Source organism: Scyliorhinus canicula, chromosome 16 (assembly GCF_902713615.1).
Source record: "Scyliorhinus canicula chromosome 16, sScyCan1.1, whole genome shotgun sequence".
NCBI classification, from domain to species: Eukaryota; Metazoa; Chordata; class Chondrichthyes; order Carcharhiniformes; family Scyliorhinidae; genus Scyliorhinus; species Scyliorhinus canicula.
In genome coordinates, this window is record NC_052161.1 from 81,425,382 (window position 1) to 81,658,708 (window position 233,327).

Genomic DNA, 233,327 nt, shown 5'->3' on the forward strand with positions numbered 1-233,327 from the left:
GGAATTGATTACAAAAGTACGAATGTTCTCCTTCAGTTATATAGGGCACTAGTGAGACCATTGTATTATGTACAATGTTACTGAAAGGGATGACAGTGAATAGGAAATGGAAAACATGCAAAGTACACATTGAAGAACTGCAACAATTATTTATTTATGTCTGGCACAAAAGTAAAACGGGAAAGGTGGCCAATCAATGACTTACAAGGGAAATTAGGGATAGTATTTGATCCAAGGAAGTAACATACAAATTGGCCAAGAAAAACAACAGGTCTGAGGATTGGGAATTGTTCACAATTCAGCAAAGAAGGACCAAGGGATTGATTAAGGAGAAAAGGGAACGTAAAAGGTGACTGTAAAAGTTTGTTTGGTATGTGAAGAGAAAAAGATTGGAGAAGACAAATGAATGTCCCTTACAATCAGAAACAGGGGAATCAATAACAGGGGAATCAATAACAGTGCTTGGTAAAATAGGACTGAGTCAGTACGGCTGTGTCAAAGGGAGGTCGTGTCTGACAAATCTGTTAGAGTCTTTGAGGAGGTAACAACGAAGTTAGACAAAGGAGAACCAGTGGACGTGATTTATTTGGATTTCCAGAAGGCCTTTGACAAGGTGCCGCATAGGAGACTGTTAAATATGTTAATAGCCCTTGGTGTTAAGGGTAAGATCCTGGCATGGATAGAGGATTGGCTGACTGGCAGATGGCAGAGAGGGGGGATAAAGGGGTATTTTTCAGAATGGCAGCTGGTGACTAGTGGTGTGCCTCAGGACCACAACTTTTTACAATATACATAATGATCTGGAAGAAGGTACTGAAGGCACTGTTGCTAAGTTTACAAATGATACAAAGATCTGTAGAGGGACAGGTAGTATTGAGGAAGCAAGGGGCTGCAGAAGGACTTGGACAAGCTCGGAGAACATAGAACATACAGTGCAGAAGGAGGCCATTCAGCCCATCGAGTCTGCACCGACCCACTTAAGTCCTCACTTCCACCCTATCCCCGTAACCCAATAACCACTCCCTAACCTTTTTTGGTCACTAAGGGCAATTTATTATGGTCAATCCACCTAATCTGCACGTCTTTGGACTGTGGGAGGAAACCGGAGCACCCGGAGGAAACCCACGCACACACGGGGAGAACGTGCAGACTCCGCACAGACAGTGACCCAGCGGAGAATCAAACCTGGGACCCTGGTACTGTGAAGCCACAGAACTATGCACTTGTGGTACCGTGCTATCGAGTGGGCAATGAAGTGGCAAATGAAATACAATGTGGAAAAGGGAGGAGGAATTTAGGCATAGATTATTTTCTAAATGGCGAAATGCTTAGGAAATCAGAAGCACAAAGGGATTTGGGAGACCTTGTTCACGATTCTCTTCAGGTTAATGTGCAGGTTCAGTCGGCAGTTAAGAAGGCAAATGTAATGTTAGCATTCATGTCAAGAGGGCTAGTATACAAGACCAGGGATGTACTTCTGAGGCTGTATAAGGCTCTGGTCAGACCCCATTTGGAGTATTGTGAGCAGTTTTGGGCCCCGTATTTAAGGAAGGATGTGCTGGCCTTGGAAAGGGTCCAGAGGAGGTTCACAAGACTGATCCCTGGAATGAAGAACCTGTCATATGAGGAACGTTTGAGAACTCTGGGTCTGTACTCGTTGAAGTTTAGAAGGATGAGAGGGGATCTTATTGAAACTTACAAGATACTGCGAGGCCTGGATAAAGTGGATGTGGAGAGGATGTTTCCACTTATAGGAAAAACTAGAACCAAAGGACATAATCTCAGACAAAAGGGACAATCCTTTAAAACAGAGGAATTTCTTCAGCCAGGGAGTGGTGAATCTGTGGAACTCTTTGCCGCAGAAGGCTGTGGAGGCCAATTTACTGGGTGTCTTTAAGACAGAGATAGATAGGTTCATGATTAATAAGGGGATCAGGGGTTATGGGGAGATGGCAGGAGAATGGGGATGAGAAAATATCAGGCATGATTGAATGGTGGAGCAGACTCGATGGGCCGAGTGGCCTAATTCTGATCCTATGTTTTATGGGACAAAGAAATGGCTGAGCAACTAAATACATACTTTGGGTCTGTCTTCACAAATGAGGACACAAATAAGATACTAGAAATGTTGGGGAATGCAGGTTTAATGAGAGGGAGGAATTGAGGGTGATCAATATCAGTAGAGAAATGGTGTTAGGGAAATTGATGGGATTAAAGGCTGATAAATCTACATCTCAGGGTACTGAAGGAGGTGGACCTAGAAATGAATGCATTGGTGGTCATCTTCCAGGATTCTATAGACTGCAGAACATTTGCTGCAGATTGGAGGGTGGCTAATGTAACTCCCCTGTTTAAAAAAGGAGGTCGAGAGAAAGCAGGGAATTACAGACCAGTAAGCCTGACGCAGGGGAAAATTCTAGAATCCATTATCAAAGATTTTAAAGCCGAGCACTTAGAAAACAGTGACAGGATTATAGCAGAGCACTTAGGCAGTGGCAGGATTGGACAGAATCAGCATGGATTTATGAAGGGGAAATCATACTTGACAAATCTACTGGAATTCTTCGAAGATTTAACTAGTCAAGCTGACGGGGGGAGGAGCCAGTCGATGTGGTGTAGGTGGACTTTCAGAAGGCTTTTGACCAAGTTCCACATAAAAGATTCGTGCATGGGATTGGGGTAGTGTGTGGACATGGATAGAAAACTGGTTGGCAGACAGGAAACAGAGAGTAGGAATTAACGGGTATTTTTCAAATGGCAGGCAGTGATATAGATATAGAACAGTACAGCACAGAACAGGCCCTTCGGCCCTCAATGTTGTGCCGAGCCATGATCACCCTACTCAAACCCACGTATCCACCCTATACCTGTAACCCAACACCCCCCCCCCCCCCTTAACCTTACTTTTATTAGGACACTACGGGCAATTTAGCATGGCCAATCCACCTAACCCGCACATCTTTGGACTGTGGGAGGAAACCGGAGCACCCGGAGGAAACCCACGCACACACGGGGAGGACGTGCAGACTCCACACAGACAGTGACCCAGCCGGGAATCGAACCTGGGACCCTGGAGCTGTGAAGCATTTATGCTAACCACCATGCTACCCTGCTGCCCCCAGTGACTAGTGGGGTACCAAAGGGATCAGTGCTTGGACCCCAGCTATTCACAATATAAATAGATATATATATTTTTTTAATACATTTCGAGTACCCAATTAATTTTTTCCAATTAAGGAACAATTTAGCGTGGCTATTCCACCTAACCTACACATAGAATAGAATAGAATTTACAGGGACTTCCCGGTGGCAACCATGGTCGCACATTTAGCAGTTCCCACTCTTAGTGGTCTTTTAACGGCTTTTAAGCTGGATTTCTGTGGGAATTTTTCAACATAAGTGGATAAAAGCGAGAAGAGAAGAAGACGACCCTTAGTTTATGGAGCTGCACCCAAGAAACAAGCATAAAAGAAGAAATCAAATGTTGGTTGGGTGTCAAGTTCAGAGTTTGGTGGATGTGCAAAGAAGCAAACTTCGACCACGCCAGCTCAATGGACGATGAATCAGTGGGTTAAATACTTGGATGAGAAGTTCGCCCGGCATCGTAAGGAGTGTGCAGAGGACCTGACCTGGGCGGTGGCCTTGATTAAGGAGGTGGTCGACCAGGTGGAGGAGAAAGTTACAACCCAAGGACAGGCGATCCAAAAGTTGCAGAAGCTGGCGGCGGAACAAGAGGAGCAGTCCACTGCGATGGCAATTGAAATTAATATCCTACAGTTCGGTAGAAAAGACTGTTGGAGAAGGTGGAGGACCTGGAGAATCGTTCTCACAGGCAGAATATTTGGATCGTCAGTCTGCCAGAGAGAAAGGAGGAATCGGATGCCGGTCCATATCTGAGGAAGATGCTGGAGAAGATGCGCAGGGGAGATGCATTCAACAGGCCGTTAGAGGTGGACTTGGCTCACAGGGTGCTCATGCGTAAACCACAGGGTCGTGAGCCCTCGAGGGCAATGGTGGTGAGTTCCTGGACAAGGGACGCATTATGAGGTGGGCCAGGCAGACAAAACGGTTCATGTGGGAAGATTCTGAGATCTGGGTGCATCAAGACTTGCGAGTGGAACTCGCAAAGAGGAGGGCGAGTTTTAATAAGGTTAAGGCAAAGGGAATAAAATTTGGATTACTCTACCCGGCCCGCCTTTGGGTGACCTAAGAGAACCGGGAACTATTTTTTGGCTCGCTGGAAGAAGTGGCGGTCTTCATGAAGGTCAACAATCTGGTAGAGCCATAATGACATTAAAATCTCGACGGACTTCCGGTGGCGGCCATGGAGGCGTAGGTCGCACATTTGATAGCTCCCGCCTGTAACTTTTGGACCTTTTCCCCCGTTTTTTTCAGGGTTTATGGGATAAATCGGTGAAAAGTGGGACTGTAAGGAGAATCCCCCTCCAGTGTATGGAGAATTGGACCAGAAGTGGCCATGTGAGAAGACAAAGTCCCATAAGGAAGACGCGAGCAGAGCTGGTAACGCGGGAAAGCATGGCGGAGAAGCAGGGCCACGGGGAGATGGCACAGTGGTCGACGGACCAGCTGGTGAGTTTTTTTGAAGATTGCTTTGCCAAGCTGAAGAAGGACATGCTGGACCCGATTAAGGCATCGATTGATCAAGTTGTGCAGAATCAAGAGACCCACAGGAGAGCGATCCAGGAGGTGGAGAAAAAGGTGTCTGAGCATGAGGAATGCCTAACCGTGCTGGAGACCAAGGTGGAGATAGAACATAGAACATCGAACGATACAGCGCAGTACAGGCCCTTCGGCCCACGATGTTGCACCGACATGGGAAGTCAAAAACTAAAGGCCATCTAACCTACACTATGCCATTATCATCCATATGCTTATCCAATAAACTTTTAAATGCCCTCAATGTTGGCGAGTTCACTACTGTTGCAGGTAGGGCATTCCACGGCCTCACCACTCTTTGCGTAAAAAACCTACTTCTGACCTCTGTCCTATATCTATTACCCCTCAATTTAAGGATATGTCCCCTCGTGCTAGCCACCTCCATCCACGGGAGAAGGCTCTCACTGTCCACCTTATCTAACCGGCCTATAGTTACCGGGGTTATCTCTACTCCCCTTCTTGAACAAAGGGACCACATTTGCTATCCTCCAGTCCTCTGGCACTATTCCTGTAGCCAATGATGACATAAAAATCAAGCCAAAGGCTCAGCAATCTCTTCCCTGGCTTCCCAGAGAATCCTAGGATAAATCCCATCAGGCCCCGGGGACTTATCTATTTTCACCTTGTCCAGAATTGCCAACACTTCTTCCCTACGCACCTCAATGCCATCTATTCTAATAGCCTGGGTCTCAGCATTCTCCTCCACAATATTATCTTTTTCCTGAGTGAATACTGACGAAAAGTATTCATTTAGTATCTCGCTTATCTCCTCAGCCTCCACACACAACTTCCCACCACTGTCCTTGACTGGCCCTACTCTTACCAGAATTAGATAGGGTGGACAGCAAGAGCCTTTTTCCTCGGATGGTAATGGCTAGCATGAGGGGACATAACTTTAAATTGAGGGGAGATCGATATAGGACAGATGTCAGAGGTAGGTTCTTTACTCAGAGTAGTAAGGGCATGGAATGCCCTGCCTGCAACAGTCATGGACTCGCCAACATTAAGGGCATTTAAATGGTCATTAGATAAAAATATGGATGATAATGGAATAGTGTAGATGGGCTTTAGATTGGTTTCACAGGTCGGCGCAACATCGAGGGCCGAAGGGCCTGTACGGCGCTGTAATGTTCTATGTTCTATGTTCTAAAAGAGTCTGGAGGCAAATTAAAAGACACTTAAGCTTGGAGAAGTACTGTGGCGGCGATTTGTTGTGCTGGGATGTATAAATATAAGTAGTGTCATGTGTAATAAGGGGCTGTTTGGATGGCGAAAGATAACTTTGTCTTGCAGGCAGCTGGTTAGAGGCGGGGATGGGCTTTGGGGTTGGTTCTGCTTTTGGGTGATTATTTTTCTGAAGTAACTTTCTTAATTGTTTTTTCTGATGTTTGTTTACTGGGGAATGTGATCCTTTAAAAATGTTTATCCATGTGGGAGGAGAGGGGAGAGAACAATGAGGAGACAGACTGCTTGGTGCCAGGAACGGGCACTATCAAGTCAGCATGGGTCAACTGACTCTTGGAAGCGCAGTGGGGGGTGAGCAGGTGTTAAGCTGGAGCTTGACTTGGGGGTTTGGGTTTCTAGTGTTGCTGGGTGGGGAGGGAGAGGGGATGGGGAAGCTGCTTTGCTGACAGGGGAGGAACTGTTCCTAAGGGACAAATGGGAGGTCGGGGACAGCGACTGCCCGGGGAGCTTGAGAAGGCGGAGGGCGTGAGCTAGAGGCTGGCCTAAAAAGGGTGATGGCTAGTCGGTGGGGGGGGGGGGGGGGGGGGGGGGCTGGAAGCCCTCCGACCAGGCTGATCACATGGAAAGTCAGAGGGCTGAGTGGGACGGTCAAAAAGAAAAGTGCTCGCGTGTTTGTGCATTTGAGGAAGGCGGATGTGGCAATGCTACAAGGGACACACCTAAAGGTGAGATTGAGAAAGGGGTGGGTCAGCCAAGTGTTCCACTCAGGACTGGACTCGAAGACCGGGGGGATAGTGACCTTGATCAGCAAACAAGTGGCATTCGAGGCAGGGAGAATCATGTCAGACAAGGGGGGTAGGTACATAATGGTGAGTGGGAAGCTGGAGGGGGTGCGGGTGGTACTTGTGAATGTATATGCTCCGAATTGGGACAATGTGAAATTTATGAGGTGGGTTTTAGGTACGATCCCAGACTTAGAGTCACATAACCTGATCATGGGAGGAGGCTTTAACACAGTCATTGATCCAGAATTGGACCGGTCAAAATCCAGGACAGGGAGGAGCCCGGCTGTGGCAAAGGAATTGAAGGGTTTTATGGAACAGGTTGGAGGGGGGGGGGGGGGGGGGGAAAGAGTAGACCCATGGAGGTTTGCACGGCCAAGGGCGAAGGAGTTTTCCTTTTTCTCACATGTCCACAAGGTATACTCTCGCATCAACTTTTTTGTTCTGACCAGGGAGCTAATACTGGTGGATACCGAGTACTCGTCAATCGCAGTGTCGGATCATGCCCCGCATTGGGTAGATCTACGGGTTAGTGTGGAGAGAGGGCAAGTGTGGAGACTGGATGTGGGGTTGCTTGCGGATGAAGCGATCTGTGAGCGGGTTAACAAGTCCATCCAGAACTACCTTGAAACAAATGATACAGGGGAGGTCTCCGCAGCGACAGTAAGGGAAGCTCTGAAGGAAGTGGTCAGAGGGGAATTAATCTCGATACGGGCCAACAGAGAAAAGGCGGAACGTGCTGAGAGGGATTGATTAGGAGATACTGCAGGTGGACAGGAGATACTCGGAGGCCCCGGACTCTACTGAGGGAGCGGCGGAGGTTACAGGCAGAGTTTGGGCTGTTGACCACAGGGAAAGCAATAGAACAGTTGAGGAAGGCAAGGGAGGCGATCTATGAGTACGGGGAAAAGGCAATCAGAATGTTGGCGCACCAGCTCAGAAAAAGGGAGGCGGCCAGGGAGATAGGTAAAGTGAACAGTAGAGGCGGGAATACTGTCCTGGACCCAGCGGGGGTGAACGAGGTGTTTCAGGACTTCTATAGTAAATTATATGAGTCGGAACCCAGGGCTGGGGTGGAGGGGATGAGGCAGTTTATGGATCAGTTGAGGATCCCGAGGGTAGATGAGGATCTGGTGGAAGGGCTGGGAGCCCCAATTGAGATTGAGGAAATAATCAAGGGGCTGGACTCAGATAAAGGCCTTCTCTACCTGCACAGAACCGGTCATCCAGAAGTTAAGGTCATCTTAGTTGATAGGTGTAGTTTAATACGTAGCCACATGTATCACTGCACAGAGAGACAAGTCTTGTGTTTAATAATAAACTGTCTTTGAACGAACATAACTGGTTGCGTGGTAATTTGGTCAATACAAGATACATATTCGCTGCTTGTGGTTTGATAATAAAGTGGCAATATTTATTGGCGACCCAGATGGGACTCAATCAGAAGTGACTTTGTTACTCCAAGAGAGCCCACAGCTTTGAACTAAATTGGAAAAAGGAAAAATATACCACAAGCGCAAGTTTTGTATCTACCAAATAACCAGATTTCGGAAGTGTGCACTAACCGCCTTTGTAACTAACTCGTCAGACTTGCATGCAAATCTAGAGGGATTGTGAACCGGAATATAACGATAAGCCGAACCCATTGTTCGATGGACTCCTTATTCCCCCGTTCCAAATTAAAGGTAGAGAAGAGATGGCAGCGCAATTAGTAGAGAAGATGGTGAATCCGCAAACCAAGGTTACAGTAGTTGATAAGTCAGAACAGTGCCCCGTATGGGAGGATGTGTTGAGGAAGTATTTAAAGGGGAAAGGATGGCCCCTTTGGTCGAATTTTTGTGCAAACACCGAGACAGGCTCAGGACAGACTTGGTGGGAGATTTTATGTGAGATATATAAGAAGAAAGCAGCAAAATTTAGAAAGCCAATGGCAATAGTGTGTTGCTTGGCACAGTTACAAGGAACCGAGGAGGTCATAGAGACACTCTATGACATAGAGTCAGTTAAAAGAGGAGGAGGAGAATCAGATAAACAATGAGGAACTCCGGGAGATGTTCGCCGCTATGGAAAGGGAAATCGCCGATGTTAAACGCGCCCACCAGTCCTGGTGAGTACACCTTAGCAGCTTCCAAACTCAGTACGACAAGGCCCATCAAGACACATAACGTGCGTTTTGGTAAGAGAGGAAAGTGAACAACAGGTCACTCAACTAACCGATGTGCCGATTTGCAGACAGCTTTAAGAGTGCTCCACCAGACCACTAAGGAGAAAAGGCAAAGCATCGCTGATCACACTAAGTGCCAGCGAGAGAAAGACAGACTCCAATCATTACTCTCAGTTCAGAATGGCTTTATGTGCACCTTCGGGACAGTAGGGAAACAGGAGGAAGAGATGGCCGATTGGGCAGAGCTAAAAGAAAGTGCGCACATATACGTAGACAGAACTGAAGGTAGAAAGCAACTGCCACCCATCCCAAAAAGAAAAGCACCAGCAGCCCCGACTGAACAGGTCGCACCAACCCCCACGAGTAGTGAAACTGCCCCGGCACCCATGAATCCAGTCACTACAGAAAGAAGGATAGGGAATAGGTCCAGCTATCACCTACACCACCCCACTCACGATAACCCAGTTAAGGGACGCCTGCAATAAGATCATATCATTTGAACCCACTGCCGACCCGCATAGCTTCTTTGAGGGGGTGCGCCAACAAAAGGTTATGGATGGATTAGATGAGAGGGAGGAAATAAAATTAATTGTAATGAGCCTCAGCCAGTCAGTAAGATCAGCATTACCTAAACCCCAAATGTAGGAGGGGGAATCCTAGACGAAATGAAGGACTCCATATTAGCTGCAATCGGGTATAATAAAGGGGATCCAGTAGAGGGTTTGAACAAATACAGACAAAAGAAAGGAGAACATCCAACTGCCTTTGCCGGTCGCCTATGGGTACATTTCAAGGCAGTTTTTGGGGAATTAAACAGCGCCAACCTCAATGATGAAGAAACCACTAAATGGTCCCGAACCTTAGCTTTGCAGGTTTCCCCTCTCCGTGGTGATCGGGGGTACTGCATAGCCACTCTCACCGTTCAGGGCGTGGAGTTCAGCGGCTTCTGCCACTACATCCTTCCCAACCTCTGCATTGCCCTGCTACTCAGCCTGGACAGTGCAACCTCCAGAGCCTAACACTGAAATTTGGCATGCCCCTACCACCCCTTACCGTTTGCAGCCTCGCGGCCCTTAAGGTCGACCCACCTTCCCTATTTGCAAACTTAACTCCGGATTGCAAACCCGTCGCCACCAGGAGCAGACAGTACAGTGCCCAGGACAGGACCTTCATCAGTTCCGAAGTCCAGTGACTGCTTCAGGAAGGCATTATCAAAGCCAGCAACAGCCCCTGGAGAGCCCAAGTGGTGGTGGTTAAAACTGGGGAGAAACACAGGATGGTCATGGACTACAGCCAGACCATCAATTGGTACACGCAGCTCAATGCGTACTCCCTCCCACGCATATCTGATATGGTCAATCAGATTGCACAGTACCAGGTCTTCTCAACTGTGGACCTGAAATCTGCCTACCACCAGCTCCCCATCCGTAAGGCGGACCGCCCATACACTGCCTTCGAAGCAGATGGCCGCCTTTACCACTTTCTCAGGGTTCCCTTTGGCGTCACCAACGGGGTCTCGGTTTTCCAATGGGAAATGGACCGAATGGTTGACCGGTAGGGACTGCGGGCCACCTTCCCGTACCTGGACAATGTCATCATCTGCGGCCATGATCAGCAGGACCATGACGCCAACCTTGCCAAATCTCTCCACACCGCCACTCTCCTCAACCCGACTTATAATAAGAAGTGCGTATTCAGCACGAAGCGCTTATCCATCTTCGGCTATGTGGTCTAGAACAGAGTTCTGGGGCCCGATCCTGACCGCATGCACCCCCTCATGAAACTCCCCCTGCCCCACTGCCCCAAGGCCCTCAAACAATGCCTGGGGTTCTTCTCTTATTACGCCCAGTGGGTCCCAAACTATGCGGACAAGGCCCGCCCACTCATTCAATCCACTCTGTTTCCCCTGATGGCCAAAGCTCACCAGGCCTTCAACCGTATTAAGGCCGACATCGCCAAGGCCGCGATGCACGCAGTCAATGAGACGTTACCATTTCAAGTCGAGAGCGACGTATCAGACATCGTTCTAGCCGCCACCCTCAACCAGGCAGGCAGGCCCATGGCATTTTTCTCACTAACCCTACACGCCTCCGAAATTCGGCATTCCTCGGTCGAAAAAGAGGCCCAAGCCATCGTTGAAGCTGTGCGGCATTGGATGCATTACCTGGCCAGCAGGAGATTCACTCTCCTCACTGACCAACGGTCTGTTGCCTTCATGTTCAACAACACACAGCAGGGCAAGATCAAAAACGATAAAATCTTGAGGTGGAGGATCGAGCTCTCCACCTTCAACTATGAGATTTTGTATCACCCCGGTAAGCTCAACGAGCCCCCTGGTGCCCTATCCCGAGGTACATGTGCCAGCGCACAAGTGGACCGGCTCCGGACTCTGCACGACAACCTCTGTCACCCACTTTTACCATTTCATCAAGGCTCGCAACCTGCCCTACTCCATCGAGGAAGTCAGGGCTATCACCAGAGACTGCCAGGTCTGCGCGGAGTGCAAACCGCACTTCTACCGGCCAAATCGTGAAGGCCTCCCGCCCCTTTGAACGCCTTAGCATGGACTTCAAACAGCCACTCCCCTCCATCGACCGTAACACGTACTGCCTCAGTAGTACGTGTTACTCCACGAGTACTCCAGGTTCCCCTTTGCCACCCCATGCCCCGACATGACGTCTGCCACAGTCATCAAGGCCCTCAACACCATCTTCGCTCTGTTAGGCTTCCCCGCCTACGTCCACAGCGACAGGGGATCCTCATTCATGAACGATGAGCTGCGTCAGTTCCTGCTCAACAGGGGCATAGCCTTGAGCAGGACGACCAGCTATAACCCCCGGGGAAACGGTCAGGTGGAGAGGGAGAACGGGACGGTATGGAGGGCCATCTAGCTGGCCCTGTGGTCCAGAAATCTCCCAGCCTCCCGCTGGCAGGAGGTCCTTCCCTACGCCCTGCAATCCATTCGGTCGCTCCTGTGCACCGCGACTAATTAAACACCCCATGAACGTCTCTTTGCCTTCCCGAGGAAGTCCACTTCCAGGGTGTCGCTCCCGACTTGGCTCGCAGCTCCAGGACCCGTACTCCTCCATAAGCACGTATGACTCCACAAGGCGGACCCGTTGGTTGAGAGGGTACAGCTACTTCACGCCAACCCACAGTATGCCTACGTAGCGTACCCCGACGGCCGCCAAGCTACTGTCTCCCTCAGGGACCTGGCACCAGCTCGTTCCCCACACACACCCCCCTCCAACCTGGCGCCATCCTCCCCTCCCCCGGCTCACCCCACCGCAGCCCCCACCTCGGGAAAATCCGTCCTCCCCTTGCCCGAGGATGAAGAGGATTTTGACACGCTCCCGGAGTCACCGAAGACCAAACCAACACCGGGATCACCGCCAGCGCTCCCGACGGCAGATCAAGGCTCCGGACCAACTGAATCTGTGACGTGACCTGGACTTTTAAAACACCTCTGTACGTAATTTTCTCCTCCACCCTGCTGGACTCAATTTTTTTTGCTCTCTGTACTTGTAAAAGTCTACCTGTATACAGTTCTCCACCACCCTCGTCGGACTCAATCTTAACAGAGGATGAATGTCGTAATCACCACTGATGTATACATTGTATATAGAGGATGTCGGTGTAGGTGTTTTGTGGTAAGGCTCCTGTACTACAGGTTCCCTGCCTGCTAGCTCTGCCCAGTAGGCGGAGTATAAATATGTGTGCTTCCAGTACAGCAGCCTCTTCGCCAGCTGCTGTAGGAGGCACACATCTTGGTGTAATAAAGCCTCGATTGCATCCAGCTCGATTGATCGTGCATCAAGTGGTTTCAAATATGTTCTTGTTGTTATCGACACATTCACTAAATAGGTCGACGCACTTCCCACTCGTTCCTATACATCAAAGGCCACCACTAAAATCTTACCCACCAGATATTTACGCGCTGGGGTCTTTCACGCAGCATTGAGTCAGTCCAAGGTTCCCACTTCACCGGCAGGGTGATGCAGAACATAATGATGATATTTGGCATTAAACAGAAATTCCACATAGCATACCACCCCCAGTCCAGCGGCATTGTAGAGTGCATGAATCACCCCACACCTCAGGAAGGACATACTGGCACTGGAGCGGGTCCAGCGGAGATTCACATGGATGATCCCAGGAATGGTAGGCCTAACATACGATGAACGTCTGAGGATCGTGGGATTATATTCATTGGAGTTTAGGAGGTTGAGGGGAGATCTAATAGAAACTTACAAGATAATGAAAGGCTTGGATAGGATGGACGTAGGGAAGTTGTTTCCATTAGCAGGGGAGACTAGGACGCGGGGGGCACAGCCTTAGAATAAAAGGGAGTCACTTTAGAACAGAGATGAGGAGAAATTCTTCAGCCAGAGAGTGGTAGGTCTGTGGAATTCATTGCCACAGAGGGCGGTGGAGGCCGGGACGTTGAGTGTCTTTAAGACAGAAATTGATAAATTCTTGATTTCTCGAGGAATTAAGGGCTATGGGGAGAGAGCGGGTAAATGGAGTTGAAATCAACCATGATTGAATGGTGGAGTGGACTCGATGGGCCGAATGGCCTTACTTCCGCTCCAATGTCTTATGGCCTTATGGTCTTATGGACTATTAGGAAGACGGTGTAGCAGAACACACCACTTGGGACACAGTACTTCCCTTCACCTTCATGTTCATTAGAAACACGGTTTCAAGTTCTACAGGTTTCACCCCCTACACGCTCATGACAGCGAGACCCATAAAAGGCATTGAATATTTACTAGGTTTGGCAGTAACCACTCTCCCCCATGAGAAAGCAGTGCAACAGGTTGATTTCCGGTGGCGACCATGGAGTAAACGGTCGCACATTCAGCAGCTCTCGCCCTTAGTGTTTATTTTAATGGTGTTTAAGCCGGATTTTCCAGAAAATTTCTCAACATAAGTTGATCGAAGGGAGAGGAAAAGGAGGTGACCCTTAAATTATGGAATCGTGTCCAAATAAGAGTCGAAAAAGGAGAAACCAAAAGATGAGTGAAAGCAAGAATCAGAGGTCATCGATCTCAATGGTAACAAGACAAAGCGTGCCCACGCTAGCTCACTGGTCAATGGAGCAATGGGTCGAGTACCTGGATGAGAAGTTCACCAGGCATCGTAAGGAGTATGCAGATGACATAACCCAGATGATAGCCTCGATTAAGGAGGTGGTTGACCAGATGGACGAGAAAATGACGACCCAGGGACAGGAGATTCAAAAGTTGCAGGAGCAGGCGTGTGAACAAGAGGAGGAGTCCATTGCAATGGCTTTGGAAATTAGCATACTACAGGACAGCCAGAAATGACTGCTGGATAAGGGAGACTTGGAGAACCGGTCTCGCAACAAAATATCCAAATCGTCGGGCTGCCAGAGGGAAAGGAGGGATCAGATGCAGGTACGTATGTGGGGAAGATGTTGCAGGAGATGGTCGGGACCGATGTGTTTGGATTGGATTGGATTGGATTGGATTGGATTTGTTTATTGTCACGTGTACCGAGGTACAGTGAAAAGTATTTTTCTGCAAGCAGCTCAACAGATCATTCAGTACATTGGAAGAAAGGGAATTGAACAGAATTCAAGAAAGTACATGAGAATACATAATAGGGCTACACAATATATACAATGTAACTACATAAGCATTGGCATCGGATGAAGCAGACAGGGTGTAGTATTAATGAGGACAGTCCATAAAAGGGTCGTTTAGGAGTCTGGTGACAGTGGGGAAGAAGCTGTTTTTGAGTCTGTTCGTCCGTGTTCTCAGACTTCTGAATCTCCTGCCCGATGGAAGAAGTTGGAAAAGTGAGTAAGCCGGGTGGGAGGGATCCTTGATTATGCTGCCTGCTTTCCCCCGGCAGCGGGAGGTGTAGATGGAATCGATGGATGGGAGGCAGGTTCGTGTGATGGACTGGGCGGTATTCACGACTCTCTGAAGTTCCTTGCGGTCCTGGGCCGAGCAGTTGCCATACCAGGCTGTGATGCAGCCCGAGAGATGCTCTCTATAGTGCATCTGTAAAAGTTGGTAAGGGTTAATGTGGACATGCCAAATTTCCTTAGTTTCCTGAGGAAGTAAAGGCGCTGTTGTGCTTTCTTGGTGATAGCGTCGACATGAGTGGACCAGGATAGATTTTTGGTGATGTGCACCCCTAGGAATTTGAAGCTGCTCACCATCTCTACCTCAGCTCCGTTGATGCTGACAGGGGTGTGTACAGTACTATGTTTCCTGAAGTCGATGAAGTGTTTGACAAGCCGTTGGAGGTGGACCGTGTACATAGGGTGCTCATACGTAAACCCTAGGATCGTGAGCCCCTGGGGGCCATGGTGGTGAGGCTACATAGATTCCTCGACAAGGAGTGTATCATGAAGTGGGCCAGGCAGACAAAACAGTACATGTGGGAAGAATCAGAGATCCAGGTGTACCAAGATTGGGGACCAGAACTCGCAAAGAGGAGAGCAAATTTCAACAAAGTTAAGATGACCCAGTTTGAGAAAGACATTAAATTCGGACTGTTATACCCGGCGCATCTTTGGGTGACCTACAAGAACCGGGAGCTGTACTTTAATTCTCCGGAAGAGGTGGCTACTTTTATGAAAGACAATAATCTGGTTTAAGGATTTTTAAGTTCTAACTGTGGTAGCCTGAGTTAAGAGAAAGGGACAAGATGGCAGGGAGGTGAGAAAAATGGTTCTATGTTTTGCTTTGTCTTGTTTAACATTTCATTCTTTTAATTCTGTGAGTTATGTTGCGATGATTGAGAAAAGGGTTTTGATGCTTTTTTAAAAAAAAATTCTTTTCTCTCGTCTTGTGTAATTTGATTTTGAGGGAAGAACTTTTAAGATGTGATCGGGTGTTTTAGTTTCTGCAAGAAAGGTGATTGATTCTTGCATGCATTATTTTGCTGAAGCTTCTACAGTATTGTGTTTGATTCTGTTTGAAGGTGATGGCACTGATAAGAATCGGTCAAAGGGGAAGGGATAAAATCTGGCAATCTAGTTTAACAACTTTTAAACTCAAACTGTGGTGGTCTAAGTTTGGGGGAAGGGACGGGGTGGCGGGGAGGTGAGAAAAATGGTTCTATGTTCTGTTTTGTCTTGTTTAAAATTTCAGTCTTTTTAATTCTGTGAGTTCAGTCACAATATTCGGGAAGAAGGTTTTTTTTGTCTTCCTCTTCTTCTTGTATAATTTGATTTTGATTTATTGTTTTATGTACAAGACTTTCAAGTTGTGATGGGGTGTTTTCCTTTCTGTTAGAAAGATGGTTGATTCGTGCAGGCATAATTTTGCTTAAGCTGCTTGAAGCTTCTTCTATTGTGTTTAATTCTGTTTGAAGGTGATGGGACTGATAAGAATCAGTTAAAGGGGGAGGGGTTTGCCTAGTTGCCTACGCTTTGGGGGATGGTGTGTTTGCTTTTTGAGATTGTTGTTACTGTGTTGAGTGCTTGTGTTATTGCTCGATGTAATAGAATCTGGCAGCCAGCAGGCTTTTTGACGCCAGAGGGTGGGAGATGCTGAGCTAGCTGGAGAGCTGGTTCACGGGAGCAAAGTGGGGGGAGAGCTGAGGAAAGACAAAGTGGGGGAGAGGGGGGCGGGAGGGGGTACTGCTGATGGGTAAGGGACAGTTAGGAGACTGGAGACGGAGATCAGATGGCGGTCGTCACTGGAGGGCGGATCAAGTGAGGTGCGGAACACGGGCTAGGAGCTGGCCTAGGAAAGGTCATGGTTGACCATTAGGGGAGGGGGCAAAAGCCCCCCCCAACCAGGCTGGTTACATGGAATATTCATGGACAGAACAGGCTGGTTAAGAGAGCTCGTGTGTTCACACACCTGAGACAGTTAAAAGTGGACGGGGCTATGTTACAGGAGACACACTTGAAGCTGGGAGACCAAATTAGATTAAAGAAAGGATGGGTCGGGTAAGTGTTTCATTCAGGACTGGACTTTAAAACAAGGGGGGTGACAATCTTGATTAATAAAAGGGTGACATTCGAGATGGGGAGGATAGAGGTAGACCCGGGAGGCAGGTTTATTATGGTTAGCGGGAAGCTAGAGGGAATGGCGGTGGTGCTGGTGAATATATAGGCCCCAAACTGGGATGATGTTGCATTTACCAGGAAGGTGCTGGGGAAGATCCCAGACCTTGACTCGCACCGGCTGATCTTGGGGGGGTGACTTTAATACGGTCTTGGACCCGAGGTTAGACCAGTCGAGCATTAGGTCGGGGAAGCTACCAGCAATGGCAAAGGAACTGCGGGAATGGAGCGCATGGGAGGGGTAGATCAGCGGAGATTTGAGAGACCATGGAGCAGGGAATATTCATTCTGCTCCAATGTACATAAGGCGTACTCCAGGATAGATTTTTTTGTGCTGGATAAAACACTGTTAGCAGGGGGTTGAGGACAGAGTACTCAGCAATTGTGCTCTCAGATCATGCACCACACTGGATAGGCCTATGGGCAGACACGGGAATGTCCCAGCGCCCACAGTGGAGACAGGATTAGGATATCTGTGAGCAAGTGAGAGGGGCCATTCGGGTGTAGATAAAGATCAATGACATGGGAGAGACTGCAGCTGGGGTGGTCTGGGAGGCACTGAAAGCGGTTATTAGAGGGGAATGTATTTTGATTCAAGCCCACAGGGATAAAACTGAGCGGTTGGAGCTGGACAGGTTGGTAGGAGAAATCTTACAGGTGGAGAGGAGATATTCGGAGTCTCCAAATGCGGAGTTCCTGAAGGAGCGTCAGAGACTTCAAATGGAGTTTGGGCTCCTTTCCGCGGAGGGTCAGCTGAGGAGGGTAAAAGGGGCAGTGTATGAAGATGGGGAGAAAGCTAGCAGGATGCTGGCACATCAGCTGAGGAAACAGGAGGCGGTGAGAGAAATATGGAAGATAAAGGATTTGAGGAGGAAGACGGTGACAGACCCGAGGGTGGTGACTGAAGTGTTCCTGGAATTTTATAGCCAGCTATACGAGTTGGAACCCCCAGATGGGGAGGAGGGCATGAATCAATTCCTGGGGAGGCAAGAGTTCCCGAAAGTAAATGAGGAGCTGGTGGAAGCCCTGGGGGGGCTGATTGGGCTTGGGAAGGTGATAGATGGACTGGGGGCGATCCAATCGGGTAAAGCCCCGGGACATGATGGATTCCCAGTGGAATTTGATAAGAAGTTTTCTGGGTTACTAGGGTCGCTTCTGGTTAAAGCTTTCAACGAGTTCAAGGAGCTGGGAGTACTACCCCCAACATTATCACAGGCATCAATATTTCTGATCCTGAAGCGTAACAAGGATCCGGAGAGCTGTGGATCGTACAGGCCAATTTCCCTCTTGAACGTAGATGCCAAATTATTGGCAAAGATCCTTGCCACTCGAATGGAGGATTGTGACCCAGAGATAATTGGGGAGGATCAGACGGGATTTGTAAAGGGCAGGCACCTGTGTAGCCATCTAAGATGGCCACTGGTAACACAAAATGGAAGACTGCAAAGAATGCAGGGAAAAACGGACATAGTAAAGAGCAAACAGCTTGCAGAAGCTTTCAGCATTGAGACACTTGCAAAAACCGGTTTCCCGACAGCTGCAGAGTTCAGGCAGCGCTGTAAATGGGAAAACAGTTTACATAGTAATGAGGTGATACCGTGACAGTCCCGGGCACAATAGATACACTCAAGTATCAATCGATACTTTCAATAGCGAAGCAGACACAATGGAGCCAGCGAAGCCAGGACAATGAGTCCTAAGAACCGCCCCAGCCATCAAGGAACGGCCCTAGGATAGGGGGGTTCAAATATTATCGATTGGGAAAAGGCCCAATCGACCCCCAGCAGGTGAGGAAGCCCGCCCCAAGGGGCACGGACCTCCTGGGACCTATAAAAGAGAGGTTCCGCACATGGTTCAGTCTCTTGTCTCCGGCCTCCGACTCCAGCCTCCAGACCCCTGTCTTTTACACCAGCCGTCAAGCAGCAGCCATCAATAAGTAAGTGCCAAACGATGATCGCTACTTGACCCAGGCATTACTTATACCCTTGCCGACCAATAGTGACTCGAAGTTGCAGACCAGAACGGAAGGAAGGCCTTGTTCCCTGACCTTGCCTGTTCCTTCTTAGATAAGTATTAGTCGTTTAATGGTAGAAGTAAGTTAGTCTTTAGCATGTGCATGAGTGTTATTATAATTGTTTTATAATAAACTCTAATTGTTTTGGACTTACTAATCGGTGTATAGCTTTATTGCTTTGAACTTGACCTTGATACTTGTGACGGTGTCTTTTACGGCACCTGGCGACTCCAGAGCATAGAAAGAGAAACAGAGCCAAGTGACTGTTAAGCACACTTACGCAGAACGAGCAACATTTAGTGGCGACTCTGGTGGGACTCGATTAGAAGTGGCACCCCCCCCCCCCCCCCCCCCCTCCGAGAGAACCCAGAAATTTGAATTGGAAATCTAATTGGGAAAAAGGAAATACCACAAGTGTTCAAGGAGTTCAAATCAATAACGATAATTCGGAAGTGTGTTTTGTGCATGCGTAACTAACAGGGTTGTAAGGTTAACCTGAGAAATTTTTGTTGCGACAAAGTGTCGGGCGTTTTTAAGCGGAACATAGCAAAAGCCTTACCCGTCTTTTAAAACATTACCAGAACATCTCCTGTTCCAAATTAAGACAGAAGGAGGAAATTGCCATGCAGGCAATGGAACGCCTCATGAATCCAGAGCAGTTCGTGGTCGCAGCGACCAGCAGTAGTAGAGTAGGCCAGTGTCCCGTGTGGGAGCTGGAACTCCGCAAGTATCTAAAAGGGAAAGGATGGCCCCTTTGGAAGGAGTTTAGTATGAATGAGGAGACAGGTCCTGGGAGTATAGGACATACGTGGTGGGAGAACCTCTCTCAAATTCATAAGAAAAATCTTAGTAAAGCACGCAAGCCGATGGCAATCGTGTCCTGTTTGGCACAATCGCGAGGCACTGAGGAGGTCGTTCGGACGCTCCGAGCAGAGTTAGAGGAACAAAACAGAATGAGTAAAGTGGATGTCAGGGACATCGAAAAGGAAAACCTCGAGCTAAGAGGGAAGCTGGCAGAGAAGGGTAGAGAGATAGATGATGCCAAGAGAGCACATCAGTCGTGTCTAGCCCATCTGAGCAGTTCCCAGACCCAATATGAAAAAGCCTATCAGGATGTGCTCTGACCTAAAGGCAGCTTTAAGAGCACTCCACGCTGCCACCACTGAGCAAAGACAGAGCACAGTGGACCACGCAAAGTGTAGGAAGCAGATTGCGGAGCTGCAATCTCTGCTTTCTGTGCAGAATGGGTTCCAAAGCACCTTTGGAACACAGTTAGATGAGGAGAATGCCCCAGATTGGCAGGAATTAAGCGAGACAGCGCAGCGCTATGTTCAGGGAACATGTGCGCCAGCAGCGCAGCAGAAAAGGAAAGCACCCCAACCCCCCACAGATCAGATAGCACCCGCACCTATGAACCCAGTCACCACCCAAAGAAAGGCAACCACAGACGGCGACATCACCTACACCACCCCCTTAACTGTAACGCTACTCAGGGACGCGTGTGAGAAAATCACCAATTTTTCGTGAAAATGAAACAGCAGGCTACCATGTACGGCCTGAATGAAAGAGAGCAGGTTAAGCTCACTGTTTTGAGCTTAGACCCATCAGTAGTTGCAGCCCTCGCTGACCCACAGAACGTTGGAGGAGGCACACGAGAAGAGATGCATACATCCATTTTGGATGCGATAGGATATAATAGAGGAGACCCAGTCGAAGGCCTGAACAAATGTAGGCAAAAGAGGACAGAGCACCACACAGCATTCGCAGGAAGGCTGTGGATCCATTTCACTGCAGTTTTTGGCGTACTAGACCACGCACATTTAAACTGAGACAACATGGTTAAATGGACCCGCACCATAATCTCCCACGCCACAGATGCAGGACAGAATGCTTGCAATAGTTACGACCCCTCAGAAGAGGCCCATAATGAGAAATGGGTTCTGAAAAGATTGTCCCGCGCTTGGGAACAATCTGTCCAGGGCAAAGTTAAAGTAAAGACCCCAGAGGAAGCTCAGGCTGCAGCGGATATTCAGGCAGTGAGAGCACACCAAAACCCCGCATGGGTAAACGAAGGGAAGAACAGCCCTCCACAGAAGTCGCAGGAATGCTACAACTGTGGTCAATTAGGCCATTTTGCAAAAGGATGCAATGCCCCACAGAGATCACAGAGAGGCCAGCAGACAGGCACTCTGAACAGGAATAGAGCAAAGCCCATCCATAGTATAGGGTTACAGTCAGGACAGACCAATGTGGACGGAACGGACTGACGGTGTTCGGGCTCCCCCACTTGGGTCCGTGACACCCTCTGGGACCAATCCGGAAGGCCGGTAGTCACAGCGAAGGTTAGAGGGAAGCCCATAGAATTACTTTGGGACGCAGGAGGGTCCCGCACCACAATTAATTCCACCACCACAGCACAGGCAGACACGTGGCCGACCACATCCACAATTACACTCAGCGGATTTACAGGTCACTCGCAGCAGGGACACATTACAGCCCCTGTATCAATTCAGCTAGGGAACATCTCCACCAGACACCCCGTTGTTTTAGTTAATCTACCCCGTACAGCAGAACACATACTGGGTATAGATTTTATGAATGCCCATAGCCTGTCGTTCGATCCAGTAAACCAGTGTGTCTGGTGTCTGGAGAATGGCAAAATCTGACAGAGCACCCGCAACTCTCACAGTAGGAGAGTATGCAAATAGGATTAGCGCAGTAGGCGACTATTGTTTCGACTTGACCACGCTTAGTACAGACAGACAAGTTAGGGCAGTTCTAAACCGACACAGGACAGCATTTGCCAGTCACCGGCACGACTGCGGCAGAATGACTGGACAAGTTCAAGTTACCGGACCTGACCCCAGACCACAGAAACAGTACCGATTTCCACTGGAAGCAGAGGGAGAAATTGGAAAAGTAATAGACAGCTTATTGGAGCAAGGGGTACTTAGGACAGTAGCCTCGACCAATAATACACCTATTTGGCCAGTGAGAAAGCCCGACGGATCATGGCGCCTGACCATCGATTATCGGGAACTCAACAAAGTAACCCCAGCAGTAGCCCCCACGGTAGCAACAAGTCCTGAGACCATGCTCAAACAGGGACTCCACTCAAAATTCTTCATGGTTTTGGACATTAGCAATGGCTTCTGGTCAATCCCATTGGCAAAGGCGTGCCAGTACAAATTTGCCTTCACATTTAAAGGACAGCAGTATATGTGGACATGCCTCCCACAAGGATTCCACAATTCCTCCTCCATTTTCCACCCACAGCTGGCAAATGGTTTAGCAAAATTTTCCCGCCCCGAATGTCTGGTACAGTATGTGGACTACTACTGCAGACAGACACCAAGGCAGAGCACATTACACTTCTGGCCGAGCTCCTGGAACTTCTGAACTCAATCGGATGTAAAGTTAACCCCAGAAAGGCCCAAATATTAGAGAACCAAGTGATGTATTTGGGTACAGTCATCACGCACGGCAAACGCGAGATCGAGTTCAAAAGAATTGAATCGATTGTCAAATTGCCTCTTCCCCAGAATGTTTCAGCCCTCCGGTCGTTTTTAGGACTGGTTGGGTACTGTCGGAACCATATCAATAGTTTCGCGACAAAGGGAGCCCCACTCTCAGACATCCTTAAGAAAGGAGCCCCATGGGAATGGCTTCCGCAGCATACAGAGGCTGTGGAAGAATTAAAGAAAGACCTTAGCGCAGCACCCGCGCTACAAGTCCCAGACCAACTCTCCCCCTATGCAATAGAGGTAGCTAGCACAGATCTGACCATCTCGGCCGTGCTCCTTCAGGAACGGCACGAGCAGCTACAACCCGTGGCTTGTGCCTCACGACTTTTAGACCCCGTAGAGCAAGGTTTCTCAGCCTGCGAGAGGCACCTCCTAGCAGTTTTTTGGGCAGTTCAGTACTTAACGTACATTACCGGACTCAATCCCATCACCATTTTGACCGAGCACACCCCCACACAGTTACTTTTAGACGGTCGACTGAAGGACGGTTCAGAGCAGCTAGATGGACGTTACTGTTACAAGGACGGGACATAACAGTTAAACGGACCAGAACACACACATTTTTAGCAGACAACCTCCAGTATCCAGGACAGCCCCGTGAATGCGAAATTGTAGTACCCCTACACAACACAGGACCCTTCATAGCAAAGACACCCCCCAGAAAGATAGGAAATTCAAGCCAGAGCCCCCAGCACACAGACACGTGTGCCCCACTGAAAATATACGTGGACGGTTCATCCACAGTTTTAGATGGAGAACGCATCACTGGATGCGGGATCTATGTGGAGGATGCGCAGGGTCGCGCACTAGAAGAGATTGCATTAAAATTACCATGTCACTTAGGCGCGCAGGCAGCAGAGCTCGCGGCCATTGCTTATATAGTGGACCACCCAGATTTGTTTCCCAGCCCAGCAGACATATATTTGGACAGTTTATATGTTTGCAACAGCTTGACCGATTTTCTACCCCTGTGGAGGACACGAGGTTTTGTCTCCGCAGACGGGAAGCCCCTTCCATCAGCCCCATTACTCCGCCATATCCTAGACAAGGCAAAGGATAGGACATATGGCATAATTAAAGTTAGGAGTCACCATAGGTCACCTGACATCCAACATTAGACGGCTGCTTATTAGAAGGCTAATTATGATGCCAGCGGAGGGGTGCGAGGCTGAGGTGGTAGTTGCTATGGACGCGGAGAAGGCTTCGAGTGGAGTGGAAGTATCTATGGGATATTTCAGGCAGGGATTTGTGGAGTGGGTCCGGCTATTGTACCAGGCCCCGGTGGCAAATGTAAGAACTAACCGAGTTCAGTCAGAATACTTTAGTCTTTGTCGGGGATAGGCAGGGATACCCGCTCTCCCCATTACTGTTTGCCATGGCCATAGAACCCTCAGCAATGGCTCTGAGAGCAGCAAATACCTGGAGGGGTATAGTGAAGGGGGGTGGGGGAAACACAGGGTCTCTCTCTATGTGGATGATTTGCTGCTTCATATCACCGAACTGGTTGGGGGAGGGGGGGGGGGGGGGGGGGGGATGACCAAAATCATGGAGGTATTAGGAGAATTTGGGCAATTTTCAGGCTGCAAGTTAAATATGGGAAAGAGCGAGATGTTCCTGATTCAGGGACGGGGGCAGGAAAGGAGGGCGAAGGAGCTACATTTTAAAGTGGTTGGGAAAAGTTTTAGGTATCAGGGGATTGCGGCCAAGGATTGGGGGCAGCTTCACAAGTTAAATTTGGGCAAAGCAGTGGAACAAATGAGAAGGGATTTCCATAGATGGGATGATGCTGGCGGGGAGGATTCAGACGGTGAAGATGACGATCCTTCCGAGACTGCTTTTCTTTTTTCAGTGTCTCCCGATTTTTGTACCGGGGTAGATCCCTGCCTGCTGGCTCTGCCCAGTAGGCGGAATATAAATGTGTGGGCTCTCCGAGCTGCAGCCATTTCGGCAGCAGCTGCGGGAGGCTACACATTTCTGCGTAATAAAGCCTCGATTACTCTCTACTCTCGTCTCATTGTAATTGATAGTGCATCAATTTATCACGCAGAGATTTTACAACGATGGATCTCCGCATCAAGCCTGATCGCCTGCAGCTGCACCCTCAAGCAGACAACGCCAAGTCGGCTTCCGCACACTGGCCTGTATGGTTTGAGGCATACACCGGCCCTGCAAGGCCTGCGGGAAGAAAGGACATTTTGCTGCTGTGTGCCAGGCCCGCTCGATCGTCGCGGTAATCAGACCCATTGTCCCTGAACTCCCCCACGCACCACCCCTCCTCGCCTCAGAACACGTGCGGCCCATGGGCGCCGCCACCTTGCTTGCCTCAGGACACGTGCGACCCATGGGCGCAGCCATCTTCCCCGCCTCAGGACCCCTGCTCGTCGGGCACCTCATCGGGCCGCTCATCACCTGCAACCGTCGCCGACCAGCAAGGGGCCTTCCAACACCAGTCGCGCCTCGCCTCCATCACGATCGACCAATCCCGACCGCACAACCTCGCGACCGCGTCGACGATAGTGAAGGTCGATGGGCACATCATGCCTTCTGGACTCCGGGAGCACTGAGAGCTTCATCCACCCCAATACGGTAAGGCGCTGACGCCTCACGGTACACCCCATTAACCAGAAAATCTCCCTGGCCTCCGGATCCCACTCCATGACGATCCAGGGGTACCGCCACCCTCACCATCCAGACCATAGAGTTCAGTGGCTTCCGGCTCTACATCCTCCCCAACCTCTGCGCTGCCTTGCTACTCGGCCTGGACTTCCAGTGCAACCTCCAGAGTCTAACCCTGAATTTTGGCGGGCCCTTACCACCCCTTACTGTCTGCGCTCTCACGACCCTCAAGGTCGACCCTCCTACTCTGTTTGTAAACCTCACCCCACACTGCAAATCCATCGCCACCAAGAGTAGACGGTACAGTGCCCAGGACAGGACCTTCATCAGGTCTGAAGTTCAGCGGCTGCTGCGGGAAGACATCATCGAGGCCAGCAACAGCCCCTGGAGAGCCCAAGTGGTAGTTGTGAAAACTGGGGAGAAAAACAGGATGGTTGTTGACTGCAGTCAGACCATCAATCGGTACACGCAGCTCGACGTGTACCCCCTCCCTCGCATATCTGATATGGTCAATCAGATTGCACAGTACCGGGTCTTCTCCACAGTGGAACTGAAATTTGCCTACCACCAGCTCCCCATTCGCAAGGCCGTACACCGCGTTTGAAGCGGATGGCTGCCTTTACCACTTCCTTAGGGATCCCTTCGGCGTGACTAATGGGGTCTTGGTCTTCCAACGGGAGATGGACCGAATGGTTGACCAGTACGGACTGCGGGCCACCTTCCCGTACCTGGATAACGTCACCATCTGCGGCCATGACCAGCAGGACGACGACGCTAACCTTTCCAAACTTCTCAACCTAACGTACAACAAGGAGAAGTGCGTGTTCGGCATTAACCGATTAGCCATCCTCGGCTATGTGGTTCAAAATGGAGTTCTAGGGCCCGACTCCAATCACATGCGCCCCTTCATGGAACTCCCCCTTCCCCACTGCCCTCAAACGATGCCTGGGGTTCTTCTCGTACTGTGCCCAGTGGGTCCCTAACGATACGGACAAGGCCCGCCCACTCATTCACTCCAACGTTTTCTCACTGACGGCCAAGGCTCACCAGGCCTTCAACCGTATCAAGGCCGACATTGCCAAAGACACGATCGACAAGACACTCGCCTTCCAAGTCGAGAGCGATGCATCAGACGTCGCTCTGGCCGCCACCCTCAACCAGGCAAGCAGGCCCATGGCATTCTTTTCACGCACCCTCCATGCATCCGAAATCTGGCACTCCTCCGTCAAAAAGGAGGCCCAAGCCATTGTAGAAGCTGTGCGACATTGGAGGCATTACCTGGCTGGCTGGCAATTTACTCTTCTGACTGACCAACAGTCGGTTGCTTTCATGTTCAACACACAGCGGGGCAAGATCAAAAATGATACGATCTTGAGGTGCAGGATTGAGCTCTCCACATAGAACATTACAGCGCAGTACAGGCCCTTCAGCCCTCGATGTTGCGGCGTCCTGTGAAACCCCTGTAAAGTCCCTCTACGCTATTCCCTTATCGTCCATATGCCTATCCAATGACCATTTGAATGCGTTTAGTGTTGGCGAGTCCGCTACTGTTGCAGGCAGGGCATTCCACGCCCTTACTACTCTCTGAGTAAAGAACCTACCTCTGACATCTGTCCTATATCTATCTACCCTCAATTCAAAGCTATGTCCCCTCGTGCTGGACATCACCACCCGAGGAAAAAGGCTCTCAATGTCCACCCTATCTAATCCTCTGATCATCTTGTATGCCTCAATTAAGTCACCTCTTAACCTTCTTCTCTCTAACGGAAACAGCCTTAAGTCCTTCAGCCTTTCCTTATATGATCTTCCCTCCATACCAAGCAACATCCTTGTAAATCTCCTCTGTACCCTTTCCAATGTTTCCACATCCTTCCTATAATGTGGCGACCAGAACTGCACACAATACTCCAAATGCGGCCGCACCAGAGTTTTGTACAACTGTAACATGAAATGAAAATCGCTTATTGTCACGAGTAGGCTTCAATGAAGTTACTGTGAAAAGCCCCTAGTCCCCACATTCCGGCGCCTGTCCGGGGAGGCTGGTACGGGAATCGAACCGTGCTGCTGGCCTGCTTGGTCTGCTTTATAAGCCAGCGAGTTAGCCTTGTGAGCTAAACCAGCCCCTTGACATGACATCATGGCTCCGAAACTCAATTCCTCTACCAATAAAAGCTAACACACCGTACGCCTTCTTAACAACCCTCTCAACCTGGGTGGCAACTTTCAGTGATCTATGGACATGGACACCGAGATCTCTCTGCTCGACAACACTACCAAGAATCTTATCATTAGCCCAGTACTCTGTCTTCCTGTTATTCCTTCCAAAATGAATGACCTCACACTTTTCTGCATTAAACTCCATTTGCCACCTGTCAGCCCAGCTCTGCAGCTTATCTATGTCCCTCTGTAACTTGTAACGTCCTTCTGCACTGTCCACAACTCCACCGACTTTAGTGTCATCTGCAAATTTACTCACCCATCCTTCTATGCCCTCCTCCAGGTCATTTATAAAAATGACAAACAGCAGTGGCCCCAAAACAGATCCATGTACACCACATCAACTGCTTTACCCTCGTCCAGCTGTTTGGTCACCTTCTCAAAGAACTCAATGAGGTTTGTGAGGCACGACCTACCCTTCACAAAACCATGTTGACTATCTCTAATCTAATTATTCCTTTCCAGATGATTATACATCCTATCTCTTATAAACCTTTCCAAGACTTTTCCCACAACATAAGTAAGGCTCACTGGTCTATAGTTACCGGGGTTATCTCTACTCCCCTTCTTGAACAAGGGGACAACATTTGTTATCCTCCAGTCTTCTGGCACTATTCCTGTAGACAAAGATGACTTAAAGATCAAAGCCAAAGGGCGCGATTCTCCGCTGACCACGATGGGTCGGAAAATAGCGAGAGGACGTCCCCGACATTTTTCACGCCCTCCTGCTATTCTCCCCCCCCCCCCCCCCCCCACGGCCGCCCCACGACACGAATCGCTGCTCGCCGTTTTTTACGGCGAACAGCGATTCTCCCCAGGCCGATGGGCCGAGTTCCCAGGCCTTTACGGCCGTTTTTACGGCAGCAAACACACCTGCTTGCTGCCGCCGTAAAAACGGCCGCAACATGCCCGTTCTGGGCATCCAGGGCCCCGATTGACACGGCCGTGCCAAGGAGGGCATGGGCCCGCGATCGGCGCGCACCGATCGCGGGCACTGCGTCCGTAACGGACGCATTCTTTCTCCCTCCGCCGCACTGCAGGATCAGTCCGCGGGGCGGCCGAGGGAGATGACGGCCCCGCGCATGTGCGGGTTGGAGCCGTCCAACCCGCACATGCGCGGCTGACGTCATCGTGCGCTTCAGCCGGCGTAACGCTTGGCGCACGGACGTAGCGCCGGTCGCTAAGGCTGCGATGCCGTGCTTTACGGGGCCCCGCTGCTAGTCCTGCCCGGGGCACAGAATCAGGTCCCGGGAGGGGGCGCGGAGGCTGCCGTGAAACACGGCCAGTTTCACGGCTGCCTTTACGATTCGCCGCATTTGCGGAGAATCGCGCCCAAAGGCTCAGCAATCTCCTCCCTAGATTCCCAGAGAATCCTAGGATAAATCCCATACGGCCCAGGGGACTTATCTATTTTCACACTTTCCAGAATCGCTAACACCTCCTCCTCATGAACCTCAAGCCCTTCTAGTCTAGTAGCCTGTATCTCAGTATTCTCCTCTACAACATCATCTTTTTCCTGTGTGAATACAGACGAAAAATACTCATTTAGCACCTCCTATCTCCTCGGACTCCACACACAACTTCCCACGACTGTCCTTGACTGGCCCTACTCTTACCTTAGTCATTCTTTTATTCCTGATATATCTATAGAAAGCTTTAGGGTTATCCTTGATCCTACCTGCCAAAGACTTCTCATGTCCTCGCTTGGCTCTTCTTAGCTCTCTCTTAAGAGCCTTCCTAGCTAACTTGTAACTCTCAAGCGCCCTAACTGAACCATCACGTCTCATCATTACATAAGCCTCCTTCTTCCTCTTGACAAGTGTTTCAACTGCTTTAGTAACCCATGGTTCCCTCGCTCGACCACTTCCTCCCTGCCTAACAGGTACATACTTACCAAGGACACGCAGTCGCTGTTCCTTGAACATGCTCCACATTTCCATTGTGTCCATCCCCTGCAGTTTTCCTCTCCAGCCGATGCATCCTAAGTCTTGCCTCATCGCATCATAATTGCCTTTCCCCCAGATATGACTCTTGCCTTGCGGTGTATACCTACCCCGTTCTATCGCTAAAGTAAACGTAATCGAATTGTGGTCACAATCACCAAAGTGCTCACCTACCTCCAAATCTAATACCTGTCCTGGTTCATTACCTAGTACCAAATCCAATACGGCCTCGCCTCTCGTTGGCCTATCTACATACTGCATCAGGAAACCCTCTTGCACACATTGGACAAAAACAGACCCATCTAAAGAACTTGAACTATAGTGTTTCCAGTCAATATTTGGAAAGTTAAAGTCCCCCATAACAACTACCCTGTTACTTTCGCTCCTCTCCAGAATCATCTCTGGAACTTTTCAGAGGCCAATAGAAAAGCCCTAACAGGGTGACCTCTCCTTTCCCGTTTAACTCAGCCCATACTACCTCAGGATTTGAGTCCTCATCAAATGTCCTCTCAGCCACCGTAATGACTAGCAATGCCACCCCTCCCCCTCTCTTACCACCTTCCCTGAGCTTACTGAAATATCTAAACCCCGGCACCTGCAACAACCATTCCTGTCCCTGCTCTATCCATGTCTCCGAAATGGCCACAACATCGAAGTCCCAGGTACTAACCCATGCCGCAGGCTCACCCACCTTATTCCGGATGCTCCTGGCATTGAAGTAGACACACTTTAAACCACCTTCCTTCCTGCTGGTACACTCCTGCAACTTTGAAACCTTACTCATGACCTCACTAGTCTCAGCTTCTTGTGTACTGGAGCTACAATTCAGGTTCCCAGGTATTTGCTAATGCTCTTCGGGAGGGTTTAAACCCTCCCGAAGAGCATTAGCAAACCCCCCCCCCCCCCCCCCCCCAGGATATTAGTACCCCTCTGGTCCACCCTAGCTCCCTGAATTCCTGCTTTACATCCCTATCCCTACCTATGTCATTGGTACCTATGTGGACCACGACTTGGGGCTGCTCCCCCTCCCCCTTAAGGATCCCGAAAACACGATCCAAGACATTGCGGACCCTGGCACCTGGGAGACAACACACCAACACGCGAGTTTCTCTCGTTCCCACAGAATCTCCTATCTATCCCCCTAACTATGGAGTCTCCAATGACTAATGTTCTTCTCCTCTCCCCCCTTCCCTTCTGAGCAACAGGGACAGGCTCTGTGTCAGAGACCTGTACCCCATGGCTGACCCCTGGTAAGTCCCCCCCCCCCCCAACAGTATCCAAAGCGGTATACCTGTTACTAAGGGGAATGACCACAGGGGATCCCTGTACTGACTGCTTCCCCCCAGCCCCTCTCACCATCACCCATCTATCTTTATTCTTTGGCGTAACTACCTCCCTGAAGCTTCTATCTATGACCACCTCTGCCTCCTGAATGATCTGAAGTTCATCCAGCTCCAGTTCCCTAACACGGTTTTTGAGGAGTTGGGTGCACTTCCCACAGATGAAATCAGCAGGGACACTGACGGCATCCCTCTAGATAAAAAACAAGAAAAAGAAAGGAAGAGCTTACCTGATATTCCCTCAACCCCATAGGTTAGAGGAGGTGAAAGGGTGGGGGACACTCCAAGTGTAGTGTCTCGGGTTTAGCAACCGCCCGACTTGTATACAGGTACTCACCTTCCCGACAGGCCCGTGCTCCCGCCGAAAATCCGGAGGCCGCTCCCGCTGAAATGTAAGCAAATTTAAAGGCACTCACTCACCTTCCTGACGGGCCTCTGCTCCCGCCAAAAATATGGAGGCCGCTTCCATTGAAAGGTAAGCAAATTTAAAGGCACTCACTCACCTTCACATCAGGCCCCTGCTCCCACCGAAAATCGAGAGGTTGCTCCCGCTGAAAGGTAAGCAAATTTAAAGGCACTCACTCACCTTCACGACAGGCCCCTGCTCCCGCCGAAAATCCGGAGGCCGCTCCCGCTTCCCAACGACCGCGGTTGTTTTTTTTGGTTAGAGGAGGGGGCAGGGGGGGAAACACTGAGGAAGTGTTTCGGGTTTAACTGTCACTTGACAACTGCCCCTCCACAAATCACCTTTAAATTACGCTGACCGCACTGCACGTATGCAAACTTCCCCAGAACAGCCAATCAGTAGCTCCGCTGTACTGCCCTCTGCTGGATGCTTGCCTTCACTTGAACACCTCGGTCTCTTGCACAGGTACACCTTAAAATTACGCTGACGGCACTGCACATATGCAAATTTCCCCGGAACAGCCAATCAGTAGCTCCGCTGTACTGCCCTCTGCTTGCCTTCACTTGAACACCTTGGGTCTCTTGCACAGGTACACCTTAAAATTACGTTGACCGCACCGCACGTATGCAAATTTCCCCGGAACAGCCAATCAGTAGTTCCACTCTACTGCCCTCTGCTGGATTACCACCTACAATTACGAGATTTTGTGTCACCCTGGTAAGCTCAACAAGCCCCCCCGATGCCCTATTCCGAGGTACATGTGCCAGTGCACAAGTGGACCGACTCCGGACCCTGCACGACGATCTGTCACCCAGGGGAGCACCCGTTGTGGTGAGCCATTCACACATGGCTACGTAAGGCTGTTGTACATATGTTCACTATTGTTCTACTGTTCTATTACTATCATTATCTCCACTGTTGTATATACTTACTGTTATTGCTGTTCTGTTATTGGTTGTTGCTTTTCTATGTTCTATAACTGTAACATTATATTCTGCAGTATCTCCTTCCTTCCATATGTACGGTATGTATTGTTTGTACAGCATGCAAGAAACAATACTTTTCACTGTATATTAATACATGTGACAATAATAAATCAAATAATTTAATGCTTGAACCATTATAATCTCTCAGATATTTTGTGATTCCTTCTAACTGGCTGAATTTTAAAAATCAGTCATACTGATTAAATTGGATTTGGCACCCGTGTCTAACGTCATCGTACCATATCAAGTGGTAGCAGCCATTTATCCTCATCAACCGCAATTATTTTTTAAGTGCTGGAGAATTTTTTGATGTCTCCAATAAATTATTCTTCTCTGTTATTATTCCAAGAACCAATGTTTTGTCACTGGAGACTGTCTTCCACTGTGCTGACTGATCTGGGGTTGAGCTTAGAGTAACAATTCTGAGCAAAGTGATTTTTTTTCCCTTTGCAACTGGAACAAAATGTATCAATTCAGGGCGCTCCGTTGATTTGTGTCTTTGACCACATCTTTTACACAGAAATGCTTCATCCTGATCTTTAACCCGTTTGTTGCTGCTCGAGGAGTTACAGGAACTTTCCTGCCTTTTTTTGGAAGTATTGCCTTTTTGGAAAAAGGGCGGCAACCGGAGTGCTTTCTTCCAAGAAGACCCCGCCATTACAGAGAAACATTTTAGAATGCTGTGTTTTTAGCTCGTGAACCTGTTGTTCCAAGGACAGCTCCAATTCCCTCAGCTTATTTTCATTTACATCAAACACAATCTGGTCCCAAATCATGGAAGATTCCAACCCAGAAAAACTACAGGTTTTAGCTTTTAACTCTAAATCAGTGATGGAATGATCTGTAAATGTGATCTAAAAATGATCTCTTCTGTAAATGTGATCTAAACACATAGTGTTCATGAATTTCCTTCTTTCTGGGAGTACAATGTGCAACAAACCTTTGTTAAAATCTTTACTATCTTCATCTTAGCAAATTTAAACATATGAAACACAGCAATTCCTTCGGGCTCTGCCGTTGTTATGAGCATCACTACCTTATGTGATTAATCTCCTGAATTTACTGCAGTAATAAATGGGTTAAGTTGTTTAAACACATGCCAGTTGCTGTCCAGATTATCATGAAATCTAACTCATTGGTGGCTTCAACGACTTGTTACTTCGGCCAGTCTGTAAAATTTTCAAATCTCTGTGGACCTTGTGGCAGGCTTTTTCCCCCCTCAGTGCTTAATACCATCTAGCTCTGGCACCATCTAGGTTTTGTTGGATGGCCTGATTTATATTACAATAACATTTGTAGCTAAAGCTATAAACGATTTAACATTAACCATGGAACAACTATATACAAAACAGATGAATAACTACAAACATGCACAAGCAACTTCTCTCCCCAGCTTCCCAATCAGTCATAGGTCACATGATACATTCACATATACTGAAACTCTTTTGGTCAGTCGGTGAATTATAACATAACATTTAAAATGGAGATGAGGTGGCATCCTCCCCCCCCCCCCCCCCCCCCCGGCGAGTGTCACAATTCTTTAGAACACTTTCTGAAAAGGTAGTGGAAGCAGTCTTTGAACATTTTTAAGGTAGAGGGGGATGGATTCTTGGTCGGCAAGGGGGTAATAGGTTATTGGGGGTAGACGGATTGGCAGATTCAAGGTTACTGTCACATCAGCCATGATCTTATTAAATGGCGGAGCAGCTTGAGGGCTGAATGGTCTACTCCTGCTCCTTGAAGTCAGAGACAGACCCCAAACTCCAGCATTCTCGCTAACTCTTTGGCATTCCATAAAACCTACTTCTTTAACTAAGCTTTAATCATATCTGAATATCACCATTAGCTGAATGCTAATTACGGTTTGGTTCCCACTCATGCTCCTTGCCACATTTCGCTCCATTAAAGTTGCTATATTGTTGCAAGTTGCGCATTTTAACTCTCCCGTGACTCAATCATTTTGCAACTGAATGAAGGTGCAGAATCCCAGAAACAGTAGCTCCTTGTCCTTGGTCAGACTCATTTACATCCACCACCTGCAACTACTGTTCCAAGTCCCAGAATTGTTTCATTTTGGTTTACAATGTGTGCATACCTACCTTCAAGATGGTTAGATCAGACATTCGGCAGCATGTGATGTCTGGAACACTTGTGTACTGGGGTCTCTCATTACACTGCTCCTCCAGGCACTTGGCAGTATCGTTCAAATAAAACCAAGGTCCTGGTCAGATTCGTCATGGTAAGGTGAAATGGATGGGGTGAAAACGGAGGAGGGAGGATGTACTGGAAATGCTGGCTATTCTCAGATTGGATAAGTCATGGTTTACATCCCTAATTTCTGAAAGAACTGGTGATAGAGACAGCGAATGGCCTTGCCATAATCTTCCAACATTCAAATGCAACACCCAAGAAAAGGTGCAAGCCGGTTACTTTATCAGTAGTAGGTAAAGGTTTAAGAAACAAGAAAAAAAAAACAGGCATTTGTTTAGATTTGTGTTATTTAAGGAGGCAGCATGGATTTGTAAAAGGTCAATTGTGCTGGAATAATCAAAAGAGGGAGAGGACCTTAAGAGTTTATTGCGAATAAGAGATTGGCCAATTTTTCTGTGAATTCGAGAACATGGCAGCATAAAGGTAATTTCCTTCAACAGTTCAGCAAACAATATTATCCAAACTCAACACCAAAGTTTTACAAGACAGGAAAGTGATTGAATTAAGATACTTGATCAAGGGTTGACTGCCAATGCTTAAGATTGCAGTCAGCAGAGTACACTGGGCAGTAAAATAGACAAGACACCCCCCACAATCACACCCTCCCCAGGAAAACTAAGAAATACACCATACAACAGAGGGCAGCCAGACCCACCACAATTTCCTCAAGTCCAATTCCCAAGGCTCTACTCAATTAGCTGATTTCTAAGCTAGAGAGTGGCCTTAGCAGAAGTGAGGAGAGAATAATCTTGTTCCTAATCACTCACACACCACTGCTGCTAAGAGGGTGTAGCAATTTGAGCACTGAGTTCAGTTGTGGTGTCCCTTGATAGCATGGCGTACTCTTTTACTTCTGGCCCATGCATCAAGCACTGGAGTAAGACGTAGCAACTCCCTCCTATTGTCTGCACTTAAGAAGATAAATGGTTAGTGTTTCTACAAATTAACAAATATTCAGTCTCCAAAGTTAAAGGAATACTTTTTAATTTTTCTGTAACCATCCATCCAAATACATGATCCCTTGATTACAAGTCAGCTGTTACCCACTAATTCCAGCAAGTGTTCTGTGCATTTAAAATAATGTGATAAATGCACAGGTCCTTCAAACACAGCCCAGTGCAGCTGTTAAATCAGTAACTGGGACATAGTCAGATGTGTTGTATAAAAGTGCGAGGTTTGGCACGTGTCTGTTCACACCATTACCAGGCGAAAGATCTATTGAAATTTCTCTTCATGCCTCTGCCGTTCTGACTCCTGTTGAATCCTCCTCCTCTGTTGAAGGAATGCTTCCTGAATCTGGACCCTCCATCCCATCTTTGATCCTCCAGTTCTGGTAACTTAGTCGCTACAGTGAGCTGCCAGCGACGAGTGTCATGCCAGCTTCCCTGTAAACAACACAACAAGGTTAATATATGGATATTCACTAGTGTTATGGGCCAGGGGTAGAAACTCCAGTGTATTATGAAGTTCATCTGACCTACAACCTTTAAGTTGAATTTGGCTAGGATGAGCACAAAAGCCTCGACTGCAGGTTCGATTCATCAGACTTCCCAGACACTTTAATCAAAATAAGGTTCATTCTAAGAATGTAGTTAACGTGTATAAACACAGCAAGAATTTCCATCAATTACAAAAAAAGACACCACACAGCTACAGTAATCTATCTACAACACACTTAATGAATTCTCCCTTAGTTGTCAATTCAATAACAAAATCCAATTAAACCAAAACCCCTTTTCGAGGGCGTGGCCCAACACGCTGTATTCTCACTTGAATGGGACTGGTCCTGTCCCTGAGATTCTGATCCAGTTTCAACCAGCAGTTTCAAATTCCTTCCAGAAAGCAACTATTAAAAAAATTACCAAGGCAGTTTGCCACACCCACTGTGCTTTTCATTGGCTTTTAAAATGAAAACAGAGAAAACACTTCTTTCTCCTTCTGCAGTCCAAAGCAGTCAAACTGAAACGGGAACTCACAGCATCAACCCAATCTGCTACAAGTCACATGATAAGAGACTAAACCTTTCTTAAAGGGACACTCACATGACACTAGGGACAGTACCCTGCTTGGGCCAGAGATACCAGGAAAATCTAATTTTTAATGGGACAGTTACAGTATTGAAAGGATTTACTTCAATGGAGCGTTAAGGTATGAGAGAAATGAGGTTTGACCAGCCTTTTCCTGTTTTGTGGAGAAGAATCTGCCAGGAGAGAAATGCTGAGGCACATTGCTTAATGATAATTGTGTCAATAGAAAACTACAAATCAACAATTAACATACAGAAAGATGAATGTACCTTCAAGACTTCCAGAGAATCTTCAGGAATATCGAAACACACACCCTAAACAAGGAGATTCATAGTTAGCCCATTCCATCACACTGAGCAGGTGGGACATTTATGCAAGATGACAGTTTAAATTTGGCTGCTTCTGCATTCTGAAAGAATGCCAGAGCTGAGTAAATTTTCCAATTAAACTTACGCCTAAAATTAATATTACAATTTTTGAAAGCCTAAGGCGAGCTCAGGGAGGACAGAAACCTCCCGTGGAGCAAAAGGGCAAAAGCTCGCTTGATCTTAATTTTTGAAAGCAGTAGAGGTTTATTCAAAAGGTTGAACATACGACACAAATTTTAATGGTAACGGAAAACCACCCAAATCTCAGAACTGGTAATACAAGGACAAATAGGGCAAATATCAGCCAGGGTCGGATTGATAAATCTTGGGAGATAAACATATGGGGAATGCAGCAGAAAGCCCAGTCTATGCAGTTGCCTTCCAGCACCTGGAAAAGTCCCATTTTAGCCCTGATTTGGGAAGCATGTTAAAATTGTCATCCACATGCAGTCACTAAGCACTGTACTGGGCTCATGTCTGAGATTTACCTTAAAGTGCCAAGACACAGACATCCGGTTGCGGCATGTAGGTGGAGGTTGCATGTTTGGTGGCTCCTGCCAGAGTAGTCTTTTTTCCACTCTTTGCAACCGGTTTTGTGAATTTTTTTTGTGAGAAGCTTTGGGTTGGTCTGACGCATTTATATGACAAAAATCGGAAAAAAGAATCCAGGGAATAAGGCAGTGAATGAAAGTCCACCACCAAGCGTGGCAAGAAGTGCTGCAGGTATAAAGATAGCGGGTGGAAGGAGGCCACCTGGTGGAAAAGATGGCTGAAGTGATGGCTGGGGAATTTGTGGGGTTGATCTCAAAATATTTTGAAAGGCATCAGACGGAGTGGGTGGGTGAGACCCTTGCCCCAATGAGAGGAGTTGATGAAGACTGGACAACGGTGAGGGAGCAAGGAAAGAAAATGAAGTGGGTGGAGGAGGCATTGTCACGGCCTAGTGACCAGATCACCTCAATGAGTAAGGAGCTGCAGAAGGTGGCAGAGACGAACAGAGAGCTCAGAGCCCAAGTAGAAGACGTGGAGAACAGGTTATGAATGGGCAGCACAGGGGCACAGTGGTTAGCATTGCTGCCTACGGCGCTGAGGATCCGGGTTCGAATCCCGGCCCTGGGTCACTGTCCGTGAGGAGTTTGCACATTCTCCCCGTGTCTGGGTGGGTCTCACCCCCACAACCCAAAGATGTGTAGGATAGGTGGGTTGGCCACGCTAAATTGCCCCTTAATTGGAAAAACTAATTGGGTACTCTAAATTTAAAAAAAAAAATGCATGGGCAGCACGATAGCATAGTGGTTAGCATTGTCGCTTCACAGCGCCAGTGTCCAAGGTTCGATTCCCAGCTTGGGTCACTGTCTGTGCGGAGTCTGCACGTTCTCCTCATGTCTGCGTGGGTTTCCTCCGGGTGCTTCGGTTTCCTCCCACAGTCCAAAGACGTGCAGGTTAGGTGGATTGGCCATGCAAAATTGCCATTAGTATCTAAAGGGGTTTCATAGAATTTACAGTGCAGAAGGAGGCCATTCGGCCCATCGAGTCTGCACTCTTGGAAAGAGCACCCTACCCAAGCCCATACCTCCACCCTATCCCCATAACCCAGTAACCCCACCTAACACCAAGGGCAATTTGGACCCTAAGGGCAATTTAGCATGGCCAATCCACCTAACCTGCACATCTTTGGACTGTGGAAGGAAAGTCCACCACCAGGAAAGTCTCCACCACCAGAGGAAACCCACGCACACACGGGGAGAACGTGCAGACTCCACGTCCAGGGGCTGTTTAGCACACTGGGCTAAATCGCTGGCTTTGAAAGCAGACCCAGGCAGGCCAGCAGCATGGTTCGATTCCCGTAACAGCCTCCCCGAACAGGCGCCGGAATGTGGCGACTAGGGGCTTTTCACAGTAACTTCATTGAAGCCTACTTGTGACAATAAGCGATTTTCATTTCATTTCATTTCACAGAGACAGTAACCCAAGCCGGGAATCGAACCTGGAGCTGTGAAGCATTTGTGCTAACCACTATGCTACCGTGCTGCCCTTGCAACCGGGTTGCATGGGGTTACTGGGTTACGGGTATGGGACGGAGTTGTGGGCTTAAGTGGGGTGCTCTTTCCAAGGGCCGGTGCAGGCTTGATGGGCCAAATGGCCTTTTCTGCACTGTAAATTCTATGTTTTATGAATGTGAAATTTAAGGATCACGGATGTGCCTGAGGGGGTGGAGGCCGGAGTAATTCACCGAGATACTGGCGAAGTTGTATGGGATGGGGAGGATCCCTCCCAGTACGAATTGGACAGGGCCTACCCGTCGCTCTGGCCGAAACGGAGGACAAACGAACTGCTGAGAGCTGTGATTGTCTGCTTTCACAGTTTCCAAATGAAGGAGAAGGTGCAGAGGTGGGCAGAGCAGATGGGGTGGGATGGAAATAGTATATACCGAGACTTTTTATAAAATGAGTTTGGAGTACCCAATTAATTTTCTCCAATTAAGGGGCAATTTAGCGTGGCCAATCCACCTACCCTGCACATTTGTGGGGATGAAACCCACGCAAACACAGGGAGAAGAACTGGGAGAGAATCTGGGACCTCGGCGCTGTGAGGCAACAATATACCGGGACTTGACAACGGAGCTGGCAAGGAGACAGGTGGCTTTCGGTCGGCTAAGGTGGTGTTGTATAAACGTAATGTGCGGTTTGGTGTAGTCTACCCGGCGAAGCTAAGAGTCTCACACAATGGCAGTGACTACGACTGCGTGATGGTGGCAGAGACGTTTGTGAAGGCAGAAGGGCTGGGAATGGACAGAACTTGGATTTTGATGTTTTTTTCCTTTGTGTATTTTCCCGTTACGGCGGGTATAGTCAACTGTTTTGTGTAACACGTTTGGGTGGGGATTTATGGTTATTTTGGTTTGGGGGTTTAATTGGAGGTGGGTATCCCCGATGGTGGATAGGTCGCAGCCACGCTCGCTGGTCCCTTCGGGTCGCAAAAGTGTTGGCTGGGTTCATGAAGAAGATGGGAGGGGCAGATCCATGAAGGTTTTTACATCCGCGGGATAGGGAGTATCCGTTTTTTCACCGGTGCATGAAGTGTATTCAAGGATTTACTTTTTTGTGGTGCGGAAGGCGCTGCTAGCTGGATTTAAAAAGGCAGAGTATTCGGCGATCGCTTGTTTCTGATGGCACTTTCCTCCTTGTTGGACCATACCCTGCACTGGGTGGATGTGGTCTTGGGAGAAGGGTTCAGCTCAGAGGTCGGCGTGGAGGTTGGATGTGGATTTGTTGACAGACCCAAATTTTTGCATTAAGATGGGGAAAGTCATTGAGGACATCAACCAAAATGGGGGAAGTTTCGTCATTGGTGGTTTGGGAGGAATGGCAGTGGTTGATAGATTTTGCAGGTACCGGAGCCAGGACTGTTGGTGAGGAGGAAGGAGTTGCAGGCTAAGTTTGATCTTCTAGCCATCGGGAGGGCGATTCGACAGTTAAAGTGAGCGAGGAGGGTCGTTTAGGAGTATGGTGAGGACAGTTGATTGTTAGTGGGCAGCAGCATGTGAGATTGTGCGGATTAGGGATGGAACAGGTGGGTTGGTGAATAAGGTGCGTGAGGACTTTTATAGTGGTTTGTATAAATTGGAGCCTCTGGAACATGCGTCGGAGATGGAATTTCTGGAGTGTCCAGAGGCGGGAGAGGAAGAGAGGGCCACATTGGAGGAACCAATGGGGGCAGAGGAAGTGCAGGCAGCAATATGAAATGCAGCCAGGGCAAGTCACCGGGGCAGGATGTGGAATTTTATGAAACATTTAATGATAAGTTGGCACCACTGATGGTGGAAATGTTTGAAGACGCGATGGTAAGAGGAGTATTTCTGAAGACAATGAGACAGGCACCCATCTCATTACTACTCCAAAAGGTGAAGATCCAGTAGGGAGCAGCCCATTTCTTGCCTGAATGTGGATGCTAAGATATTGGGCGAGGTGTTGGGGGTGAGGCTGGAGCATTGTCAAGGGCAGGTAGCTGCCGTCGAATGTGCGATGGCTGAAAGTGATGCTTAAGGGAGCAGGCGGTGGCATTAGATGCGGAAGAGTTTGACAGAGTGGAGTTATTGGTTTACGATGCTGGAGAAGTTTGGGATTGGGCCTAAGTTTGTGGCATGGATGAAATTGTTATACAAAGGATCGGACAGCATGTGTGTGGACGAACGTTATGAATTCGGGGTGCTTTCCACTATTTCCGGAAACAAAGCAGGGATGCCCCATGTCCCCCCTTCTGTTTGCGTTGGCGATTAGGCCCTTGGCCTATGGAAGGGGAGGGGTTGCTGGAACACAGGGTGCCTCTGCACACGGACAATCTGCTGCTATACATCACGGACCCAGACTCAGTGAGGGACATAATGGGGACGCTAAGGAAATTTGGGGCATTTTCGGGATACAAGTTAAATTTAGGGAAGAGCGAATATTTTGTGGTGTCTTCTCCAGGTGCACGGGTGGGAGTAAGAGGGTTGCCATTCTGGGTAGCGACAACTCATTGTATATATTTTAGGGGTGCAGATGGCGCGGGACTGGCCCTTCCGAACTTGCTACACTATTACTGGGCAGCGATGCAGAGAAGGTGCAGGGCTAGAGTAGAGAAAGGAGGCTTTGTGGGTTTGGACGTAGATGGGTTCTTGTAAAGGGTCAGGGTTGCGGGTGCTGGCAACGGCACCGCCACCATTCGTCCCAGGGAAGTACTTGGGCAGTTCTGTGATGGCAGCTACACTGAAGGCTTGGGAGAAATTCCGACAGCACTTCCAAGTTTGGGGAAGGTTCGAGGGTGATGCCGAAGTGGGAATCATGGGGTTGAGCCAGGGAGGATGGATGCAGAGTTCTGGGGATGGGAGGAAAAAGGGGTGAAAGAGATGAAGGTTTTGAGGATGGTTCGTAAGCTTGGAAGAGTTGGGGGTGAAGAACGGGCTCCAGCGGGAGTAGGACTTCATGTGCATACAGGAGTGGAATTTTCCTGAAGTTTCTGATGGCACTTTCCTCCTTGTTGTTGGAGGAGGTGCTGTCAGTGGGCAGGCGGTGGGGTGGGGTGTGGGATGGGATTGTTGCAATGATCTACGGTAGGATTATGGAGAAGGACATGGAGTCCATGGGAGGGATTGAGGCAAATTGGGAGGAAGAGTTGGGAATGGGGCTGGAGGAAGGACTATGGTGTGAAAGATTAACGCCTCGGCCTCGTGTGCATTCAATTAAAAGTGGTGCACAGAGTGCACTTAACAAAGGGGAGGATGAGCCGGCTGTTTGAGGGGGTAGAAGATAGCGAGTGGTGTGGGAGGGGCTCAGCCAATCGTGTTCATATGTTGGAGTAATTTCAGGGGTCACTTTTCAGCACCATGTCTGAGGTCTTGCAAGTGGATTTGGAGCCGGGTCACCTGGAGACCATATTCGGGTGTCAGACCTGCTGGAGCTGCAGAGGCAGATGTTTTAACCTTCGCCTCATTGATTGCTCAGAAGCGGGTTCTGTTGGGGTGAAGGTCATCTTCTCCAGCCTGTGCCTCGGCGTGGCTGGGAGATCTATTGGAGTTCCTGTATTTGGAGAAGGTGAAATTTACTCTGAAAGGGGCAGGTGAGAGGTTCCATCACAGTTGGGGTTTGTTTATCTTACATTTTGGAGAATCTGTTTGCTGTCAAGGGCTGAAAGGACAGCTGGGAGAGGCAGTGGAAAACAAAGTGAAGAGGATGAGATTCCTAAAGGGTAAATGGCATGTTGGGGGTGAAGATGGCAGTGGCGTTGGGTTTGTAGTTCCAAAAATGTTAAACATTTGAATTAAAATACTTTGAACAGAAACAGTCCTTTCCAAAGGTCCAGGCCCCTGAAATTAAATCAGGACAGATTCTATACGTAATAGAAGAACTGAACTGCTTGGCCATTTTTCCATTTTCTGGATACAGGGAATTGTGCGCGGAAGTGGACATAGGTAGGTGCACTCTCGAAGGGTCAGTGCAGACTCGATCGGCTGATTGGCCTCAATCTGTACTGTAGGGAGTCAACGACGCTTGGTCCAGCTTGTAGCTATAGATTTCAAGAGTACAACAGTGTCACATTACCTGTACATTGCCAACATACCATTTTACCCTTCAGGAACCGCATCCTCTTCACTTTGTTTTCCACTGCCTCTCCCAGCTGTTCTTTTAGCCCTTGCCAAGCATAACTGATACTGTGCAGCTCTGTTGAACAAGCCAACACCATTGTTGTATATCCCTGAGACAGAATGTGTGTGTTAATCTTCAAGTTAATGAAGGTAAACAAACATAGCGACACACATCAAATACGAGCAAACAATCATTTTTGGTTTGAATATGTCAGAAATAGGTTGGAATTTTATTCAAGATAGTTTCTCATTTTGGATTTTCAAAAGACTTTTGATAAGGCACCATATGATAGACCATATGAGGTCAGAGTGCACACAGTCACAGCACAGGAAACAGAATGGATTGCAAATTGTCGAAAACAAATACAGAAATTGAGGTTGTTAAAGGTTTTCAAATGTTAAAGTTTGTCAAACTAGTGATAGGTGGTTACAAGGGTTGGTACTGGGACCAGCAGTGTTCACCATTTGCATAAATGATTTGGGAATTGGCAGCATGGTGGCGCAGTGGGTTAGCCCTGCTGTCTCACAGCGCCGAGGTCCCAGGTTCGATCCCGGCTCTGGGTCATTGTCCGTGTGGAGTTTGCACATTCTCTCTGTGCTTGCGTGGGTTTCGCCCCCACAACCCAAAGATGTGCGGTTAGGTGGATTGGCCACACTAAATTGCTCCTTAATTGGAAAAATTAATTGGGTACTCTAAATTTATAAATAAATAAATAAATAAATAATTTGGGAATCCGAAGTGCAAACAAGATCAACATTTGGTTAGAAGTATAATTAATATTGAAGAAAACCCTGACAAAATACATGAGATTAACAAAAATGCAGAATGGATAATAGATTTTAGTATAGGGTGAGCATGAGGTGGTACATTTTTATAGGTGGAATAAGGGGGTAATTTGCATCACAAAATATTGATGGAAATTGGCAACACTAGAAAAAATAAAAACAGTGGTACTGGGGTTCATTTGTATGAGAGACAGAAGTCAAAAGAAAAAACAAAGTGTTAGAAAATCTCTGCCTATTTGACTTCTTCAGAACTGGACTCGAAATGTTGACTCTTTCTCTTTCACAGCATTTTCTGTTTATTCAAAGAAAACAAGTGTGTCACACTTGTATAGAACTTTGCTTACTCCATTCTTTGGTGTAGTGAGCACACAGTTTAGGTCTCCATGCAATGTAATGCTGTAAAAAGGACATGGAAGCATTGGAGCAGGTACAAAAATGATTTCCAGGAATGGTATTACATAGATAGAACAGTACAGCACAGAACAGGCCCTTCGGCCCTCAATGTTGTGCCGAGCCATGATCACCCTACTCAAACCCACGTATCCACCCTATACCCGTAACCCAACAACCCCCCCCCATAACCTTACTTTTATTAGGACACTACGGGCAATTTAGCATGGCCAATCCACCTAACCCGCACATCTTTGGACTGTGGGAGGAAACCGGAGCACCCGGAGGAAACCCACGCACACAGGGGGAGGACGTGCAGACTCCACACAGACAGTGACCCAGCCGGGAATCGAACCTGGGACCCTGGAGCTGTGAAGCATTTATGCTAACCACCATGCTACCCTGCTGCCCCCTAATCATTAATCATTAATCTAGTATTAGATTAGTATTAGTCTAGTATTAGAACTAAAACATTCTGCCCATCAGGAAAAATTGAACAAGGATAGATATGCTTATAAGTAGAAATGAACGAAAATGGCAGAAGGGTTCACAGTGAGAACAAAGAGCAGCATGGATCAGTTGTAAAACCTTATCTCCTCTCGGAAGGAGCGATCACAATATGGTGGAATTTAAAATACAGATGGAGGGTGAGAAAGTAAAATCAAATACTAGTGTTTTGTGTTTAAACAAAGGAGATTACAAGGGGATGAGAGAAGAACTAGCTAAGGTAGACTGGGAGCTAAGACTTTATGGTGGAACAGTTGAGGAACAGTGGAGAACCTTCCAAGCGATTTTTCACAGTGCTCAGCAAAGGTTTATACCAACAAAAAGGAAGGACGGAAGAAAGAGGGAAAATCGACCGTGGATATCTAAGGAAATAAGGGAGAGTATCAAATTGAAGGAAAAAGCATATAAAGTGGCAAAGATTGCTGGGAGATTAGAGGACTGGGAAATTTTTAGGAGGCAACAGAAAGCTACTAAAAAAGCTATAAAGAAGAGTAAGATAGAGTATGAAGGTAAACTTGCTCAGAATATAAAAACAGACAGTAAAAGTTTTTACAAATATATAAGACAAAAAAGAGTGGCTAAGGTAAATATTGGTCCTTTAGAGGATGAGAAGGGAGTTTTAATAATGGGAAATGAGGAAATGGCTGAGGAACTGAACAGGTTTTTTGGGTCGGTCTTCACAGTGGAAGACACAAATAACATGCCAGCGACTGATAGAAATGAGGCTATGACAGGTGAGGACCTTGAGAGGATTGTTATCACTAAGGAGGGAGTGATGGGCAAGCTAATGGGGCTAAAGGTAGACAAGTCTCCTGGCCCTGATGGAATGCATCCCAGAGTGCTAAAAGAGATGGCTAGGGAAATTGCAGATGCACTAGTGATAATTTACCGAAATTCACTAGACTCTGGGGTGGTCCCGGTGGATTGGAAATTAGCAAACGTGGCGCACTGTTTAAAAAAGGAGGTAGGCAGAAAGCAGGAAATTATAGGCCAGTGAGCTTAACTTCGGTAATAGGGAAGATGCTGGAATCTATCATCAAGGAAGAAATAGCGAGGCATCTGGATAGAAATTGTCCCATTGGGCAGACGCAGCATGGGTTCGTTAAAGGCAGGTCATGCCTAACTAATTTAGTGGAATTTTTTGAGGACATTACCAGTGCAGTAGATAACGGGGAGCCGATGGATGTGGTATATCTGGATTTCCAGAAAGCCTTTGACAAGGTGCCACACAAAAGGTTGCTGCATAAGATAAAGATGCATGGCATTAAGGGTAAAGTAGTAGCATGGATAGAGGATTGGTTAATTAATAGAAAGCAAAGAGTTGGGATAAATGGGTGTTTCTCTGGTTGGCAATCAGTAGCTAGTGGTGTCCCTCAGGGATCCGTGTTGGGCCCACAATTGTTCACAATTTACATAGATGATTTGGAGTTGGGGACCAAGGGCAATGTGTCCAAGTTTGCAGATGACACTAAGATGAGTGGTAAAGCGAAAAGTGCAGAGGATACTGGAAGTCTGCAGAGGGATTTGGATAGGTTAAGTGAATGGGCTCGGGTCTGGCAGATGGAATACAATGTTGACAAATGTGAGGTTATCCATTTTGGTAGGAATAACAGCAAATGGGATTATTATTTAAACGATAAAATATTAAAGCATGCCGCTGTTCAGAGAGACTTGGGTGTGCTAGTGCATGAGTCACAGAAGGTTGGTTTACAAGTGCAACAGGTGATTAAGAAGGCAAATGGAATTTTGTTCTTCATTGCTAGAGGGATGGAGTTCAAGACTAGGGAGGTTATGTTGCAATTGTATAAGGTGTTAGTGCGGCCACACCTGGAGTATTGTGTTCAGTTTTGGTCTCCTTACTTGAGAAAGGACGTACTGGCGCTGGAGGGTGTGCAGAGGAGATTCACTAGGTTAATCCCAGAGCTGAAGGGATTGGATTATGAGGAGAGGTTGAGTAGACTGGGACTGTACTCGTTGGAATTTAGAAGGATGAGGGGGGGGATCTTATAGAAACATTTAAAATTATGAAGGGAATAGATAGGATAGATGCGGGCAGGTTGTTTCCACTGGCGGGTGACAGCAGAACTAGGGGACATAGCCTCAAAATAAGGGGAAGTAGATTTAGGACTGAGTTTAGGAGGAACTTCTTCACCCAAAGGGTTGTGAATCTATGGAATTCCTTGCCCAGTGAAGCAGTTGAGGCTCCTTCATTACATGTTTTTAAAGGTAAAGATAGATAGTTTTTTGAAGAATAAAGGGATTAAAGGTTATGGTGTTCGGGCCGGAAAGTGGAGCTGAGTCCACAAAAGATCAGCCATGATCTAATTGAATGGCGGAGCAGGCTCGAGGGGCCAGATGGCCTACTCCTGCTCCTAGTTCTTATGTTCTTATTTAATTTCATTGATGTAACATCACATGTAATTTTCAGTTTCAACATTAATGAGTTTATCTCACAGTGAGTAGACATAATGACCGAAGCTAAGCAAGGATCAGCAAGAGGTGGCCTTCCACTGCAGGGTCATGGTGCAGTGCAGGAACCAGTGGGATTAGTTTGCGATTACAGAGTTGTGGAGAGCTTGTGGATAGATCAAAGCCCAGCAACATATTTAGGCGAAGGACTGGAGTTGAAATCGGCTTTATATTCTTCTTTCCTAGTCTTGTGGTGTGATAGGGGCAGTGACACACCCTGATGACAGCCCCTAAGTGAGACAACCATCTCCAATATAGCTGTGTGATTAATGAACCTGTTACCATGCCCTGAAGGAGCTGTTTGCCACAGTGAGGAATGAGCTTCATGCAGCTGCAGTAATGCTTACCGCATCGGAGTTAAGAAGGGAACGCTGTTCAATGCTCCGTGCCCCAGAGATGTGTGCCAATGCAGCAGCCAACGCCTCCGATGCTCCTCGCTGCTCAATCAAGTTTTCTGCAGCGGAACGGAAACGTTCAATTGCTGCTGCCGGAATGGAATCCATACACCTTTCAAACACAAAGACAAAACACTTGGCTAGTGGATCTCACTGATTCTGACTCTAGTTTTCTTACTCATTCACTAATCAATACTTTACCCCAGTGGAGTCCCACTTCTCCACCACCCACGAAAAACCCATTTCCCCAAAACTAGTCATTTACTTTTTTTGTATTAAAGCTTTTTGTCTTGCAGTCACATTGTATGTAAATGAATACACACTGTGCCGGTTTCAGCTAAACCAAGCAATGATAGCCATTCACTGGTTTATTCCTCAGCGCAAGATCTTACCCAGAGTCAAGGTCCTGGTTTAAATTTTCAAACAATGCTATGCTCGGCAGTTAACTATCAGTTGCAATTAACTGGTGCAATCTCCATGGCAATGCCGCTACCAAACAGAGTTCACTTAGCAATCAATACTCTCTTCTCAAACTGCTGTCAGGGCCCTTCCTATTAATTCCCTTATTTCTCCTTTCTTTACTTTTGTTGTTACTATTTTTATCCATGGATGCTTAATGGACATATAGAGCAGGGGAAATGTGGAACTCAAAAGTTATAACATTGTACACTGTGCTAGCATTGGACAGCAGAACTCAGAATTTTCAGCACCTAGGAGATCGTTGGGACTCAGTTCGATTGGTTGGCTGGTAGGCTAAAGGTCACATTCTGTTGGTAAAAGGCAGTGATTGGGTCCTGCCTGAGTGGGCTGATTTTCAAAGAGCCAGTTTGAATCCTGCAGTTTGAATAGGGAAGCATCTGCTCTCTCTCCCTTGTTCGCTCCAGAAAAACTGCTGTATTTCTGAAACTGCAGAGACAGAATTAATGTACAGTGAAACCCCCAAATTGAAAGCTTAAATTTAAGTAAGGTCATAGAATTTACAGTGCAGAAGGAGGCCATTCGGCCCATCGAGTCTGCACCGGCCCTTGGAAAGAGCACCCTACTTAACCCACATCTCTACCCTGTCCCCGTAACCCCACCTAGCTTTTTGGACACTTAGGGCAATTTATCATGGCCAATGCAACTAACCTGCACGTCTTTGGACTGTGGGAGGAATCCGGAGGAAACCCACGCAGACAAGGGGGGAACGTGCAGACTCCGCACCGACAGTGACCCAAGCCAGGAATCGCACCTGGGACCCTGGTGCTGTGAAGCAACTGTGCTAACCACTATGCTACCGTGCTGCCCGTTGTCATTTGGCATGCTTGGTTTCATTGATAAGAATATTCAATACAGGGGTTGGGACGTCTTGTACAAGACATTAGTAAGGCCACACCTGGAATGCCATGTACAGTTCTGGTCACCCTATTATAGAAAGGACATTATTAAACGAGAAAGAGTGCAGAAAAGATTTACTAGGATGCTACCGGACTTGATGGTTTGAGTTGAGAGGTTGGAAAGACTGGGACGTTTTCCCCTGGAGCATAGAAGGTTTATGGGTGATTTGATAGAGGTCTATCAAATAATTAGGGGCATAGATAAGGTAGATAGTCAACATCTTTTCCCCAAGCCTAGAGGGCACAGTTTAAGGTGGGGATACAGTGATTTTTTCAGAGGATAGTAAGTGTCTGGAATGAGCTGATCTACTAGAGGTGGGTACAATTTTGACTTTTAAAAAGCATTTAGACAGTTATATGGGAAAACTGGGTATAGAGGGAGATGGGCCAAATGCGGGCATTTGGGGCTAGCTTAGTGGTAAAAACTGGCCGACATGGACAGGTTGGGCCGAACAGCCTGCTTTCATGCGGTGTACGTCCATGACTCTAAGGTATGCTATAAGACAATGTGAAACAAAGACTTGTGTCCCTTTCATTATTGGGGTGGGGAGAGTTTAAGTCGGTGAGGGGGATTGCAATTAAATAACAGTTAACCTATTATATTTGCTGCATATTAAAGTATAGTTGTCATTCATAAACTTAATTGTGTTTAAATATACAAACTTGCTGACATTGTTATTGGACAGCTAAGGGCCAAAGACTTTGCATGATTTTCTAGGACTTATTTAAACTACGGGTCAAGTGAGGCTGGAATTGACTGTGCACTAGCCTAGGGGGTCGTAACGGGGCAGCACAGTTACTTCATAGCTCCAGGGTCCACGGTTCAATTCCTGGCTTGGGTCACTGTCTGTGCAGAGGCTGCACGTTCTCCCTGTGTCAGCGTGGGTTTCCTCCCACAGTCCAAAGACGTGTGGGTTAGGTGGATTGGCCATGCTAAAATTGCCCTTAGTGTCTAAAAAGGTTAAGTGGGGTTACTGGGATAGGGTGGAGGGGTGGGCTTAGTTAGGGTGCTCTTTCCAAGGGTTGGTGTACTCGATGGACCAAATGGCACTGTAAATTCTATGATTCTATTTAACATTGTATAAAATTGTTTCCCGCCATTGGTATTCCTGTGAATTGTCCTGATGAGTGCATACTAAAAGCGTTGACAAAATGTATTTTTTCAGCAATAAGGAAGTTCTGTGCGACCAAAAAAACCTCTTATTTAATTAGTCCATGGGATGCGGGCGCCAATGGCATGGCCAGAATTTATTGCACACCCCCAACTGGGTGGTGAGTTGCCTTCTTGAAACGCTGCAGTCCATGTCATGTAGGTACACCGAGAGTGCTGTTAGGGAGAGAGTTCCCAGTTTTTGACCCAGCAACAGCAACAAAAAACAGCGAGTCAGGATGGTGTGTAGTTTGGAGGGAAACTTCCAGGTGGTGGCGTTCTATGTATCTGCTGACCGTGTCTATCTAGATGTAACTAAAGGTCTTTTGTCAACTGGCTGGTTGAGATAGCCATAACAAGATTTGGGGAGTCAGGAGGCGAGTTAACTTTCCGCAGGATTCGCAACCTATGTATTTTTATGTATTCTATGTACTCTTGTATTTATATGGCTTATGCGCCCCCCCACCCACCCGCAGAGTGCGACAGGAGCTGGGAGTTCACATCGAGCACGTGAGGAGCCGGGCGTTCAAAGAGCATGAGAGAAGCTGGGAATTCACAAAGAGTACAAGAGAAGGTGGGTTGATAAAAGGAGCATGGGACTGAGCACAGAGATTGAAAACAGCACAAAAATTCAGTGAGAAATCAGTGCTGGCTTAGAATTTGGAGCTCTCGTGGTGATGCCGTATTTCAAATGACGCGGCACAAGTGGGAGCAGCTGATTAGGTGGTTACGGTCAGCTAAGTATTTACTACTTTAATTGCTTAGAGTTTGTACGGTCTTTGTTTTACGGTTTACAAGGGCTATATTCTGTACTAACGAGTAGCAGGAAAGGGCCATAGAGTAATTGATAGTATTTGATTTTAAGCACTTTCCAAATGAACAAACCAGCACAGGAACAGGCCCTTCGGCTCTCCAAGGCTTTAAAAAAATATATTTTTATTCTCCTTTCACACAACTTTTCTCCCGAATTTACACCCAACAACAATCAATAACCAACAACAAAAATCTCAAACCCCATAACAGTAACAACAATCCCATCCTCCCACCATGCCCAGACATCAGCCCGCATGTTAACATAAACAAATTACAAAGAGAAAAAAAAGGAATCAGGGATTACCCATAGCCATCTTCAACATACACAGCCCCCCTCCCCCCACCCACCCTTCCCCCCCCCCCCCCCCCCCCCCAACTAATGTTCGATGTTATCCAGTTCTTGAAAGTGCATAATACATAGTGCCCATGACTTGTAGAACCCCTCAGTTCGAACTTAACCTTCTCAAGGATCAAGTATTCCAACAGGTCCCCTCGCTAGGCCAGGGCACAGGGAGGAGAGGCCGCTCTGCATCCCAGCAGGATCCGCCTTCAGGCTATGCTATCTGCCTCCGCACCCGTTTCCAACCCTGGCTGATCCGACACCCCGAATATGGCCTCCCGGGGACCCGGGTCCAACTTCACATGCACCACCTTGGGAATTACCCTAAACACCTCCTTCCAGTACTCCCCAAGCTTTGGACAGGACCAAAACATATGACCGTGATTAGCCCCCCCCCCCCCACCTCGCAACGTTCACACAAATCTTCTACCCCTTCAAAGAATCGGCTCATCCTTGCCCTCATGAGGTGTGCCCTGTACACCACCTTCAGCTGTATCAGCACCAACTTCGCACACGAGGTGGAGGCATTCACTCTCCGGAGCACCTCACACCAGACCCCCTCCTCTATAACCTCTCCCAATTCTTCCTCCCACTTTGCTTTGATCCACTCCAGTGGTGCCTTACCTTTTCCAACATTGCTCCGTATACCGCTGACACTGTCCCCTTCTCCAGTCCACTTGCTGCCAGCACCTCCTCCAACAACGTGGAGGCCGGTTCCTCCGGGAAGCTCTGTATCTCCTTCCTGGCAAAGTCCCGAACCTGCATATACCTAAACACTTCTCCCTGCTCCAGCCCATACTTCGCTTCCAGCTCCCTCAATCCTGCAAATCGACCCCGAAGAAACAAATCTTTTAGGGTCTTAATCCCCTTCTCTTCCCATTTCCGAAAGCTTCTGTCCCACCTCCCTGGCACAAATCTGTGGTTCTCCCGAATCGGCATTTCCCTTGACCCTGCCCCCAACCCGAAGTGTTGGCGAAACTGCCTCCAGATTTTCAATGAGGCTATTATTACCGGACTCCCTGAGTATTTCCCCGGAGCTATCGGGAGCGGGGCCGTTGCTAGTGCTTTCAGCCCCGACCCCCTGCACAAACTCTTCTCCATTCTGACCCACTGGGAATCAACCCCTCTGACCCAGCTCCGCATCTTCTCGACATTCGCCGCCCAGTAGTAGTACATCAGGTTCGGGAGACCCAAACCCCCTGCCTGCCTTCCCCTCTGTAGCAGCACCTTCCTCACTCTGGCCACCTTCCCATCCCATATAAACGAGGTAATCCAATCTCCCTGAAAAAATACTTTAGGCATTGAAAAATAAACAGAAATCGCGGCAACACATTCATTTTAACCGCCTGCACCCAACCCGCCAGTGACAGAGGGAGACCATCCCACCTCGCCAGGACGGCTTTACGGCCCTCCAAGCTTGTACCAGTCATGATACCAACCGTGGCCAAAATCCTCAGCACTTCCTAGTGCTGTATCCCCTACACCCATTCTATCCATGTATTTATCACAATGCTTTCTGATCGCTGTTAATGTATCTGCTTCCACAACCTCCCCTGGCAACGCGTTCCAAGCACTCTCCACCCTCTGCGTAAAAAACCTGCCTCGCACATCTCCTCTAAACTTTGCCCCATGGACCTTAAACCTATGCCCCCTGGTGACTGACCCCTCCACCCTGGGAAAGAGTACCTGCCCATCCACACCTCTCAATCTTGTGGACCTACATCACGTCACCCTTCAACCTCCGTCTTTCTAATGAAAACAGTCAGAGTCTATTCAGCCTCTCTACATGGCTCGCACCCTCCAAACCATGCAACATCCTGGTAAACCTCCTCTCCAAAGCCTCCACATTTTCTGGTAGTGAGGTAACCAGAATTACACGCAATATTCAGAGCCCCTCCTGCTCCTTGTGGGAAGCCGGGATTTTTTTTAGTGCAATCGGCCATCATGACGTAGGAACAGTAGACCGTTCAGCCCATCGGGCCTGCTCCGTTATTCAAAGAGATAACGGGTGATAAGATTGCTGAACCCTCAACTTCACTCTCCTACCTTATGGGCCACAAGACATGGGAGCACAGGTAGACCATTCAGCCCATTGGGTTTGCTCCGTTATTTAATTAGATTGTTGCCTGGAATGGAACATTGAAATTATGGAGAGAGGTTGGATAGCTTTGGGTTCTTTTGTTTGCGAGCAGAGAAGATTGAGGGGCATCCTGATTGATATGTACAAGATTATGAGGGGCATGAACAGGGTGGATAGGGAGCAGCTGTTCCCCTTAGTTGAAGGTTAGCTCCGAGGGGCACAAGTTCAAGGGAGGAGTTTTAAGGAAATCCTTTTTACCCAGAGGGCGGTTACGGTCTGGAATGCACTGCCTGGGAGGGTGGTAGAGGTGGGTTGCCTCACATCCTTTAAAAAGTACATAATAATAATCGCTTATTGTCAGAAGTAGGCTTCATTTAAGTTACTGTGAAAAGCCCCTAGTCGCCATATTCCGGCGCCTGTTTGGGGATGCCAGTACAGGAATTGAACCCGCGCTGCGGGCCGTAGTTCTGCATTACAAGCCAGCTGTTTAGCCCACTGTGCTAAACCAGCCCCAGGTGTGAATGAGCACTTGACACGTTATAAGATTTAAGGCTATGGTCCAAGTGCTGGCAATGGGATTAGGTAGGTAGGTAGGTCAGGGGCTGGTTTAGCTCACTCAGCTAAATCGCTGGCTTTTAAAGCAGACCAAGCAGGCCAGCAGCACGGTTCGATTCCCGTACCAGCCTCCCCGGACAGGCGCCGGAATGTGGCGACTAGGGGCTTTTCACAGTAACTTCATTGAAGCCTACTCGTGACAATAAGCGATTTTCATTTCATTTTCATTTCGGGTCACGTGTTTTTCATGCATCAGTGCAGACTTGATGGGCCAAAGGGCCTCTTTTGCGCTGTATTATTCTGTGATCCTGAGATCTGGCTATGATATGATAATCCTCAACTTCACTTTCCCACCTTATCCCCATAACTCTAGATTTCTTTACTGATTAAACATTTGTCCATCTCAGCCTTGAACATACTTAGCAACACAGCCTCTATGCCCTCTGCAGTAAAGATAGTCGCCATCTTCTCCCCAAGGTAGAGGAGTCTAGAAATAGAGGGCACAGTTTTAAGGTGAGGTTGGGGGGTGGAAGAGAGAAAATACATAAGGGTCCAGAGGGGTAATTTTTTCACAGAGGGTGGCGAGTGTCTGGAATGAGTTGCCAGAGGCAATAGTAGAGGTGGGTACGATTTTGACTTTTAAAAAGTATTTAGATGTTATATGGGAAAACTGGGTATAGAGGCCAAATCCAGGCTTTGGGACTAGCTTAGTGGTTAAAAACTGGCCGACATGGACAAGTTGGGCCGAAGAGCCTGTTTTCATACTGTAAACCTCCATGACTCTACAATACAACCATCTGAAACAAAGACTTTTAAGCCTTTCATTATTTTTACACCCCTCTTCTCACCTCTGTGTTTGTGTCTTATTGTATGCCTGCATAGAGGGTGGGGCGAGTTTAAGTGGGGGAGGGGGACTGCAATTAAATAACAGTTAACCTATTATATTTGCTGCATATTTAAGTATAGATGTCATTCATAAACTTAATTGAAAAATCAAGAACAACACAGCCTCTATGCCCTCTGTGGTAAAGATTTCCACAGATTCACTAATCTCAAAAGAAATACCCCCTCATTCCGGTCTTAATTGGGCAACCCCTTATTCTGAGATTATGCCCTCTGCTCCTCTAATCTTCCAAAAGTGGAAACAACCTTTCAGAATCTACCCCCTTGAGAATGTCTCATTAAGCACATGTCATTGGGGACTCCATAGTTAGAGGAACAGACAGGAGGTTCTGTGGGAACGAAAGAGACTCACGGTTGGTATGTTGCCTCCCAGGTGCCAGGGTTCGTGATGTCTCTGATCGTGTTTTTGGGATCCTTAAGGGGGAGGGGGAGCAGCCCCAAGTCGTGGTCCACATAGGTACCAACGACATAGGTAGGAAGAGAGATGGGGATTTGAGACAGAAATTCAGGGAGCTAGGGTGGAAGCTGAGAGCTAGAACAAACAGAGTTGTTATCTCTGGGTTGTTACCCGTGCCACGTGCTAGCGAAGTGAGAAATAAGGAGAGAGAGGAGTTGAACACGTGGCTACAGGGATGGTGCAGGAGGGAGGGTTTTGGTTTCCTGGATAATTGGGGCTCATTCTGGGGTAGGTGGGACCTCTACAAACAGGATGGTCTTCACCTGAACCAGAGGGGTACCAATATCCTGGGGGGGAGATTTGCTAGTGCTCTTCGGGGGGGTTTAAACTAATTCAGCAGGGGGATGGGAACCTAAATTGTAGTCCCAGTGTACAGGATGTTGAGAGTAGTGAGGTCAGGGATAGGGTTAAAAGTTCGAAAGAGGGCACCGGCAAGCAGGACGCTGGTTTGAAGTGTGTCTACTTCAACGCCAGGAGCATCCGGAATAAGGTGGGTGAGCTTGCAGCATGGGTTGGTACCTGGGATCTCGATGTTGTGGCGATTTCGGAGACATGGGTAGAGCAGGGACAGGAATGGTTGTTGCAGGTTCCAGGATTTAGATGTTTCTGTAAGAACAGAGAAGATGGTAAAAGAGGGGGGGGTGTGGCATTGTTAATCAAGGAAAGTATTACGGCGGTAGAAAGGACGCTTGAGGACTCGTCTACTGAGGCAGTATGGGCCGAGGTTAGGAACAGTAGAGGAGAGGTCACCCTGTTGGGAGTTGTCTATAGACCTCCGAATAGTCCCAGAGATGTCGAGGAAAGGATTGCAAAGATGATTCTTGACAGGAGCGAGAGTAACAGGGTAGTTGTTATGGGGGACTTTAACTTTCCAAATATTGACTGGAAATACTATAGTTCGAGTACTATAGATGGGTCAGTTTTTGTGCAGTGTGTGCAGGAGGGTTTTCTGACACAGTATGTAGACAGACCAACAAGGGGCGAGGCCACATTGGATTTGGTACTGGGTAATGAACCCGGCCAGGTGTTAGATTTAGATGTAGGTGAGCACTTTGGTGATAGTGATCACAACTCGGTTATGTTTACTTTAGCAATGGGCAGGGATAGGTATATACCGCAAGGCAAGAATTATAGCTGGGGGAAAGGCAATTATGATGCTATTCGGCAAGATTTAGGAGGTATAGGATGGGGAAGGAAACTGCAGGGGATGGGTACAATCGAAATGTGGAGCTTTTTCAAGGAACAGCTACTGCGTGTCCTTGATAAGTATGTACCTGTCAGGCAGGGAGGAAGTTGTCGAGCAAGGGAGCCGTGGTTTACTAAGGAAGTTGAAGCACTTGTCAAGAGGAAGAAGAAGGCTTATGTTAGGATGAGACATGAAGGCTCAGTTAGGGCACTTGAGAGTTACAAGTTAGCCAGGAAGGACCTAAAGGGAGAGTTAAGAAGAGCGAGGAGAGGACACGAAAAGTCGTTGGCGGATAGGATCAAGGAAAACCCTAAGGCTTTCTATAGGTATATCAGGAACAAAAGAATGACTCGAGTAAGATTAGGGCCAATCAAGGATAGTAGTGGAAAGTTGTGTGTGGAATCAGAGGAGATAGGGGAAGCATTAAATGGATATTTTTCGTCAGTGTTTACACTGGAGAAAGACAATGTTGTCGAGGAGAACACTCAGGTTCAGTCGACCAGGCTAGATAGAATTGAGGTTCAAAAGGAGGAGGTGTTAGCAATTTTAGAAAATGTCAAAATAGATAAGTCCCCTGGGCCAGATGGGATTTATCCTAGGATTCTCTGGGAAGCCAGGGAGGAGATTGCAGAGCCTTTGTCCTTGATATTTATGTCGTCTTTGTCGACAGGAATAGTGCCGGAAGACTGGAGGATAGCAAATGTTGTCCCCTTGTTCAAGAAGGGGAGTAGAGACAACCCTGGTAATTATAGACCTGTGAGCCTTACTTCGGTTGTGGGTAAAATGTTGGAAAAGGTTATAAGAGATAGGGTTTATAATCATCTTGAAAAGAACAAGTTGATTAGCGATACTCAACACGGTTTTGTGAAGGGTAGGTCATGTCTCACAAACCTTATTGAGTTTTTTGAGAAGGTGACCAAACAGGTGGATCAGGGTAAAGCTGTTGATGTGGTGTATATGGATTTCAGTAAGGCGTTTGATAAGGTTCCCCACGGTAGGCTATTGCAGAAAATAAGGAAGTATGGAATTGAAGGTGATTTAGCGGTTTGGATCAGTAATTGGCTAGCTGAAAGAAGACAGAGGGTGGTGGTTGATGGCAAATGTTCATCCTGGAGTTCAGTTACTAGTGGTGTACCGCAAGGATCTGTTTTGGGGCCACTGCTGTTTGTCATTTTTATAAATGACCTGGAAGAGGGTGTAGAAGGATGGGTTAGTAAATTTGCAGATGACACGAAGGTCGGTGGAGTTGTGGATAGTGCTGAAGGATGTTATAGGATACAGAGGGACATAGATAAGCTGCAGAGCTGGGCTGAGAGGTGGCAGATGGAGTTTAATGCGGAAAAGTGTGAGGTGGTTCACTTTGGAAGGAGTAACAGGAATGCAGAGTACTGGGCTAATGGCAAGATTCTTGGTAGTGTAGACGAACAGAGAGATCTCGGCATCCAGGTACATAAATCCTTGAAAGTTGCCACCCAGGTTAATAGGGCTGTTAAGAAGGCATATGGTGTGCTAGCCTTTATAAGCAGGGGGATTGAGTTTCGGAACCACAGGGTCATGCTGCAGCTGTACATAACTCTGGTGCGGCCACACCTGGAGTACTGCGTGCAGTTCTGGTCACCACATTATAGGAAGGATGTGGAAGCTTTGGAAAGGGTTCAGAGGAGATTTACTAGGATGTTGCCTGGTATGGAGGGAAGGTCTTACGAGGAAAGGCTCAGGGAATTGAGGTTGTTTTCGTTAGAGAGGAGAAGGCTGAGAGGTGACTTAATAGAGACATATAAGATAGTCAGAGGGTTAGATAGGGTGGACAGTGAGAGTCTTTTTCCTCGGATGGTGATGACCAACACGAGGGGACATAGCTTTAAATTGAGGGGTGATAGATATAGGACAGATGTCAGAGGCAGTTTCTTTACTCAGAGAGTAGTAGGGGTGTGGAACGCCCTGCCTGCAACAGTAGTAGACTCGCCAACTTTAAGGGCATTTAAGTGGTCACTGGATAGACATATGGATGAAAATGGAATAGTGTAGGTCAGATAGGCTTCAGATGGTTTCACAGGTCGGCGCAACATCGAGGGCCGAAGGGCCCGTACTGCGCTGTAGTGTTCTATGTTCTAAGGTCACCTCTCATTCTACTAAACTCCAATGAGTACAAACCCAACCTACTTAATCTCTCTTCGTAAGGTCGATAAATCTCCAGGGCCCGATAATCTACATCCTAGAATACTTAAGGAAGACTTCCGGTGGCGGCGATGACGTAGGAAGTCGCACATTTGGGAGCTCCCGTTTTAAACGGACCTTTCGGCTCTTTTTAGAGCCCAAAACGGAAATTTTTCAACGTTTCCCGGTGGGAGAAGGTGTGCTGATCGACTTTCCCCGCAGTCCATGACTCGAACTCGGAGTGGAAAGGGGGAAAAAGCAGCAACTCCCCAGAAAAAACGGGGGAAGGAATCCAAGATGGCGGCCGGCGGAGCTCCAGAGGAGTGGAAGCAGTGGGCCCTGGAGCAACAAGCTGCTCTCCTGCGCTGTTTTGCAGACTTCAAGGCTGAGCTCTCTGCAGGAAATGAACAGAAGGCTCTCGGAGATTCAGACGACCCAGGGTGCTGCCATCAAGGAGTTGCAGACGCAGGCCATTGAACGAGAGGAGGAGGCCGGGATCCTCGTGAGTAAGGTGGAGGGACACGAGGCACTCCACAAGAAGTGGCAGGAACGCTTCGAGGAGCTTGATCACCGCATGAGGCAGAAAAATCTGCGGATCTTGGGCCTTGCGGAGGGGCTGGAGGGGTCGGACCTGACAACCTACGTGGCTATGATGCTGAACTCGCTAGTGGGGTCTTTCCATCTGCCCTTGGAGCTGGAGGGAGCACACAGAGTACTGGTCAGGAGGCCTAAGGAGAATGAACCCCCGCGTGCGGTGCTGGTGAGGTTCCACCAGTTCAGTGATCGGGAGTGTGTGCTGCGCTGGGCCAAGAAGGTGAAGAGCAGCAATTGGGAGAATGGGGTAGTACGGATCTACCAGGATTGGAGTGCGGAGGTGGCTAATCGGACGAAAGAGGTGCTTTACAGGAAAAAGATAAAGTTCGGAATGTTGCAGCCCGCGCGCCTGTGGGTAACTTATTCGGACCGGCATTATTATTCCGATTCCCCGGAGGAGGCGTGGGCCTTCGTGCGGACGGAGAAACTGGACTTGAACTAGGGGTTGGGGGTTGCGGGGTCCGTTGTAATACTTTATTGCTGGATTCTGCTGCTGAGTTCTCTCTTTTTTTTGTACTTTTGCAATTTTGATATGGTTATTTATGGGGGTGTTGTTCTGTTATGTTTTTTTTGCTGTGGGGCATTGTTTGAGTTTTGTATCTTGCGTGGAGGGTTGGGGGGTCTGTTGTATTCTATGTCGGGTTGGGGGTATGGAGTGGGGCTGGTATTTGGGAGCTGTGTCAGAAGGGTGTGGTGGGGCAGTGCAAAAGCGCGGGCTTTCCTCTGGTTTCAAGCGCTGCGGGGCTGGGGGGGCGGAGAAGATGACAGGGGAAGGCGGGGCCTTAACTGGTTCTTCCCCACGCTGGAGCGGTGCCTGGAGGAGGCATAAATTGGGGGATAGAACATAGAACGATACAGCGCAGTACAGGCCCTTCGGCCCTCGATGTTGCACCGACATGGAAAAAAACTAAAGGCCATCTAACCTACACTATGCACTTATCATCCATATGCTTATCCAATAAACTTTTAAATGCCCTCAATGTTGGCGAGTTCACTACTGTTGCAGGTAGGGCATTCCACGGCCTCACCACTCATTGCGTAAAAAACCCACCTCTGACCTCCGTCCTATATCTATTACCCCTCAATTTAAGGCTATGTCCCCTCGTGCGAGCCACCTCCATCCGCGGGAGAAGGCTCTCGCTGTCCACCCTATCTAACCCTCTGATCATTTTGTATGCCTCTATTAAGTCACCTCTTAACCTTCTTCTCTCTAACGAAAACAACCTCAAGTCCATCACCCTTTCCTCATAAGATTTTCCCTCCATACCAGGCAACATCCTGGTAAATCTCCTCTGCACCCGTTCCAAAGCTTCCACGTCCTTCCTATAATGAGGCGACCAGAACTGTACGCAATACTCCAAATGCAGCCGTACTAGAGTTTTGTACAACTGCAACATGACCTCATGGCTCCGGAACTCAATCCCTCTACCAATAAAGGCCAACACACCATAGGCCTTCTTCACAACCCTATCAACCTGGTTGGAACTTTCAGGGATCTATGTACATGGACACCGAGATCCCTCTGCTCATCCACACTACCAAGAATTTTACCATTAGCCAAATATTACGCATTCCTGTTATTCTTTCCAAAGTGAATCACCTCACACTTCTCCACATTAAACTCCATTTGCCACCTCTCAGACCAGCTCTGCAGCTTATCTATGTCCCTCTGTAACCTGCAACATCCTTCCGCACTGTCTACAACTCCACCGACTTTAGTGTTGTCTGTAAATTTACTCACCCATCCTTCTGCGCCCTCCTCTAGGTCATTTATAAAAATGACAAACAGCAACGGCCCCAGAACAGATCCTTGTGGTACGCCACTCGTAACTGAACTCCATTCTGAACATTTCCCATCAACTACCACTCTCTGTCTTCTTTCAACTAGCCAATTTCTGATCCACATCTCTAAATCACCCTCAATCCCCAGCCTCCGTATTTTCTGCAACAGCCAACCGTGGGGAACCTTATCAAACGCTTTACTGAAATCCATATACACCACATCAACTGCTCTACCCTCGTCTACCTGTTCAGTCACCTTCTCAAAGAACTCGATAAGGTTTGTGAGGCATGACCTACCCTTCACAAAACCATGCTGACTATCCCTAATCATATTATTCCTATCTAGATGATTACAAATCGTATCTTTTATAATCCTCTCCAAGACTTTACCCACCACAGACGTTAGGCTCACCGGCCTATAGTTACCGGGGTTATCTCTACTCCCCTTCTTGAACAAAGGGACCACATTTGCTATCCTCCAGTCCTCTGGCACTATTCCTGTAGCCAATGATGACATAAAAATCAAAGCCAAAGGCTCAGCAATCTCTTCCCTGGCTTCCCAGAGAATCCTAGGATAAATCCCATCTGGCCCCGGGGACTTATCTATTTTCACCTTGTCCAGAATTGCCAACACTTCTTCCCTACGCACCTCAATGCCATCTATTCTAATAGCCTGGGTCTCAGCATTCTGCTCCACAATATTATCTTTTTCTTGAGTGAATACTGACGAAAAGTATTCATTTAGTATCTCGCTTATCTCCTCAGCCTCCACACACAACTTCCCACCACTGTCCTTGACTGGCCCTACTCTTACCCTAGTCATTCTTTTATTCCTGACATACCTATAGAAAGCTTTTGGGTTTTCCTTGATCCTACCTGCCAAAGACTTCTCATGTCCCCTCCTTGCTCGTCTTAGCTCTCTCTTTAGATCCTTCCTCGCTTCCTTGTAACTATCAAGCGCCCCAACTGAAACTTCACGCCTCATCTTCACATAGGCCTCCTTCTTCCTCTTAACAAGAGATTCCACTTAGAACATAGAACAATACAGCACAGAACAGGCCCATCGGCCCTCAATGTTGTGCCGAGCCATGATCACCCTACTCAAACCCACGTATCCACCCTATACCCGTAACCCAACAACCCCCCCCTTAACCTTACTTTTATTAGGACACTACGGGCAATTTAGCATGGCCAATCCACCTAACCCGCACATCTTTGGACTGTGGGAGGAAACCGGAGCACCCGGAGGAAACCCACGCACACAGGGGGAGGACGCGCAGACTCCACACAGACAGTGACCCAGCCGGGAATCGAACCTGGGACCCTGGAGCTGTGAAGCATTTATGCTAACCACCATGCGACCCTGCTGCCCCTGACTTCTTTGGTAAACCACGGTTCCCTCGCTCTACCCCTTCCTCCCTGCCTGACTGGTACGTACTTATCAAGAACATGCAATAGCTGTTCCTTGAACAAGCTCCACATATCCAGTGTGCCCAACCCTTGCAGCCTACTTCTCCAACCTACACATCCTAAGTCATGTCTAATGGCATCATAATTGCCCTTCCCCCAGCTATAACTCTTGCCCTGCGGGGTATACTTATCCCTTTCCATCACTAACGTAAAGGTCACCGAATTGTGGTCACTGTTTCCAAAGTGCTCACCTACCTCCAGATCTAACACCTGGCCTGGTTCATTACCCAAAACCAAATCCAATGTGGCCTCGCCTTTTGTTGGCCTGTCAACATATTGTGTCAGGAAATCCTCCTGCACACATTGTACAAAGAACGACCCATCTAATGTACTCGAACTATATATTTTCCAGTCAATATTTGGAAAGTTAAAGTCTCCCATAACAACTACCCTGTTACTTTCGCTCTTTTCCAGAATCATCTTCGCCATCCTTTCCTCTACATCCCTTGAACTATTAGGTGGCCTATAGAAAACTCCCAACAGGGTGACCTCTCCTTTCCTGTTTCTAACCTCAGCCCATACTACCTCAGAAGAAGAGTCCCCATCTAGCATCCTTTCCGCCACCGTAATACTGTCCTTGACTAGCAGCGCCACACCTCCCCCTCTTTTGCCCCCTTCTCTGAGCTTACTAAAACACCTAAACCCCGGAACCTGCAACAACCATTCCTGTCCCTGCTCTATCCATGTCTCTGAAATGGCCACAACATCGAAGTCCCAGGTACCAACCCATGCTGCCAGTTCCCCTACCTTATTTCGTATACTCCTGGCATTGAAGTAGACACACTTCAAACCACCTACCTGAACACTGGCACCCTCTTGCGAAGTCAAATCTGTGCTCCTAACCTCTATACTCTCAACCTCCCGTACCCCAAAACTACAATCCAGGTTCCCATGCCCCTGCTGAATTAGTTTAAACCCCCCCAAAGAGCACTAACAAATCTCCCCCCCAGGATATTGGTGCCCCTCAGGTTCAGATGTAGACCATCCTGTCTATAGAGGTCCCACCTTCCCCAGAAAGAGCCCGTTATCCAGAAATCTGAATCCCTCCCGCCTGCACCATCCCTGTAGCCACGTGTTTAATTGCTCTCTCTCCCTCTTCCTCATCTCACTATCACGTGGCACGGGCAACAACCCAGAGATAACAACTCTGTTTGTTCTCGCTCTGAGCTTCCATCCTAGCTCCCTAAAGGCCTGCCTGACATCCTTGTCCCCTTTCCTACTTATGTCGTTAGTGCCAATGTGGACTACGACTTGGGGCTGCTCCCCCTCCCCCTTAAGGACCCGGAAAACACGATCCGAGACATCACGTACCCTTGCACCTGGGAGGCAACATACCAAACGTGAGTCTCTCTCGCTCCCACAAAATCTCCTATCTGTGCCCCTGACTATTGAGTCCCCAATTACTAATGTTCTACTCCTTTCCCCCCTTCCCTTCTGAGCAACAGGGACAGAATCCGTGCCAGAGGCCCGTACCCCATGGCTTACCCCTGGTAAGTCCCCCCCCCCCCCACAAGTATCCAAAACGGTATACTTGTTACTCAGGGGAACGACCGCAGGGGGTCCCTGCACTGACTGCTTCTTCCCAGTCCCTCTTACAGTTACCCATCTATCTCCAGTCTTTGGTGTAACTACTTCCCTGAAGCTCCTATCTATGACCCCCTCTGCCTCCCGAATGATCCAAAGTTCATCCAGCTCAAGCTCCAGGTCCCTAACACGGTTTTTGAGGAGCTGGAGTTGGGTGCACTTCCCAAGCTGGAGTTGGGTGCACTTCCCACTTGGATGATCCCACTTTGGGAGGGGTCGGGTTATTGGCGGGAGTTTCCGGGGTCAGCAGAAGTTAGCTGACCCACGGAAGTACAATGGAGGACGATTCACGGCTTCGAGGGTTCCTAGCCTGGGGGGTGAAGGGGGGGGGGGGAATACCGGGTTGCTGCTGGTAGGGTCAGGAAGGAGCTGGTGGGGGCTGGGGGGACAGAGGTGAGGTGTTGTTGCTGTGGGGACTGGGTCGGGCAGGGGGTGCTAGCCTGGGGCGGGCAGTCGACGGGCTATGGCTAGTCGACGGGGGAGGGGGGCAGGACGCCCTCTGATTCGGTTGGTCACCTGGAATGCGAGAGGATTGAATGGGCCGGTGAAGCGGTCGAGGGTACTTGCTCATCTGAAGGGGCTAAAGGCAGATGTGGCAATACTTCAGGAGACCCACCTGGTGGCGGACCAGGTCCGTCTGAGGAAGGGATGGGTGGGGCAGGTTTTCCATTCTGGGTTGGATATGAAGAACCGGGGAGTGGCGATTCTGTTGGGGAAAAATGTGCCGTTTAAGGCATCGGAGGTGGTGGCGGATAAGGGGGATAGGTATGTTATGGTTAGGGGCAGGCTACAAGGAGAGAAGGTGGTACTTGCTAGTGTGTATGCCCCAAATTGGGACGATGCGGGCTTTAAGAGGCGTATGTTGGGACGGGTCCTGGATCTGGAGGCGGGAGGTCTGATTATGGGGGGGGGGGGGGGGACTTCAATACGGTGTTGGATCCTTCACTGGATCGGCCCAACTCTAGGACGGGTAGGAGGCCGACGGCAGCCAAGGTACTGAGAGGGTTTATGGACCAGATGGCTGGGGTGGATCCATGGAGGTTTGTGAGGCCGAGGGCACGCGAGTACTCTTTCTTCTCCCATACGTAGGGTCTACTCTCGGATAGACTTCTTCGTGGTGAGTAGGGGACTGATTCCGAGAGTGGAGGAGGCAGAGTATTCGGCCATTGCAATCTCCGACCACGCTCCGCATTGGATAGAGTTGGAGATGGGGGAGGTGCGGGACCAGCCCCCGTTGTGGCGGTTGGATGTGGGGTTGTTGGCGGAGGAGGAGGTGGGTAGGAGGGTCCGGGCAAGTATTGAGGGGTACCTCGAGGTGAATGATACGGGGGAGGTTCAGGTGGGGGTGGTCTGGGAAGCCCTGAAGGCAGTGATTCGTGGGGAGCTGATATCCATCCGGGCACAAAGGAAGAGGAGTGAGAGGGAAAGATTGGTGGGAAAGATGCTGGAGGTAGACAGGAGGTACGCAGAGGCACCAGAGGAGGGACTGTTGGGGGAGAGGCGCAGCCGGCAGGGTAAATTTGATTTGCTGACCACTAGAAAGGCGGAGGCATAGTGGAGGATGGCACAATGGGCAGTGTACGAACATGGTGAAAAGGCGAGTAGGATGCTGGCTCATCAGCTCCGCAAGCGGGATGCGGCTAAGGAAATTGCTGGAGTGAGAGACAAGAGTGGGAATGTGGTGCGGAAGGAGGTAGAGATGAATGAGGTCTTCAAGGACTTTTACGGGGAACTGTACTGCTCGGAGCCAACAGGGGAGAGGAGGGGAATGGAGAGGTTCCTCGACGGGCTTTCTTTCCCGAAGGTGCAGGAGGAGCAGGTGGAGGGGATCGGGCAGATGCAGTCAGGGAAGGCACCGGGGCTGGATGGGTTCCCGGTGGAATTTTATAAAAAGTTTGTGGACCTAGTGGGCCCCTTGCTGGTGCGGACACTTAATGAAGCGTGGGAAGGGGGGACTTTGCCCCCGACGATGTCACGAGCGCTGATTTTAAAGAGGGATAAGGACCCCCAGCAGTGTGGTTCATACAGGCCCATATCTCTCCTCAACGTAGATGCCACGGTGCTGGCAAAAATCCTGGCCACCAGGATAGAGGACTGTGTGCCAGGGGTTGTGCACGAGGACCAGACAGGTTTTGTGAAGGGAAGGCAGCTGAACACGAATGTGCGGAGATTGTTGTATGTCATCATGATGCCGGCGATTGAGGGGGAGGCAGAGATAGTGGTGGCGCTGGATGTGGAGAAGGCCTTTGATAGAGTGCAGTGGGGGTACTTATGGGAGGTGTTGTGGAGGTTTGGATTTGGTGAAGGGTTCATTAGATGGGTAAGGCTGCTATATGAGGCCCCGATGGCATGCGTGGCCACGAATGGGAGGACGTCGGAGTACTTCCGGCTTTACCGAGGGACCAGGCAGGGTTGCCCCGTCCCCCTTGTTGTTTGCACTGGCAATCGAGCCGCTGGCGATGGCGTTGAGGGATTCAGAGAGGGGGAGAGGTTTGGTGCGAGGTGGGGAGGAACATAGGGTGTCGTTGTATGCTGATGACCTGTTGCTGTATGTGGCGGACCCGGTGGGAGGGATGCCGGGGGTGATGGAGCTGCTAGCTGAGTTTGGGACCTTTTCAGGTTATAAACTAAATTTAGGCAAGAGTGAGGTGTTTGTGGTGCACCCTGGAGACCAGGAGGAAGGAATTGGTAGGCTCCCGCTTAGGCGGGCAGAGGAGAGCTTTAGGTACCTGGGGGTGCAGGTGGCTAGGGACTGGGGCCTCTTCACAAACATAATTTCACCAGACTTGTAGATCAGATGGAGGAGGAGTTCAAGAGGTGGGACATGCTGCCATTGTCGTTGGCGGGGAGGGTGCAGTCCGTCAAAATGACGGTGCTTCCGAGGTTCTTGTTCCTCTTTCAGTGCCTGCCCATCTTTATCCCCAGGGCCTTCTTTAGGAGAGTGACTAGCAGTATTTTGAGCTTTGTGTGGGCACATGGGGCTCCGAGAGTGAAGAGGGTGTTCCTGGAGCGAGGGAGGGATAGAGGCGGGCTGGCGCTGCCCAACCTTCTGGGGTACTATTGGGCGGCCAATGTGTCAATGGTGCGTAAATGGGTGATGGAGGGGGGAGGGGCGGCGTGGAAAAGAATGGAGATGGCGTCATGTAGAGGTACGAGCCTGGGTGCCATGGTAACGGCGCCGTTGCCGCTCTCCCCTAAGAGGTTTACCACGAGCCCGGTGGTGGCAGCAACCCTAAGAATCTGGGGACAGTGGAGACGGCATAGGGGGGAAACAGGGGGCTCGATGGAGGCTCCATTGGGTGGCAATCATCGGTTCATCCCAGGGAACAGGGATGGGGGATTTAGGGGGTGGCAAAGGGTGGGCATCAGTAAATTGAGGGATCTGTTTATTGGCGGGAGATTTGCGGGCCTGGGGGAACTGGAAGATAAATTTGGGCTTCCCCAAGGGAACATGTTCAGATACTTGCAGGTAAAGGCGTTTGCTAGGCGACAGGTAGAGGGATTCCCTTTGCTGCCCTCGCGGGGGACGATGGACAGAGTGCTTTCGGGGGTGTGGGTCGGAGAGGGGAAGGTGTCTGACATCTATAAGGTAATGCAGGAGGTGGAGGAGTCGTCAGTGGAGGAGCTGAAGGCTAAATGGGAGGAGGAACTCGGGGAGCAGATAGAGGATGGAACTTGGGCGGATGCCTTGGAGAGAGTCAATTCTTCCTCCTCATGTGCGAGGCTTAGTCTCATCCAATTTAAGGTGCTGGACCGGGCCCATATGTCCAGGACTAGGATGAGTAGGTTCTTTTGTGGAAGTGGATTACATTTACTGTCTTGTTTTAACCTTGCTGCCTGTACGTAATATTAAGGTTCTGAAATATATCTGTGATCATCAAGTAAAAAGATGTTAAAGGGTTGAGGGAATGGAATGAGAAAAGATCTCTGTATTTGTTAGTGCAGAGACAGCAAAGATGAGTGTGTAAAACCTTGTCAACTGAGACAATGGGCATTGGAAAGTGAAAGAGCTGACTCAGGAGCATGAGAGGGAAGGAGATAAGGAAGTTGGACCTGATGGACAGATAGGATAAGAAAACCGTTAGCAGCAGCAGTATTAGTGAACCGTGCTAATGATTATGTCATAGTCACCATCCTACCTCGAGGATAATAATTCCATATAAGTACATGTTCTGGATCCTTGCCAAATCATTGGTGTATCTAGGAATTTAAGGGGACCACCTCTAAGCTGTGATTGTATAAAGGGACAATCCGTACTCTGGAGGTGGTTCCCCGACTACTTAGAGATTTGTCCCGGCCGTGAATAAACGAATATTCGTTACCAACGTGTTCGAGTGTTTTATTTCTGGACTGACGGACGGCTATGTGAAAGCGCAATTCACACTTTGGGGTGAGGACAGGTGCACCAGATGTTCGGGGAGTCCAGCGAACCACGCCCATATGTTCTGGGCATGCCCAGCACTGGAAGAATTCTGGAAGGGGGTGGCGGAGACGGTGTCGAGGGTGGTTGGATCCAGGGTCAAACCAGGGTGGGGACTCGCGATCTTTGGAGTTGCGGTAGAGCCGGGAGTGCAGGAGGCGAAAGAGGCCGGTGTCCTGGCCTTTGCGTCCCTAGTAGCCCGACGAAGGATCTTGCTACAGTGGAAGGATGCGAGGCTCCCAAGTGTGGAGACCTGGATCAGTGACATGGTGGGATTTATAAAATTGGAAAGGATCAAATTTGCCCTGAGAGGATCAATACAAGGGTTCTATAAACTATGGCAGCCTTTTCTGGACTTCCTGGCTCAAAGATAGGTATCTTGGTCAATAGCAGCAGCAACCCGGGGGGGTAGTTTCTTTTATGTAACTTAATATTGTGTTAATTTGTGTTGTTGTTAAAATGCTGTGTTGTTCATGGAGGTGGGGAAAATGTTTATGATTGCTAATATTACTGTTATTTTTGGTATTTTATTATGGTTCGTTGGTTGTTGTATAAATTCAAAATTTTTCAATAAATATTATTTCCAAAAAAAAACAATACTTAAGGAAGTGGCCCTAGAAATAGTGGATGCATTGGCGGTCATCTTCCAAAATTCTATAGCCTCTAGAACATTTCCTACTAATTGGAGGGTAGCTAATGTAATCCCATTCCTTGAAAAGAGAGCTAGGGAGAAAGCAGGGAATTATAGACCAGTCAGCCGTACGTCAATAGTGCCATTAAAAACGATTTAATAGCAGAGCACTTGGGAAACAGTGGCAGGATCGTAGAGCCAACATTGATTTACGAAAGGCAAAGCTTGGAAAATCGTTTTGTTACATCATACAACCCTGACAGTACAGAAGGAGGCCATTCAAGTCTGCACCGACCCTTCGAAAGACCACCCGACCGTTGCCCAATCCCCCACCCTAAGGACAATTTAGCATGGCCAAACAAGGAAACCAGGGCACCTGGAGAAAACCCACGCAGACACAGGGAGAAGATGCAAACTCTACATAGAAAGACACCCATGGTCAGAATCAAATACAGGTCTCTGGCGCTGCGAGACAACGGTGCTAACCACTGTGGCACTGTGCCATCTCAAAGAATTTCAGTAAAGTTGCAGAAGGAACCAGTGAATGGGGTGTATTTGGACTTTCAGAAGAGTTTCGACAAGGTCCCACATAATAGAATCAAAGCACATGGTATTGGGCGTGGTGTACTGAGACAGATAGCAAACTGGTTGACACACAGGAAATAAAGATTATGAATAAATGGATCTTTTTCCAAGTGCAGGCAGTGACTACTGGGGTACCACAGGAATCAGTGCTAGGACCCAGCTATTCACAATGTAATGATTTAGATGAGGTAATATCTCTCAATCAGCAGACGACACAAAACTGGGTGGGAAAGTGAGCAGTGAGGAACATGCAAGATGCTTCAGTATTATTTGAACAAGTTGAATGAGTGGGCAAATGCATGGCAGATGCCATATAATTATAAGCGTGGTAGCGAGCGGTAATTATAAGACCATAAAACATAGGAGCAGAATTAGGCCACTCGGTCTAATATCTGTCTGATATTTTTCTCATCCCCATTCTCCTGCCTTCTCCCCATAATCCCGGATCCTCTTATTAATCAAGAACCTATCTATCTCTGTCTTAAAGACACTCGGCCTCCACAGCCTTCTGTGGCAAAGTGTTCCACAGATTCACCACCCTCTGGCTGAAGAAATGCCTCCTCGTCTCTGTTCTGAAGGATCGTCCATTATTCTGAGATTGTGTCCTCTGCTTCCAGTTGTTCCTACAAATGGAAACATTCTCTCCACGTTAACTCTAATCAGGCCTCGCAGTATCCTGAAAGTTTTAATAAGATCCCCCCCCATCCTTCGAAACTCCAACGAGTATAGATCCAGAGTCCCCAACCGTTCCTCATACGGCAAGTTTTTCATTCCAGGGATCATTCTTGCGAACCTCTTCTGGACCCTTTCCAAGGCCAGCACACCTTTCCTTAAATATGGGGCCCAAAACGGCTCACAATACTCCACATAGGGTCTGACCACAGCCTTATAAAGCTTCAGAAGTACATCCCTGGTCTTGTATTCTCGCCTTCTTGACATGAATGCTAACATTGCATTTGCCTTCTTAACTGCCGACTGAACCTGCACGTTAACCGTAAGAGAATCGTGAACAAAGATTCCTAAGTCCCTTTGTGCTTCTGATTTCCTAAGCATTTCCCCATTTAGAAAATAGTTTATGCCTAAATTCCTTCTTCCAAAGTGCACAATCTCACACTTTTCCACATTGTATTCCATCTGCCACTTCTTTACCCACTCTCCTAGCCTGTCCAAGTCCTTCTGCAGCCCACCTGCTTCCTCAATACTACCTGTCCGTCTGCAGATCTTTGCATCATCTGCAAATGTAGCCTTCAGTTCCTTCTTCCAGATCATTAATGTATATTGTGAAAAGTTGTGGTCCCAGCACCGACCCCTGAGGCACAACATTAGTCAACGGCTGCCATCCTGAAAAAGACCCCTTAATCCTCACTCTCTGCCTTCAGCCAGTCAGCCAATTCTCTATCCATGCCAGGATCTTACCCTTAATACCATGGGCCCTTAATACCATGGGCTATTAACTTATTTAACAGTCTCCTCTGGGGCACGTTGTCAAAGGCCTTCTGGAAATCTAAATAAATCACGTCCACTGGTTCTCCTTTGTCTAACTTCCTTGTTACCTCCTCAAAGAACTGTAACAGATTTGTCAAGCATGACCTCCCTTTGACAAAGCCGTGCTGACTCAATCCTATTTTACCATGCATTTCCAAGTACTCCGTGATCTCATTTTTAATTAGACTCTAAAATATTACCAATAACCGAAGTCAGGCTAACCGGCCTATAACTTCCCATCTTCTGCCTCCCTCCCTTCTTAAACAGCAGTGTTACATTAGCCACTTCCCAGTCCTCTGGGACTCTTCCTGCCTCCAGTAATTCCTGAAAGATCACCACCAATACCTCCACAATCTCCTCAGCTACCCACTAATCCTTGCCACTTTGTATGTTTTTCCTTTTTCTTTTATGCTATCCTTGACTTTCCGCGTCAGCCATGGGTGCCTTGTCCTCCCCTTAGCATGTTTCCTCCTCCTTGGGATGAATTTCTGCTGTGCCTCCCGAATAACCCCCAAAACCTCCTGCCATTGCTGTGCCACTGTCTTCCCTGCTAGGCTCCTTTTCCAATCAACTCTGGCCAGCTCCTCCCTCATGCCTTTGCAGTTACCCTTATTTTATCGTAATACCATGACATCTGACTCCAGCTTCTCCCTCTCAAATGGCAGGGTAAATTCTATCACCTTGTGGTCACTGCTCCTTAAGGGTTCCTTCACCTTAAGTTCCCTAATCAAGTCTGCCTCATTACACAGCACCAAATCCAGAACTGCCTGTTCCATAGTGTGCTCTGTCACAAGTTGCTCCAAATACCATCTCTTAAGACATTTCACAAATTGCTTTTCTTGGGATCCACTACCAACCTGATTTTCCCAGTCCACGTGCATATTGAAGCCCCCCATGAATATTGTGCTATTGCTTTTTTGTACATGCTTCCTCGATCTCCTGATTTATTTTCTGCCCCACATCCTGACTACTGCTAGGGGCCCAATACTTAACTCCCATCATGGTCTTTTTACCTTTGTGATTCCTCAACTCTACCCACAGAGATTCTATGCCTTCTGATTCTATATCGCTCCTTCATTCCTTACTAACAATTCAACCACCGCCCCCCACTTTGCCCATCTGCCTGTCCTTTCGATAGGACATATATTCTTGAATATTTAGATCCAGCCCTGATCCCCTTGCAGGCACGTCTCTGATGCCCACAACATCGTACCGGCCAATTTCAATGTGCGCAACAAGCTCATTTATCTTGTTCCATGTACTGCACGCATTAAAGTACCATATCCTCAGTCCTGCATTGACCACCTCCCTGTTCTGATGTTGTTCTCTTATTTTTGTTCTGTATTTCCCCATCAGTTATAACACCTTCTAAGCTAACGCTCTGGTTCCCACCCCGTTTAAATCTTCCCGAGTGACTCCAGCAAACCTCCCAGCCAGGATATTGGTGCCCCTCGAGTTTAGATGCAACCCATCCTTCTTGTACAGGTCACACCTGCCCCGGAAGAGATCCCAATGGTCCAAAAATCTGAAAATCTCTCTCCTGGTTTAGCCAAGTGTTTAGCTGCACTATTCTCCTATTTCTAGCCTCACTGGCATGTGGCACAGGGACTAACCCTGAGATTACAACCCTAGTGGTCCTGCTTTTTAGCTTACTGCCTAACTCCCTGAACTCCTTCTGCAGGACCTCATCACTCTTCCTGCCTATGTCGTTAGTACCTATGTGTACTGAGACCTCTGGCTGTTCACCCTCCGCCTTCAGGATGTCCTGTGTTCGTTCAGAGACATCCTTGACCCTGGCACCAGGGAGGCAACACACCATCCTGGAATCTCTTTCACTTCCACAGAAACGTCTATCTGTGTGCCTTACTATAGAGTCCCCTCTTCCTATCGCTCTCCTGCACTTTGCCCTCCCATGCTGAGCAAGAGCCAGTTTTGGTACCACTGTTCTGGCTGCTGTAGTTCTCCTCTGATCGGCTATCTCCCCCCCCAAACAGTATCCAAAATGGTATACCTATTAGAGAGGGGGACAGCCCACAGGGGATTCCTGCACTGACTGCCTCCCTTTCTAGCGGTCACCCTTCTCTATAACTCCTATCTATGATGCCTTCTGCCTCCTGCATGCCTGTTAGAGAGGGGGACAGCCACAGGGGTTCCTGCACTGACGGCCTCCCTTTCTAGCGGTCACCCTTCTCTATAACTCCTATCTATGATGCCTTCCGCCCCCTGCATGCCTGTTAGAGAGGGGGACAGCCACAGGGGTTCCTGCACTGACTGCCTCCCTTTCTAGCGGTCACCCTTCTCTATAACTCCTATCTATGATGCCTTCCGCCCCCTGCGTGCCTGTTAGAAAGAGGGACAGCCACAGGGGATTCCTGCACTGACTGCCTCCCTTTCTTGCGGTCACCCATCTCTCTAACTCCTATCTGTGATGCTTTCCGCCACCTGCATGTTCCTAAGTGCATCTACCTGTCGCTCCAGCCGAACCACAGTCTGTGAGGAGCGGCCATTGGTTACACTTCCTGCAGACATAGTCGACCAGAACGCTGGAAGCGTCACAGATGTGCCACATCTCAGTTAGAGCACTGCACCTCACTGAGTGACATTTATGCACTGGTTAATTAATTCAAAATAAACACTTATTGTTATTAATTACTCCACGCTTCCGGCACTTGGCCCAGCAAGACAGGCAACGCAATTCAATGTTAATTGGTCCACTTAACGAGGCCTCACGGGTTTCTTCCCGTAAATGAAGGCTCGCCAGATGATTCGCTGGGACCACGCTTGCTAGCCCCCTGCTGACAAGGTCGAGCAGCATTTAAACTGCACTTGCTCAGCCAACACCAGCCAGCTTTCAACAATGGTGCGAGTCATTGAGACCGGCCCCAAGATTCAGGGACACTGACCTGGGGAGGCTCCGAGACACAGTGGAGGCCAGAAGGAATGTCCTGTTCCCCAAGGGTCCTGAGCCTTGGGCAGCCAGTATTGCCTGGGACGAGATGGCGGCAGCTGTGAGCTTGAAAGTGTGACCAGGAGGACTAGCCTCCGGTGCCGAAAAAGGTCAACAACCTACACCGGGCAGCAGGAGTGAGTAGACACCAATGCCCCTCCCCTCCCCCAAGGTTCAGGGGTGAGATCAGAGGATGCAACCGTTATAGTTTCAGCACAGCTGTCATCCCCACCCTCCACCAGCGCAGATTTACACCACGGTGGGACATGATAGTGGACAGGGTTCGGGGGCACAATCTGGTAAGCGCCATGCTACTCCCTGATGTGCATCGGGTGGAGGCAGGAACCCCCAGGCGAGACAGCAGTCAGAGGTCTGTTGAATCCCTGGACCCAGCTGGGTGCCAGCTTGATGCCAAGCATGCCAAGCTGATGGAAATGATAGGGAGTAGCCAGGGCATTCAGAGGGAGATGTCAGCTTCGCTCAAGCAGATCCGTAGCCGCTTTGGGTCCCAGAGGCTACGGGCATAAATGGCGCCGGTATTGCGTGGCACCGAGGCCAACGCTGCTAGGGTGGCGACCACAGTGGAAAGCCTGTTGCATAACATCAGCAGTGAAGGCGCAGTTGGACACAGCCATGGCTGAGGGTCTCAGTGGAATGTCCGACTCGCGAGGGGAGGTCACCCAGCACCAGGCTGACTTTGATGAGATTTTGTGGGACCTGTCCCGCTCTCAGATGGGCTTAGCCGAAACGCTGCGGAGCTTGTCCTAGTTGCAGATGGGTATTGCCGAGCCGTTGCAGAGCATGGCCCAATCACTGAGGAGCATCGCTGAGGGCATTGACACAATAGTTGATCATGGGGAGTTGCCAGGGCTGGCAGAGCCAGATGATGCAGGGGCTGCCGGGGCACGAACCCAGTTGCCCCTCCATCCCAAGGTGAACCCCTGGGCCCTATGGGCACCGACTGGAAGGAGGGGGCACAGGGGTGCCAACGCGGACCCGTTACATGGAGTGGCGATGGTGGGCACCAGCTCCCCTTAGCTCTCCCCCACTAATAAAGCCGCACCTCGCAGTCAGCACACGGAACAGTGCATCACGGCTGTGCATGCGCTGCCGACAAGTGAGCCGGAGTCCAATGGCTCCAGAGGATCCTTTGGGGCATCAAAGGACACGGGGTGAGGTAAGCAGCTGGCTGCCTCCACCTCTTGTGCATCCCGGGGACACACCTAGTCGTAGTGGAAGAGCTAGGAGGGCAAAGCATGTTGTGGATCACAGAGGGCACCAGGGTGGGGGAGGGGCGCGGCACCGTCAGGAGACTGGGGGCTTCTATTACACATTAAACACCCTTGTGCACAACCATTATGATGCCTCTGTCACTTTTGTCCGCAATGCGGGCTGACCTCCGATTCCATGGCCAATCTCTTCAGGCACCCTTCCCGTCCCCGTGGGGACCCAATCCACCCTCCGACCGTGGACAGATCCCCGGAGCTATGTCCCATTCCCTGGATGTTGGCTGTTGCAGGTGTTTTAAAAAATTTTTATTTTTTTATTTTTTTTTATAAGAGTACCCAATTAATGTTTTCCAATTAAGGGGCAATTTAGCGTGGCCAATCCACCTACTCTGCACATCTTTGGGTTGTGGGGGCGAAACCCACGCAAACACGGGGAGAATGTGCAAACTCCACACAGACTGTGACCCAGAGCCGGGATCGAACCTGGGACCTCGGCGCCGTGAGGCAACAGGGCTAACCCACTGCGCCACCGTGCTGCCTGTTGCAGGTGTGATGTTGCCTCCTGTACCGTTCAAGTACAGTGTCCAGGCGTCATGGTGTGATTAGTATGCTAGAGGGATAAGGCACAAGGAAGTGCTGAGGGTTTTGACAAAGGTTGGTATCATGATCGGTACAGGCTTGGAGGGCCGAAGAGCCTGTTCCTGTGCTGTACTGTTCTTTGATTCCCACATGCTACAGGGCCTGCCTTCCCACAGGAATCCACTTGGGATGTGTGAAGTGCTCACTTCATCACAATTGCCAATTCCCCATTAGCGATAGCCTTCGGCCGCATGACCAGAGGTCTTTTTTGGCCTCTCCTGCTATTCTCTGGCTCATTTCGCTTGAGTGTGACGAGGCTGGTGAATTGCGCCCAATATGGATAAATGTGAGGTTATCCATGTTGGCAACAAAAACAGGAAGCCAGATTATCTGAGTGGTTATAGATTGGGAGAGGGGAATATGCATCTAGGCCTGGGTATCCTCCTACACCAATCGCTGAAAGCAAGCATGTAGACGCAGCCGTTGGTGCAGAATGCAAATTATACTTTGGTCTTCATAGAGAGAGGATTAGAGTTTGGGATGTCCAGAACTAGGGGTCACAGCCTAATAAGGGCCATTCAGGGCTGAAATGAGGAAGAGAGCTGTGAACTTGTGAAATTCTCTACCACCGAAAGCTGTTGGGGTCAGTTTGTTGGATATATTCAAGAGGGACCTGGACGTCTTGACGAGGGACGGCTAATGGGGTATGGAGAGAAAACAGGAGTGGGATACTGAATTTGCATGATCAGCCGTGGTCATATTGCATGGTGGTGCAGGTTAAATTCTAACAGAATTAGACAGGGTAAATGTAGGAAGGATGTTCCCGATGGTGGGGGTGTCCAGAACCAGATGTCACTGACCAAGTCTAAATGCTGGCCTAACCAGCGATGCCCAATCCCGTAAATGAATTTAAAAAAGGATATGGGGTGGACCATTTTGGATTGAGACGAGGAGAAATTTCTTCACCTGGAGAGTAATGAGCCAATGGAATTCTCTACCACAGGAAGCAGTTGATGCCGAAACATTGTATGTTGAGAAGCAGTTAGATATAGCTCTTGGACAATGAAGATTATTATAAAGCCTTGTCTCACACTCATCACATTGTAAACAACACTTTAGTGACCTTCTGCTATGCTCAGCCTCCCAGAATTAGGACTCATTTAAACCTAATTAAACCTCTCTGAACCCCTCATTTCAAATGTTGAACATCAATTACTGCAGATGCTGAAAATCTGAAAAACAAATGTTAGGACAACTCAGCAGGTCTGGCAGCACTTGTGGAGAGAGAGAAATAGAGTCTCAAGTCCAGATGAGTCTTGAGTTTTTGCAGCATTTTCTGTTTTTATACTGAACCCAAATCTTTGCCGAACTCAGCCCAGGCCTTCTCTGCACACTCCCTCGGATTGCCTATGCTAAGCTTCAGATCATTACAAAAGCACGTGTTGGCAGCCAGGATTCAAGAGCCAGACAGTTATTAATATGAAATCACACATTACCGGATGGCGTCCTTGTAGGAAGCTTCGACGATGTCAGTGGCTGTTGGAACTCCAACATGTTTGAATGTCAAACCCTTCAAAGAACAAGAAAGAAATCTTAAATGCTGCAGTTCCCCATTAGGATTAGATAATTTTTGCAAGTTACTTACTTCAGAGAAGGGAAATGAAGTGAATCTCGCTCGCTGCGAATATTGAAAAATATCACAGTAAAGGGGAGATAAAGAAACAGTGGGTTAAACACTAGTCTGTCAGCTCTGATATGCAGGCTCAACTCCAGACCAGTTCCACCAGGGAAGAATTCAATCTGCTACCCATGAGCCTGCAGTGAACGAGTGGGCCATCTCAATCCAGCTCTCGGGTGGTCTGCAATATAGAATTGACTCGATTCGTAAACAAAAACTGCTATGATTCAGCGAGGCAACAGGATGGTTAGGGATGGAAAGCAGGCAGAGTACAGAAAAACAGGCTGTATCCAAATACCACTGTATCTGACTCCACGGCCCACAACTTAATGAAATGCCAACTTGCAGCTTGAACCCCGGCGAGTGCCTGAGAGGAGGGAGCTATGTTCAATTATTAAACTAGAGTGGGGAAGCATTCAGCAAGCACCTGGCTTTAATCAAGACAGAAAATACAGGAAACATGCACAGAATCAGACAAGTTTGAATTGTGTTGTTGTTAGCTAACACCATTATTGTTTGCTTACCGTTGGCCGAGGACAAATGCATTCGCTGGGACAAAGCTTGCACATCACTTCTCTGAAGCAATCGGTACAACACACTTCACGTCAAAATGTACTTACGGCTTGCTGTTCCACAAATCTCAGATGGTCTGTCTCCTTACGCTGATAAAAACAGATGCAGACCCCGGTACGCCCAGCTCTGCCTGTACGGCCAGAACGATGAATATAAGAATCCACATCCTAAACCAGACATTGATTAAAACAAAGGAAAACGTCTTCCAAAGAACTTAATCAGAAAGAACAGCAAATCACCTCACCCTGAGTAACAAAACACATGAACCAGCAAAAGAATTACTGTTTCATTTTGGGGAATATCCAACAGGCAAGATGCTTGAGTAACTCCTCACTATTCATAGAACATAGAACAGTACAGCACAGAACAGGCCCTTCGGCCCTCGATGTTGTGCCGAGCAATGATCACCCTACTTTAACCCGTATACCCAACAATCCCCCCATTAACCTTACACTACGGGCAATTTAGCATGGCCAATCCACCTAACCCGCACATCTTTGGACTGTGGGAGGAAACCGGAGCACCCGGAGGAAACCCACGCACACACGGGGAGGACGTGCAGACTCCACACAGACAGTGACCCAGCCGGGAATCGAACCTGGGACCCTGGAGCTGTGAAGCATTGATGCTAACCACCATGCTACCGTGAGGCTTACAAGTTTAGAACGTGTCACAAAATAACTCAAATATTAAATCTCCGGGTTTAGACTATGTATAATTGAGCAATGGTTGACCTTGTGTAAAAGTCCACCCCTGACTTTTGGCCATAAAATCCACTCTTTCTCCTCAGTGGTTGACAGGGCCCTCAATCGTGCACACATTTTCCACTCTTCTGCTCTCACCCCTTCCCCTTGTTCCCAGAACCATGATAGAGTTACCCTGTCTTCACTTTCCACCCTACCAGCTTTCATATTCATTCTCTGTCATTCCCACCAACTCAAACATTATGGGCGGAATTCTCCGCTCCCGGGAAAAATCAGGAAGGCTGTCGTGAACTCGGCTGAGTTTCACGACGGCCTCGGAGGCCGCTCCTCTCACCGTATTCACGCCTACCCGGGGGGCTAGGAGCGGCGCTCCATTATTCTGGGTGGCCGGGCCTTGACGCGACGGCGGTGCCTATGTGACGTCAGCCGCGCATGCGCAGGTTGTCCGTCTTGCCCTCCGCTGCCCGCGGCTTGATCTTGCGGGGAGGCGGAGGGAAAAGAGTGCGTCGCTTTGAGACGCCGGCCCGACGATCGGTGGGCACCGATCGCGGGCCAGTCCCCTCCCGAGCACGGCCGTGGTGCTCACTCCCCTCTCCGCCCCCCACAAGCTTCAAACGGGCCTTTGGCGCCCATGTTCACGATGGCAGCGACCAGGTGTGGTTGCCGCCGCCGTGAAACGGTCGCGAACGGCAGGCCGCTCGGCCCATCCGGGTCGGAGAATCGCTGGTCGCCGTGAAAAACAGCGAGCCTTCCGAGCAGGGGGGGGGGTGAGAGAATCGCGGGGGGCGCCCGGCCCTCCCGCGATTCTCCCACCCGGCGTGGGGAGCGGAGAATCGCGCCCATTATGCACCACCTTCATCTCATCTCTCCTCTGTGACACCCTGCGTTCCCTCCACTCACATCATCTCAACCCCTTCTTATACATTTGCGAGGTGTAGCACCTGTCCCATTACCTCCTCCCTCTTCATTGCCCCAGACACAAAATACTCCTTCCAGGTGAAGCAGCGATTCACTTGCACCACTTTCGATTTAGTCGACTGCGTTTGCTGCTCACAATAGTCTCCTCTACATTGGGGAGATCAAACGCAGACCAGGTGACCACTTTGTGGAACACCTTTGCTTCGTTCACGAGCCTGACCCCAACTGTACTATTTCAATTTCCATAAAAGCAAGCATGCAGGTTCAGCATGCAGTTCGGAAGACAAAACGGTATGTTGGCCTTCACTGCAAGTGGAGTTGAGTACAGGAGCATGGATGTACAGGGCCTTGATGAGACCACACCTGGAGTACTGTTTGCCGTTTTGGTCTCCTTTTCTAAGAAAGGATATACTTGCTCGAGAGAGAGCGCAGCAAAGGTTAACCACTGATTCCTGGGGTGGCAAGATTGTCATAAGAGGACATATTGTGGTGACTGGGCCAAACTTCACTGGAATTTAGAAGAATGAGAGTCTCACTGAAACGTATAAAATTCTGACAAGGCCAGACAGACTGGATACAGTGATGTTGTTTCCTCTGGCTTGGGGGTCCCAGAATAAGAGGTCCCAGTCTCAGAATACAGGGAAGGCTATTTAGTACTGAAATGAGGATAAACCTTTTCATCAAAGGCTGGTGAGCCTCAGAAAGCTGTGGTGGCTAAGTCACTGAATTTATTTCTGAACAAAATAGATTGATGCACGTGGGCAGGGCGAACAAGACAAGGGATCACATGATAAATGGCAGCACCTTGGGAGCACCAAGGACCAGAGGGACCTGAGTGTGCATGTACAGCAGTCCCTTAAGGTAGCAGGGAAGGTGGAAACAGTGGTTAAGAAAGCATATGGTACACTTGCCTTTATTAGGCGAGGCATAGATTTTAAGCGCAGGGAGGTTATGCTTGAACTGTATAAAAGGTTAGACCAGAGAAAGAATATTGTGTGCAGTTCTGGAATCCATATTAGAGGGATGTGATAGCTCTGGAAAGGGTGCAGACGAGATTTACCAGAATGTTGCCTGGACTGGAAAATTTTAGTTATGAAGAATCATAGAATTTACAATGCGGAAGTAGGCCATTCGACCCATTGAGTCTGCCCTTGGAAAGAGCACCTAACTTAAGCCCACACTTCCACCCTATCCCCGTAACCCAGCAACCCCACCTGACCTTTTTGGACACCAAATGCAATTTAACATGGCCAATTCACCTAACCTGCACATCTTTGGACTGTGGGGGGAAACCGGAGCACCCAGAGGAAACCCACGCAGTCATGGGGAGAACGTGCAGACTCCCCACAGACAGTGACCCAAGCCAGGAATCGAACCCGGGACCCTGGAGTTGTGAAGCAACAGTGCTAACCATCATGCTGCCCCTAAATATAAATCTTCACTGTGATGGCCGGGAATTGAACCCGAGTCAACTGCTCACCACTATACCACCATCGCCCAAAAAATTGGATAGATTGGGGTGGTTTACCTTGGAGCAAAGGAGACTGATGGGGGGTGTGCGGGAGGACTTGGTTGAGATGTATAAAATTATGAGGGGCACAGAGGGGCAAGAAGAAATGTATCCCCTTGGTGGAGGGATCAATGACCAGGGGGCATAGATTTAAGGTAAGGGGCGGGAGGTTCCTCTGGATGTGAGGAAAAACCTTTTCACCCAGAGGGTAGTGAGAGTGTGGAACTCACTGCTTGAAAGGCTGGTGCAGGCAAAGACCCTCATAACATTTAAGAATATCTAGATACGTACTTGCGATCCCAAGGCATACAAGGCTATGGGCCAAGTGCCAGAAAACGGGATGGTTGTTTTTGATCGGCACAGGCACAATGGGCCAAAGGACCTTTTTTGTGCTGTAGACCAAGACCTACATGATATAGGCTCTGACATTAGCAACCCTATAAATGGATCGTCAGGAGCGGCACAGTGGGGCAGTGGTTAGCACTGCTGCCTCATGACACCAAGGACTGGGTTTGAGCCCGGCCCCAGGTCATTGCACGTGTGGGGTTTGCACATTCTCCCAGTGTCTGCATGGGTCTCACGCCCACAACCCAAATATGTGCAGGGTAGGCGGAGTGGCCACGCTAAATTGCTCCTTAATTGGGCCATTCAAGAAATGTGGGATATCCACAGATTATGGGTGTTTGGGGAATGATATGACTGATTGCTCAACATGATTGCTGATGACAATGTTGATGATTCGCGAGATGAAACCATTCAAGTAGTTTGGCATATGTAAGTTGGTTCTGCGGATGAGAGTTCTTATGAATTTAAATGCATGTTCCAATACATGCTCGGTTGATGAGTAGTATTCTTTTCTGTGCTGTGAAAAAATTGACTGAAATTGTATAAATGTCGTTCTTTTTGATGAATTTTATAAATTTAATGAATGTAGTGTATACAATTAATGCCCGGCTTCATGAAGGCTATCATTTCATAAATAAAAATATTTTTTGTCTCCTCTTGGGAAGAGGGTTGCCAGGAACAATCTCCAACCTGGCAACTCTGCAATAGCGAGACGATATGAAAGGGTGGATTTCAAACCCTCAAAAATGTATCTTGGCGGCATGGTGGTTAGCACTGCTGACTCATGGCGCCGAGGTCCCAGGTTCGATCCCGGCTCTGGGTCACTGTCCGTGTGGCGTTTGCACATTCTCCCAGTGTTTGTGTGGGTTTCGCCTCCACAACCCAAAGATGTGCAGGGTAGGTGGATTGGCCACACTAAATTGCCCCTCAATTGGGAAAAATGAATTGGGTACTCAAAATTTAATTTAAAAAACGGGGGAAAAAAAATATCTTGAAGGGCGGCATGTTGACGCAGTGGTTAATACTGCCACCCTCACAGCACTGAGGACCCAGGCTCAAACCCTGCCCCGGGTCACAGTCCACCATGTGGAGTTTGCACCCCACACAACCCAAAGATGTGCAGGGTAGGTGGATTGGCCATGCTCCTTAATTGGACAAAAAAGAATGAGCACTTTAAATTTATTTTAAAAATCTGACTTTTGCAACTTCTTGGCTAAAATTTAGTCTCAGAAGTTCGACTTTTACTAAAGTATATACTATATTTGGATTAGCTAATACAGTTTAAACAATGCTTGAAGAATGCCGCAAGACAAATCACAGTCCAATTTAGACACGAGTGGTAAGCAGACATCAGTCTGACTAATTTACCTTTGGTGGGCAGCCCTGTATTACCAGGTCTACTTCTGGGATGTCCAAGCCACGGGCAGCCACATTGGTGGCAACCAGCACTTCGAAGGTGCCGTCCCGGAATCCCTTCAATGTGATCTCTCGCTGATTCTGTGGAATATCCCCATGGAGACACTGAGCATCCTGCAGAAATCACCACAAACGTGGTTCAGTGAAATGAAGGTGTAGAATAACTCAACAGAATGATCAATGATTTAGATGTGAGGATGAAATGTATTATGATACAAAACTAGATGGGAGTGCAAGTTGCAAGGTGGATGCAATTTAATGATAATCTTTATTGTCACAAGTAGTCTTACATAACACTGCAAAGAAATGAAATCAGGACAGTGACCGTCATCAAACCATTCAAGAAATGTGGGACATCAACAGATCATGGGCGTTTGGGGAATGGGTTAAAGTGTGTCTGTTTTAATGCAAGGAGTGTCAGGAATAAGGGAGATGCACTTAGAGCATAGATCAGTACTTGGAACTGCGATGTTGTAACCATTACGGACACATGGATTTCACAAGGACAGGAATGGTTGTTTGATGTCCCGGGGTTTAGATGTTTTCAGAAGAATAGGGAGGGAGGTAAAAGAGGAGGGGGTGTGGCACTGTTAATTAGGGAGAGCAGCACAGCTACAGAAAAGGAGGTAGTTGAGGAGGGTTTGTCTACTGAGTCAGTATGGGTGGAAGTCAGGAACAAGGATCAGTCACTTTATTGGGAGTTTCTTTATAGACCCGCAATAGCAGCAGAGATAGAGGGACAGATTGGGTGGCAGATCCTGAAAAGGTGCAGAAGTAACAGAGTTGTTGTCATGGGTGACTACAACTTCCCTAATATCGACTGGAACCTCCTTACTGCAAATGGTTTGGATGGAGCAGATTTTGTCAGGTGTGTACAGGAAGGTTTCCTGACTCAATATGTAGATAGGTCGACTAGAGGGGAGGCCAAATTGGACTTGGTGCTCGGCAATGAACCAGGTCAGGTGTCAGATGTCTCGGTGACAGTGACCACAACTCCTTGACCTTTACCATAGTCATGGAGAGGGATAGGAACAGACAGTATGGAAAGCTATTTAATTGGGGGAGGGGAAATTATTCTGCCATTAGACAGGAGCTGAGGAGCATTAAGTGGGAACTATTGTTCTTGGGGAAATGCACAACAGTACTGTGGGGGTTGTTTAAGTCATCAGGGACTTTTAAACGACTCTTGGACAGGTACACGGACAGCAGTTAAATGAAGGCGTGTAGGTTAGGTTGACCTTAGATTAGGATAAATGGTCGGCAGAACATTGTGGGCCGAAGGGCCTGTAGTGTGCTGTACTGCTCTATGTTCTATGATTGCTGATGACAATGTTGATGATCCATATGATAAAGCCATTCAAGAAGTAAATTGGCATAGGTAACATAGAACATACAGTGCAGGAGGCCATTCGGCCCATCGAGTCTGCACCGACCCACTTAAGCCCTCACTTCCACCATATCCCCATAACGCCTCCTAACCTTTTTGGTCACTAAGGGCAATTTATCATGGCCAATCCACCTAACCTGCACATCTTTGGACTGTGGGAGGAAACCCACGCAGACACGGGGAGAACGTGCAGACTCCGCACAGACAGTGACCCAGCGGGGAATCGAACCTGGGACCCTGGCTCTGTGAAGCCACAGAGCTATCCACTTGTGCTACCGTGCTGCCCGATATAAGTTGGTTCTTATGAATTTCAATGCATGTTCCAATACATGCTAAGTTGATGAGTAGTATTCTTTTCTGCGCTGTGAAAAAACTCAGTGCTAAAGCTCCTAGTCGCCACATTCCAGCGCCTGTTCGGGTACACAGAGGGAGAATTCAGAATGTCCAAATTACCTAACAGCACTTATTTCAGGACTTGTGGGAGGAAACCCACGCAGGCACAAGGACAATGTGCAGACTCCGTGTTAAGGAATGGGTTAAGAGACATTCCAATTAATGTCCATTTATGTTAAGTATCCAATAATTGACACTAATATGCAAAAAAGCTTCAGGTGACCTTTGGGGCATATGATGGGATGAGAGAGTTTTGTGCAGAGTTGTGTTAAAGGAAAATAAAGGTGTTTGCAAAAAGGAGCAGAACTTTTGACTATACAACAGCAGCTAAACAGCTGACACTCCGCACAGACAGTGACCCAAGCCGGGAATCGAACCTGGGACCCTGGCGCTGTGAAGCAACACTACTAACCATTGTGCTACTGTGCCGCCCCATAGGCGCTTCAAGGGGATTTGGAGAGGCTAGGTGAATGGCAGTTAGAAATCAATATAAAGAAATGGGAGGCTATCTACTTTGGTGGGGAAAATATCAATACAGATTATTTCTTAAATGTGAGAGGCGCAGTCTGGAATCTCTGTTATTTGGGAACTAAGAAGGGATAACGCATATCCAGGATTCCAAATAAATACAGAGATCCATCAGGAATGTTGAACTTCAAAGGAGCTTGGGTGTTCTTGTTCACAATTCACTGAAAGTTACCATGCAGATACAGGAAGGATGTTTCCCCTGGCTGGCTGGCGGCATCGAGAACAGTCTCAGAATAAGGGGCAGGTCATTTATGAACGAGATGAAGAAGAATTTTTTCATTCAGGAGGGTGGTAAATCTTCAGAATTCTCTGTCCCAGTGGGTTGTGGAAGCTCAGCTGTCGAGTATGTTCCGAGATTGAGGGAAACATATTTCTGCATATTCAAAAATTCAAGGGGTATGGGAATGGTGCAGGAAAATGATGAAGTAGATGATCAGCCATGATCTCATTGAATGGTGGAGAACACTCGAAGGGCTGAATGGCCACTTCCTCCTATTTCTCATGTTCTTAAAAGGTAACATTCCGATAACTATTGGAATGGTGAGGAAAGTTTATTACACAGTAAACTGAGAGAAAACCCAGCAAGTTGTGAGAAAACCTAGGGAAGAGATCTGTCACTGTATTATACCGGATAACAAAACTGGTTAAGTACTGGTATGTTGCTATATTGCTGTACAGTCAAGCTCGGAGAGGAGAATGCAGTACCTGTTTTATTGCGGTTACCAGCTCATTTACTTCCCTCTTGGTTTCACAGAAGATGATAGTTCGCCCATGACGACCGCTGTATACCTGAATGACATCGCCAATGACTGCTACTCGCTGCGTCCAATGGCATTCTATGGCCAAATGCTAAAGAAAAACATAAAACAAATTTAAGGATTTGGCTGCAAGTTCTACGCCTCAGAACGGAATCCAAGAATGTGAGGAGATACCGAATCCAGTGATAAAAGAACCAACATCATGCATGTCAGCTTTTCAGTAAAGCTAATTACCGGCCTGTATTAGTTTCATATTGTTATTAGAGAAACTAGCAAACGTGTCCAAACAACATGGGAAGTATCTGCAGGTTCAGCCATTTCCAAACTCAGGGCCACGAAGCATGTGTGGGTCAAGGGGCCACCAGTTGTGGGAAGTAGTACCCAATGGTCATGACCCGTTTTGAAAAATGCCGGCCGCAACCAGCTTTCAGAATGCAAGCTGTCCCGCACATACGTGCCTACACAGTAGTGCTCAGACCCGGAGCCCAGCGAGGCATTCTGCCTCCTCTTGATGTCAAATTCTTGGGAGCACGAGCAGATTGTTTGTGGTGTCAAGGGGGCAGGTCACGCTCTCGCTGTTCACTGACGTCACGTGCTCTGGGCTCGAGAGATTGCTCCATTTTGGAGCTGCTAGCAGTATACATTAAACAGGAAGAAAGCAGTATAAAGGTGATTTCTTGAGGTTTATTGATTGTGCCACAGCAAATCAGGATGCAAATGTTATATGCAGGGAGGTACTGGCAAATGAAGGTTAAAACTCTCAAAACTTCAAAGGCATTTGAAGACAAGTTTGAGGACAAACTTCTTGACTCTTTTCAATGGATGCATCAGATCATAGACTTTACAGTGCAGAAGGAGGCCATTCGGCCCATCGAGACTGCACCAGCTCTTAGAAAGAGCACCCTACCCAAACCCAACACCCCCACCCTATCACCATAACCCAGTAACCCCACCCAACACTAAGGGCAATACCGGATCTTATATTATCAGCTGAAGTCCTTAGCAGAAATGTAATATTCAATGACAAAGCAAGTGTCCTGAGGGTCTCCCAGGCTCATCTGTCACATTAAAGGTAAGCAAAAATGACGAGTCATTAAATTTGGGCTGCATGGGTCGCGAAGGTCAGCCAGAAAAGGGCCCAAAGGATGGTAAAAATGGGTCCTGCGCAAAAAAGTTTGAAAAACAGTGAGCTGAGCTATGCCACAATGGCTAAAAATAGAGATCACAAATCAAGTAAAATCCAGACCTCCAAATGAACAAACCTCGGCAAATGCTGGTCCAAGGGTTTTCCAATATGTCGATGTCCTTCGGTATTCCCTGGGCAGTGTCTGCTCAATGTGGCAGCAACACAATAGAAAAAAGGCTTTGCACACAACAATCAATCAGAGACACTTCCGGTGGCGGCAATGCGCAATTGAGCCGCACATTCGGCGGCTCCCGCGATTAACGGACTTCGGGGCTTTTTTCAGGGCCCCCAACGGAGCTGAGGAGACAAATCCCGACGGGGGAAAGAGGCCAGGAGTCGCCCCAGCGGTCCCATGGTCCGGACCAGGAGTGGGGCAGAGAGAAGATCGACGAAAACACCGAGGAAAAATCGGGGGCAGGAAAACAAAATGGCGGCCGGCGAAAGCTTTGAGGAGCTGAGGAAGTGGGTCCAGGAGCAGCAGACGATTCTGCTGCGCTGCTTCCAGGAGCTGAAATTGGAGCTGCTGGAGTCCCTGAAGGTAACCAACAGGGAATTGATGAAGACCCAGACAGCCCAGGGGGCTGCGATCCGGGAGCTGCAGCAGCAGGCCGCCGAAAGGGAGGATGAGGTCGTGGCCGTGGTGGGGAAGGTGGAGATGCACGAGGCGCTCCATAAAAGATGGCAGGAGCGGTTCGAGGAGCTGGACAACCGGTCGAGGAGGAAGAATTTACGGATCCTGGGCCTCACGGAGGGGCTGGAGGGGTCGGACCTAGCGGCCTATGTGGTGCTGATGCTAAACTCGCTGATGGGGGCTGGGTCCTTCCAGGGGCCCCTGGAGTTGGAGGGGGCCCACAGAATTCTGGCTAGGAGGACCAAGCCGAACGAGCCGCCGCGGGCGGTGTTGGTGAGGTTCCACCGGTTCGTGGATCGTGAGTGTGTGCTCCGGTGGGCCAAGAAGGAGCGGAGCAGCAAATGGGAGAACACGGAGGTGCGGATCTTCCAGGACTGGAGTGCGGAAGTGGCGAGGCGGAGGGCCGGGTTTAACCGGACGAAGGCGGTGCTCCACAGGCGGAAGGTAAACTTTGGAATGTTGCAGCCGACGCGTCTGTGGGTCACCTATAAGGATCGACACCACTATTTTGAATCCCCGGAGGAGGCGTGGGCCTTCGTGCAAGCCGAGAAACTGGACTCAAACTGAGGGTCCCCCTAATGGGGGATGCTGTATAATACTGTATTTATTTATACTGTATTTGTATTTGCTGGGTTTAGGGTGGGGTGATGTCGTGGTGGCTTTAGGGTGGGTGGGGTGATGTCGTACGGGTTTTTTCTTTATGGGTTTTCAAGCAGGGGTTGGGTGGACGGGTTCGGGCAGAGAGGTAAACGGGTGTTCGGGGAGCTGGTGGGGGGGGGACTGACAATGGGAGTGGCCCGGCAGGGCTTTCTGCGGGGTTCCCGCGCTGTGAGAGGGAGGGGGAGTGTTTTCTTTTCCCGCGCAGGAGCGGGGGGAGGGTGGACTCGTTGACGGGTACAATGGAGGAGGGGCAGTCCCACGTTGGGAGGAGCCGAAAGTAGGGCGGGAGCCGTCGGGGTCAGCAGAAGTTAGCTGGCTCACGGGAGTGCTGTAGGGGGGGGGGGGGGGGGGGGGGGCGGCTAGGAGGGGTCCTAGCCTGGGGGGGAGGGGAGGGGGGGTACCGGGTTGCTGCTGAAACGGTCAGGAAGGAGCTGGAGGACGCAGGGGGTGCTGGAGGGGTGGGGGGTGGGGGGGGGGGGGCAAGTATTCCACTCAGGGCTGGATGAGAAGAGTAAGGGGGTGGCGATCCTGGTGGGGAAGAAGGTGTCGTTTGAGGCGTTGAAGGTGGTGGCTGACAGGGGCGGGAGGTACGGGATGGTGAGTGGCAAGCTGCAGGGGAGCGGGTAGTGTTGGTGAATGTTTATGCCCCAAATTGGGACGATGCGGGGTTTATGCGGCGTATGTTGGGCCGCATTCCAGACCTGGAGCCGGAGTGCCTGATCATGGGGGGGGGGGGGGGGGGGGGGGAGACTTTAGCACAGTACTGGATCCCCCATTGGATCGATCCAAGTCCCGGACGGGTAGGAGGTCGGCGGCGGCTAAGGTGTTGAGGGGATTCATGGACCAGATTGGGGGGGGGTGGGGGTTGACCCTTGGAGGTTTGCGAGGCCAAGGGCCAGGGAATACTCGTTTTTCTCCCATGTACATAAGGCCTACTCGAGGATTAATTTTTTTGTCCTGAGCAGGGGGCTGGTGTCGAGGGTGGAGGTAGTGGAATACTCTGCCATTGCCATTTCGGATCATGGCCCGCACTGGATGGACCTCAGGCTGGGGGAAGAGAGGGACCAACGTCCGCTCTGGCGCATGGAGGTGGGGCTGCTGGCAGATGAGGAGGTAGCCGGAAGGGTCCGGGGGTGTATCGAGAGATACCTCGAGGCCAATGATAACGGGGAGGTTCGGGTGGGGACGGTCTGGGAGGCATTGAAGGCGGTGATGAGGGGAGAATTGATCTCCATCCGAACCCATAGGGAGAGGGGGGAGCAGAGGGAAAGGGAAAGACTGATAGGGGAGATGGTGCAGGTGGATAGGAGATATGCGGAGGCCCCAGAGCAGGGATTGCTGGGGAAGAGGCGTAGCCTTCAGGCCAGATTTGACCTACTGACGACCAGAAAGGCGGAAGCTCAGTGGAGGAAAGCATGGGGGGCGGTGTATGAATACGGGGAGAAGGCGAGCAGGATGCTGGCGCACCAGCTCCGGAAGCGAGACGCGGCCAGGGAGATTGGGGAAGTGATGGATAGAGCTGGGAAGGTGGTGCGGAGGGGGGCAGATGTCAATGGGGTCTTCAGGGACTTCTATGGGGAATTGTACCGGTCTGAACCCCCGGTGGAGGGGGGTGGAATGGGGCGCTTCTTGGACAAGTTGCGATTCCCGAGGGTGGAAGAGGAGTAGGTGGAGGGACTAGGGGCGCCGATCGAGCTGGAGGAGGTGGTCAAAGGGATAGGGAGCATGCAGTCGGGGAAGGCACCGGGGCCGGACGGGTTTCCGGCTGAATTCTATAAAACGTATTTGGACCTGTTGGGCCCCCTGTTGGTCCGGACCTTTAACGAGGCAAGGGAGGGGGGGCTCTGCCCCCAACTATGTCACGGGCGCTGACTTCCTTGATCCTGAAGCGGGACAAGGACCCTCTGCAGTGTGGATCATATAGGCCGATTTCGCTGCTGAACGCTGACGCTAAGCTGCTGGCAAAGATCCTGGCCACTAGAATAGAGAATTGTGTGCCTGGGGTCATACATGAGGACCAGACGGGGTTTGTGAAGGGAAGGCAGCTGAACACAAACGTACGAAGGCTCCTCAACGTCATTATGATGCCGGCTGTGGAAGGGGAGGCGGAGATAGTGGTGGCATTAGACGCGGAGAAGGCCTTCGATAGGGTTGAGTGGGAGTACTTGTGGGAGGTGTTGGAGAGGTTTGGGGAGGGGTTTATCCAGTGGGTGAGGCTGCTCTACGAGGCCCCGATGGCAAGTGTAGCCACAAATAGGATGAGGTCGGAGTACTTTCGGCTGTATCGGGGGCCGAGACAGGGGTGCCCCCTGTCCCCCTTGCTCTTTGCGTTGGCGATTGAGCCCCTGGCCATGGCACTGAGGGAGTCAGGGAACTGGAGGGGCCTGGTGCGGGGTGGGGAGGAGCATCGTGTGTCGCTGTACGCGGACGACCTGTTGCTGTATGTGGCGGACCCGGTGGGGGGGATGCCGGAGGTGATGAGGATTCTTAGGGAATTTGGGGGTTTCTCGGGGTATAAGTTGAACCTGGGCAAGAGTGAGGTGTTTGTGGTGCATCCGGGGGATCAAGAGGAGGGGATTGGTAGGCTCCCATTGAAGCAGGCAGGGAAGAGCTTCAGGTACCATGGGGTCCAGGTGGCAGGGAGCTGGGGGGCCCTGCACAAGCTCAACCTCACAAGATTGGTGGAGCAGATGGAGGAGGAGTTTAAGAGATGGGATATGTTACCGCTGTCACTGGCGGGGAGGGTGCAGTCCGTCAAGATGACGGTGCTCCCGAGGTTTTTGTTCCTGTTCCAGTGCCTCCCCATCCTTATCCCAAAGGCCTTTTTCAGGAGGGTCAGCAGGAGTATCACGGGATTTGTGTGGGTGCATGGGACTCCGAGGGTTCGAAGAGTGTTCCTGGAACGAGGCAGGGATAGGGGGGGGGCTGGCGTTGCCCAACCTCTGTGGGTACTACTGGGCGGCCAACGCAGCGATGGTGCGTAAGTGGGTAATGGACGAGGAAGGGGCAGCGTGGAAGAGGATGGAGGCGGCGTCTTGTGTGGGCACAAGCCTGGAGGCGCTAGTAACGGCGACATTGCCGCTCCCTCCAACGAGGTATACCACGATCCCGGTGGTGGCGGCTACCCTCAAAATTTGGGGGCAATGGAGACGGCACAGGGGAGAAATGGGGGGCTCGATGGAGGCCCCGATACGGGGGAACCATCGGTTCGTCCCAGGGAGCATTGATGGTGGATTTCTGGGCTGGCACAGGGCAGGGGTTAGGAGGTTGAGGGACCTGTTTGTGGAGGGGAGGTTCGCGAGCTTGGGGGAGTTAGAGGGGAAGTTTGGGCTCCCCCCGGGGAACATGTTTCGGTACATGCAGGTTAGGGCGTTTGCCAGGCGGCAGATGGAGGGGTTCCCCTTGTTGCCCCCACGTGGGGTACGGGACAGGGTGCTCTCGGGGGTGTGGGTCGGAGGAGGGAGGATTTTGGACATATACCGGGTAATGCAGGAGGTAGACGAGGCCTCGGTGGAGGAACTGAAGGGTAAATGGGAAGAGGAGCTGGGTGAGGAGATTGAGGAGGGGACGTGGGCGGATGCCCTGGAGAGACTGAATTCCTCCTCTTCCTGTGCGAGGCTTAGCCTCATACAGTTCAAGGTACTGCATAGGGCCCACATGACTGGGTCGAGGATAAGCAGGGTTTTCAGGGGAAGAGGACAGGTGTGCTAGGTGCTCGGGGAGCCCAGCGAACCACGCCCATGTGTTTTGGGCGTGCCCAGCGTTGGGGGAGTTTTGGAAGGGGGTAGCAAGGACGGTGTCGAGGGTGGTGGGATCCAGGGTCGAGCCAGGCGGGGACTCGCAATTTTTGGGGCTGCAGTGGAGCCGGGAGTGCAGGAGGCGATAGAGGCCGGTGTTCTGGCCTTTGCGTCCCTAGTAGCCCGGCGGAGGATCTTGCTCCAATGGAAGGATGCAAAGCCCCCAAGCATGGAGGCCTGGATCTCTGATATGGCGGGGTTCATTAAATTGGAGAGGGTGAAATTTGCCCTGAGGGGATCAGTACAAGGGTTTTTCAGGCGGTGGCAGCCTTTTCTGGACTTCCTGGCGGAAAGGTTGGGAAATAGGCCGATAGCAGCAGCAACCGGGGGGGAGGGGGGGGGGGGGGGGGGGGACACTGTGCACATGGGTTTGTGGAGGGTGCTATCTATCTCTTTTTTGTTTTTTTCTTTTTCTTTGTTTTTGTTCTTTCCTTTTGTTTGAAGTTGCTCTTGAAGCTGGGGGGTATTGCTCATGGGGTGTTACCGTGGTTGTATGTTAATAGAGTTAAGATGTTTATATTTTGTAAAAATTTCAATAAAAATTATTTTTTAGAAAAACAAAAAAAAAAACAATCAATCAGAGACAGCAAATTTGTTTCATACGCTCCATGTTGATTTTGATGCTTGTGAGCTATAGGATATTAGGAACAGCAATGGATGTGGCTCTTCGGTTTCAGTACTGGGCAGCAAGTACTGTGGTTAGCACATTTGCTTCACAGCTTCAGGGTCCTAGGTTTGATTCCCCGTTTGGGTCACTGTCTGTGTGGAGTCTGCACGTTCTCCCCGTGTTTGCGTGGGTTTCCTCCGGGTGCTCCGGTTTCCTCCCACAGTCCGAAGATGTACAGGATTGGCTCGGCTAAATTGCCCTTAGTGTCCAGAAAAGATTAGTTGGGGTTACGGGGATAGAGTGGAGGTGTGGGGATAGGGTGGAGGTGTGTGTTTGGGCAGGGTGCTCTTTCCAAGGGTCGGTGCAGACTTGATGGGCCAAATGGCCTCCTTCTGCACTTCAATTTTATGATTATGATCCAGTACGTATCCAGTCCAACACAAAACTAGTTGGTGATTGGTCTGGTTCTGGGGAATGAAGTGGATCAAGTGTCAGTTGTGGAACATTTAGGTGACAGAGGTTGGCCAAGAAAAACAATAGGTCTGAGGATTGGGAGATGTTTAGAATTCAGCAAAGAAGGACCAAGGGATTGATTATGATGGGGAAACTAGAGTATGAAAGTAAGTTTGCAGGGAACACGGCAGCACAGTAGCATTGTGGATAGCACAATCGCTTCACAGCTCCAGGGTCCCAGGTTCGATTCCGGCTTGGGTCACTGTCTGTGTGGAGTCTGCACATCCTCCCAGTGTGGGCATGGGTTTCCTCCGGGTGCTCCGGTTTCCTCCCACAGTCCAAAGATGTGCAGGTTAGGTGGATTGGCCATGATAAATTGCCCTTAGAGTCCAAAATTGCCCGTAGTGTTGGGTGGGGTTGCTGGGTTATAGGGATAGGGTGGAGTTGTTGACCTTGGGTAGGATGCTCTTTCCAAGAGCCGGTGCAGACTCGATGGGCTGAATGGCCTCCTTCTGCACGGTAAATTCTATGATAAATACTGACTGTAAAAGTTTCTACAGGGAGGTGAAGAGAAAAAGATTGGTGAAGACAAATGTAAGTCCCTTCCAGTCAGAAACACGGGAATCTATAACAGGGGACAAAAGAACTGGCTGAGCAACTAAATTTGGGTCCTCATTTGTCGGTCTTCACAAATGAGAACACAAATAAGATACCAGAAATGTTGGAGAATGCAGGGTTAATGAGAGGTAAGAACTGAAGATAATCAATATCAGTAGAGAAATGGTGTGGGGGAAATTCAAGGGGTTAAAGGCTGATCAATCCCCAGAGCCTGATAATCTACATCCCAGGGTATTGAAGGAGGTGAACCCAGAAATGTATGCATTTTCCAGGTCATCTTCCAGGATTCTATAGACTGCAGAACAGTTGCTGCAGTTTGGAGGGTTGCTAATGTAACTCCACTATTTAAAAAGGGAGGTAGAGAGAAAGCATGAAATTAGACCATTAAGCCTGACGTCAGTAGTGGGAAAATTCTAGAATCCATTATCAAAGATTTTATAGCAGAGCACTTAGAAAACAGTGGCAGGATTGGACAGAGTCAGCATGGATTCATGAAGGGAAAATCATAGATATATCGAAGATAGGAGCAGGAGACGGCCATTTGGCCCTTCGAGCCTGCTCCGCCATTCAGCACCATCATGGCTGATCATCCAACTCAATAGCCTAATCCCGCTTTCTCCCAATAGCCTTTGATCCCATTCTCCCCAAGTGCTATATCCAGCCGCCTCTTGAATATATACAAAGTTTCAGCATCAACTACTTCCTGTGGTAATGAATTCCACAGGCTCACCACTGTGAAGAAGTGTCTCCTTATCTCTGTCCAAAATGGTTTACCCTGAATCCTCAAGCTGTGACCCCTGGTTCTGGACACACCTATCACTGGTAACAACTTCCCTGCACCTTCGCTGTCTCGTCCTGTTAGAATTTTATAAGTCTCGATGCGATCCCCCCTCATTCTTCTGAACTCCAGCGAGAACAATCCCAACCTAGTCAATCTCTCCTCATATGACAGTCCCGCCATCCCTGGAATCAGTCTGGTAAACCTTCCCTGCCCTCCCTCGAGAGCAAGAACATCCTTCCTCAGAGAAGGAGAACAAAACTTCACACAATACTCCAAGTGTGGCCTCACCAAGGCACTTTACAATTGCAGCAATACATCCCTGCTTCTATACTCGAAACCTCTTTCAATGAAGGCCAACATACCATTAGCCTTCTTTACCGCCTGCTGCACCTGCATGCTTACCTTCAGCGACTGGTGCACAAGGACACCCAGGTCCCACTGCACACTCCCCTCTCTCAATTTACAACCATTCTGCCTTCCTGGTTTTGCTTCCAAAATGAATAACCTCATACTTATCCAAATTATACTGCATCTGTCATTGGTTTGCCCACTCGCCCAAACTGTCCAGATCTTGCTGTAGGATCCCTGCAACCTCGTCACAATTCACCCTCCCACCTAATTTGGTATCATCTGCAAACTAAGATGTCACATTTTGTTCCCTCATCCAACATCATTAATATATATTGTGAATAGCTGGGGTCCCAGCACCGATCCCTGTTGTACCCCAATGGTTACTGCCTGCCAATTTGAAAAGGACCCATTAATCCCTACTCTTTGTTTCCTCTCTGCCAACCAGTTTTCTATCCACCTCAATACACTCCCCCCAATCCCATGCGCTTTAATTTTGCACAATAATCTCTTCTGCGGGACTTTGTCAAACGCCTTCTGAAACCAAATATACCACATCGACTGGCTCCCCCGTGTCGACTGTACGGGTTACCACTTCAAAGAATTCCAACAGATTTGTCAAGCATGATTTTCCATTCATAAATCCATGCTGACTGACTGATCCTGCCACTGCTTTCTAAATGTTTCGCAATATGGTCCTTGATAATGGTTTCAAGCATTTTCCCCACTACCAATGTTAGGCTTACTGGTCTATAATTGCCTGCTTTCTGTCTACCTCCCTTTTTGAATATCGGAGTGACGTGAGCTACCCTCCAATCTGCAGGGACAGTTCCAGAGTCGATAGAATCCCGGAAGATGACCACCAATGCATCTTAGAGTCACCTCCTTAAGCACTCTGGGATGCAGATTCTCAGGCCCTGGGGATTTATCCGCCTTCAATCCCATCAGTTTTCCCAACACCATTTCTTTACTAATGTTGATCTCGCTCAGATCTTCCCTCTCACTAAACCTTTCATTCTCCAACATTTCTGGGATCTGATTTGTGTCCTCATTTGTGAAGACAGAACCAAAGTAGGTATTTAATTGCTCAGCCATTTCTTTGTCCCTTATCATGAATTCCTCTGTTTCTGTCTATAGGGGGCCTACATTTCTCTTTACCAATCTTTCTCTTCACATATCTATCAGTGTCAGTCTTTATGTTCCCTGCAAGCTTCCTTTCGTACTGTACTTTCCTGTTCTTAATCAATCGCTTCATCCTTCTTTGCTGAATTCTAAACTGCTCCCAATCCTCAGACCTATTATTTTTCTTGGCCAATCTGTATGCTTCTTCCTTGGATACTATTTCTAATTTCCTTTTTAAGCCATGGATTGGTCCTCTTACCCCCCACTTTGCTTTTGTGCCAGGCATGAACGAATAGTTGCTGTAGTTTCTCCATGCGTTCCTGAATGTTTGCCATTGTCTATCCACTGTCATCCCTTTAAGTAACTCTCCCCAATCTATCAAGACCAACTCACGCTTCATATCCTCATAGAACCCTTTATTAAGATTCAGCACCCTAGTCTCCGAATCAACTACTTCACTCTCCGTCCTGATAAAAAATTCTATCATGTTAGGTCGCTCATCCCCAAGGGGTCTCGTACAGCCAGATTGGCAATGATTCTATTCTCATTACACAGTACCCAGTCTAAGATGGCCTGCTCTCTAGTTGGTTCCTCCACATATTGGTCAAGAAAACCATACTGTTTGGTTGATAGATCATGCTTGATAAATCTACTGGAATTATTTGAGGATGTAACGCGTAGAATTGATGAAGGGGAGTTAGTGGATGTGGTATATTTGGACTTTCAGACGGCTTTTGACAAAGTCCCGATAAAAGATTAGCGTCTAAAATTAAAGCACATGGGATTGGGGGCAGTGTATTGAGATGGATAGAAAACTGGTTGGCTGACAGGAAACAAAAGAGGAGGAATAAAAGGGACTTTTTCAAATTTGAAGGCAGTGACCAGTGCTGTACCACAGGGATCAGTGCTAGGAATCCAGCTATTCACAATATATATGAATGATTTTAGACGAGGGAACAAAATATCTCAAAATTTGCAGATGATACCAAGTTGGGTGGGAGGGTGAGCTGTGAGGAGGATGCAGAGATCCTTCAGTGTGATTTGGACAAGTTGAGTGAACGGACCAATGAATGGCAGGTGCCATATTATTTGGATAACTGTGAGGTTATCCACTTTGGTGGCAAAAAACAAGAAGGCAGACTATTATCTGAATGGCCATAAATTAGGACAGGGGAATGTGGACTTGGATGGCCTTGTAAACCGTCAGTGAAGGTAAGCATGCAGGTGCAGCAGGCGGTAAAGAAGGCAAACGGTATGCTGGCCTTCAGTGTGAGAGGATTTGAGTACAAGAGCAGGGATGTCTTGTTGCAATTATACAGGGCCTTGGTGAGGTCACACCTGGAGTTTTGGTGTCCTTTTGAGGAGGACTGCAGTGAAGGTTTACCAGACTGATTCCTGGGATGGCAGGACAGACATACGAGGAGAGATTGAATCGGTTAGGATTGTATTCATTGGGGTTCAGAAGAATGAACAGGGTTCTCCTGGAAACCTATAAAATTCTAACAGGATTGAACAGGGTTGATGCAGGAAGTATGTTCCGGACAGTGGGTGTTCGTCGATAACCAGGGGTCTGAGGATATGGGGTAGATCATTTAGGACAGAGATGAGGAGAAATTTCTTCCCCCAGAGAGTGGTGAGCCTGTGGAATTCATTTCGAGAAGTAGTTAGACATAGCACTTAGGGCAAAGGATTTGGAAGAATATGGACGAAAGCGGGACTAGGCTACTGAGTTGGATGATGAGCCATGATCATAATGAATGGCGGAGGGGGCTTGAAGGGTCGAATGGCCCCCTCCTGCTGCTCCTATTTTTAAAATATGTTTCTAATGTAGTTTCAGATTGAGTTGCTGATGGGAAAGGATAAGGAGCAATCCAGAGAAAAAACAAAATTGGAGGCGGCCCAAATTCAATTGGTTGAGAGTGGGTTTGGTTTGGGTACATTTTTAAAAAATGATTTCAAGGGATGTGGGCATTGCTGATTTGGCCAGCTTTGCTACCAATCCCAAAATACCCTGGAGGTGGTGGTGGCAAACTGCCCTATTAATCTGCAGGCGTTCAGATGGTGCAAATCCAGCCGGTGCTGTTGGGAAGGGAGTTTTAGGATTTAGACTTGGTGATCATGAAGGAACAGCAATATCGTTCCAAGTTTTACAATACAGGAAGAGGCCCTTCCGCCCATTGTGTCTGCGCCAGCAATCAAGCACCTATCTGTACTAATTTCAATTTCCAGCACTTGATCCTTAGCCTGGTGCGCTATTGGGTTTCAAGTCCTCATCTAAATGTTTAAATGTTGTGAGGGTTCCTGCCTCTACCACCCTTTCAGGCAGTGTGTTCCAGTTTCCCACTATCCTCTGGGCGAAAAGATTCAAAATGATCAGGGAGCAGGGCAGAGGAGGTAGGGAGAAACTATCATTGTGAAACGGTAGATGTGCAGGTTAGGAGAACCAGAGGACATGATTGATAAAGCAATCAATATGATGAGAAAAAGCCTTTTATACCGCAGGTCAAATACACCAAGTGTGTGGTCGAGACAGATTTAATTGTGGGTTTCAAAAGAGAATCGGAATCATAGGATTTATAATGCAGGTCTCCATTCAGCCCATTGAGCCTGCACTGGCCCTTGGAAAGAGCACCCTACCTGAGCCCACACCTCCACCCTATCCCCGTAACAAAGTAACCCCACCCAACCCAACCTTTTTTTCGACACTGAGGGAAATTTAGCATGGCAAATCCACCTAAGCTGCACATCTTTGGACTGTGGGAGAAAATCGGAGCACACGGAGGAAACCCACGCAGACACGTGACCCAAGTCGTGAATCGAACCTGGGACCCTGGAGCTGGGAAGCAACTGTTAACCACTGTGCTACCATGCCCCCATAAAACTGGATAAGCTCAAGAGAAGAAAATGCATGGATACACAGTAAAGCAGGGGGCAGTGGTACGAGGTGAGGTCAGCACGAACAAAACATGCATAGTGTCCTTTTTCTGCAACCATTCCCTTGAACAATTTCCAGTCCAGCAGTCTTTGAATCCCTTAATCAGTGACCACCAGCCGAAAAGCGAGCCACCCAGCCTAACCCCATTTCCCAGCACTTGGCCCATAGCCCTCGAGTTTACAGGACTTCAGGGACATATCCAGAAACCTTTTAATGAGTTGAGGGTCTAAACCAACTATTTAGCAGTATCGTCATGTTCAACTGTAATCTTCCAAGTCCCTTAAAAGTCTAATACAGTCCCTTCCAGCTCCCAACACAAGTGAAAAAGCTATTTCATCGCAACACCTGACTAGTCCTTGTTCTTCAAAATTGTTTTAGTATTTTTAACAGTGGCCTTAGTTATCTTCCCAAGCTACATTATACCCATCCCTACTGTGCCAATAATTAGCTTTATAATGAAAAAATCATCTCAAATAACATTCTTAGTATGTTCCCAGGCCAGCCATTAAGGTTTACTTTTGCTATCTTTTTAACCAAGATATAACCAGATATAGATTTGAATGCTACCTAAACACACTAGTTCATTTATTCCAAATCTATTAACATCTGAAAACAGAACTTCAGTTGCAATTCATTTCCCCAATGTTCAAACTTACCTCAACAGTTGTAGCTGCTCTCTGAGTCCGTTTTCCAACGAGATCGACCTGTTTGTACTGCACTTTCATGTATTTCTTTGCAACTTGGTAAACCCAGGCAGGGCAGGTTGCGGAGAAGAGGAGTGTTTGAGGATTTTCTTTGGAATCTTATTGGGGGAGGGGGGGGGGAAACAAAGATTACATATCAATACAAAACATTTTGCATTAAAATCAGTGAAAGCCACAAGTAGAAGTGCCATGAAGTCAGAGCAGGGTGACAAATAGCTGATTTCCCACCTGACCACCTACGATTAATGAATATCCAGTGTCTTCTGCAAGGGTGGATGAAAGTTCACCAGGCAGGAATCAACAAAAATGGCGGCACATAATTTCAAAAACTTATCTAATTAACTGATGGTCGATTTCCGGTGGTGGCCACGTTGTGAGTGGACACACACAGGGCAGCTCCTTCTTGAAGGCACAAAAAAAAGGTATTTTTACCTGATACTGGGTGGAATTTTGATGACAAGGCATAGGTGAATGTTGGAGTAGTTTCCCCAGGGAGTGGTATGCCTGCTGGTTACCAGAACTGGCAGAAAACAGTGAGATTTGACTGAAAAGTTGGAACAGGCTTGTGCTGAAGCAACCACTGTAAACATGCAGGCAGGGGAAAGGCTGATGCAAGCTGGAAGGCTTCAGATGGAGCAGTCGATGGCTTTTATTAAAGCGGAATTCAAGAAATGCGGGAGGATTGCGCAAAGGCCATCGAAGGGGCGGTGGCACTCCTGAATAGTTCTTTGGAACTGGTGGAGAAGTGTTTGGAGGTACAGGGGTCACAGATTTGGGAGATCAAAGGAGTTATCTCGTACCACAGCAATCATGGTGGCGGCTCTGGAGGCGGAGGGGCGCTCCGAGGGAACCTTGGTAAAATGTTGAAGGCAAAGATGGAAGAGCAAGAAAATACCTCGAAAAGGTAGAACCTGCAAATAGTGGGCCTGCTTGAAGGAGTGGAAGATGTGAGTGCCATGAGATATGTCTCAAAGATGCTGGCGGGGCTGGTGGCAGAAGGGATGCTAGATAAGGCGCCTGAAGTGGACCCAGCGCATTGGTCCCTGAGGCAGAAGCTAAGAGCTGGGGAGCCGCTGCGGACAGTGATCGTGAGACTCCACAAATTGGTGGAGATACAGAAGATCCCGCAATGGGCCAGGGAGAAGCATACCTGCGACTAAGAGGGGAGTAAGGTCCAAATTTATCAGGAAATCAGAGCAGAGTTGGCAAAGAGACAGGCAAGCTTCAACAAGGCCCTGGCGGTACTGTACCGGCGGCAGATCGGGTTTGGGGTGCTCGACCCGGCAAAATTATGGGTGACGATCGGAGGCCGGGAGTATTATTTCGAGACCCCAGAAGCGACCAAACTCTTCATTAAGAAGCATGAACTGGGGAAGAACTGAGCGGACAATGCTTGGGAACCGGGGTGCTGGCACTTTGTAATGGCTGGGAGCATGTTTGAAGTGGGGGTAGGGATTGGGAATGGTTGTCTTTTTGGGGTGTGTTGCACTGTTTACTATTTGGATTGTAAGGGGCGAAAAGTTTATGTGGGGATGGATGTCCCCCCCCCCCCCCCCCCCCCCCCCTCCTCCTCCTGTTTTCTGTGGCTGTTTGTGTTTAATATTTGCTTGTCTGCTTTTGGAGAAGGCTGCCTGGAGTTCAGGAGAAGTCTTTGTTTGGGTGGGGGAGGGTAAGATCAATAGGGAGCCTTCCTCCATGAGCTGAAGAGTTGGGGGGTGGGGAACAGAATGCCTCTGGTAACGTGGAACATCCGGGGACTGAATGGGGCAGTTAAAAGGTTACGGTTGTTCGCGCATCTCAGGAGAATGAAAGCAGGGTGCTTTTTCTGCAGGAGACGCATCTCCGTGAGAAGGACCAGGTTAGGTGAAGGAAGGGGTGGGTCGGGCACGCTTTTCAATCAGGGTTTGATTAAAAATCGAGGGGAGTGGCGATTTTAATGAACAAAGAAATGGGATTTGTGAATGCGAAGGAGGTAGGACATAGAAAAATACAGCACAGAACAGGCCCTTTGGCCCACGATGTTGTGACGAACCTTTGTCCTAGGTTAATCATAGATTATCATAGAAATTACAGTGAAGGAGGCCATTCGGCCCATCGAGTCTGCTGCACCGGCTCTTGGAAAGAGCACCCTACCGAAGCCCACACCTCCACGCTATCCCCATAACCCAGTAACCCCACCCAACACTAAGGGCAATTTTGGGCACGAAGGGTAATTTAGCAAGGCCAATCCACCTAACCTGCACATCTTTGGACTGAGAGAGGAAACCAGAGCACCCAGAGGAAACCTACGCACACACGGGGAGAACGTGCAGACTCCGCACAGACAGTGACCCAAGCCGGGAATCGAACCTGGGACCCTGGAGCTGAGAAGCAATTGTGTAACCACTATGCTACCATGCTGCACATATACAAGTGGCTGGGGTGCAGGGAGGAGAGCAGGCGGCGAAGATCAAGGAGAAATGGGAAGTGGAGTTGGGAGAGGAGATCAACTGGGGAGTATGGACCCGGACAGAGGAATGGCAAATGGAGTATAATCCGGACAAATGTGAGGTAATGCATTTTGGTAGGTCTAACAGAGGGGAAATATACCATAACTGGCAAAACTCTTAGGAATATAGAAAGCCAGAGATCTGGGCGTGCATGTCTACAGATCTTTGAAGGTGGCAACACACGTAGTCAAGATAGCAAATCGAATGCTTGCCTTCATTGGACGGGGCAGCAAGTATAAAAACCGGCAAATCATGCTGCGGTTGTATAGAACATGGGTACGGCTGCAGTTGGAATATTGTGCACAATTCCGGTTGCCACACTACCAGAAAGATGTGGAGGCTTTGGAGAGGGTGCAGAGGAGGTTTACTAGGATGCTGCCTGGTCTGGAGGGTTTAGCTATGTGGAGAGGCTGAACAGACTCGGACTATTTTCATGAGAAAGACGTAGGTTGAGGGGGTGACCTGATAGAGGTCTACGAGATTACGAGGGACATGGAGAGAGTGGATGGGCAGGCACCCTTTCCCAGGGTGGAGGGGTCAGTCACCAGGGGGCAGAGGTTTAAGGTCCATGGGGCAAAGTTCAGAGGCGATGTGCGAGGGAGGGTTTTTACGCAGTGGGTGGGGAGTGCTTGGAACGCGTTGCCAGAGGTGGTTGCGGAAGCAGATACATTAACGGCTGTCAAAAGGCATCTTCTCAAGCACATGGATAGGATAGGTATAGAGGGATAGGGCACAAGGAAATGCTGAGGGTTTTGGCAAAGGTTGGCATCATCACCAGTACAGGCTTGGAGGGTCGAAGGGCCTGTTCTTGTGCTGTATTGTTCTTTGTTCTAAAGGACATTTGTGAACAAGATCATTTTTTTTACGATAATCCACACTGCCCCAAAGCAAGTTGACAGCATAAAACTCTTGCCTAACAATACGGTTGCTTCAGAAGAAAACAATAACAGCCAAAGAACAGAAGCTAAGAACAGAGAAAAAGAAAGCTTGTGACGAAGTTGAATGACTCACCTTTTTTGTACGCAACTTTCAGAATATCCTCCACCTGCTCGGCAAAGCCCATGTCCAGCATCTGATCTACTTCATCCAGGACCACGTGCTTCAGTTTAGACAGGTCAATTTTCATGTTCTGAAGATGGTCCCTGATCCTCCCAGGCGTTCCCACCAGAATATCGATGCCATTACGAATGCTGGTCACTAAAAGACAATTCAATGGTAACTTCATCCATGCATTTCAGCCAGGAACATTTCTCACAATCAGTTTAGTAATGAAATGACGCCCATTACTTCACCAGGAAGCAAACCGCTCAGAGGTCCACAATTAACTATCTTAAAAGGATGCTCAAATAGCACTGCTTCTCTATCTCCATGGTTGAAGGTGGTTCTACATCACCTTTCCAAATGCAATTAGAGATGAGCAACACACTTGTAAAAGTCAAATTTAGCATTTAACTGAAATCTAGAGTTTAAATTCTTATGTTCACAGCCTCAAGCAGGGTTTTAACAAGGCCTCCACTGGTAGATCAGCTCTCTAATTAAAGACAGCTCAAATGGATTCCTGTATAACTGACTCAGCTAGCCTTTGATGGAGGATCTTATTATGCAAAACAACTTCGTGCAACTTAGAATAGAGGACTGGGAGTTGGGCAATTACAGGAATTTGGGAAAGGGGTGCTCTTTTGCTTTTTAACTTTCTCAGTCTTCAGGAAGTGGTCTTTACTGAAAAGCTAGTTATTTGTTGGTTATTTAAGTGATCTAAGGTTTCAATATCGAAGGTTCAATATAATTTAACAACTGGTGGTAAAGATAATAAAACAGCTAAACACAAGAGTAAAATATATACCGAAATAAAATAATTCAGTAGTGAAGGCAGCAAGGACAGGTGATGTGTCACAGCTGCAGCATGTGGGAACTCCTGGGTGCCAGTTTGACCCAGGGCAAATATGTCTAGTCAGTGTTTGAAGTCTGAGCAGCTCTGGCTCAGAGATTATAATCTCGAGGTCGAACTGCAGACACTGCAATGCATGAGGGTCAGTTACCTGGATTCTACGTACCAGGAGTCAGGGTCGTCAGATTTGTAAGTGGTTAGGAGAGTGACTGCAAGTGAGGCAGGTAAGGAAACTCAGCCTTTATAATGGACCAACAGAGGGCACGATGGCGCAGTGGTGAGCACTGCTGCCTCATGGTGCCGAGTTCCCAGATTCGATCCCGGCTCCAGGTCAGTGGAGTTCACATTCTCCCCATGTCTGCGTGGGTTTCACCCCCACAACCTAAAGATGTGCAGAGTAGGTGGATTGGCCACGCTAAATTGCCACTTAATTGGAAAAAATGAATTGGGTTCTCTAAATTAATTTTCAAAAAAAATAATGGTCCAACAGGATGAGTTTTTTTCTCTTGCTGGATGTTTGGATGAGATGGCTTCAGGGTGGAGGAGCTGACTGACCATGATGCAAGAAGTCATTCAAGTATGGGGAGCAAAAGGAATGTAGTGTGAACATTCCTGGTTCTCATCCTACTCATTCCCACTCCCGCAACTCTTTTCCCATTACACCGATGATTGTACTGGTGCTGCTTCAAGCTCTCATCTCAACCTGGAAAGATTTATAAATTTTTCTGCCAATTTCAACCTCTCTCTTCCCTTCACATGGTCCATCCCTGACCCTTCTCTTCGTAACTTCTGTTTCCATTGCCAGTAATAGACTGACCAACAATAGTCACCACAAACCCGACTTCCAAAACTACCTTAACTACAGTCCTCCACACCCTGCTCCTTATAAGAACTCCAACCCATTCTCCCATTTCTGTCGCATCTGTTCTGATACCACCTTAAAAGAAAAGCACTTCTGACATGTCTGCTTTTTCCCTTAACCATGGTTCCCTCCCCCCTCTATAATTGACAGGGCACTCAACAGGGATCGACTCATTTCCTGCACTTTCCTAACACCTTCCCCTCCCTCCCGGAACTATGATAGGATGCCGCTTCTCCTCACTTTCCACCCCATCAGTCTCCAAATTAAAAGGATCACCTTCGGAATTCCAGCACCATGAAATACATCTTCTCCTCATCCCCTCCCCCGTCAACATTCCGCAGGGAGAACTCCCTCTGTGACACCCTGGTCCCCTCCTCCGTAACACCCAAGTCCCCTCCCCATTAAACCTTCCCTTGCAATATGTGTAATACCTGCCCCCACCCTCACCATTCCAGCCCCAAACACTTAATTTAAGGTTAAACATTGTTCCACATACACCTTTAATTTGGTCCACTGTAACTGCTGCCCCCAATGTATTCTTTACATTGGGGAGACTAAACGCAGACTGGGTGAGCTGCCTTCACTCAGCCCGCAAGCATGACTCCAACCTTCCTGTTGCTATTTTCACTCACCATCCTGCTCTCACACCCACATTGTCCTTGGCTTCTGCAATGCTCCAGTAAAACCCAGCACAAACGGAGGAGCAGCATCTCCCCTATCGGCATGTTACAGCCCTCGAGACTCAACATTGAGTTCAACAACTTTAGACCGTGACCTTTCTCCTCAATCTTAAACCCTTTAAAAAAAATTCCAAACATTTATTGTCTCAATGCAAAATCGCCCACTGAACCGGGCCACCCGTTTCTTGTTCTTAAAGTTGCTACATCTTGCTGCAATATCTCGCAGCCACAGTTAATATCCAACATTCTCCCTATCTTCAGTTCTGATGAAGAGTCAAAAGGACTTGAAGCGTTAATTCTGCTTCCTCTCCCCACAGATGCTGGCAGACCCAAAGTTTTTGCAGCATTCTTTGCTTTTGTTTCAGAAGATGTAGGCAGGGTTCTCAATGAGCACTTTGTCGCCTGTCTTCCCGAAGGAGACGGATGACGCAGGCATTCAAAGAAGTGTGTGAAATATTAGATACAATAAGCAGAGTGAAAGAGGAAGTAGTGGAGGGATTGGCATCCTTGAATGATAAATCGCCAGAGCCAGATAAGATTCGTATCCTAGGTTGTTGAAGGAAGCCAGGGAGTAAACAACAAATGCTCTAAGGATCATTTTTCAATAGCCACTAGAAACAGGTGAGACCCCAGAGGATTGGAAACCCATGAATGTTGTTCAATAATCATGTGGAGATGCCAGTGTTGGACTGGGGGGTGTTGTAAGACTTCTTACTGTCGTTCAATAAGAGTGCAAGGTATAGGCCAGACAGCAATAGGCCGGTCAGTCTGACTTCAGTGATGAGCAAATTATTGAAAATAATTCTGAGAGAAAGGATAAACTGTCACTTAGAAAGGTATGGACTGATCAGGGATAGTCAGCATGGTTTTGTTTGGGGAAGGTCGTGTCTTACTAACTTAATAGAATATTTTGAGGGAATAACGAGGATTGATGAAAGTAGTGCTGTGGATATTGTCTACACAGATTTCAATAAGGATTTGGATTTGTTTATTGTCACATGTACCGAGGTACAGTGAAAAGTATTTTTCTGCGAGCAGCTCAACAGATCATTAAGTAAATGGGAAGAAAAGGGAATAAAAGAAAATACATAATAGGGCAACACAAGATATACAAAGAGATACATAAGCACCGGCATTGGATGAAGCATACAGGGTGTAGTGTTAACGAGGTCAGTCCATAAGAGGGTCATTTAGGAGTCTGGTGACAGTGGGGAAGAAGCTGTTTTTGAGTCTGTTCGTGCGTGTTAGAACATAGAACGATACAGCGCAGTACAGGCCCTTCGGCCCACGATGTTGCACCGACATGGGAAGTCAAAAACTAAAGGCCATCTAACCTACACTATGCCATTAGCATCCATATGCTTATCCAATAAAATTTTAAATGCCCTCAATGTTGGCGAGTTCACTACTGTTGCAGGTAGGGCATTCCACGGCCTCACCACTCTGCGTAAAAAACCTACCTCTGACGTCTGTCCTATATCTATTACCCCTCAATTTAAGGCTATGTCCCCTCGTGCTAGCCACCTCCATCCTCAGGAGAAGGCTCTCACTGTCCACCCTATCTAACCCTCTGATCATTTTGTATGCCTCTATTAAGTCACCTCTTAACCTTCTTCTCTCTAACGAAAACAACCTCAAGTCCATCAGCCTTTCCTCATAAGATTTTCCTTCCATACCAGGCAACATCCTGGTAAATCTCCTCTGCACCCGTTCCAAAGCTTCCACGTCCTTCCTATAATGTGGCGACCAGAACTGCACGCAATACTCCAAATGCGGCCGTACCAGAGTTTTGTACAGCTGCAACATGACCTCATGGCTCCGGAACTCAATCCCTCTACCAATAAAGGCCAACACACCATAGGCCTTCTTCATAACCCTATCACCCTGGGTGGCAAATTTCAGGGATCTATGTACATGGACACACTGCTAAGAATTTTACCATTAGCCAAATATTCTGCATTCCTGTTATTCTTTCCAAAGTGAATCACCTCACACTTCTCTACATTAAACTCCATTTGCCACCTCTCAGCCCAGCTCTGCAGCTTATCTATGTCCCTCTGTAACCTGCAACATCCTTCCACACTGTCTACAACTCCACCGACTTTAGTGTCATCTGCAAATTTACTCACCCAACCTTCTGTGCCCTCCTCTAGGTCATTTATAAAAATGACAAGCAGCAACGGCCCCAGAACAGATCCTTGTGGTACACCACTCGTAACTGAACTCCATTCTGAACATTTGCCATCAACCACCACCCTCTGACTTCTTTCAACTAGCCAATTTCTGATCCACATCTCTAAATCACCCTCAATCCCCAGCCTCCGTATTTTCTGCAATAGACGACCATGGGGAACCTTATCAAACACTTTACTGAAATCCATATACACCACATCAACTGCTCTACCCTCGTCTACCTGTTCAGTCACCTTCTCAAAGAACTCGATAAGGTTTGTGAGGCATGACCTACCCTTCACAAAACCATGCTGACTATCCCTAATTATATTATTCCTATCTAGATGATTATAAATCGTATCTCTTATAATCCTCTCCAAGACTTTACCCACAACAGACGGGAGGCTCACCGGCCTATAGTTACCGGGGCTATCTCTACTCCCCTTCTTGAACAAAGGGACCACATTTGCTATCTTCCAGTCCTCTGGCACTATTCCTGTAGCCAATGATGACATAAAAATCAAAGCCAAATGCTCAGCAATCTCTTCCCTGGCTTCCCAGAGAATCCTAGGATAAATCCCATCAGGCCCCGGGGACTTATCTATTTTCACCTTGTCCAGAATTGCCAACACTTCTTCCCTACGCACCTCAATGCCATCTATTCTAATAGCCTGGGTCTCAGCATTATCCTCCACAACATTATCTTTTTCCTGAGTGAATACTGATGAAAAGTATTCATTTAGTATCTCGCTTATCTCCTCAGCCTCCACACACAACTTCCCACCACTGTCCTTGACTGGCCCTACTCTTACCCTAGTCATTCTTTTATTCCTGACATACCTATAGAAAGCTTTTGGGTTTTCCTTGATCCTACCTGCCAAAGACTTCTCATGTCCCCTCCTTGCTCGTCTTAGCTCTCTCTTTAGATCCTTCCTCGCTTCCTTGTAACTATCAAGCGCCCCAACTGAAACTTCACGCCTCATCTTCACATAGGCCTCCTTCTTCCTCTTAACAAGAGATTCCACTTCTTTGGTAAACCACGGTTCCCTCGCTCTACCCCTTCCTCCCTGCCTGACTGGTACGTACTTATCAAGAACATGCAATAGCTGTTCCTTGAACAAGCTCCACATATCCAGTGTGCCCAACCCTTGCAGCCTACTTCTCCAACCTACACATCCTAAGTCATGTCTAATGGCATCATAATTGCCCTTCCCCCAGCTATAACTCTTGCCCTGCGGGGTATACTTATCCCTTTCCATCACTAACGTAAAGGTCACTGAATTGTGGTCACTGTTTCCAAAGTGCTCACCTACCTCCAGATCTAACACCTGGCCTGGTTCATTACCCAAAACCAAATCCAATGTGCCTCTTGTTGGCCTGTCAACATATTGTGTCAGGAAACCCTCCTGCACACATTGTAAAAAGAACGACCCATCTAATGTACTCGAACTATATCTTTTCCAGTCAATATTTGGAAAGTTAAAGTCTCCCATAACAACTACCCTGTTACTTTCGCTCTTTTCCAGAATCATCTTCGCCATCCTTTCCTCTACATCCCTAGAACTATTAGGTGGCCTATAGAAAACTCCCAACAGGGTGACCTCTCCTTTCCTGTTTCTAACCTCAGCCCATACTACCTCGGAAGAAGAGTCCCCATCTAGCATCCTTTCCGCCACCGTAATACTGTCCTTGACTAGCAGCGCCACACCTCCCCCTCTTTTCCTTCTCTGAGCTTACTAAAACACCTAAACCCCGGAACCTGCAACAACCATTCCTGTCCCTGCTCTATCCACGTCTCTGAAATGGCCACAACAGCGAAGTCCCAGGTACCAACCCATGCTGCCAGTTCCCCAACCTTATTTCGTATACTCCTGGCATTGAAGTAGACACACTTCAAACCACCTACCTGAACACTGGCACCCTCCTGCGAAGTCAAATCTGTGCTCCTGACCTCTATACTCTCAACCTCCCGTACCCCAAAACTACATTCCAGGTTCCCATGCCCCTGCTGAATTAGTTTAAACCCCCCCCCTCAAAGAGCACTAACAAATCTCCCCCCCAGGATATTGGTGCCCCTCAGGTTCAGATGTAGACCATCCTGTCTATAGAGGTCCCACCTTCCCCAGAAAGAGCCCCAGTTATCCAGAAATCTGAATCCCTCCCGCCTGCACCATCCCTGTAGCCACGTGTTTAATTGCTCTCTCTCTCCCTATTCCTCATCTCACTATCATGTGGCACGGGCAACAACCCAGAGATAACAACTCTGTTTGTTCTCGCTCTGAGCTTCCATCCTAGCTCCCTAAAGGCCTGCCTGACATCCTTGTCCCCTTTCCTACTTATGTCGTTAGTGCCAATGTGGACTACGACTTGAGGCTGCTCCCCCTCCCCCTTAAGGACCCGGAAAACACGATCCGAGACATCACGTACCCTTGCACCTGGGAGGCAACATACCAAACGTGAGTCTCTCTCGCTCCCACAAAATCTCCTATCTGTGCCCCTGACTATTGAGTCCCCAATTACTAATGTTCTACTTCTTTCCCCCCTTCCCTTCTGAGCAACAGGGACAGACTCCGTGCCAGAGGCCCGTACCCCATGGCTTACCCCTGGTAAGTCCCCCCCCCCCCACAAGTATCCAAAACGGTATACTTGTTACTCAGGGGAACGACCGCAGGGGGTCCCTGCACTGACTGCTTCTTCCCAGTCCCTCTTACAGTTACCCATCTATCTCCAGTCTTTGGTGTAACTACTTCCCTGAAGCTCCTATCTATGACCCCCTCTGCCTCCCGAATGATCCGAAGTTCATCCAGCTCAAGCTCCAGGTCCCTAACACGGTTTTTGAGGAGCTGGACTCAGACTTTTGTATCTCCTGCCCGATGGAAGAAGTTGGAAGAGTAAGGGTGGGAGGGGTCTTTGATTATGCTGCCCGCTTCCCCAGGCAGCGGGAGGTGTAGATGGAGTCAATAGATGGGAGGCAGGTTCGTGTGATGGACTGGGCGGTGTTCACGACTGAGGTTTCTTGCAGTCCTGGGCCGAGCAGTTGCCATGCCAGGCTGTGATGCAGCCCAATAGGATACTTTCTATGGTGCATCTGTAAAAGTTGGTTAGGGTTAATGTGGACATGCCGAATTTCCTTAGTTTCCTGAGGAAGTATAGGCGCTGTTGTGCTTTCTTAGTGGTAGCGTCGACGTGGGTGGACCAGGACAGATTTTTGGAGATGTGCACCCCATGGAATTTGAAACTGCTAACCATCTCCACCTCGGCCCCGTTGATGCTGACAGGAGTGTGTACAGTACTTTGCCTCCTGAAGTCAATGACCAGTTTTGCTGGCATTGAGGGAGAGATTGTTGTCACTACACCATTCCACTAGGTTCTCTATCTCCCTCCTGTATTCTGACTCGTCGTTATTTGAGATCTGGCCCACTATGGTTGTATCGTCAGCAAACTTGTAGATAGAGTTGAAATCAAATTTTGCCACGCAGTCGTGTGTGTACAGGGAGTAGAGTAGGGGTCTAAGTACGCAGCCTTGCAGGGCCCCAGTATTGAAGACTATTGTGGAGGGTGTTGTTGTTCATTCTTATTGATTATGGTCTGTTGGTCAGAAAATCGAGGATCCAGTTGCAGAGTGGAGAGCCAAGTCCTAGATTTTGAAGCTTTGATATGAGCTTGGCTGGGATTATGGTGTTGAAAGCGGAGCTGTAGTCAATAAATAGGAGTCTGATGTAGGAGGCCTTGTTTTCGAGATGCTCTAGGGACGAGTGTAGGGCCAGAGAAATGGCGTCTGCTGTGGACCGGTTGCAACAGTATGCGAATTGCAGTGGATCAAGGCGTTCTGGGAGTAAGGAGGTGATGCGCTTCATGATCAACCTCTCGAAGTACTTCATTACGACTTAAATCAGGGCCACCAGATGGTAGTCATTCAGGCACGTTGCCTGGTTCTTCTTTGGCACCGGTCTTGAAGCAGATGGGGACCTCGGAGTGGAGTAGGGACAGGTTAAAGATGTCCGCGAACACCTCTGCCAGCTGGTCCGCGCAAGCTCTGAGTGCACGACCAGGGATCCCATCCGGGCCCGCCGCCTTCCTAGGGTTCACTTTCAGGAAGGCCGATCTGACTTTGGAAGCTGTGATGGTGGGTGAATTATGGGCTGCTGGGGCACTCGACAGCGGATTGTTGGTTACCTGCTCGAACCGAGCATAGAATGCATTGAGTTCATCGGGGAGGGGTGCGCTGCTGCCAGAGATACTGCTCGGCTTCGCTTTGTAGCCCGTTATGCTGTTTAGTCCTTGCCACAACCGCCGAGCGTCTGTCTAAGACTCTAGCTTGGTTTGATATTCTTTCTTTGGCATTTGACAAGGCCCGTTATGGCAGACTGGTTAGGAAAGTGAGATCTCTAGGGATACAGGGAAAGGTGGTAGGTTGGATCCAAAACTGGCCAGTGACAAAAAACAGAGGGTAATGGTCGATGGATATTTCCGTGAATCAAAAACAGTTTCCAGCGGTGTTCCACAGGGCTCAGTGTTGGGACTCTTGCTGTTTGTTACTTAAAAGGTAGGAGGCATACTTGGGAAATTTGCAAATGCTACAAAATTTTGCCGTGTAGTTAATTAAGAGAATAGTTGTCGACTCAAGAATGCTATCAATGGTTTGGTCGAGTGGGCAGAGAAGTGGTAAATGGAAATCAACCCACAAAAGTGTGAAGTAATGCTTTTGAGGAAGACAAAGAAAGCAAGGGAATGCTAAATGAGTTGGAAAATATTGAGAGGGCACAACCACCGATCCTTGAAGATAGCAGAACAAATGGACAGGGTGAATAAAGCAGATGGGGCCTCACGGTAGCATGGTGGTTAGCATCAATGCTTCACAGCTCCAGGGTCCCAGGTTCGATTCCCGGCTGGGTCACTGTCTGTGTGGAGTCTGCATGTCCTCCCTGTGTGTGCGTGGGTTTCCTCCGGATGCTCCGGTTTCCTCCCACAGTCCAAAGATGTGCGGGTTAGGTGGATTAGCCGTTCTAAATTGCCCGTAGTGTAAGGTTAATGGGGGGATTGTTGGGATACGGGTTACGTGGGTTTAAGTAGGGTGATCATTGCTCGGCACAACATCGAGGGCCGAAGGGCCTGTTCTGTGCTGTACTGTTCTATGATCTTCTAAGATGGATTACTTTCCTTTATTGGGGGAGGCCCTGATTTGATTTATTATCCCGTGTACCGATACACTGAAAAGCATTGTCTGCGTACAGTCCAGACAGATTGTTCGATACATGAAAAATACAAAAACAGGGATGTAATGATGGAATTGCGTAAAATGCTGGTTAGGTCACAGCTGGAGTTGTGTACAGTTCTGGTCACTACATTACAGGAAGGACATAACTGCTCTGGAGAGAGAACAGAAGAAATTTACAAGAACATTGACAGGGCTTAAAAACTGAAGCGATGCGGAGAGATTGGATAGGTTCAGATTATTTTCCTTAGAACAGAGATGTGTACAAGATTAAGAGGCCTAGATGGGATAAATAGGAGTAAATAGGAAAGACCTCTTTCCCCTAGAGATCAGTTACCAGGGGCATGATTTAAGGTGACTTGCAGAAGGATTAGAGGGGACATGTGGAAAAACATTTTCACCCAGAGGGTGATGCTCGTCTTCAATTCACTGTCTAAATTAGTGGTTGAAGCTGAAATGCTCGACTCATCTGAAAGGTACCTGGATCTGCATCTGAAGTGCTGGAACCTGCAAAGCTACAGACCAGATGCTGGAAAATATGACTAAAATGAGCAGCTAGTTTTTTCTTCTCTTTTTTGGCAAGCACAGACACAATGGGCCGAATGGCCTCTTTCTGCACCATAACTTTTCTGTTTCCAGATGAGAAGTGGTAATAAGTCACTTACAATAATAATAATAATGTATAATAATCTGTATTGTCACAAGTAGGTTTGCATTATAACACTGCAATGAAATTACTGTGAAAAGCCCCTAGTCACCACATTCCGATGCCTGTTCGGGTACACAGAGGGAGAATTCAGAATGTCCAAATTACCTAACTTGTGGGAGTCGTGCACAGGGCCCCTAATAATAATCACATGGCAGGGTGGAGCACATAGGAAGAAATAATTAGAACTAGGAGCCACTATTTAAAAATAAGGGGGTCGATGATTTAAAGCAGTGACGAGGCAAACCTTTCTCTCCCAGAGGTTGTGCGTCTTTGGAACTCTTCCTGAAAAGGTTGTAGAAACAAAGTCGTTTAGCACTGCTGCCTCACAGCACCAAGGACCCGGGTTCGATCCCAGCCCTGAGTCGCTGTCTGTGTGGAGTTTGCACTTTCTCCCCGTGTCTGCGTGGGTCTTACCCCCGCAACACAAAGATGTGCAGGTAAGTGGATTGGGCACTCTTAATTTATTTTTTAAATATTTGAATATTTTTAAGGTAGGTGGATGCATTCTTGGTAATCAATGGTTATTGGGGGTGGGCGGGATGTAGTAGGCTACAATCAGATCAGCCAAGATCTTATTAATAGCAGAGCAGGCTCGAGGCACTAAATGGTCCACTCCTGCTCCATCCTCGTATGTTCATAACATTTATTGAAATACGAATAGCTTAAGAATGGACAAAACTGCAGCAAATGCATTTCAATGTAGGAAAATGTGAGGTCATCTACTTTGGAGCAAAAAGGATATTTTTAAAACTCTACGCAGTGGATGTTCAAACAGATTTTGGGAATGTCGGTCGTTATATCTAGAAGAATAGAATCCAAGACGGTAAAAGTTTTGCTTTGGTTATACAAAAGCGTGGCGAGATCACACCTGGAGTTACCGTAAGCAGTTCTGGGTAGTAGACCTTAGGAAAGATGTTTGGGCCTTCGAGGGGTGAAACAAAGATTAAATTGAGAGGAAAGGTTGCATTAACATACAGTTATACAAAGAACAAAGAAAATTACAGCACAGGAACAGGCCCTTCGGCCCTCCCAGCCTGCACCGATCCAGATCCTTTATCTAAACCCGTTGCCTATTTTCCAAGGTCTCCTTCTCTCTGTTCCCCACCCGTTCATATATCTGTCCAGATGCATCTTAAATGATGCTATCGTACCCGCCTCTACCACCTCTGCTGGCAAAGCATTCCACGCACCCACCACCCTCTGCGTAAAAAACTTTCCACGCACATCTCCCTTAAACTTTTCCCCTCTCACCTTGAAATCGTGACCCCTTGGAATTGACACCCCCACTCTTGGAAAAAGCTTGTTGCTGTCCACCCTGTCCATACCTCTCATAATTTTGAAAACAATCCTAATCTACTCAACCTTTTTTCACAGATAGCACCCTCCATACCAGGCAACATCCTGGTGAACCTCCTCTGCACCCTCTCTAAAGCATCCACATCCTTCTGGTAATGTGGCGACCAGAACTGGACGCAGTATTCCAAATGTGGCCTAACCAAAGTCCGATACAACTGTAACATGACCTGCCGACTCTTGTACTCAATACCCCGTCCGATGAAGGCAAGCATGCTGTATGCCTTCTTGACCACTCTACCGACCTGCGTTGCCACCTTCAGGGTACAATGGACCTAAACTCCCAAATCTCTCTGTACATCAATTTTCCCCAGGACTCTTCCATTGACCATATAGTCTGCTCTTGAGTTAGATCTTCCAAAATGCATTACCTCGCATTTGCCTGGATTGAACTCCATTGAACTTGTGTTGCTAGAATTTTATAGATGATGGGGAGATTTGACTAAAGTTAAAAATTTCAACCGGAACAGTTCAGCCAAATAGAGACTATTTGGACTGGCTGGGGAGTGGAGAACTGTAAAATCAGTACTAGAGCTCACAAGACCATAAGACCTAGGAGCGAAAGTAAGGCCATTCGGCCCATCGAGTCCACTCCACCATTCAATCATGGTTGATTTCAACTCCATTTACCCGCTCTCTCCCCATAGCCCTTAATTCCTCGAACAAGAATTAAATTAGGTAACACCTTTACACACACAAGTGGCAACGGTTTGGAACTCTCTTCCATAAATAGCGACTGATGCAAGGTCAATTCTTAATTTTAAATCGGAGTTTGATAAAACCTTTGGCTATCAAAAATCTTAAGGAACATGGGCAAAAATGCAAAGGTCACATATAAGCCATGATCTCACTCAATGATGCGAGAGTCTGAGGAGCTGAATGGCCGAGTCTACTATCTCTGTCTTACTTTCCTCCTTTAACATGATCCTTAAGACCTACCTTTGGTTGCCTGTCCTTGCCCTTATGTGGGTCAGTGTCAAATTTTAATCTCCAATTAGAGATGGCCCAGAAGACAAAGCCCACATTCCATGAAATAGAAAAAAATAACCCTGTGAAACAGCTTGGACCATTTTATTATGTTGAAGACACAGCGCAAGTATATAAGCTGTTATTAAACTCCATTTCTTTACTGGCTGGCTTTGCAGAAGAGACACCCATGGTCAGTTTGTACCCCATCCCAGCACAGAGAAGAAAAAGCATACCGTATCTATTGCTGGATAGTGGAGGCAAATCAGGGTCAATACCTTTGAATACTAGGCACTTACTCTGTCCAGCATATGCTGTTCCACCATAAAAACAAGAGATAGCGAGCTTCCTGGTTATATCCTGGATATCTCTCGCTACTTGAATCGCCAGTTCCCTTGTTGGAGTAAGCACGAGGACCTGGTAGGGAAAACGGAAAGGGAATGTATGAAATTGTAACTCTATTGTGCACTGTTATAGGACCAGTAATTGAGAGATTTTGTTTAATTATTTTTTTTACACAGTGGAGAAGAGGCCATTCTGCCCATCGAGTCAGCACCAACCCACTTAAGCCCTCACTTCCACCCTCGACCCACAACCCAATCACCCCATCTAACCTTTTTTTGGACACCAAGGGCAATTTAGCATGGCCAATCCACCTAACCTGCACGTCTTTGGACTGTGGGAGGAAACCGGAACACCTGGAGGAAACCCACACAGACATGGGGAGAACGTGCAGACTCCGCACAGACAGTGACCAAGCCCGGAATCAAACCTGCGACCCTGGAGCTGTGAAGCCACAGTGCTATCTACTTGTGCTACCCTAATAATCTAAAGAACTGAATCCCACATAATACTCCATCTGTCATTATCTTGCCAACTTACCAAGTCGGTCCAAATCCCCCTTAGCCGCTTGTATCCACGAACTTGGAAATATTACATTTGGTCCCCACATCCAAGTCATCGATATATTGTGAATAGGTGGGAGCCAAAAACTGATCCTTACGGCATCCCACTAGTCACAGCCTGCCGACATGAAAAGTAGTTTCTACTCTCTGCCTGTTAACCAATCCTCAATCTCTGCCAGTAAAATACCTCTTATCCCAGGTGCTTCAATTTTGATAACTTGCCCCCTGTGGGGAAATTGATCAAAAGCCTCCCCATCTACTTGCGCCTTAAATTAGATGATCTCGCCCCTTGCCACGAGGCTTAGATCAATCCAATTTGGAATGCAACACAGTGTTTAAATCCCCCCCCCTAAAATTAACCGATGAGTGTCCAGGCTCGAGGTGGCCACAAACATCCTCATCATAAACTCTACATCATGTCAATGTGGGGCATACATGCTAACCAACACCCCCCCCCCCCACTTCAACACAGTGGCGGTGACTGTAAAGCATTTACCCCCCCTGATCTGCCACCACCTTCTCCACCTGATACCAAACTCTCTTACCCATCAGTATTGCTAGCCCCTGGGCTCTGCTATCAAAGCCCAAGTGAAACACCTAACTCCCTCACATCTTATCTGGTCCTTCGCCCTTGGTTGGGTCACTTGCAGCTGCAAGTCAGCTCTTTTAAATGCGAAAAGACTCTCGCCCACTACACAGGCCCAGATAGATAGATAGAACAGTACAGCACAGAACAGGCCCTTTGGCCCTCGATGTTGTGCCGAGCAATGATCACCCTACTCAAGCCCACGTATCCACCCTATACCCGTAACCCAACAACCCCCCCCCCCAACCTTACTTTTTTTTTAGGACGCTATGGGCAATTTAGCATGGCCAATCCACCTAACTCGCACATCTTTGGACTGTGGGAGGAAACCGGAGCACCCGGAGGAAACCCACGCACACACAGGGAGGACGTGCAGACTCCGCACAGACAGTGACCCAGCCGGGAACCGAACCTGGGACTTGGAGCTGTGAAGCATTTATGCTAACCACCATGCTACCCTAACCCATGCAAACCCACACGTTCCACCATGGTGGTGGTGGTGGGGGGGGGAAGAGGTCACTCATTCTCTCCCCCCGGCGCGGGGGGGCACCCCCCACAATCAGCCATGACCACCCCGTGAGGCATACCTGCCCCCGCCAACTTTTTAGGCCCACCATCCTCCAAAAACACCCCCCGGGCCTTGCCCCACAAATGAGAAGTCCTGGCCCTAGTCACCATCAACCAACTACCCACCTCGGTCCCAGAAGCCACCAACCACTTCCTCTCTACACTCCTCTCTGTCTACTTCCCATTCCCCACCACACACCTCCACACAGGCTTGGCCGACCGCAGCCCCCCACCTCACTCCCGTTCATTGGCGAGGTGACCCCCATCCAAGTAGCCGACCGCCACATTCCGAGCACAAAGACCCACAACCCCCCCTCAAAACCCAGCCCTTCTTAAACACCCAAACGTGATAAACAGCAAACCAAGAGGGAAAACCCTTCAGAAAAAAGACAATCACAGCTCTTGGTGGATCATTCACTTTTGGCTTCGGCCAGAGCAATTGAGGAGCCCTATCCAATTCAAAGAGGGGGATGCTGTTCTCCTCCCTCAAAAGCTTGCCGAACATCACCGAAATGGAGGTCCTACAATCCGAACACTTGTGATTCGTTCTCTAGGTCCTCCGTTTTGGCTCTTACCCCTTCATTACTTTCCTTCACCTTTCGCATTGAGGCGAGCTGGTCACTGCGCTGCAACAATTCCTCCTCCAGACCCTCACCATGTTCCCGCACCGTCTTTCCAAGAGCCTCCTATAATTGGGGCCAACGTATTCTCCACCATAGAACATAGAAAATACAGCACAGAACAGGCCCTTCGGCCCACGATGTTGTGCCGAACGTTTGTCCTAGATTAAGAACAAATTAATCTACACCCCTGCATTCTACCGTAATCCATGTACCTATCCAATAGCCGCTTGATGGTCGCTAATGTTTCCGACTCAACTATTTCCACAGGCAGTGCATTCCATGCCCCCACCACTCTCTGGGTAAAGAACCTACCTCTGACATCCCCCCCTATATCTTCCACCATTCACCTTAAATTGATGTCCCCTTGTAATGGTTTGTTCTACCCTGGGAAAAAGTTTCTGACTGTCTACTCTATCTATTCCCCTGATCATCTTATAAACCTCTGTCAAGTCTCCCCTCATCCTTCTCTGTTCTAATGAGAAAAGTCCTAGCACCCTGAACTTTTCCTCGTAAGACCTACTCTCCATTCCAGGCAACATCCTGGTAAATCTCCTTTGCACCTTTTCCAAAGCTTCCACATCCTTCCTAAAATGAGGTGACCAGAACTACACACAGTACTCCAAATGTGGCCTTACAAGGTTTTGTACAGCTGCATCATCACCTCACGGCTCTTAAATTCAATCCCTCTGCTAATGAACGCTAACACACCATAGGCCTTCTTCACAGCTCTATCCACTTGAGTGGCAACTTTCAAAGATCTATGAACATAGACCCCAAGATCTCTCTGCTCCTCCACATTGCCAAGAACCCTACCGTTAACCCTGTATTCCGCATTCATATTTGTCATCCAAAATGAACAACCTCTCACTTTTCAGGGTTAAACTCCATCTGCCACTTCTTCAGGCCAGCTCTGCATCCTATCTATGTCTCTTTGCAGCTGACAACAGCCCTCCTCACTATCCACAACTCCACCAATCATCGTATCATCTGCAAATTTACTGACCCATCCTTCAACTCCCTCATCCAAGTCATTAATGAAAATCACAAACAGCAGAGGACCCTGAACTGATCCCTGCGGTAACTGGGCTCCAGGTTAAATATTTGCCATCCACCACCACTCTCTGACTTCTATCGGTTAGCCAGCTCATTACCCAACTGGCCAAATTTCCCACTACCCCATGCCTCCTTACTTTCTGCATAAGCCTTCCATGGGGAAACTTACTAAAATCCATGTACACTACATCCACTGCTTTACCTTCATCCACGTGCTTGGTCACTTCCTCAAAGAAGTCAGTAAGACTTGTGAGGCAAGACCTACCCCACACAAATCCGTGCTGACTATCCTAATCAAGCAGTGTATTTTCCAGATGCTCAGAATCCTATCCCTCAGTACCCTTTCCATTACTTTGCCTATCACTGAAGTAAGACTAACTGGCCTGCAATTCCCAGGGTTATCCCTATTCCCTTTTTTGAACAGTGGCACGACATTCGCCACTCTCCAATCCCCTGGTACCACCCCTGTTGACAGTGAGGACGGAAAGATCATTGCCAACGGCTCTGCAATTTCATCTCTTGCTTCCCATAGAATCCTTGGATATATCCCGTCAGGCCCGGGGGACTTGTCTCCTCAAGTTTTTCAAAATGCCCAACACATATTCCTTCCTAACAAGTATCTCCTCGAGCTTATCAGTCTGTTTCACACTGCCCTCTCCAACAATATGGCCCATCTCATTCATAAATACTGAAGCAAAGTACTTTTTCAAGACCTCTCCTATCTCTTCAGACTCGATACACAATCTCCCGCTACTGGCCTTGATCGGACCCACCATTGCTCTAGTCATTCTCATATTTCTCAAATATGTGTAAAAGCGCCTTGGGGTTTTCTTTGATCTGACCCGCCAAAGATTTTTCATGCCCTCTCTTAGCTCTCCTAATCCCTTTCTTCAGTTCCCTCCTGGCTACCTGTATCCCTCCAGCACCCTGTCTGAACCTTGTTTCCTCAGCCTGACGTAAGTATCCTTCGTCCTCTTAACAAGACATTCAACATCTCTTGTCAACCATGGTTCCCTCACTGGACCATCTTTTCCCTGCCTGACAGGGTCATACATATCAGGGACATGTAGCATCTGTTCTTTGAACAAGTTCCACATTTCAATTGCGTTCTTCCCTGACAGCCTATGTTCCCAACTTATGCACTTCAATTCTTGTCTGACAGCATCATATTTACCCTTCCCCCAATTGTAAACCTTGCCCTGTTGCACGCACCTATCCCACAGAATTGTGGTCACTATCTCCAAAATGCTCCCCCACTAACAAATCTATCACTTGCCCTGGTTCATTACCAAGTACCAAATCCAATATGGCCTCCCCTCTGGTCGGACAATCTACATACTGTGTTAGAAAAGCTTCCTGGACACACTGCACAAACACATCCAAACTATTTGATTTAAAGAGTTTCCACTCAATATTTGGGAAGTTGAAGTCACCCGTGACTACTACCCTGTGACTTCTACACCGTTCCAAAATCTGTTTCCCAATATGTTCCTCCACATCTCTGCTGCTATTGGGGGGCCTATAGAAAACTCCCAACAAAGTGACTGCTCCTTTCCTAGGAAACGAAAGACAAAATACTGGGAAATCTCAGCAAGTCTGGCATCATCTGTAGGGATAGAAAAGAGCTAACGTTTCGAGTCCGATGACTCTTTGTCAAAGCTAACAGACAGAGAAAGTGGGAAATATTTATACTGTGGAGTGAGAATGAAAGATGAGTCATAGCCACAGAAACCGAGGGAAACTGAGTGCTAATGGCCACAGAAGCCAAGGGGAAAGAGTGCTAATGGCAGTCCCCAGAAAGGACAAAAGATGTGAACGGTCAAACAGCAGTGAAGCTAACATCAGAGGATGAACTGTAGATGTGGGGAGAGGGGAAGGGGGAAGCAATGAAGAGAAAGGTGAAGGAAAGATGGATAAGATTGGGGGGGGGGGAGAATTAAATGTGTATTAAGAAAGAAAGAAATGTTAAAAGACAGTTAAAATGAAATGAAAACAAATAGGTTGAGGTGGGGTAGAGCTGATCATCTGAAGTTGTTGAATTCGATGTTCAGGCTGGAAGGCGGTAGCGTGCCTAACTGGAACATTGCAACAGGCCAAGAACAGACATGTGGGCATGGGAGCAGGGTCTTCTGTTAAAATGGCAAGCAACAGGAAGGTCAGGGTCCTGAATGCACACAGACCGAAGATGGCCTTTCCTATTTCCGACTTCAACCCACACTACCTCAGTAGGCAGATCCTCCTCGTACTGCCTTTCTGCAACTGTTATACTATCTCTAATTAACAATGCCTGCCACCCCCCCACCCCCACCCCCCACCTCTTTTATCACCCTCCCTAATCTTATTGAAACATCTATACTCAGGAACCTCCAAGAACCATTTCTGCCCCTCTTCTATCCAAGTTTCCATGATGGCCACCACATCGTCGTCCCAAGTACCGATCCATGCCTTAAGATCACCCACCTTATTCCTGATGCTTCTTGCTTTGAAGTATTTACACACTTCAATCCATCTCCGTGCCTGCAAGTACTCTCCTTCATCAGTGTTACCTTCCCCACTGCTTCACTACACGGCTACCTTAGTCACTGGACTACAAATCCGGTTCCCATTCCCCAGCCAAAATAGTTTAAACCCTCCCGAAGAGTACTAGAAAACCTCCCTCCCAGGATATTGGTGCCCCTCTGCTTCAGATGCAACCCGTCCTGCTTGTACACGTCCCACCTTCCCCAGAATGCGCTCCAATTATCCAAATACCTGAAGCCCTCCCTCCTACATCATTCCTGCAGCCACATGTTCAACTGCACTCTCTCCCTATTCCTAGCCTCGCTATCACGTGGCACCGGCAACAAACCAGAGATGACAACTCTGTCTTGTCCTGGCTTTTAACATCCAGCCGAACTCCCTAAACTCGTTTATTACATCCACACCCCTTTTCCTACCTACGTCGTTGGTACCAATGTGCGCCACGACTTCTGGCTGCTCACCCTACCCCTTAAGGATCCTGAAGACACAATCCGAGACGTCATGGACCCTGGTACCCAGGAGGCAACAAACCATCAGAGAGTCTCGCCCGTGCCCACAGAACCACCTGTCTGTACCTCTAACTATTGAGTCCCCTATAACTAGTGCTCTCCTAATCTCCCCCCTTCCCTTCTGAGCCCCAGAGTCAGACCTTGTTGTTTGACCATTCCCATCACATCCTTCCCATGTCGCTCAAAATGCTTGGTAAGTGTCCACAGTAAAGGCCGGACACCCACCCGGCGAGCCTGCTCCCGCCATCTCTCCTCCCACAGAACTCTGCACCAAACTCAGACCAACAGGCAGACCAGCGCTCGTTCCTCTTCGTGCCGTATTCTTCCGTCGGGTTTTCGACATCCTCTAATTCCCACTTTACTGAATTCAGCTCATATAAAGGTTCCCCCCAAAATTGGGTGAAAAGGGCCAGAAAAACGACAACCAATACATGTGACCTCCAATGCATGTCGCCGCCGTAAGTCTCTTAAATCTTCTACCTCTGCGCATTCATTTTAACATGATTTTGGCTTCTATGCTTAGTTGGTGTTAACCTTTGTTTAATTTGCCTTCTACAAACTTTTCCTTCTTCCAATGAGCTACCTCTCTAGTTTAAATCCTCCACAACAGCACTAACAAATCTCTGTGAGGATATTGGTCCGGGCCCTGTCAAGGTGTAACCAATCCAGTGTGCTCAGGTCCCACCTGCTCCAGAACCGGTCTGATGACCTCTCTCCTACACCAATTCTCGAGCCACATGGTCAATGACAATGCTCACGAGCAAATGGCACTGGGAGTAATCTTGAGATTATTGCTTTTGAGGCTATGCCTTTTCATTTAGTACTTAACTAATTTTAAAATCTGCATTGAAGACTTTATCCAGCTTCCGACCTATATCATTGGTACCAATGTGGATCACGATCTCTGGCCCTCTCCCAGAAGGATGTCCAACAGCCACCCCATGGCTTCCTTGAGCCTGGCACCAGGGAGGCAACACATTGGCCTGGAGTCATATTTATAGCCACAGAAACAGCTATCTTATCCCCCGACTATCAAATCCCCTATCATTATTGCTCTTACACTCATCTTCCTACCCTCCTGTGCAGCTGAGCCACCCATGATGCCACAGACTTGGCACTGGCTGCAATCCCGAGGAACTATCACCTTCACTTGTATCAATGGAAAACTGATTAGCAAGTGGCATGATAGGCTCAGTGGACTTCTGCAGGACCCTTCATGGTTCTCTGAGGCTGCCTGGCATCACCCCTTTTACCTCTAGTGAAACCCCCTTCCTAAAGGGGAGATGGGGCGGCACGGAGGCCTCACAGCGCCAGGGACCCGGGTTCAATTCCAGCATTGGGTCAGTGTCTGTGTGGAGTTTGTGCTTTCTCCCCATGTCTGTGTGGGTTTCCTCCCACAGTCCAAAGACGTGCAGGTTGGGTGGATTGCATGGATATGCAGTTTAGGTTATGGGTAGTGGGCAGAGTGGATCGGTGCAGTCTTGATAGGTCGAACATGCTAAGCACAATTCTCCACCTTGTGGATGCACAACAGTGATTCCAGCCACCACTCAGTTCCGAAACTCGGGGAGCTCAAGATTTTGTAGCCAGTGACACGTGGGTCCATCACATGGCTTGTCCACATCTCCTTACAATACTGCAGGATGTACATTCCACCCAGACACTTGATAAAACAAGAAAGTTCACATTCCAGGCACATGAAAAATGACCATTTGGACGAGATTTTGAATGGCAACAAGAATAAGCAAACTCAAGTGTGGGACAGGAACATCACTCTCTATACTTGAACCCAACGAGTGTCTATCCTGGTGCTCACTATCACCCCATCCCGGGACAAAAGAAATACGTTATGGCTGTATGGAAATCTTAAGGTCCTCCAGCAGTCCGACTGGTGGTTAATTTACCTTGGGAGGTCGATTTCTCTTCCAGTCAGCAGACTCTACCTGCAGCTTTTCCACCAGCGGGATGGCAAACGAGAACGTTTTGCCGGTGCCAGTCCTGGCCTGTGCCACACAATCACTCCCATCATAAATGCAGTTGAACGTCTGTACTTGTATTGGAAACAAGTAAGCCACACCTCGGCCTATAGAGCAGCAACCAGAGGAATGCAACAGATTAGAAGGAACAATTTGGCAATACTCACACTTCAAAGCTGGCAATGTAAAGCACACCAAAAATAACCCAATCTGAACTATCATTTACCTTGGTTGGCAACTGAAGCTTGGCTCAGTCTGCTTGTCCCAAAAGCACGTTGGCAAAGCAAGTGCACGTGTACAGCATAAAGCTGCTAGCTATGAAACTGCCTGTACTGTGGGGAAGCAGTGCATCTCTATCAAGGCTTGCTCACTCTGAGACTCTGTGTTAAATCTCCTGGGGTCCACCATTTGGTCTCTCAGGGGGCATTAAGTCCCAGGCTACTTCTTAGTTACCCATAACGAATGGAAAGCTAATCTCAGGATTTGAAATATTACATTTATCCCCAGTCTTGTGAGAGTTTTCAGATGTCCACAATCCGGTGTGTGAAAAAGTCCACTTTGACTTCCACCCTGAATGACTGAGCTAATTCTAAAGTTGTACCCCTCCTCACCAGAGGAACTAGTTTCAGGCAAGTTAACTTGGACAAGTTAAACTAACGGACAACAAACATAGCCAGAGTTACAGGAGTGTGTAAGTATATTTAAAAATATGAACTGCAACTAAAAACGAGTAGATGTCTATACAGCAATTGGAATAAAACACAGGAATTGGCGATATTGTGGATATCCAGCTACAGTCAGAATTATTGAGACATGGCTACAGACAAGCGAAAGGAGTGAAACAGTTGTAGTTATTCGGAAAAACAATGTCAGCAGAAAGAGACACAGCTATCAGCTAGACAGAAGTAGAATTGGTCGAAATAAAAGATCATTCACACTAGCAACCTGCAGCCAGTGGAATACACTTAGTGGAATGGAGGTGGATCATAGAGTCAAACAACAGATGAGACCCATCCTGCCTGCACCGACAAAACAACACTAAATCTACACTAATCCCACTTTCCAGCACTTGATCCATTGCCTTGAATGTTGACATATCAAGCGCTCATCCACGTAACTTTTAACGGTTGTGAGGATTCCCACCTCCACCAGCCTCCCAAGCAGTGCATCCCAGACTCTTCTTCCCCCAACCAACTGGGTGAATTTATTTTTTCTCAAATCCCCTGCCCCTCACCTTAAAATGATGCCCCTGAACTAAATGGAACAAACCTATTAGGAGACGGCCAGAATTTCCTCTCTGATGCCAGAGTCAAGGATGTCATGGAGGAGCAGCAGGATATTCTACTGAGGGAGGTGATCAGCCAGAGGTCACGGTCTACTGGCCCATTTAGGTACCAATGACTCAGTTATGAAAGGGGGGTGAGGTCCTACAAACAGATTTTATGGAATTAAGATTTAAAAGCAGACCTCTGAAGCAGTAAACCCAGGATTATTTCCAGACCCGTGTGCTTGTGAGTCCAGGAGAATTGAGCGAAAGAATACACGGCTGGAAAGCTGGGGTAGGAGGGAGGGCATCAGATTCCGGAGATATCAAGATCATCCTGGCTGGGAGATTTGATAGTGCTGTTTGACGGGAGGGAGTGGGGTAGAGTTCAAATTTGAATGACATTGGATGGGAACCCAAGGGAAAATGCAGAGCAGGTAACAGGAGATGTAAAACTAGTGAGCGACTCTGAAAGACAGAAGCACAGGTTAAAAAGTGCGCAGCAGGGGCAGCATGGTGGCAGTGGTTAGCACTGCTGCCTCACTGCGCCGAGGCCCCAGGTTCGATCCCGTCTCTGGGTCAGTGTCCGTGTGGTGTTTGCACATTCTCCCCTTGTTTGCATGGGTTTCGCTCCCACAACCCAAAAATGTGCAGGTTAGGCAGATTGGCCATGCTAAATTGCCCCTTAATTGGAAAGATTGAATTGGGCACTCTAAATTTATTTTAAAAAAGCATGCAGCACATAAAAGTGCCAATTTTTAATTAATAATAATTTTTATTGTCACAAGTAAGCTTACATTAAGCACTGCAATGAAGTTACTGTGAAAAGCCCCTCGTCGTCACACTGCGGCGCCTGTTTGGGTATGCATAGGGAGAATTCAGAATGTCCAAATTACCTGACAGCACATCGTTCGGGACTGTGGGAGGAAACCCATGCAGACACAGGGAGAACATGCAGATTCTGCACAGATGGTGATCCAAGCCAGGAATTGAACCCGAGGCCCTGGTGCTGTGAAGCAACAGTGCTACCCACTGTGCTACCATGCCGCCAATGATATTTACAATGTATTGTAAATAAAGTCAATGAACCTAGGGCACAGATCGACACATGGCACCACGATATCATTGTGTAACATAAATCTGGCTGAAAGAGGGACAAAAATGGAAGCTGAATCTCCCTGGGGACAGAGTTTTCAAGAATGGGAAACAGGCTGCCCACCGGCTAATTGGGTAAAGGCAGTGCCTGGTGCTGCACTCATCCCACCTCAAAAGGCCCAGTTGCAATCCCCAACCTGTGCTGTTTGCCGATTCAAGCCACACTTTACACAGAGAAAAATTGCCAGGGTTGCTAATTGCCAGTGAACCTGGATTAAAAAGCAGATATCTGGCAACGGTAGTGCATTCAAATATGATACCCCACTCAATGATTCATACGGTCGGATACTGGACCGAGACCCCAACTCCAGTAAGCTAACAACCACTGGGATTGGGAGGAAGCAGAGCTTCAAATGTCCAACAAGACTTCAGGATCAGAGCCAGCAACACTGGCACTGAGCACAGGGATTTCAAGTGCAGAAACAGTGGATAAAGCAAAAAATGAAGACTAAAGAGCTTGAAATAAGTAAATTACCATCATAGGTGACTGTGGAATTGAAAGTCCATTATAGAAATTTCCAAATGCTGCCAGCAATCAGGGAGATCACAACATGAATCTCCAAATGAAGAAAATACACACAGAAAACGCATACCCTTTAGCAGTTTAATAGTCTCTTGAGAAATCTTGAAGTTCGAAAAGGCCCCTTCTTTCTGTTCTGGAGTTAGCTCCTATAAAGCAACATTAAAATGTCACCATTGTTATTTAAAACATTCTATACATCTTCACACATACATTCTGGAAAGATTATCAACAAGAAACCAGGACATTTTGAATAAAGTCATTTTCTTCTCACCCAAGTCCATTCTCTATCAGCATCCCGGGGGGGCCACCACTGACCAGAAACTGAACTGAACTAGTGGTATAAATACTTTGTCTGTCAGAGCAGGTCAAAGGATAGGAATCCTGTGGTGAGAAACTCACGTCCTGACTCCCGAAAGCCTGTCCAGCATGTACAAGTCATAAGCGCGATGGACCACTCTCCACTTGCCTGGATGAGTGCAGCTCCAACAACACTCACCATACAGAACAAAAGCAGGCCAATTATTAATAATTGCCACAAGTACACCGGGCACACATGACGGTGGCCTGGATGAGCAAGTTTTTTGGGATAGTGGACAGGTGTGCAAGAAGTGCGGGAGGGCCATCATACCATGTCCATATGTTTTGGGCATCTCCAAAGCTTTGGGGATTTTGGCAGGTTTTTGCAGATGTCATATCCATAGAACGATACAGCGCAGTAAAGGCCCTTCGGCCCTCGATGTTGCACCGACATGGAAAAAATCTAAAGGCCATCTAACCTACACTATGCCCTTATCATCCATATGCTTATCCAATAAATTTTTAAATGCCCTCAATGTTGGCGAGTTCACTACTGTTGCAGGTAGGGCATTCCACGGCCTCACCACTCTTTGCATAAAAAACCCACCTCTGACCTCTGTCCTATATCTATTACCCCTCAATTTAAGGCTATGTCCCCTCGTGCTAGCCACCTCCATCCGCGGGAGAAGGCTCTCGCTGTCCACCCTATCTAACCCTCTGATCATTTTGTATGCCTCTATTAAGTCACCTCTTAACCTTCTTCTCTCTTAACAAAAACAACCTCATGTCCATCAGCCTTTCCTCATAAGATTTTCCCTCCATACCAGGCAACATCCTGGTAAATCTCCTCTGCACCCGTTCCAAAGCTTCCACGTCCTTCCTATAATGAGGCGACCAGAACTGTACGCAATACTCCAAATGCGGCCGTACTAGAGTTTTGTACAACTGCAACATGACCTCATGGCTCCGGAACTCAATCCCTCTACCAATAAAGGCCAACACACCATAGACCTTCTTCACAACCCTATCAACCTGGGTGGCAACTTTCAGGGATCTATGTACATGGACACCGAGATCCCTCTGCTCATCCACACTACCAAGAATTTTACCATTAGCCAAATATTCCGCATTCCTGTTATTCTTTCCAAAGTGAATCACCTCACACTTCTCCACATTAAACTCCATTTGCCACCTCTCAGCCCAGCTCTGCAGCTTATCTATGTCCCTCTGTAACCTGCAACATCCATCCGCACTGTCTACAACTCCACCAACTTTAGTGTCGTCTGCAAATTTACTCACCCATCCTTCTGCGCCCTCCTCTAGGTCATTTATAAAAATGACAAACAGCAACGGCCCCAGAACAGATCCTTGTGGTACGCCACTCGTAACTGAACTCCATTCTGAACATTTCCCATCAACTACCACTCTCTGTCTTCTTTCAACTAGCCAATTTCTGATCCACATCTCTAAATCACCCTCAATCCCCAGCCTCCGTATTTTCTGCAATAGCCGACCGTGGGGAACCTTATCAAACGCTTTACTGAAATCCATATACACCACATCAACTGCTCTACCCTCGTCTACCTGTTCAGTCACCTTCTCAAAGAACTCGATAAGGTTTGTGAGGCATGACCTACCCTTCACAAAACCATGCTGACTGTCCCTAATCATATTATTCCTATCTAGATGATTATAAATCGTATCTTTTATAATCCTCTCCAAGACTTTACCCACCACAGACGTTAGGCTCACCGGCCTATAGTTACCGGGGTTATCTCTACTCCCCTTCTTGAACAAAGGGACCACATTTGCTATCCTCCAGTCCTCTGGCACTATTCCTGTAGCCAATGATGACCTAAAAATCAAAGCCAAAGGCTCAGCAATCTCTTCCCTGGCTTCCCAGAGAATCCTAGGATAAATCCCATCCGGCCCCGGGGACTTATCTATTTTCACCTTGTCCAGAATTGCCAACACTTCTTCCCTACGCACCTCAATGCCATCTATTCTAATAGCCTGGGTCTCAGCATTCTCCTCCACAATATTATCTTTTTCTTTTTTTTTAAATTTAGAGTACCCAATTATTTTTTCCAATTAAGGGGCAATTTAACGTGGCCAATTCACCTAACCTGCACATCTTTGGGTTGTGGGGGCGAAACCCACGCAGACACGGGGAGAACGTGCAAACTCCACACGGACAGTGACCCAGGGCCGGGATTCGAACCCGGGTCCTCAGCGCCGTAGGCAGCAATGCTAACCACTGTGCCACCGTGCTGCCCTATATTATCTTTTTCTTGAGTGAATACTGACGAAAAGTATTCATTTAGTATCTCGCTTATCTCCTCAGCCTCCACACACAACTTCCCACCACTGTCCTTGACTGGCCCTACTCTTACCCTAGTCATTCTTTTATTCCTGACATACCTATAGAAAGCTTTTGGGTTTTCCTTGATCCTACCTGCCAAAGACTTCTCATGTCCCCTCCTTGCTCGTCTCAGCTCTCTCTTTAGATCCTTCCTCGCTTCCTTGTAACTATCAAGCGCCCCAACTGAAACTTCACGCCTCATCTTCACATAGGCCTCCTTCTTCCTCTTAACAAGAGATTCCACTTCTTTGGTAAACCACGGTTCCCTCGCTCGACCCCTTCCTCCCTGCCTGACTGGTACGTACTTATCAAGAATATGCAATAGCTGTTCCTTGAACAAGCTCCACATATCCAGTGTGCCCAACCCTTGCAGCCTACTTCTCCAACCAACACATCCTAAGTCATGTCTAATGGCATCATAATTCCCCTTCCCCCAGCTATAACTCTTGCCCTGCGGGGTATACTTATCCCTTTCCATCACTAACGTAAAGGTCACCGAATTGTGGTCACTGTTTCCAAAGTGCTCACCTACCTCCAGATCTAACACCTGGCCTGATTCATTACCCAAAACCAAATCCAATGTGGCCTCGCCTCTTGTTGGCCTGTCAACATATTGTGTCAGGAAACCCTCCTGCACACATTGTACAAAGAATGACCCATCTAATGTACTCGAACTATATCTTTTCCAGTCAATATTTGGAAAGTTAAAGCCTCCCATAACAACTACCCTGTTACTTTCGCTCTTTTCCAGAATCATCTTCGCCATCCTTTCCTCTACATCCCTAGAACTATTAGGTGGCCTATAGAAATCTCCCAACAGGGTGACCTCTCCTTTCCTGTTTCTAACCTCAGCCCATACTACCTCAGAAGAAGAGTCCCCATCTAGCATCCTTTCCGCCACCGTAATACTGTCCTTGACTAGCAGCGCCACACCTCCCCCTCTTTTGCCCCCTTCTCTGAGCTTACTAAAACACCTAAACCCCGGAACCTGCAACAACCATTCCTGTCCCTGCTCTATCCATGTCTCTGAAATGGCCACAACATCGAAGTCCCAGGTACCAACCCATGCTGCCAGTTCCCCTACCTTATTTCCACTGTGCTAAAAACAAGGGTGGTGCTGATTTTTAGAGTGTCGGCAATTCCGGAGTCCAGGGGGTGACGTCTTGGCCTATGCCTCGTTGTTAGCCCGGAGACGGATATTATTAGCGTGGAGGGACTCTAAGCCCACAAATTCAGAGATGTGGCTTAGTGACATGGCTTGGTTTTTCAGACTCGAGAAAATAAAGTTTGCCCTAAGAGGGTCAATGCGAGGGATCGTCCGGAGGGGGCAGCCGTTTGTCGACTTCTTTGTTTATATTTGTATTTGCACTGTTTACTGTTATTATAAAATTATAAATGCCTACATGAAGTGTTTTTCAAAAGAAAAATAATTGTCACAAGTAGGTTTACATTAACACTGCAATGAAGTTACCGTGAAAAGCCCCTCGTCGCCACATTCTGGCACCTGTTTGGATGCACTGAGAAAGAACTCAGCATGTCCAAATTACCAAACAGCACATCTTTCAGGACTTGTGGGAAGAAACCGGAGGAAACCCACACAGACATGGGGAAAACGTGCAGACTCCGGACAGACAGTAACTCAAGCCAGGAATAGAATCCGGGACCCTGGTAGTGTGAAGCAACAGTGCTAACCACAATTGATTGGCACGTCATCCACAAACATTCAAACCCTCCACCACCGACGAACAGTGGCAGCCTTATGTACCATCTACAAGATGCACTTCAGGAAATCCTAAGGTAGCACCTTCCAAACCCGCAATCACAAATCTTTAGAAGGACAAGAGCAGCAGATACATGGGAACACCACCTAAAAGTTCCCCTCACCATCTTGACTTGGAGATAAACCACCATTCCTTCATTGTCGCTAGGTAAAATTACATTAGCTAATCTCCAATCCTCTGGGATCTCACCTGTAGCCAATGAGGATACAAAATCAGTCAAGGCCCCAGCAATTTCCTCCCTCAGTATTCTGGGGTAAATCCCATCCGGCCCAGGAACTATGTACCTTAATATCTTTTAAAAGACTCAATGCCTCCTTCTTTTTGATGTTAACATGATCCAGAATTGCCCCACACCCTACCCAAGAATTATATTCCACAAAGTCACTTTTTTTGGTTAATACTGATGCAAAGTACTCATTTAGTGCCTTGCCCATTTCCTTTGGTTCATCACATAGATTCCCACACTTTGCTCAAGTGGTCCAATCCTTTCCTCGGCCACCCTCTAACTTTTTACATGTGAATAAAAAGCTCTGGGATTCACCTTAATCCTACTTGCCAAGGACTTTCATGACCCCCTCCTAATTTCCCACTTAAGTGCTTTCCTACTTTCTTTATACTCCTCAAGGGTTTTGACTGTCTCCACCTTTCTAAACCCAACAAAGTCTCCTTTTTCATTTTGAAGAGGTTCATAATATCCCTTGTTATCGAAAGGCTCCCTAAATGTCCCATACTTATCCTTCGTTCTCTCAGGAACGTGACTTCCCTGAATCTGAATCAACTGTCATTTGAAAGACTCCCCACATGTTGATTTACTCGTTCGATGTTGATTTACCCTCCAACAGCCGCACCCAATCCAAATTCTTCCAATTCCTGTCTAATGTTATTGTAATTGGCCTTTCCCCAGTTTAGCTCCTTAACGCGAGGGTTACACTCTCACCCCGATCCAAAAGTACCCTAAAACCTACGGAATTATGGTCACTACTCCCAAAAGGTCACTGCTCTGAAACCTCAACCACCAGTCCAGGCTCATTCACCAATACCAGTTCCAGTACTGCTCAGCTTTGACAAAGGGTCACCTGGGCTCAAAGGACAATACAGCACAGGAACAGGCCCTCCAAGCCTGCGCCGCTCATGTGCCCTATCTAGACCAACCGCCTGCAACCTTCTATACCCCGTCTATTCAAGTGCCTATCCAGCTAACTATCTGCCTCAACCACCTCACTTGGCAGTGCATTCCAGTCCACCACCACCCTCTGTGTAAAAAAACCTTTCCCCGCACATCTCCACTGAACCTTTCCCCCCTCACCTTGAACTTGTGCCCCCTTGTAATTGTCATTTCCGCCCCGGGAAAAAGGCTCAACTGTTCACTCTATCTATACCCCTAATAATTTAATAAACTTCTATCAGGTCGTCCCTCAGCCTCCATCTCTCTAGGAAGAACAATCCCAGTTTATTCAATCTCTCCTCAGAACTACTAGCCTCCATACCAGGCAACATCCTGGTAAACGTTTTCAGTACTCTCTCCAAAGCCTCCACGTTCTTCTGGTAGTGTGGTGACCAGAATTGGACACAGTATTCCAAATGTGGCCTAACCAACATTCTAAATAACTGTAACATAACTTTCGAGCTTTTATACTCGATACCTCATCCTATGAAGGCAAGCATGCTTTCTTTATCACCATTTCCACCTGTGCAGCCACTTTTAAAGATCTGTGGACCTGCACACCTAGATCTCTGTGTCTGTATGCTCCTGATGGTTCTGCCATGTATTTTAGAGCTCCCATCTGAATTGGATCTACCAAAAGGCATCAGCTCACATTTGTCCGGGTTAAATTCCAGCTACCACTTCTCTGCCCAATTTTGTAGCCGATCTATATCCTGTTGTATTCTCTGACAATCTTCATCACTATCTGCAACTCTTGCAAACTTAGTATCATCCGTAAACTTGCTAATCAGACCCACTATGTTTACTTCCAAGTCATTTATATACATTACAGAGAGTAGAGGTCCCAGAACTGATGCCTGCGGAACACCACTAGTTACAGACCTCCATTCAGAAAAACATCCTTCCACTGCTACCCTCTGTCTTCTATGGCCTAGTCAGTTCTGGATCCATTGAAATGGATCTTTCCCTACAAACGCTGCCAGACCTGCTGAGATTTTCCAGCATTTTCTCTTTGGTTCCAGTACTGCTCCTTCCCTCGTTGGACGATCTACACATTGCATCAAAAAGCCTGCCTGGATACACCTTACAAACTCTGCCCCATTACTGCACTAAGTCTTGGCATTTTTCATACTTTCACCAGCCAGAGCTTTCTCATATCCTCTCTTCGCTCTAATTGGACTTTTGAAGTCTACACTGTTCTCTTCAGTTTATTTCCATGTTTCAGATTATCAGGGCAGATTCCTTAAAGATTTTGAATTCTCACCTCCTCTATTTCACCCTCTGAATACTGACTGCAGTTGTCACTCGAGGCTGGGATGATTTCAGATTTTGACTCTTTTATCAATCCGTTTTTTTCTTTCTTTTTACTTTTTCTTTTAGTCTTTTCATTAGAATCCTCGGTTTTGAGTTTTTTTGATTTTGGAGGTTTCAGTTCAATTTCATCAACTTCTTCCAATTGGCCATTTTCCTCTTTTTTGGACCTTTTCTCAGAGATCTCGCTTTTTTCGGCCTGTTTCTTCTCTTTATCTCCCTAAAATTAAACAGTAAAAATTAAAATGTTAGCAGTGCCCAGGCACACGTCTCACTCCCGACACCACATTACCGCCTCGGTCAAACGACAGCTTCCCCAGCCCCAGGAACACAGCCGTTTTCCCGGCTTCAGCGCTACACCGAGGACCAGGCTTCAGCCCAGACAGCCGGCCCACTCTGCCATACGGGGCCGCGGCCCTCACCTTGCTTTTTTTGGCTCCCTTCTTGCTCACGGACTCGGGTTCCATCCTGTGCTCCGGGTCCTGGGGCTGGCAGCTGAGTCGAGCCGGCATTTCTGGAACACGGAACGGGACACGCGGTTCAGAATGACCGGTCGGTACAGCAGCGGCCGGAAAGAGGGTACAGCAGCGGCCGGAAAGAGGGGGCGGCAGCTGCGCACAAGCGACCAAACACCGAAGCTCCAGGGACAGCGCTACTCCGGCTCACTCCGGTACTGCGGCACCACACAGCAGATTATTCCTCCGTGGACAGTGCTACGCCGGATCATTCGGGTACTGCAGGCCCACAAAGCAGACTACCTCCGGGAACAGCGCCGCTCCGGCTCGCCACGGAACTGCAGGACCACACAGCCGATCATTCCTCCGAAACAGCGCTACTCCGGCACTGCAGGCCCACACAGCGGACGATTCCTCCGGCTACTCAGATACTTCCCCCTAACCCTGCACATTCCTCCTGTTTGTTTTCCTCATATTCTTTTGCTTCTCATTCCAATTATTGAAAATCTCTGGTTCTCAACCTCAGGAGCGGGAACTCCAGGCCCTCATGATTGATGCCTCATTTCTATCAAATTTCCTCTTTACTGCCTTCTCTCCAAGGAAAACAGCCCCAACCTCTCCAATCTGTCCTCAAGTTTCTCATCCCTGGAACTATTCTGGTAAACCCTCTTCTGCAATCTCGCCAATGTCTTCACATCTTTCCTATACTGTAGTGCCCACAATATTCTAGCTGAGGTCGAACTAGCGTCTTGTATGCATGGCACAGTGGTTAGCATTGCTGCATTACGGCGCTGAGGACCCAGGTTCGATCCCGGTCCTAGGTCACTGTCTGTGGAGTTTTCAGTTTTCCCGTGTTTGCTTGGGTTTCACTTCCACAACCCAAAAATGTGCAGGTGGATTGGCCATGCTAAATTGCCCCTTAAAATAGAACTTTGTCTTGTATAAAAGCAGATAAACTCCACACAACGGGCAGCATCTATCGCGAGAGAGACCAAGCTAAGGTTTCAAGCCCATATGATTTCTTCAAATGTTAACTATTTCGATAAAAGCATATTAATGCAGATGCTGGAATCTGAAACCAAAGAGAAAATGCTGGAAAATCTCAGAAGATCTGGCAGCATCTGTAGGGAGAGAAAATAGCTAACGTTTCGAGTCCAGATTACCCTTTTCTCTCCATACAGGTACTGCCAGACCTGCTGAGATTTTCCAGTATTTTCTCTTTGAACTCTGTTTCTCTCCACAAATCTGCTGTGTTTTCCAGCCTTTTCTGTTTTTATTTGTGTTGTCAAAGTTTAACATAACCCCCTCCTTATAGCCTATGCCCCCATTAATAAAAAGTCTTACAACACCAGGTTAAAGTCCAACAGGTTTGTTTCAAACACGAGCTTTCGGAGCACGGCTCCTTCTTCAGGTGAATGGAAAGGCTTGTTCCAGAAATGTTTATATAGACACAGTCAGAGATGCCCCGGAATGCGAGCACCTGCAGACAATCAAATCATCAAAGATGCAGAGAGAGAGGTAACTCCAGGTTAAAGAGGTGTGAATTGTCCCAAGCCATTGCCGGCCCATTAATAAAGCCCAGGATACTGTGTGCTTCATTAACAACTCTTTCATCCTTTTTTGCACCTTCAATGATTTACGGACAGACACACTCAGGTCTCTGCAACACCTTTAGAGTGGTGCCCTTTATTTTACTGTCTCTCCATGTTTCCCTACCAAAATATATCACCTCACATTTCTCCACATTGAACCTCATTTGCCACCAGTTTGCCCACTGTTAACTTGTCTACGTTATTCTGAAGTTCTGCACTGTCCTTTTCAGTTTTTTTCCATGTTTCAGATCATCAGGGTAGATTCCTGTAAGATTTTGAATTCTCACCTCTTCTATTTCACCCTCTGAATACTGACTGCAATTGTCACTTGAGCCTGAGATGACTTCAGAATTTGAATCTTTTATCAATCTGTTTTTTTCATTCTTTTTATTTTTTCTTTCAGTCTTTTCATCACACTCCTTGGGTTTCAGTTTTTTTGATTTTGGAGCTTTCAGTTCACTTTCATCTGCCTCTTCCAATTGGCCATTTTCCTCTTGTCTGGACCTTTTCTCAGATATCTCGCTTTTTTCGGCCTGTTTCTTCTCTTTATCGCCCTACAATTAAAGAGTAAAAATTAAAATGTCAGCAACACCCAGACACACTGCTCACTCCCTGGTCATTTTTTCCATGGCCTGCGTATGTGGGAATTCCTAGACACTCCATGCAATCTGCATGACCACCAGTTTTGAGAGCCAAATTTCAGAGCTGGAGGCACAGCGTCACCACTGCGAGGCTGGGAGTTACGTGGATAACATGTTTTAAATGTGATCATCTTGCAGCTCAAAGAAGTGGGTGACCACCAATCAGAAGGGGGTGGCGGTTGGGACCACCAGGCAAGCCCCAAAGTGCATCTCACTCGAGAAACATTTTTGTGTGTTGGAAAATGGTGAGAGTGACGGTTTTTCTGGGGAATGCAGCCAAAATCAAGTTCATGGAACTGTGGGTGGCTCGGCAGGAGAAGTAAGAGTGGAAGAGCAATAATGGGAGGTGACTTAATTGTGAGGGGTGCAGACAGGCATTTCAGCAGCCACAGATGTGACTCAGGATGGTGTGTTGCCTCCCTAGTGCCAAGGATCGGTTGAGGGCATTCTGAAGGGGGAGGGAGAACAGCCAGAGGTTGTGGATCACATTGGTATCTATGGCATAGATAGAAAGGGAGATGAGGTCCTGCAGCAAAAATTTAGGGAGTTAGACAGCAGGACCTCAAATGCTATAATCTCTGGACTACTACAAGTGCCACATGCACTTGTATAGGGAGAGGAGGATGAAGCACATCAATGGCTGGCTGTAGAGATGGTGCAGGAGGGTGGGCTTTAGATTCCTGGATCACTGGGTCCATTTCTGGGGAAGGATGGTTTGCACCTGAACTGGAATGAGACAAACATCCTTGCAGGAAGGATTGTCAGTGATGTTGGTTGGGGGGGGGTTTAAACTTATATGGCGGGGAATGGGTCACAGTGAAGAAATGCACAGTCAAATATTGAAGAAAAACCAAGGCAGAGCAAAGAGAGACAAGTTAACACATAGAGGAATATGGCACGAATAGATGGCATTTATGGAGTCATAGATGTTTACAGCATGAAAACAGGCCCTTTGACCCAACTTGTCCATGCACCCAGTTTTTAACCACTAAACAAATCCCAACTGCCTGCATTTAGCACATATACCTCCATACCGAGCTGTCCCGTATAACTGTCTAAATGCTTATAAAAGACAAAATTATATCTGCCTCTAATACTGCCTCTGGCAGCTCGTCCCAGACATCCAGCACCTGTGTGTGAAAAAATTGCCCTTAAGGCCGTTTTGTATCTCTCCCCTCAAACCTTAAACCTAGGCTCTCTAGTTTTACAGTTTCCTACCTTTGGGAAAAGATGTTGACTATCTACCTCAGGGGTGGGCAAACTTTTCCGTGCAAGGGCCGCATTCAGAAATTCACAATTCACAAAGGGCCGCATAGTATATTAAGTAAAATAATTACTTCACCCGGTTATGATTGTGGGCGCCTCATATAGAACATAGAACAGTACAGCACAGAACATTGTGCCAAGCAATGATCACCCTACTCAAGTCAACGTATCCACCCTATACCAATAAGTAACCCAACAGCCCCCCCACCCATTAACCTTTAAAAAAAAATTAAAAAAAAAAAAAAAAAATTTTAAAAAAAAAATTTTTTTTTTTTTTTTTTTAATGACTTGGTGGGCCGCAGAAATACCTTTGGCGGGCCGCATGCGGCCCGCGGGCCGTAGTTTGCCCACCCCTGATCTACCTTATCTGTGCCATTCATTATTTTATGGACCTCTAGAAGTTCACCCCTAAGCCTCCTACGCTCCAGGGTAAAAAGTCCCAGTCTATCCAGCCTCTCCTTATAACTCAAACCATCAAGTCTCGGTAGCATCCTAGTAAATCTTTTCTGCACTCTTTCTAGTTTAATAACATCCTTTCTATAATAGGGTACACAGACCTGTACACAGTATTCCAACATGGCCTTAATTAATGTCTTGTACAACTTCAGCAAGATGTCCCAACTCCTGTATTCAGTGTTCTGACCAATGAAACCAAGCATGCTGACTGCCTTCTTCACTACCCTGTCCACCGTGACTCTACTTTCAAGGAGCTATGAACCTGTGCTCCTAGATCTCTTTGTTCTGTAACTCGTCCCAACACCCTACCATTAATGAGTAGGTCCTGCATCGATTCAATCTACCAAAATGCCTCACCTCACATTTATCTAAATTAAACGGCATCTGCCATTCATCGGCCCACTGGCCCAATTGATCGAGAACCCGTTGCACTCCGAGGTAATCTTCTTCACTGTCCATTATGCCACCAATCTTGGCGTCACCTGCAAACTTACTAACCAAATCATTAATATATAATCACAAATAACAGTGAATCTAGCACCGATGCCTGAGGCACACCACTGGTCACAGGCCTCCAGATAGAAAAACAACCCTCTGTAACTACCTTCTTCCGTCGACAAGCCAATTTTGTATCCAATTGGCTACCTCACCCTGGATCCCATGAGATTTAACTTTATGCAACAACCTACTCGTGCAGTACCTTGTGAAAGGCCTTGCTAAAATCCACGTAGACAACGTCCACTGCACTGCCCTCATCTACCTTCTTGCTTACCCTTTTCAAAAAATTAATCAAATCCGTGAGACAAGATTTTCAGCTTCCAAAGTGATGCTGACTGTCCCTAATCAGTCCTTGCCTCTCTAACTGCCTGTAGATCCTGCCTCTCAGAATACCTTCTTACAAGTTATCCATCACAGACGTTAGGCTCACCGATCTGTACATCCCAGGCTTTTCCCTGCAGCCCTTAGAACATAGAACAGTACAGCACAGAACAGGCCCTTCGACCCTCGATGTTGTGCCGAGCAATGATCACCCTACTCAAACCCACGTAACCTGTATACCCGTAACCCAACAATCCCCCCATTAACCTTACACTACGGGCAATTTAGCATGGCCAATCCACCTAACCCGCACATCTTTGGACTGTGGGAGGAAACCGGAGCACCCGGAGGAAACCCACGCACAAACGGGGAGGACGTGCAGACTCCACACAGACAGTGACCCAGCCGGGAATCGAACCTGGGACCCTGGAGCTGTGAAGCATTGATGCTAACCACCATGCTACCGTGAGGCCCTTCTTAAACAAAGGCACATTTGCTTCCATCTAATCTTCAGGCATCTCACCTGTGGCTGTCGACGATTCAAGTATCTCTGCAAGGGTTCCCGCAATTTGCTGCCTAGCCTGCTACAATGTCCTAGGATGTATTTCATCTACCTTGATACTCTTTAAGACTTCCAGCACCTCCTTCTCTGTAATATGCACACTACTCAAGACTATTTATTTATTTATTTCCCCAAATTAACTAGGGGAACTACCACAGGGGCCTCGCTTCCGTCCTGGCTGAGAACACCAGTGCTGCACGATCATAGAATTTACAGTGCAGAAGGAGGCCATTCGACCCATCGAGTCTCTTGGAAAGAGCACCCTACCCAAGGTCCACACCTCCACCACTAGTGATAATTTACCGAAATTCACTAGACTCTGGGGTGGTCCCGGTGGATTGGAAATTAGCAAACGTGACGCCACTGTTTAAAAAAGGAGGTAGGCAGAAAGCAGGAAATTATAGGCCAGTGAGTTTAACTTCGGTAATAGGGAAGATGCTGGAATCTATCATCAAGGAAGAAATTGCGAGGCATCTGGATAGAAATTGTCCCATTGGGCAGACGCAGCATGGGTTCGTTAAAGGCAGGTCATGCCTAACTAATTTAGTGGAATTTTTTGAGGACATTACCAGTGCAGTAGATAACGGGGAGCCGATGGATGTGGTATATCTGGATTTCCAGAAAGCCTTTGACAAGGTGCCGCACAAAAGGTTGCTGCATAAGATAAAGATGCATGGCATTAAGGGTAAAGTAGTAGCATGGATAGAGGATTGGTTAATTAATAGAAAGCAAAGAGTTGGGATAAATGGGTGTTTCTCTGGTTGGCAATCAGTAGCTAGTGGTGTCCCTCAGGGATCCGTGTTGGGCCCACAATTGACATCGATGATTTGGAGTTGGGGACCAAGGGCAATGTGTCCAAGTTTGCAGATGACACTAAGATGAGTGGTAAAGTTAAAAGTGCAGAGGATACTGGAAGTCTGCAGAGGGATTTGGATAGGTTAAGTGAATGGGCTCGGGTCTGGCAGATGGAATACAATGTTGACAAATGTGAGGTTATCCATTTTGGTAGGAATAATATATATTTAATATTATTTAAACGATAAAATATTAAAGCATGCCGCTGTTCAGAGAGACTTGGGTGTGCTAGTGCATGAGTCACAGAAGGTTGGTTTACAAGTGCAACAGGTGATTAAGAAGGCAAATGGAATTTTGTCCTTCATTGCTAGAGGGATGGAGTTTAAGACTAGGGAGGTTATGTTGCAATTGTATAAGGTGTTAGTGCGGCCACACCTGGAGTATTGTGTTCAGTTTTGGTCTCCTTACTTGAGAAAGGATGTACTGGCGCTGGAGGGTCTGCAGAGGAGATTCACTAGGTTAATCCCAGAGCTGAAGGGGTTGGATTATGAGGAGAGGTTGAGTAGACTGGGACTGTACTCGTTGGAATTTAGAAGGATGAGGGGGGATCTTATAGAAACATTTAAAATTATGAAGGGAATAGATAGGATAGATGCGGGCAGGTTGTTTCCACTGGCGGGTGAAAGCAGAACTAGGGGGCATAGCCTCAAAATAAGGGGAAGTAGATTTAGGACTGAGTTTAGGAGGAACTTCTTCACCCAAAGGGTTGTGAATCTATGGAATTCCTTGCCCAGTGAAGCAGTTGAGGCTCCTTCATTACATGTTTTTAAGGTAAAGATAGATAGTTTTTTGAAGAATAAAGGGATTAAGGGTTATGGTGTTCGGGCCGGAAAGTGGAGCTGAGTCCACAAAAGATCAGCCATGATCTAATTGAATGGCGGAGCAGGCTCGAGGGGCCAGATGGCCTACTCCTGCTCCTAGTTCTTATGTTCTTATGTTCTATCCCCATAACCCAGTAACCCCACCCAACACTAAGGGCAATTTTGGACACTAAGGGCAATTTAGCATGGCCAATCCACCTAACCTGCACATCTTTGGACTGTGAGAGGAAACCGGATCACCTGGAGGAAACCCACGCACACACGGGGAGAACGTGCAGACTCCGCACAGACAGTAACCCAAGCCGGGAATTGAACTTGGGACCCTGGAGCTGTGAACCAAAGGTGCTAACCACAATGCTACCGTGCTGCCCAAGTGAAAGAAAGAGCACTGTGGCTTCACAGCGCCAGGGTCCCAGGTTCGATTCCCTGCTGGGTCAATGTCTGTGCAGAGTCTGCACGTTCTCCCAGCATCTGCGGGGGGGGGGGGGGGGGGGGGGGTTTCCGCTGGTTGCTCCGGTTTCCTCCCACAATCCAAAGACGAAAGGTGAGGTGGATTGGCCATGCTAAACTGCCCTTCGTGACCAAAAAAGGTTAGATGGGGTTATTGGGTTACGGGGCCAGGGTGGAAGTGAGGGCTTAATTGGGTCGGTGCAGACTCGATGGGCCGAATGGCCTACTTCTGCACTGTATGTTCTATCACGTTTTGTGCACTGACCCTGTGTTTTATTTGTCTTAGCCTTACTGGACCCATTCACCGAGTTTTTCACAGTATCTGTAACCTGACCCTTTTTGATTTTGGTTTCTCCGCCTTTCACTTTTTCTCTTACTACCTGTTGTTTGTATCCCACTTTAGTTCCCTCCGACTTCCTGCATCGGTTCCCATCCCCCTGCCACATTAGTTTAAACCCTCCCCAACGGCACTAGCAAACACTCCTCCTAGGACATTGGTTCCAGTCCTGCCCAGATGCAGACCGTCCGTACTGGTATGTACTGGTCCCACCTCCAACAGAACCGGTTCCAATGTCCCAATAATTTGAATCCCACCCTCTTGCACCATCTCTCAAGCCACGTATACACCTTATCCATCCTGACATTCCTACTCTGACTAGTACGTGGCACTGGTAGCAATCCTGAAATTACTACCTTTGAGGTACTTTTTAGTTTTACTCCTAACTCATTAAATTTAGCTTTATTTTAATGCAAGGAGCCTTACGGGTAAGTCCATAAGACCATAAAGATATAGGAGCAGAATTAGGTCACTTGGCCCATCGAGTCTGCTCCGCCATTCAGTCATGGCTGATATTTTCTCATCCCCATTCTCCTGCCTTCTCCCCATAACCCTTGATCCCGTTATGAATCAAGAGTAAGGCTGATGAACTGAACATTAATTAACACATGGGAGTATGATAATATTGCTATCATAGAGGCATGGGGCAGGACTGCCAGCTCAATACCCGAGGTATAGAATCTTCAGGCAAGGCAGGGTGCAATCCGACCGGTAGCATCTACTAACAATGCCCCAATTTGGCCAGTCAAAAAGGCAGACGGATCATCGCATCTGACTATTGATTATCGTGAATTAAATAAAGTAACACCACTCACAGCCGCTACTGTAGCAAGAAGCCCCGCGACCATGATGAAGCAGGGGGTGCAAGTGAAATATTTCACCGTGCTAGACATCAGCAATGGGTTCTGGTCCATACCCTTAGACCGAGCTTGCCAGTAAAGGTTCACCATTACGTTTCAAGGCCAGCAATATACTTGGACATGCCTCCCACAGGGCTTCCACAATTCCCCATCTATTTTTCACTGGCAGCTAGCTACTGGTCTGTCCAGTTTCTCCCATCCCGATTGCCTAGTGCAGTATGTGGACGATCTGCTACTGCAGACCAACACCAGAGAGGAACTCCGCTAGACAAACTGCTAGCCCTGCTCCACTCTGCAAGGTCAACTCAAAGAAACCGCAAATTATGAAGGCAAAGGTACTATATTTAGGTCCCATCATCACCCACGTGAAGAGGGAAATAGAAAGGAAATGGATTGACACCATTCTACAACTACCCCAGCCCCATAATGTGAGTGCACTCCACTCATTTTTAGGATTAGTCGGTTATTGTAGGAATCACATCGACAGATTTGCCGCTAAAGCCACCCCACTCAGAACTTTTGAAAAAGAAATGAGCTCTGGAAATGTGCTCCACAGCATACAGAGGCAGTAAATGATTTAAAGCACACCCTAACCCCACTCTTGCAGGAACGACATGACTGATTAGGCACCGTAGCATACACCTCCGGAGTTTTAGACCCCACAAAACAAGGGTTTTCTGGGTGTGAGTGACACCTGCTTTTGACCGTCTTTTGGGCAGTCAATTACTTCGCCTACTTTACGGGACTCAACCCGTCACGATCCTCACCGAACACAGCCCGACTCAGCTTCTCTTAGATGGCCGACTTACGGACGGTTCAGTTAACCAGGTTCGAGCCGTGCAATGGACATTACTACTACAGGGCAGGGACATCTCTGTAAAATGCATCAAGGTCCCAACATTTTTGGCAGATAATTTACACTATGGAGGAACCCCACACGAGTGCCAGGTGATAACAGCCAAACACCCTGTCGGGTTACCCTTCATTCCCAGATCACTACAGCCATGGGCAGGCAACAAGGCGGCAGGACCCCAACAATTGAGTGACGCATTCAAAATTTATGTAGATGGCTCTTCCACTATTGAGGATGGCAATAGGATAACTGGGTGTGGTATATATATGGAGGATTCACAGGGACACCCACAGAAGTAGTCGTCCTTAATCTACCAGGACACCTAGGAGCCCAGGCTGCTGAACTTGCAGCCATAGCTTATATGGCTGCCCACCCGGAATCTTTCCCAACGCCTGCTGACATATACTCAGAGAGCATGCATGTCTGCAACAGTTTGACCAAGTTCCTTTCCCTGTGGGAAGCTCGTGGTTTTGTTTCTGCCGACGGTAAGCCCCTACCCTCAGCCCCCTTATTCAAGCACATTATTAAAGAAGCTACATACAGCTACACAGGACAGACATGTTCCTGTGAAACTGAAAGATAGAAATGGCAAGATTAGGGAACCATGGATGACGGGTGAAATTGTGAGACTAGCTAAGATGAAAAAGGAAGCATACATAGGATCGAGGCAACTCAAAACTGATGAAGCTTTGGAGGAATATCGGGAAAGTAGGACGAATCTCAAACGCGCAATAAAGAGGGCTAAAAGGGGTCATGAAATATCTTTGGCTAACAGGGTTAAGGAAAATCCCAAAGCATTTTATTCGTATGTAAGGAGCAAGAGAGTAACTAGAGAAAGGATTGGCCCACTTAAAGACAAAAGAGGAAATTTATGCGTGGACTCAGAGGAAATGGGTAAGATTCTTAATGAGTACTTTGCATCGGTATTCACAAAGGAGAGGGACAAGACGGATGTTGAGGCTAGGGATGGATGTTTAAATACTCTCGGTCAAGTTGTCATATGGAAGGGGGAAGTTTTGGGTATTCTAAAAGACATTAAGGTGGACAAGTCCGCAGGACCGGATGGGATCTATCCCAGGTTACTGAGGGAAGCGAGGGTCGAAATAGCTGGGGCCTTAACAGATATCTTTGCAGCATCCTTGAGCACGGGTGAGGTCCCGGAGGACTGGAGAATTGCTAATGTTGTCCCTTTGTTTAAGAAGGGTAGCAGGGATAATCCAGGGAATTATAGACCTGTGAGCTTGACGTCAGTGGTAGGCAAACTGTTGGAGAAGATACTGAGGGATAGGATCTATTCACATCTGGAAGAAAATAGACTTATCAGTGATAGGCAGCATGGTTTTGTGCAGGGAAGGTCATGTCTTACAAACCTAAAAGAATTCTTTGAGGAAGTGACAAAGTTAATTGATATGGACTTCCGGTGGCGGCGATGTCCGAGTGAGCCGCACATTCGGTGGGCTCTCACTCCGGCGGGCCTGAACAGCTGTTTCCCCGCGATAGCGGGACCACGGAGGCGGCAGAAAGGCTGCCGGGAATAGAAGAGGAGAGCGGCTGCAGAAGATGAAAGTGTGGGAGGCCAGCAGGTGAGGAGGAAGGAGAGAGAGACGGAGGAAAGGAGGAAGCTGACCTGCAGGGTAAGATGGCGGACCCACGGACCTTCCTTCCTCCAGGACAAAGGGAAAAAGAAAAAGTTTGGAGTTGCTGAGGAGGGACAGCTTGGACCCACTTCAGATGCCCAGGAGGTAAAATTGAAGGAGCTGGGCGAAGGAAAGCGGCAGCGGAGGTGCTGAGGAGCGGGCTGCGGCATATGGAACAGCGGGATTCCAGAAAGCAGAAGAAGGAGAAAAAGGGACAGAGACAAGGACCTGAAGAAAATTACCTGGGACCTAAGATGGCGGACACACGGACCCCGGACTCAGCAATCCAGCTGGCGCTGGATAACATGCTCCAGGTAATGAAGTCCAGTTTTGAAGCGCTGAAGCGGGACAGCTTGGACCCAATCCAGAAAGCGGTGGATCAGCTGAACCAGAGGCTGGACGCCCAGGATGTTAAAGTTAAGGAGCTGGGAGAAGCGGTGGAGGAGCAGGCGGATGCGCAAACGGTTGCAGCGCTAGAAGTGGACGGCCTGAAAGAGCGGCAGAGAAGACTGCTGGACAGAGTGGAGGAGCTGGAGAATAGAGTCCGCAGGAACAATCCGAGGATGGTCGGCCTCCCGGAGGGGGCGGAGGGAGCTGATGCTGCAGCGTTTGTAGCAGACCTGCTGAAGCAGCTGATGGGGGCCGAAGCCTTTCCGCGACCGCTGGAGCTGGAGGGGGCACACAGGGTGCAGGCAAGGCAGGGGCGGCTGGGCGGACCCCCCCGCCCGATGGTGATTAGGTTCCACAGGTTCGTGGACAAGGAGCGGGTGCTGCAGTGGGCAAAGAGCGCCAGGAGCAGCACGTGGAATAACAGTGTTCTCCGCATCTATCAGGACCTAAGCCAGGAGGTGGCTCGGCGGCGAGCAGCCTTTAAGAATGTCAAGGAGGTGCTGTTCAAGAAGCACGTGAAGTTTGGTCTGCTGGTCCCAGCTCGGCTATGGGTCACGCACCAGGGTCAACACCACTACTTTTCCGAGCCCGAAGAAGCGATGGATTTTGTGAGGGACCTGGGGCTGGTCCCGAAAGGAGGCCCCAAGGACGCGAGTTAGGGCCCGAGGATTTCTGTGGGGAGGAACGCCGAATGTGCCTGGACTGCTGCTCAACGGTTTGCTGGGCCAAAGGGGCCAAGCGGAACATTTGAGACTCTTTCCTTTGTTCATGGACATTTATGTGCTTTTTCTCTTTTTTCTATGTTTTTTCCCTTTTTTTTTCCTGTTTGGGCTTTTTGTGCAGCTCGCGGAAGACACTGGAGCCGGCTTGCCCCAGTGGGCGGGGAGGAGGGCGGGGAAACAAGGGGAATGGGACAGGAAGGCGCCGGAGTGTTGAGTCACCGGGCTAGCAGATTGGCTAGTCAAGGAAGTCAGATGGGGGGGGAAGTTACAGCCAGTAGATGGCAGGGGTGGGGGTATCGGGGGATGGGGTTAGGGGAGGGGGGGGTTGTTCTGCTGACGGGAGAGGGACTTGAAATAGGCACTGGAAAGGAGGTCGAGGGTGGAGGCAGCTATAGGGCGGGCCAGGAAGGGCGCGACGCACGGGTCAGGGGCCGGCCCGAGAAAGGCTATGGCTGACCGGCGGGGTGGGGGGGGGTGGGATGTGCCCCCCGACCAGGCTGATCACCTGGAACGTCAAGGGACTGAATGGGCCGGTTAAGAGGGCGCAGGTGTTCGCGCACTTGCGGGCCCTGAGGGCGGACGTAATTATGTTGCAGGAGACACATCTGAAAGTGTCAGACCAGACCAGGCTAAGGAAGGGCTGGATTAGCCAGGTCTTCCACTCGGACTTGGACTCGAAGTCCAGAGGGGTGGCAATCATGATCAACAAGCGCGTGTAATTTGTGGCAGAGGGCATATCCGCAGACAGGGGGGGCAGATACCTGATGGTACGGGGCAGGCTGGAGGGGAGAAGAGTGGTGCTGGTGAATATATATGCCCCGAACTGGGATGACGTGGACTTCATTAAAAGAGTGCTGGGGAAGATCCCGGACTTGGATTCTCGCAGGCTAATAATGGGAGGGGACTTTAACATGGTCCTTGACCCGACTTTGGATCGGTCGTGTCCCAGAACGGGTAGACTCTCAGCAATGGCAAGGGAGCTGAAAGGGTTTATGGAGCAAATGGGGGCAGTGGACCCCTGGAGAGAGGGACAGCCAACAGGAAGGGGCTACTCGTTTTACTCGCACGTCCACAAAGTATATTCCAGGATAGATTTCTTTGTGCTAAGCAGGGACTGTATGGGGGAGGTAAAGAACACGGAATACTCAGCAATTACCATTTCAGACCATGCCCCGCATTGGGTGGACCTGCAGTTCGGGGGAGCGAGTTATCAACGCTAGATGTGGGACTGCTGTCGGAGGAGGGGATCTGCGAGAGGCTTCGGAAATGTATAAAAAATTACCTGCAGATGAATGACACTGGGGAGGTCTCAGCGGCGACCGTATGGGAGGCGCTAAAGGCAGTAGTGCGTGGGGAGCTGATTTCAATTGGGGCCCATAGAGCCAAGGCAGACCGGGCAGAGATGGATAGATTGGTCAGGGAAATGGGCCGGATAGATGAAGAGCACGCGGAGTCCCCGGGGGAGGTTTTACTCAGGGAGAGGCAGAGGCTACAGGCGGAACTGGGGGCACTATCCACGAGCAGGGCCGTGGAACAGCTTAGGAAGGCGAGGGGAGTGGTGTACGAGTATGGGGAAAAGGCTAGCAGACTGTTCGCGCAGCAACTTAGGAGGAGGGAGGTGGCCAGGGAAATAGGTAGAGTGAGGGACGAGGGGGGGGCACAAAGTGGAGGATCCGGCAGAATTGAATAGGGTATTCCGGGACTTCTATCGTAAGCTGTATACTTCGGAGCCGGCAGAAGAACCGGAGGGGATGAAAAGGTTTCTGGATGGGTTAACATTCCCAACAGTTGGGGGGGGGGGGAGGCGAGTGGAAGAGCTGGGGGCCCCGATTAGAGTAGAGGAGGTATTGGGGGGCCTAAAGGCCATGCAGTCGGGGAAGTCCCCGGGGCCGGATGGATACCCAGTAGAGTTTTATAGGAAGTTCTCGGAGCTGGTGGGCCCGGTCTTGGCGAGGGTTTTCAATGAGGCAAGGGACAGAGGGACCCTGCCGCCGACGATGTCACAAGCCACCATATCTCTGATATTAAAGCGGGGTAAAGACCCGCAGGTGTGCGGGTCCTACAGGCCAATCTCCCTGATTAATGTAGATGCCAAGCTCCTGGCAAAGGTACAGGCGGGTAGAATGGAGGACTGTGTACCGGAGGTGATTGGGGAGGATCAAACGGGGTTCGTGAAAGGTAGGCAGCTGGCGGCCAATCTGAGGAGATTGCTCAATGTGATAATGATGCCCCCGGCGGGTAGAGAGGTGGAGGTAGTGGTGGCTATGGACGCCGAGAAGGCCTTTGACCGGGTGGAGTGGGAATATCTATGGGAGGTGCTCGGACGGTTTGGGTTCGGGGAGGGATTGGTGGATTGGATCAAATTATTATATCAGGCCCCGAGGGCCAGCGTCAGGACCAACAGAGAAGTGTTGGAGTACTTTAGGTTGTACCGAGGGACCAGGCAGGGCTGCCCGCTCTCCCCGCTGCTGTTTGCGCTGGCCATAGAGCCGCTGGCGATTGCGCTGAGAGCCGCAGAGGGTTAGAAGGGGATGGTGAGGGGCGGGGTTGAACACAGGGTTTCTCTTTATGCAGACGACCTGCTCCTGTACGTGTCGGACCCAGTGGCCGGGATGGGAACTATACTGGGAATGCTGAGGGAGTTCGGCCAGTTCTCAGGATACAAATTAAATACGGTCAAGAGTGAAATGTTTGTGGTACAGGCAAGGGGCCAGGAGAACAGATTGAGGGGGCTACCGTTTAGGTTAGTTGAGGAAAATTTCCAGTATTTGGGAATCCAGGTGGCACGAGACTGGGGCAGGCTGCATAAGTTAAATTTGGCCAGGGTGGTGGAGCAAATGAAGGGAGAGTTTCGGAGATGGGATGCACTCCCGCGGTCGCTGGCAGGGAGGGTGCAGACTGTAAAGATGACAATCCTCCCTCGATTTTTGTTTATTTTTCAGTGCCTCCCGATCTTTATCCCACAGTCCTTCTTCAAAAGACTTAACGGGCTGATCATGAGCTTTGTCTGGGCGGGAAAGTCTCCGCGGGTGAAGAAGGCGATGTTGGAGAGGAACCGCAGCGAGGGAGGGCTGGCGTTGCCGAGTCTGGTCAATTATTACTGGGCGGCCAACATCGCTATGATAAGGAAGTGGATGGTGGGTACGGGGTCTATTTGGGAGCGGGTGGAGGCGGCTTCGTGCAGGGGCTCCAGTTTGGAAGCCCTGGTCACGGCTCCTCTACCGCTGCCGCCGGCCAAGTACACCACCAGCCCGGTAGTGGTGGCGACCCTGCGGATATGGGGCCAGTGGAGGAGGCATGTGGGGGAGATGGGGGCGTCTGTCTGGGCGCCAATCTGCGACAACCATCGGTTTTCCCCCGGCAGTATGGATGGGGGGTTCCGAGTATGGCGGCGAGCAGGGGCGGGAAGGGTGGGTGATATGTTCCTGGAAGGGAGCTTCGCGAGTTTGAGGAGCTTGGAGGAGAAATTTGGGTTGGTATGGGGAAATGATTTTAGATACCTACAGTTGCGGGACTTTGTTCGTAGACAGGTCCCATCCTTCCCACGCCTCCCGCCAATGGGGATCCTAGACAGAATAGTCTCTGGGAGGGACGAAGGGGAGGGTAGAGTCTCGGGTATTTATAAGGTGCTCATGAGGGAGGAAGGGTCCCAGACAGAGGAACTGAAACTTAAATGGGAGGAGGAGCTAGGCGGGGAAATGGAGGATGGGCTGTGGGCAGAGGCCCTGAGTAGGGTAAACTCGACCGCGACATGTGCTAGGCTCGGGCTGATCCAATTTAAGGTTGTTCACCGGGCCCATATGACGGTGGCTCGGATGAGCAAATTTTTCGGGATAGAGGACAAATGCGCTAGGTGCGCGGGAGGACCAGCGAACCATGTGCACATGTTTTGGGCATGCCCTGAGCTGAGGGGGTACTGGGAGGGATTTGCGGGGGTCATGTCCCAGGTGCTAAAAACAAGGGTGGGGATGAGTCCAGGGGTGGCAATTTTTGGGGTTTCGGAAGACCCGGGCATCCACGGGGAGAAAGCGGCCGATGTGCTGGCCTTTGCTTCCCTGATAGCCCGGCGACGAATATTATTGGCGTGGAGGGACTCAAAGCCCCCGAAGACTGAGTGGTGGCTTGCGGACATGTCAAGTTTCCTGGGGATGGAAAAAATTAAGTTCGCCTTGAGGGGATCTGTGCAGGGGTTCACCCGGAGGTGGCAACCATTTATTGACTTCTTTGCGGGAGAGTGAGCGTCAGCAGGGGGGTGGGGGGAGGCGGGGGGTAGAGTAGAGTAGGAGGGAAAATATGGCGGGTAGTACGGGTGGGAGGGGAGCGGGCTTGTGCAATACGGTACGATGGAAGTATTGAAAGTACGTGGATGTTTGCACATTTTTGCCTTTTTTGCTTCCTTTCTGATGATGTCTGTAACTGTTTATAAAGCCAAAAACTAACTCAATAAAATTGTTTATTAAAAAAAAAGTTAATTCATATGGGAAGGGCTGTAGATGTCGTATACATGGACTTTCGTAAGGCGTTTGATAAGGTTTCCCATGGCAGGTTGATGGAAAAAGTGAAGTCGTATGGGGTTCAGGGGGTACTAGCTAGATGGATAAAGAACTGGCTGGGCAACAGGAGACAGAGAGTAGTGGTGGAAGGGAGTGTCTCAAAATGGAGAAGGGTGACTAGTGGTGTTCCACAGGGATCCGTGCTCGGACCACTGTTGTTTGTGATCTACATAAATGACCTGGAGGAAGGTATAGGTGGTCTGATTAGCAAGTTTGTAGATGATACTAAGATTGGTGGAGTTGCAGATAGCGAGGAGGACTGTCAGAGAATACAACAAAATATAGATAGATTGGAGAGTTGGGCAGTGAAATGGCAGATGGAGTTCAATCCAGGCAAATGCGAGGTGATGCATTTTGGAAGAACAAATTCAAGAGCGGACTATATGGTCAATGGAAGGGCCTTGGGGAAAATTCTTGTGCAGAGAGATCTGGGAGTTCAGATCCATTGTACCCTGAAGGTGGCAACGCAGGTTGATAGAGTGGTCAAGAAGGCATACAGCATGCTTGCCTTCATCGGACTGGGTATTGAGTACAAGAGTTGGCAGGTCATGTTACAGTTGTATCGGACTTTGGTTCGGCCACATTTGGAATACTGCGTCCAGTTCTGGTCGCCACATTACCAGAAGGATGTGGATGCCTTGGAGAGGGTGCAGAGGAGGTTCACCAGGATGTTGCCTGGTATGGAGGGTGCTAGCTATGAAGAAAGGTTGAGTAGATTAGGATTGTTTTCATTGGAAAGACGGAGGTTGAGGGGGGGACCTGATTGAGGTCTACAAAATTATGAGAGGTATGGACAGGGTGGATAGCAACAAGCTTTTCCCAAGAGTGGGGGTGTCAGTTACAAGGGGTCACGATTTCAAGGTGAGAGGGGGAAAGTTTAAGGGAGATGTGCGTGGAAAGTTTTTTTACGCAGAGGGTGGTGGGTGCCTGGAACGCTTTACCAGCGGAGGTGGTAGAGGTGGACACGATAGCATCATTTCAGAAGCATCTAGACAGGTATATGAATGGGTGGGAACAGAGGGAAGTAGACCTTGGAAAATAGGAGACAGGTTTAGATAAAGGATCTGGATCGGCGCAGGCTGGGAGGGCCGAAGGGCCTGTTCCTGTGCTGTAAATTTCTTTGTTCTTTGTTCTTATTAAAGTTAAGAGTCACCACCGCACCTCTGCAATGGTCACTTTTGGCAACCACCCGGACGCGAAGCAATGAATGCGGTTCAGACTAGCATAGCGGATCTAGCCCAAGCAGAATGCGCAGACAAGTCCATCAAGAGGTTCTGAACGGTAATTGCCCGGCCCCATATGATAAATGGACGGACAAGCTCAACATACAGGTTTAATCTTAAGAAATCAGCTCATATACCAATTCCATGATGGACAGGGAGACCAGGGTATAGACACTACCATAGATCACCTGAAAACCATGTGCTGGTGGCTTGAATTAAGGGAGGATGTAACCCATTACATACAGAACGGCCTCATCCGCACTCAGAACAACCCCGACTGGTATGCCAGGAAGGGACATTTAAGGCACACCCGTTCTGTAGAAGGCCCCTGGACAAATCATAGAATTTACAGCGCAGAAGGAGGCCGTTCGGCCCATGGAGTCTGCGCCGGCCCTTGGAAAGAGCATCCCACTTAAGCCCACACTTCCACCCTATCCCTATAACCCAGTAACCCCACCTAACCTTGCTGGACACCAAAGGCAATTTATAATGACCAATCCACCTAACCTGCACATCTTTGGACGGTGGGAGGAAACCAGAGCACCCGGAGGAAACCCACGTAGACACGGGGAGAATGGGCAGATTCCACACAGACAGTGACCCAAACCAGGAATCAAACCTGGGACCCTGGCGCTGTGAAGCATCTGTGCTAACCACTGTAGTACTGTGCTGCTCCTGATCTCCTGACGGATGACATTGGGCCACTCCCATCGTGTAGAAATGGCTTTAAATACGTCCTGGTCATCATTGACATGTTTACCAAATGGGTCAAGGCCTTTCCCACCCGCACCATCACAGCAAAAGCCACCGCTAAGATTTTAACCCATCAGATATTCACACGCTGGGGTCTTCCCCGCAGTATAGAATCAGATCAAGGGACCCACTTCACCGGCAGGGTAATGCAGAATTTCATTGCTATGTTTGGAATCAAGCAGAATTTCCACATAGCATACCATCCCCAGTCCAGCGGCATAGTAGAGCACATGAACCGCACTTTAAAGTCCATAATTAGAAAGACAGTGTAATAATACCACATGGGACGTAATGATCGCCCTTTCGCCCTAATGATCATCAGAAACATTGTTTCCAGCTCCACCGGCTTCACCCCTCACACACTTATGACTGGCAGGCCCATGAAAGAATATTTATTGGGACTCGATTTGGCTGACCCCGCTATGACAGCCCTCACCCATGAAAAAGCAGTGCAGCAGATCACGGAGAATATTAAAGCAGCCCCGATGGCTGCTGCTGTCCGACTCGGCACTAGAAGCAGAATAAGCCCTACTTCGACAAAAAGGTCTACACGATACAGTCCGGCAGCAAGTTATCATCTCGCTGTACAACCCAAGCTCCTTCCTGTCCCCTAAATTTGCTGGTCCCTACACCATTTCTGACAAAGTGAGCTCCTCCATTTGTAAAATAAACAGCAAGACTGGCTGGTCCCACATAAATCAGCTCAAAGCCTATGGAGCCCAATGTAACTACGCCCACTACATCACCGTGGCAATGGGAGAGGATGATGCACCACCCACCAATCAACCACGGTTCCAGTATGACAACACCTCCCTCAGTGCCCCACCCACACTTACTCGCACAAACTTGAACTTGATCCAGAGGATCTGCTCGACTTAAATGAACACAGCAACTTGCTTGACCTCGGTACACTGACTGACTGGCACGACTTACCGGATCTCCCCCATTCCCCTAGTAGCATCGCTTCAGCCCATCTAAACCCAGAACATGACCGCCCTACACTCACCCTACCTCCCAACACTCCACTTTGGGAACATGATCATGTAAAGTGATTAATTAGATTGGAGGACCAGAGTGCAGTAGCTGCTCATCCAATGAATACTATGAACCAGCAAACATGAGTGTGGCGACCAGGGGAGGCAGATGATTCAATAGATGAGCCTCTTCTGGGGATACTACAAAAACAGATGGGCCACACACTGTTCTGAGGTGTGTGGAGCACCATTATTTGAGGTATCCAGATGATCAAAATCGGACACCTCGCTATAAGCAAGCTACATGATTTCACACATGCTCTTTTTAAAAAAATATTCTTCCTCACACAAACCTCTTCTCCTACCTCATGTGGACACCATCTCGACATATTGGAACACAACGTTGGCATTTTTTCCCCTTTCCACAATATGCTCATACACAACTGTGGTATTCTTTCTCCCGCTATATGCTGCAAGACAACCTTGGCATTTTTTTGTCCGTTTACTGTTAACCACCTTTTTGCATTTTTCTCACGCAACATGCGCGAGAAACATTAGCAATCTTTCACACCAGTTGCTGGTGGACCATCTTTGCATTCTTCCTCTCCCCACCACCAATATTCCAGAATACAACTTTTGCATTCTTTCTTCGTACAGCTTCCCAGTTTGGCCACCCACATCCCAGCTCAGACGTAGGTGATACCCCACCTAGATATGCACTCATCCTGTTTTAATGCTCAGGTAGTGGAGTAACGGTATTTCCCTCGCCCTACCCGGGGACACCACCCATTCGTCACCTGCCGCAGACCATACGCACCACCCTGATCATCTCCAAACCCCACGGTTGGTTGTGGGACGAATAATGTATTTATTTCTGTGCCCAACCTTCCAGTTTCAACCCCTTGTCCTTTTCCCATTCCTCTAGGCTCCTTCGGGCCACTCCCAACTGCTATTTACACTTATACACCCATTGGTGATCGCTGTTACTATGAAATAAGGGTTGCCCTAAACTTCGACCCTTTTTAAGTTGGAATCTGTGTGCCGAAATGAAAACCTCTGTGCTCCCGAGAGGAAACTAAAACTGGCCACGCTAAAATTCGGCATACCTCAATCATTGCATGGCTGTGATAAAGATGGAGTTGGTTGAAGACAGTTTCCGACCACTCCAAGCCTCAGACAAAAAGGCCGTGTAAAGAAAAGGCATATTTTAAAAAGAAAACTGGGGAGTCACGAATGGTGACAACGTAATTATGGAATGGCGTTTGAAATTGATTTCTTGATTAATAAGGGGATCTGGGGTAATGGGGATGCAAAAATATTAGCCAGGATTGAATGGCGGAGCAAACTCGATGGGCCAAGTGGCCTAATTATGCTCTTGTGTCTTATGGTGTAAATAAAACACAGATAGTGAACATACGATAATAATCAACACTATGCTTGATCTCCCTAGGACGCCCACGGACGACACAAACGAAAGCCACAGGATGAACCCTGAATTCTTCATCATCGCAACATCGCCAGAATCAAACCATTGGACAATGTGAACTTTCAGTACCCAGAGTATCTATGGTTTGCCCCACCTAATGCAGGGGAATTGGAGGATGGTGTATTATGGATACACCCCAACAAAAGCATCATATTCGGGACAATCAATGGACAATATACAAAAAAATGCAGTGGGACCTCATCAGATTGCTATATAAGCATCACAGTAAAAGGGGATGGTGGGGATTTTCAAGCAAAGTGTGCCCTGAAATTGGATATTTAGCGAAAAGCCCTGGAAAAGGATTGAAACTTGGGCAAAGATGCCCCAGGATACTCATAAGAGGGTAATTTTGCCCTATACAAAATCAGGCCAGGATCCAAGCCAGCCCCAGACACCTCACCATCTATTTATCCTGAAGCTACCCCCGGACCACAAAACAGATTGGTACTAAAGCCCACAGGGAAAACCCTGTATGAGAACATCCACCACGAATTGGTGCCTGTGGCGGTAGACATAGCTGGGACTCAACTACCAGAGTGGTGCTCTCTCCAATTAAAACTGTTTTACTGCCACTTGACTCGTAGGCTACTAGGATGAAAGGGAGTGATGGACGAAAGACAGGACAGAGTAAAAAGGGGACTGGTAAATGACGCAGCCACAGCATACGGAGCAGGAGTCGCGACCATTAACTCCCTAGACTTGGTTAATTTGGATAACCAACTCAGACTCCTGACCCACCAAGTCAAACAAACTACAAATTCAATAAACAAAAACAACCAACAAGAAGCCAAGGGAGAACTGACAGGGAACGCAGCAAACAGCCACATGGTAACCGTGTTAGAAGGACATGCCAGGACCACAACCCAAATTATCAAAGAGGAAATAGAGGACAATGACCAACAGCAGAACCCTTTGCAGCATGTATGGGCAACGGATGGTTGAACAATTAAAGGAGAACTTAGGTCCTCAGTGGACAGGTTCCATCATGGATCAGCGATGAGCAGATGGAGCACTTATTCGTAGGGAATAAATATCCAAAATTATCTGGCCGCCAGATGACGCAATTGACAAAGGTGTCGTTTAATGATGGCTGCAGGGGTCTCCAGGAAAGCCTTAGGGATGATTTCAGGACGACCAGACTGGACTTAGGGTATTTGAGGTAGAAAACAGGAATAATTAGCGACAATGTCTGGATAGGACATGACGGGATTTTACCATATGCAGTGGAGAAGAAAGAAGGAAGGAATGCTTATAGGCACCACTCTAAATAGATGTCAGCAAACCGACGAGATAATCAAATGCCCCTAACCCAGTCTATTTGAACGAGCATGCTATGTGTGACTTCCGAACAAACACATCTTTAAATTGTACCATAGAGGCACGCAGCCTGGATACAGACATCATTCGGATAGCATACAAGGGAGTACTGCTTGACCACCTCCCTAAAGCAATAGCAGTACGGCACTGTGACATCACCAACAAGACCTTCTGCATAAAACCTGATATTCCGGCCAGGGTGGGCCTCATACATTTAATAAACATCCACAGAAGGGAAAGGTTGGACATCAATGCCACTGACAAACTCCAGCAAAACCTGGGGGATTATTACAAAGAACACTACACTGAACATCGATCCCTACCTGAGGAACTGCACCAAATTAAGCAAAATTGGCCACGGCTCACAAAACATTCAACAAAGTAATACAGCAGTCCAAGGATGTCTGTCACCCAGCAGATCGCAGAAATCAAGGCCACTACTTGGTGGGATGATTTCTGGGATTGGGGCTCTAACCTTCAGGTCCACCCCATGGTGCGCCTCACCTCCCACCTGGCTGTAGTCCTCATCCTGTTTACATTAATTTATCTCATTATCCTCACAGTCCAGTTCCGTAGGTGGAAAGCAAAAATCACTAGACGCACGGGACTTGGGACCTATGTTTACAACCCAAACCCCTTTATTTCAGACAAACTAAAGAGATTCCCTGGGACACAGACTCAATTGCCCAAGTTTACATGTATCTGCTGCTAAATTGGCTATTCAGACCCTCCTTGTGTTGAGATTTTTTGATACTGTAATGCTGTGTAATTTGATGCTGTTGCTTTAAAACTCTACGGTATATATGTTTTGTAATTTTATAAAGAAATAGGATGACTGTGGTAGATAAGATTATTTTATATTTTTAACAGTGTGAAGTTAGGTCAGATTGTAATGTATTATGTAGCATGTGTTTGAATACTAGAGTTAGGGCCTTACTTGACCGACAGATGACTGGAGATGCAGGGCAGTCCAATTCTGTGATCCACCACGCTTCAGGATAAAGAGGAGGGATATGTGGCCATCTAAAATGGCCACCCGCAGAGATTGATAGGAAATTTGGCCAAGTCTGAGCACAGACAGGCTGCAGCATGCAATAACACAAAAGGCTGCAGCTCAGGTTTATGCAGAAACTAACAAAGGAAAAGGGCCATTCTTGGACAATGGGCTCCAGGTAGAAACTGACAATAAGTGGCAGACTCAGTGCCGCCTGCTTTCCTTATTTGGGAAGGCCTGCGTGCCTCAGACACTGACGGCTATGGCCGACCGGCTATCAAGGTGTCCGCCCCCAATTGGCTAAGATCGATCAGGGTGATCGAGACCTGATCAATCCATTGGACCTGCACTTGGGACCGCCCAAAAGAGTGCAACGGTCTCAAGGATAAAGGGTGCTACGCAGCCCACCACTCGACTGCAGCTTCGACAGCCATCAACAATGGTGAACCCTTTACCAGCCAAGAGGAAGACAATCCACAGAGGAACAAGAGCGGAGGACATAGACAACTAGCAACAAGAACTCCAGCACTGCCAGACTACAAGATTACAGATAAGGCCTTATCGACATGAAATGAAATGAAAAATTGAAAAAGAAAAATTATCTGCACTGTAATCGCCAGTCACCTGAAAAACAGACACAAATATGCTCACCCCTCTCTGTCTTTAAGTTCACTGAGCCAACCCAATCACGAAAGATAGACTTTTATCCCAGAAGAGCCCCTAATTTGTTATGGGCCAGGGGTTAGAAAACTCCAAAAGTATATCATGGAGTTCACCTGACCTACAACTGTTTATTTATTTTGGTTACAATGAGCACAAAGGCCTGCCATTCAGGTGTTATAATAATAATCACTTATTGTCACAAGTAGGCTTCAATGAAAATACTGTGAAAAGCCCCTAGTTCACATTCCGGCGCCTGTTCGGGGAGGCCAGTACGGGAATTGAACCCGCGCTGCTGCCATTGTTCTGCATTACAAGCCAGCTGTTTAGCCCACTGTGCTAAAACAGCCCGTGATGAATATCACGTTCGTCGCAGAATTCTGTTTGAAATAAGGCAACAGAAATTAATACAACCAGTATTTTAATTCAAAATGGAATAAAACCACTTCAGCTAAAGGTCATCCAGAAGTCACCATTTGCTGGGAGAAACTCCGAGCTGACTTCAAGGATCATTAATACATTCCAAACAAATACAGGATAAGGAAAACCTTGCTTTGACACACCGTAAATTATTTAGATCACTCCCCTGTATCTATAAGTATTCAAACCATGAGGACAGGAAATTCTTCAGATAAATAAATACACAAATCCTTCCTTAACTATATAACTCTTGACACTTAGGATAACATCCTCAAAGAAGTGTCTGTTTTGATATCTAAGAAACATGACAACACTGAAAAAAGACAGATCTCTATATGAGTCCCTCTTTGCTAATATATCTTAAGACACCTGACATTCACGCAGACACTAAAATTATTAAAACATATATTGATGATAATACATCAAATTAGCCATTTGCTATCGGCAATTAACCAACAATAAATGATAAGACAACAGAGACAGTCCTTTGCCGATTAGAAGATTTTATTTATAAAAAGAGGGGCATTTTGGCAGAGAGGTACCTTCTCACTCCCCTGCAGGAGTGTGGGTCAAAGCTCTGTTCTTCAAGCTTGCCTCATCAAACAAAGACCATCACGGTTTTGTAAGTATGCTTCGGTTAAGCTTCTCAGAACTGTGTTAGAAATTGATAGGAGATACTTTAGGATATTCCATGTTTCAGATATCTCATTCTCTTACAAGAAATGTAAGCAGATAACAAAGGACTGTTAACGGGTTTTTATATTATTAACAGATAACTAAAAACTGTTAATCAATGTATATTTTTAACTCTGCAATTATGTATGCATCTATTGGGAGTATTTTACAATAAAAATACTTCGATTAAAATTATACTGTGTAGACTTACTCTCAAAGTTTAAAATCCTAGACACTCATTTAGGAAGTCTTAAATGACTATGACCCACGATGACAGAGGTCTCGATTTAGTTATGAGTGACATATCTGAACTTTTCCCATAAAAAGTAACTGAGATCCTGTTCAACTGTCTGAGACCCAGAAAAGCATTCTCCCTTCGTGAGATCTATTTTAAGTCTTAGTAGAGAAATGGATTTCCCTCTTTTGGTGGGTTAACCTAGAGCATAGGTTATTAATAAAGTATTACCAGGTCCGGAATAACCTAAATCCATCACACCCCTTTTTCAACAGAGGCCTTAAGCACTTTTAACCAAAAACAAAGTTTATTCTACGAATTTAGTTAACATTTTTATAAACGCACACAGTAAGCATTTTTATCAACTACCAACATAAATACAGCTACAGTACTCTATTCCCTCAATAAATTTCCTCCTTAAGCTGTTCCAATTTAATAACAAGATCCCAGAAAACCCTTTTCAAAGGTGTGACCCAGCACACAAGACCTGGTTTGGGTGCTTGTGTCGTTTCCAAAACAGCAGGTTTGAATTTCTTCCATAAAACAATTATTTCTTTTCAAGTTATCAAGCAGTCTGGAAACAGCTTTTAAAATGCAGATAGAGGGTAAAAATCCTTCTTTTTCAACCTGTGCTGTACAAACCAGTTCAAACTCAAAGCGCAAGTAAAACCAACTCAAAAACAAAAGTAAAAACCCAGTCACAGGCCAGCTCCACCAACACAATGACATCACTGAAGCCATGTGCTGAGGCAAAAACACTTTAGGGACACTCCCGTGACAACAGATGCTGTCGGACCAGAGGTTGTCCAGTATTGTCTGTTTTTGTAACAGAACAGAGAATACAGAAAACAGCAGGAATCTAACACCAGGCACAGTAGATAAGGGGACAACTATGAGAAGGGGGCAGTCGACAGAGGACTGAGGGTGTTGTGCTTAAATGCTCACAATATACAGAACAAGGTAAATGAGCTTGTGGCGCACATTAAAATTGGCGGGTAAGATGACAACAAGGGGATCAGAGCTGGGACCTAAATATCCATGGATATGTGTCCTATCGAAAGGATTGGTAGATGGGCAGAGGGGGTGCTTATTACTAACAAAAATTTAACAAACTCGATAACAAGAAGCAATTATAGGGTGGGAAGGCGTGGAATCTGTGTGGGTAGAGGTGAGGAAACGCAAAGGGAAAAAAAAGAGTTATGTACAGGCCCACAAGCATTAGTCAGGATGTGGGGCAGAGAATAACTCAGGAGTTAGAAAAGGCATGTAAAGAAAGGCAATATTACAATAATTATGGGAGACTTCAATATGCAGGTGGACCGGGAAAATCAGATTGGTAGCAGATCCCAAGAAAAGGAATATGTGGAATGTTTACGAGGTGGTCCTTGGAACAGCTTGTGCCCATGAGGGAACAGGCAATTCTAGATTTGATGATGTGTAATGAGGTAGACCTGATTAAGGAACATAAGGTGAAGGAACCCTTAAGGCACAGTGACCATAATATGATGGAATTTACACTGCAGTTTGAGGGGGGGAAGACTCTGGAATCAGGTGTAACTGTTTTACAATTGAGTAAATGAGTAAACAACCATATAGAACAGAGAACATAGAACACTACAGTGCGGTACGGGCCCTTCGGCCCTCGATGTTGCGCCGACCTGTGAAACCATCTGAAGCCTATCTGACCTACACTATTCCATTTTCATCCATATGTCTATCCAGTGACCACTTAAATGCCCTTAAAGTTGGCGAGTCTACTACTGTTGCAGGCAGGGCGTTCCACACCCCTACTACTCTCTGAGTAAGGAAACTGCCTCTGACATCTGTCCTATATCTATCACCCCTCAATTTAAAGCTATGTCCCCTCGTGTTGGTCATCACAATCCAAGGAAAAAGACTCTCACTGTCCACCCTATCTAACCCTCTGACTATCTTATATGTCTCTATTAAGTCACCTCTCGGCCTTCTCCTCTCTAACGAAAACAACCTCAATTCCCTGAGCCTTTCCTCGTAAGACCTTCCCTCCATACCAGGCAACATCCTAGTAAATCTCCTCTGAACCCTTTCCAAAGCTTCCACATCCTTCCTATAATGTGGTGACCAGAACTGCACGCAGTACTCCAGGTGCGGCCGCACCAGAGTTATGTACAGCTGCAGCATGACCTTGTGGCTCCGAAACACAATCCCCCTGCTGATAAAGGCTAGCACACCATATGCCTTCTTAACAGCCTTATTAACCTGGGTGGCAAATTTCAGGGATTTATGTACCTGGATGCCGAGATCTCTCTGTTCATCTACACTGCCAAGAATCTTGCCATTAGCCCAGTACTCTGCATTCCTGTTACTCCTTCCAAAGTGAACCACCTCACACTTTTCCGCATTAAACTCCATCTGCCACCTCGCAGCCCAGCTCTGCAGCTTATCTATGTCCCTCTGTATCCTATAACATCCTTCAGCACTATCCACAACTCCACCGACCTTTGTGTCATCTGCAAATTTACTAACCCATCCTTCTACACCCTCTTCCAGGTCATTTATAAAAATGACAAACAGCAGTGGCCCCAAAACAGATCCTTGCGGTACACCACTAGTAATTGAACTCCAGGATGAACATTTGCCATCAACCACCACCCTCTGTCTTCTTTCAGCTAGCCAATTACTGATCCAAACCGCTAAATCACCTTCAATCCCATACTTCCTTATTTTCTGCAATAGCCTACCGTGGGGAACCTTATCAAACGCCTTACTGAAATCCATATACACCATATCAACAGCTTTACCCTGATCCACCTGTTTGGTCACCTTCTCAAAAAACTCAATAAGGTTTGTGAGGCATGACCTACCCTTCACAAAACCGTGTTGACTATCGCTAATCAACTTGTTCTTTTCAAGATGATTATGAACCCTATCTCTTATAACCTTTTCCAACATTTTACCCACAACCGAAGTAAGGCTCACAGGTCTATAATTACCAGGGTTGTCTCTACTCCCCTTCTTCAACAAGGGGACAACATTTGCTATCCTCCAGTCTTCCGGCACTATTCCTGTCGACAAAGACGACATAAAGATCAAGGACAAAGGCTCTGCAATCTCCTCCCTGGCTTCCCAGAGAATCCTAGGATAAATCCCATCTGGCTTAGGGGACTTATCTATTTTGACATTTTCCAAAATTGCTAACACCTCCTCCTTTTGAACCTCAATTCCATCTAGCCTGGTCGACTGAACCTGAATGTTCTCCTCGACAACATTGTCTTTCTCCAGTGTAAACACTGACGAAAAATATCCATTTAACGCTTCCCCTATCTCCTCTGATTCCACACACAACTTTCCACTACTATCCTTGATTGGCCCTAATCTTACTCTAGTCATTCTTTTGTTCCTGATATACCTATAGAAAGCCTTAGGGTTTTCCTTGATCCTATCCGCCAATGACTTTTCGTGTCCTCTCCTCGCTCTTCTTAACTCTCCCTTTAGGTCCTTCCTGGCTAACTTGTAACTCTCAAGTGCCCTAACTGAACCTTCATGTCTCATCCTAACATAAGCCTTCTTCTTCCTCTTGACAAGTGCTTCAACTTCCTTAGTAAACACCAGTTCCCTTGCTCGACAACTTTCTCCCTGCCTGACAGGTACATACTTATCAAGGACACGCAGTAGCTGTTCCTTGAAAAAGCTCCACATTTCGATTGTACCCATCCCCTGCAGTTTCTTTCCCTATCCTATACATCCTAAATCTTGCCGAATAGCATCATAATTGCCTTTCCCCCAGCTATAATTCTTGCCTTGCGGTATATACCTATCCCTGCCCATTGCTAAAGTAAACATAACCGAGTTGTGATCACTATCACCAAAGTGCTCACCTACATCTAAATCTAACACCTGGCCGGGTTCATTACCCAGTACCAAAACCAATGTGGCCTCGCCCCTTGTTAGCCTGTCTACATACTGTGTCAGAAAACCCTCCTGCACACACTGTACAAAAACTGACCCATCTATAGTACTCGAACTATAGTATTTCCAGTCAATATTTGGAAAGTTAAAGTCCCCCATAACAACTACCCTGTTACTCTCGCTCCTGTCGAGAATCATCTTTGCAATACTTTCCTCTACATCTCTGGAACTATTCGGAGGTCTATAGACAACTCCCAACAGGGTGGACCTCTCCTCTCCTGTTCCTAACCTCGGCCCATACTACCTCAGTAGACGAGTCCTCAAGCGTCCTTTCTACCGCCGTAATACTTTCCTTGATTAACAATGCCACACCACCCCTCTTTTACCATCTTCTCTGTTCTTACAGAAACATCTAAATCCTGGAACCTGCAACAATCATTCCTGTCCCTGCTCTACCCATGTCTCCAAAATCGCCACAACATCGAGATCCCAGGTACCAACCCATGCTGCAAGCTCACCCACCTTATTCCGGATTCTCCTGGCGTTGAAGTAGACACACTTCAAACCAGCGTCCTGCTTGCCGGTGCCCTCTTTCGAACTTTTAACCCTATCCCTGACCTCACTACTCTCAACATCCTGTACACTGGGACTACAATTTAGGTTCCCATCCCCCTGCTGAATTAGTTTAAACCCCCCCGAAGAGCACTAGCAAATCTCCCCCCCCAGGATATTGGTACCCCTCTGGTTCAGGAGCTGAGTGAGGAGCTGGCCAGAATTGATTGGAAAAGGAGCATAGCAGATAAGAACAGCAACGACACGAGCTTTCGGGGATAATTCGTGAAGCACAGCACAAATTCTTCCCAAGGAGGAAACATGCTGAGAGGATGAGGCAACCATTGCTGGCAAGGGAAATCAAGGAAACATAAAAGCAAAGGAAAAAGCATATAATGTGGCGAGGATTATTGAGAAGCCGTTAAAAGCAAGCGGGGGCAACTAAAAAGCAATAAGGGGGGAGAAGGTGAACTGAGTGCAAGATATCTAGTAATACAAAAGAAGATTGCAAGAGTTTGCTTCGATATACAAAATGGAAGAGAGGCTAGATTAGACATTGGACCACTGGAAAATGAGGCTGATGAAGTAGTAATAGGAAACAAAAATGGCGAAGGAACTGAATTGTTACTTGACAATACTAGAACCTCAAAGTCACAGGGCAGAGGTGAGTGTAGTGCCCAAGAAGAAGATGCTGGGGAAGCTGAAAGGTCTGAAGGTATCCACCTTTTATCGAAAACACCTGGACTGGAAGGACGGCGTCCAGGGTCTTAATGGAGAAAGCTGAGATTGTGGAGGCATTGACGGTGATCTTTCAGGAATCACTGGTGACAGGGAGGGGCCCAGAGGACTGGAAAATGGCTAATGTAACGCTCCTATTTAAGGGAGGGGGGCAGATGATGGGAAATTATGAGCCAGTTAGTCCGACTTCAATCGTTAGAAAAATTTGAGTCCATTATTAAAGGATGAGATTGCAGAATACTGGGAAGTGCATGATAAGATAGGACTGAGTCAGCACGGCTTTGACAAGGGGAGGTCATGCCTGACAAATCTGTTAAATCTTTGAGGAAGTTAGACAAAGGAGAGCCAGTGGACATGATCTCTTTGGATTTCCAGAAGGCCTTTGATAAGATGCAGTTCAGGAAGCTGCTAAATAATAGCCCAGGGCAAGGTACAGACATGAGAGGATTGGCTGACTGGCAGAGTGGGGATAAGGTTTATTTTTCAGGTTGGCAGCCAGTGACCAATGGTGTACCTGAGGGGCCGGGGTTGGGACCACAACTTTTCACAATATACATTAACCATCTGGAAGAAGGAACGGAGGGTATTGTTGCTAAGTTTGCGATAATACAAAGATCTGTCGAGGGTTGAGGAAGGGGGGCTGTAGAAGGACTTGGAACAGGCAAGAAGAGTGGGCAAATAAGTGGCAGATTGACTACAATGTGGAAAAGTGTGAGGTTATGTTCTGGTAGGATAGTTAGGTTCTTGATTAACAAAGGGATCAGGGGTTACGGGAAGAAGACAGAATGGGAATGACAAACCTATCAACCATGATCGAATGGCGGAGTAGACCCGGTGGGCCGAATGGCCTAATTCTGTTCCTATCTCTTATTGTCTTGTATGTATGTATGTCTCAAATGTAAAAATAATAGGGCAATAATAGCAGGGGATTTCAATTCCCCCAATATTAATTGGGATAGTCAGAGTGTGAAAGGCTTAATGGGGGCAGAATTCATGTCTAACAAATCTGATAGAATTTTCAGAGGAGGTGACTAGGTATGTAGATGAGGAAAGTTGATGTAGTCTTCATGGAATTCAGTGAGGCTTTTGACAAGGTCACACATGGGAGACTGGTCAAGGTAACAGCAATTTGGATCCAAAATTGGCTTAATGGCAGGAGGCAAAGGCAATGGTTGAAGCCCGTGTTCCACAGAGATTGATGCTGAGTCCCTTGCTGATCCAGATGTTAATGTAGCAGATATGATCTGTAAGTTTGTAGATGACACAAAAATTGGTGTGATAAATAGTGAGGAATCACAGTGCAGAGCGAGGCCATTCAGCCGATTGAGTCTGCACCGCCTCAGAGATTCACAGATCTCTGAAGAGAGCAGGATAGGATGGGGAGGTGTTAAGACAACATATGGGATACTTAACTTTATTAACCGAGGCACAGAATCTAAGAGCAGGGAGACTACGATGGAACTGTATAAAATGCACATTAGGCCACAGTTGGAGTACTGTGTGCCGTACTTGTCGCCACACTATATGTGATATATACAAGAAAGGGTGCAGTACAGGAGATTCACCAGGATGTTGCTTGGCTGGAGTGTTTTGGGCACCCGATTTAAAATTGAGGAACACAGGGTGGATAAGGTACTTTCTCCCTTAGCAGAGGGATCAATAATCAAAGATTTATGTTGTAATGATAATCTTATGGCACAAGTAGGCTTACATTAGCACTGCAAAGATGTTAGTGTGAAAATCCCCATGTCACCACACAACAGCGCCTGTCTGGATACACAGGGGGTGAATTCAGAATGTCCAATTCACCTAACAAGCACATTTTTGGGTCTTGCGGGAGAAACTGGAGCACCCGGAGGAAACCCATGGAGACATGGAGAGAAGGTGCAACTCCGCAGTGACCCAAGCCGGGATTGACCCGGGTCCCTGGTGCTGTGAAGCAACAGTGCTAACTACCGTGCCTCCATGCTGCCCCTCACGGGCAGGGGGGTTAGAGGGAATTGAGGAAAAACTTTTCCACCCAGAGGGTAGTTGTAATCTGGAACTCACTGCTTGAAAGGGTAGTGGAGAGGGGTACACTCACATTGAAGAAATATTTAGATTACCACTTGAAATGACGTACAAAGCTATGGACCAACTGCGGGAAAATGGGATTATGATAGGTGTTTGATGGCCGGCACGGACGAAGGACTTCTTGCTGTGCTGTAAAAACTCAGATTCTGTGACTGACATTCCTGCCTGGCTCTAACAGCAGCTTCCCCAGCCCAGGAGCAGCGCTCGTTTTCCAGGTTTCAGCCCAGACAGCCATCTGCCATACGGGGCCGCGGCCCTCACCTTGCTTTTTTTGGCTCCCTTCTTGCTCACGGACTCGGGTTCCATCCTGTGCTCCGGGTCCTGGGCTGGCAACTGAGTCGAGCCGGCATTTCTGGAACACGGAGTGGGACACGCGGTTCAGAATGACCGGTCGGTACAGCAGCAGCCGGAAAGAGAGGGCAGCTGCGCACAAGCGACCAAACACCGAAGCTCCAGGTACAGCGCTACTCCGGCTCACTCCGGTACTGCAGCACCACACAGGAGATTATTCCTCCGGGGACTGCGCTACTCCGGATCACTCGGGTACTGCTTAGAGTGACCGGTCGGTACAGCAGCGGCAGCTGCGCACAAGCGACCAAGCCCCGAAACTCCAGGGATAGCGCTACTCCGGCTCACTCTGGTACTGCAGGTCAATAAAGTAATCACCTCCGGGTACAGTGCAGTTCGGGCTCACCAGGGAACTGCAGGACCACACGCAGATCATTCCTCCGGCCACAGCGCCGCTCCGGCCCACACCAGTACTGCAGAGCCACACAGCGGACCATTCCTCCGGCGACAGCGCCTCTCCGGCTCGCTCTGGTACGTCTCCCGGTAACTGCACATTTGAAAAAGCTTTTTCTCCCATCAGTTTTGCTTTTCATTCCGATTACTTTGAATCTCAGATCCTGAATCCTCAGGAGCTCCAGCCCCTCATGATTCTGAACATTTCTATCTTTTTTGCTGCCTTCTCTCCAAGAGGAACAGCCCCAATCTCTCCAATCTATCATCATAACTTGAGGTTTCCCATCCCTGGAACCATTCTGGTAAATCTCTGTCCAATGTGTTCACATCCTTCCTATAGTGCAGTGTTGTTAGAGACATTTTGAGTTTATCAACAACTCCATAAGACAAAAGAACAGAGTCAAATGTGAAACAATCAGCAATACGCAAAAACATCCACAATGCACTGTGGTAGTCACCACTGATGTATTAGTATATATGTGGGTTTTACGGTAAGCCCCCTGTCATAAAGGTACGGGGGTAGATCCCAGCCTGCTGGCTCCGCCCAGTAGGCAGGGTATAAGTATGTGTGCTCTCCGTACAGCAGCCATTTCGTGAGTTGCTGCAGAAGGCCACACATCTCTGTGTAAGAAAGCCTCAATTACATTCTACTCTGGTCTTGTCGTAATTAATAGTGCATCAATTTGGACTTCCGGTTGCGGCTATGACCAGCTAAGTCGCAGATTTGGCAGCTCCTGCGACAAAGGTGTTTAAGGGCCGATTGGAGGGCCCCGACGGTACTGTAAAGACGAATCCCGGTGGGGGAAGGCTCCCTGAGGAGAGTGAGACCAACTTTATGGTCGGTACTCGGAGTGGGGCGACAAAAAAAGCGGCAGCAGCTCCCCGAAAAAAGCGGGGGAAGAGGACCAAAATGGCGGCCGGTGGCGCACTAGAAGATTGGAGAAAATGGGCGGAGGAGCAGCAGGCTGCTCTCCTCCGGTGTTTTACGGAGCTGAAAGTGGAACTCTTAGAGTCCATGAACGCGACGACTGGCTGATGGGGGCCCAGGCGACCCAAGAGGCGTCGATAAGAGAGCTGCAGCAGGAGATGACTGCAAGGGAGGAGGAGGCCACGGTCCTCGTGGGAAAGGTGGAGGTGCACGAGGCACTCCACCTGAAATGGCAGAGCCGCTTTGAGGAGCTGGACACTCGAATGAGGCGGAAGAACTTGAGGATCCTGGGCCTAGCAGAAGGCCTGGAGGGGCCTGATCTCCCGAAATATGTAGCGGAGATGCTGAGCTCCCTGATGGGAGAGGGGGCCGGTCCATCGCCTCTGGAGCTGGAAGAAGCATATCGGGTCATGGCTAGGCGGCCTAGGGCGAACGAGCCCCCGAGGGGCGGTGCTGGTGCGATTCCAGCGTTTCTGTGATCGGGAGAAAGTGCTGAGGTGGGCCAAGAGGGAGAAAAGCAGCAAATGGGAGAATTCGACGGTGCGGATATATCAGGACTGGAGTGCGGAGGTGGCAAAGCGGCGGGCCCGGTTTAAACCGGACGAAGGCGGTGCTGCACGCAAAGAGGATCAAGTTCGGAATGCTGCAGCCAGCGCGCTTGTGGGTCACCTACAAGGACCAGCACCATTACTTTGAGACCCCAGAGGAGGCATGGACTTTTGTTCGGGAGGAAAAGCTGGACCTGAACTAGAACTTGGGAACGCGGCGGTCGAGGCCGCCCGAGGTACCCTTGACTGATCAAGTGGCCCATGTCTTTCTTAGGCCAGGTCGGAACTTGGTTAAAGTTGATGGATCGTTTGGTTTTCTTGAAACTTGTGTTATGGGGGGTTTCTTTGTTCCTTTTGTGTGTCTCTTCCCGTTGCCAACTTCCCTTAATTATTGTTGTTGTAGGGGGGGCTTTTTTACTGTTTTTTGATCTGTTCTTTAAGGTTATGGTTACTGTTCTGTTCGATGGAGGGTGATGGTTAAATACGTTATTATTGGGTAGTTATTTAGTTATGCAGGCATAGTTATGTATTTATGTATTTATTTGAGATTTGTTATTTATATTGTTATATTGTTAAGTTGGGGAGGCGGGACGGGGGGGGTGCAAGTTGGTTATGCGGGTTTTCTTTTTCTCTTTTTTTCTTCCTCTCGTTTTAAGGGGGCTTTTTTATGGGCTTGGATGGGGACGGGGGGTGGAATTGAAGATGGCGGGTGTAGGGTGTGGCCGGGCGAAAGCGCGGGCTTTCCCCTGTTTCCCGCGCGCGGGACGGAGGAAGGGGGAGGAGAGAGAGTGGGGTGTGGCCAGCAATGGCGGCTTTTCCGCGCTGAAGCGGGGTCAGAGAGGGATGGCAAGGGGGGGGGGAGGCCCCTCCCCCCCCACATCGGGAGGAGTCGGAAGTGTGGCAGGGGGCAGCCGGGTCAGCGAAATCAGCTGACTCTCGGGAGTACGATGGTGGATACACCGCGGCTAGGAGGGGTCCTAGCAGGGGGGGGGGGGGGGGGAAGGGGGGTTAGGGGGGGGATACCGGGTTGCTGCTGGAAAGGCGAGGACGGGAAGGGAAGAACGGGAGGAGAGAGGGGGGGGGGCCATCGCCATGGGGAACGGGTCAGAAGGGGAGGGTCGACCCGGGGCGAACAGGGGACAGGACATGGCTAATAGACAGGGGAAAGGGACAGGTCGCTCCGCGACCCGGTTGGTTACTTGGAACGTGAGGGGGCTGAATGGGCCGGTCAAGAGAGCAAGGGTTTTTTCACACCTAAAGGGACTGCAGGCGGATGTGGCAATGTTGCAGGAGACTCACTTGAGAGTAGTAGACCAGGTACGCCTGAGAAGGGGGTGGGTGGGACAGGTGTTCCACTCAGGCTTGGACGCAAAGAACCGGGGGGTGGCGATTTTGGTGGGAAAGAGGGTGTCGTTCGTGGCGGCGCAGGTGGTAGCAGATAAGGAGGGTAGGTACGTGATGGTGAAGGGTAGGCTGCAGGGACAGAATGTGGTGCTGGTGAATGTGTATGCCCCGAATTGGGATGACGCGGGTTTTATGAGGCGCCTGTTGGGCCTCATTCCGGGTCTGGAGGCAGGGGGCCTGATCATGGGGGGGGACTTCAATACAGTGCTCGACCCTGGGCTGGACAGATCGAGTTCCAGGACGAATAGGAGGCCGGCAGCGGCAGAGGTGCTAAGGGGGTTCATGGAGCAGATGAGGGGGGTAGACCCTTGGAGATTTGGCAGGCCAAGGGCGAGGGAGTATTCTTTTTTTCTCCCACGTCCACAGGGGTGTACTCCAGAATAGACTTTTTTGTACTGAGCAGGGGGGCTGATTTCGAGAGTGCAGGACACGGAGTACTCGGCCATTGCGATTTCGGACCATGCACCACACTGGGTAGAGGTAGAACTGGGGGGAAGCACGGGACCAGCGCCCGTTGTGGCGCCTGGATGTGGGGCTGCTGGCGGACGATGAGGTGTGCGGAAGGGTCCGGAAGGGCATTGAGAGATATCTGGGCACGAACGACACGGGCGAGGTGAAGGTGGGGGGTAGTCTGGGAGGCCCTGAAAGCAGTGATCAGAGGAGAGCTGATCTCCATAAGGGCACACAGAGAAAGGAAGGAGAGGCAGGAGAGGGAGAGACTGGTGGGGGAACTTATAGAAGTGGACAGGAGATATGCGGAGACACCAGAGGAGGGTCTGTTGAGGGAGCGGCGCAGTTTACAGGCCCAGTTTGACCTACTGACCACTAGGAAGGCGGAGACGCAATGGAGAAGGGCACAGGGCGCGGTCTATGAGTACGGGGAAAAGGCGAGCAGGATGCTAGCACACCAGCTGCGCAAGCGAGATGCAGCCAGAGAGATTGGGGGAGTGAGAGAGAAGGGAGGGAACGTAGTGCAGAAGGGCAAGAGGTGAACGGGGTCTTCAGGGATTTCTACAGGGAATTGTACCGGTCTGAGCCGCCCAGGAGGAGGGGGGGAATGGAGAACTTCCTCGATAGATTGAGGTTCCCAAAGGTCCAGGAGGAACGGGTGGAGGGGCTGGGGGCGCCGATAGAGCTGCAGGAGCTAGTTAAAGGGATAGGCCAGATGCAGGCGGGGAAGGCGCCGGGGCCGGATGGGTTCCCGGTGGAATTTTATAAGAAGTATGTGGACTTGGTGGGTCCAGTGCTGGTGCGAGCCTTCAATGAGGCGCGAGAGGGGGGGGTTCTGCCCCCGACAATGTCACAGGCCCTGATCTCCTTGATCCTGAAGCGGGACAAAGACCCTGTACAGTGCGGGTCCTACAGGCCTATCTCCCTCTTGAATGTAGATGCCAAACTGTTGGCAAAGGTCCTGGCAACCAGAATAGAGGATTGTGTGCAGGGGTAATCCATGAGGACCAGACGGGGTTCGTAAAGGGACGACAACTTAACACAAATGTCCGGAGACTGTTGAATGTGATTATGATGCCAGCAGTGGAGGGGGAGGCTGAGATAGTGGTAGCACTGGATGCGGAGAAGGCATTCGATAGGGTGGAGTGGGAATACCTGTGGGAGACGCTGGAATAGTTTGGGTTTGGGGAGGGATTTATCAAGTGGGTGAAGCTGCTGTATTCGGCCCCGATGGCGAGTGTGGTTACAAACGGGAGGAGGTCAGAGTATTTTGGGCTCCATCGAGGTACCAGGCAGGGATGCCCCCTATCCCCCTTACTATTTGCATTAGCGATCGAACCGTTGGCGATGGCACTGAGGGGTTCAGGGGGGTGGAGAGGACTGACAAGGGGAGGGGAGGAACATCGGGTATCACTCTATGCGGATGATTGTTGTTATATGTGGCGGACCCGGAAGGGGGAATGCCGGAGGTAATGGAAATACTAGCGGAGTTTGGGGACTTTTCGGATATAAATTAAATGTGGGTAAAGTGAGGTCTTTGTGATACACCCGGGAGATCAGGGGGAGGGAATTGGGCGGCTCCCCTTTAAGAGAGCAGTAAGAGCTTCAGGTACTTGGGGGTGCAGGTGGCAAGGAACTGGGGGACCCTCCACAAGCTGAACTTTTCAAGGCTGGTGGAGCAGATGGAGGAGGAGTTCAAGAGGTGGGACATGGTACCGCTGTCGCTAGCAGGGAGGGTGCAGTCAGTCAAAATGACGGTCCTCCCGAGGTTCTTGTTTCTGTTTCAGTGCTTGCCCATCTTTCTCCCCAGGGCCTTCTTCAAGAAGGTAACTAGCAGCATTATGGGCTATGTGTGGGCACATGGCACCCCTAGAGTGAGAAGGATTTTCTTGGAACGGAAGTAGGGACAGGGGAGGATTAGCGCTACCCAATCTTTCCGGATACTACTGGGCGGCGAACGCATCGATGGTGCGCAAGTGGGTGATGGAGGGGGAGGGGGCAGCTTGGAAACGTATGGAGAGGGCGTCCTGCGGCAATACAAGCCTGGGGGCGCTAGTAACGGCACCATGGCCGCTCCCCCCACAAGGTATACCACGAGTCCGGTAGTGGCGGCCACCCTGAAAATCTGGGGGCAGTGGAGGCGACACAGGGGGGAAGTGGGGGGTCTGATGGCGGCGCCACTGAGAGGGAACCATAGATTTGTCCGGGGAACACTGGCGGGGGATTCCAGGGATGGCACAGGGCGGGCTCAGGCAACTGAGGGACATGTTCATAGAGGGAGGTTTGCGAGCCTGGGAGAGCTGGAGGAGAAATTTGAGCTCCCCCGGGGAACACGTTTAGATACCTGCAGGTGAAGGCATTTGCCAGACGACAGGTGGAAGGATTTCCCTTGCTTCCCGATAGAGGGGTGAGTGATAGGGTGCTGTCAGGGGTCTGGGTCGGAGAAGGGAAGGTCTCGGACATCTACAAAATAATGCAGGAGGTGGAGGAGGTATCGATAGAGGAGCTGAAAGACAAGTGGGAGCGGAGCTGGGAGAGCAGATAGAAGATGGGACATGGCGGATGCCTTAGAGAGGGTCAATTCGTCGTCGTCGTGCGCAAGGTTGGGCCTCATCCAATTTAAGGTGCTGCCACAGAGCCATATGACCGACCCTAGGATGAGTCGGTTCTTCGGGGGTGAGGACAGGTGTGTTAGGTGTTCGGGAAGCCCTGCGAACCATGTACATATGTTCTGGATGTGCCCGGCACTGGAAGAGTTCTGGGAGGGGGTGGCGGGGACGGTATCGAGAGTGGTGGGAACCAGGGTCAAACCAGGGTGGGGGCTAGCGATTTTTGGGGTTGGGGTGGAGCCAGGAGTACAGGAGGCAGGGGAGGCCGGAATATTGGCCTTTGCGTCCTTGGTAGCTCGGAGAAGGATCTTGATTCAGTGGAGGGACACAAGGCCACCAAGTGTTAACACCCTGGTTAAACGACATGGCAAGCTTCATCCAATTGGAAAGAATCAAATTCGCCCTGAGAGGGTCGGTACCAGGGGTTCTTCCGGCGGTGGCAGCCCTTCCTTGACTTTCTGGATCAGAGATAGGAACTGGAGGCCGAAACAGCAGCAACCGGGGAGAAAGGGGGGGGGGGAAAGGGAGGGGGGGGGGATAGCTACGAAGGGAGCACGTCAGCGGGGGGGTCGCGGGCAATGACTGCCCGAGGCCATCGGCAGAAAGGGAAAAACGGTTTGGTTGCTAGACTGGTAGCGCGGGGGGGGGGGGGGGGAGGGGGGGGGGGTGCGCGCGGGGGAGGGCGTGGGGAGGATTTTCCGGGGGGATTTGTTGTGTTATAATTTAAAATGTAGTAGGGGTAAATGTTTGTATCGAAAAATTTCAATAAAAATTATTTAAAAAAAAAAAAAAATAGTGCATCAATTTATTACACAGAAATTTTTCAGCGATGGACCTCCGCATCAAGCCGGATCGACTGCAGCTGCATCCTCAAGCAGACAACTCCAAAAAAGACTTCAATGTTCAAACATTGGCTAGCCTGTTTTGAAGCTTACATCAGGTCTGCGCCAGACCAAATCCCAGAGCACAGAAGCTCCAGATTCTGTACATGTTGCTGAGCTCCAACGTTTTTCCCTCGTCCAGGAAGCGCCGACCTACGCTACTGAAGGAGAATTACGCTCAGCAGACCAACAAAATCTACACCAGGCATCGCTTATCCACGTGGCGCCAACTTCCCGGTGAGTCTGTGGAAGATTTCTGGCGTGCCCTGCTCGCCCTAGTGAGAGTCTGTGACTGCCAGGCCATTTCGGCCACTGAACATTCGAACCTGCTGATGAGAGACGCGTTCGTTAAGGGCATAGAGTCTGACTACATTCGCCAACTCCTCTTAGAAGGGACCACGCCTGACCTCGCGGCGGCCAAAAAACTAGCGCTCTTGCTTACAGTCGCCTCACGCAACGTTCAAGCCTGTGCCCTCGCCCGCGCGGCCCACTGTGCATCGTGGACCCCGCCCTCAGCCAACCCCACGCCTGCGCCACGCGGCAGCCAACCAACCCTGGAGGACCCAAATGCTACTTCTGCAGACAGTCAAAACACCCCCAGCAGCGCTGCCCGGCACAGAGCGCACTCTGCAAGGCCTGTGGCAAGAAGGAACATTTCGCTGCAGTGTGCCAGGCCCACTCAATCGTCGCTATTGTCCCGGCACCCTTCCCCCCCCCCCCCCCCCCCCCCCCCCCCCCCCCGTGTGCGGCCAGTGGGCGCCACCATCTTACCCGCCTCAAACCCCTGCCCGTCGGGCACCTCATCAGGCCGCTCATCGCCTGCAACCGCCGACGACCAGCCGCGTCTCGCCTCGGTCACGATTGACCAGTCTCGACCGCACAACCTCGCGACCGCTTCGACAAAGGTGAAGGTCGGTGGGTACGAGATCTCCTGTCTTCTGGACTCGAGGAGCATTCAGAGCGTCACCACCCTGATACAGTAAGGTGCTGCTCCCTCGCGATACACCCCGCTAACCAGAGAATCTCCCTGGCCTCCGGATTCCACTCCGTGGTGTCCCGGGTTACTGCATCGCCACCCTCACTGTCCAGGGCGTGGAGTTCAGCGACTTCCACCTCTACGTCCTCCCCAATCTCTGCGCTGCCTTGCTACTCGGCCTGGACTTCCAGTGCAACCTTCAGAGCCTAACACTGAAATTTGACGGGCCCTTACCACCCATTACCATTTGCGGCCTCGCGACCCTTAAGGTTGAACTGCCTTCCCTTTTTGCAAACTTAACCCCGGATTGCAAACCCGTTGCCACCAGGAGCAGACGGTACAGCGCCCAGGACAGGACCTTCATCAGGTCTCAGGTCCAGCGGCTGCTGCGGGAAGGTATCATCGAGGCCAGCAACAGCCCCTGGAGAGCTAAGTGGTAGTGGTGAAAACTGTGGAGAAAAACAGGATGGTCGTGGACTACAGTTAGACCATCAACCGGTACACACAACTCGACGTGAACCCCTCCCATGCATATCTGATATGGTCAATCAGATTGCACAATACCGGGTCTTCTCAACAGTGGACCTGAAATCTGCCTACCACCAGCTCCCCATCCGTAAGGCGGACGGTCCATACACTGCGTTCGAAGCAGATGGCCACCTTTACCTTAGGGTTCCTTAGGGTTCCCTTCAGCGTCACCAACGGGGTCTCGGTCTTCCAGCGGGAGATGAACCGAATGGTTGACCGGTACAGACTGCAAGCCACTTTCCCGTACCTGGACAATGTCACCATCTGCGGCCACGACCAGCAGGATCACGACGCTAACCTTTCCAAATTTCTCCACACCGCCACTCTCCTCAACCTCACTTACAACAAGGAGAAGTGTGTGTTCAGCATGAACCGATTAGCCATCCTTGGCTATGTGGTCCAGAACAGAGTTCTGGGGCCCTCCCCCACTGCCCCAAGGCCCTCAAACAATGCCCGGGGTTCTTTTTGTATAACGCCCAACGGGTCCCAAACTATGCGGACAAGGCCCGCCCACTCATTCAATCCACCATTTTCCCATTGATGGCCGAGGCTTACCAGCCCTTCAACCGTATCAAGGCCGACATCGCCAAGGCCGCGATGCACGCAGTCGACGAGATGCTCCCCTTTGTCATGTGAGAGTACCTTTAAGAAATTGATGTTTAAGCAATGTACCTTGAAGAAATGGAGCAGCTCTTATTACTGAAGTGATGTCAGAGTGTGGGTGGAGCTGGGTTTTTATAGCTCAGCCATTTTGCAGTGTTTAGATTTCAGTTTTGAGAGAGAGCAGCTGAAAAGTGCCTGGCTGGTTTGCTGTGAGCTGTTTGAAAGGAAAAGCCAGTTTTGAGGAAAAGAGCTTGGGTGTGTCTGAGTTTGCAGTGAGTTGGATCTGCTGTGATCTCTGCCATGAAAGACTATCTCTGAATCATTTGGGTGATTTAAACTCATAATAGTAATGTCTTTAATCTGATGTGTTTCTGTTTAAAGGTGTGAAGTCTTGTGGAGGTTTGAAGGAACATTTTGAGGGATTATTTAGTGTTGTATTATTTTCGGGGTTATCTTTGAAGTAAGGGGTGTTAAGGGATCCAATGTTTATTTAAAAAGGTTAAGTTGATTGCATGGAATAAACATTGTTTTGTGTTTAAAACCCCACGTGTCCATAATTGTAATACCACACCTGGAGACCAAGCTGTGTGCTTCAAAAGCAACAATACATTAAGGGAGAGGTTGGTTGAACTCCATGATTTTGGGGTTCTGAAAATGCCGCTCACATAACACCTTCCAAGTCGAGAGCGATGCATCAGACGTCGCTCTGGCCGCCACCCTCAACCAGTTAGGCAGGCCCGTGGCATTCTTTTCCCGCACCCTCCATGCCTCCAAAATTCGACACTCCTCCGTCAAAAAGGAGGCCCAAGCCATCGTTGAACCTATGTGACATTGGAGGCATTACCTGGCTGGCAGGAGATTCACTCTCCTCACTGACCAATGGTCGGTTGCCTTCATGTTCAGTAACACACAGATCAAAAACGATAAAATCTTGAGTTGGAGGATCGAGCTCTCCACCTACAATTACGAGATTTTGTATCGCCCCGGTAAGCTCAACGAGCCCCCTCGATGCCCTATCCTGAGGTACATGTGCCAGCGCACAAGTGGACCAACTCCGGACCCTGAACGACAATCTCTGTCACCGAGGAGTCATCCGTTTTTACCACTTCATTAAGGCCCGCAATCCGCCCCACACCATCGAGGAAGTCAGGGCTATTACCAGAGACTGGCAGGTCTGCGCGGAGTGTAAACCGCACTTCTACCGGCCAGACCGTGCGCGCCTGGTGAAGGCCTCCCGCCCCTTTGAACGCCTCAGCGTGTATTTCAAAGGGCTCCTCCCCTCCACCGACCGAAATACGTACTTCCTCAGTGTGGTCGACGAATATTCCCGAGACCCCTTTACTGTCCCATGCCCTGATATGACGTCTGCCACCATCATCAAAGCCCTCAACACCATCTTCGCTCTGTTTGGTTTCCCAGCCTATGTCCATGGCGACCAGGGATCCTCATTTATGAACGATGAGCTGCGCCAGGTCCTGCTCAACAGGGGCATTGCCTCGAGCAGGACGACAAACTACAACCCCAGGGGCAACGGGCAAGTGGAGCGGGAGAATGGGATGGTCTGGAAGGCCATCCAGCTGGCCCTATGGTCCAGAAATCTCCTGGCCTCTTGCTGGAAGGAGGTCCTCCCCGACGCACTTCACTCCATTCGGTTGCTCCTGTACACCGCGACTAACGAACCCCCCATGAACGTCTCTTTGCCTTCCCTAGGAAGTCCACCTCCGGGGTTTCGCTCCCAAAGTGGCTGGCAGCTCCAGGACCCGTTCTCCTCTGTAGCCACCGAAGTTGGCCATTTCCCTGAATACAAAATGGAGGAACGCAAAGAATATAGGATAAAATGGACAATGTTTGCAGTGCCAGCAGGCTGCACCTAGCAGGTGTGGATTCTGTCTGCTGAGAAAGCAGACAGCACCGAAACGAACATTCCGCATACTAATGAGGCAATCACCGGGATAATTAGCATGTTAATGGAACAATTCCAGATACAATGGACACAAATGGGGAAGCAACTGCAACATTGTAAAGGATACCAGACACTCGGGCACCAACAGGGTTTGAAAACAAAGAGCCTGAGAGCCCGCCCAGTAGCTAAGGAACAGCCTCAGTATTGGGGGGATTCAAACATATCGATTGGGAAGAGACCCAATCGATTCCAAGCAGGTAAGGGAGTCCGCCCAAAGGGGTGCGGATCCCTGGGACCTATAAAAGACAGGTCCCACACATCGTTCAGTCTTCTTGTCCAGCCCTCCTCTCTCCTTGACCAGCACTCCTCCGTGGACCAGCACCACAACCAGCTTTTGCCAAGAAGACCCTGAAGGAGAGAGAGAGAGGTTCGGACAGCAGCCGCCAGGAAGTAAGTGTCTCACAACGATCGCTACCAGAGATAGACACTCCTGACCCCTTTGAACTTATACCAACCTGAAGCCTGCAGACCAGAGCAGAGCAAGAGGCCTTGTTCCCTGACCCGGCAGTTCCTTCGAGATAAGTATTAGTTTATTTAGTGGTAGGAATAGCTTAATCCTTTTAGCGTGTGCATGGGTAGTTATTATAATTGTATTATAATAAACTCAGTTGCTTGAACTTACTAATTGGTGTATGGTTTTATTGCTTTGAACTTCACCTTGAACTTGTGGCGGTATCTTAACGATACCTGGCGACTCCAGAGCTAAGTAAAGAAACAGAGCCACCCACCCAAAACGACCAACATTTAGTGGCAGACTCTGACAGCACTCGATTAGAAGTGCCCCCCCCCCCCCCACTCCGAGAGAATCCAGAAATTTGAATTGGAAATCCAATTGGGAAAAGGAAAAACCACAAGTATTCAAGGAGTTCAAATCAATAACGATAATTCGGAAGTGTGTTTTTGCATGCGTAAGGTTGTAAGGTTAAACCGAGAGATTTTTGTTGCGTCAAACTGTCGGGAGTTTTATAATCGGAACATAGCGAAAGCCGTACCCGTATTTAAAAGCATTACCTTATCATCCCTTGTTCCAAATTAAAGAGAGAAAGAGGAAATGGCCATGCAGGCAATGGAACGCCTCATGAACCCAGAGCAGTTTGTGGTCGCAGCGACCAGCAGTAGCAGAGTAGGCCAGTGTCCCGTATGGGAGCTGGAACTCAGGAAGTACCTCAAAGGGAAAGGATGGCCCCTTTGGAGTGAGTTTTGTGTGAATGAGGAGACAGGTCCCGGGAGTATAGGACATACTTGGTGGGAGAACCTTTCTCAAATTCACAAGAAGAGTTTAGGAAAAGCACGCAAGACGATGGCAATTGTGTCCTGCTTGGCACAATTGCGAGGCATAGAGGAGGTCGTTACGACGCTCCGCAAAGAATTAGAGGAAAGGAATAGGATGAGCAAAGTGGATGTCAGGGACATCGAAACAGAAAACCTAGAGTTAAGAAGGAAGCTGGCAGAAAAGGATAGAGAGGTGGATGATGCCAAGAGGGCACATCAGTCTTGTCTAGCCCATCTGAGCAGTTCCCAAACCCAGTATGAGAAAGCCTATCAGGATGTGCAGCGAGCAGTTCTGATAAGGGAAAATTCAGAGAAGCAGGTAGAGGCACTGCAAAGGCAATGCTCTGACCTAAAGGCAGCTTTAAGAGCACTCCATGCTGCCACCACTGAGCAAAGGCAAAGCACAGTGGATCACGCGAAGTGTAGGAAGCAGATTGCGCAGCTGCAATCTCTGCTTTCTGTGCAGAATGGGTTCCAAGAGACATTTGGAACCCAGTTAGATGAGGAAAATGCCCCAGATTGGCAAGAAGTGAGTGAGACAGCGCAGCGCTATGTTCAGGGAACATGTGCGCCAGCAGCGCAACAGAAAAGGAAAGCACCCCAACCCCCCACAGATCAGATAGCACCCGCACCTATGAACCCAGTCACCACCCAAAGAAAGGCAACCACAGAAGGCGCACCCGACATCACCTACACCACCCCCTTAACCGTAACACAACTAAGGGACGCGTGTGAGAAAATCACCCCGTTCCTCCCCACTGCAGACCCCCACCAATTTTTTCGCAAAAGTGAAGCAACAGGCTACCATGTACGGCCTGGATGAGCGACAGCAAGTAAAGCTCACAGTGTTGAGTTTAGACTCATCAGTAGTTGCAACCCTCCCCGACCCACAGAACGTTGGAGGAGGCACATTAGAGGAAATGCATACATCTATTTTAGACGCGATAGGGTACAATAGAGGAGACCCAGTCGAAGGCCTAAATAAATGTAGGCAGAAGAGGACAGAGCATCCCACAGCATTCGCAGGAAGGCTGTGGATCCACTTCACTGCCGTTTTTGGCGATTTAGTCCGCGCACATTTAACCCGCGACAATATGGTTAAATGGACCTGCACCATAATCTCCCACGCCACAGATGCAGGACAGAATGTCTGCTCCAGTTATGACCCATCAGAAGAGGCCCATAATGAAAAATGGGTTTTGAAAAGATTATCCCGCGCTTGGGAACAATCTGTCCAAGGCAAGGTAAAGAAGCTCAGGCTGCAGCAGATATACAGGCAGTAAGAGCGCACCAAAACCCCGCATGGGTAATTAAAGCAAACAACAGCACCCCACAGAAGTCGCAGGAATGTTACAACTGCGGACAGTTAGGACATTTTCCAAGGGAATGCAACGGCCCACAGAAATCTCAGAGAGGCCAGCAGACAGGCACTCTGACCAGGAACAAAGCAAAGCCTATCCACAGTATAGGGACGCAGTCAGGACAGACCAATGTGGACGGAACGGACTGACGGTGTTCGGGCTCCCCCACTTGGGTCTGTGACACCCTCTGGGACCGATCGCAGCAAAAATTAGAGGGAAGCCCATAGAATTACTTTGGGACACAGGAGGGTCCCACACAAAAATTAATTCCACCACCACAGCACAGGCAGACACGTGGCCGACCACATCCACAATTACACTCAGCGGATTTACAGGTCACTCGCAGCAGGGACACATTACAGCCCCCGTAGCAATTCAGCTAGGGAACATCTCCACCAGACACCCCGTGGTATTAGTTAATCTGCCCCGCACAGCAGAACACATACTGGGTATTGATTTTATGAATGCCCACAGCCTGTCGTTCGATCCAGTCAATCAGTGTGTCTGGAGAATGGCAAAATCTGACAGAGCACCCGCAACTCTCACAGTAGGAGAGTATGCAAACAGGATTAGCGCAGTAGGCGACTATTGTTTTGACCCGACCACGCTTAGCACGGACAAACAGGTTAGGGCAGTTTTGAACCGACACAGGACAGCATTTGCCAGTCACTGGCACGACTGCGGCAGAATGACTGGACAAGTTCAAGTTACTGGACCTGACCCGAGACCACAGAGACAGTACCGATTTCCCCTAGAAGCAGAGGGAGAAATTGGAAAAGTTATAGAGAGCTTATTAGAGCAGGGTGTACTTAGGACAGTAGCCTCAACTAATAATGCACCTATTTGGCCAGTGAGGAAGCCCGACGGATCATGGCGTCTGACATAGATTATCGGGAACTCAACAAAGTAACCCCAGCAGTAGCCCCCACGGTAGCAACAAGTCCCGAGACCATGCTCAAGCAGGGACTCCACTCCAAATATTTCACGGTATTGGACATTAGCAATGGCTTCTGGTCAATCCCATTGGCAAAGGCGTGCCAGTACAAATTTGCCTTCACATTTAAAGGACAGCAGTATACATGGACATGCCTCCCACAAGGATTCCACAATTCCCCCTCCATTTTCCACCGACAGCTGGCAAATGGATTAGCCAAATTTTCCCGACCCGAATGTCTGGTACAGTATGTGGACGACCTATTACTGCAGACAGACACCAAGGCAGAGCACATCACGCTTCTGGCTGAGCTCCTGGAAATTTTACAAGACATTGGATGTAAAGTTAACCCCAGAAAGGCCCAAATATTAGAGAATCAAGTGATGTATTTGGGTACAGTCATCACGCACGGCAAACGCGAGATCGAGTTCAAAAGAATTGAATTGATTGTCAAATTGCCCCTTCCCCAGAATGTTTCAGCCCTCAGGTCGTTTTTAGGACTGGCTGGGTACTGTCGGAACCATATCGATGGTTTTGCGACAAAGGCAGCCCCACTCTCAGACCTCCTTAAGAAAGGAGCCCATTGGGAATGGCTTCCGCAGCATACAGAGGCTGTGGAAGAGTTAAAGAAGGCCCTTAGCGCAGCACCCGCGCTACAAGTTCCAGACCAACTCTCCCCCTATGCAATAGAGGTAAATTGCACCGATCTGACCCTCTCGGCCGTGCTCCTTCAGAAACGGCACGAGCAGCTACGACCAGTGGCTTATGCCTCCAGACTTTTAGACCCCGTAGAACAGGGATTTTCAGCGAGAGGCACCTACTAGCAGTATTTTGGGCAGTTCAGTACTTCTCGTACATTACCGGACTTAATCCCATCACCATTTTGACCGAGCACACCCCCATAGAGTTACTTTTAGACGGTCGACTCAAAGACGGTTCAGTGAGCCAGATAAGAGCAGCTAGGTGGACACTACTATTACAAGGATGGGACACAACAGTTAAACGGACCAAAACACACACATTTTTAGCGGACAACCTCCAATATCCAGGACAACCCCATGAATGTGAGATTGTAGCACCCCTACACAACACAGGACCCTTCATTGCAAAGACGCCCCCCAGGAAGATAGGTAATTCAAGCCAGAGCCCCCAGCACACAGACACGTGTGCCCCATTGAAAATATATGTGGACGGTATAGGAAAGATGTGGATGCTTTGGAGAGGGTGCAGAGGAGATTTACCAGGATGCTGCCTGGACTGGAGGGCATGTCTTATGAAGAAAGTTTGAGCGAGCTAGGGCTTTTCTCATTGGAGCGAAAAAGGAAGAGAGGTGACTTGATAGAAGTGTACTACAAGGTGATGAGAGGCATGGATAGAGTGAATAGCCAGAGACTTTTCCCCAGGGCGGAAATGGCTGTCACGAGGGGGCATAATTTTAAGGTGATTGGAGGAAGATGTCAGAGGCCGGTTCTTTACACAGAGAGTGGTGGGTGCATGGAATGCACCGCCAGCAGAGGTGGTGGAGTCAGTCATTCGGGACATTTAAGCGACTCTAGGACAGGACAGCAGTAAATTGAAGGGGTGTCGGTTTGCTTGATCTTAGATTAGGATAATTGGCCGGCACAACATAGTGAGCCGAAGGTACTGTACTGTGCTGTACTGTTCTATGTTCTATTAACACTGCAATGAAGTTACTGTGAAAATCCCCTAGTCGCCACACTCTGGCGCCTGTTCGGGTACACAGAGGGAGAATTCAGAATGCCCAATTCATCTAACAAGCACTTCTTTCGGGTTTTGTGGGAGGAAACCTGAGCACCCGGAGAAAACCCACGCAGACACGGGGAGAAGGTGCAGATTCCACACAGACAGTGACCCAAGCCCGGAATCGAACCTGGGACCCTGGCACTGTGAAACTATGGTTCTAACCATTGTGCTACCATGCCACCCATGTGGCAAGAGAGACCAAGTTGACGTTTTGAGTCCATATTACTTCTTCAGAGAAGAAACTTAAAACATTAACTCTGTTTCTCTCCATTGATCAGATGTGATTGCCAGCATTTTCTGTTTTTATTTCAGTGTTGTCGAAGTTTAACAGAACCTCCTCCTTATAGTCTATGCCCATATTAATAAAGCCCACAATACTGTGTGCTTTATTAACAGCTCTTTCAACCTTTTCTGCACCTTCAATGATTTATGTTCATGCACACTCATGCACCTTTAGAGTGGTGCCCTTTATTTTACTGTCTCTCCATGTTTCCCTACCAAAATACATCACCTCACATTTCTGCACATTGAACCTCATTTGCCAGAAACCTATCTCTGTCCTTTAGTTCTACAACATCCACCACACAGATTATAATTTTTCCAAGTTTTGTATTGTCTGCAAACTAATTGTTCCCTGTACACCAAGGTCTAGATCATTCATATATATATCATGAAAATCAAGCTGATAGGGACATAAAGAACTGCTCCCATTCTGCAAGGACCAAATGTGACTTCAGAGTTTAGTTTAAACCATTGTATTACACTGGAATATGCTCGTGAGCTCATATCCATTCAAGTTGGAACACGAGTTCATAGAATTATATTTGGAGGCCATTCAGCCCATTGAGTCTGCACCAATCCTTGGAAAGAGCACCAACCCTATCCCCGTAACCCAGTAATCCCACTTAACCTTTTGGACACTAAGGGGCAATTTAGCATGGCCAAATCCACCTCACCTGCACATATTTGGACTGTGGGAGGTGCTATATTGTATTACTGTAATATATGTTACTCATTTACTTCTTATTGACGTGCTGTTAAACTTGACGATGAACACTCAAAGTTGTTGAATGAGAACAAATAATTTAATGAGTAACTGAAACAATAATTCTGTGAGTTCTTTCTATCTCCAATACTAGTTCTGAAATAAACATGATTAATTACTATTACGCTATGATTATCTAAACTGCCACTCTGAGCTATCTCCTTCGATCATTAGTCACAATATCCACGAAGAGACGGGAACTCAGAATGTGTCTGGCGTTATACCCCTGTTGGTGCTGCTCTCGAGTGATCTCTTACCTGTACTGATTCTACATTAACCCTTTGTGTACATGCAGATCTGCAGATCACTACAGGAGAAGCACCCAGAGGAAACCCTCGCAGACACAGAGATAAAGTGCAAACTCCACACAGTCACCCAAGACCAGAATTGATGTCTCTGAAAAACTTCTGAACCAGCATTTTATACTGATATAAAAATGAGGCAGCACGGTAGCACAAGTGAATAGCACTGTGGCTTCACAGAGCCAGGGTCCCAGGTTCGATTCCCCGCTGGGTCATTGTCTGTGTGGAGTCTGCCCGTTCTCCCCGTGTCTGCGTGGGTTTCCTCCAACAGTCCAAAGACATGCAGGTTAGGTGGATTAGCCATGCTAAATTGCCCTTAGCACGGGCATGGTGCCATAGCGGCATCATTCACACGACGACCCGATGACGCAACGCCGAGTCGCTTAAAATGTGCGCGAGCACTGCAAAGTCACGAGACTGGCGAGATGGACACCCCCCCCCCCCCCCCCCCCCCCCCACCGTGCTGCCCTGAGGTTCCTTGACCATGACCTCGAGACACTGCTGGACGTGGTGGAAGATCAGAGGGCGATCCTGTGCAGTCGACGTGGCCACCGGCACCCTGCCAGCACAGTGCGGAGGAATTGGCATGAGGTGGGCGTTGCAGTAAGCGCAGTGGGGCAAACCCCACGGACGGCCGAGCAGTGCCGCAAGAAGATGTACGACCTGACCAGGGCAGTCAGATGTACACCGAGATGTGCCCCTGGCACCACCCAACCCCTACCACCCACATATGTGACTAACCCCTCCCCCACCCTCTCCCCCACCTCCTCGCCCCCCCCCCCCACTTGACCTCATGGGCTGCACACCCCTGAGAGCCACCGTGGCCGGGTGGCCAGTGCTCCCATGTCAACGTATAGGCGGTACCTGTGCGGGATGCTGTGTACCGACTAACTCTGATGCTTTGCTGCCCCCCAGGAGAAGACCGCACACAACCACAGCGAGCATGCGAGAACTGGAGGGGGGATCACCTGAACTGCACCCCCTCACAGTACACGAGCAGAGGGCACTGGACCTCGTTGGCGAAGGCAGGGACCAGGAGGTTGCCCCTTGCCAGATCGGAGGCGCATCAGCAAATGAGAGTCCCCTGTCTGCCTACACTCCCCTCTCCCCCAGCACTCACCCCAACCCCCCCAACACACACCATCACCTCCTCCTGCCCCCCCCCCCCCCACCCGCAAGCACACCCCCTCACCCCAGTCCGCGTGTGTAACGATACATGCTGCATTGTGTGTTGCAGGACCTGCCGCAGATTGTCCTGGACTGCCTGGCGCTGCTCGGACCCCACAAGTGCCAGGTCCAGATGCCCCCAGGGAGGGACGCCACGGCAGGGAGGGCAGACAGCAACGAAAGCCTTCCTCCATCACTATGAGACAGCAGTCAGGCGCACAGAGGACTGAGATCCAGGACAGTGATGGACACCCAGGACAGCGACAGCACCGAAATGGGGACGATGGACACTGACGTGCACGACAGCCAGGATAGTGACACACAGAGAATGTCAAGCCAGGACAATGACACACAGATGACGGACAGACCAGACAGTGCCCCTCAGATGGGGGCGAAAGAAAGAATACCGGCCCAGGGGCCGACGCAGGAACCACGTGACGCTGGGACCGATGACTACCCTAACTTGGTGTCACTGCACTCACCCACACCCCCACCATCGCAGAGACTCACACCTCGGTTGACCACTTTAGTGATGAGGCTTCTGGGGCACACACTGGTGTGCATCACACAGCCGTACCAGTACAGCAGGTGGAGGTAGGAACAGCCGAAGGGCTAGACGGTCAGTGGGCAACCCAGCCCCAGCAACCAGCTACTGCCCAGACGGTTCCCGGGTTCCTGGACTTTCCAGTCTCACCCATAGACCCGATGCAGTTACAAATCCAGGGCCTAGATGACGGGATGACGGCCACCCTCCAGCAACTGCAGATGCAGCAACTCCAGGAGCAGGGAGTGGCGTTGGTCATGGCTGCACCCAGGCCGACACTGCACGGGTAGCATCCGCAGTGATGGTGCAACGGTTTCGGCCATGGGTCAGGTAATGCAAGGCTTCATGTGCATGTGTCATCCGTGTCCCAGGACAGGACTGCCCTCTCACAGGCAACCATGTGCCAGAGCCAGCTGGACATCTCAGCCGCTCTACACAGTCTGGCCAAGTCTCAGCAGACCATCACTGAGTGCATCGGTGGTATTGCCCAGGTGATAGCTCAGTTTCAGCAGGCCATCACTGAGAGCATCGGCGGCATTGCCCACGTGCTGGGTGGTGTCGCACAAGCCCAGAGGGAGGTGTTGCAGTCCCAGACAGGAATGGCCCACTCCCTGAGCTCCATCGCTGCTAACATTCAGACCCTGGTCGATACCGCAGCGGGTCTCCAGGACTGGCAGCACCAGGTGTGGGGGGGTGCCTCGAGGCCTGTCTCCGCTCACACCCCTGTCCCACAGAGAGGCCCGGGGGCCACCAGGCACCCCGAGGGAAGAGGAAGTTTTGGGGCCCGTCCCGGTGACTCCTGGAAGAGAGGTCCCGGAACACCGCGGATCCTCAGACTCCCCCTGTTCCGTCCCTGGTACATCTGGTGGGCAGTGGGCAGAACAGGGTGGCACCAAGCCTGGCCCGTCCAAGCTGGGCTGCCCCAGGAAACGCACGACATCAGGGAGCCAAGTCGCAGGGCCGGAGTCTCAGCAGTCCACCTCCACTCCTGCTGTACCGTCTGGGGAAACACATAGACGTCGTGGTAGGGCCCGTAAGGCCAAGAAGTTTGACACTGAGTAAGTTAGCATGGGTGCAGGGCACAGTATAGTTATAGGGGCTAGGGCACTTGTATGTCACCGTTACAATTAAACTCACTGTTACGCCAATGCAAATGCCTCTGTCCTATGTCCAGTGGCCGCGTAGTCATGAACGGAACCGATTGGCACTGTGTTCGAAGGCCGGTGGAACGGTGAGCCCACGTGGGTGTAAAGATTCCCCCCCCCCCCTCCCCCCTCCCCGGCCGTACCTGGCACCCCGCTGCCAGCTGCCCAACATGTCCATGGGAGTGTTTGTTATGCATACAGGGACCACCCACATGGAGGGTGTAGCTGTGGCCATGAGTCAGACATTGGCTAACGATTTGGAGTTCACAGCGCATCGCAGAGCGGGTTGTCATCATCCTGCATGGCATTGAACACACCCGCTTCCACAGGCAATTGTGTGACACCATCCCGTTGTGCCGCAGTTGGAGGGTGCTGTGCATGTGATGGTGTGGAAGGTAAGGTAGTCGGGTGATGTGGGAGGTGAGGATACTGAGGTGTGTCGGTACGGTGTTGCCAGTGCCCCTGCAGAGAGTTGGTGAAACGTGCAGCTACTAAAGCCTCGCGTGTGCGCTGCCCAAGCTGGTGGCGTCGTGCAGCCTCCTGTTCATAACCCGCCCCCATGTCGCGTCTGTTGCTACCCTCGTCCCCATCCTCCTCAACTGGAGAGGCGTCCCCTCCTGCAGCCTCCCACTCTGCACCCTCCTCCTCTTCCTCCTCCCCCAGCACATCGCCCCTCTGCTGGGCAATATTTTGGAGGACGCAGCAGTCAACGACGATGTGGCCGACCCTCTCCGAATGGTACCGGAGGGCCCCTCCAGAGTGGTCCAGGCACCTGAAATGCATCTTCAGCAGCCCAAAGCACCTCTCAATCACCACCCCCCCCCCCCCCCCCCCCCCCCCCCCCCCCCCCCCTGCCCCTGCCGTTGCTGCATGGGCCTCATTGTTGCAGGTCTCCGTGTCGGTCTGTGGCCTCCGTATAGGCGTCATCAGCCACGACCGCAACGGATAGCCCTTGTCATCCAGCAACCAGCCCTGCAGGCATGGGGGGAGGGGGGGAGGCGGGACGTCCCTCAAACATGGCGGGCATGAACTATTGTGCTATTATGAATGCATCATGTACACTGCCCGGGTACTGCGCGTAGACATCTTCATGCGGTGGTCACAGACCATCTGAATGTTCATTGAGTAGGACCCCTTTTTGTTCTCCGCCCATCGATCACCCCCTGCACCATGGGTATTCCTGCCACGGCAACGAATCCCACTGCACGGTTATTCTGGAGGGCGAGGTCCACTGGGAATTTAATGTAGCGGTCCATGATGTTCTAAAGGGTGTCAGTCACCGCACGGTTGCACTGTGCATCGATGGCTGGGAGATGCCGGAGAGGTCCCTACACGGCGACTGGAACGACCCTGTCACATAGAAGTTAAGGGCCACCGTTACCTTGACGGCCACCAGGAGAGCATGTCCCCCTCCCGTCCTAAGCGATGCCAGGTGAACCTTAAGGTGGCAAATATGTGCGGCCGTTTCCCGATTCATCCTGAATCTCCTGCTGCATTCCCTGTCCGGCAGGTCCTCGAAGGACATATGGCAACAATAAACATGTGGCCTCATGGGGCGCCTCCGCCGCCTTGGCGCAACCACCACCTCCTCCCCCTGCTCCTCCTCCACGTCGGTGTTGTCATCCCCAGCATGCCCCTTGTTGATCTGGTCAACGTCCGCCTCGGCCTCCTGCGCCCGTCGGGCAGGTGGCCCTGCAGCCTCAGCGGGTCCTACCTGGCCTCCTGCAGCCTGTCCCTCTGCTGTAGCCGCTGCTGCCACAGCCGCTCTAAGCTGCATGCACCGACGCTCCAACAGGGCCACATGCAGGGCAGCTGCTCCCGCCACAGCGGCCAACATCGCTGGCTGGTGCCCAAACATTGTGATCTACAGGGGGTGGAGGTATACAACATATTTAAGGACGCCGTTTGGTCCCTTCTACAGTCAGGTGCCCAGGGGTACATGTCTGCCCCGGCTTGCTGAATGCCCAACATCCACACAGGCACCCAGATCCCTGGCCACACCCTCCGTTCTCCGCCCAGTACTGCCCTGTCCCTCATGGTAGTGCCATCGCTGGATGGCTGTGCTCCCACTGGCGGATGCCAGGGTGCGGACCCGCCCCTTGCCGCAGATATACACCAGTCTGCCACTGTGGGGGGGGGGGGGGGCGCACCCATGGGCAAGTCCAAGGGCCGTGAGGGAGGACAGCTCCCGGGGACGGTACCCATTAGCCTGGCCGCTGTTCTGGCGGCAGTGGCACTGGCAATGCCTGCACTGGCATGGCGGCTGGCATGTCATCCGCATGCCACCCTTCACCCAACCCTGCCGAACATGGAGGCCCCGCCCCGCCAACGTAGAGGCCCGCCCCCCCCCCCCCCCCCCAGCATAGAGGCCCGCCCCCCCCCACAAGATGGAGGCCCCTCCCCGCCAACGTAGAGGCCCGGCCCCCCCACCCCACCACCCAGCATAGAGGCCCGCCCCCCCCGCAAGATGGAGGCCCCGCCCCGCCAATGTAGAGGCCCGCTCCCTCCCAAATGTGCAGGCCCTCCACCCCCCCATCCGTGTCCGTCCCGAGAATGTCACAAGTGCGTTACACCGGCTGCTCACCTCCTCTCCCATACCGTCAGCCAACATGACTGGCTGATGATTTTTATTTGCAGATGTAAACGACGTTGGGACTTTGGCACATCCGGGCCGCAGAATCAACGGGACACCGGAGAATCGCGGGACTTGCCCCCTCAGCCGATTCTCCGGGCAACGCAATGCCATTCATGATTATGGCATTCACGCCGGGAGAATGGCGGGACAGCGTCGGACCGGCATGGCGTGAAAAATCGGCACGAACGAGGATTCTCCGACCCGGCACGTGGTTGGAGAATCCGGCCCAAGAGATCTTTGTATCCAGGTACACAGGTCCCTAAAGGACAAGTCGACAAGGTTGTAAAGAAAGCATATGGAATGCTCTCCTTCACTGGCAGAGGTTTGGAATATAAAAGTGAGGATATAATGGGGAAACTAAGGGAGGAAATTCTGAAGGAGAGAATCTGTCTCCACTTGGAGAGGCGAGGTTTGATCAGGGATAGTCAGCATGGCTTTGTCAGAGGGAGGTCATGCCGAACAAATTTGATTGAACTTTTTGAGCACGTGACTCAGTGTGCAGATGAGAGTAGTGCAGTTGATGTAGTTTACATGGATTTCAGCAAAGCATTTGACAAGGTCTCTCATGAGAGACTTTTCAAGAAGGCAAATGCATATGGGATACAGGAGAATTTGATAAGGTGGATTTAAAGCTGGCTGAGCTGTAAGAAACAGGTGATGTTAGGTGGCTGCTTTAGTGACTGGAAGCCAGTGTCCAGTGGCGTACCACAGGGTACTGGGTCCTCTATTGTTTGTCATTTATATAAATGACTTAAATGACTATGTGGGGGGTAGGGTCAATAAGTTTGTGGATGACACAAAGATAGGCCAGATGGTTAACAGTGAGGCTGAGAGTTTTGGGATGCAGGAAAATATAGACGGGATGGTCAAATGGGCAGAAAAGTAGCAGATGGAATTTAATCTTGAAAAGTGTGAGATGTTACACTTTGGAAGGAGCAATTTGACAAGGAAATATTCAATGAATGGCACCACATTGGGAAGTCCTGAGGAACAAACAGACCGTTGTTGTGTTTGTAAATAATCTCTGAAGGCAGAAGGGCAGGATAATAGGGTGGTGAAAAGGCATATGGTAACATTTGCCTTTATCAATTGTGGCATAGATTACAAAAGCAGGGAAGTCATATTGGAGTTATATAGAATATTACTGAGGCCACAGCTGGAGTTCTGGTGTGCAGTTCTGGTCACCACATTATAGGAAGGATGTGATTGCACTGGAGGGGGTGTAGAGGCATTTCACCAGGATGGCACATTTTAGTTACGAAGAGAGGTTGGATAGACTTGGGTTGTTTTCGCTGGAACAGGGAAGACTAAGGGGCGACCTGTTCGAAGTGTACAAGATTATGAGGGGCATGGACAGGGTGGATAGGAACAGCTGTTCCCCTGAGTTGAAGGGTTAGTTATGAGGGGGCACAAGTTCAAGGTGAGGGGCAGGAGGTTCAGGGAGGATTTGAGGACAATCCTTTTTACCTAGAGGACATTGACAGTTTGGAACGCACTGCCTGGGAGGGTCGTAGAGGCCGGTTTCCTCACGTACTTTAAAAAGTACCTGGATGGGCAGAACGTGGTGCACTGGGTCTACGGCGCTGAGGACCTGGGTTCGAATCCCAGCCCTGGGTCACTGTCCATGTGGAGTTTGCACATTCTCCCCGTGTCTGTGTGGGTTTCACCCCCACAACCCAAAAATGTGCAGGTTAGGTGGATTGGCCATGCTAAATTTCCCCTTAATTGGGAAAAAAAAAAATTGGTGTTATAACCTGCCTGCTTCCCACTGGCTGGGGAATAATGGCAATCCCACAATCCTTCGGGAGTATGAACTTCCCCAGTGCATAAATAAACCTGGCCAGTATGGAACTAACTAGAGAGGAGTGAGAAGCCTCCTGCTGTTGTGTATATATATATATATATGTCATTGTAAATAAAGTTTTCTTTCTGTTCTACAAACTCGTGCTGGATTCTTCGTGACCCTTACAAAACTGGCGATGAGGATGGGATCTGATACTACAGGACTTGCACAATGGGCATCCTGGGTGTGACCAAAATGAAAATGTTGGCCCGGAGTTATGTTTGGTGGCCAGGACTTGACACCGACATTGAGAAGGTGGCCCAAAACTGCTCCATTTGCCAGGAGCATCAGAAGCTTCCGCCGGCTGTGCCCCTACATCACTGGGAATGGCCAGGGCGGCCTTGGGCGTGCTTGCATGCGGATCTTGCCAGCCCTTTTCAAGGATCCATGTTCCTTCTATTAATCGATGCCCTGTCTAAATGGCTAGAGGTGCATAAGATGGTAGGCACAATGTCCTACGCAACGATCGAGAAGATGCGTTTGTCTCTCAGTACGCATGGCTTCCCCGAGGTGCTGGTCACGAACAATGGCACTCCGTTCACAAGTGAGGAGTTTCCGAGGTTCATGAAGATAAACGGCATATGCCTTATCCGCACCGCTCCATACCACCCGGCTTCCAATGGGTTGACGGAGCGCGCAGTGCATTCAAATGGGGCTTAAAGAAGCAGTCGATGGACACGAGACTGGCTCATTTTTTGTTTTCATATAGGACCACTCCACATGCGGTGACTAGGATAGCTCCCGCAGAATTCCTAATGGGCCGGAGACTTCGCAGCCGCCTGAGCATGACTTTCCCATTTATTGGCTCAAAAGTACGCTGCACTCAAGAACGGCAGGGACATGGCCTTTCTTGGCATCGGCTGATTTGGCAGTTTGCGCCTGGTGACCCGGTGTTCATTCAAAATTTTGCTGGTGGTGCCCAGTGGGTCCCTGGCATTATCTTTCGCCGAACAGGTCCTGTTTAGCACAGGGCTAAATCGCTGGCTTTGAAAGCAGACCAAGGCAGGCCAGCAGCACAGTTCAATTCCCGTATCAGCTTCCCCGAACAGGCGCCGGAATGTGGCGACTAGGGGCTTTTCACAGTAACTTCATTTGAAGCCTACTTGTGACAATAAGCGATTTTCATTTTCATTCATTTCATTTCATTTAGCACATTGACCCTAGGACCACTCTTATCCTTGTCCACCAGCACATTAAAACTTACTGAATTGTGGTCACTGTTCCCGAAATGCTCCCCTACTGAAACTTCTACCACCTGACTGGGCTCATTCCCCAATATCAGGTCCAGTATCGCCCCTTCTCTAGTTGGACTATCTACATATTGTTTTAAGAAGCCCTCCTGGATGATGCTCCTTACAAACTCTGCCCCGTCTTTGGACTCCGACTCCGAGATGGAGACACAGGACGCCTCAGAAGGGGAGCCCTTGGTCCCACGGGCCGTGATGTACAACCGATACGCCGTTCATCACGGAACCGCCATTCTCCGTCTCGTTACACGCTGCCCAATCCAGCACCTTGTGCAAATGGTGCCTGTGGCAAAACGAGTCCGACGCCCTCCTTCGCCAGGGTCTTCGGTGGATTCCTTGGACTTTGGCGGGGGAAGGATGGTATTACCTGCCTGCTTACCACTGGTTGCGGACTAATGGCAATCCCACAATCCTTAGGCCAGTATGGAACCAGTTAGAGAGGAGTGAGCAACAAGGGAGTTACTGCTGCTGTTGTGTGTATATATATATATTATTGTAAATAAAGTTTTCCTTCTGTTCTACAAAGTCGTGCTGGATTCTTCGTGGTCCTCACAAAAATTGGGTACTCTAAATTTATTTTAAAAGGTACCTGGATGAGCACTTGGCACGTCTTAACTTTCGAGGCTATGGGCCAAGTGCTGAAAATTGGGATTAGGATTGACAGATCAGGTTCCTTTCCTGCGACAGTGCAGACTCAATGGGCCAAAGGGTCTTTACCGCACTGTATTTTTCTGTGATTATATAAAACACTGGTGAGGCTACAACTGGAGTTTTGTATGTAGTCACCACATTACAGGAAGGATGCAATTGGTCTGGAGAGAGTGCAGAGGAGGTTTACAAGAATGTTGGCAGGGTTAGAAAAGTGTAGCTATGAATAGAGATTGGATAGGTTGGTGTTATTTTGCTTGGAACAAAGAAGCCCGAGGGCGACTAGGGGTTTTTCTCAGTCTAGAATCAAAGTCTAGAATCAGGGGACATACATTCAAGATAAGTGGCAGAGGGAACATGAGGAAGCACTTTTCTACTCAGAGGGCAGTGGGAGTCTGGAATCCATTGCCCGAGTTGGTGTTGGAGGCAGAGACCCTAAACTCTTTTAAAATGTACCTGGATCTGCACTCAAAGTGCTGTAAAATACAGGGCTATGGATTGGGTGCAGTAAAGTGGGATTAGAATGTTCTCGGGCTGGCATGGACAAGACGGACCAAATAGCCTTCTTTTGTGTTGTAACTTTTCTATGATGTTATATACAGATCATGATATTTTTAATTTTCACCAGTCAGCAGGTTACAGTGATGCTTTGTTATCTCAGCCCAATTATATCTGCACAACAAGATTACTTCATTACATTCCAAGTGAGTCCATCCAATCGCTGCTAATACTACATTGTCCAACCACTACCAAGGCAGCATGTATACATTGCAGCTCATGCTACAATGCCATAATCGCTTATTGTCACAAGTTGGCTTCAATGAAGTTACTGTGAAAAAACACTAGTCGCTATATTCCGACGCCTGTTCGGGGAGGCCGGTACGGGAATTGAACCCGCGCTGCTGGCCTTGTTCTGCATTACAAGCCAGCTATTTAGCACACTGAGCTAAACCAGCCCCTGTGGTTAATCCTGCCCATTTCTCTGTCCTGCTTGCAATTCAAATTTCTTTTAACTCCTTCAATCCCTCCTTTTAGCCGTGGCAAATTCCCAAATAGGACAAGTATCAGTGTTGATAATTCCTTCCTTCATCCTTCAGGTGGCCAGTCATCCAGATACAAGGAGGAATCCTAAACTGATGAATAGTATAAACTATCTTTTGCCATAATCCCTATTCCCCTTGGGCCAACTTTCACAGTAGATTTTGTTGTGGGCCAGGGCTTAGAAACTCCAAAGAGTATTATGGAGTTCACCTGACCTAGAACTTTTAAGTTGAATTTGCCCAGGATGAGCACAAAACCCTTTGCCTCAGGTGTGATTCATCAGACTCCCTAGACACTTTAATCAAAGCAAGGTTTTTTCTAAGAATATAGTTAACATATATATATAAACACACATCAAGAATTTTAATCAATTACAAACATAAACACAGCTACAGTTATCTTCAAATGTTCTTTCCATGACTGACTAAAAATCACCAGATCGTCTCTGTACACCTCACAATTGGGTAATCCTGAAATGACTTTGTTAGTTAACTGTTGAAATGTGGGTGGGGCGTTTTTCATGCCAAATGGCATAACTTTGAATTGGTATATATCATTTGGAGTCACAAAAGCTGAAATCTCATTCGCCCTTTCGGATAAAGATACGTTTGAGTAAGCTAATCGTCCCACCTTCTCAATGCAGTCCTCCAACTGTGGGACTGGATAAGAGTCTGTTCTTGTAACTGCATTAACCTTTCTATAGTCCACACACAACCGTTGGGTACCGTCCAGTTTCAGTACCATTGCTATGGGTGAGCTCCATTCGCTGCAACCCACTTCAATTTGCCATTTTCAAGCATACTTTCAATTTCTTTTTGAACATGTGCCAATTTAAGAGGGTTAAGTCTATATGGATGTTGATTAATTGGAACAACATTTGCCACATCTACATCATGTATTATCATTTTAATACTTCCTAACTTATTTCCGCAAACATGCCCATGTGATATTAATAACTCTTTCAGGGCAGTTTGTTTTTCCTCTGGAAGGTAACTCAATAATTTATCCCAATTTTTAAGAGCATGCTTGTTCTCCAATTTAATTTCAGGAATGTCAAATTCAGAGTAAAAGACCAAAGAACAATACAGCACAGGAATAGGCCTTTTGGCCCTGCAAGCCTGGGCCGACCATGGTATCTGCCTAAACTAAAACCGTATGCACTTATGGAGTGAGTATCTTTCCATTCCCACCCTATTCATATATTTGTCTAGATGCCCCTTTAATGCCATTATCGTACCTGCTCCCACCACCTCCCCAGGCAGCGCGTTCCATATATTTACCACCCTCTATGTAAAAAAACTTGCCTCGCACGTCCGTTCCAAACTTTTCCCCTCGCACATCATACTTATGTCCCCTAGTACTTGACTTTCCACTATAGGAAAGAGCATCTGACTATCCACTCTGTCCACGCCACTAATAATCTTCTATCAGGTCGCCTCTAAACCTCCGCCGTTCCAGTGAAAACAGACCGAGTTTATCATGGAATTTACAGTGCAGAAGGAGGTGATTCGGCCCATTGAGTCTGTACCGACTCTTTTTTTTTAAAGAGCACCCTACCCAAGCCCACACCTCCACCCTATCCCCATAACCCAGTAACCCCACCAACACTAACACAAATAGAACCTTGTTTAAAGCTGATTCAAAATTCACCTTCTTATAGACCAAACAGCAACTTTTAAGTTAATTAACTAAATAAAAGAAATACTAGACTTTAAATAAAAATGAACCCTTATACTCCCTCAGTCACCAAACTCTCACTGTAGCACTCAAATGCAACAAGCTCAGCACTCCAGTGCAAAGAGGATTGTCAGAGGATACAGCAGGATATAAACCGGTTGGAGTCTTGGGTGCAGAAATGGCAGACAGAGTTTAATGCAGACAATTGTGAGGCAATGCACTTTGGAAGGTCCGATGCATGTAGGAATTACCCAGTAAATGGTAGAACTCTTGCGGGTTTTGACAGGCAGAGAGATCAGAGCGTGCATGTCCACTGATCACTGAAAGTGGCAACACATGTCGATAAGTTAGTCAAGAAGGCATACGCATACTTCATAGATCGGGGCATTGAATATAAAAATTGGCAAGTCACGTTGCAGCTGTACTGGACCTTAGTTAGGCCTCATTTGGAATATTGTGTACAATTCTGGTCGCCACACTGCCAGTAGAACGAGATGCTTTGGAGAGGGTACAGAAGCAGTTTACTAGGATGGTGCCTGGTATGGAGGGGATTAGCTATGAGGAGAGGTTATATATTATTGTATATTATATATATATTGAGAGGTTGTATTTTGGGCAGCACGGTAGCATAGTGTTTAGCATAATTGCTTCACAGTTCCAGGGTCCCAGGTTCGATTCCTGGCTTGGGTCACTGTCTGTGCGGAATCTGCACGTTCTTCCCGTGTGTGCGTGGGTTTCCTCCGGGTGCTCCGATAAGAAGGTTGGGGGCTGGTTTAGCTCACTCGGCTAAATCGCTGGCTTTTAAAGCAGACCAAGCAGGCCAGCAGCACGGTTCGATTCCCATACCAGCCTCCCCGAACAGGCGCCGGAATGTGACGACTAGCGGCTTTTCACAGTAACTTCATTGAAGCCTACTCGTAACAATAAGTGATTTTCATTTCATTTTTGGGGCCTCACGGTAGCATGGTGGTTAGCATCAATGCTTCACAGCTCCAGGGTCCCAGGTTCGATTCCCGGCTGGGTCACTGTCTGTGTGGAGTCTGCACGTCCTCCCCGTGTGCGCGTGGGTTTCCTCCGGGTGCTCCGGTTTCCTCCCACAGTCCAAAGATGTGCGGGTTAGGTGGATTGGCCATGCTAAATTGCCCGTAGTGTAAGGTTAATGGGGGGATTGTTGGGTTACGGGTATACGGGTTACGTGGGTTTAAGTGGGGCGATCATTGTTCGGCACAACATCGAGGGCCGAAGGGCCTGTTCTGTGCTGTACTGTTCTATGTTCTATGTTCTAAGGTGAATTTTTAATCAGCTTTAAACAAGATTCTATTTGTAGGTACTTGCAGCTGGAGCTTGTTAATTAGTTAATTGGATTAGGACAGTTTTCAGAGTCACAGAGTCACAGTATAAATCTGAGCTAATTATAGTGCAGACTTAGTTTGCACTGGAGTGCTGAGCTTGTTGTATTTGAGTGCTACAGTGAGAGTTTGGTGACTGAGGGAGTGCTGAGCTTGTTGCATTTGAGTGCTATAGTGAGAGTTTGGTGACTGAGGGAGTTAGGTGAGGAGGGAGTAAGGTGTAAGGAGTAAGGTGCTCCTTACATTTAATTTCCTATATTTATCAAAGAGCGTGAAGGGAGCCAGGAGTTTAGAGTACAGCTGACTGGAAGCAGAGTCGGAGTGCGGAGGTCCAGTTGGTCTACGGGGCAGCTAATTTTGTAAAGTAAGAGGGGATGGAGGCTAGGGCAGTTGCATGCTCCTCCTGTAGGATGTGGGTGGTGAGGGATACCACTGGTGTCCCCGCTGACTATACCTGCGGGAAGTGCACCCAACTCCAGCTCCTCAGAGACCGTGTTAGGGAACTGGAGCTGGAACTGGATGAACTTCGAATCATCCAGGAGGCAGAGGGGGTTATCGAGAAGAGTTACAGGGAGGTAGCCACACCCAAGGTACTGGACAAGAGTAGCTGGGTTATAGTCAGGGGAAATAAAACTAACAGGCAGACAGTGCAGGGATCCCTCGTGGCCGTTCCCCTTCAAAACAAGTATACCGTTTTGGATGCTGTTGGGGGGGATGACCTACCGAGGGAAGGCCCTAGCCGCCAGATCTCTGGCACTGAGTCTGGCTCTGAGGCTCAGAAGGGAAGGGGGAGCATAGAAAAGCAATAGTAATAGGAGATTCAATGGTTAGGGGAATAGATAGGAGATTCTGTGGTCGTGAGCGAGACTCCCGAAAGGTATGTTGCCTCCTGGGTGCCAGGGCCAGGGATGTCTCGGATCGTGTCTTCAGGATCCTGAAGGGGGAGGGTGAGCAGCCAGAAGTCGTGGTGCACATTGGTACCAACGATGTAGGTAGGACAAGGGGTGTGGAGGTAATAAACAAGTTTAGGGAGTTAGGCTGGAAGTTAAAGGCCAGGACAGACAGAGTTGTCATCTCTGGTTTGTTGCCTGTGCCACGTGATAGTGAGGCTAGGAATAGGGAGAGAGTGCCGTTGAACACGTGGCTGCAGGAATGGTGTAGGAGGGAGGGCTTCAGGTATTTGGAAAACTATAGCGCATTCTGGGGAAGGTGGGACCTGTACAAGCAGGACGGGTTGCATCTGAACCGGAGGGGCACCAATATCCTTGGGGGGGGAGGTTTTCCAGTGGTCTTCGGGAGGGTTTAAACTAATTTGGCAGGGGAATGGGAACCGGATTTGTAGTCCAGCAACTAAGGAAGCCGATATTCAGGACGCCAAAGCACGTAGTGATGCAGTGGGGAAGGTAACACTGACAAAGGAGAGTATTTGCAGGCAAGGAGATGGGTTGAAGTGTGTACACTTCAATGCAAGAAGCATCAGGAATAAGGTGGATGAACTTAAGGCATTGATTGGTACTTGGGACTACGATGTGGTGGCCATCACGGAAACTTGGATAGAAGAGGGGCAGAAATGGATGTTGGAGGTCCCTGGCTATAGATGTTTCAACAAGATTAGGGAGGGTGGTAAAAGAGGTGTGGGGGGGGGGGGGGTGGCATTGTTAATTAGAGATAGTATAACAGCTGCAGAAAGTCAGTTCGAGAGGGATCTGCCTACTGAGGTAATATGGGTTGAAGTCAGAAATAGGAAAGGAGCAGTCACCTTGTTGGGAGTTTTCTATAGGCCCCCCAAAGGCAGCAGAGATGTGGAGGAACAGATTGGGAAACAGATTTTGGAACGGTGCAGAAGTCACATGGTAGTAGTCATGGGTGACTTCAATTTCCCAAACATTGAGTGGAAACTCTTTAGATCAAATAGTTTGGATGGGGTAGTGTTTGTGCATTGTGTCCAGGAAGCTTTTCTAACACAGTATGTAGATTGTCCGACCAGAGGGGAGACCATATTGGATTTGGTACTTGGTAATGAACCAGGGCAGGTGATAGATTTGTTAGTGGGGGAGCATTTTGGAGGTAGTGACCACAATTCTGTGACTTTCACTTTAGTAATGGAGAGGGATAGGTGTGTGCAACAGGGCAAGGTTTACAATTGGGGGAAGGGTAAATACAATGCTGTCAGACAAGAACTGAAGTGCATAAATTGGGAACATAGGCTGTCAGGGAAGGACACAAGTGAAATGTGGAACTTGTTCAAGGAACAGGTACTGCGTGTTTTTCATATGTATGTCCCTGTCAAGCAGGGACAAGATGGCCGAGTGAGGGAACCATGGTTGACAAGAGAGGTTGAATGTCTTGTGAAGGGGAAGAAGGAGACTTATGTAAGGCTGAGGAAACAAGGTTCAGACAGGGCGCTGGAAGGATACAAGATAGCCAGGAGGGAACTGAAGAAAGGGATTAGGAGAGCTAAGAGAGGGCATGAAAAATCTTTGGCGGGTAGGATCAAGGAAAACCCCAAGACCTTTTACACATATGTGAGAAATATGAGAATGACTAGAGCGAGGGTAGGTCCGATCAAGGACAGTAGCGGGAGGTTGTGTATTGAGTCTGAAGAGATGGGAGAGGTCTTGAACAAGTATTTTTCTTCAGTATTTACAAACGAGAGGGGCCATATTGTTGGAGAGGACAGTGTGAAACAGACTGGTAAGCTCGAGGAGATACTTGTTAGGAAGGAAGATGTGTTGGGCATTTTGAAAAACTTGAGGATAGACAAGTCCCCCGGGCCTGACGGGATATATCCAAGGATTCTATAGGAGGCAAGAAATGAAATTGCAGAGCCGTTGGCAATGATCTTTTCATCCTCGCTGTTAACAGGGGTGGTACCAGAGGATTGGAGAGTGGCGAACGTCGTGCCCCTGTTCAAAAAAGGGAATTGGGATAACCATGGGAATTACAGGCCAGTTAGTCTTACTTCGGTGGTAGGCAAAGTAATGGAAAGGGTACTGAGGGATTGTATTTCTGAACATCTGGAAAGGCATTGCTTGATTAGGGATAGTCAGCACGGATTTGTAAGGGGTAGGTCTCGCCTTACAAGTCTTATTGACTTTTTTGAGGAGGTGACCAAGCATGTGGATGAAGGTAAAGCAGTGGATGTGGTGTACATGGATTTTAGTAAGGCATTTGATAAGGTTCCCCATGGTAGGCTTATGCAGAAAGTAAGGAGGCATGGGATAGTGGGAAATTTGGCCAGTTGGATTACGAACTGGCTAACCGATAGAAGACAGAGAGTGGCGGTGGATGGCAAATATTCAGCCTGGAGCCCAGTTACCAGTGGCATACCACAGGGATCAGATCTGGGTCCTCTGCTGTTTGTGATTTTCATTAACGACTTGGATGAGGGAGTTGAAGGGTGGGTCAGTAAATTTGCAGATGATGCGAAGATTGGTGGAGTTGTGGATAGTGAGGAGGGCTGTTGTCGGCTTCAAAGAGACATAGATAGGATGCAGAGCTGGGCTGAGAAGTGGCAGATGGAGTTTAACCCTGACAAGTGTGAGGTTGTCCATTTTGGAAGGCCAAATATGAATGCAGAATACAGGGTTAACGGTAGGGTTCTTGGCAATGTGGAGGAGCAGAGAGATCTTGGGGTCTATGTTCATAGATCTTTGAAAGTTGCCACTCAAGTGGATAGAGCTGTGAAGAAGGCCTATGGTGTGCTAGCGTTCATTAACAGAGGGATTGAGTTTAAGAGCTGTGAGGTGATGATGCAGCTGTACAAAACCTTGGTAAGGCCACATTTGGAGTACTGTGTGCAGTTCTGATCACCTCATTTTAGGAAGGATGTGGAAGCTTTGGAAAAGGTGCAAAGGAGATTTACCAGAATGTTGCCTGGAATGGAGAGTAGGTCTTACGAGGAAAGGTTGAGGGTGCTAGGCCTTTTCTCATTAGAACGGAGAAGGATGAGGGACGACTTGATAGAGGTTTATAAGATGATCAGGGGAATAGATAGAGTAGACAGTCAGAGACTTTTTCCCCAGGTGGAACATACCATTACAAGGGGACATAAATTTATGATAAATGGTGGAAGATATAGGGGGGATGTCAGAGGTAGGTTCTTTACCCAGAGAGTAGTGGGGGCATGGAATGCACTGCCTGTGGAAGTAGTTGAGTCGGAAACATTAGGGATCTTCAAGCGGCTATTGGATAGGTACATGGATTAGGGTAGAATAATGGAGTGTAGATTAATTTCTTCTTAAGGGCAGCACGGCAGTATTGTGGATAGCACAATTGCTTCACAGCTCCAGGGTCCCAAGTTAGATTTCGACTTGGGTCACTGTCTGTGTGGAGTCTGCACATCCTCCCCGTGTGTGCGTGGGTTTCCTCCGGGTGCTCCGGTTTCCTCCCACAGTCCAAAGATGTGCAGGTTGGGTGGATTGGACATGATAAATTGCCCTTAGTGTCCAAAATTCTATGATTAACCTAGGATAAAAGTTCGGCACAACATCGTGGGCCGAAGGGCCTGTTCTGTGCTGTATTTTTCTCTCTCTTTCTCTCTCTCTCTTCACTATCCGCAACTCCACAAATTTTTGTGTCACCTGCGAACTTACATTTTCTTTCAAATCATTTGTATACACTACGGACAACAAAGATCCCAGAACTAATCCCTGTGGAACACCGTTCGTCACAGCCTTCCATTCATAAAAGCTACCCTCTGTCTTCTGTGCCCAAACTAGCTCAGTATCCAACTTGCCAGCTTGCCTCTGATCCCATATGACTTCACCTTTTGTACCAGTCTACCATGAGGTACCTTGTCAAAGGCTTTACTGAAATCCATGTATACAACATCTACTGCCTTTCCCTCATCTTTGTCACTTCCTCGAAAAACTCGATCAAATTCTCATAGAATTTACAGTACAGAAGGAGGCCATTCAGCCCATCAAGCCTGCACCAGCCGTTGGAAAGAGCACCCCATTTAAGTCCACACTTCCAACCTATCCCTGTAATCCAGTAACCCCACCTAACCTTTTTGGACATGAAGGGCAATTTATCATGGCCAATCCACCTAACCTGCACAGCTTTGGATTGTGGGAGGAAACCGGAGCACCTGGAGGAAACCCACGCAGACACGGGGAGAACGTGCAGACTCCACACAGACAGTAACCCAAGCCGGGAATCGAACCTGGGACCCTGGAGCTGTGAAGCAGCTGTGCTAACCACTGTGCTACCATGGTGCCCCGCAATTTAGTGAGGCACAACCTCCCTTCACAAAACCATCTGGATTTGGTTCTTCACTTTGAGTTAGAATCACTAAAACCTCCTCCTTTTGCTCTCCTTCCCTTTAAAAATACCTCTGAAGCATATTCACATGACACACTCGGTGAGTTTTCCTTCGACCTGGTGTTCTCACAAAATAATTCACCTCACTCAATTTCCTTTCATCTGATAAGGTCCACAAAATCTTGCTTTTAAAGGTTCACCTACCACTGGTAGCAATACTAAAACTTTATCTCCACTGGCAAAACTACGAACCTTTGCTTTCTTGTCCGCTATCTGTTTCATCACATTCTGTGCAACTTTTATATTTTATATGTTGTCTAGTCAATTCACCTGCTCTATTTAACCGTTCCCTAAAATTTGACACGTAATCCAATAATATAGTTTCGGACTGTTCACTCACAAATTTCTCATTAATCAAGTTAATGGTCCTCTTACTGCATTGTCAAAGGGAGGTCAAGTCTGACAAATCTGTTAGAGAGTTCTCCAACCACGCACCCACTGCATTGACATGATGGGTCGAAAGTCCCCGCGGAGGCTGTATGCAGCTCTCCTCGCCAATAAGGAATTCAGTACTAAAATATCCCAATCCGTAGACCAAAATGGGGAAATCTCACCCTCCACGTTTTGGGAGGTACTGAAGGCAGCGATCAAGGGGGAAATCATGGCCTATAGGGCCGTTAGGGCAGGAAGGAAAGGGCAGCCAGGCAGCGGCTGATCGACTTCATACTGGAGATGGATCGGCGGTACTCCATGCCCCCAACTGTGGAACTGCTGGGGCAAAGGAAAAAGCCTCAGGTGGAATTTGACCTGTTGTCCACAAGGAATGCAGTCCACCAGCTCCACCAGGCACGGGAGTCCTTCTACAAACACGGAGACAAGGCCAGCCGCATGCTGGTGCACCAGTTGAAGAAACAGACAGCGTGAAAGAGATTGCACAAGTTAGGGACAGAAATTGTCGGATGGTAGCAGACCCAAATGAGGTAAACAAGACCTTTACAAACTTTTACTTCCGAACTCAGGCATGGTTTGACTTGGTGTACTGGCGGTAGGGGAGGACAGGAAACAGTGGCTGGAAGCACCGCTAGGGTTGTGTGAAATCTTGAATGCATCGATTCCATGCAGTTAGGGAAACCGCTAGGACTGGATGGGTTCCTGGTAGACTTTTGCAAAAAATTCCCAGCAGCGCTGGCCCTGCATCTGAGGGAGATGTTCAATAACTGTCAAACGGGACCCTGCCTTTGTGGGAGCTCAGGGAGAATTACGCACTCCCAAATGACTACACCTGTGGGAAGTGCACCCGGCTGCAGTTCCTGGGAGACTGAGTTAGGGAGCTGGAGCTGGATGGATTCAGGATCATCCAGGATGTTGAGCACTTTATAGATAAGAGCATTAGTGAGGCGGTCACGCCAAAGGAACAGGCAGAGAGTAGTTGGGTGACCACCAGGAAAGGCAGAAAGTGCAGGAGTGGCCATTTCCCTCATTAACAAATATATCATCTTGGATACTGTTGGGGGATGACCATTCAGGTGAAAGCAGCTGTAGCCAGATATGTGGCACTACAACTGACTCTGGGCACAGCGGAAAAGGGAAAAGGGAAACAGGGCCATAGTGATGGGAGACTCGATAGTTAGGAGGACAGACAAGAGATTCTGTGGGTCACAAATGGGAATCCCGAATGGTGTGTTGCCTCCCGCATGCCAGCATCAAGGATATCTGGGAGTGGCTGCAGAACATTCTCAAAGGGGAAGGGCAACAGCCAGAAGTCATTATGCACGTTGGCACAAACGAGATTCACTTTCTGATTAATTCAGATTCTCATTCAGATCGATTCAGATTCTCATTCAGATCGATTCAGATTCCCAAACAGATTGATTCAGATTCTCATTCAAATTGATTCAGATTCCCGAACAGATTGATTCAGATTCTCATTCAAATTGATTCAGATTCCCGAACAGATTGATTCAGATTCTCATTCAAATTGATTCAGATTCCCGAATAGATTGATTCAGATTCTCATTCAAATTGATTCAGATTCCCGAACAGATTGATTCAGATTCTCATTCAAATTGATTCAGATTCCTGAACAGATTGATTCAGATTCTCATTCAAATTGATTTAGATTCATGAACAGATTGATTCAGATTCCTGAACAGATTGATTCAGATTCATATTCAGATTGATTCAGATTCATATTCAGATTGATTCAGATTCATATTCAGACTGTTCAGATTCTCATTCAGATTGATTCAGATTCTCATTCAGATCGATTCAGATTCTCATTCAGATCGATTCAGATTCTCATTCAGGTTGATTTAGATTCTCATTTAGAAAAAAATCAGATTCTCAATCATATCGATTCAGATAAACACTCAGATTGATTCAGATTCAGATTCAGATTGATTCAGATTCACTTTCTATTATTGACTACAGTTTCGCCTTCAACACCATAATCCCAGCCAAACTCATATCAAAGCTCCAAAACCTAGGATTTGGCTCCTCACTCTGCAACTGGATCTTCGACTTTTTAACCCACAGACCACAATCAGTAAGAATAAACAACAACACCTCATCCACAAAAGTACTCAATACCGGGGTCCCACAAGGCTGTGTACTTAGCCCCCTATTATATTCCCTGTACACACATGACTGTGTGGCAAAATTTGGTTCCAACTCCATCTACAAGTTTTCTGACGATACGACCGTAGTGGGCCGGATCTCAAACAACAACGAGTCAGAATTCAGGAGGGAGATTGAAAACCTAGTGGAATGGTGCAGCGACAACAATCTATCCCTCAAAACTAAAGAGCTGGTCATTGGCTTCAGAGAGCAAAGTATGTACACACCCCTATCAGCATCAACGGGGCCGAGGTGCAGATGGTTAGCAGTTTCAAATTCCGTGGGGTTCACACCTCCAAAAATCTGTCCTGGTCCACCCACGTCGATGCTACTACCAAGAGAGCACAACAGTGCCTATACTTCCTCAGGAAACTAAGGAAATTCGGCATGTCCACATTAACCCTTACCAACTTTTACAGATGCACCATAGACAGCATCCTATCGGGCTGCATCGCAGCCTGGTATGGCAACTGCCCGGCCCAAGACTGCAAAAAAGTTCAGAGAGTCGTGAACACCGCCCAGTCCATCACACAAACCTGCCTCCCATCCATTGACTCCATCTACACCTCTCGCTGCCTGGGGAAAGTGGGCAGCATAATCAAAGACCCCTCCCACCCGGCTTACTCACTCTTCCAACTTCTTCCATCGGGCAGGAGATACAAAAGTCTGAGAACACGCACGAACAGACTCAAAAACAGCTTCTTACCCACTGTTACCAGACTCCTAAACAACCCTCTAATGGATTGACCTCATTAACACTACACTCCTGTATGCTTCACCCGATGCCAGTGTTATCCAGTTACATTGTATGCCTTGTGTTGTCCTGTTATGTATTTTCTCTTATTTCCTTTTCTTTTCATGTACTTAATGATCTGTTGAGCTGCTCGCAGAAAAATACTTTTCACTGTACTTTGGTACACGTGATAACATACAAATCCAATCCAAACTAATTCAGATCGATTCAGATTCTCATTCTGGTCGATTTAGATTCTAATTCAGAATAATTCAGATTCTCTTTCAGATTGATTCAGTTTCCCATTCAGATTTATTCCGTTTCCCATTCAGATTGATTCAGTTTCCCATTCAGATTGATTCAGTTTCCCATTCAGATTGATTCAGTTTCCCATTCAGATTGATTCAGTTTCCCATTCAGATTGATTCCGTTTCCCATTCAGATTGATTCAGTTTCCCATTCAGATTGATTCAGTTTCCCATTCAGATTGATTCAGTTTCCCATTCAGATTGATTCCGTTTCCCATTCAGATTGATTCCGTTTCCCATTCAGAGTGATTCCGTTTCCCATTCAGATTGATTCAGTTTCCCATTCAGATTCTTTCAGGTTCTCATTCAGACTAATTTAGATTCTCCAGCAGATTGGTGCACTGATTGGCAGTTGCGGGAAAGATTTGGATTGGGCAGTCAGTGCTTCCTAATGGTTTGTGGAGGAGCCATTGTCAAGGGGCAGTTAAACCCCAAATACTACTTCAGTGTTTGCCTCCCTCCCTCACCTGTCACTGTGAGGACCACAAGCAAGAGAAATAAAAAGGGAGGGAGAGGGAGAGGTGCGCTATTTGAAAATTTGCAGCAGCGTGCTTGCGTGGTGAGGCTTTGGCTTGAGAGGCTGCGGCGAGTGGCATCTCAGCAGAGTACAGGTAACCTTTTCCTCTTTAGTCTTGGTGCAGATATGATGGCAATGAGGGCAGTGATATGCACAGGCCTCAACATCTTTGATCCTCAAAATGACAAGAGTATGGATCAGGGCAGCATGGTAGCATTGTGGATAGCACAATCGCTTCACAGCTCCAGGGGCCCAGGTTCGATTCCCCGCTGGGTCGCTGCCTGTGCGGAGTCTGCACATCCTCCCCATGTGTGCATGGGTTTCCTCCGGGTACTCCAGTTTCCTCCCACAGTCCAAAGATGTGCAGGTTAGGTGGATTGGCCATGATAAATTGCCCTTAGTGTCCAAAATTGCCCTTAGTGTTGGGTAGGGTTACTGTGTTGTGGGGATAGGGTGGAGTTGTTGACCTTGGGTAGGATGCTCTTTCCAAGAGCCGGTGCAGACTCGATGGGCTGAATGGCCTCCTTCTGCACTGTAAATTATATGTAAAATATGTATGTAATCACACAGACCCGTCTATTTCCTAAATACTGATGCAAAAGTGATGCAAAAGCACTGTCGAGATGGCTGAAGAGCTGCCTGCTAGAAGTGAGCATGGAAGATCAGACTGGGTCAAAGGCAAATAACTAACAGCAAACATTAGATGCCTGCTGAATGTTGTAATGACCCCACCCAGGGTGGAAGACACCAAAGGTGATCATCTCCTTGGACGTGGAGAAAGTCTTTGATCGAGTAGAATGGAAGTAGCTCATGGAGGTACTTGAACGGTTTGGGTTCGGGGCAGGCTTCACTGCATATCATAGAATTTACAGTGCAGAAGGAGGCCATTCGGCCCATCGAATCTGCACCGGCTCTTGGAAAGAGCACCCCACCCAAGGTCAACACCTCCACCTTATCCCCATAACCCAGTAACCCCACCCAACACTAAGGGCAATTTTGGACACTAAGGGCAATTTATCATGGCCAATCCACCTAACCTGCACATCTTTGGACTGTGGGAGGAAACCGGAGCACCCGGAGGAAACCCACGCACACACGGGGAGGATGTGCAGACTCGACACAGACAGTGACCCAAGCCGGAATCGAACCTGGGACCCTGGAGCTGTGAAGCAATTGTGCTATCCACAATGCTACCGTGCTGCCCGGTAGCCTTGTATGAAGCTGGAAGAAGCTCTTGTACAATGCTCCTACTGCAAGCATACAGGTGAACACCAGCAACTCTGAATACTTTCGGCTGCACAGAGTAACAAAGCATGGGTTCCCGTCATCCCTGCTCTTGTTCGGACTGGCAATTGAACCACTGGCCTTTAGATTGGCGTCTGGTGGATGGGCATTTCGAGAGGGGGCAGAGGGCATAGAGTCTCGGTCTATGTGGATTGATCGGATATGGTTGGTCTGTTCCGAGTTTCCTTTTGAATTCCTCTGCTGCTGACTGCTTTAATCTACAGACTTCAGCTAGCTACTGCCACACTGAGATCTTTTGCTTAAAACGATAAATTTTAGGCGGAGTTGAAACACCCGTGGTCTAATGGACCAGGCACGGGTTCTGCGACAGAGCCCGTGATGTCAGTTTGATAGCAAGCAACCAATTAGCTTTGTAATGTTCTTGTCAGATGGCCTGATTTATATTACAGGAACACTTGTAGCTAAAGCTATAAATGATTTATTAACAGTAAGAAGTCTTACAACAGCAGGTTAAAGTCCAACAGGTTTGTTTCAGTGCTCTCAGAGCACTGCTCCTTCCTCAGGTGAATGAAGAGGTATGTTCCAGAAACATATATATAGGCAAAGTCAAAGATGCCAGACAATGCTTAGAATACAAGCATTTGCAAGTGATTAAGTCTTTACAGATCCAGAGATAGGGGTAACCCCAGGTTAAAGAGGTGTGAATTGTCTCAAGCCAGGACAGTTGGTAGGATTTCGCAAGCCCAGGCCAGATGGTGGGGGGTGAATGTAATGCGACATGAATCCAAGGTCCCAGTTGAGGCCGTACTCATGTGTGCAGAACTTGACTATAAGTTTCTGCTCAGTGATTCTGCATTGTCGCGTGTCCTGAAGGCTGCCTTGGAGAACGCTTACCCGGAGATCAGAGGCTGAATGCCCTTGACTGCTGAAGTGTTCTCCGACAGGAAGGGAACATTCCTGCCTGGTGATTGTCGCGCGATGTCTGTTCATTCATGGTCGCAGCGTCTGCATGGTCTCGCCAATGTACCACGCTTCGGGACATCCTTTCCTGCAGCGTCTGAGGTAGACAACATTGGCCGAGTCGCATGAGTATGTACCACGTACCTGGTGGGTGGTGTTCTCACGTGTAATGGTGGTATCCATGTCGATGATTTGGCACGTCTTGCAGAGATTGCAGGGTTGTGTGGTGTCGTGGTCACTGTTCTGAAGGCTGGGTAGTTTGCTGCAAACAATGATTTGTTTGAGGTTGCGCGGTTGTTTGAAGGCAAGTAGTGGGGGTATGGGGATGACCTTGGCAAGATGTTCATCTTCATCGATGACGTGTTGAAGGCTATGAAGTAGATGTCGTAGTTTCTCCGCTCCGGGAAAGTACTGGACGACGAAGGGTACTCTGTCGGTTGTGTCCCGTGTTTGTCTTCTGAGAAGGTGGGTGCGGTTTTTTGCTGTGGAGGGTTGGAACTGTCGATCGATGAGTCGAGCGCCATATCCCGTTCGTACGAGGGCAGCTTTCAGCGTCTGTAGATGTCTGTTATGCTCCTCCTCATCTGAGCAGATCCTGTGTATACGGAGGGCTTGTCCATAGGGGATGGCTTCTTTAATGTGTTTAGGGTGGAAGCTGGAGAAGTGGAGCATCGTGGGGTTATCCGTGGGCTTGCGGTAAAGCGAAGTGCTGAGGTAATGGTCCTTAATGGAGATGAGTGGTCCAAGAATGCAACTGATTTTGGAGAGTAGTCCATGGTGAGTCCGATGGTGGGATGGAACTTATTGATGTCATCGTGTAGTCGTTTCAGTAATTCTTTGCCGTGGGTCCAAAGGAAAAAAATGTCATTGATGTATCTGGTGTATAACGTCGGTTGAAGGTCCTGTGCAGTGAGGAGGTCTTGTTCAAACTTGCGCATGAAGATGTTGGCATATTGAGCATATTGAGCCAACACTACAGATGAATAACAGTATTAACATGCACAAGCAACTTCTCACTTCCAGCTCTTCAGTCATTCTGAGGTCACCTGACTCTAACATTCGTTTATATATATATAGTGAGACTCCTGGTTGTCAGTCGGTGAATTACAACACAACCATGATATCACTACATCCCCTTTCATTTGAAGGAATAAATGAATACATTATCATCAGTATATTTACGTGTGATATCATGAGCCTGTGAGTCTAACTCTATTATTAAAAAATAAATAAAACTGGTTTAATAAATATCTCTCTCTCCATCTATCTATCTATATATATATATATGTACAAGAACAATAAGCATAGTATGTACAAAGAGTCCAAATCTACGAATTGAGTCGATCAGGCCTTCTTCTGACTCTGGTTGATTTTCTCAAAGTTTGACTTTGCTGCTTAGAAGTGTAAATTTAATATTCTCCATGGCATTCTTATGCTCAGGAACTGCTGAACTATCTTACACTGCAGCTGATGTTGATTTTGACATTGATTCGTCATCCATCACGTTGTTGTGAAAGGTTTCATAGAATTTACAGTGCAGAAGGAGGCCATTCAGTCCATCGAGTCTGCACCAGCTCTTGGAAAGAGCACCCCAGCCAAGGTCAACACCTCCACCCTATCCTATAACCCAGTAACCCCACCCCACACCAAGGGCAATTTTGGACACGAAGGGCAATTTATCATGGACAATCCACCTAACCTGCACATCTTTGGACTGTGGGAGGAAACAGGAGCACCCGGAGGAAACCCACGCACACCCGGGGAGGATGTGCAGACTCCGCACAGACAGTGACCCAAGCCGGGAATTAAACTTGGGACCCTGGAGCTGTGAAGCAATTGTGCTATCCACAATGCTTCCGTGCTGCCCTCTGGTTATCAAGAGTGTGCGACAATCTCTTCTTAACCCTTCCTACCTGTACATTGTAGGAATGAAGTGCTACTTCTTCAAGTACAATGGCTTTTCTCGACCAATTGCCTGAATCTTCTACTCTCACAATGCCATCACTACTCAGAGGTGATAAAGTTCTGGACTCTCTATCATAGAACTGCTTTTGTTTTGCTTTAATGTTTTGCATTTCCTGCAGTACCACTGAATTCTCCTCCTTCTTTGCCAAGTATGGAAGTATGCAACCTTCTATTCATGACTAACTTTTCTGGTGATCTACCATGTTGACCAAGGGGCTGGTTTAGCAACTCAGCTAAATCGCTGGCTTTTAAAGCAGACTAAGCAGGCCAGCAGCAAGGTTCGATTCCCGTACCAGCCTCCCCGGACAGGTGCCGGAATGTGGCGACTAGGGGCTTTTCACAGTAACTTCATTGAAGCCTACTTGTGACAATAAGCGATTTTCATTTTTTTCATTTCATGTGACAATGGTGATGGTCCGGAACTCAATACTGCGAGATATGGATCAGATTGGCTGTCCATTGCTTTGTTCAACAATTACTTAACAATATGTACACCTTTTTCGGCTTTTCCATTGGCTTGAGGGTACAACGGACTCGACGTGATGTGATTGAAATCAGACGTGACTGCGAAGTGTTGCCACTCTTTACAGCTGCCTTGAGGAATTCCATTACTAGCAAAAATTGACTTAGTATGCAGTATTACACTGCTTACCATTATGCTTGACAGTAGAGCCATTTTGGAATAGATTGAAAAATAGTCTATGATCAATAAATAATCTTTCCCTTATAGGTGAAAGAGATGCATAGCTACTTTCTGCCATGGTGCCGGAGGTAAATCAAATATTTGTATATGTTCTCTTGTTTGCTTGCAACAATGCGTCTGGCATGTGTCACAACAGTTGACCATCCTGTCAATAACCTGGTTACTAAATAGAGTCTTGAGCTCTCCGTTTACATTTTTCAATCCCGAGATGTCCTTCACGTATCCTCTTTAGTACATCCTTGAGAAGAGTTTGAGATATAACTAAAGTGTTCAAACGAAGTACCACTCCATTAATGATACTTCGTTCAGATCTTATATTGTAGAACTCCATACATTGACGTCTGGGCCAGTAAGAGTTGTTTTTTTTTATTAAACAATTTTATTGAGGTATTTATGGCATATAAAACAGCAACATTATACCGTAGTGCACAAAAATAAGACATAATGCAAGCATCGGCTCCCCTCTCGCAATAACCTGCCTAAGCAACCCCCTCCCCCCCTCCCCTGCTGACGATTAATTCTCCGTGAAGAAGTCAACGAATGGCTGCCACCTCCGGGCGAACACTGACAGCGATCCTCTCAAGGCAAACTTAATCTTCTCCAGCCCGAGAAAGCGCGCCATGTCCGAAAGCCATACTTCAGACTTCGGGGGCTTTGAGTCCCTCCATGCCAACAGTATTTGTCGCTGGGCTACCAGGGAAGCAAAGGCCAAGACGTCGGCCTCTTTCTCCTCCTGGACTCCTGGGTCCTCCAAAACCCCCAAAAATTGCCACCTCAGGACTCATTGCTACCCTAGTTTTCAATACATGACATCCGCGAATCCCTGCCAGTACACCCTTAGTTTAGGACATACCCAGAACATGTGTACATGGTTCGCTGGTTCTCCGGCACATCTAGCACATGTGTCCTCCAGCCCAGAGAATTTGTTCATCCGGGCCACCGTCATGTGGGCCCTTGAACTGGATCAGACTGAGCCTGGCACATGTTGTGGTCATGTTTACTCTACTCAAAGCGTCTGCCCATATGCCGTCCTCCAGCTCCCCCCCCCCCCCCCCCCCCCCCCCGAGCTCCTCCTCCCATTTAAGCTTCAGTTCTTCGGTCTGTGCCTCCTCTGCTCCCATTAGTTCTTTATAAATGTCAGAGACTTTCCCCTCTCCCACCTCTCCTCTGGAAACTACCCTGTCCTGGATCCCCATTGGTGGGAGGGTGGGAAGGATGGTACCAATCTGCATATGATATCCCGCACCTGCAAGTATCTGAAATCATTCCCTCTCGCCAGCCCGAACTTCTCCTCCAACACCCTCATGCTTGGGAAGCTCTCTTCTAGGAACTGATCACCCATCCTTGCAATCCCCGCCCACCGCCATAATTGGAAACCATCGTCCATATTCCCCAGGGCAAATCGGTGGTTACTGCAGATTGGGGACCAAACCGATGCTCTCACTTCCCCTATATGCCTCCTCCACTGGCCCCAGATCCGTAGAGCCGCCATCACTATAGGGCTGTGTGGCGCTAACAATTGCACACAAAGACTCGATTCGGTACAAGAGAGGCTTTATTACAGTGAGATGCTATTCCTTCAGCTGCAGCTGTAGAATGGCATCTCAGGGAAATTTCTGAATATTTACACTGCTCCCTGTGGGCGGAGCTAGCCGGCAGGGGCTTACCGGAAAACCTGTAATACAGGTACTGTCATACATCCCCTAATGCAAGCACACACATATATACAGTGGTAGATCACCACATTCACCCCCTGTAAAAAATGAGTCCGGCGGGGGTGAAGTGAAACTATAATACATAAACGTGATCTATTTACAGAGAGGGGGGTAAAGTAACCAAGTGTCCATCGGGCAAGCCGGTGCCTGTCACAGGTTGAGTCGGACTGGCGGTCGGACGTTCCGTTGTGAGCGACGCAGCAGTGGTGGCGACGTCTGCACAGGCGGTGTCGGCGACGACGGCGTAGGTGCTGGTGGTATTGGTGCTGGCCAGTGGCGGGATGACTCCAAGAGCGAGCCAAAATCTTCCATGTCCTCTAGTGTGGGCAGGGGAACGAGGGATGGACCTGGTGGGGCTGAGGTCGGGGGCGCCGGGGAAAAGGAGGGTGGCGCGTGGGTAGGGAGGAGTGTGGGCATGGGATCGGCACCCGAGGGAGCCAGGTCCCTGAGCGAGACTGTATCCTGGCGGCCATCGGGGAACTCCACGTAGGCATATTGGGGGTTCGCGTGGAGCAGGCGTACCTTGTCCACCAGAGGGTCTGCCTTGTGGTGCCGGACATGCCTACGGAGGACTGGCCCTGGAGCTGCGAGCCACGTCGGGAGCGACACCCCGGATGTAGACTTCCTAGGGAAGGCAAAAACACGTTCATGGGGTATGTTGTTAGTTGCGGTGCACAGCAGTGACCGAATGGAATGGAGTGCGTCAGGGAGGACCTGCTGCCAGCGAGAGGCTGGGAGGTTCCTGAACCGTAGGGCCAGCTTGACGGCCCTCCATACCGTGCCGTTCTGCCTCTCTACCTATCCGTTTCCCCGGGGTTGTAGCTGGTTGTCCTGCTGGAGGCGATACCCCTGCTGAGCAGGAACTGACGCAGCTCATCACTCATGAACAAGGATCCTCTGTCACTGTGAATATAGTCGGGGAAACCGAACAGAGTGAATATGGAATCAAGGGCCTTGATGACGGTGGCAGACGTCATATCCGGGCATGGGTGGCGAAGGGGAACCTAGAGAATTCATCGACCACACTAAGGATGCAGGTGTTGCAGTTGGTGGAGGGGAGGGGCCCTTTGAAATCCACGCTGAGACGTTCAAAGGAGCGGGACGCTTTCACCAGGCGCGCGCGGTCTGGCTGGTAGAAGTCCGGCTTGCACTCCGCACAGACCTTGCAGTCTCTGGTGACTGTCCGTACTTCCTCGATGGAGTAGGGCAGATTGCGGGCTTTGACCAGATGGTACAACCGAGTGGCCCCCGGATGGCAAAGGCTCTCGTGCAAGGCACCGGCTGGTTCACTTGTGCGCTGGCACATGTACCTCGGGAGAGGGCGTCTGGGGGTTTGTTGAGCTTGCCGGGGCGATACAAGATCTCGTAATTATAGGTGGAGAGCTCGATTCTCCACCGCAAGATTTTGTCGTTTTTGATCTTGCCCCGCTGCGTGTTGTTAAACATGAAGGCTACCGACCGTTGGTCAGTGAGGAGAGTGAATCTCCTGCCGGCCAGGTAATGCCTCCAGTGCCACACCGCTTCAACGATTGCCTGGGCCTTCTTCTCAACAGAGGAATGTCGGATTTCGGAGGCATGGAGGGTGCAGGAAAAGAATGCCATAGGTCTGCCTGCCACTCTAAAGTGGCGGCAAGGGCGACATCAGAAGCATCGCTCTCTACTTGGAAGGGCAGTGTTTCGTCTACTGCGTGCATCCTGGCCTTGGCTATGTCTGAGCGAATACGAGCGAAGGCCTGTTGTGCCTCAGCCGTGAGGGGAAATTGTGTGGACTGGATCAGTGGGCGGGCCTTGTCCGCGTATTGTGGGACCCACTGGGCGTAGTACGAAAAGAACCCCAGGCATCGTTTGAGGCCCTTGGGGCAGTGGGGGAGGGGGAGCTCCATGAGGGGGCGCATGCGGTCGGGATCGGGCCCCAGTAGTCCGTTTTGGACTACATAGCCGAGGATGGCTAAGCGGTCTGTGCTGAACACGGACTTCTCCTTGTTATAAGTGAGGTTGAGGAGAGATGCAGTGTGGAGAAATTTAGCAAGGTTGGCGTCATGGTCCTGCTGGTTGTGGCTTCATATGGTGACATTGTCTAAGTACGGAAACGTGGCCCGCAGTCCGTACCGGTCAACCATTTGGTCCATTTCTCGCTGAAATACTGAGACCCCGTTAGTGACGCCGAAGGGAACCCTAAGAAATTGATACAGTCGACCATCCGCCTCGAAGGCAGTGTAGTAAATTGGACCGATTTACAGATGGGGAGCTGGTGGTTGGCGGATTTCAGGTCAATTGTTGAGAAGACTTGGTACTGTGCAATATGATTGACCATATCAGATATGCGAGGGAGGGGGTACGCGTCGAGCTGCGTGTACCGGTTGATGGTCTGGCTGTAGTCCATGACCATCCTGTGTTTCTCCCCAGTTTTAACCACCACCACTTGGGCTCTCCAGGGACTGTTGCTGGCCTCGATAATACCCTCCAGAAGCAGCCGCTGGATCTCGGACCTGATGAAGGTCTTGTCCTGGGTGCTGTACTGTCTGCTCCTGGTGGCGACGGGCTTGCAATCTGCAGTCAGATTGGCAAAGAGGGAGGGAGGGTCAACCTTGAGGGTCGTGAGGCCGCAAATGGTGAGGAGAGGTAGGGGTCCACCGAATTTGAAGGTGAGGCTCTGGAGGTTACATTGGAAGTCCAGGCCCAGTAAAAGTGTCGCACAGAGGTTGGGGAGAACGTACAGGCTGAAACGGTTGAAGTCAACACCCTGTACGGTGAGTTTAACCAGACAGAAGCACCGAATCGGGACAGAGTGGGATCCGGAGGACTGGGAGATCCACTGGTTGGCGGGATGGACCGCGAGGGAGCAGAGCCTTACCATGTCCGGGTGGATGAAACTGTCCGTGCTCCCGGAGTCGATGAGGCAGGAGGTCGCGTGGCCGTTGACAAGCACTGTCGTAGAAGCGGTGGCCAGGTTGCGAGGACGGGATTGGTCGAGCGTCATGGAGGCGAGTAGCGGGCGATCGACCGAAGAGTCCGACGAGTCCGATGAGTAGCGGCAGCGACCCGGGTCCCGCGGTCCCGTTCCGCACATGGAGTCGGAGGATGGAGATGGCGGTGCCCATGCGCGCACATGGCGGGGGCGGCGAAAGATGGCGGTGCCCACTGATCGCACGTGGAGTTGGGGAAGGAAGATGGTGGCGCCCACTGATCGCACATGGCCCCGGGGGCAGCGGATCACAGGGCCCATTGTGCGATCGGCTGAGGCGAGGGGGGGCGATAGCGGCAACTGCGTGGGACTGACACACCGCTGCAAAGTGGCCTTTCTTGCCACAAGATTTGCAGGTCGCAGTGCGGGCCGGGCAGCGCTAGCGGGGGTGCTTCTGCTGACCGCAGAAGTAGCAGCGGGGACCCCCAGGGTGCGCGGTGCGGCGAGCAGCGCAGGCATACTGCGCGGGAGCGGCCCCAGTCGGGGGGGGTCGGATGGGTGGGCCGTGCGGCTGGCGGGGTAGGATTGCACATTACAGGAAGCGGCCATCATTGAGAGCGCTAAGGTCTTTGTTGCCACAAGATCGAGAGCGGCCCCTTCTAGCAGTCGTTGCCGGATGGGGTCCGATGCAATACCCGTTACAAATGCATCCCGCATGAGTAGATTCGAATGTTCCGTGGCCGAGACGGCCTGGCAGTCGCAGTCCCGTACTAGGGGGATAAGGGCCTGCCAGAAGTCCTCAATCGACTCACCCGGTTGCTGAACGCGAGTGGAGAGTGTCTCGCAAACAGAGTGTTCGTCGACTGAGCGTAATTCTCTTCGAGCAGTTCCATGGCCCGGGTGTAGGTAGGCGCATCCTGAATCAGCAGGAACATGCTGGAGCTCAACCTTGAGTATAGGAGTTGTACCTTCTGAGCCTCCGATGGTGCAGGGTCCGCTGAGGTGATGTCGGCCTCGAAAACAGCCAGCCAGTGGTTAAAGTCTTTCCTGGCGTGTGGCGACTGCGGATCCAGCTGCAGGCGATCAGGCTTAATTCTGATGTCCATGATGTTGGAAAATCTCACTGTAATAAATTGTGGCGCTAACAATTGCACACAAAGACTCGATTCGGTACAAGAGAGGCTTTATTACAGTGAGATGCTATTCCTTCGGCTGCAGCTGTAGAATGGCATCTCAGGGAAACTTATGAATATTTACACTGCTCCCTGTGGGCGGAGCTAGCCAGCAGGGGCTTACCGGAAAACCTGTAATACAGGTATTGTCATACATCCCCTAATGCAAGCACACACATATATACAGTGGTAGATCACCACAGGTTGGTGGCGTATCATCCCGGCGGGAGCGGCAGAGGCGCCGTAACCAAGGCTGCCAAACTGGTGCCCCTGCACGAAGCAGCCTCCATCTGCTCCCAAACCAACCCCATACCCACCATCCATTTCCTTACCATGGCTATGTTAGTTGCCTAGTAGTAGTTGCCAAAGTTCGGCAACGCCAGGCCCCCATCCCCTGGTTCCTCTCGAGCATCGCCTTCCTCACCCGTGGGGACTTTTCCGCCCAAACAAATCCCAGGATAATTTTATCTAGCCTCTTAAAGAAGGACAGCGGAATGAAAATGGGGAGACACTGAAATATGAACAAGAATCTCGGGAGAATCAACCTCTTCACCGTCTGCATTTTCCCCGCCAATGATAGCAGGAGTGCATCCCATCGTCCCTCACTTGCTCCACCAAACGGGACAAGTTTAGCTTATGCAACTTACCCCAGTCTCGCGCAAGTGGATCCCTAAATATCTGAAGCTTTCCCCTACCAGCCTGAACGGCAGCCCCCTCAGCCTACTCTCCTGACCTCACACCTGCACTACCCACATCTTGCTCTTTGCCATGTTCAATTTATTTCCTGAGAACCGCCCAAATTCCCTCAGGGTTTCCATGATTCCGTCCATCCCCGCCATTGGGTCTGACACGTATAACGGCAGGTCATCCGCGTATAACGAGACTTTATGTTCCACTCCCCCCCCCAGACCAGCCCTTTCCAGTCCCTTGAAGCTCGCAGAGCAATTGCCAGCAGCTCTACAGCCAGTGCAAGCAGCAGTGAAAAAAATGAAAAATGAAAATCGCTTATTGTCACGAGTAGGCTTCAATTAAGTTACTGTGAAAAGCCCCTAGTCGCCACATTCCGGCACCTGTCCGGGGAGGCTGGTACGGGAATCGAACCGCGCTTGCTTCATCTGCTTTAAAAGCCAGCAATTTAGCACAGTGAGCTAAACCAGCCCCTACCAGTGGGGAAAGGGGGCATCCCTGTCTAGTCCCGCAGTGCAGTCTGAAGTAAGGGGGCCAGTGTGAGTTGATGTTCCTTATCACCTCTTGAAGAGTTTGATCCTTCCTCGTCTCTTCTTGGATCTCACGTAGTTTCGTATTGGATATTGGTAATAGTGTGGAAATTAGATTGACATGCAGATCTAAATCTGCAACAATTTCACTACTAATATTTAGACTTTTTTTTATTGAAGCATTTGTAATTTTCATAGTTTAACACATTAACATTTCTTAAACAACTGCGTGTGCCGACACATGTACAAAAACCTAAAAACAAAACAATGTCCCCAACTGCCCGCGCCCTATTTTCTAACTACTCGTATCCTGAGTTCCCTATCCTTATCTAACACTACCATGCCTCCTAATTTCTCCCCCCCCCCCCCCCCCCTTTACTGCTGATGTTCAATTTTCTTTGAAGAAGTCGATAAACGGCTGCCATCTCTGGGCGAACTCCTGAGTAGATCCTTTCAAGGCGAACTTGATTTTTTTCCAGGCTGACAAACCCAGTCATATCGCTGACCCACACACCTGACTTCGGGGGCCCCGAGTCCCTCCATCCCAGCAAAATCCGTCTCCGGGCCACCAGGGAGGAGAAGGCAAGGACATCGGCCTCCCCCCCCCCCCCCCCCTCCTTGGCCCCCGGATTATCCGATACCCCAAATATTCCCAGTTCTGGACTCGGGGTTACCCTCCCTTCCAGGACTTCTGACATAATGTCTGCAAATCCCTGCCAGGATCCCCTCAACTTTGGACATGCCCAGAACATATGCACATGGTTGGCCGGTCTACCCCCACACCTATCCTCTACCTCCTCAAAGAACCTGCTCATCCGGGCTACCGTCATATGAGCCCTCTGGACTAATTTGAACTGAATCAGGCTGAGTCTGGCAGAGGATGAAGATGAATTAACTCGCTTCAAGGCTTTTTCACATTTTTCCATTTCAGGCTCTCATCCCAGCTCCTCTTCCCACTTCCGCTTCACCTCCCTGATCGGGGCCCCTTCCCACTCCATCAACTCCTTGCATATCTCCGAAATCCTCCCCTTTCCAACCCCAGTTTTTGACATCACCTTATCCTGTAGTCCCCTCAGGGGGAGGCGAGGGAAGCTTGGGAAGCCTCCGGACAAAGTCCCGGACCTGAAGGTATCGAAACCCATTCCCGCCCAGTTTCTCAAACTCCTCCTCTCATGCATTCAAGGTTGGAAAGCCCTCCTGGATAAATAAATCCCCAAATCTCTCGATCCCTGCCTGATGCCACCTCCTGAAACTCCCATCCAGCCACCCTGGGATAAACCGGTGATTGCTACAAATCGTAGACCACACTGACACCCCCTCCAATCTCATGTGCTGCCTCCATTGCCCCCACACCCTTAGGGCTGCCACCACCACAGGGTTTGTACAGTACCGAGCTGGCGAGAATGGCAGGGGTGCCGTTAGTAAAGCCTCCAAACTCGTACCCTTGCAGGATGCCACTTCTACTTGCTCCCAGGCCGACCCCTCCCCCACCACCCACTTCCTAACCATTGATATGTTGGCCGCCCAGTAATAGTTAATAAAGCTCGGGTGGGCCAGGCCCCACTCCACACGACCCTGCTCCAGGAGTGCCCTCTTTACTCTCGGGGTTTTCCCCGCACACACAAAACATGTAATCGCCACATTTATTTTTTGAAAAAAAGCCTTTGGGACAATGATGGATTTAACCATTCGGTTCCCATCAGCACTTTGCAATTACTGGAACTCAGTAGAAACTTGAGTTAAAACTTGTCAGGTGCAAATAAGAATTGTTTTATTTGTCTTCGATTGATTCATTTTAAAGTCCAGCCATCATATGGCTCAGATAGAGGCAATTTGACGACAATTGAACTTTCAAACAATCACAGATAAAATTTTACTTGCTTAGGCAAACAGCTCGATAATAACTTTAAAAGTCAAAGTCTGAAAATGAAATATGAAGGACAGGTTGACAGATAACGAATAGTAAGTCCAAAAGAATGTAGAATGATCGGAAGAGCCAGTGAGAGCGAAAAAGAGAGAGAAATTAGCCGAAAATCCATCAAGGTTATACCAAGTCATATCTGGTTTCAGGTATCTAATTACACCCTAATTTAATCCTAATTGGTTTGGGTTGAAGTCAAATATATTTGATTCGATGTTCTAACTGTCCACCTTTAAAATCCAGCAATAGTCTAAAATGTTTCAGCCTGTAAAAGTTATGGAATGTGATTCAGGCTATTATCACGAGTGGCCTGAAATCAGAACAATAGAGCCTTTATGTTACTGGGCTCTCGTCACCTCGTTGCCATGGATTCAGCCCTTGTCCTTGGAGAAATGTAGTGAAAAGTGCTTGTTCTATCAGACTTCTGTGTATCTTTTAAACTATGTACTTAAAAGATGTGTGAGAGAAAATAATTATTGCTGTGTCTTGTAAATGAATTTGCAGAATTTGGGGCCTCATGGTAGCATGGTGGTTAGCATCAATGCTTTACAGCTCTAGGGTCCCAGGTTCAAATCCCAGCTGGGTCACTGTCTGTGTGGAGTCTGCACGTCCTCCCCGTGTGTGCGTGGGTTTCCTCCGGGTGCTCCGGTTTCCTCCCACAGTCCAAAGATGTGTGGGTTAGGTGGATTGGCCATGCTAAATTGCCTGTAGTGTAAGGTTAATGGGGGGATTGTTGGGTTACAGGTATACGGGTTACGTGGGTTTAAGTAGGGTGATCATTGCTCGGCACAACATCGAGGGCCGAAGGGCCTGTTCTGTGCTGTACTCTTCTATGTCTATGTGTTTTTAATCCTTAATTTAAAACTGGGGCTTAATATTTACGTTAAACAGCTATCTTTTACCTATACTAGATGTATTAGAAATACCTGGCTTCTGCACACAAAAACCGGAAGGCATTGAAAAAAGAAAAGCAGTCTTGGGAGGACTGTCACCTTTACTGTCTGGACCCTTCCTGCTAGCATCAGCGGGAGCATGTCCCATGAGGGCAGCACGGTAGCATAGTGGTAAGCACAATTGCTTCACAGCTCCAGAGTCCCAGGTTCGATTCCCGGCTTGGGTCACTGTCTATGCAGAGTCTGCACGTTCTCCCTGTGTGTGCGTGGGTTTCCTCCCACAGTCCAAAGATGTGCAGGTTAGGTGGATTGGCCATGCTAAATTGTCCTTAGTGTCCAAAATTGCCCATAGTGTTGGGTGGGGTAACTGGGTTATGGGGATAGGGTGGAGGTGTGGGCTTGGGCAGGGTGCTCTTTCCAAGAGCCAGTGCAGACTCGATGGGCTGAATGGCCTCCTTCTGCACTGTTAATTCTATCTATGGAAGTCCCTTTTCATTTGGTCGACTGCTTTGTCCAGATTTTACTGATTGAGCTACCCCCACTCTATAGCCACTTGAATCCCTAAATATCTGAAATTCCCCACCACCACTTTAAAAGGCAACTCCCTCAATCTTCCTTCCTGTCGCCGTGCCTGCATCACAAACATCTTGTTCTTTCCCATATTCAGCTTATAGCCTGAAAATCGCCCAAATTCTCCCAGTATCTTCATGTTTTCGGTCATTCCCCCCATCAGGTGTGTAACATGAAGCAGCAAGTCATCCACATAGAGAGAAACCCTGTTCTTCACATACCCCCACCCCCCCTTCACTATTCACCGCCATGCACTCGTTGCTCTGAGGGCCATTGCTAAAGGCTCTATGGCGAGGGCAAACAGTAATGGGGAGAGCTGGCATCCCTGCCTTGTCCCTCTCCCGAGATTAAAATATTCTGACCGGGTTAGGTTGCTCCTTACGTTTGCCACCGGGGCCTGATATAACAGCCGGACACAGTCCACAAATCCCAGCCCGAACCCAAACCTGCCGAAACTATCCCATAGGTACTTCCACTCCACCCGGTCTAAAGTCTTCTCCGCGTGCATGGCTCCACCACCTCTGCCTCACGCCCCTCGGCTGGCATCATTATAACATTGAGAAGCCGTCTAATATTGGATGTCAGGTGCCTGCCATTCACAAATCCCGTCTGATCCTCACCTATTACCTCCGGGACACAATCCTCTAATCTGGTGGCCAAGATCTTTGCCAATAATTTAGCATCTACATTTAAAAGGGAAATTGGTCTATATACTCCACAGCTCTCCGGGTCCCTGTCTCACTTCAGGATGAGAGAGATTGATGCCTGTGATAGCGTTGGGGGAAGCACTTCCAACTCCTTGGATTCATTGAAAGTCTTGACTAACAGTGGTCCCACTAGCCCCAAAAACTTTTTATAAAATTCCACTGGGAATCCGTTAGGCCCCGGGGCCTTACCCGATTCTATCGCCCCCCAATCCATCTATCACTTCACCGAGTCCAATTGGTCCCTCTGTTATGGGAGCGGCATATTCAGAACCCCAATATGTATCATGGAGTTCAACCAACCTCTCCCTTTAATGGATTGTTGCTTTTGAAGCACACGGCTTGGTCTCCAGGTGTGTATTACAATTATGGACACGTGCGTTTTTAAACACAAAACAATGTTTATTCCATGCAATTAACTTAACCTTTTTAAATAAACATTGGATCCCTTAACACCCCTTACTTCAAAGAAAATAATACAACACTAAATAATCCCTCAAAATATTCCTTCAAACCTCCAAAAGACCTCCTAAAGACCCACCTTTAAACAGAAACACATCAGGTTAAAGACCTGATTATAACATTGAGAAGCCGTCTAATATTGGACGTCAGGTGCCTGCCCTTCACAAATCCCATCTGATCCTCACCTATTACCTCCGGGATTTAAACTATTATGAGTTTAAATCACCCAAATTATTCAGATATAGTCTTTCCTGGAAGAGATCACCGCAAATCCTGCTTACTGCAAACACAGACACACCCAAGCTCTTTTTCTCAAAACCCGGCTTTCTCCTTTCAAACAACTCACAGCAAACCAGCCAGGCACTTTTCAGCTGCTCTCTCTCAAACTGAAACTAAAAGCAGAAGTGAGCTCAGCTCCCCCCACCCTCTGACATCACTTCAGTAATATGAGCTGCTCCATTTCTTCAAGGTACATTGCTTAAACATCCATTTCTTAAAGGTAATCTCACATGACATCTGTATACCTCCTTCAGCTGTATCAGCCCCAACCTCGCACACGAGGTAGAAGTGCTCACCGTCTGGAGAACCTGACACCAGAACCCCTATTCCATATCCTGTTCCACCAGAACCCCTACTCCATATTCGGGGCAGCACGGTAGCATGGTGGTTAGCATAAATGCTTCACAGCTCCAGGGTCCCAGGTTCGATTCCCGGCTGGGTCACTGTCTGTGTGGAGTCTGCACGTCCTCCCTGTGTGTGCGTGGGTTTCCTCCGGGTGCTCCGGTTTCCTCCCACAGTCCAAAGATGTGCGGGTTAGGTGGATTGGCCATGCTAAATTGCCCGTAGTGTAAGGTTAATGGGGGGATTGTTGGGTTACGGGTATAGGGTGGATACGTGGGTTTGAGTAGGGTGATCATTGCTCGGCACAACATCGAGGGCCGAAGGGCCTGTTCTGTGCTGTACTGTTCTATGTTCTATGTTCTATATCCTCTCCCAACTCTTCCTCCCACTTTTGCCTTGATCCCTTCCAGCGGTGCCTTCTCCTCTTCCAAAATAAAGTAAAGCGCTGACACTACTCCCTTCTCCAGTCCCCCTGTCATCAGCATCTCCTTCAGCAATGTGGAAGCCGGCTCCACCGGGAAGCTCTGTATCTCCTTTCTGGCAAAGTCTCGAACCTGCATGTATCTAAATAGTTCCTCTTGCTTCAGTCCATACTTCGCTCCCAGGTCCTTCAATCCTGCCAACTGACCCCCAAGAAACAAATCTTTTAGTGTCCTAATTCCATTCTTCTCCCATCTCAGAAAATTTCCATCCCACTTCCCGGGCTCAAATCTATGGTTCCCCCAAATCAGCATTTCCCTTGACGATGCCCCCAACCTGAAGTGCTGGCGAAACTGCCTCCACATTCTCAACAAAGCTATTACTACCCAAACTCCCTGAGTGTTTCCCCGGGGCCATCGGGAATGGCGCTGTTGCTAGCGCCTTCAATCCCGACGCCCTACACAAACTCTCCTCCATCTGACCCACTGGAAGTCAACCCTTCTGACCCAGCTCCGTACCTTCTCCACATTCGCCACCCAGTAATAATACATCAGGTTCGGAAGACCGAAACCCCTGCCTGCTTTCCTCTCTGTCGCAGCACCTGTCTAATTCTGGCCAACCTCCCTCCCCATATGAATGAGGTATTCATCCTTTTAATTTCTGTAAAAAATGCCTTTGGCAGGAAAATCGTCAGGCATTGGAAAATAAACAGCAACTGCGGCAACACGTTCATTTTAACTGCTTGCACCCGACCCGCCAATGACAGAGGGAGACTATCCCACCTTGCCAGATCAGCTTTCACCCTCCCCACCAAACTAGAAATGTTGTACCTACTGAGCCCCCCACAATCCCGAGCAACCTGCACCCCAAGGTATTTAAAGTGAGTCCCTGCCCTACGGAATGGCAGCCAACCCCCCCACCCCCTCCAACCCCCACCCCTCTCCACCCCCCACCCCCGGCTGAGACACCGTTAAAATATTCACTCGTCTCGGACTTCCGGTGGCGGCGATGCCTGAGTGAGCCACACATTCGGTGGGCTCTCACTCCAGCGGGGCTCAGCAGCTGATTCCCCGCGATAGCGGGACCACGGGGGCGGCAAAAAGGCTGCCGTGAAAGAAGAGGAGAGCGGGCTGCAGCAGATGGAATCGTGGGAGGCCAGCAGGTAGAGGAAGAAAGAGAGAGAGAGAGACGGAGGCAAGGAGGAAACTGACCTGAAGGGTAAGATGGCGGACCCACGGACCTTCCTTCCTCCAGGACAAGAAAAAAAAGTTTGGAGTCGCTGAAGAGGGACAGCTTGGACCCACTTCAGATGCCCAGAAGGTAAAAGTTAAGGAGCTGGGCGAAGGAAGGCGGCAGCGAAGGTGCTGAGGAGCGGGCTGCGGCACATGGAATAGCGGGAGTCCAGAAGGCAGAAGAAGAAGGAGAAAAAGGGACAGAGACAAGGACCTGAAGAAAATTACCTGGGACCTAAGATGGCGGACACACGGACCCCGGACTCAGCAATCCAGCAGGCCCTGGATAACATGCTCCAGGTAATGAAGTCCAGTTTTGAAGCGCTGAAGCGGGACAGCTTGGACCCAATCCAGAAAGCGGTGGATCAGCTGAACCAGAGGCTGGATGCCCAGGATGTTAAAGTTAAGGAGCTGGGAGAAGCGGTGGAGGAGCAGGCGGATGCGCAAACGGTTGCAGCGCTAGAAGTTGACGGCCTGAAAGAGCGGCAGAGAAGACTGCTGGACAGAGTGGAGGAGCTGGAGAATAGAGTCCGCAGGAACAATCTGAGGATGGTCGGCCTCCCAGAGGGGGCTGAGGGAGCTGATGCTGCAGCGTTTGTAGCAGACCTATTGATGCAGCTGATGGGGGCCGAAGCCTTTCCGCGACCGCCGGAGCTGGAGGGGGCACACAGAGTGCAGGCAAGGCAGGGGCGGCCGGGCGGACCCCCCCCCGCCCAATGGTGATTAGGTTCCACAGGTTCGTGGACAAGGAGCGGGTGCTGCAGTGGGCAAAGAGCGCCAGGAGCAGCACGTGGAACAACAGTGTTCTCCGCATTTATCAGGACTTAAGCCAGGAGGTGGCTCGGCGGCGAGCAGCCTTTAAGAATGTCAAGGAGGTGCTGTTCAAGAAGCACGTGAAGTTTGGTCTGCTGTTCCCAGCTCGGCTATGCGTCACGCACCAGGGTCAACACCACTACTTCTCCGAGCCCGAAGAAGCGATGGATTTTGTGAGGGACCTGGGGCTGGTCCCGAAAGAAGGCCCCAAGGACGCAAATTAGGGCCCGAGGATTTCTGTGGGAAGGAACGCTGAATGTGCCTGGACTGCTGCTCAACGGTTTGCTGGGCCAAAGGGGCCAAGCGGAACATTTGGGACTCTTTCCTTTGTTCATGGACATTGGTTTGGGGGGTTAACCTTTCCCCCCCCCTTTTTTTTGGGGGTTTTTATTTGTGGTCTCTCTTGTTTCTTATGGGGGGGGGGGGGGGGTTGGGTATATATTTTTGTGCTCTTTCTCTTTTTTCTGTGTTTTTTTTTTCCTGTTTGGGCTGGTTTGTGCTTTTTGTGCAGCTCGCGGAAGACACTGGAGCCGGCTTGCCCCAGTGGGTGGGAGAGGGGGATGGGGCGCCGGGGAGTGGAGAGGAGGACGGGGAAACAATGGGAATGAGACAGGAAGACGCTGGAGTGTTGAGTCACCGGGCTAGCAGATTGGCTAGTCAAGGGAGTCAGATGGGGGGGGGAAGTTACAGCCAGTGGGGGTATCGGGGGATGGGGTTAGGGGAGGGGGGGGGGGTTGTTATGCTGACGGGAGAGGGACTTGAAATAGGCACTGGAAAGGAGGTCGAGGGTGGAGGCAGCCAAAGGGCGGGCCAGGAATGGCGCGACGCACGGGCCAGGGGCCGGCCCGAGAAAGGCTATGGCTGACCGGCGGGGTGGGGGGGGGGGGGGGGGTGGGGGGGGGGATGTGCCCCCCGACCAGGCTGATCACCTGGAACGTCAAGGGACTGAATGGGCCGGTTAAGAGGGCGCGGGTGTTCGCGCACTTGCGGGCCCTGAGGGCGGACGTAATTATGTTGCAGGAGACACATCTGAAAGTGTCGGACCAGACCAGGCTAAGGAAGGGCTGGATTAGCCAGGTCTTCCACTCGGACTTGGACTCGAAGTCCAGAGGAGTGGCAATCATGATCAACAAGCGCGTGTAATTTGTGGCAGAGGGCATATCCGCAGACAGGGGGGGCAGATATCTGATGGTACGGGGCAGACTGGAGGGTAGAAGAGTGGTGCTGGTGAATATATATGCCCCGAACTGGGATGACGTGGACTTCATTAAAAGAGTGCTGGGGAAGATCCCGGACCTGGATTCTTGCAGGCTAATAATGGGAGGGGACTTTAACATGGTCCTTGACCCGACTTTGGATCGGTCGTGTCCCAGAACGGGTAGACTCTCAGCAATGGCAAGGGAGCTGAAAGGGTTTATGGAGCAAATGGGAGCAGTGGACCCCTGGAGAGATAGACAGCCAACAGGAAGGGGCTACTCGTTTTACTCGCACGTCCATAAAATATATTCCAGGATAGAGTTCTTTGTACTAAGCAGGGACTGTATGGGGGAGGTAAAGAATACGGAATACTCAGCAATTACCATTTCAGACCATGCCCCGCATTGGGAGGACCTGCAGTTCGGGGGAGCCAGCTATCAACGCCCGCAATGGAGGCTAAATGTGGGACTGCTGTCGGAGGAGGGGATCTGCGAGAGGCTTCGGAAATGTATAAAAAATTACCTGCAGGTGAATGACACGGGGGAGGTCTCAGCGGCGACCCTGTGGGAAGCGCTAAAGGCAGTAGTGCGGGGGGAGCTGATTTCAATTGGGGCCCACAGAGCCAAGGCAGACCAGGCAGAGATGGATAGATTGGTCAGGGAAATGGGTCGAATAGATGAAGAGCACGCGGAGTCCCCGGGGGAGGTTTTACTCAGGGAGAGGCAGAGACTACAGGCGGAACTGGGGGCACTATCCACGAGCAGGGCCGTGGAACAGCTTAGGAAGGTGAGGGGAGTGGTGTACGGGTATGGGGAAAAGGCTAGCAGACTGTTAGCGCAGCAACTCAGGAGGAGGGAGGCGGCCAGGGAAATAGGTAGAGTGAGGGACGAGGGGGGGCGCAAAGTGGAGGACCCGGCAGAATTGAATAGGGTATTCCGGGACTTCTATCGTAAGCTGTATACTTCGGAGCCGCCGGAAGAACAGGAGGGGATGAAAAGGTTTCTGGACGGGTTAACATTCCCAACAGTTGGTGGGAGGGGCGAGTGGAAGAGCTGGGGGCCCCGATTAGAGTAGAGGAGGTATTGGGGGGCCTTAAGGCTATGCAGTCGGGGAAGTCCCCGGGGCCGGATGGATACCCAGTAGAGTTTTATAGGAAGTTCTCTGAGCTGGTGGGCCCGGTCTTGGCGAGGGTTTTCAATGAGGCAAGGGACAGAGGGACCCTGCCGCCGACAATGTCACAAGCCACCATATCTCTGATATTGAAGCGGGGTAAAGACCCGGAGGCGTGTGGGTCCTACAGGCCAATCTTCCTGATTAATGTAGATGCCAAGCTCCTGGCAAAGGTACTGGCGGGTAGAATGGAGGACGGTGTACCGGAGGTGATTGGGGAGGATCAAACGGGGTTCGTGAAAGGTAGGCAGCTGGCGGCCAATCTGAGGAGATTACTCAATGTGATAATGATGCCCCCGGCGGGTAGGGAGGTGGAGGTAGTGGTGGCAATGGACGCCGAGAAGGCCTTTGACCGGGTGGAGTGGGACTATCTATGGGAGGTGCTCGGACGGTTTGGGTTCGGGGAGGGACTGGTGGATTGGATCAAATTATTATATCAGGCCCCGAGGGCCAGCGTCAGGACCAACAGAGAAGTGTTGGAGTACTTTAGGTTGTACCGAGGGACCAGACAGGGCTGCCCGCTCTCCCCGCTGCTGTTTGTGCTGGCCATAGTGCCGCTGGTGATTGCGCTGAGAGCCGCAGAGGGTTGGAAGGGGATGGTGAGGGGCGGGGTTGAACACAGGGTTTCTCTCTATGCAGACGGCCTGCTCCTGTACGTGTCGGACCCAGTGGCCGGGATGGGAACTATACTGGGAATGCTGAGGAAGTTCGGCCAGTTCTCAGGATACAAATTAAATACGGTCAAGAGTGAAATGTTTGTGGTCCAGGCAAGGGGCCAGGAGAACAGATTGAGAGGGCTACCGTTTAGGCTGGTTGAGGAAAATCTCCGGTATTTGGGAATCCAGGTGGCACGAGACTGGGGCAGGCTGCATAAGTTAAATTTGGCCAGGGTGGTGGAGCAAATGAAGGGAGAGTTTCGGAGATGGGATGCACTCCCACTGTTGCTGGCAGGGAGGGTGCAGACAGTAAAGATGACAATCCTCCCTCGATTTTTGTTTATTTTTCAGTGCCTTCCGATCTTTATCCTTCAGTCCTTCTTCAAAAGAGTTAACGGGCTGATCATGAGCTTTGTCTGGGCGGGAAAATCCCCGTGGGTGAAGAAGGCGATGTTGGAGAGGAACCGCAGCGAGGGAGGGCTGGCTTTGCCGAGTCTGATCAATTATTACTGGGCGGCCAACATCGCTATGATAAGGAAGTGGATGGTGGGTACGGGGTCTATTTGGGAGCGGGTGGAGGCGGCTTCGTGCAGGGGCTCCAGCTTGGAAGCCCTGGTCACGGCTCCTCTACCGCTGCCGCCGGCCAAGTACACCACCAGCCCGGTAGTGGTGGCGACCCTGCGGATATAAGAACATAAGAACTAGGAGCAGGAGTAGGCCATCTGGCCCCTCCAGCCTGCTCCGCCATTCAATTAGATCATGGCTGATCTTTTGTGGACCCAGCTCCACTTTCCGGCCCGAACACCATAACCCTTAATCCCTTTATTCTTCAAAAAACTATCTATCTTTACCTTAAAAACATGTAATGAAGGAGCCTCAACTGCTTCACTGGGCAAGGAATTCCATAGATTCACAACCCTTTGGGTGAAGAAGTTCCTCCTAAACTCAGTCCTAAATCTACTTCCCCTTATTTTGAGGCTATGCCCCCTAGTTCTGCTTTCACCCGCCAGTGGAAACAACCTGCCCGCATCTATCCTATCTATTCCCTTCATAATTTTAAATGTTTCTATAAGATCCCCCCTCATCCTTCTAAATTCCAACGAGTACAGTCCCAGTCTACTCAACCTCTCCTCATAATCCAACCCCTTCAGCTCTGGGATTAACCTAGTGAATCTCCTCTGCAGACCCTCCAGCACCAGTACATCCTTTCTCAAGTAAGGAGACCAAAACTGAACACAATACTCCAGGTGTGGCCGCACTAACACCTTATACAATTGCAACATAACCTCCCTAGTCTTAAACTCCATCCCTCTAGCAATGAAGGACAAAATTCCATTTGCCTTCTTAATCACCTGTTGCACTTGTAAACCAACCTTCTGTGACTCATGCACTAACACACCCAAGTCTCTCTGAACAGCGGCATGCTTTAATATTTAATCGTTTAAATAATAATCCCGTTTGCTGTTATTCCTACCAAAATGGATAACCTCACATTTGTCAACATTGTATTCCATCTGCCAGACCCGAGCCCATTCACTTAACCTATTCAAATCCCTCTGCAGACTTCCAGTATCCTCTGCACTTTTCGCTTTACCACTCATCTTAGTGTCATCTGCAAACTTGGACACATTGCCCTTGGTCCCCAACTCCAAATCATCAATGTAAATTGTGAACAATTGTGGGCCCAACACGGATCCCTGAGGGACACCATTAGCTACTGATTGCCAACCAGAGAAACACCCATTTATCCCAACTCTTTGCTTTCTATTAATTAACCAATCCTCTATCCATGCTACTACTTTACCCTTAATGCCATGCATCTTTATCTTATGCAGCAACCTTTTGTGTGGCACCTTGTCAAAGGCTTTCTGGAAATCCAGATATACCACATCCATCGGCTCCCCGTTATCTACTGCACTGGTAATGTCCTCAAAAAATTCCACTAAATTAGTTAGGCATGACCTGCCTTTAACGAACCCATGCTGCGTCTGCCCA

General features: G+C 48.8%; 1 protein-coding gene across 4 annotated transcripts; it reads right to left on the bottom strand.

The window, feature by feature from the left end:
• Positions 1–35,080: 35,080 nt before the first annotated feature.
• On the bottom strand, positions 35,081–168,221 carry ddx21 (DEAD (Asp-Glu-Ala-Asp) box helicase 21). Of its 4 annotated transcripts, XM_038774008.1 has the most exons (16): positions 168,009–168,221; positions 136,825–137,091; positions 134,444–134,710; positions 127,645–127,720; positions 124,561–124,739; positions 116,193–116,310; positions 103,060–103,245; positions 99,512–99,657; positions 85,665–85,808; positions 82,604–82,765; positions 77,806–77,925; positions 77,004–77,077; positions 47,137–47,296; positions 42,613–42,747; positions 36,415–36,459; positions 35,081–35,503 (listed from the first exon to the last, which is right to left on the bottom strand). In XM_038774008.1, the coding sequence occupies exons 1-16, from the start codon at positions 168,051–168,053 to the stop codon at positions 35,318–35,320; spliced, it is 2,310 nt and encodes a 769-aa protein (XP_038629936.1). In that variant the 5' UTR covers positions 168,054–168,221; the 3' UTR covers positions 35,081–35,317. The 4 variants fall into 4 exon arrangements, with proteins under 4 accessions (XP_038629936.1, XP_038629938.1, XP_038629937.1 ...); XM_038774010.1 differs by lacking the exon at positions 82,604–82,765; XM_038774009.1 differs by lacking the exon at positions 42,613–42,747.
• Positions 168,222–233,327: the final 65,106 nt, after the last annotated feature.

Excerpts from the sequence above, each read along its gene's own strand:
- ddx21 (XM_038774008.1), bottom strand. The coding sequence starts at position 168,053 with ATGGAACCCGAGTCCGTGAGCAAGAAGGGAGCCAAAAAAAGCAAG. Across the intron at positions 77,926-82,603 it reads TACAGGGCTGCCCACCAAAG|GATGTGGATTCTTATATTCA; the intron begins GTAAATTAGTCA and ends TGTCTGGTTTAG. Across the intron at positions 42,748-47,136 it reads CCCTTCTTAACTCCGATGCG|GGATATACAACAATGGTGTT; the intron begins GTAAGCATTACT and ends ATTCTGTCTCAG.